This window comes from Coregonus lavaretus, assembly GCF_964263955.1.
Source record: "Coregonus lavaretus genome assembly, chromosome: 6".
Lineage (NCBI taxonomy): Eukaryota > Metazoa > Chordata > Actinopteri > Salmoniformes > Salmonidae > Coregonus > Coregonus lavaretus.
In genome coordinates this window covers 30,003,262-30,291,619 of record NC_139993.1, presented here as the reverse complement: position 1 = coordinate 30,291,619, position 288,358 = coordinate 30,003,262, and the positions used below count along the sequence as shown (strand labels likewise).

The window sequence follows — 288,358 nt, the reverse complement described above, 5'->3', positions numbered from 1 at the left end:
TGTGTGTGTGTGTGTGTGTGTGTGTGTGTGTGTGTGTGTATATATGTGTATATATATATATATATATATATATACACACACACACACAGTGGGGAAAAAAAGTATTTAGTCAGCCACCAATTGTGCAAGTTCTCCCACTTAAAAAGATGAGAGAGGCCTGTAATTTTCATCATAGGTACACGTCAACTATGACAGACAAAATGAGGAAAAGAAATCCAGAAAATCACATTGTAGGATTTTTAATGAATTTATTTGCAAATTATGGTGGAAAATAAGTATTTGGTCAATAACAAAAGTTTCTCAATACTTTGTTATATACCCTTTGTTGGCAATGACACAGGTCAAACGTTTTCTGTAAGTCTTCACAAGGTTTTCACACACTGTTGCTGGTATTTTGGCCCATTCCTCCATGCAGATCTCCTCTAGAGCAATGATGTTTTGGGGCTGTCGCTGGGCAACACAGACTTTCAACTCCCTCCAAAGATTTTCTATGGGGTTGAGATCTGGAGACTGGCTAGGCCATTCCAGGACCTTGAAATGCTTCTTACGAAGCCACTCCTTCGTTGCCCGGGCGGTGTGTTTGGGATCATTGTCATACTGAAAGACCCAGCCACGTTTAATCTTCAATGCCCTTGCTGATGGAAGGAGGTTTTCACTCAAAATCTCACGATACATGGCCCCATTCATTCTTTCCTATACACGGATCAGTCGTCCTGGTCCCTTTGCAGAAAAACAGCCCCAAAGCATGATGTTTCCACCCCCATGCTTCACAGTAGGTATGGTGTTCTTTGGATGCAACTCAGCATTCTTTGTCCTCCAAACACGACGAGTTGAGTTTTTACCAAAAAGTTCTATTTTGGTTTCATCTGACCATATGACATTCTCCCAATCCTCTTCTGGATCATCCAAATGCACTCTAGCACGGGCCTGGACATGTACTGGCTTAAGCAGGGGGACACGTCTGGCACTGCAGGATTTAAGTTCCTGGCGGCGTAGTGTGTTACTGATGGTAGGCTTTGTTACTTTGGTCCCAGCTCTCTGCAGGTCATTCACTAGGTCCCCCCGTGTGGTTCTGGGATTTTTACTCACCGGTCTTGTGATCATTTTGACCCCACGGGGTGAGATCTTGCGTGGAGCCCCAGATCGAGGGAGATTATCAGTGGTCTTGTATGCCTTCCATTTCCTAATAATTGCTCCCACAGTTGATTTCTTCAAACCAAGCTGCTTACCTATTGCAGATTCAGTCTTCCCAGCCTGGTGCAGGTCTACAATTTTGTTTCTGGTGTCCTTTGACAGCTCTTTGGTCTTGGCCATAGTGGAGTTTGGAGTGTGACTGTTTGAGGTTGTGGACAGGTGTCTTTTATACTGATAACAAGTTCAAACAGGTGCCATTAATACAGGTAACGAGTGGAGGACAGAGGAGCCTCTTAAAGAAGAAGTTACAGGTATGTGAGAGACAGAAATCTTGCTTGTTTGTAGGTGACCAAATACTTATTTTCCACCATAATTTGCAAATAAATTCATTAAAAATCCTACAATGTGATTTTCTGGAATTTTTTTCCTCAATTTGTCTGTCATAGTTGACGTGTACCTATGATGAAAATTACAGGCCTCTCTCATCTTTTTAAGTGGGAGAACTTGCACAATTGGTGGCTGACTAAATACTTTTTTCCCCACTGTATATCTCAGCAAAAAAAGAAATGTCCTCTCACTGTCAACTGCATTTATTTTCAGCAAACTTCACATGTGTAAATATTTGTATGAACATAACAAGATTCAACAACTGAGACATAAACTGAACAAGTTCCACAGACGTGACTAACAGAAATTGAATACTGTGTCCCTGAACAAGGCACCTGCAAGTTACCAGACATTTCTGGGGGGGAATGGCCCTAGCCCTCACCCTCTGATCCAACAAGTCCCAGACGTGCTCAATGGGATTGTGATCAGGGCTCTTCGCTGGCCATGGCAGAACACTGACATTCCTGTCCTGCAGGAAATCACACACAGAACGAGCAGTATGGCTGGTGGCATTGTCATGCTGGAGGGTCATGTCAGGTTGAGCCTGCAGGAAGGGTACCACATGAGGGAGGAGGATATCTTCCTTGTAACGCACAGCGTTGAGATTGCCTGCAATGACGACAAGCTAAGTCCGATGATGCTGTGACACACTGCCCCAGACCATGACGGACCCTCCACCTCCAAATCGATCCCGCTCCAGAGTACAGGCTTCGGTGTAACGTTCATTCCTTCAACGATAAACGCGAATCCGACCAGCACCCCTGGTGAGACAAAACCGCAACTCATCAGTGAAGAGCACTTTTTGCCAGTCCTGTCTGGTCCAGCGATGGTGGGTTTGTTCCCATAGGCGACATTGTTGCTGGTGATGTCTGGTGAGGACCTGCCTTACAACAGGCCTACAAGCCCTCACTCCAGCCTCTCTCAGCCTATTGCGGACAGTCTGAGCACTGATGGAGGGATTGTGCGTTCCAGGTGTAACTCGGGCAGTTGTTGTTGCCATCCTGTACCTGTCCCGCAGATGTGATGTTCTGATGTACTGATCCTGTGCAGGTGTTGTTACACGTGGTCTGCCACTGCGAGGACGATCAGCTGTCCGTCCTGTCTCCCTGTTGCACTGTCTTAGGCGTCTCACAGTACGGACATTGCAATTTATTGCTCTGGCAATATCTGCAGTCCTCATGCCTCCTTGCAGCATGCCTAAGGTACGTTCATGCGGATGAGCAGGGACTCTGGACATCTTTATTTTTGTGTTTTTCAGAGTCAGTAGAAAGGCCTCTTTAGTGTCCTAAGTTTTCATAACTGTGACCTTAATTGCCTACCGTCTGTAAGCTGTTAGTGTCTTAACGACCGTTCCACAGGTGCATGTTCATTATTTGTTTATGGTTCATTGAACAAGCATGGGAAACAGTTTAAACCCTTTACAATGAAGATCTGTGAAGATATTTTGATTTTTCGAATTATCTTTGAAAGACAGGGTCCCGAAAAGGGGACGTTTCAAAAGTTTGGGGTCACTTAGAAATGTCCTTGTTTTCGAAAGGAAATTATTATTTTTTCACCATTAAAATAGCGTCAAATTGATCAGAAATACAGTGTAGACATTTTTTATGTTGTAAATGGCTATTGTAGCTGGAAATGGCTGATCTTTAATGGAATATCTACATAGGCATACAGAGGCCCATTATCAGCAACCATCAGTCCTGTGTTCCAATGGCACGTTGTGTTTGCTAATCCAAGTTTTATCATTTTAAAAGGCTAATTGATCATTAGAAAACCCTTTTGCAATTATGTTAGCACAGCTGAAAACTGTTGTGCTGATTTAAAGAAGCAATAAAACTGTCCTTCTTGAGACTAGTTGAGTATCTGGCGCATCAGCAATTGCGGGTTTGATTACATGCTCAAAATGGCCAGAAACAAATAACTTTCTTCTGAAATTCGTCAGTCTATTCTTGTTCTGAGAAATTAAGGCTATTCCATGCGAGAAATTGCCAAGAAACTGAAGATCTCGTACAACGCTGTATACTACTCCCTTCACAGAACAGCGCAAACTGGCTCTAACCAGAATAAAAATAGTGGGAGGCCCCGGTGCACAACTGAGCAAGAGGGTAAATACATTGGTGTCTAGTTTGAGAAACAGGCACCTCACAGGTCCTCAACTGGCAGTTTCATTAAATAGTACCCGCAAAACACCAGTCTCAACGTCAACAGTGAAGAGGCGACTCCGTGATGCTGATTTTCTAGGCAGAGTTGCAAAGATAAAGCTGTATCTCAGACTGGCCAATAAAAAGAAAAGATTAAGATGGGCAGTCTGAGATGGCTTTTTCTTTGCAACTCTGCCTAGAAGGTCAGCATCCCAGAGTCGCTTCTTCACTGTTGACATTGAGACTGGTGTGTGTTATTCTTTTCAAGTGAGTACACAATTATTTGTAGTCTTGCTTTTCCTGGGACTCCACAAGATTTAAGAGGAATAGCCGTGGCAGCGGAGAGGCCAGGTGCGTAATTGCGAAACAGATCAGACACAGGCTTGAGATGTAGCCTATAGCCTAAGTTAGAAGCCTATGCATATTAACCCATAATTCATAAGCTCAATGTTAGGCTTAATATTGTAGTGAATATATCCAGTCTTTACACAGCGAAAAATAATAATAATTTCATCACATAATAAAATCTTAGGTAGGTAGCCTACACTGTGCGCTCCCGAGGCTGCGCTGAGTGCACTCACTCCCAGTCCCCATGGGTACACAGCTTGAAAAACGACCCTATTGTTTAAGAACAACACAATGTAATGAAGAATGTTATTATTGTTTTCAAGTGAGTAGCCTACAAAACTCTAACCTGTAAAATGCATAGTCTATGTCATTTGAATAACTGCTCAAAAGCCTGGCGTTTTGAACGCATATTCATTTCGAAATAACTGCATCTAGCCTGCGTGATTGGGCAACCATTTGGATCAGTTATGGGTTTTTTCTCAGCAGTTTAGCCTATAAGGTCCAGGCACATTAGCAGGCCAGTAATATGGTGTATTCTTTTCAGGATGTATCCGCTAACAGAAACATGCTAATGCATGGATTTCTAGGGGCGCGCATATGAATTATGAGAATGCGAGACCGCGGAGGAAGTTGTATCTATAGTTTCTGCGTTTGGCTTCCGTGTTTTTAAAAGGGTTCGAAAATGTGGAAATAATACCCGCTCTAGAATGCCCTTCTAACCAATCAGAATCAAGTATTCAACAATGCCATGGTATAAACACAAACTATTTTCTTCTGTACCAAACAATTATTCATCTCGTTTCTCTCCATCATAGAAATGTGGTTTGTTACTATCATCTTTTGTGTGAGGTGAATTGAGAACCTATGGCACGTTCTGCCACCGCCGAAAGTTTTCATTTGTTTTTGACAAATGGGCATCCTTGCCACAGGAGGGTTTTCCGTGCCAACCTTTTTCCAGTTTGCCCCCATAGTAAAGGCATGCCAGTCTGCCTGGAATGCAAATATTAATTAAGTGATGAACTGAAGCAGTGTAAAGGGAGAGAGGCAACCCAAGCCCTGGTGCTCTGTGTGTTTGATGTCCGTTTCTCTCCTCTCTCCCTTCATCCCCCAGTGTGTGGAGCTACTGGAGCATGTATGTGTGTCCGATGCAGGGCATCAACTACTCTGATTAGCTTTTTGACTCCTGTGCTGAGTGACTGACTGACAACCAGCGGCTCAGTGAGGAATCACTCCCAGGCTTTTATTTAGCCAGCCAGACAGTGTTCCTATTGATTTGTAACAGCAAGCCATCTTTGCAAATATAGAAAAACATATCTGTTTGTAGAGGTCAAATAGAAGTAGTCTCTGGACAATATATTGCATTGGAGTTGTACTGTAAATGAGTCAAATGATGGGCAGGAATACAATGGATGACAATATAGCCTCAGTGGAAATCAACCTGTTAAAGTAAATAAAATGATCAAAAATGAATGCCACTGGCTTATGAATTTAATTAAGAAGATGTAATCTCTAAACCCTGATCAATATGATTAATCAGTCATGCTCCCGCAGGCTATTTCCCCCATGTGTTTGGAGTACTTACTAGAGCTCTCAGAAATGGTAGATTATGCGCTAAAGCCTTGTACCTAGCCTCCGCATCACATCATGCCAATAATCACAGTAACTCATACCCTCTTGTCTATTACTGCTTTAATCTAGTCTACTGTAGGCTAAATCATATTTTCATTCAAAATTTAGGACCACGGGCACAGCTATGCCTTATCTTTATGTAATCAATAGAATGATAACTGATAAGTGCCTTAATCACTTTTTTATGCACCTCTCTAGTTACGGGGTTTTGGGGTCTATTTTATGGCCAAAAGTAAGAGCAGTTGTGTTGGAAATTGAGTAAGCAATCTCAACGTCTAGTAAATCAAAACAAATAAAATCTCAAGGTTATGTTGAATATAAAACATCTGAATTCTCAGCATTCTCACCCTGCAGCCTGGAAGGAAGCCGAGAGCTAGTGCTTTGGTTGACCAAAACATCAATTGGCCTTTGCACTGACTTCACGCTATAGGTATAATTGGGATTGCAGATATGTTGGTGCTGCACTTGTTCCGTTGCACAGCCTTGCACTAACAAGTGATATTTTGCTAAGGTAAGAAGCTAAGGTTGCAGTTGTTATGATGGCATGCAGACTTGGATGTGAATCATGTATTCTCATCTCTGAATGCATTCCCGTTAATTAGGTCTACCCCTCTCAAAATCCAATTAATATAATATACATTCAATACTTTGGGAAATGTATACAAACTACCTTGTTATTTTTTATCCACACACAACACTTTGTGTTTAAGTCACTGCAGAATGCATATTGAGTTTATTACTATTAGTATCAGACACATTGTGTCAACTATCAGTACAGTGAAAATGTCCACTATATTTACCTGCCTGTAAGCTATTTCTTCTGACTGAGCCCCCCATCATTCATGCAAAAAGTAGCAGTATCCAACTATACCTAATGAGATTTGATCCTAATATACTGAGATAGGGGTACAGAGTTCACGTAGTCCATGCTGTTCTACAGTGCATTGGGAAAGTATTCAGTCCCCTTCCCTTTTTCCCCATTTTGTTATGTTACAGCCTTATTCTAAAATGGATTAAATAAAAAATCTATCTACACACAACACCCCATAATGACAAAATGAAAATAGGTTTTTACAAATGTTTGCAAATCTATTAAAAATCTATTAAAAACTAAACACAAATACCTTATTTATATAAGTATTCAGATCCTTTTGCTATGAGACTTGAAATTGAGCTTTGGTGCATCCTGTTTCCATGGATCATCCTTGAGATATTAATTACAACTTGATTGGAGTCCACCTGTGGTAAATTCAATTGATTGGACATGATTTGGAAGGCACACACCTGTCTATATAAGGCCCCACAGTTGACAGTGCACGTCAGAGCAAAAACCAAGCCATGAGGTCGAAGGAATTGTCCGTAGAGCTCCGAGACAGGATTGTGTCGGCACAGATTTGGGGAAGGGTACAAAACATTTCCGGCAGCATTGAAGGTCCCCAAGAACACAGTGGCCTCCATCACTCTTAAATGAAAGAAGTTTGGAACCACCAAGACTCTTCCTAGAGCTGGCCGCCCGGCCAAACTGAGCAATCAGGGGAGAAGGGTCTTGGTCAGGGAGGTGACCAAGAACCCGATGGTCACTCTGACAGAGCTCCAGAGTTCCTCTGTGGACATGGGAGAACCTTCCAGAAGGACAACCATCTCTGCAGCACTCCACCAATCAGGCCTTTATGGTAGAGTAGCCAGACGGAAGCCACTCCTCAGTAAAAGGCACATAACAGCCCGCTTGGAGTTTGCCAAAAGGCACCTAAAGGACTCTCAGACCATGAGGAACAAGATTCTCTGGTCTGATGAAACCAAGATGAAACTCTTTGGCCTGAATGCCAAGCATCACATCCGAATGTCCTTGAGTGGCCTTGCCAGAGCCCGATCGAACATCTCTGGAGAGACCTGAAAATAACTGTGCAGCGACACTCCCCATCCAACCTGACAGAGCTTGAGAGGATCTGCAGAGAAGAATGGGAGAAACTCCCCAATTACAGGTGTGCCAAGCTTGTAGCGTCATACCCAAGAAGACTTGAGGCTGTAATCGCTGCCAAAGGTGCTTCAACAAAGTACTGAGGAAAGGGTTTGAATACTTATGTAAATGTAATATTTCATTGTTTATTTTATTTTTGCAAAATGTTCTAAACCTGTTTTTGCTTTTTCATTATGGGGTATTGTGTGTAGATTGATTGAGGGGGAAAAAGCGATTTAATCAATTTTAGAATAAGGCTGTTACGTAACAATGTGGAAAAAGTCAAAGGGTCTGAATACTTTCCAAATGCACTGTATCGCCAAGATGAAGAGTCATATTACAAATCATCTGTGAACAACATCAGGCACCTGCTCTGAGCTGGACATCATTTTGAACAAAGTCCCTGCCCATGACTTGTTCAGAATAATTTTTTACAGGATGTACAGTATTTTATTCAGCAGTTCGGTCACATGCAATTTAACAAAGTAAATGCTTGTGGCTCATGTCCAATAGCCACACCAGCTAAACAAAATGGAAACGCTACCTCCAAATGTTTTCAGTTGGAGCAATTGCAGCTCTTTTAACAAAAATCATCATAATAATAATAATATGCCATTTAGCAAACGCTTTTATCCAAAGCGACTTACAGTCATGCGTGCATACTTTTTTGTGTATGGGTGGTCCCGGGGATCGAACCCACTACCCTAGCGTTACAAGCGCCGTGCTCTACCAGCTGAGCTACAGAGGACCACAACATCATAGTTGTTTAACATGCAAATTGTCGATCAATCCATTATATTCCATAGTTTTGAAAGGAATTAGTGTGAAGTGATTTAGCCCATATTGTATAGATATAACAATAGTTGGATAAATTGCAGAGTGGAGCTCTGATTATCTTGACTCACCTTTTTTCCCCCAGTGGTTTATAATTAATTGACAGGCGCGGGTTGTCTCTTCCATCTCTCTGCTTCTTTCATCTTGAAAGTCTCATCTCCCCTGTGGCAGGAGGAACAGCCCACCAGCTTCAGAACATGTTTAAGATGTAGGCTAACATCTTTTTTTATTATCAATATTTTTGACTTTATATTTAGGTTCACCAAACATTTTCATACTTAAGATTTTGTGCATGGGTTAATGTTATTTTTGTAATGCAACACAGAGCCCTACTTTCCATTTTCCCTCTATAATTCTATAAAGTTTGAATTATTGTAGCATGTTTTGGCTCAGTCAATAGTGTCCCTTCATGACGAATAGCTGGCAAACTATTTCCATTAGAATAAATGCTAAAGTAAACTGTAAATGCAGAACATTAACCTTTGTCTTACTCATGTGCTTAACTTTAATGCTATTCCTACACCATCCATTGGGTTATATCATTCAAATGGACTACTTTACATAACATCTACCATTTGCAGTAAATGAACTTAGCACAAGAAACAACTTTAAAATACTCGACTTTCAAGCCTCTAAACTGATGAAAATAACCTTCATACATGTGTTTTATTAAAATATATAAGTAGACAATATGCACGCGTATAATGCTTCCCAAAGTCTACCTCACTTATATTGAGTCTCATTGTGCAGGATGCCATGACTCGCTCTCTTTTGCTCAATTCTATTACGTCTTCCCTCCATACCAAATTTGTCAGCGGCTCGTAGCGTCATGTTCAATATCATCAGCTGCTCTATAGTTTCCAGGCTGTCAGTCTCCACAGATAAAGTAATTCCCCCTGTCCGATGACGGGGAGTGATCGTGTTGGCTGAAGGAGAAGGAGACGGCATGCCAGAGAACAGGGCTTGTTAGCACGAGGCAGGTTAGGCTATAGACAACTTTCAGTAGCCCCCCTCCCTCCCACCCCTATGACAGACTGTGAATGATGAGCCCCACCATTCCCTCTAGTATAGACTCAGACTCAGCAGGGTAGTGTCTTGGAATAGAGGACGAGAGATGGGAGGGGGTGTTCTGAATCATTTCATATCTTATTTTGTGTTTTTTTTAATGTTTGGTGTACTCCTGTTTTTGTAATTCCATGACTGGGTTGTGCAGATGCCTAGAAGTTGGCTTTGTTCAGACCTTCTGGCTCTCAAGTTTTTCTCTCCAAAGAGCCGTCAGGGTTTTTCTTCAAGCTGTTAGCAAAGTTTTCTTTTGATAAATGGTGCGATCAAGATCAATTTGATTATAGTTCTACCAAAGTGAGCGCATATACTTTTCATGTCATCAGTTATCTGTCTTTTTCATTACTTTATTTTGGAGTTATTTTGGAAAAAACAACAAGAAAAGTATAGGCAATATGGTCACACCTGTTGTAATCATGCATCCATCCATCCATATCTGAACTAAAGTGCATTTGGAAAGTATTCAGGCCCCTTGACTTTTTCCACATTTTGTTACGTTACAGCCTTATTCTAAAATTGATAAAAAATACAAATAAATCAGCAATACCCCATAATGACAAAAAAAACATAAATTAGCATAAATATCAAAACATCTGTTTTCACTTTGTCACTTTGTCATTATGGGGTATTGTGTGTAGATTGATGAGGAAAAAATACAATTTAATCAGTTTTAGAATAAGGCTGTAACGTAACAAAATGTGGAAAAAGTCAAGGGGTCTGAATACTTTCTGAAGGCACTGTATTTCATTTTCAATACATTTTGCAAACATTTTTAAAACATGTTTTCACTTTGTCATTATGGGGTATTGTGTGTAGATGGGTGAGAGAAAATATATTTAATCCATTTTAAGTTCAGGATGTAACACAACAAATTTTGGAATAAGTCGAGGGGTATGAATACTTTCTGAAGGCACTGTAAGTGTGTATAGAAAATAATTATTTCATGCTGAAACCCACCAATGGTTTGCACTAAGTTGATGGTTTATATTTAGTATAACGTTTTACAGCTTTGTCATCCTATTTCCAATTAAAAAATGTGTAATTATCTCTGGCCGCACAGAGGGCCAGAGATAATTACAGACGCCTGTGACAATGTAAAGTACCCAAAAGGGCCACTAGATGTCTTGTAAAAAAATTAACTATCTTTGAAAGATGCCAACATTTTTGTAGTTTACTGGTGAACTTAGAACGTTTCCAGTAATATACCCTCCCTTTGTAATCCTACTCATATCCTAAATGAACACCAATCAGGTGGGATTTAACGAGGAAGGGGACAATGCAGAGGTCATGCTGAAGCTGTCCATCAGGACAGTTTTACTTCTTTCTGAAGGATGCTGAACTCGCATAAACCAAATGGCCACGTGTATAGTCGTCCATCTCATACGGACCTTGTCGAGCTTATGTAGCCCACTTCCACCATGAGAGCTCATTAAACAACATGTTTTAAGCTGCCGATTGGTTGACATGGTCATCAACTGTCTGCACACACTGAGAAGACAGCAGTTTTGGCCATCCTATCAGAGAAGTAGTTAATGCAATATAAAGTAGCTGAACACAAGTCACCAAACCTACACCCCTTTACGTAAGATGCTTTCCAGTTCCAAAATCAGTTCCTCAGCAGTTTTCTTTTTCATTTCGGCACTAGCTGTAATAATGGATTAGCTCAATGAATGGCCATCAAGATCTTGGCAAAAAAATGTGTCAAAGGCACTAAATTATTTGATCTATCCAAGTCATTAAGTTGAGGTTGGAACAAAAATTTGCAGACGTTCTGCAGACTAAGATGTATTTTCGTGCCCTGCACTCTTAAACGGCCCACTCCTCTAAGACGGACAGGGTCAGACTAACAGCCCTGCAGCGTGAGCTCATACTGATAATGTGACGTTATACAGGATCTTTTAAAGCTGAAGTTAAACAATGTCCACAACTCAGATCATATTAACATCTCTCTTAACATCTCTCTTCTCCTTTTTTTTTTTTTAATCTCTTTCTCTTGCTCACTGTCTCTCAAACTCTCTCTAGCTATGGGAGCTATCCTCCGGCGAGATGCTCCTGTCTGTTCTTTTTGACGTGGGCATCATGTCAGTGACCCTTGACCCCTGCGAGTACTACCTCTTCTGCGGCGGCAGTGACGGTGGTATATTTCAGGTGTCCCTCTGTAGCCAGGTAAGCTATGTTGTTTTTATCTTCTCCACCTTCGCCGTTTACCCCTGAGCTTTCATCGATTAACTTCACAACGCGTTTGAATGACAAACTGTGGGTGTCTCTTAATGGAGCATCCGTCAAGCGCAACCTTGCCCACGCGGACATGGGGTTTTTGTTTCATAACATCAAGGGTTCATCAATGGCCTCCCTGTACATTATAAATGGGTTGCCTTACCATAAATAACCAACCCATTGTGGACAGTACCCACGGAGAGAAGTGTCTGGACAGGGGTGAGCTCAGCCGGGTGACGGCAAATTGCAAAGCAGATATACAGTGGGTACAATTGGCCACAGTCTGGCGACGCACCAAGGGCAAATGACGTAACTGAGAGAGACTTTGAACTGACAGATCCATCTGTAAAACCATAGGCAGTTCATAGAACTTTGAAGACTGCAGATGAGCAGCCTGAGGCAAATAAGCACATTCATTTCAAGCCATTGAAAATAACCTTAGAACAGCATATACTGTCATCAAACCCGTTACCCGATTTATTAATTATTTAAAAGTGAAAACTTTATTTAATTTCCACAAGTGAAGGCGGGACACTTCACCAAGTACACACAACTGACAAACGTAATAAATTCAGAACATTACAAATAAAATAATCCCCCCTCCACCTGTCAATTGCCGTCTAATACACCTTTGACTGAATTCCCTTTTGAGTTAGTCCTTGACATTTCCAGTGAAGCACCAAAATACAGTAAGCTTCGTAAGATGGGCCCTCTGATCAGCTGACAGCGCCTTGATGTGGCTCTTCAGTGCTGTCCTGGAACTTGGCTGCTAAAATGTGTTAATGAAGAGGGGAATGTGGTGCACAGGGAAGGTCAAGGCAGGTTACACTTACACAAAGCTTTGTCTAGTGGGAGATTGGGAGGGCATATCCGGAACTGTACTCTAAAGCCTCCTAATGTTGGGGTCACCCCGGTTTTTCCAGCTTAAGCCACTGAGAAAGACTTCTTCAGTTCAAAGGGAAAATATTAATAAAACCGAAGTCTACCATCTGCCACAATTTTGTTATTCTGCACATGTATCAGGGAATTCTCTAAAGGGATTCCGCTGTTGCTTTTCCATGAACTTTCTAACAATGCACCATCCTTGTACGGGTGAATCCCCATGCCTGTTGGCCCGAAAGATGGGAGAGGTGATAGAAAGGGGGGTACATTGGCAAGGCCTGTGTTTGAGTGTAAATCACCTGGGGTCTTTCATGGCGATTATTGCCCGATACCGTGCCTCATGAGTGACTTCTTTGCCCCCTACGCTTCTCCTGGTTGCCCCCGTATATCACCGTTTCTATACATTCCCATGAGTGTCGTCTAGTGGGATTCTTTCTGACAGCTTTTTTTCATGGAGAAAGGAGACGACATGTCAGGTTCAGAGTTATGTCTGCCAGCCCTCTGGCTAAGTGAATCTAGTCTTACTGCAACATGCTAATCAAGAGCTTCCTTCGTCTTCCTCGGCTTTGACAGAACATTAAACACAAGATGGACTTCTGTATTAGGCATGATTGATGGTTTATTTGGAGGATGGGCTCCTTTTGTGCCCCTTAAAGTCACATTTCCATGCAGAAAAATGTCTTTGTCAAGCTGCAGTGAATTAATCCACATTTTGTATGTAACCGACGCAACCAACTAGATCCGAGAAGACATGAATGGATGTGGATCAATTTGAGTTTCAAGCTTTGTCCTCTCTTCTCCTTTCTACTCGTCATGAGTTTCATGTCAGGTACCACAAAGAAACTTGTATAAAAGACTAAATTAAACATGACAGAAATTAATGTGCACTTTTTAGCACAAGAAAGGATCCCCCTCCCCTTGTTAGACCACCCCACTTCTATTTAAAACCTAATTTCCCTCATCCTGGCTCTTGCAGTTGCACGAAACTGGGTGTGAGTCACTCACTGTGCAGGCGGGTTACCCTTAGGCATCACCCACCATGATAGACACATCCTGCCTCTCTCTTTCTCTCCCACACTCCTGCAGCAAGTTCAGATGGAGTGCTTCCAAATGCTTGCTTCCATGACTTTGGAATCACTGTCTGAGTAAAGGCGGATCACTCACCACTCCATTTATGTACTCCATTTATGTATCCTTAATTAAACTCGCACATTTTGTTTTTTCAACCTCCTTACTCGATAGCTCTTTATTTTTAATTGTGAAAGCCTCCCAAAATCCATCAGCGCCACTGGAAATGTTGTGGGTGACACTTGTATGTATGGCCAAATAAGCGATATCCCAGAGGCATCAGGTTTGAGTGGAGAAAAACCTGCCTCTGTGAAAGTCATACAGATGGATGGATACAGATGGGTAACAAATAATTGTGTGTATATATAGTGTATGTGGACACCCCTTCAAATTAGTGCATTTGGCTATTTCAGCCACACCTGTTGCTGACAGGTGTAAAATCGAGCACACAGCCATGCGATCTCCATAGACAAACATTGACAGTAGAATGGCCTTACTTTAGAGTTCGGTAACTTTCAACGTGGCACCGTCATAGGATGCCACCTTTCCAACAAGTCAGTTCATCAAATTTCTGCCCTGCTAGAGCTGCCCCGGTCAACTGTAAGTGCTGTTATTGGTCTGGGGCTGTTTTTCTTGGTTCGGGCTAGGCCCCTTAGTTCCAGTGAAGGGAAATCTTAACGCTACAGTATACAATGCCATTCTAGATGATTCTGTGCTTCCAACTTTGTGTCAACAGTTTGGGGAAGGCCCTTTCCTGTTTCAGCATGACAATGCCCCCGTGCACAAAGCGAGGTCCATACAGAAAAAGGTTTGTCGAGATCGGTGTGGAAGAACTTGACTGCCCTGCACAAAGCCCTGACCTCAACCCCATCGAACACCTTTGGGATGAATTGGAACGCCGACTGCGAGCCAGGCCTAATCGCCCAACATCAGTACCTGACCTCACTAATGCTCTTGTGGCTGAATGAAAGCAAGTCCCCGCAGCAATGTTCCAACATCTAGTGGAAAGCCTTCCCAGAAGAGTGGAGGCTGTTATAGCAGCAAAGGGGGGACCAACTCCTACTGACACATGGTTTTTGTTCCAGTCCTATCACTGAATATTAATACAACCAAAAAGTGAATGTTAGTCAGTAAGGGACATGGGAGCTGTTGGTGGCAGAATGATTACATGAGAATATTCACAGAAACGGTCATGTAGACTGTTCCTTTTAGTTTTTATCATTTTTTTTTTTAGAGAACTTTGTCTACGGTACAGATTACTGCGTCTAATAGTAGCATTCTACTATTGGTCAGGGGATTCTACAACCCTTTTATGTTAACTTTTTGACATGAAAGTATCACAATAATTGCTTTGAATGTTGTAGTAGAGTGACTTGACCTCAGGAAGATTGGCTCAAAGTTATGAAATAGTAATTGATATGAAAGATAAAAGATTTCTGAGAGACAGCCTATCATTTCATTTATTCATATTTAAGAGTGTTTCATGTCTGCTGAAAAGACCTGTTGCAATTATTGAGAAAATTCCCCAAGTCAAGACCTGGTTTGGATACACAAGTTGCTCAGCTTCTTATTAATGCCTACTGACCCCTTTCACCTTGGTCCTGTATCTGGAATCATAGGTTATTAGTGTGCTAACGTTCCTCATGTATTTTATTTCAGATCCCTAATGCTTGCCTTTTAAATATTTTCAAAGCCAAGCTGCTGCTGCTCCATTGACTCGCACCCCTTTTGACTTCCAAACGCAGTCTTTAGACGCTTAATTATTTAGGCATATCATCTTCAAGATGGTTAATTAAGGTAATTGGAGAGAAAAAAGCTTTTATAGCCCTGGGTTTGAGTACAACTAAAATGTATTCTCTTTTGTTTAAAGAGAGGAACATGTTTGTTAAAACAGGTGTTTGATTAAACAAAGTGTTAATGGCAAGCTCTGTGTTGTTCCTCCATAGATGCTGGAACTTGCTGGTGAGTGAAATCACAGCTTTTTAAAGCTTTTTCATTTCCTCTTCCCTCTGGATTCCCCCTAGCTCTCAAAGTATAATGATCAGTCTCATTATGCTGCCTTCTCTGTCATTCATTCTAAAGGGATTGCAGATCATCTGTTACTCATTTGGCCTTGTTGTGATTGAGAATGGATATTGTGTTGCTTTGGGCCAACTGGCTTCCATCACAAATGTTTGATATTTTTAGTTTTTATGTATTCATTTATACATGATTTGTCAGAATCCAATAGGGTTGCTGCATATCTGAACATATTGTGGTTTATTTTTAACACAGAGTGAGAACTTTTTATTCAAACTACATGTATACTGTATTTGGACCTTGCACCAACCCCATAAGTTAACCATAATTTCCCTACACCAACAACCACATTTTCGTTTCCATCTCATGATTCAGCTTAAACATTTTCTGAGTATAATATCGAAACTCTGCCATCTCTACAGTCAGTATCCAAAAGGCATTAACGCTGCACTAGCACGTCTTTCTGCTCCCCTAATTGTGCTGTTTACCCGATTTGGAGAGGGTTATTCATTTCCTAAACAGCTTAACACTGAATGTTCCCGTAGATCATTGTTTAATAAAGGGGATTTCATACCGTAGCTGGGCAGAAGTTTCTATGTGATGAGTGTTTCAATGCATGGTGGGCATTATCTCTGCCAGTGGGGATACGAGCTTTGCATTCAGAGAGAGCTGCGTTTGTTGTGCTGTTTGGTTCCCCCCTTGTTTAAATTGTTCAGCAGGAGATGAGACCGTGAGCCCAGAATTGTCACATTTGGATAAATAGGCCTAGTGACAGACAGAAAATCTGATCATTCCCTTCCCCGAGGCGGCAGCAGCAGCAGCAGCAGCAGCTAGCTGTTTCCTTTTACTGCAGTGTGAAGGTTTAGAAATGTAATCCTGCCAATACGTTTTTGCCATAGAAAATAAAATGTTCTTGCTAAATGGTTCCGAATATCCCTCACTGATTTAAGCACTTGATTTTAACATTAACAGGCTAATGTTAGAAGAAAAATAATCTGTCCTTCATCGTGGTGAATTACTATTTTATCACTCCACCTCCAACATTTTAGTTAATGTAGTGGTGTGAAATGAGACATGAGGCTTCCCTCAAACCTTCCCTTGATGATTAGCATTTCAGTCATCTGGCCATTTGTACAGCTGAATATCCAGCCCAAGCCAGGCTTGTACACAAACAGATATAATTAATAGCTATGACTTCAACTAAATCCCTTTCAAGTCCACTTGTCATGTTTAATTGAGTACTTTCAAGACAGGCAGTATAGGCGTGATGTAATGATTAGTCTGTCATAGTAAAATCCAGCAGTGTCCAGTCCTCCCTCCCTCCCTTGCATGTCTGATGCAACCCCATCCCTAATTAATGCAATTAAGTAAATCGATCAAACCATTTAGAGGCTGGAGAGTGCCAAAAATTCCCTGCCAACTTAATAGAGGAGAGAGAGGAACATGTAAAAAATCTTATAAAATTTGTCACATGCTTTGTAAACAATAGATGTGGACTAACAGTGAAATTCTTACTTACGGGCCCTTCCCAAGATTGCAGAGAAAGAAAATGGAGAAATAATAGAAAAGTAAAACACGTAATAATAGATACACAATGAGTAACAATAACTTGGCTATATACAAGGGGTATCAGTACCGAGTCGATGTGCAGGGGTACGAGTTAATTGAGGTAGCTATGTGTATATATATAACTAGAAATAAAGTAACATAGTAATCAGTAGCAGCAGCGTATGTGATGAGTCAAAAAAGTTAGTGCAAAAAGGGTCAATGCAGATAGTCAGGGTAACTATTAAACTAACTACAGTGCCTCGCTAAAGTATTCACCCCCCCTAGACATTTTTCCTATTTTGTTGCATTACAACCTGTAATTTAAATTGATTTTTATTTGGATTTCATGTAATGAACATACAAAAAATAGTCCAAATTGGTGAAGTGAAATGAAAAATAAATAAATAACGGAAAAGTGGTGCGTGCATATCTATTCACCCCCTTTGCTATGAAGCCCCTAAATAAGAACAGGTGGACTTTATTTAAGTGTCACATGATCTGTCACATGATCTCAGTACATATTCACCTGTTCTGAAAAGCCCCAGAGTCTGCAACACCACTAAGCAAGGGGCACCACCAAGCAAGCGGCAACATGAAGACCAAGGAGCTCTCCAAACAGGTCAGGGACAAAGTTGTGGAGAAGTACAGATCAGGGTTGGGTTATAAACAAATATCAGAAACTTTGAACATCCCATGGAGCACCATTAAATGAAAGAATATGGCACCACAACACAGCTGTGTACAACACACCTGCCAAGAGAGGGCCGCCCACCAAAATTCACGGACCAGGCAAGGAGGGCATTAATCAGAGAGGCAACAAAGAGACCAAAGATAACCCTGAATGAGCTGCAAAGCTCCACAGCGTAGATTGAAGAGTGGCCAGAAAAAAAGCCATTGCTAAAGAAAAGAATAAGCAAACACGTTTGGTGTTCGCCAAAAGTCATGTGGGAGACTCCCCAAACATATGGAAGAAGGTACTTTGGTCAGATGAGACTAATATTGAGCTTTTTGGCCATCAAGGAAAACGCTATGTCTGGCGCAAACCCAACACCTCTCATCACCCCGAGAACACCGATGTTTTTCATCGGCAGGGACTGGGAAACTGGTCAGAATTGAAGGAATGATGGATGGCGCTAAATACAGGGAAATTCTTGAGGGAAACCTGTTTCAGTCTTCCAGAGATTTGAGACTGGGACGGAGGTTCACCTTCCAGCAGGACAATGACCCTAAGCATACTGCTAAAGCAACACTCCCGAGTGGCGCAGTGGTCTAAGGCACTGCATCGCAGTGCTAGCTGTGCCACTAGAGATCCTGGTTCGAATCCAGGCTCTGTGTCGTAGCCGGCCGCGACCGGGAGACCCATGGGGCGGCGCACAATTGGCCCAGCGTCGTCCAGGGTAGGGGAGGGAATGGCCGGCAGGGATGTAGCTCAGTTGGTAGAGCATGGCGTTTGCAACGCCAGGGTTGTGGGTTCGATTCCCAAGGGGGGCCAGTATGAAAAATAAAAAAATAACTGTAAGTCGCTCTGGATAAAGAGCGTCTGCTAAATGACTCAAATGTAAATGTAAAAATGTTTAAGGGGAAACATTTAAATGTCTTGGAATGGCCAATCCAATTGAGAATTTGTGGTATGACTTAAAGTTTGCTGTACGCCAGCGGAACCCATCCAACTTGAAGGAGCTGGAGCAGTTTTGCCTTGAAGAATGGGCAAAAATCCCAGTGGCTGGATGTGCCAAGCTTATAGAGACATACCCCAAGAGACTTGCAGCTGTAATTGCTGCAAAAGGTGACTCTACAAAATATTGACTTTGGGGGGGGGGGGGGGGGGGGGGGGGGGGGTGAATAGTTATGCACGCTCAAGTTTTCTTTTTTTGGTCTTATTTCTTGTTTTTTCACCCCAAAAAATATTTTGCATCTTTAAAGTGGTAGGCATGTTGTGTAAATCAAATGATACAAATCCCCCCAAAATCAGGTTGTAAGGCAACAAAATAGGAAAAATGCCAAGGGGGGTGAATACTTTTGCAAGCCACTGTATTTAGCAGTCTTATGGCTTGGGGGGTAGAAGCTGTTCAGGGTCCTGTTGGTTCCAGACTTGGTGCATCGGTACCTCTTGCCATGCGATAGCAGAGAGAACAGTCTATGACTTGGGTGGCTGTAGTGTTTGACAATTTTTAGGGCCTTCCTCTGACACCGCCTGGTATAGAGGTCCTGGATGGCAAGGAGCTCTGCTCCAGTGACGTACTGGGCCGTACGCACCACCCTTGGTAGCGACTTGCGGTCGGAGGCCAAGCAGTTGCCACACCAAGCAGTGATGCAGCCAGTCAAGATGCTCTCGATGGTGCAGCTGTAGAAATTTTTGAGGACCACATTTTTTCTGCCTCCTGCGGGAGAAGAAGCGTTCAGGACGGTGTTGGTGTGTTTGGACCTTAATAGATCCTTAGTGATGTGGACACCGAGGAACTTGAAGCTCTCGACCCATTCCAGTACACCGTCGATGTAAATGGGGGCGTTTGGCCCTCCCTTTCATGTAGTCCACAATCAGCTCCTTTGTCTTGCTTACGTTGAGAGAGGTTGTTGCCCTGGCACCACACTGCCAGGTCTCTGACGACCTCCCTATAGGCTGTCTCATCATCGTCGGTGATCAGGCCTACCACCGTTGTGTTGTCGGAAAACTTAATGATGGTGTTGGAGCCATGCAGTCGTAGGTGAACAGGGAGTACAGGAAGGGACTAAGCACGCACACCTGAGGGGTCCCCATGTTGAGGGTCAGCGTGGCGGATGAGTTGTTGCCTACCCTTACCTCCTGGGGGTGTCCAGTCAGGAAGTCCACGATACAGTTGCAGAGGGAGGTGTTCAGTCCCAGGGTTCTTAGCTTAATGATGAACTTGAAGGGCACTATGGTGTTGAACACTGAGCTGTAGTCAATGAACAGCATTCTCACGTGCCTACGTAAGTGTACCTGAGGCGCAAGCTCATTAGCTGTGGGTATGAAAAAAAACTGTGTGATGATTGCATACTCTGATGAACTTTTGTTGACTTTTTTCTTCTTCTGATCTGCAGAGCTTAAGTCGGGATAAGACGTTCCAGTCGGACAACGAGGGCAACCAGGTTTTCAAAGGACATAGGTGGGTTGCCTTCAAGGTCTCGTCTATGTAATATACACTGTGTGTAGAAAAATATTAGGAACACCTGCTCTTTCCATGACATAGACTGACCAGGTGAATCCAGGTGAAAGCTATGATCCCTTATTGATGTCACCTGTTCAATCCACTTCAATCAGTATAGATGAAGGGGAGGAGACAGGTTAAAGAAGGATTTTTAAGCCTTGAGACAATTGAGACATGGATTGTTTGTGTGCCATTCAGAGGATGAATGAGCAAGACAAAATATTTAAGTGCCTTTGAACGGGGTATGGTAGTAGGTGCCAAGCGCACCGGTTTGAGTTTGTCAAGAACTCCAACGCTGCTGGGTTTTTCATGCTCAACAGTTTCCCGTGTGTATCAGGCCAGTGGTCGAAAACGGGTCATTGATGAAAGTACAAAGGAGGCTGACACGAATTGTGCATAGCAACAGACGTACTACAGTTAATCAACTGACAGACAGTCCAGTACAACATTGGTGCCCAAAGACCCATAAAATAATGCACAACTCATTGTACCTTGACACGAATGGGGTATGGCAGCCGACAACCTAAGAGTTCTACTTCTTTCAGCAAAAATCAAGAAACTGCGGTTGCAGTGGGCTAAGGAACGAAGACACTAGAGAATTGAAAAAACATTGCCTGGTCTGATGAATCCTGGTTCCTGCTGTTTCATGCTGATGGGAGGACTAGGGTATGGAGAAAACCCACTATCCTGGCGTTGCAAGCGTCATGCTCTACCAACTGAGCTACAGGTCTCCTCTGTCTCTTTATCATAGGCCAGCTAGAGTGCAGACCCACATCCTCTGTGACACGGGGGGTGGTGGGGTGGAGAAAGGAATGGTTCAGGATGAGGGGCTTTGATGCTTTAACAGCTGTGTGGTGACTGACAGGGGTTGTTTCATGTGGCGTTAATACCCCACGGTATCCTTGTAGAATCTTTGTGCCGAACCAGGTCCCAGTAGCCAGAGAAGTTCAGGCGTCCTAATCTCTCACACCATATGGTATCTGGGACTGCCAAGGTGCATGCCACCACCATACTGATGGGAGAGGCACACAGAACCAGACTAGAAGACTTGAGTGGCTTTTTGTAGCTGCAGAGCAGGGGGCAGAAGGAGCGTACACTATCTGAATTTTTCCCCTTCACTCATTTGGTACTGAAAACGTCTCTGTTTTGTTACGATTCCTGGAAGGCACATACATGGTAATTAGGTTTCCTGTAATGTGTGAACAGAAACAAGCAAGATAACAACGTTCAAACGCTGCTGTAAGAAAACAGGCTTAGGAAGGAAAGTGTTACATATTTTTTTTCCAGCAATGACCTTTGGCCTCCCTTGTGATGTGACTGTAGATGCATGAATATGTACTCCGGTGATTTGTAAGGAAACTTACAATGGCATTTAAGAAATCAGAACAGTTTAGTTTAGAACTTGTGAAAGAAAAAATGGAATCTGATATAATATACTTGCTGAAATTGAGATTTTGTGTGACTAGATTACTTTCATTATTTACTTAGGTAATAAAGGAAAAGCTGAGACATGAATGTTGATCCCCAAACATTTGATGTTTGAGAACCCTATTTTATTAGCTAAGTGGTGATCTCCCTTTGCACTCATCCCTCCACAGGAACCTAGTGACCTGTCTGTCTGTGTCTATGGACGGCACTCTCCTCCTCTCGGGCTCCCACGACGAGACCATACGACTGTGGGACATCCAGAGCAAGCAGAGCATCCGCAGCATCAACCACAAAGGTAAGCTTGAATCACCCCTCGCCTCACCAAACCCAAGTCTCACCTCAGTGGCCCAAACCCATCTCTTCAGTTCAGCAGCTAACATAGCAAATGCCTCGCTGAGACATTGATTTCTCCCAGAACACCCTGAGTCATACATCACCCTGCCCCCGAACCGTGTTAGAAAACCCTTCCATACTTGCTCTTCCTTGAGGTCATGGAGTGTGTGGTTTGACATGCATGCCTTTTGGCCTGTACTATACTCCAGGTGCAATTTTTTTTGCTCTCTGTCTCTGTTACGGTTGTTGTTTCCAGTGAAGTGATCAGTTGACTGGGTGCCAACAGCAGACGCCAAACTTGATGCCCGCCTTGCGCTGGGCTTTCGGTTCAGCGTAGGTTGGTTTGTAATGGCAAGCTGATGCGTTTATTTACATTGGCTCTTCATGTTAGTTTGTGTATCAGATATACACTGAGTGTACAAAACATTAAGACCTGCTCTTTCCATGACATAGACTGATAAATGAATCCAGGTGAAAGCTATGATCCCTTATTGATGTCACTTGTTAAATCCACTTCAATCAGTGTAAATGAAGGGGAAGAGGGATTGTTAAGCCTTGAGACAATTGAGACATGGGTTGTTTATGTGTGCTATTCAGAGGGTGAATGGGCAAGACAAAATATTTACTTTAAGTGCCTTTGAATGGGGTATTGTAGTAGGTGCCGGTGGACCGGTTTGAGTGCGTCAAAAACTGCAACGCTGCTGGGTTATTCACACTCAACAGTTTCCTGTGTGTATCAAGAATGGTTCACCACCCATAGGAAGGTTTTCGTAATGTTTGGTATACTCAGTGTACGTATCCAAGGCAGGTTAGAAGTATGAATATGTTTTTTAAACAATAATAACTAACATATTGAAAATATAATTGCTGCTGTCGAAAGTGCCAATGCAAGAAGTATCATTGATCATTTTCTGAAAATATTGTTATCGGTTGATTGTAAGTAAGATAGAGTTAATAACTATAAGGTAGCTGAGCTCTCAAAATAGAGTTGTTCCTATCACATTGACGCATCTGTCACCTTTCCATGGGCCACAGCACCAACTCAGTGCGACAGAGTCCCTTTCGTTAAGTGCTTTTAGAGAACTGAGATTTGATTGCATCACTGGGCAGGTTGCGACCTCATTTTGTTTTAATAGGATGTTTCTGTTGTTTATTCAGCCACTGTGACTGGTTAGCTGTCTATTAGTTTTGGCCGGATGGAGGAAGTAATGATGTTCAGCAGCACTTGTATTGAAATGCCTTCTGGCTATGGGAGAAGTAAGCATCGCACCATGGCCTTGCCAGACCTTTTGGGACACTGCAATCTTGCTTTCAGGGTTAGAGCTTGGTGTTGTTTACCCCTGTCAAGTTTTTTGGGTCTTTATAAGGCCTCCGCAGTAGGCTTGGGCAGTATCCAGATTGTCGTACCTTCATACCAACCTTGTGCCATACTGGTATATTCTGTAACATGGCTAACTAGCTACTAAAGATAGCTAACTAGCCACTAAATTAGCAAAACTGCAGAGCATTTAGCACATTTTAGACTGTTAACTTAATAGTTATAAGATATCTAGCTGGCAAACATTTAGTTGTGAATTCTATACTGTAACTAGATCACCTGGCACATGCTGCACAACAGTGAGTGACTCACAAGGCTCTGGTCTCTAGTAGTTGTGTGTAAACAAACACCATGTGACTGGGGAATACCAGTAAGCTTCATAATGAAAAATGATGTGTAAAATGAACGCCATCTTCTTTATCTCCTAACAGATTGCACAAGTTGACTGCAGGTATTTACTTAAAAAGTAGCTACAAATATTCACATTTATTTACGAAACTTCAAATAAATAGTTTCAATGGTATTAATGGTATTAAAAAACCATCCTGTGGCTATTTCCAAATACCCCAGTATATGGTATACTGCCCAAGCCTAGTCTGCAATCATCTGACTTTCTAAAGAGAAGGCTGAGAGGGTCATACTGGGTCTTGACCAACGGTTTACTTTACAGGGTTTATTTATTACACACACAAAAACACACATTTCACTCACACAGCCGGAAATGCACACTCCCCACTGCTGACCACCGTCTGCAAAGCCTCCGAGCTGATCAACATTGCTCTGCCACTGAAACGATTGGGCTGTCAGAAAACACCTCTGTCTCGGTGGCCTATTTTCAGGCAGTACATTCTTCACTGAAAAGCTCTTCAAGCAATATGTCAAGTCAAGAAGCAGCAGGCGAGTATTGGAATGTGAGAATGAAAGTAATGAATTGGGCTTTAGCCCACCATTGTTGTGAGGGTGTTCAATACAGGCCTCGCTATTAAACGACAGGAGTTTATTTGTCAAGGGATAATGCACTGCTTCTGTGCTTCACACTGTCCCCCCAGTTGAATTAATAAGAAGACAAAATCATGTCTTTTAAGTAGTAGTAAGCTAACATTGTTATAGTTTATGTTGCTTCAAAAGTTTTACCACTAAGATTATAATGGATACATATTTTTGTTGTTGATGTGGACTGTCTCTGGCAGTGTTGGTCCAACACTGATCAATGGCGAAGCCATAATTAGATGACAACGTTAAACAACCCTTTTCTTTTTTGTCATTTGTTATGCGGTTCTTCAGTCAAATCACTCCATGATTAAATATTACAATGTAAACTTCATGGAAATTAATCTTTAATGACATCATCAAATTGTGACAATAATTTGACCATTCAACAACCCAGTAGCAAAACAAGAAAGAAAACCACACACTTTAGACTATGGTCTATTTGCATCCAGTAAATAAATAGCCCGTAATGTATACCTGCACCAGTCAACTATGAACTGTGAACACAACCGCCAGGCCCAAATGTATAGATGGATGTCAACTCTGTGTCTCCCTTGACTGTGTCTATGCTCCGTGGGCTGCATTATATCTCAGAGGCTCTCAACCTGTCTCCAGCCATCTTCCTAGCCCCAGCCCCCACCTTGTCTTCCACAAGGAGCAGCAGAGAGGGTAAGTTCAGCCCTCCACATCCACAGTAAATCTCCCGAGCTCTAGCCTGGTTTCCCCAACTCTGTTCTGGGAGAGCAAAGGCGGATATTGGCCCTCTCTGAAGGCAATTAGAAAAACCTTTCACAGCCCCGTCGCTCTCCCTCATTCTATCCATCTTCACTAAGCTCCGCAGCTCGCCCGGCACAAATCAGAAGAGTAGTGGCGGAAAATCTGAGCCGCTCACAAGCGACCGGAATTTTTGGGAATTGTGGCTTTGGAAATTAGGTGTATGGTCAATGTCTGTAAAACTAACTTCCGTTGAAGTTATTTAGCATTTGGCTTATTTGAGAGATCATATCAGTCCCTGATCAAAGTTTTTTAGTCTGTGATGGTGGCACCATTGGGTGGAAAAGATAGACTTGGTATGAGTGGTCAAAGGACAGAATGTAGGCTACCATTGCTCATTATAATCTCCTGGCCTATACAGAGTGCAGTATGGTATCTTTAAACTGATTTACACCATGCCTAGCAGGGGAAATAAGGAAAGGGCCAAATGGTTAGACCTGTTTGTAAGCGAGGGGATGAAAATCATTAATCTACTTGTGAGAGATAATTACTTACTTCCTAGGTTCTTAACCCTGTTTATAAATGTTAAATCAGAACGAAAGCTTGAGGCGAAGGGTCTCCATGTAGGACTTGGCCTAGAAATCTCACTCTCATTACTACTTTTTTCACATCTCATGAATAATAAGGGAACTTGTATAGCACACATGAACACACACGAACACACACACCACTACCATCCTCACCACCACAGACAGACAGGTGGTCGTGACTGGCATTCTCTGCATCGTAATTAACAAAATCCAACGTCTGTTGCTATGCGTCCAAGGTGAACCGTTGATTGAGACCGTATTTAGACTTCAAACGACCCCCTTCCCACTGCTGTCTGCACTGCTCCTCCTGCATGGATTAAACTGCCAACTTCACTAATCCTTAGTGTCTCTGTGAGCTCAGTATTTCTGGCCTGCTGTTGTCTCTGACGAATATCTGTTATTCCTTCTGCAACCACCATTGATCAAGAAAGGAGTGGGCTGGAGAAGTGGTGAACCGGACAGACTTGGAGACCTCAAGGGGTTGGACAAGAATAGCCTACCGATGTTACGATGTGTGTCGTATTAGTACATTTTTGTATCTTATTCTTAGTCCATTATGGTATCCAAGTGAGTTTTGGTGTCTGTTTGGAAGCTCTTTGACAATATTTTGTCATCAACACTGAGTAATTATATGATTCACAAGTCACATTGTTTTAACCTTTTTGGGGGAGGGACACACTCTACAAACTGTAGGCACTGCTGCTGCAAATGTCACTTTGCAGTTCTGAAACACTACTGCTGCTGAAAGGTGAAGAGCACAGTAACATTGTGGCGTGCATCGAGACATCGGTGTTAACAAAGCCAAGAGAGTGATATCCTTTACTCATGGCAGTCCAAACAAATGGCCTCAAGTTATGGGCTGTTTATTTTAAAACTTCTAGAAAGCATTCTGGAGCTCCAGATCAGATGCCATATAAATTAGGATCTACCTCAACTGCCCAACAATGGCTCTAGTGTAGAAAACTAGAGTGACTGCTAGTGTGCATTAACAAGGTATTTTGGCCAAGGACCTGTAGAGAAAAGCAGTGCTGTATACCTCTCACATCCCCCTGCCACTTTGCCACAGACGGCCTTGGCATAATCTGCTGCACTTTCCTTCTCAGCTCTTGTTGTGTGCCGCTTAAAGAGTGATTGAGACTGGCACCTCAAAAGTTTGCCAAAGGGGGACATCCCGCATAGAAGTGGACAAGAGCCTTGTGTCAAAGTAAGTGGCTGGCAGTAGACTGCCCTAAACCATTACTGTACACTGAGCACTAACTCAGCCACCATTTGACCTGGCATTACAATGAGGACACCCCAAAGTTCATTGGCACAAGTTTACATGGTTATGAAAGGAATTCTTCTCTTACTGCATGGTTTGTATCAGGAAACACAAAATATCTCCTTTAACCAAAGAGTTAAAATCATGTTTCCTGAGAAGTGAAATGGATAGTTCTGTTGGGTGTAAGAAAGAGATGACAATGAGGCCTCTGAACCTCAAAGCAAAGGGAAAGTAACATTGCTGCTACCTCAGTCTCCAACTAAGATGCATGAATAGAGGAGCAAATTGAAGATTTAGCCACTCTTGAGTACAATGGACAATCAAAACAGGTTTTTGAAGAAGGCAACACGCCAAAATGCATTGGTTTTAATAATAAAGCAGCATTTTCTTTAATCAACTTCCATTGTCCTCGAGTGGCTGAATATCCTCTCTGTGAACCTTAAAGGGCAGGATAAATTGGTCTATGAAATTCTGATATCATCCCATCAGGATTTTCTCTGTTTAGTTTGGTGGTTGCAGTCTTGCTTAGCTAGTGTATGTAGCTAGTGCATGGCCCAAATGTTGTGTATTTCCAATATCAATATGCTCGACATTCATATCATTGGATGCAATCATTCAGAGATACTTCCTCTGCCAAAATGCACACAATCCAAACACTGTTCTCAGGTGCCTAGTCTTTTAACCCGCATCACATTTCATAGTACTCTAAACTTGAGCAAACGTTTTCAAGTGCGCTATCCCAGGAATTTGACCTAAAGCAAGTGCAACATACAATCAAATCTCCATATTGCTTTCATGATAATTGTTAAGATTATCTCCATAAGCGCCCGGACCCTAATTGTATGGTTTCCGCCTAGGGCATCGATAGATATTATGCACGTCAGAGTATCTGCAGTGTTTTGGCAGGGCTCGAGCCTCGCACTCCCCTCCCCGTGTCTCTGCACCCCTGCTACCGTGACCCCGCTTGGCAGCAGGCACAATTTATGAGTGCGTGTTGGAGGGGCCCGGACCATTAGTGTAATTCCAAGTGGGAGCCAAGTCCTGGGGATCGATATCTGTAATTGAGTGGGAGATAATTAGCCAGCCCTTATTACCACAACAAGGAATAAATATACTCTCCTCAGTTACCCCATACACAAACTACATTTTAAACGGTCCCCAATGCTTAGATGTCGTGAAATACAGGTAAGTCTCGTATAGCTCACTTGCTTCCTTTTCCCCGTTCTTTCTCCATGGATTGTTACAATGACTTCCTCACGCATGAAAAGCAAACATTGCACTAAATCTCCCTGGAACCACATTAAAAACCTGTTGATTGGGATTGCACTGATATCCTCCGCTTACCAAGAGTGCTGCTGTAGCTGTGCATAATATATGCATTCATATAATGTTGATGGACAGGGAGGGACTAAGGCAGGAGGAGAGCAAATCTACTTCCTATTTACCCAGGTTTATCGCCATCCTTATTAGGCACAACGTTGCCCTAGTCTTCCCCTCCCTACACTGATCTTTATTATTCATGATCTGCCTGGTTTGTTAGTCTTTGGGGATTATATTTGTTTGCTGATAAATGAACAGCAACCTGTTGCTTTTATTGGCCCATTCCCATATTAATGTACAGGTGGGTCTGTTCCCCCACTCTCGCTCTCTGTCGCGCTCTCTGTCTCTCTCGTTCAGTCTCTCTCACTCTTTCTCTCTCTTTCTGTGTCTGTCTATCTTTGTTTCTGCCCCACTTGAGATTTCCCATGATGCAAATGCATTATTCAATTACCTTTTTGGCTGAAAGACTAACAAAAATTGGGACATAAAGCTGTGCTCCTTCCAAACATGAAAGTAGTAAAAATTTGTATCTGGGCTTTCATGCTCAATAAGCATAGCAATTTAGCACACCACATCAAATGTTAAAGCTTGTACAGCAGAAGGCTGAGCCTGTCCAAGTGACTTCTGGTAATATAATATTCATTCTCTCGTAGATTAATCTTCATTTCTGCTGAACATGATGACAAGGTAAATAATGATCCAGCAGAAATTTTGACTGCTGAATCTCAGATAAGACCAAACAAGGAGATACCTACCCACTGGCAATTTAGTTGAGAAAGCAGTTTGGTTTCCTGTGTCATGCAGGTGTTTTCAATTTTTACTTTAAAGATGAGCTTAACTCAAACACCAACTCTAGTTAAAAACGGCCTGTGTAGCATCGATATAAGTCAGACATTTATTCTAATGTCAAAATGTACTAAAATTGTAAATAGCATAATTTTGGTCATAAGGTCAGTATCTTCCAAAACTGATATTAGTGAGATTTCGAGAAACTGTGATGTTCCTAGATCTTTTGATATTTGAGGGTTTGCTTTTGATTTCAATCATGCCCAGTCATGCCCACTAACACGGAATGGTAACGGCTAGGGAGAATTATCATGCACAGAGAAACAGTTGGGCTGATTGCACTCTATCCAATCATAGCAGCAGAATCAACCTAGACAGTGAGACAGACCTGCCCATTATGCAGCACCTCTAACTTGTTTACATAACATTTACATTTACATTTTAGTCATTTAGCAGACGCTCTTATCCAGAGCGACTTAGTTAGTGAATAATTTTTTTTTTTAATACTGGCCCCCCGTGGGAAACGAACCCACAACCCTGGCGTTGCAAACGCCATGCTCTATCAACTGAGCTACATCCCTGCCGGCCATTCCCTCCCCTACCCTGGACGACGCTGGGCCAATTGTGCGCCGCCCATGAGTCTCCCGGTCGCGGCCGGCTGCGACAGAGCCTGGATAAGACAACACCTCGGCAATGTTATGTTTAAAGAAAGCTTGGCCCCTAAGCCCTTTTATCGAGTGGCCTCCTGCTGATGTTTGACAGTGATCACTTGAGTCTGCCATTGTTTTAGGCAAAATGAGAATTCAATTGAAATGATGCACACTTGCCACTTATAAGTATTCAAAAACCCAATTTGTGAGCATCTTGTGTCCCACCGCGACCTGTTTTGTAATGTGATTCGCTATGAAACGCTGCCAGACAGACGCACACTCCAGTAATAGATAGTGAGAAAGTTGGAAAAACTCCAGAACAAAAAAAGCACTCAAACGCATAGCCACTTGCTGATGACTTGATAAGATGATTTAGCCAACGTAGCTTCCCTGCTAGTTAGCTCTACTAGCTAGCTTCATTGACAAACACAAAGATCAAATCAAATTTTATTTGCCACATGCACCAAATTCAACAGGTGTAGACATTACAGTGAAATGCTTACTTACAAGCCCTTAACCAACAATGCATTTTTGTAAAAATAAAATAAAATTAAGTGTTAAGAAAAAATATATAAAAGCAAATAACTAAAGAGCAGCAGTAAAATAACAGTAGGGAGGCTATATACAGGGGGGTACCGGTGCAGAGTCAATGTGCGGGGGCACCGGCTAGTCGAGGTAAATGAGGGAATATGTACATGTGGGTAGAGTTAAAGTGACTATGCATAAATAATAGACAGAGTAGCAGCAGCGTAAGAGAGGGGGGGTAGCAATGATTAGCTGTTCAGGAGTCTTATGGCTTGGGGGTAGAAGCTGTTGAGAAGCCTTTTGGACCTAGACTTGGCGGTGCTCCGGTACCACTTGCCGTGCAGTAGCAGAGAGAACAGTCTATGACTAGGGTGGCTGGAGTCTTTGACAATTTTGAGGGCCTTCCTCTGACACCGCCTGGTATAGAGGTCCTGGATGGCTGGAAGCTTGGCCCCAGTGATGTACTGGGCCGTATGCACTACCCTCTGTAGTGCCTTGCGGTCGGAGGCCGAGCATTTGCCATACCAGGCGGTGATGCAACCAGTCAGGATGCTGTCGATGGTACAGCTGTAGAGCTTTTTGAGGATCTGAGGACCCATGCCAAATCTTTTCAGTCTCCTGAGGGGGAATATGCTTTGTCGTGCCCTCTTCACGACTGTCTTGGTGTGTTTGGACCATGATAGTTCATTGGTGATGTGGACACCAAGGAACTTGAAGCTCTCAACCTGTTCCACTACAGCCCCGTCGATGAGAATGGGGGCGTGCTCAGTCCTCTTTTTTTCCCCTGTAGTCCAAAATCATCTCCTTTTGTCTTGATCACGTTGAGGGAGAGGTTATCCTGGCACCACACGGCCAGGTCTCGGACCTCCTCCCTATAGGCTGTCTCATCGTTGTCGGTGATCAGGCCTACCACTGTTGTGTCGTCAGCAAACTTAATAATGGTGTTGGAGTCGTGCCTGGCCATGCAGTCATGGGTGAACAGGAGTACAGGAAGGGACTGAGCACGCACCCCTGAGGGGCCCCCATGTTGAAGATCAGCGTGGCAGATGTGTTGTTACCTACCCTTACCACCTGGGGGGCGGCCCGTCAGGAAGTCCAGGATCCAGTTGCAGAGAGAGGTGTTTAGTCCCAGGATCCTTAGCTTAGTGATGAGCTTTGAGGGCACTATGGTGTTGAACGCTGAGCTGTAGTCAATGAACAGCATTCTCACGTAGGTGTTCCTCTTGTCCAGGTGGGAAAGGGCAGTGTGGAGTGCAATAGAGATTGCATCATCTGTGGATCTGTTGGGGCGGTATTCAAATTGGAGTGGGTCTAGGGTTTATGGGATAATGGTGTTGATGTGAGCCATGCCTTTCAAAGCACTTCATGGCTACAGTCGTGAGTGCTACGGGTCGGTAGTCATTTAGGCAGGTTATCTTAGTGTCCTTGTGCACAGGGACTATGGTGGTCTACTTGAAACATGTTGGTATTACAGACTCAGTCAGGGACATGTTGAAAATGTCAGTGAAGACACTTGCCAGTTGGTCAGCACATGCTCGGAGTACACGTCCTGGTAATCCGTCTGGCCATGCGGCCTTGTGAATGTTGACCTGCTTAAAAGTCTTACTCACATCGGCTACGGAGAGCGTGATCACATAGTCATCCGGAACAGCTGGTGCTCTCATGCATGCTTCAGTGTTGCTTGCCTCAAAGCGAGCATAGAAGTGGTTTAGCTCGCCTGGTAGGCTTGTGTCACTTGGCAGCTCGCGGCTGTGCTTCCTTTTGTAGTCTGTAATAGTTTTCAAGCCCTGCCACATCCGACGAGTGTCAGAGCCGGTGTAGTACGATTAAATCTTAGTCTGGTATTGACGCTTTGCCTGTTTGATGGTTCGTCGGAGGGCATATTCGGGATTTCTTATAAGCGTCCGGGTTAGAGTCCCGCACCTTGAAAGCGGCAGCTCTACCCTTTAGCTCAGTGCGGATGTTGCCTGTAATCCATGGCTTCTGGTTGGGGTATGTACGTACGGTCACTGTGGGGACCACGTCATCGATGCGCTTATTGATGAAGCCAGTGACTGATGTGGTGTACTCCTCAATGCTATCTGAAGAATCCCAGAACATATTCCAGTCTTTGCTAGCAAAACAGTCCTGTAGCTTAGCATCTGCATCATCTGACCACTTTTTTATTAACCGAGTCACTGGTGCTTCCTGCTTTGATTTTTGCTTATAAGCAGGAATCAGGAGGATAGAGTTATGGTCAGATTTGCCAAATGGAGGGTGAGGGAGAGCTTTGTATGCGTCTTTGTGTGTGGAGTAAAGTTTTTTTTTTTTCCTCTGGTTGCACATTTAACTGCTGGTAGAAATGAGGTAGAACAGATTTAAGTTTCCCTGCATTAAAGTCCCCGGCCACTAGAAGCGCTGCCTCTGGATGAGCGTTTTCCTGTTTACTAATGGCCTTATACAGCTCATTGAGTGCAATCTTAATGCCAGCATTGGTTTGTGGTGGTAGATAGACAGCTACGAAAAATATAGATGAAAAGTATCTTGGTAAATAGTGTGGTCTACAGCTTATCATGAGATACTCTACCTCAGGCGAGCAAAACCTTGAGACATCCTTAGTATTAGATTTTATGCACCAGCTGTTGTTTACAAATATACACAGACCGCCACCCCTTGTCTTACCAGAGTCAGCCGTTCTATCCTGCCGATGTAGAGTATTTCCCGTCAGCTGTATGTTGTCCATGTCGTCGTTCAGCCACGACTCTGTGAAACATAAGATATTACAATTTTTTATGTCCCGTTGGTAGGATAACCGTAATCTTAGCTTGTCCAATTTGTTTTCAAATGATTTGAACATTGTCTAATACGATTGATGGAAGAGGCAGTTTACTCGCTTGCCGTCGGATCATTACAAGGCACCCCGACCTACGTCCATGATATCTCTGTCTCTTTCTCATGCGAATGACGGGAATTTGGGCTTTGTTGGGTGTCTGTAGGATATCCTTCGCGTCCGGCTCGTTGAAGAAAAATCTTCGTCCAATACGAGGTGAGTAATCGCTGTCCTGATATCCAGAAGCTCTTTTTGGTCATAAGAGTCGGTGGCAGAAACATTATGTACAGAATAAATTACAAATAACGCGAAAAAACACACATAATTGTACAATTGGTTAGAGGGCTGTAAAACGGCAGCCATCTTCTCCGGTGCCATCTATCACATGGAACTTAGCTAGCGAGTGATTTTTGGGAACTGATAAACAGTGTGTAGCTAGTCCGTTATTTACGATAGTTAGACAGTTTGCTGATGAAGTTGTAGACATGTTCTCAGAAATCAGTCCATACTAACAGTATGTTTCTAAGCAATGTTGCGTCAGCTAACCGCTGCAGCAGACTCGATGCTGTATGCACTGACTAGTTTTCATATACATTTTAAAAATTCAGAAATACTGCTCTTTCAGTCACAAAACACCTTAGCTAGATGTAGAATTGTGCGACCAATGCCTCCTCGTCAAAAACGTCAAATCAAGGAATGTGTAATTATATTTTTTTCAGGGAGAAGTAGCAGTGGCTGTGTTGTTGCTACGGTGGCTAAAGAGGGACAAACAAGATTTGCCAGGGTATGATATAGCGAACTTAACACACACACATCGAACCACACCCCCAAGATGCAAATCTAGTTCTTAGTTTTTTTTAGTATGTTGTGAATTTTCAAAACTCTTTGTACAAAACTACAAACTGGTAACACTTGTAACGCAGCGAGTCTTACATTCACAACCTTTCATTGTGCATTCATTTGTAGACATCTTTCACCACAACCATTGATCCAAAATATAACTTTACTGTGAAATATAATTTGTACATTGGTTTAATCCCCATAACATAATGATACAATATCTTCTCAATTTATGTAGTTATTTTAACAACCAGTTAATACAATAGCAAGAAAAATTGATATATAATTCAGAATTGCCCTTTGAATGTAGTATGCTACAGTACTGTACATTACACCGTTTTCACATTAGGCGATATACTTGCACTACCTATTAAAATTGTCTGAACATCAAAATTGAGAGTGATCATTGAAGACATCTTTCACAATGTAAACACATGGGGAAAAAAATATCAAAAAGACACCAGCAACTTCATTTTGGATACATGTTTACTTTATAGGGGATGCATTACTTTCTTGTTTAACAATTTCTGGATTATTTCCGAATTGGTATTTTATTGATATTGTATTACTGCACTGCTGGAGCTAGAAACATAAGCATTTCGCTGCATCTACTGTAACATCTGCTGATCTGTGTACGCAACCAATACACTTTGAATTGTTACATACAGTACATCTCTGATATTGTAAATATCAGATTTAAAAAAAAAACATACTGTGAATATAAATCATAGTAGTACATTTGAGTATACAGTGCATTCAGAAAGTATTCCCTTTAACTTTTTCCACATTTAATCCATTTTAGAATAATGCTGTAACGTAACAAAAAGAGAACAAAGTCAAGGGGTCTGAATAGTTTCCGAATGCACTGTATATCACACTTTTTACAGACATCTTTTCATTATGTAGTTCTCAATCTGTAGAAGACAAACTAGTTTACATGTCAAATCTATTGGTTTAACAAACATTTAAATGATAATCAATTAAGAGCAGTCAGGTTAAGTAATAGTAAAATGTGACCGACCGCCTTGACTCGGTCTTATGTAGCAACATTTGAAATTGTGTTTTTTACATTGGATAAAAGCAGAGACACAGAGCTACAAAATGGAATATCATACACTGCATTTAAGGGAACAATGGGAAAGTAATTCTGCTTTGAAAGTTGATAAACTTGTAATCTCACTTTTGAGAAAATGGCCTTTGAATGTTTTGGTACCTACTGAAGAGCTCTTCTTTGTCTACACCCATTCAGCATCGTTCACACCCTCTTAAGCTTTAGCCCCACCCATCTCGTTTCGCTCTCGGAGCGTTCAGAGCACACAATTGACGCTCTGGCCGATGAGTAATGTTGATCTGTGCGTTCTGACCTCACAACGGCAGTCAAGCACCCAAGCTAACTGGCTAACATTGGCTAGCTTGCTAGCTACATACACGTAACGTTAGCTAGTGAGCCAGCCAGCTAACACGTTCTGTCAAAATTAGAAACGTGTAATAGCTGAAAATGTAGCTACAGTGAGGGAAAAAAGTATTTGATCCCCTGCTGGTTTTGTATGTTTGCCCACTGACAAAGAAATGATCAGTCTATAATTTTAATGGTAGGTTTATTTGAACAGTGAGAGACATAATAACAACAACAAAATCCAGAAAAACGCATGTCAAAAATGTTATAAATTGATTTGCATTTTAATGAGGGAAATAAGTATTTGACCCCCTCTCAATCAGAAAGATTTCTGGCTCCCAGGTGTCTTTTATACAGGTAACGAGCTGAGATTAGGAGCACACTCTTAAAGGGAGTGCTCCTAATCTCAGTTTGTTACTTGTATAAAAGATACCTTTCCACAGAAGCAATCAATCAATCAGATTCCAAACTCTCCACCATGGCCAAGACCAAAGAGCTCTCCAAGGATGTCAGGGACAAGATTGTAGACCTACACAAGGCTGGAATGGGCTACAAGACCATCGCCAAGCAGCTTGGTGAGAAGGTGACAACAGTTGGTGTGATTATTCGCAAATGGAAGAAACACAAAATAACTGTCAATCTCCCTCGGCCTGGGGCTCCATGCAAGATCTCACCTCGTGGAGTTGCAATGATCATGAGAACTGTGAGGAATCAGCCCAGAACTACACGGGAGGATCTTGTCAATGATCTCAAGGCAGCTGGGACCATAGTCACCAAGAAAACAATTGGTAACACACTACGCCATGAAGGACTGAAATCCTGCAGCGCCCGCAAGGTCCCCCTGCTCAAGAAAGCACATATACAGGGCCGTCTGAAGTTTGCCAATGAACATCTGAATGATTCAGAGGAGAACTGGGTGAAAGTGTTGTGGTCAGATGAGACTAAAATCGAGCTCTTTGGCATCAACTCAACTCGCCGTGTTTGGAGGAGGAGGAATGCTGCCTATGACCCCAAGAACACCATCCCCACCGTCAAACATGGAGGTGGAAACATTATGCTTTGGGGGTGTTTTTCTGCTAAGGGGACAGGACAACTTAACCGCATCAAAGGGACGATGGACGGGGCCATGTACCGTCAAATCTTGGGTGAGAACCTCCTTCCCTCAGCCAGGGCATTGAAAATGGGTCGTGGATGGGTATTCCAGCATGACAATGACCCAAAACACACGGCCAAGGCAACAAAGGAGTGGCTCAAGAAGAAGCACATTAAGGTCCTGGAGTGGCCTAGCCAGTCTCCAGACCTCAATCCCATAGAAAATCTGTGGAGGGAGCTGAAGGTTCGAGTTGCAAAAAGTCAGCCTCGAAACCTTAAAGACTTGGAGGAGATCTGCAAAGAGGAGTGGAACAAAATCCCTCCCGAGATGTGTGCAAACCTGGTGGCCAACTACAACAAACGTCTGACATCTGTGATTGCCAACAAGGGGTTTGCCACCAAGTACTAAGTCATGTTTTGCAGAGGGGTCAAATACTTATTTCCCTCATTAAAATGCAAATCAATTTATTACATTTTTGACATGCATTTTTCTGGATTTTTTTGTTGTTATTCTGTCTCTCACTGTTCAAATAAACCTACCATTAAAATTATAGACAGATCATGTCTTTGTCAGTGGGCAAACTTACAAAATCAGCAGGGGATCAAATACTTTTTTCCCCTCACTGTAGCTAGACTATCTTACTCGTATACATCATGCATGATGGACTTGTCTCCCTGTCACGGATGCCATGGACGGTTGCCCTTAGTTTGAAGATGTAATCCGGAGACCGGTGTTTTCATTTTGTATTTTTGTATTTTTTACATTTTAGTCATTTAGCAGACGCTCTTATCCAGAGCGACTTACAGTTAGTGAGTTTAGCTATCATACTCTAATTCCACTGATTTCAAAACTCGATCCTCCAGAAAGTGGAGAGCAACACTTATACAGCTCCACAACACAATACATTTTTTAAAAGCAGCGTTAGACAGGATTACCTACACATACTGACCAGCTCAAATAGACAGAAGCGTGCTATATGGCAGATCAATCTGAACTCCTCTCTCGGCATGTCCTGCCCACTCATTATCTCAGCCAATCATGGCTAGTGGGAAAGTTGCGATCTTTTTCTATGGCTTAACCAACTAGGCTCGTAATTTAACAATTGTATTCATATTTACAGATGGCATACAAGTTTGTTATTAAGGCACATGAAAGTTCACGTTCCAGAAGTCATTTCTTCCAAAAAACAAATTTTTATTTAAAAAAAGTTTACGTTCAAATGGCTCTCCTGTGAAGTAGTGACCCGATATATATGCCTAGTTTCCTGAAACAAGTCACAAATGTATTTTAACAAAGAGAAGAGAAGAGAATCATATAAAAAGTAATGTGCGCATTGCATTCTGAAAGGCAATAACTTTATATGAACATGTGAAACATGTATTTCTAGATGAAACACTGATTAAGTTTTGTTAAAAAGTGACTATGATTTTCTTTGTTGTACTTAGTCAATTGAAAATGTGCTTAGCATTTTGAAACAACTGCCTTTTTGATGATCTGATTTGAGTTTTGTACTAAGTCATGAAAATTTTCAACATACTTGTGAAATTGCACCAGAGCGATAAAAAAACCCTAATAAGCAGCAGAAAAGCCCAGGCAGAATCGGAGAGTTCAGCCCCTCTTTAAGTCTGTCACAGAAAAGGTGGTTCTTGGCCAAGAGAATTGAGTCAACCATGTACACAATTTCTTATGATGGATATAGACTCTGGCCGTTTTACCTCACTTCCTGCTCGCTCATTCTTATGTTCAATCAAACAGAAATTATTCAACAAATGTAACCGACAACCAAGAAGATATCCGTGCTGTCACGAACCGGCTCAAGTTCGTAACAAAAGGGAGACACGTGGAGACAAGGAATACACAAAGTATATATTTATTAGCTAAAGTAAACTAAATCAAATAACAATGGTGTGTGTAATCAGTAATCAGTAGTGTAAGTGAGTGTTTTGCATGCATAAATGTAATATTGCAAGGTGTTGAAAGGTGCCAAAGCAAACAACCAAAAAGCCACAAAAATACCACAACCAAAATCAATCAAAGTATCTGCCTGGAGAGAGTCTCCTCAATGAATGTGGAAGAGGTCCATTTATCCTGGGACACAACCGGCCCAGGTATTTCCCATGTAGCTGAGGACCCTCCCAACTCCGCCCACCGGCATCCTAATAAAGAAACAAGAGCAAAGAGAGAGAATACGGCAGACAGAGTGGGAGGGTCGTCACAGTGCAAGCTTTGTGTAGGTCTGGTTATGATTGTTTAACAATGGATGCTGTGTCTCAAGCCTTTGACTTTACATTTCAGTCCCAGTACCTTATTAAATCTGCTCATTGACGTTTGTTTTTGCTACACTATGCAAATGAGGACACTGCTTTTATTTACATTGACGTTTTGTTAATTTCACCCTCAATATCAGTGCCTCTTCAATCGTGAATGGAAGCAAATTCTTATGTATCCCAAGTGATTTGTCAATCAGCAAATTGGTAATGCAGCCTCTGAGATTGACCTCCGAGGTTAGCAAATGGAATTTAATCTCAGGAGCCCAGGCAGAAGTGTCTGAATGCAACTCCTCAAAGTGACAGGCCAAAGACGAGGGGAGCGGGCTGAGTCAAACAAACGCGCTCAACTGAATAGTTTTCGGTCTCCGCTTTCAAAGTGAAATGCCAGGCAGAGTTGCCGAGTGTATGTGGCTGTGCACTTCCTAAGCAAAACTCTCCTTTTGAGAGGGGATTTGGTATGCCAAGCGATTTAACGGTTAAAGGTTGCCTGCTCTGTGCCTACGTCGGGAAGCGATAAATCAACACCCACCATGTTCCTTTCCTTTTTAACCTCCCTCCCCTGGCGTGAAATTACTCTGGCAGCCATCTGGGTGCGCTGATGAGGAATTACAGCTCCCCTCCCTCCCTTTGTCAATTTAGCTGCTGATGTAAAGATTTAGTGGGAGTGAAGATTAATGCTTTGACAAACTGGTGACGCTACACCTTTTTGTCTTCCTGTGTCCACCCTGATAAGCTGAGACAAAAGAGGTTGCCAAGGCCTGTTTCCACTATTGTAAGGTGGAGGAAAATTGAAGTCTTATAATAACTAAACACTGCTATAAATGACAGGTTTCAGTGTTATGGCAAGGCATAATGTAGTATATGTAGTAGGCTATTTGTGAATTGCATAGGTCTACTATCAAAACTGAGAGTTACTGGGACATGTTTGTAGTATTATGTTTACCCGGGTTCTACTGGTGGGTACAGGGCAATATTGCAAGCCATTTGTCAAAGGCAGCAATCCAAAATATTTACTGTACCCACTCAGAATTCCTTTGTGGACTTTCCTCAATGCATTTTCAATCATGTAGCTGCAACAAAAGGGGGTCTCTGTCTCACTGCCACATTTGTCCTACAAGCCTGGCTAAACTGGCAAACATACTCTCCATCCTCCACCCCCTCTCCTTCTCTGCCCATTCACTCCATTTCCCTACCTTCCTCTCTGCCACTTTCTCATTCGTTCAGGTTATTTATTTTGTTGACCCTTTGTCCTGAACCAAATATGATTTTATCACTTTTTCTCTACTGGAACATCGTAACATAACAAATCTCAGTATAGTAGACCAGCCAACCTGGAAAAAGTGCTTGCTTTTTATTTTGCTTGTTACAGGCGGTCATCCATGCTAGATCAAACAATGATGGGATGAAGTTTGTCTGGATGTCACGTTAAATTTGGATTTTTAAGGCCATTTTCAAAGAGTTAAAGGTAAAATCTAGTGAAAATGGGCGTAATGGATTTGTAAAAATAGATTTAGGTAAAATATCGCGAAATGTAACAAAAACTAAGTGAATTGTGAAACAGATGCATTAATACTTACTTTTCATACAGTTATGGTTTAAGACATGCACATATACAGAAAAGATGACCATTTATTTTTCAGCTACAGTTGTGATCTGTAGCGCCAACAAAGACCATTCTCAGATGACCCTCTTACAAAACTGCGGGAGACCCCACTCAACCAGGAAAACTTTACCTCGTAAAATTGTGACTTTCTGGCCCAGAGATATTGAAACTGTAGGTAAAATGTATGAGCAGCCAAATAGGATAGTCACAGATTGTGACCAGATTTACTGAATATATCAATATAAACAGACTTTTGAACTACTGTATGCTTTTCAATCATACACATACTTGGACTATAGAATAAACATATTTATAGTTGCTTTAAGTCATGCATATACACAGAAAAAGCATATTTTCCATAATTGTGGTGAAACTTGGGCATTAGCAAACGGAAATACCTTTCTCAGACAGTATAGATGCCCTCTAACTACTCAAAGACATTTGTGAACAATAAGCACTTTACCTTGTGAGGATCTGACATTCTGGGGCAGAGATATTGGAACTAAGGGGCCAAGTGTAAATGCAATCAAAGTTGACGTTCTTTAGGTAATTAAAAATTTCTACCAAATTCACTGAATAAAACAATAAAATGGATTTATATAGATGTGTATTGATATCATACATACTGTATACTTGGAATCCATGGGGATAGTTTAAGAAGACTACTGTTCCTTATGACACACATACACATAATTAAAAATCAACGTTTATTGGTCGGGTTCAAATATTTGCAGGCGTTATCGCAGGTGCAGTGAAATGCTTGTGTTTCTAGCTCCAACAGTGCAGTAATACCTAGCAATACAAAACAATACACACAGTGCCTTCAGAAAGTATTCATACCCCTTGACTTTTTCCAAATTTTGTTGTTACAGCCTGAATTTAAAATGGATGAAATATTTTTCTCTCTCTCACCCATCTAAACACAATACCCCATAATGACAAAGCAAAAACAGGTTTTTATAAATGTTAGCAAATTTATTAAAAATAAACAACTGAAATATCACGTCTACATAAGTATTCAGACCCTTTACTCAGTACTTTGTTGAAGCACCTTTGGCAGCGATTACAGCCTCGAGTCTTCTTGGGTATGACACTACATGCTTGGCACACCTGTATTTGGGTTGTTTCTCCCATTCTCTGCAGATCCTCTCCAGCTCTGTCTGGTTGGATGGGGAGCGTCGCTGCAAAGCTATTTTCAGGTCTCTCCAGAGGTGTTCGATCGGGTTCAAGTCCGGGCTCTGGCTGGGACACTCAGGAACATTCAGAAACTTGTCCCGAAGCCATTCCTGCATTATCTTTTCTGTGTGCTTAGGGTTGTTGTCCTATTGGAAGGTGAACCTTCGCCCCAGTCTGAGGTCCTGAGCGCTCTGGAGCAGGTTTTCATCAAAGATCTCTCTGTACTTTGCTCCGTTCATCTTCGCCTCGATCCTGACTAGTCTCCCAGTCTCTGCTGCTGTAAAACATCCCCACAGCATGATGCTGCCACCACCATGCTTCACCGTAGGTATGGTATTTGCCAGGTAATGAGCAGTGCCTGGTTTCCTCCAGACGTGACGCTTGGCATTCAGGCCAGAGAATCTTATTTCTCATGGTCTGAGAGTCCTTTAGTTGCCTTTTGGCAAACTCCAAGCGGGCTGTCATGTGGCTTCTGTCTGGCCACTCTACTTTAAAGGTCTGATTTAGTGGAGTGCTGCAGAGATGGTTGTCTTTCTGGAAGGTTCTCCCATCTCCACAGAGGAACTCTGGAGCTCTGTCAGAGTGACCATCAGGTTCTTGGTCACCTCCCTGACCAAGGCCCTTCTCCCTCCGGTTCCTCGGTTTGGCCGGGCGGCCAGCTCTAGGAAGTGTCTTGGTGGTTACACACTTCTTCCATTTAAGAATGATGAAGGCCACTGTGTTCTTGGGGACCTTCAATGCTGCAGACATTTTTTGGTACCCTTCCCCGGATCTGTGCCATGACCCAATCCTGTCTCGGAGCTCTACGGACAATTCCTTCGACCTCATGGCTTGGTTTTTGCTCTGACATGCACTGTCAACTGTGAGACCTTAAATAGACAGGTGTGTGTGCCTTTCCAAATCATGTCCAATCAATTGAATTTACCACAGGTTGACTCCAATCAAGTTGTAGAAACATCTCAAGGACGATCAATGAAAACAGGATGCACCTGAGCTCAATTTCGAGTCGCATAGCAAAGGGTCTGAATACTTATTTAAATATGCTATTTCTGTTTTTTTTATTTACAAACATAAAAAAAAACTGTTTTCACTTCGTCATTATGGGGTATTGTGTGTAGATTAATGAGGGGGGAAAAAGTAGTAAATCCATTTTAGAATAAGGCTGTAACGTAACAAAAATGTAAAAAAAGTGAAGGGGTCTGAATACTTTCCGAATGTACTGTAATCCAAAAAGTTGAAAGAAAGAAATCAGAACGAGTAATATAATAATAATATAATAATAATATGCCATTTAGCAGACGCTTTTATCCAAAGCGACTTAGTCATGTGCGCATAAATTTTTACGTATGGGTGGTCCCGGGGATCGAACCCACTACACTGGCGTTACAAGCGCCATGCTCTACCAATTGAGCTACAGAGGACCACATATCTATATATACAGTTGAAGTCGGAAGTTTACATGCACCTTAGCCAAATACATTTAAACTCAGTTTTTCACAATTCCTGACATTTAGTCCTAGTCAAAATTCCCTGTCTTAGGTCAGTTAGGATCACCAATTTTATTTTAAGAATGTGAAATGTCAGAATAATAGTAGAGAGAATAATTTATTTCATCACATTCCCAGTGGGTCAGAAGTTTACATACACTCAATTAGTATTTGGTAGCATTGCCTTTAAATTGTTTAACTTGGGTCAAACGTTTCGGGTAGCCTTCCACAAGCTTCCCACAATAAGTTGGGTGAATTTTGGCCCATTCCTCATGACAGAGCTGGTGTAACTGAGTCAGGTTTGTAAAGCTTTGTGATGGCCACTCCAATACCTTGACTTTGTTGTCCTTAAGCCATTTTGCACAACTTTGGAAGTATGTTTGGGGTCATTGTCCATTTGGAAGACCCATTTGCGACCAAGCTTTAACTTCCTGACTGATGTCTTGAGATGTTGCTTCAATATATCCACACCATTTTCCATCCTCATGATGCCATCTATTTTGTGAAGTGCACCCGTCCCTCCTGCAGCAAAGCACCCCCACAGCATGATGCTGCCACCCCGTGCTTCACAGTTCTTCGGGCTGCAAGTACCCCCTTTTTCTTCCAAACATAACGATGGTCATTTTGGCCAAACAGTTCTATTTTTGTTTCATCAGACCAGAGGACATTTCTCCAAAAAGTACAATCTTTGTCCCCATGTGCAGATGCAAACCGTAGTCTGGCTTTTTTATGGTGGTTTTGGAGCAGTGGCTTCTTCCTTGCTGAGCGGCCTTTCAGGTTATGTCGATATATGACTCGTTGTACTGTGGATATAGATACTCTTGTACCCATTTCCTCCAGCATCTTCACAAGGTCCTTTGCTGTTGTTCTGGGACTGATTTGCACTTTTTGCACCAAAGTACGTTCATCTCTAGGAGATAGAACGCGTCTCCTTCCTGAGCGGAATGACGGCTGCGTGGTCCCATGGTGTTTATACTTGCGTACTAATGTATGTACAGATGAACGTGGTACCTTCAGGCGTTTGGAAATTGCTCCCAAGGATGAACCAGACTTGTGGAGGTCTACAATTGTTTTCTGAGGTCTTGGCTGATTTCTTTAGATTTTCCCATGATGTCAAGGAAAGAGGCACTGAGTTTGAAGGTTGTCCTTGAAATACATCCACAGGTACACCTCCAATTGACTCAAATGATGTCAATTAGCCTATCAGAAGCTTCTAAAGCCATGACATCATTTTCCAAGCTGTTTAAAGGCACAGTCAACTTAGTATATGTAAACCTCCGACTTCAACTGTATATACTGAGTTTACAAAATATTAGGAACACCTTCCTAATATTGAGTTGCACCCCCTTTTGCCCTCAGAACAGCCTCAATTCTTCGGGGCATGGACCACTAGGTGTCGAAAGCGTTCAACAGGGATGCTGGCCCATGTTGACTCCAATGCGTCCCACAGTTGTGTCAAGTTGGCTCGATGTACTTTGTGTGGTGGACCATTCTTGATACATACAGGAAACACTTGAGCGTGAAGAAAAACCCAGCAGCGTTGCAGTTCTTGACACACTCAAACTGGTGTGCCTTGCACCTACTACCATACCCCATTCAAAGGCACTTAATATTTTGTCTTCCCTTTGAATGGCACACAATCCATGTCTCAAGGCTTAAAAAATCATTCTTTAACCTATCTCCTCCCCTTCATCTATACTGATTAAAGTGGATTTAACAGGTGACATCAATAAGGGATCATAGCTTTCACCTCAATTCACCTGTTCAGTCTGTCATGGAAAGAATTCCTAATGTTTTGTAGACTCACTGTATAATGGTGTGTGTAGACAGTATGGACAGTATATATATATATATAGACAAGGTTTGTATAATAGTAGTTATATAGGATGAGCCATGACTACAGTACTGTATATACAGTTGAAGTCGGAAGTTTACATACACTTAGTTTGGAGCCATTAAAACTCGTTTTTCAACCGCTCCACAAATGTCTTGTTAACAAACTACAGTTTTGACAAGTCGGTTAGGACATCTACTTCGTGCATTACACATAATTTTTCCTACAATTGTTTACAGACAGATTTTTTCACTTATAATTCACTATCACAATTCCAGTGGGTCAGAAGTTTACATACACTAAGTTGACTGTGCCTTTAAACAGCTTGGAAAATTCCAGAAAATGATGTCATGGCTTTAGAAGCTTCTGATAGGCTAATTGACATCATTTGAGTCAATTTGAGGTGTACCTGTGGATGTATTTCAAGGCCTACCTTCAAACTCAGTGCCTCTTTGCTTGACATCATGGGAAAATCAAAAGAAATCAGCCAAGACCTCAGCAAAACAATTGTAGACCTCCACTAATCTGGTTCATCCTTGGGAGCAATTTCCAAACGCCTGAAGATACCACGTTCATCTGTACAAACAATAGTACGCAAGTATAAACACCATGGGACCACGCAGCCATCATACCGCTCAGGAAGGAGATGCGTTCTGTCTCCTAGAGATGAACGTACTTTGGTGCGAAAAGTGCAAATCAATCCCAGAACAACAGCAAATGACCTTGTGAAGATGCTGGAGGAAACAGGTACAAAAGTATCTATATCCACAGTAAAACGAGTCCTATATCGACATAACCTGAAAGGCCGCTCAGCAAGGAAGAAGCCTCTGCTCCAAAACCGCCATAAAAAAGCCAGACTACGGTTTGCAACTGCACATGGGGGCAAAGATCGTACTTTTTGGAGAAATGTCCTCTGGTCTGATGAAACAAAAATAGAACTGTTTGGCCATAATGACCATTGTTATGTTTGGAGGAAAAAGGGGGTTCCTTGCAAGCCGAAGAACCAACCGTGAAGCGTGGGGGTGCTTTGCTGCAGGAGGGTCTGGTGCACTTCACAAAATAGATGGCATCATGAGGAAGGAAAATAATGTGGATATATTGAAGCAACATCTCAAGACATCAGTCAGGAAGTTAAAGCTTGGTTGCAAATGGGTCTCCCAAATGGACAATGACCCCAAGCATACTTCCAAAGTTGTGGCAAAACGGCATAAGGACAACAAAGTCAAGGTATTGGAGTGGCCATCACAAAGCCCTGACGTCAATCCTATAGTTTTGTTGACGTTGAGGGAGAGGTTGTTTTCCTGGCACCACTTCGCAAAGGCTCTCATAGGCTGTTTTGTCGTTGTTGGTAATCAGGCCTACCACTGTGGTTGTCAGGAAACTTTATGATTTAGTTGGAGAACATGGAGTACGGGAGGGGGCTGAACACACCCCTGTGGGGCCCCTTTGTTGAGGATCAGCGTGTTGTAGGCATTGTTGCCTACCTTCACCACTTGGGGTAAGCCTGTCAGGAAGTCCAGGACCTAGTTGTACAGGGAGGGGTTCAGACTAATGTATTTTCCAGCATGATGGATTACCTTGCCACAAGGCAAAAGTGATAACTAAGTGGCTCGGGGAACAAAATATCGAAATTTTGGGTCCATGGCCAGGAAACTCCCCAGACCTTAATCCCATTGAGAACTTGTGGTCGATCCTCAAGAGGCGGGTGGACAAACAAAAACCCACAAATTCTGACAAACTCCAAGCATTGATTATGCAAGAATGGGCTGCCAACAGTCAGGATGTGGCCCAGAAGTTAAATGACAGCATGCCAGGGCGGATTGCAGAGGTCTTGAAAAAGAAGGGTCAACACTGAAAATATTGACTCTTTACATAAACTTAATGTAATTGTCAATAAAAGCTTGTAATTATACTTCAGTATACCATAGTAACATCTGACAAAAATATCTCATAACACTGAAGCAGCGAACTTTGTGAAGACCAATACTTGTGTCATCCTCAACTTTTGACCACAACTGTATATTCTTTGCTTGAGCACACATAGAAGTAGCCTACCTGGCCTGTGCTCAAATGTAGGCTATAGCTCTAACAGTTCCCATTTGGTGAAATCTGTTAGAAATTCTGATTTAACTCACCACCACTTCGGCCGCGCAGCTGTACCTCACACAGAAAGTCAATATTGTTTTTCATCCATTGTAAATCTTTCCTCACTGTAGGCCTGTTTGAAAAATCTTTCCAACACGCCTCGGTGTGAATTAGCACCATTTTTCTGACCCTACATCTCCAGTGGAAACTGGTCATAAAATAGGCTATCTGAACACTTCTGCTTGTGCAAATACAGCTGTGTCTGTCCCCGAGCGCATCATTGGCGCTGGAGGTAGTGAGGGCCCACCGGGGCCCAGTTGAAACGATGTTTCATTGGCGCTGGAGGTAGCGAGAGCTCAAGCCAGACAGAGGCAGACAGGCGGAGGAGAAAGATTAATATATTGAAAGAACCTGAATCAACTCTGCCATGTGTAGCTAAAGTTATTTATAGATGATATTTAGGCAATATTATTAGTATTTTTTCTTCTTCAAATATAATTTTGGATCTGGTCAGTATTTCACATATTTTTCAGACAGATCCGAGGTCCGTGGCTACCGAGCGTGATCCGACTCGGATCACTACAGAATTCTGGCTCCGACAGTCGGTTACCCGGTCAAATCTCGGGTAATCGGGTTCAGGTATATTCGTGAAGACCTCTTCAGACCAGCTTAGTGATGAGGTTGGAGGGCACTATTGTTTTGAAGGCTGAGCTGTAGTCGATGAATAGCATTCTTACATAGGTATTTATTTTGTCCAGGTGGGATAGGGCAGTGTGTGCAGTGCAATTTCTAAAGCATTTGGTGACGTGTGCTCTGTGGTACCATTCTATGGGAATTTAGCCACCCTCTGCAACTTGTCATGATAAAAACAAAAGACAAATCTGTTATGCATGGCCAACTATTAGCATCTTAATTGAATATTTAACAAATCACGTGTAGATACAGAAAACAGACATTTGGATATGGTGATCAATTTTGATCATTTTCACTGAGAGAGATATATATATATATATATATATATATATATATATATATATATATATATATATATATATATATATATATATATATATATATATATATATATATATATATATATATATATATTTCAGGTTGATATTATATTGTGTACCTAGTAGTATTTCTACCCCATTAAAAATAACAATGAGAAATGTTGGATTTGTAGCAAATTCCCCAATTCCAAATGAATTGAGTACAGTAGCTAGATTGATACTGTAACTAAGGGAGGTATAGTCTGTGCTGTTGCTCACATACACTAAAAGCTTGATTGCGTTAATTTCACAGTATGATTGCAATAGAATATATTTTCTATTTACGATCGATCTTACCTTGATGAATGTTTGAAAGAATCTTCCATGCACTCACACAACCTCAGACAAACTGCTATTCAGATCTTAGCATAGGAATTTGATTTTGTAAGTATCACAATACTGCCAATTTTGTTAGTATATTGGTGATATTTTATTCAGAGAAAATAATGAGTCTGACTAAATTGGTCAAATCTGTCTAAATTGACAATAGCCGTATAATGCATATCACATTGTCAGCAAGTAAAGTGTGTTGCGTTAAATAGAATCCTCCAGAATGTGAGGCGGTTTAAAACATTTCTCCTGTCACATCCATTAAACTCTGTAACTGTTTTAAAGTCATGGGCCTCATGGTGAAATCCCTGATAGGTTTCCTTCCCTTACGGTAGGGTTCCCCAACTGGCATCCCGCGGGTGGTTTATTTAAACTGTAAAAACACCAGGAAATCAGCTTCAAGTGATTTTCATTTGGGAAATCCGTTCCCAAGTATTTCCACAAATAATAGAGGGACACGTGATCATAAACAAATGTAAGCAAGGTTTGAAATTATGTTTTATTCCAATATATCTGTTTGGGCTTCTTGCGGTTAATTTGCAGTCTACAAATTATTTGTAATTATGTTCCAGCCCCCCGACCATCTGCTCAAGAAAAAATCGTCCCGCGGCTGTATCTAGTTGATGATCCTTGCCCTACGGCACCTGAGTTAGGAAGGACGCCTGTATCTTTGTAGTGACTGGGTGTAGTAACTTCATACTTCCACTTTGACATTATGGGGTATTGTGTGTAGGCCAGTGACACAAAATCTAAATGTAATCCATTTTAAATTCAGGCTGTAACACAACAAAAAGTCAAGAGGTGTGAATACTTTCTGAAGGCACTGTATGTATATTTTAAGTATAGATTCAGATGTTAGTCATATATTTAGTGAATATGGCAGAAACCTATCATTACCTCAAAAAAGTGTCTTTCTGAGTAGTTAGAAGGGAACTACACTGTCTGAGAAAGGTATTTCCGTTCGCTAATGCCCAAGTTTGACCAAAAATGATGGAAAATATACTTTTCCTATGTTATATGCATGACTTTAAAGCATAATAATTATGACAAAGGTAACTATAAATGTATAAACTCCAAGTCTATGTATGTATGATTTAATAGTCCGTTTTATATTGATATGTTCAGTAAAGTTGGTCAGAATCTGTGACTATTCTATTGACATTTTAGTCATTTAGCAGACGCTCTAATCCAGAGGGATTTACAGGAGCAATTAGGCTTAAGTGCCTTGCTCAAGGGCACATCGACAGATGTTTACCTTGTCAGCTCAGGGATTCGAACCAGCGACCTTTCGGTTACTTGCCCAACGCTCTTAACCGATAGGCTACCTGCCGCCCATATTTGGATACTTAATGTACATTTTACCCCTTAAAAATGACGTTACTGTTTCAATATCTCTGGCCCAGAAAGTCAGATTCTTACGAGGTAAAGTTTTCCTGGTTCAGCGGGGTCTCCTGCAGTTTTCTGAGGGTCTACGTCATCTGAGAATGGTCCTTAGTGGCGCTACAGACCACAACTGTAGCTGAAAACATCAGACCTTTCTTATTTGCTGTATATTTCCATGTCTTAATGCATAATTAATGTATGAAAAGTAACTATTAATGCATCCATTCTATAGTCTTAGTGTTTATGTTTGATAGTACACTCAGTTTTTGTTGAGAATTTCAGGATATTTGACCTAAATCTATTACTATTTCCATTACACCTATTTTCAACGGATTTGACCTTTAACCCCTTGAAAATGGCCTTATAAATCCACATTTAACATCACATCTGGCCTAACTTTGTGTATCATTGTTTGATCTAGCATGGATGACAGCCTGTAACAAGGGGAAAAAAGGTTGATCATCAATAAAGAATCATCCAAAAACATTTGAAGGCTATCAATCATTTCAACCTTTAGCCATGGGTGAAAATCAACTTGATGCTTCTAGTTTGTAAATGAGACATTGCAGATAGATAGTATGTAAGGCATCAGATTCTCAACAAAAAAACTGTTGCCTGAAGGTTTTGGCATATCTAATAACCATCTGAGTCATAGTGTCTGTTTTGTGTGTTGAACGGCATAGGGCATAGTGGGATACAGTTTACACCAGCCAAGCCCTGTAGCACGTTATTGCTGTGCCAATGTCTGACTCACATTGTCTTGTGTGTGTATGCCTTACTGCAGTCAATCGGCAGTGTGGGAGGGACGCACCCACCTTGTAAGGGGTTTGGAGATTTATTGTCACATACAGTGCATTCGAAAAGTATTCAGACCCGTTCCCCTTTTCCACATTTTATTACAGTACAGCCTTATTCTAAAATTGATTAAATAAATTGTTTTCATCAATCTACACACAATACCCCATAATGACAAAGCAAAAACAGGTTTTTAGACATTTTTAGAAATTTCTGCAGCATTGAAGGTTGTCAAGAACACAGTGGCCTCCGTCATTCTTAAATGGAAGAAGTTTGGAACCACCAAGACACTTCCTAGAGCTGGATGTCCTTGAGTGGCCCAGCCAGAGCCTGGACTTGAACCCGATCGAACATCTCTGGAGAGACCTAAAAATAGCTGTTCAGCGACGCCCCCATCCAACCTGACAGAGCTTGAGAGGATCAGCAGAGAAGAATGGGAGAAACTCCCCAAATACAGGTTTGCCAAGCTTGTAGCGTCATACCCAAGAAGACTCGAGGCTGTAATCGCTGCCAAAGGTGCTTCAACAAAGTACTGAGTAAAGGGTCTGAATACTTATGTAGATATGATATTTCAGTACTTTTTTGATACATTTGCAAAAAAATCTAAAAACCTGTTTCTGCTTTGTCATTATGGGGTATTGTGTGTAGATTGATGAGGACATATTTTTTTTTTGAGAGAATAAGGCTGTAACGTAACAACATTTTTGAAAAAGTCAGTGCGTAGGATTCCCCAAGCTGTTCCTATGGTCTCCTCCTACTGTTCCTAATCTCTGCCCTCAGATAACTTATCATGATTATGAATCAGACATTTTGGTCATAATGATATTCATTATGAAGAATACGGACTACTTAACAGTCTATAGCCTTAATCCTATTGGTTGGAGGTGGAAGCTTGGGGGGTAGCACACAGGAAAAAGTGGAGGAGTCAAGGGAAAATAATGACATTCTCTTCTCTGAGGAGACTCTGCGATCTTAATCAATATGGGAAAATATCCGTCTGACCCGAATCGATGGCGGCTGTACTCTGATGATTTGTGCTGGAACGCATCAGTACAGGAGGAATGGCTTGATCTAAGGCTCCGAGTCAGATGAGGCAAAGGCTTCATCGGTGAGTTTGTTTACTGTATAAAGATGAGAACAAGACCCCGGCCTGATCCACTACTCCGATTGTCTGAATCGGATGCTCCTCCTAGCATTTGCCGACTACACTCGACTGACGTGATCTTCCTTTTCCGCTGGCCCTCAACGTTACTTTGATAAATGCAGAGTACAGACACCCATCCTTCTAGTTGTATTGTGTTTGGATTTCCTCTGAAAAGTGACGCCCCTGACATTACATCTACTAGATTTTTAATTGTTACAGATTCCCTCTAGTACTGGTGCTGAACAAGTCCTATAACTTGTCTGAAATGTAGTTAAAGTGTGATTACCATAGAGATAAAACAATAGTGGCCTATCTCAATGGAGATTACTGTTTCGTTAACACAGTCAATATTGTGTAACAGCCCTAATTACATATCGCAAAAAACGCCACATTTTCACACAATTCAGTTGAATCTGAGTACATCTGAGGACGTACAGTCGGAAGTTTACATACACCTTAGCCAAATACATTTAAACTCAGTTTTTCACAATTCCTGACATTTAATCCTAGTAAAAAGTCCCTGTCTTAGGTCAGTTAGGATCACCACTTTATTTAAGAATGTGAAAATGTCAGAATATTTATTTATTTATTTCAGCTTTTATTTCTTTCATCACATTCCCAGTGGGTCAGAAGTTTACATACACTCAATTAGTATTTGATAGCATTGCCTTTAAATTGTTTAACTTGGGTCAAACGTTTTGGGTAGCCTTCCACAAGCTTCCCACAATAAGTTGGGTGAATTTTGGCCCATTCCTCCTGACAGAGCTGGTGTAACTGAGTCAGGTTTGTAGGCCTCCTTGCTCGCACACGCCTTTTCAGTTCTGCCCACACATTTTCTATAGGATTGAGGTCAGGGCTTTGTGATGGCCACTCCAATACCTTGACTTTGTTGTCCTTAAGACATTTTGCCACAACTTTGGAAGTATGCTTGGGGTCATTGTCCATTTGGAAGACCCATTTGCGACCAAGCTTTAACTTCCTGACTGATGTCTTGAGATGTTGCTTCAATATATCCACATCATTTTCCTTCCTCATGATGCCATCTATTTTGTGAAGTGCACCCGTCCCTCCTGCAGCAAAGCACCCCCACAGCATGATGCTGCCACCCCCGTGCTTCACGGCTGGGATGGTGTTCTTCGGCTGTACCAAAGTACGTTCATCTCTAGGAGACAGAACGCGTCTCCTTCCTGAGTGGTATGACGGCTGCGTGGTCCCATGGTGTTTATACTTGCGTACTATTGTTTGTACAGATGAACGTGGTACCTTCAGGCGTTTGGAAATTGCTCCCAAGGATGAACCAGTCTTGTGGAGGTCTACAATGTTTTTTCTGAGGTCTTGGCTGATTTCTTTTGATTTCCCATGATGTCAAGCAAAGAGACACTGAGTTTGAAGGTATGCCTTGAGACACATCCACAGGTACTCCTCCAATTGACTCAATTTATGTCAATTAGCCTATCAGAAGCTTCTAAAGCCATGACATTTTCTTGAATTTTCCAAGCTGTTTAAAGGCACAGTCAACTTAGTGTATGTAAACTTCTGACCCACTAATATTGTGATACAGTGAATTATAAGTGAAATAATCTGTCTGTAAACAATTGTTGGAAAAATTACTTGTGTCATGCACAAAGTAGATGTCCTAACCGACTTGCCAAAACTATAGTTTGTTAACAATAAATTTGTGGAGTGGTTGAAAAACAAGTTTTAATGACTCCAACGTAAGTGTATGTAAACTTCAGACTTCAACTGTACGTCAAAGATTTGTTTGCTTCTCCATACAAACTCATAATTGCTATTTCAACCAGGAGCAGCCGGTCAGGGTTGTTTATAGATTGTGGCGTTGTTTTGACAGGCCCAGAGAAAGTCGATATTTAGAAACTACAGTTATGAATGGGCTTAAAGGGTGTGTGTGTGTATATATATCAAACAAGCGGTAGTGGAAAAAGAAACCCTTCACCAGGCACCATAGTATTATTTTTCATTCTATTTATTAACATTTGAACCCCAAAAAATAAACTATGAATTTCAAACCAACATTTTGCAAAATACTTTTGGACGTTTGGCATTCTGAAACAATGGACTTTGATGTTACTCGGGGAACCAGTCAATCAACTGCAGCATATTACAATAACAGAGGCCATAGAAATAGCCCATTACCTAATACCAGAATTAAGATGGACCTGTCTGTTCATTCATATAGGTATCTGATTCTAGAAATAAGAATACATCTCTATTTTGAGCATCCACGTGTGTGACAGGCCTATATGATCAATGGGTTGCGCTTCACATTTGCAACATTGATCATGCAATGCAAGCATGCACAGTCAGGAGCTAAATTGGTGGCCATAACCTTACCTACTTTGTTGGATAATAATCAGCGTTGAAGAATTCACCAAGCTCATTTAGGCCTAGCTCATTAATTCAAATTAATTTCAACAGGTCATGTATCGCTAAAATCAAGTTCATTTTTATGAGCTTTTATGTCTGCTTGTTCTCATGTTGTCTTTTTGGTCTCATCTCTTTCGCTCCTTCTGTTCTGTGCGCACCTTCCCATTTACACCAGAGATCTGTATATAATGACGAGATGCTCATGTCTCTGCCCTAACAATGGGAGTTGTTGTCCCGAAGGCAGGCAGCGATTGAAACCTCTCACTTTGCCTCTTCCACTCTGTTTACACACACACACACACACACACACACACACACACACACACACACACACACCAAGCCCCTCCCCCTGTCATTCACAACAACAAAGATGAGAGATCACTACTTCCTCTCTGACAAGCGGTTTCAACTCCCTATTTGCTGTTTGGTCCAACAGAATCGGTCATATGGACACCGAAAGCATTATTTTACTGTAATAGAGGAGAAGGTAAACTCTCTAATGATACCCTGTTTATGTCTAAACTACTCATTGTGCACAAAGCAGACACTACTAAAACTGGAGTGTCAATGAACATTTGATTCTGGAAAATTAATGCTGAGTTTTGGCCAAACGCGCCATGGACCGCTAGCTGTCTAGTCAGTGTTTTATAAATGTGCAATAAGCATAAAACACAATTATATAAGGAATTAGCAACTCGTTCTCATTCTGAGAAATAAGGTAGGCCAATTGATTTCAACACCTGAACAAAGTGGACAGGCTAGTACAGTGCGGAAAAAAAGTATTTAGTCAGCCACCAATTGTGCAAGTTCTCCCACTTAAAAAGATGAGAGAGGCCTGTAATTTTCATCATAGGTACACGTCAACTATGACAGACAAATTGAGGAATAAAAATCCAGAAAATCTCATTGTAGGATTTTTTATGAATTTATTTGCAAATTATGGTGGAAAATAAGTATTTGGTCACCTACAAACAAGCAAGATTTCTGGCTCTCACAGACCTGTAACTTCTTCTTTAAGGGGCTCCTTAGTCCTCCACTCGTTACCTGTATTAATGGCACCTGTTTGAACTTGTTATCAGTATAAAAGACACCTGTCCACAACCTCAAACAGTCACACTCCAAACTCCACTATGGCCAAGACCAAAGAGCTGTCAAAGGACACCAGAAACAAAATTGTAGACCTGCACCAGGCTGGGAAGACTGAATCTGCAATAGGTAAGCAGCTTGGTTTGAAGAAATCAACTGTGGGAGCAATTATTAGGAAATGGAAGACATACAAGACCACTGATAATCTCCCTCGATCTGGGGCTCCACGCAATATCTCACCCCGTGGGGTCAAAATGATCACAAGAACGGTGAGCAAAAATCCCAGAACCACACGGGGGGACCTAGTGAATGACCTGCAGAGAGCTGGGACCAAAGTAACAAAGCCTACCATCAGTACCACACTACGCCGCCAGGGACTCAAATCCTGCAGTGCCAGATGTGTCCCCCTGCTTAAGCCAGTACATGTCCAGGCCCGTCTGAAGTTTGCTATAGTGCATTTGGATGATCCAGAAGAGGATTGGGAGAATGTCATATGGTCAGATGAAACCAAAATAGAACTTTTTGGTAAAAACTCAACTCGTTGTGTTTGGAGGACAAAGGATGCTGAGTTGCATCCAAAGAACACCATACCTACTGTGAAGCATGGGGGTGGAAACATCATGCTTTGGGGCTGTTTTTCTGCAAAGGGACCAGGACGACTGATCCGTGTAAAGGAAAGAATGAATGGGGCCATGTATCTTTGGAGGGAGTTGAAAGTCCGTGTTGCCCAGCGACAGCCCCAAAACATCACTGCTCTAGAGGAGATCTGCATGGAGGAATGGGCCAAAATACCAGCAACAGTGTGTGAAAACCTTGTGAAGACTTACAGAAAACATTTGACCAGTGTCATTGCCAACAAAGGGTATATAACAAAGTATTGAGAAACTTTTGTTATTGACCAAATACTTATTTTCCACCATAATTTGCAAATAAATTCATTAAAAATCCTACAATGTGATTTTCTGGATTTTTTTTCTCATTTTGTCTGTCATAGTTGACGTGTACCTATGATGAAAATTACAGGCCTCTCTCATCTTTTTAAGTGGGAGAACTTGCACAATTGGTGGCTGACTAAATACTTTTTTCCCCCACTGTATATATATACATATATATATTGTAAAAATAGCCTACAGAGAGCCTAGTGAAACGTGTTCTTATAAGCCCAGTCATTGTGCAATCGTGTGTGAAAACAGAGTTTTGAATATTATCAAGTGCTTGTCAAATTTTGAATGAGAGACTGATGAAGTGTGTGCAGCCTGCGCAAGAAACGGAGCAGAACTTTTTTCAGATCATCATTAGAGCAGCATCATGCAGCCTTAGAATGTATTACAAATCAAAACATATAGCCTAATGTTTGTATCACAACTAAGTTGCATAAATAACTCTAAATTAAGCATATAGGAGGACCTGTTTCTTTATACCGCTCAACACAGAATACCCGCATGTGCGCACTCCCTCGGAAATCATTTGGAAAAATATCCTTTCTATTTTATTCAGCTATGTTGAATTGTATTGGTCTTACCATAAAATAATACCACGGGAATTATAAGCAAATCTTGCCTGCTAAATGAACTAGTGTAGCCAACAGCCATATGGCATAGCCAGATCAGGGCCTAACATGAGGACTCAGAATATGCTATTTTGTTCTTCTGAAATAGGCTATATTTTCACATCATAATGTTTATTTCGACCTGCCTAAAATAAGTTATGGATTTATTGTGATGGTGTAGGCTATATTAAATGGATTTATGACTTTTTTAAATGTAGATGTTCCAAACGTCCGCATCAGTGGCTTGTAGGCTATGCGTGGAAGCCGGAGATGCTGAACATATTTATTTTAACAGTCAATTACCATTAGACTGGCAGTTATTTGCATGACAATCACTGGCTGACAACATTTCATGACCGCCACAGCCCTAGGCAGGCTGCTCCCCTGGATAGGCATTGAATTCGACAGCTAACGGGTTGTTTGTTGAATGAACAAGCTCTGATCAATCCATCCCTGCCTCTAATGTTTTACATTACAAAATTACTGTTATTATTATGATATTACAGCTGTTATGATCGGCCCATTTCAGTGATGAATAGGCCAATACCTTGCAAATCACCTTGTCATCTATTTATCACGCTATCGACATGGACATCTGTAAATTATTGAAACTGTTGTGACATGTAATTTGATTGTGTCAGAACATTTTGTTGCAAAATAATGTCATAGGATAGCTACATTATCTAAAATGCTGAACATGTTTGCGGTGCCAGTGCCATAGAGATAACACCGATATGTTCTATGGCCAGTGCACTCAGTGGTTCCCCTAGTGATGTCACAGAGCAATTGACAGAAATCCAACTGTTTCAGAATGTTTCTAAAAATGCACTTAAAAAGTAGTTTTAAAATTAGGTGAAATTAGATTGCTATTGGTTGTGAATAGGCTACTCGGTGGTTGAGTTGTTTTGTAACAGTTTGCCCTGTTAAAATGTTTCATATACACCCTTTAAGGAGTAGCATAAATCCATTGGGTGTTTTATCTGCCCTCGATAGATTAGAATTACGAGCGTCAGCTTGTGTACAGTACACACTTCCTCAAGATGTCCATATTCTACTCATGAATACTTTGTCTTTTCCACTGGTGTTTATTTTTCAGTCTATGAAGCTAACTAAGCGGGGCCAGTTAATTAGATTGCATGGGCGCACTGAGGGAACCTTTGTTTTTATTGAGTTATTTGTCTTCTTGACTGCAACATTTTTACAGTGAAGCTCAGCCAACTATGCCAACACATGACTGGCAATTTGTTCCAATAGGCACTTTTTGGGTCCGTGTTTAGCGTCTTCTTAAGAGACAGGAAGTTAATTTGTATTTGCATATGCAATGACGTTTAATGCAACATCCTACATTCAGTTGAATGATTCCATTTTTATTTTCTATCTCTGACTCACTCTCTCTTTCCTTCTTTCTTTCCCCTCCTCTCTAACCTCAGGGACTTAAATGAGGATGTGATGTAGGAAGGATAGCTGCAGACTAATTTAATGCTGCCAAAAAGACAATTCTTATCATAAAGTTAGAATGGCTAGCAATGTTTTGACCATTTTCACTGAAGTCAAGTATGATTACTCCTGGGCTACAACACCCAAAGACTTATTCACGTAACTTGTCAGATTATCCTGATTACCTTCTCTTACCCTGCACCGGAGAACAAATGGATATGCGTACAGCGTAGAGATACCGAGCTGATTAATGTCAACCTAATAGTGAGATGAGGGATGTTCCAAATGGATGTTGATGACCTAATGAAAACAGACATTGTGAAATGACTAATCTCGACTAATGAGTGCTGTCCTGCAGCCAGCTAGGACGGACGAAATATAAGAAAGTTATCTATGCCTTCAAGGACCAGTCAAGTAGATTGCACATCTGGTAGCCTAGTGGTTAGATTGTTGGGCCAGTAACCAAAAGGTCGCTGGCTCGAATCCCCTAGCCTACAAGGTGAAACATCTTCTGTAAGTCGCTCTGGATAAGAGCGTCTGCTAAATGACAAAAAAGTCAAAAAATATGACCAAGAAGGAGAGTGATGGAGTGCTGCATCAGATGACCTGGCCTCCACAATCACCTGACCTCAACCCAATTCAGATGGTTTGGGATGAGTAAGGACCGCAGAGTGAAGGAAAAGCAGCCAACAAGTGCTCAGCATATGTGGGAACTCCTTCAAGACTGTTGGAAAAGCATTCCAGGTGAAGCTGGTTGAGAGAATGCCAAGAGTGTGCAATGCTGTCATCAAGGCAAAGGGTGGCTACTTTGAAGAATCTCAAATATAAAATATATTTTGATTTCTTTAACACTTTTTTGGTCACTACATGATTCCATATGTGTTATTTCATAGTTTTGATGTCTTCACTATTATTCTACAATGTAGAAAATTGTTAAAAAAAATAAAACCCTTGAATGAGTAGGTGTGTCCAAACTTTTGACTGGTACTGTATATGTTCAAATCTATAGTGTTATTGAGTAACATACTACTGCATATACTGAAGCTCAGAAACTCAGATCTATTGATTTATCAGTTTGGTCTGAGTTGTGTTTTCCTTTTAAACTGGGATTTTAAAGTTTGGCTTAATATCAAATTCACATGTTATTTTACGCTATTATAAAATATGTATTAAGGTTATAAGACGGCAAGTATGTCTGCCATATCATACCTGATGTACAGTTGAAGTCTGAAGTTTACATACACTTAGGTTGGAGTCATTAAAACTAGTTTTTCAACCACTCCACACATTTCTTGTTAGCAAACTATAGTTTTGGCAAGTCGGTTAGGAAATATACTTTGTGCATGACGCAAGTAATTTTTCCAACAATTGTTTACAGACAGATTATTTCACTTATAATTCACTGTATCACAATTCCAGTGGGTCAGAAGTTTACATACTCTAAGTTGTGGTCCTCTGTAGCTCAATTGGTAGAGCATGGCGCTTGTAACGCCAGGGTAGTGGGTTCGATCCCCGGGACCACCCATACGTAAAAATGTATGCACACATGACTGTAAGTCGCTTTGGATAAAAGTGTCTGCTAAATGGCATATTATTATTATATTAAAGTTGAATGTGCCTTTAAACAGCTTGGAAAATTCAAGAAAATGATGTCATGGCTTTAGAAGCTTCTGATAGGCTAATTGACATCATTTGAGTCAATTGGAGATATCCCTGTGGATGTATTTCAAGGCCTACATTCAAACTCAGTGCCTCTTTGCTTGATATCATGGGAAAATCAAAAGAAATCAGCCAAGACCTCAGCAAAAAAAATTTGGACCTCCACAAGGCTGGTTCATCCTTGGGAGCAATTTCCAAACGCCTGAAGGTACCACGTTCATCTGTACAAACAATAGTACCGATGTGTAAACACCATGGGATCACGCAGTAAAACGAGTCCTATATCGACATAACCTGAAAGGCCGCTCAGCAAGGAAGAAGCCACTGCTCTGAAACCGCCATAAAAAAGCCAGACTACGGTTTTCAACTGCACTTGGGGACAAAGATTGTACTTTTTGGAGAAATGTCCTCTGGTCTGATGAAACAAAAATAGAACTGTTTGGCCATAATGACAATCATTATGTTTGGAGGAAAAAGGGGATACTTGCAAGCCGAAGAACACCATCCCAACCGTGAAGCACGGGGGTGGCAGCATCATGCTGTGGGGTGCTTTGCTGCAGGAGGGACTGGTGCACTTCACAAAATAGATGGCATCATGAGGAAGGAAAATTATGTGGATATATTGAAGCAACATCTCAAGACATCAGTCAGGAAGTTAAATCTTGGTCGCAAATGGGTCTTCCAAATGGACAATGACCCCAAGCATACTTCCAAAGTTGTGGCAAAATGGCTTAAGGACAACAAAGTCAAGGTATTGGAGTGGCCATCACAAAGCCCTGACCTCAAGCTTATAGAAAATGTGTGGGCAGAACTGAATAGGCGTGTGCGAGCAAGGAGGCCTACAGACCTGACTCAATTACACCAGCTCTGTCAGGAGGAATGGGTCAACATTCACCCAACTAATTGTTGGAAGCTTGTGGAAGACTCCCCGAAAAGTTTGACCCAAGTTAAACAATTTAAAGGCAATGCTACCAAATACTAATTAAGTGTATGTAAACTTCTGACCCACTGGGAATGTAATGAAATAAATAAAAGCGTAAATAAATCATTTGCTCTACTATTATTCTGACATTTCACATTCTTAAAATAAAGTAGTGATCATAACTGACCTAAGACAGGGAAGTTTTACTAGGATTAAATGTCAGGAATTGTGAAAAACTGAGTTTAAATGTATTTGGCTAAGGTGTATATAAACTTCCGACTTCAACTGTATCATACCGTTGTAGTGGGCATGGCCAATGGTGCGGTCTCCGATCTAATATGTTAAAGGCCCTCCTCTCGGAGATAGAATGTTGCTGTTTTAAGGCTAATTTCCTGCAATTCTACACATTTTGACATGGCTTATGCTGTTTTCTTATGCCATCTGAGTGACTCAAACAACGAAATCAATGCCATGATATTTTTTGAATTTTCGATTCTCCCTGAATGTCTAGTTTTTATTTTTGTGCTTGTTAGTTCTCAAAGGTGATCTTATTTAACAAAGATATAGCTCCATTATATTTTCTACATACTTTATATCTGGCTTTAGTCGTTTAAGTTTACACTGAAAACATTTTACCATCCCGAAAATGATTTTCTTATTATTTATTTTTTATTGTATTTAGCGGCAACGATTTAGCCGCGGTGGCCCACCGCTGCTAAATGAATATAGAGTAAACACTGATGATAAACCCAAAATTATCGACACCGACCTTACCGATCACTTATCGCAAGCATTTTGTTGATGTCGTTCATTACGATAAGTATCCTATACTAAAGCAATGTGAAATTTAAAATGAAATAAGTTTGCTAATATGGGTGATTGTTAATAGGACAATTGATGACTGCAACCATCAAACTAGTAGTACTAGTTTAAAGGATAATTAAAATAAAATAAAATGTGGTGCGCATTGATATAAACGTGTCATTCTATTTATCGTTATCTCATCAATTCAGGCAATTTATCGCGATATGGATTTTTGTCCATGTCGCCCAGGTCTATATTGTATGTAGTATAAATCACATTATTGTGGGAGCACCTCCTCTAAGAGTATGAATTAGGCTGTTTGAAAAGGTTTGAATCCTTTGCAACCTTGCCTACACATTGTTTGAAGTACAATAGCTGTGTGTTGGAAAACCTTGGTAGAGCATGGGTGAAGTAGGCCTTGTGGGGCTCATGTTAATGTCCTTTCTTTTTCTGCTTCAGACCTACCTACTTCTCACTTAAAACGTAGCTTTTGTGTTTAATAATAGATAAACCCAGCCTAGGTTTATTATATATTAGATCCATTCTGACTTAGTGTATTGCAACTCTATTTTAGCCTGGGCCTTTTTTGCTCTTTTGGTAATGTGAAAAAGGTGTCACCATAGGATCTCAGTGGCGCAATGATTTGTGATTATGGTCCACTCTGAGCTAAGATGGTTCTCACCTAAGGCCATCAGTTGGAATTAGTCTGTGTCAGAGCCCCCATCGAATTTTTATTCTCTCCATTTAGTTTCTTGTGAAGTAGCGCTCGATTCGGGGCATGCAGAAGATACCTGGATGCCCCTGCTGAAACCCCCCCTCCTCGTCCAGCCACCAATACCCTGGGGACGATGTTTTTATCCTGGCGGACAGATGGCCAATTCGGATGATTTGTTGGCTGCTTGTGGAAGACTGACAGTAATAGGCAAATAAAAGATTGTCTGTCGAGTTTGAGTTTAAGAGCACTAAAGCTCATGTAAGTGTTGGCATCGTAAAATAAATATTGACAGGAAGTGGGCTTTGTCGGAAAGTTATTCTTTATGTTTTAGAAAGTAAAGCTCTGCCTTGCCTATGAATGAATAAGTAAGGAAGGCCAGTCAAAGGGTTGTGGGCCGAGGGGGGATGATGGAGCACATAAAGAAAACGTCTCCACCACTTAGATAATTACATCATCTCTTTTTCTTTCCAACTGTCCCTCCTTTCGCCTGTTCTGCCTGTGCCCCTTTCTCGCCTTACTCCTACTCCTCTCTCGCTCGCTCACTCCTTTTCTACTTCCTCACCTCTCACTCTTTCTGACTCTCCCTCCCTCCTACCCTTTTTTTCTGTGCCCCTCTCTCTCCTCACTATTTCTACTACTGTAACACTCTCTCTCTCTCTCTCAGGTCCAGTAACAAATGCCCTCATCATCCCTGCCCCTGCCAACATGTTCCTGCCTGACAGCCGCCCGGGCATCCCCCTGCCCCGCTTCAGCCGCCACCTCAACCCCTCAGAGCACGGCGAGGGCGTGGAGACCGGAGGAGTGTGCCTGCGTCTGGCCCCCCACACACAGGTCAGTCACTGCCCCATAGGTACCTATGTACACCACCCAGGTCAGTCACAACCAATGTTCCCTCTAAGCTGCGCGCGTGCGAGGCTGCGCACAGCCTCCAGGACTGCCGCGCAGAAGAAATGCAAGAGATTGAACTTCATTGAGTTTGCCCCATTAGTTTCCACTATATAGATCAATGTTTTTTTCTGTGATCGAATCAACATTATATCAGCCCCTTTTCAATGCAACAAACGAAAACAAATTGAACTTTGCAAGATTGAGTGTGTGATTTTGTTGTAGGCAGAGCCAGAGTGCAATGGAGTATAATTCTATTGGCGTGGGTAGCCATGAGCAGTCTTTCAATCACTGCGAGTGAATGGGATTTTCAGATCAGTTCATATCAGAGCGCAGAGCCGTGCGTGTGCACATTTGTTGATATATTTGCTAGTTCGCGAGTTATTAGCCCAGTTATAGATAAGTATAGGTCAGCAATGGGGAGTTACTGCTTCCTACAATAGCACAACATGTGTAGGCTACATTTCAAGCTGTCTTTGAAAAGCCAGTCAGGTTAAAAGCTTATGTCTTAATTAAAGGGGCAGTGTTGTATTTTGAGATAATCTTGAATATGCAAATAAATCAATATGCAGATGGCTAGCCTACGTTGTCTAATTCTCTGTATGGTAATAATTAATTGTATTTTGTAAAGTGGTTTCTTGCATTATACAACACAATGCAATTTACAGTCATCTATTTTGCCCATGGTGTTACAGACAAAGTAAAACATCATTAATTAATGTCAAGCCCTTCATAATATAAAACCATTTTTTTTAAGTCTCATGCGATGTAGGCCTGCATTGAACACCGCATACAGGCTACTGTAGGCTATATCATAGAAATCAAAAGCTATTTCCATGTGAAAATGTTATGGGATTTGCTCCATTGGTTTTGTTGGTAGGCCTACATTTCGCTTAAATAGCCACAATAGCCTATTGGCTACTGTCTAAAACTGTAAGGATACAGCCTCGTTCAAGTTTCTGCTCACAAGATCAAAAATTTACTCAGTTCCCAAAAAAAGTAGAGGGAACATTGATCACAACCCCATAGGTACCCATGTATACCACCCAGGTCAGTCATATGAAGATAATAGGGCTTTTTACATTTTAGTCATTTAGCAGACGCTCTTATCCAGGGCGACTTAGTTAGTGAGTGCATACATTTTCATACTGGCACCCCGTGGGAAACGAACCCACAACCCTGGCATTACAAGCGCCATGCTCTACCAGCTGAGCTACAGGGGATTACATGTAAGATTGCATTTAAAGGGAGGGAATGAGAAGGTAATGTATTTAATCTGATTTTGTTCGATGTTTGTCATTTATAAGCACTGATATCACAGGACGATCATGAGCACGACCTGGCAGTTAATTGGCATACCTGGTGTCAATAACTCTTGTAATGAATCCATGCCTTGAGAGGATTAGAATTGTAAGCATATGGATAGTAAGCATCTGTTTTTGCTTACTGTAGGTAACTTTACTTCTCCCCGTAACCACCCACTCTAAATTAACTGCTGCAATATGGTGACGAGACATCTGTTTGTGGCACACGTAATCCTGGCAGTGTCAAAATCCATTACACAAGGCTAAATGAAATGGTAATGGAGGGGTCTTTGAATTACCTACCACCTGCTCACTCAGGATTTCTACCCTTCGCTTACCACTGTGCTGGCCCAGTTCTTTCCCTCCTATCGCTCTCTCTCTCTCCCCTTCCCTCGCTTTCTCTCAGAGGTCGCTTATTTCCATAATGGCTCATCTCGGAGCTGCTGGGTTTATAACTGTCGCTGTCGAGAAATGAGCTTTTCGCCCGCGCTCCAAAAGCCAAAGAAACACACAGAATTATTAGAAAAAATATATTAATACTAATAGGGTTTCCAAAAAACAATATTGCCGTCGTGTCCCCGAGGTATGCCCGTCATCACAACACACTATTTCTGATCGTGCGCTGTGCTGCGTGCAAATTACGCTGCAAACTATTCTCTATTATTACTTTTAACTTTTCCTTGTTGTTTGCTTTCTTCTGGCATGTGTGTACATGTGTATGTGTGCATGTGAGTGCCTGCACATGAATGTGTGTGAGAATGTGCTGCTACACTGCAGAAAATGGAGAAGTCATTCCACTGTCACTAGTGCTGAGCGATTAACTGAAATATCAGGTGTTTTTCAGTTTTTAAACAACTAATTGTCCAACGTAGGTTCAATTATTGTTTTTTTTCTGTGAGCTCAAGGCGCACATTGCGCCGTTTCTATAGAGATGGATCAGATCAAGCCCGAAGTGTGCGATGTAGTAGGGAGTTGTAGTTTCCAACAGGCCAATATTCTACATAGTTTAACGCAGAAAATGTGGTAATTGACTACAATGACCATAATCCATTGCGTGCCTACTTGTCCTGTCTGTGTGTTTCTTCGACGTCTGCTATGTTAGCTTAGTGTGGGGCACACACAGAGAGGGAGAGAAGAATGTGGGATAGAGAGCAGTTGCTTCGCGAGGTATCTCTACCTGAAAATCCATGATCTAAATGATTGATAGTTGTTATTAAGCAGTCATAAAAGTATGCCATATTTACTTTGAAGAACTACTAAAATTTTGATTTTATCAGACAGCGTAGCCAGCAGCTCTATAGAGATGAGATGATGACTTGGAATTAAATAATAGTCATTCAATAAAATAAATGTAATATACCCAACTGAAAAGCTTTATTAAAGTAATATGAATAAATGATGGATGCATAGTGCATTTAATGTAAAAATAAATAAAAATGATACATCGAAAACCATGATTATTTTTTTAAATAATCGAACCGAAAGTGAACTGACTTCAAAAAGCACTAATCGCTCAGCACCAACCGTCACACACTGTGTGGGTGCTGGTTGCTTGCCCTCAGATGAACCAGAGGCCGGTCTGGCCCGGGTCCAGAGAAAACCCATTAGCGAGCTGGCTGGCCGGGGTGAAGGGTCAGGGGGAGGCAGGGGAGATAGAGCCATGCTGGGGGACTGTCACTCTCCAGGGGGGTTCTTCTGGAACAGAGATGCTGGGGTGGATCCCTGTGGCTCCTATGGTGGGGGGTAGGGTTGGGGTATCTCCATTTAAGGCTAATTGGACAGTTCCTCTGGGGTGAGGGCAGGGTTCTGGGTTCATGGGAAGATTAAGGAAACGGGTAGAAAACGCAAATAGTGATAGGAAGGGTTTTATCTCCTCTCATTGAGGAGCAGCTGATAGTGTGGGAACTGAGACTGTGTGTGTGGGGTGGTGTTGTGTCAGGGAGCGTGAGATTGACCTACACTACATGACCAAAAGTATGTGGACACCTGCTTGTCGAACATCTCATTCCAAAATCATAGGCATTGAGATGGAGTTTTTGAATTTAATTGAATTTATTTTGGGTAACATACATATACAACAAAATGTAAAATGTGGACCCAGAGGATATCACATGAAAGTATTAATTAAAACGCTTGTTTCCAAAGTGGTCCTTAATGGTAAAAACAATCGAGGACCCCCCTTTGCTGCTATAACAGCCTCCACTTCTGGGAAGGCTTTCCACTAGATGTTGGAACATTGCTGCGGGGACTTGCTTCCATTCAGCCACGAGAATTAGTGAGGTCGGGCAGTCAAGTTCTTCTACACCGATCTCGACAAACCATTTCTGTATGGACCTCGCTTTGTGTACGGGGGCATTGTCATGCTGAAACAGGAAAAGGCCTTCCACAAACTGTTGCCACAAAGTTGGAAGCACAGAATTGTCTAGAATGTCATTGTGTGCTGTAGCGTTAAGATTTCCCTTCACTGGAACTAAGGGGTCTAGCCCAAACCATGAAAACAGCCCCAGACCATTATTCCTCCTCCACCAAAGTTTTACAGTTGGCACTATGCATTGGGGCAGGTAGCGTTCTCCTGGCATCCGCCAAACTCCGATTAATCCGTCGGACTGCCAGATGTGAAGCATAATTCATCACTCCAGAGAACGCGTTTCCACTGCTCCAGAGTCCAATGGCAGCGAGCTTTACACCACTCCAGCCGACGATTGGCATTGCGTATGGTGATCTTAGATCTGTGTGCGGCTGCTCGGCCATGGAAACCCATTTCATGAAGCTCCCGACGAACACTTATTGTGCTGATGTTGCTTCCAGAGGCAGTTTGGAACTCGGTAGTGAGCGTTGCAACCGAGGACAGACAATTTTTACGCCCTTCAGCACTCGGCAGTCCCGTTCTGTGAGCTTGTGTAGCCTACCACTTTGCGGCTGAGCAGTTGTTGCTCCTAGACATTTCCACTTCACAGTAACAGCACTTACAGTTGACCGGGGCAGCTCTAGCAGGGCAGAAATTTGATGAACTGACTTGTTGGAAAGGTGGCATCCTATGACGGTGCCACGTTGAAAGTCACTGAGCTCTTCAGTAAGGCTATTCTACTGCCAATGTTTGTCTATGGAGATTGCATGGCTGTGTGCTAGATTTTATACACCTGTCAGCAATGGGTGTGGCTGAAATAGCTGAATCCACAAATGTGAAGGGGTGTCCACATACTTTTGTATATATAGTGTGTGTGTAATTTAGTGCTGAGCGATTTAGTGCATTCGGTTTTGATTTGATTATAACAAAGTTATCACAGTTTTCGATCAAATGCGCTATGCATTATGTGGGTTGAATGCTTTAATACAGAATAAAACAATGAATAAAAGCCCCATGATGGTAGTGACTGCCCATTACTGCTTATCATTTATTAACCGTCATTTATTCACATTACTTTAATAAAATATTTAAGTTGTGTATATTACATTTGTTTCATTTGATGACTATTATATCATCTCATCTCTATAGAGCTTCTGCCTGTGCTGTCTGACAAAATCACTATTCTAGTAGTTCTTCAAAGTAAATAAGGCATACTTTTATAACTGCTGAATACCAGCGATCAATCACTTAGATCATGCATTTTCAGGTAGAGATACCTTGCGAAGCAACTGCTCTCTATCCCTCTCGATCGTGCCTTCTTCTCTCAGACTCCGTGCCCACACAGACCAGACAAGTATGCGTGCAATGGATTATTGGCATTGTAGTTAATTACCAAGTTTCTGCGCTAAACTATGTAGAATATTGGCCTGTTGGAAACTACAACTCCCTACTACATCGCACAGTTCGGGTTTGATCTGATTTATCTCTAAAGAAACTGCGCATTGAGCTCAGAAAGAAAATGTAACGAAATGGAATTCAAATAATTGAACCGATGTCGTCAATTAGTTGTTTAAAAACCCGAAAAATAACAAATGTAGCATCGGGGACAGGTATTTTCTCCAAACGGTTTGTTTTGAAACAGAAAAGCCATTATTTTGTTCCTGTGTTACGACCAACATAATACATCTTTTTTTCCCTTGTACAGACGTAATCATGGCAACAATTTAATTTCCAGTGCATTTCCAGTTCATTACTCATCTTTGAAATAAACCCTGCTATCTGCATGTTTATGCAGTGACCTAGACAGCTGCGGGTCAGCTTTATAAAAATAAAATACCTGTACAGTTACCTGAGATTTCCCTGCTGTTCACACGTACAGTGGGGTCCGAATTGACACCCTTAATTAAGATGAGCAAAAATGACTGTATAAAATAAATAATTAAAATACTGAGCAATGGGATTCGATAAACTATTAGCGTCCGTTGCTATATCAACAGTATGATGACCTAATTATTTGAATTTTGGAGATCATTACAGCCTAAATTATGTTATTTTCATCTCTTCTGTGCAAACAAGGTTGATTTCTGCAACAATTTCGCAGTTTAAACAAGTTTTGTTTAGCTAATAGAATGAAAACATTACTTCAAACTACTTTTGGGTACCTTGTTAACATTACAACAACGTGAAATCCATGTCTTAAACGTTGCTACGTTTCGGAAATGGCAAAGAAAACGTGTAATCTGCTTGACACATTAACGTTACTTACCTTACAGATCACAAAGTCAGCTAATTTCCACTCCATTCATATGCAAATCCTTTTGATTCATACACTGGCATGTCTGGCTGGCATGTATTTATTTTAACCTGCCCTTCCCTACACTGAAATACTATTATTTCAGTAGTCCTCTTTTATGATTCTGTACAATCTTGTGGTTGAATATATACAGTGGGGAGAACAAGTATTTGATACACTACCGATTTTGCAGGTTTTCCTACTTACAAAGCATGTAGAGGTCTGTAATTTTTATCATAAATCACATTGTGTGATTTTTAAGTAATTAATTTGCATGTTATTGCATGACATAAGTATTTGATCACCTACCAACCAGTAAGAATTCCGGCTCTCACAGACCTGTTAGTTTTTCTTTAAGAAGCCCTCCTGTTCTCCACTCATTACCTTTATTAACTGCACCTGTTTGAACTCGTTACCTGTATAAAAGACACCTGTCCACACACTCAATCAAACAGACTCCAACCTCTCCACAATGGCCAAGACCAGAGAGCTGTGTAAGGACATCAGGGATAAAATTAAAGACCTGCACAAGGCTGGGATGGGCTACAGGACAATAGGCAAGCAGCTTGGTGAGAAGGCAACAACTGTTGGCGCAATTATTAGAAAATGGAAGAAGTTCAAGATGACGGTCAATCACCCTCGGTCTGGGGCTCCATGCAAGATCTCACCTCGTGGGGCATCAATGATCATGAGGAAGGTGAGGGATCAGCCCAGAACTACACGGCAGGACCTGGTCAATGACCTGAAGAGAGCTGGGACCACAGTCTCAAAGAAAACCATTAGGAACACACTACGCTGTCATGGATTAAAATCCTGCAGCGCACGCAAGGTCCCCCTGCTCAAGCCAGCGCATGTCCAGGCCCGTCTGAAGTTTGCCAATGAACATCTGGATGATCCAGAGGAGGAATGGGAGAAGGTCATGTGGTCTGATGAGACTAAAATAGAGCTTTTTGGTCTAAATTCCACTCGCCGTGTTTGGAGGAAGAAGAAGGATGAGTACAACCCCAAGAACACCATCCCAACCGTGAAACATGGAGGTGGAAACATCATTCTTTGGGGATGCTTTTCTGCAAAGGGGACAGGACAACTGCACCGTATTGAGGGGAGGATGGATGGGGCCATGTATCGCGAGATATTGGCCAACAACCTCCTTCCCTCAGTAAGAGCAATGAAGATGGGTCGTGGCTGGGTCTTCCAGCATGACAACGACCCGAAACACACAGCCAGGGCAATTAAGGAGTGGCTCCGTAAGAAGCATCTCAAGGTCCTGGAGTGGCCTAGCCAGTCTCCAGACCTGAACCCAATAGAAAATCTTTGGAGGGAGCTGAAAGTCCGTATTGCCCAGCGACAGCCCCGAAACCTGAAGGATCTGGAGAAGGTCTGTATGGAGGAGTGGGCCAAAATCCCTGCTGCAGTGTGCAAACCTGGTCAAGAAACATATGATCTCTGTAATTGCAAACAAAGGTTTCTGTACCAAATATTAAGTTCTGCTTTTCTGATGTATCAAATACTTATGTCATGCAATAAAATGCAAATTAATTACTTAAAAATCATACAATGAGATTTTCTGGATTTTTGTTTTAGATTCTGTCTCTCACAGTTGAAGTGTACCTATGATAAAAATTACAGACCTCTACATGCTTTGTAAGTAGGAAAACCTGCAAAATCGGCAGTGTATCAAATACTTGTTCTCCCCACTGTATGTATCTAGGATACATCAATGAATAATGTGGAACTAATAAATACCATCAAAGGATACCTTACAACTTACAATAATGAACACCTTGTGAAACAGCTGTGAAAACCAACATGGCAATATTTAAGATTTTAATATAGGAATATTAATATTTTTTTGGTAAAGTTGTCATGAATTATTTTTCACAGATTTTTTTTTGTACACTCACATGGCAGTCATAGACTCAAATACTGAATTCTGGTGTGTGGAATATAGAGGAGGTGGTTGCTGTGTGGATGGGAGGTTCTGCCTGTCACTCAACAGGCAGTCAGTCTCGGAAAGGGGGACTTGAAGAGGGAGACTGCAAAGTTCAGGCACTGCTGCTCTCTTTGTTCTGAGTGTTTGCAGTACTAGTGTTTTTAGTTAATCTGTGTATCTCACTATGTGCCCATTACGATAGAGCAAGAAAACGTTCTTAGCAGATAATGACAATAACAGTAGCTGTAGATGATGTAATGACAAGTTGGAGGGTGGTTGGTAATGGAGGACATCCGGTGGATCCACGTCTGGGTGTTGGGCAGAACCTAGGTCCTGGAGAACAGGAGCAGAGTTAAAGGAAACAGGGTAGGAAACAGAGGCGTAAACACACAGGTTAAACTTTACTGTGAGACAATTTGATGGATTAGTGCAGTGTTAAAAATGGCAGATATGCACTTTTCAACAGTTTTGGAAGGTATAGCCTACCTCAAGCTGGTCCCCCTCCGACTTAGAGCACAGAGAATCAGACTGATCCGAACTCACTGGCTCTGATGGATGGCATACCACCTGGGGGGGTTTCAGTGATCTGAAAGTACGTTATACAAAAATAGCAGTAGACAAACAACAACACTAAGTCAATCACACATTTGAAAGAATACAGTATATGCAATAATTATATATACAATTGCATTGTTTACCTCAGTCAACAGCTGTGGCTCCCGTCCGTACTCGGTGGAGGCCTGGACGCTGCTGTTGTGTGCAAAGATAATTACTTTCAGGTTGTTCTCCCACCGTTCCTGGTACCCGTCAAGGGACTTGCCCATGGCAGTCTTGAGGGTCTGGTTGGTCTGCTCATCCAAACCTGGAGGAGGGGGTAGGAAAGGGATATCTATTGACAATGGAAGATATTGAAATATGTCTGATTATGTAACATGAAAAAACAAAAACAAATTGTAAAAAATAAATTAAACAAACCATTGGTGATAGGATATAACCTATAACACCCGTACCTTGTTCCAGCGTTCATGACCTCGGTCACTCAAGATGGACCTCAGGAGAACCGTGGGTGTTGAAGACGTCCATCATCGCCTTGGAGGTGGCCTTGCCAGTCTCATCCTTGATGGGTATCATACAAAACTAAAATCAATTTTTGGTTCCAAGCACCCTTTTTAATGGGTTACAGAAGGGAATTTAGAGTTAAGCACATTCTCTTCCTTTACTGACCTTAATGGGTATTGCCTCCACCCACTTGGTAAAGTGACCGGTTGGCGTCAGACACCAGCTGTTGTCATTCCTGGATTTCGTGAAGGGTCCAATGAGGTCAACACCTAACATTTAAAGTGTTAGAGAGAAGATGACTTCATTCTTACCCATATCTGTGTCATACAGTATGCACATTTTCATATTTATAAGTAAACTGACACACACACATTCTATAATATTGAACTCTACTGTGGTCAAAAAAAGCAACCATTACAAAACAACTTATCAGGGCAAAATTTGAATTGGGACACTAACCGATCATGTGCCATGTTTGAAGCAACTTTGATGGGCTTCAACTCTGGCACCACAGTCTTCACCCTCTCAAACTTCTGGCAGGCTAGACAGGGTACTGACCTTTAAGCACATAGTGACATTGAATCGTGTGCTCTCTGATATGACATTCATTGAAATCATAATAATTTCAGAGAGAATAGAATGTGATTGATAAACAAAAGGTTTTTTCACTTGCCCAGCTGTCCACCTCCTTGACAATTCCATGTCAGAAGAAGCGTAGGTTGATATTGTCAATCATGCGCTTCACTCCCAAATGGCCAGCATGCATCTCGGTCAGCACGGCCTCCTCCTCCTCCTTATTAAAAATTACACTTCTGTGTGGCTGGCCATCATTCCTCCGTAGGTACATGTGATTGTCTAACAAGTTGGAAGAGACAAGTTGTTAAAATACTCAAGTCTAAGTAAATTGCACTGCTGTCTTACACTCTCTTCCCACCTCTCTCTCTCTCTCTCTCCCTCACTTTCATCCTTTCTTTCTCACTTTCTTCCTCTCTCTATCCCCCCTCTCTGTCTCTGTCTGTCTGTCTGTCTGTCTGTCTGTCTGTCTGTCTGTCTGTCTGTCTGTCTGTCTGTCTGTCTGTCTGTCTGTCTAGTGAAGACAACTAGTTAAGGGCATTTGGAATTACCATAATTGCTTACACCTATCCATTTGATTGGTGAGGTTTAACTTATAGCTAGATACCTCAATATGACAGACATATAACTATATGTATAGCTAGCAACATGTAGATGACCAGCTAGATGGAAAACGGTTGTTGAAAAATGGTTGTACATAGCTAAATATGTCCAGTTATCTAATAGAAGTTAACTGCTTAACATTACCCTGAATTATGAATTTCTCTGAATGTTGCGCCTCTTGTCGAGATCAGTGGTGCCTTCATAGTACTTAACCTGGTTGGAAAGATCAAATAAAGTCTCCTTGAGGGATGCCATTTAAGTCAAGCTACATACAAACAGAAAGCTACAATAACAGTTACAGTAGCTAGCTGACTAGGCAGGCTGAGGAAAATATGTACAGTAGCTAGCAACATCAATCTAAAAACAGCTTTATTCCTATTTAACAATATTTTCTTATATAAAGACAAATATATGGTAAAGAAAGTGTTCTCTGTCCAGTCTTTTCGGTCCTCTGATGCATTAGGTAGTCCGCAGGTAGTCACCCTCAAAAACACTGTCCTTGGAGAGCAATTCTGAGGTTATAATTTTGCGCGTCCTTCGCGACCGCTACGAGGTAAAATAGAACCTAGCAACCAGCATAGCAACAGACCCTTTAGTTCATTACGTAAGCCAGGCAGAATTTTGCAAGTTCTAGCAACAGCCCTAGCAACGGAAGCTAGAACTCATCGAATCCCACTGTGACGAGGGATTTGCTCATCTTTATCAAGGGTGTCAATAATTTCAGACCCAACTATATGTCTGACTTAGCACAACTACATGGAATTCCTGAACTCTGTGTTAAATGGGTTTTTCCAGACACAAACAAAGTTTTGATTTTCATTTATAAAATGGTTAAATCTAGAACAGCCTGGACTTATAAATGTCAAATAATTAGGTAAGTAAGATACGGAGCTGCTGCTCCCTTGACCTAATAGAGAAAAAACTTTAACATTTACTCAGTTGAGACTAACTAAAACAGAGCAGTGCACATGAAGAAACTAAAGGCACCATAGTTTGATGAAAATCTTGCATTGTTTTTCCAGATTCTGTATAAATTAGTTCCATTCAAGGTTGAGACAGTTACTGTTATTAATGTGCTATGGCTCATCTGCTTTGCTTCACTTAAATTATACAAATATACATTTTATCGATCAAGAATGGGTAGCATTCCATTGTTCAAATAAAATTGACCCAGCTGCAAGGGAGTGATACTTCTGTGAACTCATTTGATGTTTTAGGATTTCATCAGTGTGGTGTATGTCAACTGCAGTCCTTCACCATAGCTCTAATTTGTCTGATTTGCTGCAGTGGCATTCAAAGTCCTACCCTTGTAACATGCTCCAGCTGCTACAGGGCAGGTTACTCAACATTTCATAAAGGACTGATGAAGAACTGGTAATGTCTTGTCTAAATTCATTTCACATCACCATTTGGGTTATTTGAGTAAAATAGGATGCCGCTTTTTAATTGTAAAATATTTTAAATTCTACCCTTATTTTACCAGCTAAGTTGGCTCAGAACACATTTTACATCAATGACCTGGGGAATAGTTACAGGGGAGAGGAGGGGAATGAATGAGCCAATTGGATGCTGGGGATTATTAGGTGGGCATGATGGTATATGAGGGCCAGATTGGAAATTTAGCCAGGACACGGGGTTAATACGCCTACTCTTACAATAAGTGCCATGGGATCTTTAGTGACCACAGATCGTTAGGACACCCGTTTAACATCCCAATCAATTCCCTGGGGCATTGGATTATTTATGTTTTTGACCAGAGGAAAGAGTACCTCCTGCTGGCCCTCGAACACCACTTCCAGCAGCATCTGTTCTCCCATCCAGGGACCGACCAGGACCAACCCTACTTAGTTTCAAACGCTAGCCAGCAGTGGGATGCAGGGTGGTATGCCACTTGACCTGTGTAACGCCCCCAGCACCTTTCAAAGACTAATGCAGTAAATATTTGGTTACTATAACGTTCAGTCGGTGTTACTCTTTTTAGATGAGGTGATTATTTCCTATGAGAGTTTCTGATTGTTTTATTCTGGCCTGTTTATTCTAATGCTCCCTCCTTAATTTTACAAACATGTGTTTTTTATGGTTGTTAGCTACCTCTGAAGACCTACCCATAAGATAGCCTGCAATCCCTATAGCTCTCCCAAGACCAGAGTCGGAAACCACTTCTCTACACCACCATGCATAACTCCTACTCGTGGGCGTGTAGCCTTCTCACCTAAACCCTTCCCACCTCCGTTTCACCATATCCGCATCAGCTTTATTGACCCGCGCCGTGAAATAAAGTCAGAACTCCCACACAGTTGGGTGTCAGCAGACGTGGCGGTAAATTGCAATTGTGATCTGCTCCGGTGCTCTGTAAATCTGGGGAGCGCGATCACGCCACCTTTATTAATGGAAGATCAACCTTTTTGTTATTGTCTGGTATTGTCATTGTCGGCCCTTTGTTGGCGTTGTCACACTCACTCACTCACTTACTCCACTCACTTACTCACTCCACTCCACTCGCACACTTGTCATTCAACCACTTCTGGATATGACTTTGGACATGGCCTGTGCACCTTGTTTGACTGTATGTTCTCTCTCTTTTAGGCCCAAAGGGAGACCTATTTGGAGAAAGCAGACAAACTTTACTCCATCATGAGTGCCGTAACAGACAAGGTAAGTGGGCAGGTCAATGCAAAATGCACATCATTACACAATACAGTTCCCCATAGATGATATTTCAAATGTTATCTGTGTTCGTCAACTTTTTAATGAGTTCCCTGTTAAGGTTAGTGAGCAAGTCAACATCATCGCAGGGGGCCATGTGACTCGGCATTATACACCACGTCATGTTCTAAGGGTGTTAGATGTATGTAAATGCTGTGTAAATGTTATGTACAGTGCTTTCAGAAAGTGTTCACACCCCTTGACTCTTTCCACATTTTGTTGTGTTATAGCCTGATACTATTTAGATTTTTTTGTCACCGGCCTACACACAATACCCCATAATGTCAAAGTGGAATTATGTTTTTAGAATTTTTTTCAAATTAATTACAAATGAAAAACTGAAATATCTTTAGTCAGTAAGTATTCAACCCCTTTGTTATGGCAAGCCTTAAAACGTTAAGGAGTAAAAATGTGCTTAAGTCACATAATAAGTTGCATGGACTCAGTGTGTGAAATAATAGTGTTTAACATGATTTTTTAATGACTACCTCATCTCTGTACCCCACACATACAATTATCTTTAAGATCCCTCAGTCGAGCAGTGTATTTCAAACACATATTCAACCACAAAGACCAGGGAGGTTTTCCAATGCCTCGCAAAGAAGGGCACTTATTGGTAGACATTGAATATCACTTTGAGCACGGTGAAGTTATTAATTATACTTTGGATGGTGTATCAATACACCCAGTCACTACAAAGGTACAGGCGTCCTTCCTAACTCAGTTGCCAGAGAGGAAGGAAACCTCTCAGGGATTTCACCATGAGGCCAATGGTGACTTTAAAACAGTTACAGAGTTGAATGGCTGTGGTAGGAGAAAACTGATGGATCAACACCATTGTAGTTACTCCTTAATACTAATATAATTGACAGAGTGAAAAGAAGGAATCCTGTACATAATATAAATATTCCAAAACATACATCCTGTTTGCAACAAGGCCGCTCAGTGAATGTTTCTGAATGGCCGAGTTACAGTTTTGACATAAATCTACCTGAAAATCTATGAAAAGATGTGAAAATGGTTGTCTAGCAATAATCAACAATCAATTTGAAAGAGCTTGAATAATTTTGACAAGAATAATGGGCAAATGTTACACAATCCAGGTGTGGAAAGCTCTTATCAAGAAGGACTAACAGCTGTAATCTCTGCCAAAGGTGCTTCTACAAAGTATTGACTCAGGTTGGAATACTTATGTAAATGTGATTTCTGTATTTCATTTTCAATACATTTGAAAACAATTTTAAATACATATTTTCACTTTGCCATTATGGGGTATTCTGTGTAGATGGGTGAGATGATAAAATAATCATCCATTTTGAATTCAGGCTGTAACACAACAAAATGTGCAATAAGTCAAAGGGTATGAATACTTTCTGAAGACACTATGTGTAGTCGCCGTAGGTTAACATTTTCACAGGCTCCTTGCCAGAAGGCTCAGCGGAAGACTCTTCATTATGACCATTAAACTCCTCACAGCGTTTCTTGCACTTTACTCTCAGACTTCTACAAAGGCCACGATAAGAAAATACAGCTGCAACTACTACTTGCCAGCGCATACATACTTACACCACAGTGCGTCAACGTACTGACTGTAAGAGAGGAGAGACCCTACTGGCTATGGCGTCAGCAAAGCACAATATTACAATATTGTGTCTTATCTGGGGACTTGGTGTATCCATACCTCTCATATCCTTTCTTAGCTAGGGAGAGTTGATTTCCTATCTGAAGATCATGGCTGAAATGAACAGGCTTGTCGATATGATGCACCTCCAAGAGATTGAAGGTTTTCATATTAAAGACCACACAGTCAGTTAAAGGCGCAATCTGTAACTTTCATTTCCACTGACCCATTTGAAAGTTGTGGTAACCTCTAAAACCAAAGACAATGGGGCGGTCAGGGTTTCTCACTGGTAGTTTGAAATTAAAATGCATCGGGGTCATGTGGGACCCATAGGTTAGCATGCTGTCTCACTATATTAAACCAGTAATAGGCTTCATTTGGTTAGTATGGTACACTACATGACCAAAGGTATGTGGACACCTGCTCATCGAACATCTAATACCAAAATCATGGGCATTAATATGGAGTTGGTCCCCCCTTTGCTGCTGTAGCAGGCCAGTCAAGTTCTTCCACACTGATCTCAACAAAACATTTCTGTATGGACCTTGCTTTTTGTACGGGGTCATTGTCATGCTGAAACAGGAAAGGGCCTTCCCCAAACTGTTGCCACAAAGTTGGAAGCACATAATTGTCTAGAATGTCATTGTATGCTGTAGCGTTAAGATTTCCCTTCACTGGAACTAAGGGGCCTAGCCCGAACCATGAAAAACATCCCCAGACCATTATTCCTCCTCCACCGAAATGTACAGTTGGCACTATGCATTGGGGCATGTAGCATTCTCCTGGCATCCACCAAACGCAGATTCGTCCGTCGGACTGCCAGATGGTAAAGCGTGATTCATCACTCCAGAGAATTCGTTTCCAATTATGGTGAGCTTTACGCCACTCCAGCCAACGCTTGGCATTGTGCATGGTGATCTTAGGCTTGTGTGCGGCTGCTCGGCCATGGAAACCCATTTCATGAAGCGCCCAACGAACAGTTATTGTGCTGACGTTGCTTCTAGAGGCAGTTTGGAACTCGGTAGTGAGTGTTGCAACCGAGAACAGACAATTTTTACGCGCTTTAGCACTCGGCGGTCTCGTTCTGGGAGCTTGTGTGGCCTACCACTTCGCGGCTGAGCTGTTGTTGCACCTAGACATTCCCACTTCACAATAACAGCATTTACAGTTGACCGAGGCAGCTCTAGCAGGGCTTTCCACATAATTGTGGATATATAGTGTATGTTTTAAAAAGCTGTGTAATTTCATTTCACAATGCAAGTCATTACATCCAGGCTCTGTCGTAGCCGGCCGCGACCGGGAGACCCATGGGGCGGCGCACAATTGGCCCAGCGTCGTCCAGGGTAGGGGAGGGAATGGCCGGCAGGGATGTAGCTCAGTTGGTAGAGCATGGTGTTTGCAACGCCAGGGTTGTGGGTTCGATTCCCACGGGGGGGCCAGTATGAAAAATTAAATAATGTATGCAACTGTAAGTCGCTCTGGATAAGAGCGTCTGCTAAATGACTAAAATGTAAATGTAATTACTAGAAGTCATTATAGATTACTCGTGCTGGTCAAGAAGTTATGACTTGCGGTGATTGTGGTGGATGCTTAAATGAATGGCCAATCATATTACTGAAATAGCATGAGTTTTCCACGTGTAGTCTAAACAATGCACCATCAGTTCTTTATGGCTGACTGCAACAGAGCATGTAAATGTCGAACTGTAATGCCAAAATGCTCTGCGTTGATGAGATCCACTGGCCCAACGTATGTTTTTAATGGCCCTGGGCCAGCGGGCCATTGTTGATGTTGAACCCTGGCAGTTACCACAGAGTTTAAATAACTTGGTGACAGTCACTTTTGCCAAGATCCACCCCCACGGTGTGCAACTAAGTGCAGGGGCAGCACTTTTGAGTGGAAATTAAAATTAAAGCCAGGGTCTGCTCTACTGAGACTGTATGTTGGTTTTGATTAGATCTCAGCATATCCTTGTCTAGGTGGCAGCAGCAACAGCAGCCGCTTTCCCCGTCCAATCATGGGCACTATCCAGCCGCTCCCTTCTGGGCCGCCTGCTCTACCTTGTGCTCGCCAGCATTCTTCTCTGATCCTTGCCTACAAGGCCCTTCATTTAATGGACCTGCGGCTGGTGATGGTGGAATGCTTGATTCTGCCTCCATTCTAGATCCAGCAGTTCTAAAGCTTTATAAAACCATGGATGACCCCAAATGTATAGGATTGAAAACTGCCCCCTCACTATTATGGCCATGTAATTTATGCCTATGTTTGGAGAACATTCTGGCACAAAATGGCTACCATGCATCACGCAGGTGGGTGCTACACAGTGTTACCCTTAAACAATATAACACACTTTGGAACCTATTGAAAGGCGCTATATTACTTAAATCTATCATTATTACTCTAAATAAGTCTATTAAATTAGCACGGAACCTCTGCACCTCTGTGTCGTGAGAGGTCTCATCACACTCGACCAGCGCGTGGATGCAGTATGGGGTCTTGCATGTGCGTAATTGTGTGTGCCAGGAAGGGGCAGGTTGTTGTTTAGACGAGGAGGTCACCAGAAGCACCTTATCCCTGGGCTCAGTGAGCCGCTGACGACTCCACCGCTCGGCCCCCCAAGCGCCCTTAACCAAATGAGTGCCCCTAACCCATTTTAAACATAGTGTCTTTGAGCTACAGATTTTTGGGTTGTACCATTTGGATAAGTTTCTTCTACTTCCGTTGGTACCAACCATTAGTCTGTGTGATTAACTTGGGCTGAACTAGAGTGGTGTTTGTGAGACAAGGGCGGATCCCGAAGGGGCCCGGGGCCAGATCTTTTTACGAAATGGTCTGTAGAGTCCGAATGGTTTGAGCTACAAACTATTAAATGCTATCAATGAAAAGCTTAGACTCTCACAAACGAGACTGTCACAAACAAGCAAGCTACACAACAGTCGTTAGAAGGTAGTGGGTTCTTCTACATAGAATATCATAGGAAATCCAAGGACATGGTGTCTATAATACTGTAATAAGCTCACATAGTCGCTGTCACAAACTCCACACAGTTGTCACTGACTAGTTGGATATTCATTTCCAACTGAGCAAACAATGTCTGTACTTACAGTATTCATATAAATACATTTTTATCTGTTTTTTGCTTAGGCGGACCTTATTTTGTTGTTGTTGACATTTGTCAATAAAACTCATTAATGCAACTGTTTGTCATATTGTTTTGTGTTTTACTTGTAGCCCTGGTTGTCCTGAAAAGAAAAGGGTAAAACACTTCATTGTGAGACTAAATATAAGGGCTGGACATGCAGATAAATGAAAAGCACATTTTTGCTGGGAGAGCAGCCCTCGCTCGCTCCCACAAAAGAAAAAGGGAGAGCAAGCCCAAAGCACCCAGCCCGGTACATCTATACCCAAGAAGGCAGGCAAATGAATAAATAAACTGAAGATGGGCAATAGAGTTCTCCACTCTTTAATCTTGCGAGGAAATTTGAAAAATAAACTCAGCAAAAACAGAAACGTCCCTTTTTCAGGACCTTGTCTTTCATTGTAAAGGGTTTAAACACTGTTTCCCATGCTTGTTCAATGAACCATAAACAATTAATGAACATGCACCTGTGGAACGGTCGTTAAGACGCTAACAGCTAACAGACGGTAGGCAATTAAGGTCACAGTAATGAAAACTTAGGACACTAAAGAGGCCTTTCTACTGACTCTGAAAAACACCAAAAGAAAGATGCCCAGGGTCCCTGCTCATCTGCGTGAACGTACCTTAGGCATGCCGCAAGGAGGCGTGAGGACTGCAGATGTGGCCAGGGCAATAAATTGCAATGTCCATACTGTGAGACACCTAAGACAGCGCTACAGGGAGACAGGATGGACAGCTGATCGTCCTCGCAGTGGCAGACCACGTGTAACGACACCTGCACAGGATCGGTACATCCGAACATCACACCTGCGGGACAGGTACAGGATGGCAACAACAACTGCCCGACTTACACCAGGAACGCACAATCCCTCCATCAGTGCTCAGACTGTCCGCAATAGGCTGAGAGAGGCTGGACTGATGGCTTGTAGGCCTGTTGTAAGGCAGGTCCTCACCAGACATCACTGGCAACAACATCGCCTATCAGCAAAACCCACCGTCGCTTGACCAGACAGGACTGGCAAAAAGGGCTCTTCACTGACGAGTCGCGGTTTTGTCTCACCAGGGGTGATGGTCGGAATCGCGTTTATCGTCAAAGGAATGAGCGTTACACCGAGGCCTGTACTCTGGAGCGGGATCGATTTGGAGGTGGAGGATCCGTCATGGTCTGGGCGATGTGTCACAGCATCATCGGACTGAGCTTGTTGTCATTGCAGGCAATCAACGCTGTGCGTTACAGGGAAGACATTCTCCTCCCTCATGTGGGACCCTTCCTGCAGGCTCATCCTGACATGACCCTCCAGCATGACAATGCCACCAGCCATACTGCTCGTTCTGTGCGTGATTTCCTGCAGTGTTCAGTGTTCTGCAATGGCCAGCGAAAAGCCCAGATCTCAATCCCATTGAGCACGTCTGGGACCTGTTGGATCGGAGGGTGAGGGCTAGGGCCATTCCCCCCAGAAATGTCTGGGAACTTGCAGGTGCCTTGGTGGAAAAGTAGGGTAACATCTCACAGCAAGAACTGGCAAATCTGGTGCAGTCCATGAGGAGGAGATGCACTGCAGTACTTAATGCAGCTGGTGGCCACACAAGATACTGACTGTTACTTTTGATTTTGACCCCCCCTTTGTTCAGGGACACATTATTCAATTTCTGTTAGTCACATGTCTGTGGAACTTGTTCAGTTTATGTCTCAGTTGTTGAATCTTGTTATGTTCATACAAATATTTACACATGTTAAGTTTGCTGAAAATAAACGCAGTTGACAGTGAGATGACGTTTCTTTTTTTGCTGAGTTTATGTACCGTTGTCATCCAACGGCTGCCTGCGCTGCAGATTCGGCCACAATGGGAATTATCAATATTTGCCTCTACGAGATTAGGGAGGTTCAAACAAGATTTGATGTCCCTCAAACCAAGCTTTCCATCCACCGCCCCGTCTCCCAACTCCCAAAACGGGCAGTGGGCTTTCCGTGGGGAGATGGGTTTATTTAGCCAGATTGTACCACCACTGGAAATTAATTCCCCCGCTCATTTGCACACAATGGAGCCTTTGACTCCAAATACAGACATGACCATAAATATTGGAGAGGTTTAATCCTTTTGTCAATTTGATGAGTGGGTCTATGAGAGAAAAGCAAATATGTCCACCGTTTTAGGATCCGCTGGGACCTGATACCTGAGGTGGTAGATTGAAATGTTCTGTGTCTACAAATATGAATTTGCTTAACCCACATGTATCTCTATAATTGTATACTCTCTTGCTCCCCCTCTCTCTTCTTTCTCTCTGTTTACTGTTAAACCCACAGAGTGTGTTTGGTGATGGTGAGAACACCAAGGTGCGTGTGTCGGAGCTGGAGGAGGAAGTGAGAACGCTGAAGAAGGTCAACAAGGACCTGTACGACTTTTCCACACAGCTCCTCACCAAGCCCATCTAGAGAAGAGCCACTACCCCTGGCCACGGCTCCCCCATCCCACCAGCAGGGACTCTACTAGGGGGAAGGGAAGACACTGCAAGCCCATCTCACTGCAGACCGGTAGGCTAGGGAAATATAAGTTAGTGTGTGTCATTCATATTGTTTGTTTTGTAAGGGAGAGCGTACATTCAGCAGGACTTCAGGGGTAAAAGTTGGTCCATGGACCGTATTGCCTGTGTTATGATCCCTCACCATATTGTGGATAAAGGGTTTAATTTAAATTGACATGAAGAAAGCATGCTTACCTTGTTTGTACGACATGTTCAATGTTAGCCACAGTCTACTTGTAGTAGTCTAGTGCAGCCAGACTGAGTGACATAATTGATCTTAGCACTATATTGACTTAACAGCAGTCCCTTGACCTCCTCAACTCACAGCCCTGTTCCTTCACACTCATCACCAATGCCTATAAAGCCAAAAATCCCGTCAGCCAAAAATCGATGTAACAGGATCCAGTTATTGCCCTCTGACCTTTCGTCCTTTTTGTAATTTGGCTAAATGCCTCAGATTCCTGCGTTACCCACTCCTTCTGTTTTTTATCTTGGCTAGGACACATTCTAAAGCATTCAATAGATTAGATGGATTTGTGCGACAAGGACATGTTGTGCACCTTAGCATCGATGAGGCTGGTGTTAATTTCAGTCACAAATTAGGTATGACCGCCATGGTTCATAGGTCCCCTTCACCTTCTCTCAAGCAGAACTGTTTTCCCATTAGCAATATGCACATATTCTGTGTTAACCTGTTTGGCTAAAAACAGCTCAAGGCAGGAATATCTCAAAGAAAATGGTGGTGTTAAAAAAATACAGAAGAGTAGAGGAATATGTTTGAGGAACAAGGCTGAAGCCTGTGAGTACAGTTTTTCAGTGCCTGTAGCAAACATAGATTTGGTTGTACAGTGCCCAGCAACGCTATACAACTGCAGAATCATTTGTTTTTAGAATCCTCCAGAAATCGCTCTTCCTCTCATCACTGCTAATTCTCCACCCGGGGCACTAAGTTAGAGGCTTTTTCTCATTTGCCCGCTTTGATGAGATCTGGAAAAGGGGCCTATACGTGTGTGCCTCTTCTGTAGAGAAGAGGGAACTGATAAGTACAACGGCCCTCCTGTGCAGAGAGAGCCATGGCTTTAGAACAGGGATGGGCAACTCCCCTTTTGTAGGCCCGTAGATTTAAAAAAAAATAATTCAGTCAGCGTCTCAACTTACTGTTGAGTCAGAATACTAGAATACATAAGGTGCAATTTCAAAATGTTGTTTTGCATCAGCAGTTTTCCTCTTGTTATATCAGTCACTAACAGTCACGCAATTAGCCCATATCAGCGAAAAAAATTTAGATTTGTAAGTTAGTCCAGCCAGCTATCTAAACTGGTAGTAATCATGGTTGAGTTAACTACCGGGGGGGCCCCCATTGATTTTGTTAGTCACTCTCACTCAGATATCATATTAAGAACTGCAAACATTTGTATGGCAACGTGTAGAATTGCAGGAAATTAGCTGTAAAACTGCAAATTTTTCTCCGCTCCATGGCAAAATGAGTATAATTGCATGAAATTTGTTATAAAATTGAACAAAATTATCTACGCCCCATGGCAAAATGTGTAGAATTGCAGGAAATTAACTCTAGAACAAAATTCCAAAAGGCTGGGGCTGGTTCTTGACTGCATGTGTGGGTATGGATGTGGGTACACAGACCCGCGAGCCACTGCGGCCCCTCATGGTGAGTTCAGATTTTTTGTGTCCCCCACCCCCATCAAAGTTGCCCATCCCTGCTTTAGAACTTCTGCCCCTGTTCACAGAGGAGAGCGACTTACACGAAACCAGACATTGAACCCAATTAACTCACCGTTGGGGGGGTCAGGCCAGTGAGATGGAGCTTCTGAGGGTTGAAAGAGTGAAGTGTTCAGTGTGGTGGATTAATTGTTTTGTTCCTGTAATAAAGACAAAAGGACCAACTGGATTTGTACTTTTTTTGTGTTTTTGTATGCATGTGTTCTGTATTCACCACGATAAGTATTTTTGTACCTTTCTGAGACCATGTTTCTTGGCCCACTTTTTGCGATTGACCCGCTGTGAAAGATTGGTAAACTATTACTCCTGTATGATTAATACGAGGACAGAACTATGGAAATAGCCTAGAGCTAAAATTAAATCATTTAATATTCTTTATTTTCATAAAAATTGAAGAATATATATTCATTTTTGTCAAGTGCATAGAAAAATCTAATGGGAAATCGTCTCGCTGAAGAAAGAACCCCATTTCAAGAAAGAAAGGAAAAGTATTTTATCCTTCCTCTTGCAAATTAAGGTTTTCCCCTTGATTCTATAAGCATCCTTCAGAAGGTTAGGAGTACCTTAACACTCTCAGTGGAGCATGGACACTTAACACAGCAGAAAGGAAAGCCAGTAAGACCGGTAAATGAATGACCTCAAGATTAGAGATGAGACTTAATACATTCACTCCTAGTTCCTTATCTACAGTGCCTTTTTTTATGACTACCTCATCTCTGTACCCTACACATACAATTATATGTAAGGTCCATCAGTTGCACATTGATTTTCAAACACAAAGACCAGGGAGGTTTTCCAATGCCTCGCAAAGATGGGCACCTATTGGTAGATGGGTAAAAAAATAAAAACAGACATTGAATATCCCTTTGAGTGTGGTGAAGTTATTAATTACACTTTGGATGGTGTATCAATACACACTACAAAGATACAGACAGGAAGGAAACCGCTCAGTAATTTCACCATGAGGCCAATGGTGACTTTAAAACAGTTACAGAGATTAATAGCTGTGATGGGAGAAAACTGAAGATGGATCAACAACATTGTAGTTACTCCACAATACTAACCTAATTGATGGAGTGAAAAGGAAGCCTGTACAGAATAAAAATATTCCAAAGCATGCATCCTGTTTGCAATAAGGCACTAAAGTAAAACTGCAAAAAATGTGGCAAGGAAATGACATTTATGTACTGAATACAAAGCATTATGTTTGGGTCAAACACAACACATCACTGAGTACCACTCTTCATATTTTCAAGCATGGTGGTGGTTGAATCATGTTATGGGTATGCTTGTTATCAGCAAGGACTAGTGAGTTTTTTTAGGATCTAAATAAATAAATAGAGCTAAGCACGGGCAAAATCCTAGAGGAAAACATGGTTCAGTCTGCTTTCCAACAGACACTGGGAAAGAAATCCACCTTTCAGCAGGACAATAACTTAAAACACAAGGCCAAATACACACAAGTTGCTTACCAAGACAACATTGAATGTTCCTGAGTGGCCCAGTTACAGTTTTGACTTAAACCAGCTTGAAAATCTATGGCGACTTGAAAATGTCTGTCTAGCAATGATCAACAACCAACTTGAAGAATTTAAAAAATAATTATGGCCAAAATTGTACGGTTCAGGTGTGCAAAGCTCTTCGACTTGTGTGAATACTTATGTAAGTGAGATTAGTGTGTTACATTTTCAGTGCATTTGCTAAAATATCTACAAACATGTTTTCACTTTGTCATTATGGGGTATTGTGTGTAGAAAAAATTGATTATAATCCATTTTGAATTCAGGCTGTAACACAACAAAATGTGGAATAAGTCAAGTGGTATGAATACCATCTGAAGGCACTGTATGTGCACTTCAATTGAGTAACAAGGGAAGCCATTTACCATTTGACCTCGTGGCACTCTTTTCCATAGTAGTCCATTGCCTGAATTGACAGAGATCAAACCACTTGAGACAAGCTTGGCAAATCATTGAAAATGTGCCACATGTAGGGTGAGTGGGTGACTTCACCCACTGAGAATGGAGATGAGCATTTGGCCACTGTGAGCTGCCTTTTCTGCGTGATTATATGTGACACTCCCATTTGAGTCAATGAGGGGCTTTGAGGATGTGAAATTAGGCTGATTGCTGTGACCTCCCAGCTTGTTGCTGCTGGCGCGGGTGATAATCACAGCAGTGCTGCACTGGAATTTGATGAGCCAGTGCACAGATTCCTCTGCCTGGTGTTTTTTTTCTTTATTTTTTCCTTTCTGGAATGTCCCCCTCTCCCACGACTATCTCCAATTTCTTGGATTTTTCCTTGGACTTTTCCCGTAACTTCTAATTCTGGGAGTTTTCAATTCTGCAGATACACAACAATAAATGAGCCAGGCATAAGACCAAACCTTTTGATTAGTGGTGTATGGAACCTGCTTCCTTCATGTAGCACATGGGACAAGAATTCCAATCTAGCCGGTGTAACTCGATCCCCACCTGCTAATGTCTAATTTCCCACTCTTATCCCTCTTGACTGTCTGCTCTGCTGCCTCCACATTGATTAGTTTTGTAGGACTTTCTCCAGGTAATTCAATTTTTTTATTTTTCTAGTAGAACTGTGAGTAAATATGATGAGGAAATGTAGACTTGCACATTCAGCTCTTTTTCTTTGAAACAAATATTTACAGTGCCTTCAAAGTATTCACACCCCTTCACTTTTTCTACATTTTGTTGTGTTACAGCCTGAAATTAAAATTGATTACATTGAGTTTTTTGTCACTGGCCTACACACAATACCCCATAATGTCAAAGTGGAAATATGTTTATAGACATTTTTACAAATTAATTAAAAATGAAAAGCTGAAATGTCTTGAGTCAATAAGTATTCAACACCTTTGTTATGGCAAGTGTGTTTAACAAGTCACATAAGTTGCATGGACTCACTCTGTGAAATAATAGTGTTTAACATGATTTTTTAAATGACTAGCTCATCTCTGTACCCCACACATACACGATATATACAAAAGTATGTGGACATCCCTTCAAATTAGTGGATTAGGCTATTTTCAGCCACACCCGTTGCTGAAAAGTGTATAAAATCGAGCAGACAGCCATAAAATCTACAAAGACAAACATTTGCAGTAGAATGGCCTTACTGAAAAGCTCAGTGGTTTTCAATGTGGCACCGTCATAGGATGCCACGTTTCCAACAAGTCAGTTCGTCAAATTTCTGCCCTGCTAGAGCTGCCCCGGTCAACAGGAAGTGCTATTATTGTGAAGTGGAAACGTCTAGGAGCAACAACGGCTCAGCCACGAAGTGGTAGGCCACACAAGCTCACAGAACGGGACCGCCAAGCGCGTAGCGAGTAAAGATCGTCTGTCCTCGTTTGCAACACTCACTACAGAGTTTCAAACTGCTTCTGGAAGCAACATCAGCACAATAACTGTTCGTCGGGAGCTTCATGAAATGGGTTTCCATGGCCGAGCAGCCGCACACAAGCCTAAGATCACCATGCGCAATGCCAAGCGTCGGCTGGAGTGGTGTAAAGCTCGCCGTCATTGGACTCTGGAGCAGTGGAAACGCGTTCTCTGGAGTGATGAATCACGCTTCACCATCTGGCAGTCCAAGGGACGAATCTGGGTTTGGCGGATGCCAGGAGAACGCTATCTTCCCTAATGCATAGTGCCAACTGTAATGTTTGGTGGAGGAGGAATAATGGTCTGGGGCTGTTATTGACGGTTCGGGCTAGGCCCCTTAGTTCCAGTGAGGGGAAATCTTAATGCTACAGCATACAATGACATTCTAGAATATTCTGTGCTTCCAACTTTGTGGAACAGTTTGGGGAAGGCCCTTTCCTTTTTCATCATGACAATGCCCCCATGTACAAAGCACGGTCCATACAGAAATGGTTTGTCAAGATCGGTGTGGAAGAATTTCACTGGCCTGCACAGAGCCCTGACCTCAACACCTTTGGGATGAATTGGAACGGCGACTGCGAGCCAGGCCTAATCTCCCAACCTCAGTGCCCAACCTCATTTTTGCTCTTGTCCTTGCAGCAATATTCCAACATCTAGTGGAAAGCCTTCCCAGAAGAGTGGAGGCTGTTATAGCAGCAAAGGGGGGACCAACTCTATATTAATGCGCATGATTTTGGAATGAGATTTTTGACGAGCAGGTGTCCACATACCTTTGGTCATGTAGTGTATTTCATTTTCAATAGATTTGCAAAAATGTGTAAAAGCGTTTTCACTTTGTCATTGTAGGGTATTGTGTGTAGATGGGTGAGAAAAAAAATTGAATCATTTTTTAATTTAGGCTGTAACACAACAAAATGTGGAATAAGTCAAGGGGTATGAATACTTTCTGAAGGCACTGAAGAGCATGCTTGAGGCAGCTATTATTATTTGCTATTGTTTTCTGCAATCAGTCCTCCCTCCCACTCTCTTTCATGCTTGGCTGAGTCTAGCTAGCACCTCAGCCACAAGCGACCCTTATCCTTGTCTTGGTCAGGCTGGTAGAACATGATGGAAAATGCATTCTTGATTGAGTTGTTCATATCCATCACAATAAAATTGGGTATTTGAGAAGAATACCTAATCTGTGAGTTTTCTCTAATCGATTCTCACATTGGAGTAGGGACGATAAAACAATGTTTCATTACGATTTCATTCTGTGCAAATGACCATTTGTGGGAAAATCAATAAGGAATTATTATTTTTAATCCTCCGGAGAGGTGAGAGGTGAGAGGTGAGAGGTGAGAGGTGGGCGAGAAAGAGGTTGAGGTGGCGGAATGTAAAGGTAGTTCGGGTCAATGGTCGTTAGCTGTAATAGAAGCATTCCATATCACCTGAACTAACAGAGGAGTCAACGTCATTATCTTGTTTTATGGGGGTGTGTGTGCACGCCAGCTTAACACATCTAGCCATCGTGGTACAAAATGAAATTGATTGTGGAGTGTAAAGCCAATTCAGCCTTTTTTATGTAAAGCAATCAAACCCATGTATGCCATGTGAATGCCTAATGGATGTCTTTTCATTTAAAGGACGGAAGTCCCTATATGGTGAAGCTTCTGTTCATTACTTATGCAGAATATAACAAAGTTACCATTCTTGACACCTGACTAAAGCAGAAGAGAAAATCATTTAAAAAAAGTAAATACATTGAATATGAAACCACCTAATGAGGCAGAGAGAACGAGCGAGGCCTTGATTCGGGCTCCAATAAAGGGATCTGCCCCTCTTCTTTAACCTTGTTTAATCTCCATATTCCTGCAGAAGAGCGGATGTAATGAGATGAAACTCATTACCTTTTATCTGTGCCTGGAGTATCCCAGTGAGATGCTGCCATTGAAAAAAGGGGGCAAAAAATGGAACACAACAGAACGAGGTGCCGTGAGGACGCTGCCCTTGGAAGCAATGCCCAGATCCTCAATAGTGGGCCATCAGTTCCCTCCCCTTACTTTTAAGGATGGTCCTCCAGGGGATTTGTGAGGCAAGCAGCAAAACGCAGGAACGTCAACATGATAAGTATATATTGGGATATCGCAATTATATTTTGCCCATTTTGGGGCAAATCACACCGGATCAAATAAAATCGCCTTACTGAAACTACATCTTTGCGACTGTTTATCCTCCGAAGACTAGAGCAATTAAAGCCCTCCTGTGTTGCGAAAGCTGCACTCACCAAAACCCCAGCTGCTAGCACTTAGCGCGCTTTGGAGATATACAAACAAATGAGGGAAAATAGAATCTGTTCCAGAGAAGAAATCAAGATTCATTAGCCAGATGCTATTGAGACGATTTTTCACCACTGAAAAAAAAAAAAGTGCAATTTTAAGTGGGACATCCTTCTGTGACTCTCGCTGTTCTAAACAAGCCTTTCTTCTGGGATTCCTCTTGCTTTACACTTGGTTAAACAAACTGTTTATAGCGAAGCCGTCCGTGCTGTTTCACTTAATTGAGGGGTAATTCCTCCCAAGTGTAAGGCCTCATTAAAACATCTCTCAGGGAAAGGAAACTCCTGTTGTGTTTCCCAGCTTTGTCAACTGACTTCCTACTGTAGTAGGTTTGAAAGAACTCTATCTTAGTCTGTGATAAACTGCCCTTCTTGAGAAACCTGAGCCTTTGCCCTGAAAAACGGAACCAAAGAAAGAATGTATTCATGCAAGACAGTGTTCACCAACCATTTCTGAGTCAAGATCACTTTCACAGTCAAAAAGCAAGCTGAGATCTACCACTTTTTACATTAACTTAATAAAAACAGTTCTGTAAGAATGAGGTTTGTACAGTAGGCCTAATACATTATCACCGCATATTGGCTATATGCCTGGCCTGCCAATATTGTTCATCTCAGACCGTATTTAAAAACTCGAGTTTTGATTACAAAATAGATCAGTTGGTGTAGCACTTGCGAGGCACAGCTAATCATGAATTGAAATCATTTGCAAATAATTTGCTTTTTTATTTTACTGGACTGATGGTACCTGCATCTGATGGTCATGGTGCTTTCAAGACAACTGGGAACTCAAGAAAAAAAAATAGAAATAGAGGTCAAATTATGACATCAGTGATCTTCAGGTCGGAAAGTTGGAGGTCTAGAAAGATGCCGGATTTTCCGACTTGGAATTCTAGTTGGATGACCGTATTTTTTCTGAGATATCTGTGTTCCCAGTTGGTTTGAACACGGCATTAAACGCTCTACATGGTCAATCCGACATCTGAGGTGGCTGTACAGCATTTACTGCGATGCAGACTTCAGGGCTTTCATACTTCTTGCGCCTAGCGGAGCAGAGCTATTGTGAAGGAAGTTGTCAGGGAAGTGAGTTTGTGTTTATACAAGACGTACCACCCCCACCTACCGTTAACCAATCATGTCAATGCAAAGCTATCCGGAGCCCTCCGCATTGTTACAAAATATGAGAGGCGCATGGCGATGTGGTACGGAGATTGATTTGGCCTCTGCATGCCTCTGGAGGCTTTGCAATTGCGTCACACCCTCCATACGGTGCCTCCGACCACATTTTTCTGATCAAGCATAAATTGGCTTAGCGGAGGGAGGGAGAGCGCAGCAGAGGGTCCGCCTCTCACAGTCCCTGCTCTCTCCTTTTCCTCTGGTGAGACTGACCAGAGAGGGGACACTGTCTTCCACCTAATGGCGAAACTCGTGTCGCACCGCATCTGCCTCATGCACAAATTCATGTTGTTCCTATGACCAGAGAAAGTGAAATATTCCTCGATATTAAAATAGACATGACGAGCTGCTAATAATAATAAAAATGAACTCACTCATAAAAACACAGCTTTTTGCTGTATTCTTTGACAGTCTCTCTGTGGTCATGGTTTTAAAAGTTATTAAATCTTACGTAGGCTAGTATCAAACTTTGCTGTGGCCTGGGTTGTGCAATCTCTGTAGGCACGTTGATTTGAGCTATACGATTAGCCAGCGCAGTAGGCACACTGGTTTTAGCTACAGATCTACCGGTCCGCCAGGTAGGCGGAGTTTGTCTTTTCAGACAAATAAAATCGTTCAAAATGGGAACACTGCATGGGCAAGTTGCAGCGGAGGGTGCAGAGCTGGTGGCCGGGGTAGGGTTAGCCAGGTGGAAAGCATGGCCAGCCGTAGCAAAATGCTTATTGAAATTCTCGATTATCGTAGATTTATCCCAAAACTTTTTGGAGTTAGTGCTACAGGATGCACATTTCTGTTTGAAAAAGCTAGCCTTTGCTTTCCTAACTGATTGTGTATATTGGTTCCTGACTTCCCTGAAAAGTTACATATCGCGGGGGCTGTTCGATGCTAATGCAGTACGCCACAGGATGTTTTTGTGCTGGTCAAGGGCAGTCAATTCTGGGGTGAACCAGGGGCTATATATGTTCTTAGTTCTGAATTTTTTGAATGGGGCATGCTTATTTAAGATGGAGAGGAAAGCACTTTTGAAGAACATCCAGGCATCCTCTACTGACGGAATGAGGTCAATATCCATCCAGGATACCCGGGCCAGGTCAATTAGAAAGGCCTGCTCGCTGAAGTGTTTTAGGGAGCGTTTGACAGTGATGAGGGGTGGTCGTTTGACTGTGGACCCATTACGGACGCAGGCAATGAGGCAGTGATCGCTGAGATCCTGGTTGAAGACAGCGGAGGTGTATTTAGAGGGTAAGTTAGTCAGGATGATATCTATGGGGTGCCCATGTTTACGAATTTAGGGTTGTACCTGGTAGGTTCCTTGATCATTTGTGTGAGATTGAGGGCATCTAGTTTAGATTGTAGGACGGCCAGGGTGTTAAACATATCCCAGATAAGGTCACCAAGCAGTACGAACTCTGAGGATAGATGGGGGGCAAGCAATTCACATATGGTGTCCAGGGCACAACTGGGGGCTGAGGGGGGTCTGTAGCAAGCGGCAACAGTGAGAGACTTATTTCTGGAAAGGTGGATTTTTAGAAGTAGAAGCTCAAACTGTTTGGGCACAGACCTGGATAGTATGATAGAGCTCTGCAGGCTCTCTCTACAGTAGATTGCAACTCCGCCCCCTTTGGCAGTTCTATCTAGACGGAAAATGTTGTAGTTCGGAATGGACATTTCTGAATTTGTGGTGGCCTTCCTAAGCCAGGATTTAGACACTGCTAGAACACCAGGGTTGGCAGAGTGTGATAACTCAAACTTGGGGAGGAGGCTTCTGATGTTAACATGCAAGAAACCAAGGCTTTTACAGTTACAGAAGTCAACAAATGATAGCGCCTGGGGAGTAGGAGTGATACTGGGGGCTACAGGGCCTGGGTTAACCTCAACATCACCAGAGGAACAGAGGAGGAATAGAATAAGTATATGGCTAAAGGCTTTAAGAACTGGTCTTCTAGTGCGTTGGGTACAGAGAATAAACAGGGCAGATTTCTGGGCGTTGTAGAATAGATTCAGGGCATTATGTACAGACAAGGATATGGAAGGATATGAGTACTGTGGAGGTACACCTAAGCATTGGGTAACGATGAAAGAGAGAGCATCACTGGAGATACCGATTGAGCTGGTCTCCGCGTGTATGGGGGGTGTGACAAAGAAGCTGAGGCAGGTTGAGCGGAACTGGGGGCTTTACAGTGAAATAGTACAATAACAACTAACCCAAACAGCGCTAGGCATATTGAAATGGGAGAGAGGCATAACGCAATCACAGGTGTTATTCGAGAGGGCTAAGACAACAACTGGTAATGGCGACGAAAGTTTGGCTTGAGGCTAAACAGATAAACAGGATGGGGTACCGTGTAAAGGAACAGTCCAGCGGGCATCAGATGTGTAGCTGAGTGATCATAAGGTCCAGTGAACAGCAATAGGTAAGTCCGGGAGCAGTTCGTAGGCTGCTACAGCACAGGTGAGCAGGAGGCACGGCTGTTGATTGCACTTGCTAGCGGGCCGGTCCTAGCAGATAGATCTTCGTGGTCGTCGCAACGGGAAGCCTGTTGAAACCACATCAGACGATTACGTCGGCAGACCAGTCGTAATGGATCGGCGGGGCTCCGTGTCGACACTAGGAGGTCCCGTCCAGTTGACAGAGAGGTGGATAGCCGGGAGATGGGCCTGGCTCGAGGCTAGCTCAAGGCTAACTGGTGCTAGCTTTGGGACAATTGGTGATTAGCCAACAACAACATCCATTCGGTTGCAGCTAGCTAGTTGTGATGATCCGGTGTTAAGGTCCAGTGATTCAGTGATTCCGGCAGAAAATCCTAAATGCTCTGGGTCGATAGCACGCTGTGCAGACTGGCCGATAATTGTCCAGGCTAGAGCTGGCTGGTAGGTAGTGCAGGCCACGGACAGTGGTGAAGACCGCTAACGGTGGCTAATAGCAATAACTAATAGCAAGTAGCTAGTTAGCTGGCTAGCTGGCTAGTTTCAGCCGTGGGTTCTTGATAAAAGGTATGAAGAAATAATAGAATCCGTTCCACATTGGGTGAGGCGGGTTGCTGGAAAGTATATTTAGTTAAGGATGGAAAGTGAGATAGAGAAATATATACGAAAAAAGACAAGAAAACAAAAAGCAGGCTATTTACACGAGGACACAACATAATACACGACCGCATTGCTATGCCATCTTGGAATCTACATTGTTTGACAAGGTATAATCGTTGTCTGCCTGAAGAAAGGACAAGTTGTCAGTGATGCAGTTCAATTTTCTAGCGTCACTTATGAGATCACTTTTAGTTTTCAGGTGTCTGTTATGACATCTTGAGGCACTGCTTTGGAGAGCAATGCTGTGTACTCGTATAGTATGGTGTAAATTATTCATAAGAAAAGAGACACCACTACATTGTATGGAGAACCTTTGGACGATGTACTGATTATTCAAACTTTTAGACATCTTGTTTTGATGATGATGATGCATCACAACAAATTCAACCAAACATGTGGGTTTAGAGATAGAAAATAAACCAATATTAGGATTTGTTTAATGGCAACATTTAAGTTAGTCCCCACCCCCGAGTGTATAAACTTCATGCCTCTGCTGCATCCTTCCCCTGCGAGGTCCACACGTAATGAGGCAAAAAAACAGGAGTGTCTGGATGATCCGCATCTGTGAATCCACAGCCTTGAGCTCTGGCAGCTCCAGTCCACGGGAAGCAAGCATTGAAAACCTCGCTGAGGAGGGGTAAGAAAGGCATGGAGGGAGGGGGGAAGAAGGAAGGGGTTGGGGGAACACTGGGGAGCGAGGAAGACGGAACTGCTGTTTTTTTTTCAGGGAAAAACCTGAGAAGACTGGATGTCTCTGCTAGTTTTAGAGGGTGTCAAAACCCAGTGTGTGCAGCGGAGAGAGAATAAAAAAATAAATTGAGCTATACTGTACGCTCATGAAGCACCTAAAACAAGAGATTCTCATGAACTGAACTCTGGGTGAATGACTCAAGGCTTACCCAGTTGCAGTCTAAAGGAAGATATTAAACTCCAGGCGAGAGGTTTCTCATGAGGTGAAGGAGCTGAATTCGATATGATCCCTTCTACCTCCCGCTCCATTCCCCACACCTTCATCCTTCGTACATGCGCTCTTGCATTCTGACACTTCACCTGTTCTTGCAAAACCAGTTCCAGTAGGGAGTGTATCACACCTTGTCTAGCCATGGAGTCTTCAGTGCCGTATAGGCCGAACTTGCTTCCCAGCCTCACAGCACCCCCAGACTGTCACTCTTAGTAGTAATGTATGTGTCAGTGGAGAAGTATCTAAAGGTCAGAGAGCAGATATACACACCATTGACTTGTTTCTCCTCCTTTAAATGTTGTTCTCGCAGGAGTTTCCCCCAGGAATTGTTTTGTGGATTAGGCAAATTTGTGGATTTTGCTTGCTCTTATCCCTGACAGAAAAATAAACATTGCCCAGAATTATTCTAACCAAGGGGGCTGGCACCAGGGGGAGAGAAGTAGCTTACGCAATTGGAGGATTTACTTTTGTTTGTCAAAATGTGGATTTAATGTTCAGAGGTAGTTTTTGTGAATGGAAAATAACTTTGATGAACTCTATATGGGAGCTAGGGTAAAACTGCCCGTAAGGATTTTCATTGCCTCATGACTCCAAGCAAAGCAAGTCAGCCTCCTGTGGACAGATTTTTACCTATGTTACCTGTCCCATTGGTAATAAGCATTTGGTTACGCCGTGGCTGCAGTTTGAGAATACCTACAGTGATCCTATCATCTGACAGACGCTTTATTAGGAATGCAGGCTGCAAACAGATGCACAGAATTGCCGGAATCTTCATATTTTTCAGATAAGTGGAAAACAAAATCATAGCTCCATCTAAAAATGAAGGGGAATCGACGTGTGCAGAATTCGTTTAACCTCTGTGATCATGCAAAGATACAGTGCATTCGGAAAGTATTCAGACCCCTTGACTTTTTCCACATTTTGTTACGTTACAGCCTTATTCTAAAATGTATTAAATTGTTTTTTCCCCCTCATCAATCTACACACAATACCCCATAATGACAAAGCAATTTTTGCAAATGTATATATAAAAAAAATATACACTTTATTTACATAAGTATTCAGACCCTTTGCTATGAGACTCAAAATTGAGCTCAGGTGCATCCTGTTTCCATTGATCATCCTTGAGATGTTTCTACAACTTGATTGGAGTCCACGTGTGGTATATTCAATTGATTGGACATGATTTGGAAAGGCACATGCCTGTCCATATTAGGTCACACAGTTGAGAGTGCATGTCAGAGCAAAAACCAAGCCATGAGGTCAAAGGAATTGTCCGTAGAGCTCCGAGACAGGATTGTGTTTAGGCACAGATCTGGGGAAGGGTACCAAAACATTTCTACAGCATTGAAGGTCCCCAAGAACACAGTGGCCTCCATCATTCTTAAATGGAAGAAGTTTGGAACCACCAAGACTCTTCCTAGAGCTGGCCGCCCAACCAAACTGAGCAATCGGTGGAGAATGGCCTTGGTCAGGGAGGTGATCGAGAACCTGATGGTCACTCTGACAGAGCTCCAGAGTTCCTCTGTGGGGATGGGAGAACCTTCCGGAAGGACAACTATCTCTGCAGCACTCCACCAATCAGGCCTTTATGGTAGAGTGGCCAGACAGAAGCCACTCCTCAGTAAATGGCACATGACAGCCCACTTGGAGTTTGCCTAAATTCTCTGGTCTGATGAAACCAAGATTCAACTCTTTGGCCTGAATGCCAAGCGTCACGTCTGGAGGAAACCTGTCACCATCCCTACGGTGAAGCATGGTGGTGGCAGCATCATGCTCTGGGGATGTTTTTCAGCGGCAGGGACTGGGAGACTAGTCAGGATCGAGGGAAAGATTAACGGAGCAAAGTACAGAGAGATCCTTGATGAAAACCTGCTCCAGAGCGCTCATGACCTCAGACTGGGGCAAAGGTTCACCTTCCATCAGGACAACAACCCTAAGCACAGAGCCAAGGCAATGCAGGAGTGGCTTCGGGACAAGTTTCAATGTCCTTGAGTAGGCCAGCCAGAGTCTGGACTTGAACCCGATCGAACATCTCAGGAGAGACCTGAAAATAGCTGTGCAGCGACGCTCCCCATCCAACCTGACAGAGCTTGAGAGGATCTGCAGAGAAGAATGGGAGAAACTCCCTAAATACAGGTGTGCCAAGCTTGTAGCGTCAAACCCGAGAAGACTCGAGGCTGTAATCGCTGCCAAAGGTGCTTCAACAAAGTACTGAGTAAATGGTCTGAATACTTATGAAAATCTGATATGTCTGTTTTTTATTTATAATAAATTATCCCAATTTTTATTTTAAACTGTTTTTCTTTGTCATTATGGGGTATTGTGTGTAGATTAATTTTAGAATAAGGCTGTAACATAACCAAATGTGGAAAAAGTCAAAGGATCTGAATACTTTCCGAATGCACTGTATGTGTTTCCCTGAGCTGTAGTGACTGCTATAGTCCAGTTACTGTGTTACTGTAGCTATAGAGATCTGTTTTAAATGAAATCGAATTGGGATCGTTTTTGTTTTTCAATAGCAGTGCACTTGAGAATGACCAAAGAGGTCAAGAAAATCAAGATTGGATTGAGACTGTATAATGTTTTCTCTTCTCATCCTAGGGGTAAATTTACATGAAAAAATGCTCAATTAACTTTCACATTTCCAACCTCTAATTCCCTTATTAAAATGTCCCTACTCATTCGGACACTGGCATTTAAAAAAATACCATTGTCTGTGAAGAGGGTGTGTGCGTGTGTGTGTGTGCACGTGCTTGTGTGTGGGTTTGGGTGTGCAAGAAGAGTTCGATTTTTTTCTGCAGTCAGCGTTCCGATATACCTGGCTGGAGGGGAATCTCAAGCGGTACCTTCCCCGCCCTCTCCCCTCACCCCTCCTGTTAAATTTCACGCACATGTGGTGCTGGGGATGTTCATGGAATGTTAAAACAGCTCTCTGACATTTAAAAGCAAGGCATTGTTTTGCATCTTTCTCCGCTTAAAATAAAAAAGAGGTACTAGATTGTGTTGTGCTGGCTCAAAAATGCGAACACAATTGAGAATGATCGTTTTACCTTACAAAAGCCACCAATCCTCACAAACCAATTACCCTTTCCCCAAGCCTAGAGTTATGAGCATACATGGCACTCATTGTGAGGTATTGCTGAGATTTTTTGAGGGGGGTTGAATCATTGAGTTAGCTAAAAAGGCTTTGCAGGCACACAAATTCACAATTCAGCTCAACGGCAGTTGGACATCAAGGATAACATGACATCTGAAGTATTTTTAGGGGTCAAATACAGGGATAATAGTTTTTTTAGTTTGTGCTCTTCACTAGTTTTTCTGAGACACTTTCCCACTATGGGAACAAGTGTGGAGTATCACATTTAAGGGTGACATGCCAGGGGAGGGGTGACTGATTTATGACTGAGCCCAACTTAGAAACCATTTGCAATGTTCAGACACGTTCTTTTTGTTACTCAATGAATGAGCAAAGCAAACAATTTTGTCTGTGCCTCTCAGATGAACTAGGAAGGAATCACAATACGTTAGATGCTAGATCAAGGCACTTGGGTGCTAATCAATAGTACCTTCAGGAGAATTGGCCGTGGGTAGTTGTATGTGGTGGAGGGGTGTGTGTGTGTGTGGGGGGGGGTCCTTCACTGACAGAGGTGGCAGCAGTAACTCTAATGAGTCTGAGCGCTGTTTGCCTTTCCGATCGCCTGGGTTGGGGCCGCAGTCGAAGCGAAAGATTCCCTAGTTATGCATTCCACCCAGGTAGGAGTAATTGGGCAAACATGATTTAATGACTGCGTGGTTGTGCAATGTCACTTTGGGAATTAGCCATGTTTCTAGCAGATGGATGAAGTTTCGCCTGGTGGTTCTCAAGCAGAAAATGTGTTGGGCTTCGACTGCTGTGGGATTTATGTCCAACTTCTGCAGTCAATCTCACAGAGACTTGCGAAATTTGAGAAATGACATTGGAATGCAAGTTCAAAGGAAAGGGTAATGCTTGCAAGAGAGAAGTACTTCAAGACATCAAGTTTTGCAGCAATGTGCTACCATTCGATCTGAGTGTATAATTCTCTTCTCTGAAGTTGTATATACCTTATTTTACTACATTTTACAGAATTCTCTATCAATGTGCAGGGGCTGGGTTGGCTTTAATCATTGTTTGATTTAATTTCAGATCATGGTTTATTTGAATCCTAGGTTAGGTAGATTAAGCAGGCTTCTTTAGTTTTGGGTAATATCAAGAGGCCCAATTTCTGTCTTGGATTTGTAGAGTTGACTTGCTTCTCACAAAACGTGTTACAGGGCCCACACTGGATTCTGTGTAACATCTGGTAAATGTCTCCGAAATGCCACTGATTCCCAGATTAAGGCCTTCATTGTTGTTGGCATACAGTACCCACACGGTAAGTGTTAACGTCATAGTAAAGTATCAATTTTCCTGATCTCTGTGTTGTCATTAGGGGCTCCTTCAGTCAGTATTTTAGCAATTGAGAGACTTTCATAATACCCTCACCCATGTCGCACATTTACAGGTAGATTGACCAATTGGCCAAGCAGATCCACTGTTTTTCTTCAGGGTTAACACAGAAGCAAATAGACCGCGTCGTTTTGCCTGAGGAGGTGACCTGAGGTTCAAAATATTTCCCCCCACATTCCCTTCTCTCTAAACCATGTAAACCAGAGGCACGTTTAATTTGTTCTGAGAAACTACATTTCACACTCCAGCTCCTTTTTTATTTAACATGGTAGAGGGAGTTCCAAGTAATGAGAGCGATATCTATAGACACTTCAAGTTATCTGTGCCTCACAGACTGTGTTTAGACAGACAGCCCAATTCTGATATTTTTTCCACTAATTGGTCTTTTTACCAATCAGATCAGCTCTGAAAAAGATCTGATGTGAAAAGATCTGATTTAATTGGTCAAAGACCAATTAGTGGAAAAAAGATCAGAATTGGGCTGCCTGTTTAAATGCAGCCACAAATGCCCACCTTAACAAAAGGCTTGGGGCTTCCTGCTGTGAAAGAAAGGCAGAACTGACTGCTGAGAAAGAGGGACGCACACAACACGTTTACCCGTGTGTAGCAGAGGGAAGCCTCACCAGTCACTCCTCTTAACAAGCTTTTGAACGTATTCCCCAGCACAGTGTTCGAATTTTTAAAAACTAATTAACATGCCACTTGTGTAAATGAAGCATTAAGTAATGCAAGAAATGTCAATTGTTCCTGAGTGACAGATGTATTCTAAGGATAAACAATTTGTTTGACAATACAAACGTGTGTAACGATGTTTGCAAGTCCTCCAAAACATACTGCACCTAATTGCTGTAGTCTTTCTAAAAAACGTAAATATTCAAATTCCATTGAAATTATATTTGAATGCCACTGAGAGAGAACACGTTTTTTGGTTGATTGTGTCGAGAAATTATAATGGTGAAAAATAAATCATCATGTAAAATAATCTACCAAAAATATGCCATCAAACATATGGCCAAAACTAATATTTAGAGTTTGAAAGTTTTTATTTTTATTCCCAGTAATTCCACAGTAGGCCTACAGTGCGATCAGAAAGTATTCACACCCCTTGACTTTTTCCACATTTTGTTGTTACAAAGTGGGATTAAATGGATTTAATTGACAGTTTTGTCAACGATCTATACAAAATACTCTGTCAAAGTGGAAGAAAAATTCAAACATTTGTAAAAAATATATATATCCCTCATCAATCTACACACAATACCCCATGATGACAAAGCAAAAACAGGATTTTTTTGCAAAAGTATATAAAAAATAAAAAAAGGAAATATACATTTAAAGTATTCAGACCCTTTTACTCAGTACTTTGTTGAAGCACCTTTGGCAGCGATTACAGCCTCAATTCTTCTTTGGTATGACGCTACAAGCTTGGCTCACCTGTATTTGGGGATTTTCTCCCATTCTTCTCTGCAGATCCTCTCAAGCTCTGTCAGGTTGGATTTGGAGCGTTGCTGCACAGGTATTTTCAGGTCTCTCCAGAGATGTTCAAGTCCGGGCTCTGGCTGGGCCACTCAAGGACATTCAGAGACTTGTCCCGAAGCCATTCCTGCATTGTCTTGGCTGTGTGCTTAGGGTCGTTGTCCTGTTGGAAGGTGAACCTTCGCCCCAGTCTGAGGTCCTGAGCACCCTGGAGCAGATTTTCATCAAGGATCTCTCTGTACTTTACTCCGTTCATCTTTCCCTTGATCCTGACTATTTTCCCAGTCCCTGCCGCTAAAAAACATCCCCACAGCATGATGCTGCCACCACCATGCTTCACAATAGGGATGGTGCCAGGTTTCCTCCAGACGTGACGCTTGGCATTCAGGCCAAAGAGTTGAATCTTGGTTTCATCAGACCAGAGAATCTTGTTTCTCATGCTCTGAGAGTCTTTAGGTGCCTTTTGGCAAACTCCACGCAGGCTGTCGTGCCTTTTACTGAGGAGTGGCTTCTGTCTGGCCACTCTACCATAAAGTTTTCTCCTATCACAGCCATTAAACTCTGTAACTGTTTTAAAGTCACCATTGGCTTCATGGTGAAATACCTGAGCTGCTTCCTACCTCTCCGGCAATGGTGTTAGGAAGGATGCCTGCATCTTTTTAGTGATTGGGTGTATTGATACACCATCCAAAGTGTAATTAATGACTTCATCATGCTCAAAGAGATATTCAATTTCTTATTTTGTTTTATGTTTACCCATCTACAAATAGGTGCCCTTCTTTGTGAGGAATTGGACAACCTCCCTGGTCTTTGTGGTTGAATCTGTGTTTGAAATTCACTACTCGACTGAGGGACCTTACAGATAATTGTATGTGTGGGGTACAGAGATGAGGTAGTCATTTAAAAAATCATGTTAAACACTATTATTGCACACAGTGAGTCCATGCAACTTATGTGACTTGTTAAGCACATTTTTACTCCAGAACTTATTTAGGCTTGCCATAACAAAGGTGTTGAATACTTATTGACTCAAGACATTTCAGCCTTTCATTTTTAATTAATTTGTCAAAGTAAAAAAAAGAAAGACATAATTCATTAATGACATTATTGGGTTTTGTGTGTGAATACTTTCTAATGGCACTGTATATAAACCAAACAACAACCCTATTTTCTAGCCACTGACAATGTTATGTAGTATCAGTGTCACGAATGTCAGTGAAATGCGGTGGAAGGAGTCAGGCGCAGGACACAGAACTCTCGGAAACATACTTTACTCAGAATGCAAGAACACGAAACAGAATACCTCCACACAGGGAGGAACTAACCCGCTCACCAACGGCACACGTCACAAAGAAACAATCACACACAAAATCCAAATGAGAAACAGGGGTAAATATAGGGCATACAATCAAACATAATGGAGAACAGGTGTAAACAATACAGACTAAACTAGACAAACACCGAAACGTCGATCGGCAGCAGCTAGTACTCCGGGGACGACGAACGCCGAAGCCTGCCCGAGCAAGGAGGAGGAGCAGCCTCGGCAGAATCCGTGACAATCAGTAAGTCATTCTGGTAAATGACCTTATTGATTATGCCAATTGGTGGGCTTTTATTATTTTAAGAAACATGTCAGAATTGTTCATTCAGTATCAGTTTATCTACACAGGGTTTTTAATCAGGCTGGTATCAACTGGTAATTTTTTTTTTTTTTTTTTTCACCTTTATTTAACCAGGTAAGCCAGTTGAGAACAGGTTCTCATTTACAACTGCGACCTGGCCAAGATAAAGCAAAGTAGTGCAATAAAAACAACACAGAGTTACATATGGGGTAAAAAACATAAAGTCAGAAATACAACAGAAAATATATATACAGTGTGTGCAAATGTAGCAAGTTATGGAGGTAAGGCAATAAATAGGCTATAGTGCAGAATAATTACAATAGTATTAACACTGGAATGCTAGATGTGCAAGAGATTATGTGCAAATAGAGATACTGGGGTGCAAAAGAGCAAAATAAATAACAATATAGGGATGAGGTAGTTGGGTGGGCTAATTTCAGATGGGCTGTGTACAGGTGCAGTGATCGGTAAGGTGCTCTGACAACTGTAATAATTAGTTACATGGTCTGAATATTAGATTTCTGTGAATGTGTCTTTACAGCACCTTGTCTTTGCATTCATCCAGTAGCAGAAATCATTGTTTTGAGCACCATGATATTGACTTTTGTTTTACATTTCAAGAACGCTTCACAAAGCAATCCACATAAATATATTTTGTTTATCATAACCAAATTACAGTCCACATTTAAATTAGCTGGAGGCCTTTTAGATAATGTGCATCAAGTCTATTGCTGATACACAATGAGTATATCTATTTCATTATGTATTTCAACATGCACTTTGACTATAAAGGTCACACTTCACATCTTAATTGTGATTACATAAGTACACCTGATATAGCCTAATTGTGTTATGTGTAATTGCACACATTGACATTGAAATGCAGGTGTAATTACATTGTTTAAAGGATACTTTACGTGAATCCAATCAATTTATTAACTTGATGAAAAAGTAATTGTCATTTCCACATCAAAATAATATATAGCTATATCAAAATCAGTTTATATAGGCTTTAGATTGTGCTTTATTTCAAGACATGTTACCCATGGACAATTTATGACTTGGTAATAAATAAAACAACCACAGAGGAACTGTCCAGGTTGATTCAGTGCAGTTTCCCAAAGTTAGTTTGGCCTCTAGCTGAGACGGTATTTTATCCTGCATTTAAAAGCAGATTTACCCATGTCCTGTGCGTGTGCCAAGTCATCCGACGCAGGCGCAATTCTGCTTTTTGGTCCAATCACTTGCTCACTCTCAGGAGTGTCACATCTCATTTTGGACATTCATAACATATTTTTTCCTCAGCACGACCTTTGATGACCGGATGTATTTCTGTAAATACATTTGGAATTGAGCGGAACCGTTTTTTTTAAGGTTGAAATTTAATCAATGAATGCCACCCAAAAAAAAAATCACAAAGGGTGTTTTAACGTTTAAAAATATATATATATGAGATAGTTATGCTATTTAATGACGTGGTTCAACTTTTTGATAAAACTAGTAAGTTAAAAAAGTGCAAGTTCCAAAAAAACACATTTTATCATTATTTTCATGTTGGCAACACGCATGTGTTAATTTGTCAATACCCGGTCCAATACTCCCGCCTCAGGACTGCTGCTCAGCTGGTGTTCTCCGAGGATGACAGTCCAGCGGAATCTACGCCTTTCCATTGTGCACCCCCTCCCCTTCTAGTCACACATTCACACTGTAACTCCATCTGTAGATTACAGGTAATATCATCGTCGAAAAAGGACCTTACATCAAAGAAAAGGGAAGAAAGAAATAAGGCAAGCAATGCTATCTTCTGACAATATCTCATTCAGTTTGAGAGCGCAGCAGGATGAATTTAATCTTCTCAAGATTCTTGGCATACTTTTACTTCGGATTCCAAGTTATTCTACAGTTCTTCATCGACCCTTGTCACCCCCATCCCCAGCCGTGCCACATTCTGGCGCAGATAGGACACACCGTGCGCCTTGGTGCCCTTCTGCCAACCCGCCAGCCGGCCAGAGTGCAGGCTGCCCTGAACCGTGCCCTCACCGGTCTCGTTCAAACGGGGGACAACTTTCTTCCTTACAACCTGAGCCTGGAAGTGGTTCCTCGAGAGCCGGCCAACGGAGACCCGGAGTCCCTTTTCAGGTGTGTTTGTCAGGCTATCGTTGTTCAGGGGGTCTCCGCTGTTCTCGCCTTCCCCCAGACCCAGGAAGAGATCGTACAAGTGGAATTTATGGCTTCTTTTTTGGAAATCCCTTTTATAAGCATCATTGAACACGGAGAGCCTCTGAAAACACAGGTAACACATTTACATTCAGTTATGTCACAGCTGAAGTAGTCTTTACAGTGTTTGTGCTGCCACAGTAAACTTAGTAAATTCAAATGCCTGTTCGTTATGGTGCGCCACTGTGCGCAAAAGTGTCGCGCTGCATTTTCCCTAAACCCAATCGAAACCAAGGGGGTGAATGTGCAGTTAACATGGTTTTGTGGAGATATAGCCTATATAAAACATTTGTGGATAGATATTGTGAAAAGAGCACATTAATATAGTGGCAGTATAGTCTCATGGCAACTATCCACTATTTTGCCTCTCCCAACTGTTGCCTTTCTCGATTTCTACCACCATGTCAGGGTTTTGATTCTTGTAATATTACATTTTCCCTGTGAACTGAGATTTTGTTTTCAAGGGAGATTTTATTCAAAGGGTGTAGTTGTTGACCTGATCAAGTACAAGGTCTGTCTCGGTAGCACACTGCGCGAGAGCGCACTGATTGTACCTCCAAAAATGATTTCCATCAGACCTGAAGCTATTAATTTCTCATTTAGCAGAATACATTGTCAATGTGTGTTTGCTTTAGGGCCATAATGTGGTGCTGCAACCTGCTCTCAGAGCATTTGATATTACTCTGTACATAAATCGAAACACTCCATTTAGTATGATATGTTAGTTTTAGTTATGTATTAATTTGTGGATGGCCATCATCCATTTCGTATGATATGTTACGAATTACAATTTGTATTATACTGAACAAAAATATAAACGCAACATGTAAAGTGTTGATCCCTTTGTTCATGAGCTGAAATAAAAGATCCCAGAAATGTTCCATATGCACAAACAGCTTATTTCTCTCCAATTTTGTGCACAAATTTGTTTATATCCCCCTGTTATTGAGCATTTCTCCTTTGCCAAGATAATCAATCTACCTGACAGGTGTGGCATATCAAGAAGCTTATTAAACAGCATGATCATTACACAGGTGCACCTTGTGCTGGGGACAATAAAAGGCCACTCTAAAATGTGCAGTTTTGTCACACAACACAATGCCACAGATGTTTTGAGGGAGCGTGCAATTGGCATGCTAACTGTAGGAATGTCCACCAGAGCTGTTGCCAGATAATTTAATGTTCATTTCTCTGCCATAAGCCGCCTCCAACATTGTTTTAGAGAATTTGGCAGTACGTCCAAACAGCTTCACAACCGCAGACCACGTGTAACCACGCCAGCCTAGGACCTCCACATTCGGCTTCTTCACCTGCGGGATCGTCTGAGAACAGCCACCTGGACAGCTGATGAAACTATGGGTTTGCACAAATGAAGAATTTCTGCACAACTTGTCAGAAACCGTCTCAGGGAAGCTCATCTGCGTGCTCGTCATCCTCACAAGGGTCTTGACCTGACTGCAGTTCGGCGTCATAAACGACTTCAGTGGGCAAATGCTCACCTTCGATGGCCACTGGCACGCTGGAGAAGTGTGCTCTTCACGGATTAATCCCAGTTTCAACTGTTCCGGGTAGATAGTAGACAGCGTGTATGGCGTTGTGTGGGCGTGCGGTTTGCTGATGTTAACGTTGTGAACAGAGTGCACCATGGTGGCGGTGGGGTTATGGTATGAGCAGGCATAAGCTACGGACAAGGAACACAATTCCATTTTATCGATGGCAATTTGAATGCACAGAGATAACATGATGAGATCCTGAGGCCCATTGTTGTGCCATTCATCCGCCGCCATCACCTCATGTTTCAGCATGATAATGCACAGTCCCATGTCGCAAGGATCTCTACACAATTCCTGGATGCTGAAAATGCCCTAGTTCTTCCATGGCCTGCATACTCACCAGATTGGTCACCCATTGAGCAAGTTTGGGATGCTCTTGATCGGCGTTTACAACAGCGTGTTCCAGTTCCCGCCAATATCCAGCAACTTCGCACAGCCATTGAAGAGGAGTTGGACAACATTCCACAGGCTACAATCAACAGCCTGATCAACTCTATGCGAAGGAGATGTTGCGCTGCATGGTGGTCACACCAGATACTGACTGGTTTTCTGATCCACGCCACTACCTTTTTTTAAAGGTATCTGTGACCAACAGATTTAATTTTTTTTACATTTTAGTCATTTAGCAGACGCTCTTATCCAGAGCGACTTACAGTTAGTGAGTGCATATATGTATTCCCAGTTATGTGAAATCCGTAGATTAGGGTCTAATGAATGTATTTCAATTGATTGATTTCCTTATATGAACTGTAACTCAATAACATTTTTGAAATTGTTGCATGTTGTGTTTATATTTTAGTTCGGTGCATGTGTTACGAATTTGCTAAAGGTACTAAATATTACGAATTTGCGAAACGTTTGATATGTTACGAATTCTAGCTAGGTGACTAACGTTAGCTAGCTGGCTAATGTTAGCTAGGCTTGGGGTTAGGGGTTAAGTTTAGGAGTTAGGTTAACCTCTTAAGGATCTGACCCTTTTTTTCAATTTTCGCCTAAAATGACATACCCAAATCTAACTGCCTGTAGCTCAGGACCTGAAGCAATGAAATGTAATATTCTTGATAGCATTTGAAAAGAAACACTTTGAAGTTTGTGTAAATGTTAAATTAATGTAGGAGAATATAACACATTAGATCTAGTAAAAGGTAATGTTTTTTTTGTTCCATCATCTTTGAAATGTAAGAGAAAGGCCATGATATAACATTGCAGTTTAGGCGCAATTTAGATTTTGGCCACTAGATGGCAGCAGTGTTTTTGCAAAGTTTCAGATTTATTATTTTGTATCAAGTCTGCCCAAATATGCCGACTTGGTCAATTGATATATTTTCCAGTACATAACTATAGAGAACTTACAAAAATGATATTGGAATACAAAATGTAAGTTTACACACTCCCTGGAATGTCATACATGATGGATCATTAGCTTATACACTAACTTTCACACATCTAGATGGCCGGGCGGGGTGGGTGTGGAGCCAGAGACATCAGGGGTTCAAACTGTAGAACCCAGATCCTACATTTGAATATAAAAATAGATTTTATCAAACAAAACTATGCTACATTTTATCTCTGGGACCCTTAGGATGACAAATCAGAGCAAGATTACTGAATGTAAGTACATTATTTACCTTCAGAGGTGAATGTATCAAGCTAGGTGCCGTGATACGTTTTTTGTTGTTGCGCACTCTCATCAAACAATATCATAGTCATTTTTTCACTGTAATAGCTACTGTAAATTGGACAGTGTGGTTAGATTAACAAGAATGTACGCTTTCTGCCTGTATAAGACATGTCTATGTCCTGGAAAGTTTGATGTTACCCACAACAGTCATGCTAATCACATTAGCACACGTTAGCTCAACCATCCCGTATACGGGACACCGATCCCATAGAGGTTAAAGGGTTAAGGTTAGGGGAAGGGTTAGCTGAAAGAGTTAAGGTTAGGGTTAAGGCTTCCGCATGCTTCCCAGCCGAAACAGTTCGGAAGAGTTTGTGCATATATTATGACGACATTTTGTGACGTTTCTGTTCGTTCTGAACTTCGGTGAGGGTTTTTCCGGCTGTTCGGGCACACAACAGTTTTTCTAGAGGCAAGCCGGAGTCTACGCCCCTTTGTCAGTGCTTGGTCAACATTAGAGATTTTTCAATAAAGTCTTTGTTGTCATTCAATGAGAGACGGCTCGTTTTCATGATTTTTGTTTTGTTGAGAAATACTGCACCACACAGCTTAGTTAGATGTAAAATTGCGTGACTAAGATCTCGGCAAAAACATCAAAATTAAAAAATGTGTCTTAGATCAAATCTGACTATTTTTAGTAAGTGTATACTGGCTATGGCGTCTCAAAATGGGCAAACAGTACTGTTGTCACTTTTGTCTCGTTTTTCAAGCGAATGTCTTTTAAGGGAGTATGCGAGCACACTCGTTCGTTAGCCTAGCCGACTTCAGCTAGCCACCAGCCGAACTGAAGCATGCTGACCCTTTAGGGGAAGGGTTAGCTAACATGCTAAGTAGTTGCAAAGTAGCTAAAAAGTAGTAAGTAGTTGAAAAATGCTAAAGTTGTTCATGATGAGATTCGAACTCGCAACCTTTAGGTTGCTAGTTGTTTGCGTTACACACCCACCCATCCACCCCAACCAACCACCCTACTTTTGTTTTTGCCATCTGTAACCATCTGTCTTATGGAACCATACCAAACGTAACATCTCATACTAATTTGAGTGTCCCGGATTTACTTTTACTATGTTACGTCTAGTCAATGAGACCAGGCTGGATTATGTGCTCATTGTGCTGTGTGAAATGCCTTTGGCCACTGCAGACTACTGGTAACTGGTTATTGATTTGACCTATATGAGCCTTCTTGATGACATAGAATGAGCTACAGCTAATCAGTATATTATAGCAACACAGGAGGCATCATCCTGAGGCAGAGTTCATATTATTTATGCCTGTCAGTTGTCATGTTTTTACATTAATACCTGACAATGACTGCTTTACACACACACACACTTCCATCTGTATATTTGACTTTAGAGCAATGTGAAGCAACGTGACTTTCATGGTAAAATAGCTCCGCAATGATTTGCCTCAAAATTATGCAGATCGGTAACTTCCATAGGGACCATGACATTGCTCATTCACCTTGTTGGTAAGGGACAAGGCCATGTACTTGTGAGAGAATTTCACCATCTTTCATTCAAAATGTCTCTCAAAAGATGTATGATTTCACAGTGTCAGTGGATTTGGTTTTGCTATTTCCTTTGGTATGCAAGGGAGACGACGTGCACATCTTAAAATCATAGCCAGCTGGAAGATTCCTTTTGAGCACTGCAAGCTCTGTACTCTTGGGGAGAGCTGTCCCTAAAATATGAGAGAGAGAGAGAGAGAGAGAGGTGGGAAGTGCAGTCACAGTATCCGTACACCGATTGAAAACTTGTACTCTTGTCTCGTTTTGTATTCCTCGGCCCCTTTCCGTTTTGCCATCAAAACCAAGCTCACATCACAACTATGGCTAATGGTGCATCCTACAGTATACAACCTCCAGCCCTGTCATGGCTTTCAGAGAGAGGCCTGCAGTTTGATCAGCACTACATGAGATGACAGGGGGTTTGCCTTGGCACTGGCAGTTCCTTTCTGACCCTTCAGGTCAGCTATTACCCTGCCTGTCATGCTATGTTGGCTCTAATGCACCTGTCCCAGGTTTAAGAGACTGGATGAACCTGTCAGGCAGCCTGCCATAGCATGATGTGTCAGAGTGCTCACTCTGACAGTTTCAGCAGGAGTCTCTAGCTGTGGTACTCCCGTGGTTGTTCTCTCGCTCTGTCTGTCTGTCTCTCTCTCTCTGTCTCTCTCTCTCATTTGTCTCTGGGTGCATCCCTTCTTTCCTTACTGGCAGTAATCTGAAGGAACTGGACAGCTGTGTACGCAGATGGGCAGTAGGCATCCTCCATATTGCGTTCACCTATCCCGTGTCTTCATATCAGTGCAGATAAAGGAGAGGAGGGAAAGCCGCTTTAGGTTATCGAAAAACACCTTTAGCTGTATGTCTCTGTGCCTTGTCAGTTTGTGTTTGTCAGTTATTCTTTGTAAGATGTGCAGTGTGTTTTAAGTCTTTTGTTGATGTGATTGTAGGCCACGTGATTGTGTGGACTTTTCTTCCAGCTGTTGACACGCCTGTCCTGATATGTGCATAGTTGCTATGTCAGTGTGTCTGTGTACTATTGAACTTGGCAGACCTTTCCAGTTTCAGACGGCTTACATCACAAGGTACTTTAACAAATTAAAAGGAAAAAAATCACACACTGTAAATCTTAGGGTGGGCAGGGAAAAGTGCACACATTTGTCTTGTTTAATGTCTGCCCATTAAAATCGATTTGGAGGGTTCCTTAACTGACTGTGAAATGATCACTGGGCTGAATGGGGAAAGAGATGGGAGGCAGAACGTACACACAGTCCGCCCACCTGGAGTGTTTTGTACCAATTCACTTGACTTCCTCAGTAGCACCTCATAATGGTATGATCAGCAGCAGATGAAACTTGTCAGAATTATTCATGGAAATTTATGACAACAATTTCACAATGTCATGACACACAGCATTACTAATTGTAATTATTTTGCACTATAGCCTATTTATTGCCTTACCTCCATAACTTGCTACATTTGCACACACTGTATATATATTTTCTGTTGTATTTTTTGACTTAGTTTTTTTACCCCATATGTAACTCTGTGTTGTTGTTTTTATCGCACTGCTTTGCTTTATCTTGGCCAGGTCGCAGTTGTAAATGAGAACTTGTTCTCAACTGGCTTACCTGGTTAAATAAAGGTGAAATAAAAAATATATAAAAAAACAGCAGTGGACAATCATGAACGCCACCTTCATGGTTAACCAACAAGCCAACCTCCCAGTAAATCACTGCATGTGTCATGCCAGTGTTTAGGAATTTGCCATGATCTGACATTAATATTATTGCAGGAGTCATTTTACATTTACATTTACGTCATTTAGCAGACGCTCTTATCCAGAGCGACTTACAAATAGGCATGTCCTGTTAATGAAAGTCCTATGTAGGGGTTATCTGAGGTCCTGATGAGTCCCCTTGCTCCACTAGGAGCTAAAAGGAAAGGAATAAGTCATGTCATGTAGGGTTTATGACATGGCCTTTTGATGTCTTACTCTGCTTTCAAACCAACTTTTATGAATAGGAATGATCCCTGTGGTAGGATGTAATTTATTCAATGTCTACACGTCATAGTTTTATGTAGGTCATATACTGCGTTCAGTGTTTTATACATTGTGTTTCACACAATATAAAGGTGGCACAAATAGCCTTTTAATCCTGTGAAAAGTGTGAAGGTGGCATGTGGGAATGGCATCACATGCATGGGGCAGAGCAGAGATGGCAATCTCACAGACACAATAAAGTCCCTTTCCCTCGCCTTCTTCAGTCTGCCAATCAGTCTAAAAGCTCTCATTGGTCTGCACTGTGGCGCATGTTGTGTAACAAAAAATTAATGAATGTGAGTAATAGAGAGGGCTTGTAGAACACAATGCCTTAGAAAGGGGGTATTGGCTGGCTTCAAGCTCCTTTGAGATGCATATTAGTGCCTAGAGCAGAGTCTACTTTAGATCAGATACTGAGATAGAACTACAGGCTCTGTGAGGGGATTGAGCTGAAAGATGGTCCCTGCTGTTCTGGTGAAATGTTTGCTTTAACAAGCATGGTGAGGTCTTGCAAACTGAGGTTGTCATACTTTGCTTTCCTGGGCGAGTTCGCCGGCTGCACTTGTAATGCAATCGTGCCTAATAAAAGAACAGATCATCACTTAAGATGTGAGAGGCAGCCTGTTTTGACGCTTTGACAGTTGAATCACTATCAAACCCCTGTAATCTGTTTGAAGATTTGCTCTTGTTTGAGTGTGTTATTAGTAGTGGTATTTCTTATGGCAAGCAGACATGATTGTGGATGCTCTTGACTAGAGCTAAACCCCTAATTATTTGCTCAATGGAAATGGTCTTAGTGAGTGTGACAGGCAATTAACGTTGCCAGTTTTATATGTTGGTAATACTGCACAATGATTAAGCTAATACACCCACACAGTAGGTACCACGTCCTTCTTTTAAGATTAAAATACCAAGCTGTGATGTACCTCTAATGCAAACAGCATTAAAAGTAATCAAACCATGTTCTCATTTGAGAACTCTTGAGACATTGGGGATGACATTAACTTTCATGGTGCCTTTTTTCTGCTACAGTCGGGCCAAGTGGATTGATTCTCAGAAATATTCAGCAATTTGCCCCCCTTTTTCTTTATAATCCTAGAATCTCATTGAATGTTATTTCTCAGTGGTTCAGCACTGGGCTTTTTTCTCAGTAGGTCTTTACATTTAATGAATCGTCTGTCCCAGAGAAATGTTTACAGATAAGTTTGCAGAAAAATGCATATTGGAGAGAAATGGATTTGGCTTCAGGGTTCAAATAGATCTCTTGCTCCGTCCCAACATTAGAGGGCAAAGGTACAACTTTCAGAGAGGTTAACTTTCCTCCTTATGCAACTTACTTGAGTATAGCATTTAATTAGGATTATCTTGAGTGAGATTCTTGACTGCTTTGTTAAATAGGGGGAAAAGCCCGGGTGTGAAAGCTCTTTTTTGTCAATGTGTTTCTTTACTACCCAAGCCGAGCTTTGCTGTCAGCAGCAGAAGCTCGGCTTGCAGTGGTTGAAGTCAAGGCAGGCCCAGTGCATTAGCGGAAAAAGGTCTGAGTCAGTAGACTCCTGAGCACCAAAGATAGAGGCCTGCCTTTCATGCCGCAGGTCCAGTTTACCGCTCAAGGGACAAAAGGCAGGGAGCGCAACGATTAAAACTCCCCCTCCCCAAGACTTTGCCACTTGCAGAACTAGACATGAGTCATCAAAGGCTATTTGGTGCTCTAATGCCTAGCAAAGGTTATTAAAGAGAAGGGACCTGGTTTGACACCCCTGATTCTTCTATTAATCTTCAGATGCGCATTGCCATTTCAGGCAGAATCTGAAATTTGACCTATTTCTGTTTGATATTTACCTCACCAATAAGATAAGTTGCTGATAGTACTAAGAGGCTGAACAGACACTAGGCGGGTGTTGGCAAACATGAGAAAAGGGATTCAGAATATGCTGACATATACAGTAGCTCCATTTCCCTTTCTTCCAGGAGTAAGCACATAAATACACATCCTGTTCCCCATAGAAATCTTTCTATTTTTCATCTTATTTTTCATATTTTCTCTCTCTTCATCATGCAAACACAGATTCACCATAATTGCAGTCTGTTACTCCACTCAGAGGTGACCATTGCAGCCCTGTCCTAACAGCTCCAGTCTGCTTCTCCTAGCTGTGCAGAGAGAGGTGTGAAATACCTGGCGGAGATAACTGGTAATTGCTCACAGGTGGAGGAGAGTGATGGGCAGTGTTAGGATCTGGCTAAGGTTAGGGTTACAGACCCAGGGGAGACTGGCTGGGAAAATCAGGTTGCTGCCGGAAGAGGTGTTTGAGGGGCCAAGAAAGGCACTCATCCTTTGCTTCGAATGGAGACCCCCATTACCCCAGGGCAGTAATGGGGACATTGCCCGGCAAAGGGTCCTTTAGATGCAGAAGACAAGATGGAGGTGAAGACTGGACTAGGGGACAGAAAGGTCTGTTTATTTTTAAGATAATCTCGTAATGATACTGCTGTAAACGTAGGGTTGTTTATTAGGCTTGGGCGGTATCCAGATTGTCATACCTTAATACCGACCTTGTGCCATATTGGGATATTTGGTAATACTGGCATTGAACGCAAGGGGCGCTGTTTTCAAACCCCACTGAAGCTCTGTAATCCGAAGGTTAGCAATGCTAACAAGAACATGTAAAATTCTATAGAGAATGCTAACTAAATGCTATAGTCTCTAACCTAAACTATACAAGTAACAAAAAAATGCTACTCACAGTTTGCTGCACGCACAAATCAAATCTTAGCCAGCAAGGCTCTTGATCCAGGAGCAGATTCTCTGCTGTTACCAAGCAAATGCTTGATTTTGGAAGAAGCTAAGCACTTAGCTAGATAGCTAACTAGCTACTAAATTACCAAACCAAATGAGCAACTGCATAGCATTTAGCACATTTTAGACAGTTAACTTAATAGTTATAAGATATCTAGCTGGCAAACATTTAGTTGTGAATTCTATACTGTAACTAGATCACCTGGCACGTGCTGCACAACAGTGAGTGACTCACAAGGCTCTGGTCTCTCGTCGTAGTGTGCTTGTAAACAAACACCACGTGACCGGTAAGCTTCATAATGAGAAATTATGTGACAGGTGAAATAAAGAACGCAATCTTTATCTTCTAACATATTGCACAAGTTGACTGCAGGTATTTACTTTAAAGGTAGCTACAAATATTCAAATGTATTAAAAAAACTTCCAAGATATAATTTAAACGGTATTGAGTGTTGACGGTATTGAAAAACCGTCCCGTGGTTTTTTCCAAATACCCCGGTATACGGTATACCGCCCAAGCCTATTGTTTATCATTGTTTGCCACCCCCCTCAACGGTCGGCCAGCGGTAGAGCTAACTGGATCTGTCCCATCTTGGTATCAGGTTAGTGGCTCCGTTTAACAATGACAGTTACGCAATGACACTGGACTGCTACTCTGGTTTGGACCTGAAAAACCGCCCTTGGTCCAATATACATCATCTGGGCTTTTCTGCTAATTACTTTTTAAAACCACAAATGAACCGAGAAGGATAAACTCACCCATAGTAAATCATGTCCAAAATGCAATGGATGTCAGCGTGGTTGAGTGAAAGACAGCGACTCTCCGTTTGGGCTGATCTCTGACCCACTAGCTCCTCCCTCGGTAAGAGGGGAATAAGGTAACCTCAGAGTTACATACAAGGATACTTTATTGACACACACACACGGATGAAATGTACATGGAATGTTAGTGGTTCTGTAGAAATAAATGAAAATACTGTACATATGTAATCACAAGAGCGGTAATAACGGTAATAAAGGACTGTATAAATGGCATATAATCCCTGTACAAGTTTACAGGTTACAAGCTATACAGAGGCAGCGTACAAAATGCAACAATAACTAACTATTAAGAACAATATATACATGTCACACAACTCACTTTGTGCACACACACACCATCCAAAGAGATGTTATTGAGTCCAGTTGTTGATCGGCAGAGACAGAGATGTTGCTCTCTGTCACTGCTCAAGGGAGAGGCAGGAGTTGGGGATCTGGGACCCAAGCTGACTGCCTGTGATTGGCTGACCCCACGGTGTGATAAGGCCCCTGGCAACCATGACCCCTAGCAACCAATTGGTGGCCTCCCGAGTGGCGCAGTGGCCTGCTGTTCCCCCAGTGCAGGAACCAGAGAAGGGATCAGGACCAGGTGATGGACTCAGGGTTAAGGCCGGGTCAGGAATCAGTGGTGGTAGGTTTGGGGAGTCCAGCGGCAGCAGGGCCAGCGCTGGTGCTGGGTCAGGCGGTGCATACTGGACAGGGAGTTCTTGAAAGCCCGTGCTGGGACCCAGTGCTGTGGCGGGGTCGGGAGAAGATGGGCCCTCAGGAGATGGTGTGAGTCATGGACTGGGTGCTGCAGCTCGGGCCCCCGATGGGCCCGGGTCAGGATGGTTCTTTGGGTGTAGCAGCAGGCGGGTCAGGTTGGTCCACTGGGGGCTGCTGCATTGGCGTCTGCGGGATAGAGGACATCGCTGAGGACTCTAGTGCTGGCGGCTGCCGGGTGGGCTTGAGGGCAGATGACTGCTGGGTCAGCTGGGGTTCTGGCTGCTGCTGGCCTAATAAAAGGGCCTACGGCCCTTGGCTAGCTGGGGTTGCTGACAGAGGCACCAGCTGGGGTGCTGTCTCCGTTGTCAGCTGAAGTGCTGGCTCGAGCACTGGTGGCGAATGGAATGGATGTCGCTGGGCCACACACAGGCAGTAAAACAGCAGGATCTGTGGTGCTGGGTGTGGTGGAAGAGGTTCTTGCTCTGCTATATAAAGCCTGGGAGGCGGCAGAACCTCCCTGTGGGCTGCCACCGGCGCCCCCAACGTTGGGGCTGCCCTGTATTGTCCTAGGCACTGGGAAGCCAGGCGTAACAACTCAGGATTTCGCTGCTGTAGGAATGACATGAACATCATCTTGCGCTCCTGCTTCCACAAGTCAGCTTGTTGCAGACCACCACGTGGTAATAGGGAGGAGACGGGGTGATGGTATGCGATATATCTGACCGGAGATGTCCCCTTCTGGCTATGTTGAGGTGATGCTGCAGGACCACAGTGGGCAGACATCCCTAGCCAAGTATGTCCATGCTCAGTCCCTCCACCTGATCCGCTCAGCAACGTTGTTGGGGCCGAATAGGTGATATACAGTATGCTGGCTCGAGCATTTTCACAAGGTGCTGAAAAAAAAACTATTATTCTCACCAACCGAGAATGGGCGCATATCCGCGGCTATAAACATACTTACTGCACACGAAGGTGTGTTTTTGTTTTTTTGCGTTTCCATCTTGCTCCGGTGGTAAGAATACTGGGGTGATGTTGGCGTAAATGTGTCAACATGTTTGAGGTGTTGGCAGCTCCATAGGCTATTCTCATTGAGCAGTGATGACATACTCTCTCTGTCCATCGCCGTTATAATCTACTGGGAAACCAAAATGTTCCCAAATGGGAGATTTAAACGATGATGGAGAATCCTCCTGGTTTATCGACCACACCACTCGCCATCGTACAGAACTAGCTCCCGGCTGTGCCTCACAAAAGGACAGTTTGAAATTCGCCAATTAAGATTTGAATTTTGATTACAACGTGCGCATAGGTTCTAATTGTTTTAACGGAATAGCTCAGTTTTACTCAAGAGGCAGACAACGCAGTGTAAGCATAGGCCTAGTGTACATTTAAAAAATATATATATTAATTCGGGTTCACAGTGCAGACCGAACCGAGGTCCCCTAACCATATGGTAGGAATATGTGTACTGTTGTGTACAGTTACACCCCTACTAGCAACCAATCAGTGGTCAGGGCTCTAGGTGTGAGGTGCCAGTTTACAACCCCCCTGGCCTGCTTGGCTCCAGTGGGGGAGGGGAGCCTACTGCAGAAGTTAGAAAGTTGCATAGTTTGTGTCTCTGAGGGCTGTGAGATGGTGTGCTGAAGGCGTCTACATGCTTCCCAGCCGAAACAGTTCGGAACAGTTTGTGCATATATTATGACAACATTTTGTGACGTTTTTGTTCGTTTTGGACTTCGGCAAAGGTTTTTCCAGCTGTTCGGGCACACAACATTTTTTTTTTTTCTCGAGGCAAGCCAAAGTCGGTTGCCGAAGTCTACGCCCCCTCGTCAGCGATTGGTCAACAGTAGGGATTCTTCAATGAAGTACCTGTTTTCATTCAATGAGAGACGACTCGTCCTCATGCACATTTTTTCACTTGAGAAATACTGCACCAAACATCCTAGTCAGGGCTTTGAAATCAAGCCTAGATGTTGTAGTTTTGATACTGATCTGAATGGTATCTACTGTTTGGCAAAAAATCTATACTCCCATTTGTTGTTGTTAGGGCTGCATTATCTCAAATCTAACTAAACAGAGATTCATCGGAGCGGCTTATGCATGTATTCATATAATTTCCCAGGGACATTCTGGAATAACTACTGGTGGTTTGGTTGTTGCTTGGAAATGCAGAGCTTGTTTTTGTTTAGTGAAAGTTTTTTTTTTTTTTTTTACACTAGAGGCAGACTGTACCCAATCTCTGTATTGTTTGGGCAAGACTGTTGTTGCGCTTTTCCTTGATAAACATTTTTGTAGTTGTTGATAAATTTTTTGTAAGGGAAAATTAAGTCAGAGATGTCAAAGTGGATATTACAAACTTCAGAAGCCTTTTTAAACCTCAAATGCACTACAAGTTTTAAATTTCATGCAATTTCCTTAAAGTACTCCTGCAACAGGGTGATCAAATTAAGTTCCTACACCTGTATAACGCAGTCACAAACAAGTCTATTTGATTTGCCCATTTTCCAATGTTCCCTCAGTGGAGTTTTATTTTATCACAGAGTAAGTTATCACTGTATTGTCTATTAATTTCACAACTTTGCTGAGAGAACGCCTTGGTACCATTTTCAAAACAGCATAGATCACAAAGACGCTATTCGATTACAACCACATAAACAAATGCAGGAAATAAAAGTGACAGGGCAGACTGTGCAATGACCCCCAATATGGCTTAGTGAGTGAGCATAAACAGTACATTTACGCTGTGTCATGCTGTCAGGCCCCTCTGTGTTATTTCTGATTCACGAAGCATGGTTATTGTGCCTTCATTACTCTTAGAAGCCCTCCAGTCTGTCTCATTGCATAGGAATTCAGCTCACAGTTTTTGTTGTTGGATGAAGCAGCACATTGAGCGAGAGACCAGACCAGCACCGGGGCTGGATGGAGTGTGCTGGCATCTCACTTCAGAGCTAATCCATTGTCTTCCCCTCTGACTGCAAACAGCGTTTTGGCAGGCACCGCCGCTCCCTGAATTCTGCATTTGACTCGTATGCCTGCCAAAGACTCCCATTCAGCCTTGCCACTGCACCCATGTTATTATCCAACCTCTAGTTGTGTTGAGCTCTTCTTGTTAATTTCACGACCACCATTTTCTAGACACAGTCTCGTTTGCCATCCCCTTGATTCTAAACAATCCCACTTTTGGTGATTGTATTGCAGAATTTGTCCAGTGTATTAGCCATATTGCTAATTTGCCCCGTCAATGCTAAAGTTGGGGTCTTCGTAAATGTAGCACTTAAGCTTGTACCACTGTATGCTCTCTCAAATAGACCAGGCACTTCAGCCAGGATCTGATTGAGCAAACAAAGAGTAAACTTAACCTGTGTAAACATCTTTGGCAAACAAATTCATGTTTGGAATGGTCAGTGTACTACTATCTGTGGCAGTCATCACCTCGCTCATGCTACGGCTTAGCAATGAAGGAAACGATATTCTTATGCAATGCTTTGATTTCACCGATCCAATTAATTATTTGATCAACCTGAAAGTTAATCCAGTCTTTTTGTGCCAGACAGTTCCCAATCTTAAGTGCCAATATCATTTAATGATATTTGACTGTCAATTTGGATACTCCTTGAATAGATTTCAGAAACATTTAATTTAGCAGTTAAGGTATGATATTTATATATTCCAGTTGTAAACCTAGTGGTTTTGTAAGAATTCATTACGTTGAGTAATTAACAGTATGCTGACTCATTAAAGGACAAAACACAGCGTCATATTTACATTTACATTTTAGTCATTTAGCAGACGCTCTTATCCAGAGCGACTTACAGGAGCAATTAGGGTTAAGTGCCTTGCTCAAGGGCACATCAACAGATTTTTCACCTAGTCGGCTCGGGGATTAGAACCAGTGACCTTTCAGTTACTGGCACAACGCTCTTAACCACTAAGCTACCTGCCGCCTCATATGATGTCAAATGCATCATACTGGCTGTATTTATGTATTTTGAAAGTTATATAAACTTGATTGCTGAAATGCTAAACATTTTGGGACTATATCAACCATGGACTAATGAAATAAATGTCAAAATATAGGTTTGGGGTGGAGTTTTCCTTTAACTGACATTAAGGGATTCATAAAGAGTCTGTAAATGGTTTATAATTATTTATTAATAATTAACTATAGGTTAATGTGAAATTGAATGTTCAACATTCTGAATCTATGTGTTTGTGAAGTGGTGATGCATGCTCTAAGGTTATACAGTTTCATTTAGTTTACTATGGATCAAGCATGAAATTAAAATGACTTAACTCAACATTGTCACCTCTATGCTTCTGTTAATCAGTTGTACAGAACTTATTTTTTGTTTCTTACACTGTCGATGTTTGTTGTTGACTCTGTCTTTCACTCCCCAAATGGGTTGAAATATTATTGATATACAGTGCCTTGCAAAAGTATTCAGACCCCTTGGATTTCTTCACATTTTATTGTGTTACAAAGTGGGATTAAAATTGATTTATTTGAAAAAAATGTTGTCAACAATCTACACAATACTATAAATGTCAAAGTGGAAGATTTTTTTTTTTTTTTTTAAATAGATGAATAAAAATGTAATAACTAAAATGTAGTCGTTGCATAAATAACGAAGCTTTTAGAGACTTACCCAAGAAAACTCAGCTGTAATCGCTGCCTGTCACGCCCTGGCTCTGGGGACTCTTATATGTTGAGCCAGGGTGTTAGTTTATATGTGTAGTGTCTATGTTTTGTTTTCTATGTGTTCTTGTTCTAGTTTATGTGTTTCTATGTTGGCCGGGGTGGTTCCCAATTAGAGACAGCTGTGGCTCGTTGTCTCTGATTGGGAACCATACTTAGGCAGCCTGTTTGGCACTTGTCTTTTGTGGGATCTTGTTCCGTGTAGGTTTGTGTTTATGACCGAGGACTTCACGTTTCGTTTTGTTGTTTTGTTCATAGTGTTAATAGTACTCAATAAAAGATGTACGCATTTCACGCTGCGCCTTGGTCCACTCATTACGACGATCGTGACAGAAGATCCCACCATACAAGGACCAAGCAGCGTGTGCAGGAGCAAACGCCTGGTAAGGAGCTGGAGAGGTTGGCGATGGCCCAGGTGGGCCAATGGTGGTCCTGGGAGGACATGTTCGCGGGCAAAGGGCCATGGGCTAAAGTTAAAGCCCTGGCGAGAGAGGAGGTACGGCGCCAACAGTGTCGTTGTCGGACAGGCGAGAGGCAACCCCAATACATTTTTTGGGGGGGGCACACGGCATGGACGACGGGGCTGCTGGAGGCAGCTACAGGGCGAGATTGTGGACTAGGAGAGAAGGCCACCAGGTTACGGGGGCCATTGGTCATTAGAGGGAAGGAGAGTGTAGAGGCACGGCGAGAGGTACTGGGGTGTGTTACCAGTCCGGTCCGGCCCGTTCCGGATCCCCGCACAAGGCCAGTGGTGTGTGTTCCCAGTACGGTCCGACCTGTTCCTGTCCCTCGCACCAAGCCTGTGATGCGCGTCGCCAGCCCGGCCCGGCCTGTTCCTGCCCCTCGCACCAAGCCTGTGGTGCGCGTCGCCAGCCCGGCCCGGCCTGTTCCTGCCCCTCGCACCAAGCCTGTGGTGCGCGTCGCCAGCCCGGCCCGGCCTGTTCCTGCCCCTCGCACCAAGCCTGGGGTGCGCGTCGCCAGCCCGGCCCGGCCTGGCCTGTTCCTGCCCCTCGGACCAAGCCTGGGGTGCGCGTCGCCTGCCCGGCCCGGCCTGTTCCTGCCCCTCGCACCAAGCCTGTGGTGCGCGTCGCCAGCCCGGCCCGGCCTGTTCCTGTCCCTCGCACCAAGCCTGTGGTGCACGTCGCCAGCCCGGTCCGGCCTGTTCCTGCTCCCCGCACCAAGCCTGTGGTGTGCGTCGCCAGCCCGGCCCGGCCTGTTCCTGCTCCCCGCACCAAGCCTGTGGTGCGCGTCGCCAGCCCGGCCCGGCCTGTTCCTGCTCCCCGCACCAAGCCTGTGGTGCGCGTCGTCAGCCCGGTCCGGCCTGTTCCTGCTCCCCGCACCAAGCCAGTGGTGCGCGTCGTCAGCCCGGTCCGGCCCGTTCCTGCTCCCCGCACCAAGCCAGTGGTGCGCGTCGCCAGCCCGGTCCGGCCCCTCCCTGCTCCCCGCACCAAGCCTGTGGTGCGCGTCGTCAGTCCGGCACAGCCCGTGCCTGTTTCACCGGTGCCTGGTCAGGTACCGGTCAGCTGCTCCACACCGGAGCCTAAGCAATCCGCTCCACCGATGTCCAGCTCCAGCCAGCGGGACCAGACCAGGGGCGCTACGGGGGGGTAGTTAGAGGGTGGTGGTCACGCCCGGAGCCGGATCCGCCACCGAGGCGGAATGCCCACCCGGCCCCTCCCCTGTTGGGTTTAGTTGGGGGGGGGGGGGGGGTACTGTCACGCCCTGGCTCTGGGGACTCTTATATGTTGAGCCAGGGTGTTAGTTTATATGTGTAGTGTCTATGTTTTGTTTTCTATGTGTTCTTGTTCTAGTTTATGTGTTTCTATGTTGGCCGGGGTGCTTCCCAATTAGAGACAGCTGTGGCTCGTTGTCTCTGATTGGGAACCATACTTAGGCAGCCTGTTTGGCACTTGTCTTTTGTGGGATCTTGTTCCGTGTAGGTTTGTGTTTATGACCGAGGACTTCACGTTTCGTTTTGTTGTTTTGTTCATAGTGTTAATAGTACTCAAGAAAAGATGTACGCATTTCACGCTGCGCCTTGGTCCACTCATTACGACGATCGTGACACTGCCTAAGGTGTTTCTAACATGTATTGACTTAGGGAACTGAATAATTATGCAACGACTAATAGACTTCCACTTTGACATTACATTTTAATCCAACTTTGTAACACAATAAAATGTGAAGAAATCCAAGGGGTCTGAATACTTTTGCAAAGCACTACTAGCAGTTAATATGCACTCTGCATATTGAGCCATAATAACAGCATTGATGTGGAGATGGAAGATTAGGAAGGGAAAAATAAAGAACAACTCTTGACAATTGAATGAATCTCTTTGAAAGACTCACCTAATCTTCTGTTGAACCCTTTATCATTGAAATGCATCTTACTCCTGCATACGGCTTACTCTTAACCCCCCCCCCCCCCCAAAAAAAGAAAAAAGAATGTACTTGAGAATAACAGGAAAGTGTAAATTGGCAACAATCCATCTCCTGACCTCCAACTTTGGCAATCATGTTGTTCTTCTGATTTACTTCTAGTAGAACAATGCAGATAGTAAGTCAGCAGTCACATCACTTATTTGTATGAACTGACCCTGTAGGAAGCTTCCTTACTTTCTCGTTCTTTGTGTTTCTATTTCTCGTGTGTTTTTGTTGTACTTTACTTTACTTTATTTTATAGTACTACTGATATTGATTACTACATTGTTGGGAAAGAGCTTGCAAGAAAGGCATTTCACTGTACTTGTGCACTTTACATAGGCAATCTCTAAACAAATCAAATGCCATCAGGATGTTCAATCAATCTAATCTGCTGTATGCAATACATATGTGATTGCAGCTGTGACAGTTCTGATAGTAACACACACCATTTTTCATGTTAGGACCCTGGGTACATCATTAACATGGCTTTGATCATGCCTAATTAATAAATATAATGAGCATATCACTCCAGTCCAGTCATACCACACCAATCATTGCATGAGCACAATTAAAAATGAAAGTAAACATAGTTCCCTCATCCAGAGTGAATTACAGTATTTGGTAAATTAACATAAATGAGAAACATTTAAAACTCACACTGTATGTCAGATGAAAGAAAATAATGATCATACCTTCCTTCTGCTTATAGCAGAAAAGGTAATGGACAGCAATTGGGGTATGAACTTGGGTCTTGTCTTGGGTGTTTCATATTTATCCCAGGTGAGATCTATGAGACTGGTTGTGAATGGCAGCCCTTTGTAGCTCCCCTCAGTGCTTCAGGCCATTTAGCTTTGGTTCCCCTCACCCCTCAGGCCTCTCCATAGAGACAGAACTGTTAAAACCGCTCATTGAATAAGCTCAATCATCAAAGACTTGATTACCTGCAGCCTATGAATGATGTAATAATTATATTAGGATATATTTTGCGTTTGGGGCTGTCCTTAGTTGACTGATTTGATGTCCATGCTAATGTGTAATTTAAATCGTTGTCTATGTTGGCGCCATTCTTTTTGATCAACAGGTACAATGTCACTATAATGAATTACTAGTATTTGCATTCGTATTGTTCAGCGCAGACCATAATGGACACTGGACAGTATACAAACTTTCAGAAAAAAAGCTCTCAACATTCGTTTCACTAGTTTGGAGCAAAATTCAAAAGGCACTCGCACATCTGAGCTACCTATTTGGAGCAGACATGCAGCAGATAGTGATAGAACCTTAAACAGACCTGATCATTCCATCAGCGGTGATTATATATTTTTAACTATCCAAAGAGAGTGTGCAACAAATGACTCACCTTAGTATGGGTAAGGGACCTGCCGTGATGATCTTGGTGCTGGGGTTTCAGTGTGGCAGGCCAGGCTGGGTGTCGGAAAAGGGATTGAATACCTGCACATAAATATCTTCATGAGGTCATAAATATCGTTGGTTCAACAGGGAACATTCTGCATCACCAAAGGTGCTATGCTGTTCTGCACTCTCAATGGTGCCAGCTACAGAAATCCACTGTACTGTGGCCACACTCCGTTGGCCATGTTAAACAATGCAGGATGAGGACACTTCAAGCAGACTTGCTGAGTCAGGTCCAAGTATAAAGAAGTTGATACTTTCTCTCGATATACTAACGCAACTATAATTGGTTTTCATTTCCCAAGCCTTGTATTTGGTTCGGCTTACAATGACTATAGCGAAGTGTTTTCTCAGCTACTACAGCAGATAGCTAAGTGTTTTCGTGTTCACATTAAAGGGTTGTCAACAGGGCTGGGGAGTAACAGTTTGTCTATGTGTTTGATTGGAGGTTAATGAGTTTCATTCCCCACCACTTACTCCTCTCAGCCTCTATCATGCCTTCAAACAGTAACAGTTGGCCAAGGTGTTATTCAAGGTAAACAGTCAGGGTTGAGAAAGTGAAGTTAGTGCCGGTGGTTTCCCCCTTCTTCAATTAAGTAGAGGAAGACTGGTAAAAATCCAGGGACAAGGTTATTAGCGGAACTCCTTCCAGGCAAATTAGAATGCTGTAGCTTTGATTATGAAGTCGGATATTTCCCTAACATCTTTTTATCTGTCTCATGTTGAGTTTCCTGTTTCTGGTGTTTCCTGTGTTCTCAGAGTTCTGTGTTTTATCATGTTTTATTATCTGTGCCCTATGTGTATTTTTACATAGCATTTTATCTTCATAAATACTCATGTATTTCAGTAATAGACTTGACTGCCATGTGGGATAAATAAAGTAGTATGCAGAATTCACTGAGATTATACTTTTCTTTGCTTTTGGTTTTTTCCTTTTGTTTTTGCCTGTTCTCCCGAACTACAGTGGTGTAGGGATCTGTGGCAGTGGAGTGATTTAGACAGGCGTCTACGAGGTCTGCTTACGAGGTCCTTTAGACTCAGGACCTTTGTTGCCTGGTATTGTTGATTGGTTGTTGGGTTTGATGAAGCATGGCAGTTAATTATTACTCCCTCACTCAGAGCAACCACTTGTGGACATAGAGGACATTTGCATAATCAAGTTTGACTGATAAGGCTCAGGAGTGTTTTGGAAGGAACAGATTGAGAGAATTTTTTTTTAACCTTTTTGTCTAGCTATCTCCCCCACATAATACTTTTAAATATGTTTATCTTTTTTTCGTCAGCCATTTTGTCTTCCGGGGTGTTTTGATTTTCATTTAACATTCATTGAAGAACACGCAATAAAAGGATTATGTTTTGGATTAATCTGCTGCAATTTAAATGTATGTAAATTGTAAAGTATTTTGTCTGTAATGTCTTTTCCGTTATGTGTCGGACCCCAGTTAGACTAGCTGTCGCCGTTGGCGTCGGCTAATGGGGATCCTAATAAATAAAATCAAAGGTGGAAACTGATACAGTTGTGTCTGAATCAGATTATATGTGTTGCTGCCTTGGTTCTATAAAATGGAGCAATAGCATCACCAAAGTGAGTCATGGCATAAATACAAGGCCTAGGTCGTAATTCATTATTTGTGGATTTGCCTTATGCTGTGGTAAAGGCAATTTACAGAGAACTGGAAACGTTGGTCCTCTGGATTTATTTAACCTTAATTAGCTAAGCCAAATGGAAGTTGTTAATTTATCTTGAATGGATATTAGCTGGTTTACAGCCTGCATTGATTTGTTCCAGATGAATCGTCCATCTTATACTGTAAAAGGTCATTTGGATGTCGTTGGGTCTTGGAGACCAAATTTGCATGCAGCAAAGAGGCAGGAAAGAACTGGTCCAAGTCAGCTCAATGATGGCATTCATTATTTTCTCCATATAACATGTTCTCAGGCATCTAGGTGATGTCTTCTGTGATTTTAGATCAGAGGTCTTAGTTCTGAATGAGTCACAGTTGACAGCCCCACATGTCATACTTACTTATCAACCTCCTGAAGGCCTCCCACCTGTTTATTAGTCTTGCATTTGGACTGAAAACGATTGCAGTCATTTTGGACCATAAATAAAATACAATTTGATCTAAAGTGCATTTAAACATCTCAATTCACGTTACAGTAAACCCAACAATAAAAACATGGTCCACTCTTTTCCAACCTATTTGTTTACTCCTTCCAGGGCCGACCCGCTCATTAGGCAAGATTAGGCGGCCACCTACACTCTAAAAAGAAAAGGTTCCTGGAGTATCCTTTAGGGGTTCTTCAAATTGAAACTGTGGGGGAACCCCTATAAGTTATTTGAAGAACCCTTTAAAAGGGTTCTTCAAAGAACCCCTTTTAATGGATCCTCTAATAACCTTTTGAATAAGAATAATAATAAGAAGAAGAATATGCATAACAATAAAAAACAATATCTCAATATTTTAGTTGTCAGTGTTTATTATGATTTTAGTTGCAAAGCAGAATTTAAAAATCTAAATATGAGGTAAACTCGCAGCAGAGCCCCAAGTCCAATGGGTATATCCTCTGGCGTGTTGATGTTAATGTGTTGATGTTCTCCGTATCCATAGCCAGAATGATTTTGTAGTGCATGGTGATCAAACAGGTTTCCTGTTATATTCATCACAGGTGTAGGGAGAGTGAAGTCTGTGAATCCAAAAAATTGTAATTATATACAGTGGGGAGAACAAGTATTTGATACACTGCCGATTTTCCAGGTTTTCCTACTTACAAAGCATGTAGAGGTCTGTAATTTTTATCATAGGTACACTTCAACTGTGAGAGACAGAATCTAAAACAAAATTCCAGAAAATCACATTGTATGATTTTTAAGTAATTAATTTGCATTTTATTGCATGACATAAGTATTTGATCACCTACCAACCAGTAAGAATTCCAGCTCTCACAGACCTGTTAGTTTTTCTTTAAGAAGCCCTCCTGTTCTCCACTCATTACCTGTATTAACTGCACCTGTTTGAACTCGTTACCTGTATAAAAGACACCTGTCCACACACTCAATCAAACAGATTCCAACCTCTCCACAATGGCCAAGACCAGAGAGCTGTGTAAGGACATCAGGGATAAAATTGTAGACCTGCACAAGGCTGGGATGGGATACAGGACAATAGGCAAGCAGCTTGGTGAGAAGGCAACAACTGTTGGCGCAATTATTAGAAAATGGAAGAAGTTCAAGATGACGGTCATTCACCCTCGGTCTGGGGCTCCATGCAAGATCTCACCTCGTGCAGCATCAATGATCATGAGGAAGGTGAGGGATCAGCCCAGAACTACACGGCAGGACTTGGTCAATGACCTGAAGAGAGCCGGGACCACAGTCTCAAAGAAAACCATTAGTAACACACTACGCCGTCATGGATTAAAATCCTGCAGCGCACGCAAGGTCCCCCTGCTCAAGCCAGAGCATGTCCAGGCCCGTCTGAACGACCCGAAACACACAGCCAGGCCAACTAAGGAGTGGCTCCGTAAGAAGCATCTCAAGGTCCTGGAGTGGCCTAGCCAGTCTCCAGACCTGAACCCAATAGAAAATCATTGGAGGGAGCTGAAAGTCCGTATTGCCCAGCGACAGCCCCGAAACCTGAAGGATCTGGAGAAGGTCTGTATGGAGGAGTGGCCCAAAATCCCTGCTGCAGTGTGTGCAAACCTGGTCAAGACCTACAGGAAACGTATGATCTCTGTACTTGCAAACAAAGGTTTCTGTACCAAATATTAAGTTCAGCTTTTCTGATGTGTCAAATACTTATGTCATGCAATAGAATGCAAATTAATTACTTAAAAATCATACAATGTGATTTTCTGGATTTTTGTTTTAGATTCCGTCTCTCACAGTTGAAGTGTACCTATGATCAAAATTACAGACCTCTACATGCTTTGTAAGTAGGAAAACCTGCAAAATCTGCAGTGTATCAAATACTTGTTCTCCCCACTGTACAAAACATGCACACGACAGTATTCATACCTTGGTTTTTGTGGAGAATGTGAATGAAAAAAACTGTTTTGATAATGGTTTTCATACACATACGTTATCCATAATGTAGAGGCCTATGGGATATTCATTGAAGAGTTAAGGGAGGAGGATGGTAAATGTGATCTACATAACATACCAATACCAATTGACATACCTTTTTATGCCTCCTTGTCTGTATACCTGCAGACACAGAGACAAAAGTGAGCAGTTCAGTCATCTGCACCCAATACAGCTAGCCTTCAACATATTCTTATAGCCTACATATTCTTACCTCTACCTTTGTTGAAAATATTTTACATAAATTATGTAACAGATATAGCCTATGGTAGAAATACTATGTGGCCTTTTCTGTAGCCTACAGGAGATAAAATGTATGACAATGTAATGCGATGGAAACTTTTTACATCATGCAGGTTTCTTCGATCAACTAACCTAAATGGCTCCCAATCAAATAAAAAAATGTGCTTACATGTTATCAAACAACATATCCTAAAAACAGAGCGGGTCAAAGTAAAATGGACAATATGGAATGGTTAATCAGGCTACTCACAACTGCTGTCCAGGAGTTTCATCCCGAGGGCTAAATTGTCATGATCAGTGGTTTCGCTTTTGTATCCATCATTTTTTACAAGCTGATCATAGCGAAAAAGAAAATACTTCTGTATTTCCCGCTGTGTAAACACATTGCAATAGGCTCAGGATAACTTCTCCTGATAAAGTTGGGTAGCTGATATTCAGAGCTTAAATAGCCAAATTGATTAATCACAGGAATCAGGACTAATAAAGTCAATGCAAACAGTGAGCCTACCACATGGATGGGCATTCTTAAAAGGCTACATCCCAGTAAGCACGGACCGACGCCGACGTCTTTTGGAAGTCTTTTTTTGGTCCTGTCTGGACTTCATTTTTGGTGCAGACGGGCCTTGATTTCCACGTCAACGGGCGTTGGTTTTTGGTCAGGTCAGGACCAAATCTGAACCAATCATAGATGTCTATGTTTGGTTCAGATTTTGTCAGGTCTGGACCAAACTTGATTTAGCCCAAACATAGACATCTATAAATGACGTCTTTTCAACTTTCATTCAGAACCGAAAATGAACCTGATTTCAACATCTGAAAAATACGTATTTTCACCTTTAATTCAGAACCTAAATTGAACCTAACTTCAATGTCTGGGAAATGCATATTTTCAACCTCACTTTGCTTACTAGGACTATTCTAGTAGGGGCGGCAATTTTTTTTTCTCGCCTAGGGTGGCAAAACGGCGAGGACCAGTCCTGACTCCTTCAGTATGCAAACACCATCTTCACTGCAGATTTTAAAGCTTTGATGAAGACAAGCGTCAAAAGCGCTATTGAGCTGAACTTGTTTCTCCCCAACGTAATGACCAGAGATACTGGATATAATGAGGAGATGCTTGTGTCTTTGCCTTAACAATGGAATTAGTTGTCCACAGAGCGGAACAGTGGCGGTCAAGCTCCTGCCTATTCCTCTTTTTGGATTGGGGCATACATCTCGTTATTTGAATACTTTTTTGAATATTCGATGAGTGGTGTTGATGTCAACCGCCTGTATTCAATGGAGAGTAAGATGTAATGCCAGCCTCAATATGCATAGACCATCTCCAATTTGTGATGTGGAATAAGGGAAAAAAAGAGGACTGAGCACACCCCCATTCTCATCGACGGGGCTGTAGTGGAACAGGTTGAGAGCTTCAAGTTCCTTGGTGTCCACATCACCAACAAACTATCATGGTCCAAACACACCAAGACAGTCGTGAAGAGGGCACGACAAAGCCTATTCCCCCTCAGGAGACTAAAAAGATTTGGCATGGGTCCTCAGATCCTCAAAATAATTATACAGCTGCACCATCGAGAGCATCCTGACTGGTTGCATCACCGCTGGTATGGCAACTGCTCGGCCTCCGACCGCAAGGCACTACAGAGGGTAGTGCGTACGGCCCAGTACATCACTGGGGCCAAGCTTCCTGCCATCCAGGACCTCTATACCAGGTGGTGTCAGAGGAAGGCCCTCAAAATTGTCAAAGACTCCAGCCACCCTAGTCATAGACTGTTCTCTCTGCTACCGCACGGCAAGCGGTACCGGAGTGCCAAGTCTAGGTCCAAAAGACTTCTCAACAGCTTCTACCCCAAGCCATAAGACTCCTGAACAGCTAATCATGGCTACCCAAACTAGTTGCACTGCCCCCCCCCACCCCCACCCCCACCCCATCTTTTTACGCTGCTGCTACTCTGTTCATTATTTATGCATAGTCACTTTAACTCTACCCACATGTACATATTACCTCAACTAGCCGGTGCCCCCGCACATTGACTCTGCACCGGTACCCCCCTGTATATATAGCCTCCCTATTGTTATTTTATTTTACTTCTGCTCTTTTTTTTCTCAACACTTTTTTGTTGTTGTTTTATTTTACTTTTTATAAAAAAATAAATGCATTGTTGGTTAAGAGCTGTAAGTAAGCATTTCACTCTAATGTCTACACCTGTTGTATTCGGCGCATGTGGCCAATAACATTTTATTTTATTTGATTTCAACAGGGACAACTCTGATATAAAGTGTTTTTTCTCAAATTTTTTGGGATGTCACATGCATCACACATATCAGTAGTCTCGTAACAACCTAAGCATTACGAAACTTGTATTAGATCAAATAAGCCTCACATATCAAAATAGCAATTCATTTTTATCTTGACTAAATTCGACATGTTCTCATTGCACCCCATACAAAAACTCCTCACTTGCTTAATAATTAATGGTATGGTAACGCATGGCATGACTTATGAGGGCTATCGGAGCATCTCAATTGCATTCTCCTCATGCCCTCTCTCCGTGTCCTCTCTCCTCACCACCTCCTCAAAACCCATTGGAGGAGAAGGTCAGAGGGGAGGGGAGAGAGAAGAGAGGACATTGTGTAATCACCGTATGTTTGACCTAGATCATTATTAGAGAAATCTCGGGCTCTTTGGTGAGCAGAGTATGCAAAGTGTGATCATGACAGGGACAGGCTAATCAGAGAGAGGCCCAGAAAGTGTCATTTGTTTTGATTGTAGTGTCCCTCGAGAGCAACGACCCTCATTAAGTCTCAGAATTTGGGCTCCATTAAGGGCTTATGGGGTTTCTTTGCTACGGATAACTGAGATTAAATATACACTGTTATCACACAGAGCATCTTAGTATTATCCAGATTGGGCAACATACTATAATGTTTAGTGCCCAGTATTCACCGACTGTATGCAATGTTCCTTTGGAATAAAGAATATGTGTGGGGAATTGTTAGCTTAATACTGAAATAGTTTTCCGATATGATTCTAGCCCGATTTAAAATGTTTTGGGGGGGTGGGAGAACTTGCAAAGTACAGATGTAGGATCTTAATTTGATCAACCTGTTGTTGCAGGAACAGCAGGAAATGCGAACTTGTAGTGTATTCCAGATTTTTAAAAGTTTCTAAAGTTTGTAATTTACACTTTAAAATGTCAGACTTGGTTTGCCCTAACAAAAAATGCATCAACCCCCTACAAAAATGTCCATCAATTATAATCCACACAATAATTCACATTTCCTGTTGCTACAGGATTGTTTTCATGCTGTGATAAACTGGTCAAATTAAGATCCTACATCTATACTAATTCAAAGAGAGAGAGAGAATGCCTGATGATTATGAAGTTGATGTGTTAGACCAGCATACATGCTTGTTTAGTCGGCTAGCATCCTGCAGGACTACTGTACATTAGGCAAGTCCATTACCTATCAAGATCAGGATATGTAAACCTAAGGATGTCTAATGGCACTAGAAACAAGATCTAAATTGGGGTTTAATGGATTTAAATATAAAACTCCAAGAAGCATTATATAATTCGAAACCATCATATCCATGACAAATTTCATGGGATACTCTTACTTCATTCAAATTCCAAGCCACATACGCTATAGTATTGTTTAATTATATTTCCATGATCTGTCCATCACAGTGCAGATTAACATAGTACTTCCTTGTCTGTGGGGTACATATGGTGCATACAATCTACTACTCGTCAAAGGTTTTAGAACACCTACTCATTCAAGGGTTTTTCTTTATTTTTGCTATTTTCTACATTGTAGAATAATAGTGAAGACATCAAAACTATGAAATAACACATATGAAATCATGTAGTAACCAAAAAGGTGTTAAACAAATCAAAATATGTTTTATATTTGAGATTCTTCAAATAGCCACCCTTTGCCTTGATGACAGCTTTGCACACTCTTGGCAGTCTGACTCATCCCAAACCATCTCAATTTCATTGAGGTCGGGGAATTGTGGAGGCTAGGTCATCTGATGCAGCACTCCATCACTCTCCTTCTTGGTAAAATAGCCCTTACACAGCCTGGAGGTGTGTTGGGTCATTGTCCTGTTGAAAAACAAATGATAGTCCCACTAAGCCCAAACCAGATGGGATGGCGTATCGCTGCAGAATGCTGTGGTAGCTATGCTGGTTAAGTGTGCCTTGAATTCTAAATAAATCACAGACAGTGTCACCAGCAAAGCACCCCCACACCATAACACATTCTCCTCCATGCTTTACAGTGGGAAATACACATTTGGAGATCATCCGTTCACCTACACGCGTCTCACAAAGACACAGCGGTTGGAACCAAAAACTCAAATTTGGACTCCAGACCAAAGGACACATTTCCACCCGTCTAATGTCCATTGCTCGTGTTTCTTGGCCCAAGCAAGTCTCTTCTTCTTATTGGTGTCCTTTAGTAGTGGTTTCTTTGCAGCAATTCGACCATGAAGGCCTGATTCACACAGTCTCCTCTGAACAGTTGATTTTGAGATGTGTCTGTTACTTGAACTCTGTGAAGCATTTATTTGGGCTGCAATTTCTGAGGCTGGTAACTCTAATGAACGTATCCTCTGCAGCAGAGGTAACTCTGGGTCTTGCATTACTGTGGTGGTCCTCATGAGAGCCAGTTTCATCATAGCGCTTGATGGTTTTTGCGACTGCACTTGAAGAAACTTTCAAAGTTCTTGAAATGTTCCGTATTGACTGACCTTCATGTCTTAAAGTAATGATGGACTGTCGTTTCTCTTTGCTTATTTGAGCTGTTCTTGCCGTAATATGGACTTGGTCTTTTACCAAATAGGGCTATCTTCTGTATAGCCCCCTACCTTGTCACAACACAACTGATTGGCTCAAATTCATTAAGAAGGAAAGAAATTCCACAAATTAACTTTTAAGAAGGCACACCGTTAATTGAAATGCATTCCAGGTGACTACCTCATGAAGCTGGTTAAGAGAATGCCAAGAGTGTGCAAAGCTGTCATCAAGACAAAGGGTGGCTAAAATATATTTTGATTTGTTTAACACTTTTTTGGTTACTACATAATTCCATATGTGTTATTTCATAATTTTGATGTATTCACTATTATTCTACAATGTAGAAAATAGTAAAAATAAAGAAAAACCCTTGAATGAGTAGCTGTTCTAAAACTTTTGACCAGTAGTGTATATATGGCTAATCAACATGCCAGAAACAAGCTAATTTAGTGCAGTGAATCATTACTGATTAGGAAGCATAGAAGACAGAGCATAACCCACATGAAAAAAATACTATAGTATACTATTGTATAAATACTATAGTATTCACTGTAGTGTTTTGTCTGACTTAACTGTAGTATTTACTGTAGTGTTGCGGACATGACTGTAGTATACTGTAGTATTTACAGTGTACTATAGTAAACACTGACAGTAAATATTGTCGGAAATAACTGTAGGATATACAATAGTAATTACTGTGTTTTTGCGGACTGTAGAATACTGTAGTATTTACTGTAGTGTTTTTGCAAACATTACTGTAGTATTTACTATAATGTTTTTGTTTTATTATCTTTGAAATAGCAGTGGTGGCTTTCTCCTTGAGGAAACCTGCTGGACAAAATACCCAAAGTGCAGATTTTCCACAATCTGTAGGTAGATAGGACTGAGGTTCAGAGCTTCTGCAGTGTTCTGTAAGCTATCGGGAACACAATATATGGTCTATACTTGGCATGTAGGTTTCTCACTTATGGGTGGCACAAATTGGGATATGGAGGAGGGGAATGGGAAGGGTATATGCAAATGAAATACTGTAGTATATACTTTAGTATTTACTGTAGTGTTTTTGCAGACATCACTGTAGTATTTACTGTAATGTTTTTGCGGTCTGTAGTATACTGTAGTATTTACTAGTATTTTACAGTATACTACAACATTATATAGTAAGTACTACACATGATCGATGGATACTACAGTGTATAGTATTCTACAGTATAGTACAGTTTACTACAGACTTTTATAGTAAGTACTGTAGTATTCTATAGTAAACTGTAGTATTTTTTCATGTGGGTATTGTCTTTATTTTCTAGGGGAGTGTAGAATTTACAGACTGGTAGCCACGTGCACTGGTAGCTAAGATAACATGACAGAGACCTGCCTCTGATACCTTATCTGACTGATTTCAGACTGCCCGGCAGCTCAGATGTGCTTATCATACTTTCCCCCATATAATCCTAACAAATAATTGAGCTCTAGTAGTTCCATGGACACCCAGGCTTGACTAATGAACATGTAGTACCCCCACTCAGTTAGTAGTGAGGTAATGCTGGCAACCTTATTGTCAGTGTCCTTCCTACCCCACTCCCTCAGTCAAATGGAGTCACTGTGTGCACTTAATAATACCACTTGAAACAGATGAAGTGAAGTGTCCCATTCAGACTTTTGGGATGTAATTGGTGGCAGAACTGAGATGAACATGGGAGCTTATGTGCATCTTGAGATGGGTGTTGAAATACAAGGGCATCTGAGTTTAAACTGACTCACCTTGATTCATTTTGGCACACCGACTCCACACAGAAATGACAAAATGTCAAATGTCAGTTCAATAATTTTTCTTGATTGGAACTGCAAACGATCAATACTTTTGTGGCATTGCTTGACTGTAAGAATAATTCTGGGAGATGTCAATCTGAGAGCACAGAGACGCATAGGAAGCAGTTTGGGGGATGTGTCATCACCTCCAATACAGCATTTACAACCTGAGAGACATAAGCCTTGCAATGAGTGTGAGAAGAGTTCCCTAGAATAAAGACTGACGTTTTAGAAGCCTGTGACTGAACTTTTAAGGTTATGTTGCAAAGCTGTGTAATACCTTTTTAATTTCAAACAGCCTCAGAGCAGTACAGACACCAATTGCAACAGAGAGTCAACATTGACAATTGAATTGGCCTTGCTAGTTGAATGGTACATCGGGTTAACGTATTGGCTGACTGGTGGCTGTCCACCCTCGCCACACCCCCCTCACTTCTGTGTTGCCAGAAGTTCCCCCTCTGCTCTGTGACTGTCAGCCCCACCAAGACTGATAGAGGGAAAATGTCCTTCTCACTGCCCATCCACCTCCCGCACTCAAATCAAACAGAGAGGGGACTTCAGGGCCAGTCAATGGCTTCCTGGGAACACAGGGTGACAGAGTGAGTGACTGAGTGAGGACCAGATGAGATCTGTCAGGAGTGTCTGTAGCGAGCCTGATAAGACTGCCCTGGGTATCTCGCCTTTCACATCACACTCGGAGATGCCTCCGCTACCAGTGATTCACTCATACCGTCCTGAGTGAATAGATAGAAGGACTAAATAGACAATCAATACATCAGCTCTTTTATCTGTTTACTGTATGTTAAGGCAGTGATTGGTAACACTCTATTTGGATATTCCATATGTAGATGCTCTACAGACTATCTACAGACTATCAGTAACATTTCAACTGACTATCTACTAACCCTCACCCTAACCTTAACCCTTATCCTAACCCTCAACTTAACCCTTACCCTAACCCTTATTCTAAACCTAACCCTAACTGTAACCTTAGATTTGTTGATAGTATGACCATCTGTAGAGCATCTCGGACTATCCAAATAAAGTATGACCCATTCATTTACTCAATTTAACCTTTATTTTACCTTGAGTATGACCTTTGATGTACAGTTTGTAGTTCTGTTCATGCTTTGATGTAGTGCAAGGGGCCAAGTGAGATGAAAAGGGCTGTCCAGATGTTCACAGGATGAGACAAAACAACCTTCTTACCATGCTGTAAGTATGTATGTTTGATTGTATAGCCTATTAAGTCATAACTTTTTGCTAGGGGTGGCATGCCAAATTACTTCAGCCGCCTTAGGAAGTAGAGATGCTGTTGCGCTCTCTTGACAAGAGTGGTGGTGTTGTTGGTCCATGACAAGCCCTCGGTGATGTAGACGCCAAGGGACTTAAAACTGCTGACTCTCTCTACTGCAGTCCCATTGATGTGGATCGGGGCATGTTCCCTCCTCTGCTTCCTGAAGTCAACAATCAACTCCTTTGTTTTGCTGACTTTGAGGGAGAGGTTGTTGTCCTGGCAACACAATCCCAGTTCACTTACCTCCTCCCTATAGGCTGACTCGTCGTTGTTGGTTATCAGGCCTACAACCGTGGTGTCGTCAGCAACCTTGATGATGGAGTTGGTGTTGTGCAAAGCCACACAGTCGTGGGTGAACAGGGAGTCCAGCAGAGGGCTGAAGACACACCCCTGGGGGGCCCATGTGTTAAGAGAGTGTGGAGGAGGTGTTGTCGCCAATTCTCAGAGCCTGTGGTCTGCCCGTCAGGAAGTCCAGGATCCAGTTGCAGAGGGTGGTGTCCAGACCCAGGGCTCTGAGCTTGGTGTCAAGCTTGGAGGGAACAATAGTATTGAATGCTGAACTGTAGTCAATGAACAGCATTCTCACATAGGTGTTCCTCTTGTCCATATACAGTATGTTACGGCCGTGTGAATAGCAATGGAAATGGCATCTTCCATGGATCTATTGGAGAGGTTGGCAAATTGGAAAAGGGTCCAGTGTGTCTGGCATTCTGGCCTTGATGTGGGCCATGACCAGCCTCTCGAAGCACTTCATGATTAAGCAGTACTCAGGTTTTGCTCATTTTATAACATGTCAGGAGAGCCCCTACAAATCCTTTCATAATCTATCCTGTTTCAGGATAAACTACTTCTTTCAAAACTTGAGGTCGACTTGTCCCTTCATTTATTCTACTTGACATGAAAGGGAACATTAAACATTTTGGCAAATACGTCAAAATCTATCATCCACTGCTATCTTACTTCATTTAGATGCCCAAATACACCTAGTTTAAAATGACAGTGATAAAAGATTTTATTTGTTGCTCGATGGGTGTCGTCAACATTAACAGCTTTTCTTTACTCGGTATAAGCTACAGTACTGTAAACTGTGGATTTTTTTTCTTCATATTTCCCCAGCTGGTACATGCATCTTACTCTCTGCCTGTGTCAGTGGAGAAAGGGAAAGTGGATCATTAGCCTGTCATTTAGAATGTATCCTTCAAGATGTCTCTTCCCTAGTAAAGGCCTATATCTCCGCACCGCGCTGCACATATAGAGTGCTTAAGCATGGCATCTCCGTTGAGGGATTGAATATGATCTCCCATCAGGGTGCCACGAGATGCACAAGTGATGTAAACGCTGTCACCCAGCTAATGCTTTTCAAATGTGGCCAGACTTGACACATGATTAGCCGCCACATCAGCAGTGGCCTACCTACGGTAAACAAAAAATTGGGGGTGTCGTTCAAAAAGTCTGCCAGGGATATAATCCGCCTTGACAAAGGAGCCCTATCAGAGACCGAGGTTAAGTGTAGCAATTAAAGACTGCCGATTGTGATGAAAACCCATGGCTTCTTTCCCCTATGCTGTAGGGTTAATGGGAAACACACCATGGAGGGAGAGAGATACAGTGGCCTCTATTCTACCTTTGTTTCACCCAATGGTGATAATAGCCCAAACTGTAAGATCCACCGTGATTAGGAATCTTCCTCTCTTTCACATTCAGCAGTGATGGGCCATCTTGATTTCGTAAGCTTTTGAAGTGTAGAGGTGTCTAATAGCCACAGGGGAGTGATCTGCAGCGCAGTGGGAGTGGTATATGCCCCATGTTTGGGCACAGATCTAACAGTATTAAGTGTATATTTAAAGAACAAGCTCTAATTCTGAGTAGGCATCCTTCTGCATCCTTACATTTTAGATAGATGGGAGTTTTGTCCACATTGACCTCCCAGGTAATTGGCGCATGGTCCACGTCAGCCACTGGGGTTTCCTCCAAGATGAATCCATCCCCAGTTCATTTGAGGTTAGTTAATTATTAATTGGTAATTTATCACGCTGAGGCAATAAATCCTCTGAAAATATATGAGATGCTGGGGATGCTTGAGGGTTTTAGAAGTGGTTTGAGCTACCTGGTCTTGGTCTGACGGCTCTGGCCCAAATTAACACTCCCTGTAATGGAGTCAAATATTAAATATCTTCAATTCCTCTTATTGTCCTTCCAGTGGATAGTTAAATAGATCAAATTACCCGATCCCTTAATGGTGCTTTTATATGTATGTATTTACTCTGGACAGTGTGCATCAGCCTTTTGTTGGTGGGGATAATACATTTCCCTCAAATTGCTTTTTCACAGCAACTGGCTTTAACTGAAGTGAACGGGCCCCTGGCAGAGTCTTCAAAGACTTGTTAAAGACATCTGTGTCATTTTTATTAGCGGCCCTCTTCAGCTCCACGAAGGGGAGGGGGCTGACGGAGGGGTACAACCTGGCTGCCATTGTCTTGGCGTGCGAAGGAGGAGCAGTCTAATCAGGGCCCCAATTCCCAGTGTCAGGAGGAGTTTCCACTCTCAGTCTGTAACGCAGATTGGATTCACAGCTTATCCTCTTTGGTGACTGGAAAACTGACACTGACTGCTGTGCTAATGAAAAAAAGCTAGCTCCCTAGATTATGATGCCAACACACTCTTCTGTCTGTCTGACTACACTGAGGACTAGCAGATCATTGCTTTAGTAAATGCACAGAATTCTGTCCATGGTTCACCGAAAGACATTGATTCCATTTTTATTACAATTATAACCACATTTATTCAGAATGAGGCCTGGATTTCCTTTTCATATCAGTGTTTTGTGTCATGTCTTCCTGTAATATAGTCACTACTGTTGTTAAAGGTTAACACTTCTGGAGGTGTCTTGTCATAAAGGCCTCTCTGAGTTGCACACATGTCTGCTTAGACCCACAGTGTGTGATGGGAAGAACATGTTGAGCCATTCAGAGAGAGACCGGCTGTAATTACCTATGTGAGGATCTAGAGAGGCCCTAAATACCTCACCTGCAAGCAACCAATAAGCCACTCTCCCTCCCCTGTTCCTAGGTCTCCTCCTTTGAGCTCCCTGTCTTCCCAGATAAATTCCCCCACTGACGTTTCATCTTGGCAGTCCCTTCCCTCCATTTTCCAATCCCAGTAATCCATGTGTACTGGGATTTGGGCTTTGTGCAAAGTCTGCCTCCGCTTGATCCCATGTGTGAAGTGTCACCATGGAATGGAGAGAGGGATATCCTATTTTCCCAAGACTTACCATACCCATGGGCTTCATACATACAGTAATTTAGCTACCTCCATTTTCCACCGTTAAGGCTGTGGGCTTTGTAGCGTAGTTTTCAGTGCGAGTGAAGGCAGGTGTTCAGCTTGATACAGTACTCAACAGCTGATTCTGATTCTCCCGGCTCCGTCAGTGCCAGTATCAATTGAAACACCTCACAGCCGGTGGTGTGTAAACTGACAAAGGCTGTTATTGGGATGACTCGTACTAGGGGTGTGCCGACATGGCCATACTTGCATAGCCGCAGAAACCCCCTGAAAAATCATAATAAAATAAATCTATATATATATATATTCACAAAAGTAGTGCACTGGGCCTTTACTAGTCCTGTATTAGTGGACTGATATAGCCTTAGGTACCGCAGGCATTACAAAAAAATTGTAGCACCCCCATCCCCAGACTATTTCCTGCGGCTATGCATACTCGTATTCGTAATCCTATCCGTAAATTGACAGTTGATAGTCGGATTGGATGATACTTGTTAAAAAATTGAAATGTTTTAATATGGCTAAGTAGATGTTGGCAAAATAGGCTACCTATCTCCCTGCAGGTTTATAGACCAAACAAGTTGCAGATTAGGAGCAGCGGAGGGGAATGTGTGTGTGTGTGTGTGTGTGTGTGTGTGTCTGTGTCTGACCTGTGTCTGTGTGTCCTCAATTTGCAGCGGGCAGACAGGTTTAGTATCAGTCAGAATGCACGTCGGTGTTTCATTTTTTTTCCCTACCCTCGCCCCACTTGTTAGATATTCTGCACATTGATAGCTTGATGCCATTTGATGTATCATAGTAGCAGGCTAACAAGAAGCAGCAGCAGTCTGAATGATTAGACCGAAACAGAGAAGTGAAAGTGATCGGGTGAAATTATAAATCGAGTAGACAGAGAAATACAGCTTACCTCTATCCAATAAGAGGAGCAGGATCAACGTACAGCCCGCCTTTCTCTTTACAGACAGGCAAACTAGCCTGACATGAGAAAAATGTGTGCTGGCACCCGAAAATGTATTTTGTTCCGATCATGGATAATTACCAAAAATACTCAGATCATAATCATATGCAAAAAATTGCCCATATCCGTTACGATACTCATTTTGTCCGACTACTCAGCACACCTCTACTGGAGACAGCTCTGCAGAGTGGTCACTAGCTGGCACAGCCACAAAGTCATACAATCTGATACTAAACCTTAACCCCAACCTTAACCACACTGCTAACCCTAACCTTAAATTAAGACCACACGTTTTTGTTTTCATTGATTTTTATGATACAGACAATTTTGACTTTGCCCATCTAGTGGAAATTGCTCAGTTCTGCCTTCATGACAATAAACGTCAACCTGCACTGTAAACACGGTTAAGAAAAAGATGGAGGTTACCTGGAGTGTGGGCCTTATTGAGGGGCATTCTCACCCTTTATGTATGATATGCTTTGTTTCTTCTCTTCAAGTGAAAGAATGTCACATTTTCATTTTCTTGTATTTTGGGAAGGAAATAGGAAACAGCTGTAATATCACTTAGAGTTGAAGTATTGAACGAGTCTGCTGTTGTGGGAGAAATACCTAAATGCTTTATTGTGTCTTCTCTGAGCACTTTAAATACATTTGTTTCTCTTTCCGTGAGAGAGCGTTGTGCAAAACGAGGTTAGCCAAAAGGTAATCTCTGCGTAATGGCAGGTGATAAACATAACGTTGACAAATGTCTTGTTTTATACGCATAGCATAGCATAGCATTAATGTCAGCCCGGTAATTGATTTGTTTAATGCTTTGACATCAATAAAAACATTGTATCAAAGGTGATATACTCTGTTCGATTGTTCCCCCTCTAACCTCATTCCTGGAACATGATCTCTTGACAGGAGGATTAAATGTTAGATTGAAAACCCCATCAATTCCCATTAATCCATTTGTTTTAATTGGGGTTTTGATAAATACACAAAGGAATGAACAATAGATTACACTGAAGCAATGAACAGACACATTTTGCCCTCCCTACAGGCTTGTCTGTAACCACATGAAAAAATACTATAGTATAATATAGTTTAAATACTGTACTATTACTATTTATATACTATAGTATTCATTGTAGTATTTTTGCGGTTTTGACTGTAGTATACTGTAGTATTTACTGTAGTGTTTTTGCGGACATTACTGTAGTATGCCTATAGTGTTTTAGTTTTATTATCTTTGACATAAAAGCAGGGGCTTTCTCCTTGAGGAAACCCCCTGGACAAATGCTTAAAGAGCACATTTTCCATAACCTCTCAATGAGGTTTCCATAATCTCTCAAAGAGTGCAGTGTATAAAGTAAGAACATCTGCTGTCTCAGCCACTGCCTGTCACCAATGGAGTATCCCAAGGCTCGATCCTAGGCCCCACGCTCTTCTCAATTTACATCAACAACATAGCTCAGGCAGTAGGAAGCTCTCTCATCCATTTGTATGCAGATGATACAGTCTTATACTCAGCTGGCCCCTCCCCAGATTTTGTGTTAAACGCTCTACAACAAAGCTTTCTTAGTGTCCAACAAGCTTTCTCTGCCCTTAACCTTGTTCTGAACAACTCCAAAACAAAGGTCATGTGGTTCGGTAAGAAGAATGCCCCTCTCCCCACCGGTGTGATTACTACCTCTGAGGATTTAGAGCTTGAGGTAGTCACCTCAACAAATACTTGGGAGTATGGCTAGACGGTACACTGTCCTTCTCTCAGCACATATCCAAGCTGCAGACTAAGGTTAAATCTAGACTTGGTTTCCTCTATCGTAATCGCTCCTCTTTCACCCCAGCTGCGAAACGAACCCTGATTCAGATGACCATCCTACCCATGCTAGATTACGGAGACGTAATTTATAGATCGGCAGGTAAGGGTGCTCTCAAGCGGATAGATATTCTTTACCATTCGGCCATCAGATTTGCCACCAGTGCTCCTTATAGGACACATCACTGCACTCTATACTTCTCTGTAAACTTGTCATCTCTGTATACCTGACGCAAGACCCACTGGTTGATCCTTATTTATAAAAACTTCTTAGGCCTCACTCCCCCCTATCTGAGATACCTAATGCAGCCCTCATCCTCCACATATAACACCCGTTTTGCAGTGCTTAATTTGTAAATCTGGAGGTCCCGGAACATATAGTGAGGGGGGGTTATCCAGGGGGCTCTGAGGTACCGGAGCATATTGAGAAAAAAAGTGTCAAACACAATTTAGCAGAGCAGCAGACAGAGTAAACAGCCAAGTAGCCTACTATCTATGGTGGTGAAATGGACAGCACTCTCCAAGGTGCTGATTAATTCAAAGCATTTTAGACATCACTGCAGTATACCCACATACTTGAGTATAGCTGCGGGGCTTACACAAGTCTGAATTTCTTATAGCCTAATTTTCGAGACATCAATGTACAGCAACATTTTTAGACAACACAGCAGATCACCCGCCATATGCACACATACTCAGCTGTGGGGCTTACAAGACCTGAATTTAATATAATTTTCAAGACATCAATGTAGCAGTAGAACAAATATCACAATATCGGAATTTAACTTCAAATAAAATAAATCAATGTAGGCTGTTAACTTACTGTACATTCCACCCACTCTTTTGCTAGTTTAATCCCTCCAGTCGTTTCTAGACCCAAGCCCCCTACATTTCTGCATGTTATACAGCCCAGCTTTGAATTCTTCATGACAAGCCAGGGGTTATACGTTTTCTTGTTCTTGAACTGCAAATTGCACCTGCTCCTAGCACTTCGTTGGTGGATGCACTGCCCATCTCCCCCCCAGCTCCCCGTCTCCCTCTCCCGCTGAGTCTGACTCGCTAGTAGGCCTACTAGCTAGTGGAGGTGCCAGTGTTGATGCTGAACTGGTGGGATTAGCAGCGCTGCTAGCTAAGGCATTGCCATCAGGAACAGTTTACCCCTCACTCCTCTCCTCCAGCACTGACAGTTCTCTGGCTCATTCTGGGTTCGATTCACCATCTTTCTCTGGATCTTTGGACTTTAAAAATGTAATCAAACTCGATTGCCTTTTCTTATCCATTTTTTATTTTGCTTTTCCACGATTCAAATTCAGTAGGGAGACGACTAGCCTAGGCTACGTGACGTGATTACGTAGGGACCTCTTCATTAGCTGACCACCACTACCAAGACCTGTGTCAAGATCAGTTATTTACGCCACTGGCCCTCCCCATAACCTCTATGTACAAATAAGCGAGCAGGTCTGGAATCAGTGTGGCAGGATAGGATGATTACACAGAAGGATCACCACACTTTTACATTATGGTCTTTTTCTGGGGGGCTGGAGAAATAACAAGGAGGCAACTTAATTTAACGCTGATCGCTTTTATTAGAATGTTTACAGTGTGTACAGTGAAAAAATTAATAAATCATGCCGCGAGAGGTCAAATTAAGCACTGCTGTTTTGCCAGTCACATTCTGTTAAAGGTCCCCAAAGCACACACATCCCTGGGTCGCTCCTCTTTTCAGTTCACTGCAGCTAGCAACTGGAACGAGCTGCAAAAAACACTCAAACTGGACAGTTTTATCTCCATCTATACATTCAAAGACTCAATCATGGACACACTTACTGACACTTGTGGCTGCTTCACGTGATGTATTGTTGTCTCTACCTTTTTGCCCTTTGTGCTGTTGTCTGTGTCCAACAATGTTTGTACCATGTTGTGTTGCTACCATGCTGTGTTGTTATCTTAGTTCTCTCTATGTAGTGTTGTGGTGTCTCTCTTGTCATGATGTGTGTTTTGCCCTACATAAAAAATAATCAGAGCCTCTGTCCCCACAGGAGGCATTTTGCCTCTTGGTAGGCCGTCATTGTAAATAGGAATTTGTTCTTAACTGCCTAGTTAAATAAAGGTTACTGTATAAAAAATAAAGGGGAAAAAAAGTATGACTGTAGTCTGAACAGTTCAGAGATTCAGCTCTTTTCTATAACCTGTAGGGAACACAATACATGGTCTATACTTGGCATGTAGGTTTCTCACTCATGGGTGGCACAACTTGGGCCTATGGGGGAGGGGAACGGGTGGGGTATATGCAAATTAAATACTGTAGTATTAATATAGATAATAAAACCGTAGTGTTTTTGCGGACACTGTAGTGTTTTTGCGGATAATAAGGTAGTATTTACTATAGTACTTTACAGTATACTACAAAATTATATAGCAAGTAATACAGACGATCGAGGGATAGTACAGTGTGTAGTATAGTATTCTACAGTATACTACACAATTCTAAAGTAAGCACTACATAATCGAGGGATACTACAGTGTGTAGTATTGTATTCTACAGTATACTACAACATTCTAAAGTAAGCACTACATGATCAAGGGATACTACAGTGTGTAATATAGTATTCTACAGTATACTACAAAATTATATAATAAGTACTACACATGATCGAGGGATACTACAGTGTGATGTATAGTATTCTACAATAAACTACAGTTTAATACAAAATTATATAGTAAGCACTACAGAATTGAGGGATACTACAGTGTGTAGTATAGTATTCTACAGTATACTACAGAATTCTATAATAAACTGTAGTACTTTTTCATGTGTGATATTAGCTATTTTGTCGAATGATGTATAGACTTAAGTGTCTTTGGTCCCCATCATCAATAACATTTGGAATTCACCCCACAGTATGGGCTGCTTTCTGTTAGGCCGTTTCCCTGACTAAAGAGCTTTTTCCCTCCTAGCTATTACGGTAGTGTTATTGCCTTTGCTTTCCAGCTTGAACATTTCCAAAATACACTATGTGCTTCTACAGAAGTATTGACTCAGGGGTGTGAATACTTATGTAAAGGAAATACTGTATATCTTACCAGCAGAATTGTAATGGCTATAGTGTTGTGTGCGCTGAAGACTCCATACATTGACTGCAGTTGGGTGCAGGTCATTTATCAAAATGGATAATCTGTAATTGTGTGTCCCTAAATAGCCTTTATATTCAAGCTTTATTTAATTAGTCATTTGGGGCCACGGGAGTCTTTAATATTCATATAGCAGCCATATGTGAAGGATCATTTTCCATGTGAGTATTAGAGCAAATCCTTTACTCTCCAGACGGTCATGGCTGTGTTATTGCTTCGAATTGGACTAATGGATGCTGCTGCAGCGCTTCGCTAACTGCTTTTAACGGAACGACTCGGCTGCCTCGACACTGCTGCCTGTGTTGCCTTGGGCCTTTTCCTGACTCATTCCCCACAGAACTCATGCATTTAACAACTGGGGTCTCATTGTCCCGCGCACTGAACATCAAGAGCCGCAAGCCGACGCGTTCCTTTAATTTTGACGGATCATCAGCAAGTCTGTTTGCGACAGGTTTTTCCCACCACAGCAGTCTCTTACGAGATGAATTTCAGAGTTGGGGAGATTGGTTTGGCATACTCAATGCTTCACACATTCAACGCACACCTCTGTTATGTGAATACTCTTGTTTTTCTGTCTTTGGTTGTGATGCAAAGGTTTGTAAATATGAGGTGATGCTAGAACAGGTAGTGACTCCAGAAGCATGGCCTCCCTGTCTGAACCTTTAGCCTGGGTATTGTCTTAATGTGGTGGAATAGAATAGAGTCTGGTCATACTTTAGTGGTTCCAATACTGGCCTAACCCAGTTAGCAAGCTTACGTTGGCCAATGAGCAGCCCGTCAACTGCAAAGGCAGTGGCCCGCACATGGCAGAAGGGGTCTGCATGCAAGTGTCTTGCTCAATTGACAATGAAACCCTTTCATAAACACGCCATACAAAGCTGGTTACAATTTACATTTTATCCTCCAGAAAAGACAGAACAAATATTACAACAAATATTATGGTTAAACTCAAATATACTGATTGGTAAAGAAAGCATTATTTATGCATTTTTTTATTTAGAAAATATATTTATATTACACCATATATATAAAAGTATGTACACACCCCTTCAAATTAGTGGATTAGTCAATTTCAGCCACACCCGTTGCTGACAGGTGTATAAAATCGAGCACACGGCCATGCAATCTCCATAGACAAACATTGGCAGTAGACTGGCCTAACTGAAGAACTCAGTGACTTTCAACGTGGCACGGTCTAGGATGCCACCTTTCCAACAAGTCAGTTCGTCAAATTTCTGCCCTACTAGCACTGCCCCGGTCAACTGAAAGTGCTGTTATTGGGAAGAGGAAACGTTTAGGAGCAACAACGGCTCAGCGGCGAAGTGGTAGGCCACAGAAGCTCACAGAACGGGACCGCCGAGTGCTGAAGCGCGTAGCGTGTAAAGATTGTCTGTCCTCGGTTGCAACACTCACTACCGAGTTCCAAACTGCCTCTGGAAGCAACACCAGCACAATAACTGTTAGTCGGGAGCTTCATGAAATGGCTTTCCATGGCCGAGCAGCCGCACACAAGCCTAAGATCACCATGCGCAATGCCAAGCGTCGGCTGGATTAGTATAAAGCTTGCCGCCATTGGACTCTGGAGCAGTGGAAACACTTTCTCTGGAGTGATGAATCACGCTTCACCATCTGGCAGTCTGACGGACAAATCTGGGTTTGGCGGATGCCAGGAGAACGCTACCTGCCCGAATGCATTGTGCCAACTGTAAAGTTATGTGGAGGAGGAATAATGGTCTGGGGCGGTTTTTCATGGTTCGGGATAGTCCCCTTAGTTCCAGTGAAGGGAAATCTTAATGCTACAGCATACAATGACATTCTCAACGATTCTGTGCTTCCAATTTTGTGGCAACAGTTTGGGGAAGGTCCTTTCCTGTTTCAGCATGACAATGCCCCCGTGCACAAAGCGAGGTCCATACAGAAATGGTTTGTCGAGATTGGTGTGGAAGAACTTGACTGGCCTGCAAAGAGCCCTGACCTCAACCCCATCAAACATCTTTGGGATGAATTGGAATGGCGACTGCGAGCCAGGCCTAATCGCCCAACATCGGTGCCCAACCTCACAAATGCTCTTGTTGCTGACTGGATGCAAGTCCCAGAAGAGTGGAGGCTGTTATAGCAGCAAAGGGGGGACGAACTCCATATTAATGACCATGATTTTGGAATGAGATGTTCGACGAGCAGGTGTCCACATACTTTTTGTCATGTACTGTATGTAAATTAGATATTTCTGTATTACATTTCTAAAAACATGTTTTCACTTTGTCATTATGGGGTATTGTATGTAGATGGGTGAGAGAAAAATATATATGTAACACAACAAAATGTGGAATAAGTCAAAGGGTATGAATACTTTCTGAAGGCACTGTACCTTATGGGACAGCATACAGTGCATTCAGAAAGTATTAAGACCCCTTGACTTTTTCCACATTTTGTTACGTTACAGCCTTATTCTAAAATTGATTAAATCAGGGTTTTTTCTATCAATATACACACAATACCGCATAATGACAAAGCAAAAATAGATTTTTAGAAATGTTTGCAAATTTATAAAAAATCTCAAACTGAAATATCATATTTACAGTTGAAGTTGGAAGTTTACATACACTTAGGTTGGAGTCATTAAAACTCGTCTTTCAACCACCCAACAAATTTCTTGTTAACAAACTATAGTTTTGGCAAGTCGTTTAGGACATCTACTTTGTGCATGACACAAGTAATTTTTCCAACAATCATACCGCTCAGGAAAGAGACGCGTTCTGTCTCCTAGAGATGAACGTACTTTGGTGCGAAAAGTGCAAATCAATCCCAGAACAACAGCAAAGGACCTTGTGAAGATGCTGGAGGAAACCGGTACAAAAGTATCTATATCCACAGTAAAACAAGTCCTATATCAACATAACCTGAAAGGCCGCTCAGCAAGGAAGAAGCCACTGCCCCAAAACCTCCATAAAAAAGCTAGACTACGGTTTGCAACTGCACTTGGGGACAAAGATTGTACTTATTGGAGAAATATCCTCTGGTGTGATGAAACAAAAATAGAACTGTTTGGCCATAATGACCATCGTTATGTTTGGAGGAAAAAGGGGTACTTGCAAGCCGAAGAACACCATCCCAACCGTGAAGCACGGGGGTGGCAGCATCATGCTGTGGGGGTGCTTTGCTGCAGGAGGGACTGGTGCACTTCACAAAATAGATGGCATCATGAGGAAGGAAGATTATGTGGATATATTGAAGCAACATCTCAAGACATCAGTCAGGAAGTTAAAGCTTGGTCGCAAATGGGTCTTCCAAATGAATGACCCTAAGCATACTTCCAAAGTTGTGGCAAAATGGCTTAAGGACAACAAAGTCAAGGTATTGGAGTGGCCATCACAAAGCCCTGACCTCAATCCTATAGAACATTTGTGGGCAGAACTGAAAAAGCGTGTGCGAGCAAGGAGGCCTACAAACCTGACTCAGTTACACCAGCTCTGTCAGGAGGAATGGGCCAAAATTCACCCAACTTATTGTGGGAAGCATGTGGAAGGCTACCCGAAACGTTTGACCCAAGTTAAACAATTTAAAGGCAATGCTACCAAATACTAATTAAGTGTATGTAAACTTCTGACCCACTGGGAATGTGATGAAAGAAATAAAAGCTGAAATAAATCATTCTCTCTACTATTATTCTGACATTTCATATTCTTAAAATAAAGTGGTGATCCTAACTGACCTAAGACAGGGAATTTTTACTAGGATTAAATGTCAGTAATTGTGAAAAACTGAGTTTAAATGTATTTGGCTAAGGTGTATGTAAACTTCCAACTTCAACTGTACATAAGTATTCAGACCCTTATTTACTCAGTAATTTGTTGAAGCACCTTATAGCCTCGAGTCCTCGAGTCTTCTTGGGTATGACGCTACAAGCTTGGCACACCTGTATTTGGGTAGTTTCTCCCATTCTTCTCTGCATATCCTCTCAAGCTCTGTCAGGTTAGATGGGGAGCGTTACTACACAGCTATTTTCAGGTGTCTCCAGAGATCTTCAATCGGGTTCAAGTCCAGGCTCTGGCTGGGCCACTGAAGGACATTCAGACACTCCTGCGTTGTCTTGGCTGTGTCCTTAGGGTTGTTGTCCTGTTGGAAGGTGAACCTTCACCCCAGTCTGAGGTCCTGAGCACTCTGGAGCAGGTTTTCTTTAAGGATCTCGCTGTACTTTGCCCCGTTCATCTTTCCCTCGATCCTGACTGGTCTCCCAGTCCCTGCCACTGAAAAACATCCCCACAGCATGATGCTGCCACCACCATGCTTCACCATAGGGATGGTGGCAGGTTTTTTCCAGACGTAACGCTTGGCATTTAGGCGAAAGAGTTCAATCTTGGTTTCAACAGACCAGAGAATCTTGTTTCTCACGGTTGAGTCCTTTCGGTGCCTTTTGGCAAACTCCAAGCGGGCTGTCATGTGCCTTTTACTGAGGAGTGGCTTCCGTCTGACCATTCTACCATAAAGGCCTGATTGGTGGAGTGCTGTAGAGATGGTTGTCCTTCTGGAAGGTTCTCCCATCTCCACAGAGGAACTCTGGAGCTCTGTCAGAGTGACCATCGGGTTCTTGGTCACCTCCCTGACCAATGTCCTTCTCCCCCGATTGCTCAGTTTGGCCGGGCGGCCAGCTCTAGGAAGAGTCTTGGTGGTTTTTTGGTACCCTTCGTCAGATCTGTACCTTGACACAATCCTGTCTCGGAGCTCTACGGACAATTCCTTTGACTTCATGGCTTGGTTTTTGCTCTGACATGCGCTATCAACTGTGGGACCATATATAGACAGGTGTGTGCCTTTCCAAATCGTGTCCAATCAATTGAATTTACCACAGGTTGACTCCAATCCAGTTGTAGAAACATCTCAAGGATGATCAATGGAAACAGGATGCACCTGAGCTCAATTTCAAGTCTCATATCAAAGGGTCTGAATACTTACGTAAATAAGTTATATATATTTTTTATTAGCAAAAATGTCTAAAAAACAGTTTTGGCTTTGTCATTATGGGTTATTGTGTGTAAAAAATCAATTTTAGAATGAGGCTGTAACTTAACAAAATGTGGAAAAAGGGAAGATGTCTGAATACTTTACGAATGCACTATACCTCATGAATCTAATAAGATTGATGGCATTTAAATGTATATGGAATTCCATTTGCACAGTGTGTCTGTTCATGCTTGATGGGGAGAAGCCAGGGGCTGCCTTTCAGCTCCCGACTGTCGGTGTGCTCTGATGATCGGCCTGCCCTTTAGACTGGTAGTGACTGAGAGGAGGACTCCCACTGTTTCTGCTCATTCCACGGCATTAAATATGTACACAGACTAATGTCTATAACATCTGCCTTCATCTACTCATCTGTCTTGTGAAGTTGTGATTACCTTAAATGACAGAATGTGAATAGATGATGGTTATAATGTATTTTTATTTCTAATGATTGATGAAGGTTATAAATGTATCCTCATTACATGTTTAGGGCCAGCAGGAAACTAGAAATCTAGATTGATCTCTTTGTCGTTTTTAGAACGTTGCCAAGCAGGAGGTGGTAATCATTGCCTGGTGGAAGGAAAGTTCGGATGCTGTTACTAGATTTCGAATGACTGTGAGGAAAACAAAACTTGTTTTGAGTTTGAAACTAAGGTGCTGTGTTTTATGGTGTACAAGTCGGATTTGTGTGTGGTGCAAAGGTTTTTTTTACTCAGTGCTGTATAGAGTTGTTTAGAATGGAAATGTCCCTTTAGTCATTACATGGGCAGACCTGATTAATTTTGGATTGTTCAAAGGGTTAAGCTCTATTTATACACTGCAAAGGGTTAAGCTCTATTTATACACTGCAATAACCCCCCCCCCCCCCCCCCCATACAGTCCTAAAACCCCAAGAGAGAATAAAGCACCAACCATTCACTACGATTCATGCATTACATGTGGAGTACAGTACAAAGAAAGCCATTTGTTCCCTCTCTCTGAGGTGCTCGGATAAGCAAACACTAATTTACCATTTGTGTGGGTCCTCGTTACATGCGGAAACACACCGCTTGAAACCCGGCAGATGCCATTTGTCACAATAATTCCACTTTTTGTTTGGGCTTTTTCCACTTTCTGCCATATTTCATAACAAACGGTTCCAACTGTCACTCATGCCCATTCTGAAATTGTGCGAGTCGCGGTTGACAAGAAAGCAGCAACTTGACTCACTTTCACAGAAATTCAAGCGCCACCGTGGTTGAACAAAGAGAGAATATACGAACCCTGATCAATATTTCATTCCAAGTGTCCTGAAAAATAGCAGAATTCCTATTTTCTGGGAGTTTGTGACCTCAGGAGGACACTAGCTTCGTACGAACCATCTTGATCTCTGGAGCTCACATTCTGTTTCGTGAGCATGAGAGATCATGATGGTTCGTGACTAGGAGGACACAGGCAGGGCCGGGAGATCAGAGGGATTGAATCAGAGTCTATGGCTAAAAAGGCCATAGCAGCCTCCTCCTTGGTCCCAGGGGCAATCAGGCCTCAGACCACCCCTGGGAGAGGGTATCTCCTACCCCTGTCACCAACTATCACCCTCAACCCTCCCTCCCCCTGTCTCACTCCCCTACCTCTTTCTCTCCTATGGGGCTCCCCTACCTCTATTTTTGGGGTGGAAGCTAAGGTTACAGGATTGGAACTTTAAACCAGAAGGCATGAACCTTAAATGAGTCAAACATGCATTTTGAACCGAGATAAGTAAGTAAGCATAGACAGTTGTGCCTCTATTGGGGATATATTGTATTAGAAAGCCAGGACATTTGTGCCACTTTGGGCTTCTGTGCATGAGCTGTCTAATCAATGTCCCAGAGACAATAGCTGAATGGATTGATGGAATAGTCATTATTATTATTCCTTATTTCTGTTTTCAATGTTCCTATTTACAGAGGCACCCCATGCCAAACGCATAATATCTACGAGCCTCCGTGGGCGGATTGGGCTTGTTTATGATTCACGACCTGAATTCATTTCCCCATGAAGGTGTTCCATTGGCCCTTATCACAGAGATGTATGCCGAGTGACAAATTGTAATTTGGCATAAGTAAGTTCATCCATCGATCTTCCAGCTGCCAAGGAAGCAAAACAACACAAATCAGACTGCCAAAGGCCTTCACTTTGGCTGGATGTGGTGGCTGCAGACCTGATGCCATGCAGACGCTATAGCAGCATTACATGATTAATTCTAATACAGTAGAGAGTGATATTGGACCATCCATCATGTGTTTGGCTTTGTCCCTGTCCATTTGGTGATGACAGGCAGAACATGCCACATGCAAACATCAGGCTTTGAATGACATTCCAAATGGATTATTTAAGGATGTTGGTCAGGATTTGGGCTTAAAATAAATGTATATTTGGTACAGTTGTAGCTAGCTAGCTAAGGTTGTTTACGGTGAGTTAGCAACCTCTTCGACACCCTTTTCTAGCTACCTTAGAGCTCTCGTGTCAAACACCTGTCTCCAAAAATGACGATTGTGACACACCTTCTATGCATATTCACTTTCAACGCGTACCGTATTCTGTTCCATGTGTCATCATGTCCAACATGAATGTCAACATTCTGAATGGTTTTCCCCAATATTTATATTATCTAGGAGCCTTACCCCCATCCTATTCCAGCTGTACTCCCATGCTAGCTAATTTATTAGTAGCATTCTGGGGCCAAGTGAAAAGCTTGTTTAAATTCCGTGTTTGCCCAGGCTATGCTGATAGGTTTGCTTAGCCATTGTAAATCTCCTCAGCAAGCTGCGTAATTGGACAAACGTTGAGTATTGACTATTTCTCCCAAAGTGACCTAAGCCCAGCTTAACATAATGAGAGGGCCATGAGATGTAAACATCAGGATGATTGTATTTGGGGTTTGGCCATAAAGAACAAAGTATTTACTGAATAAAGGAAAATGGCCTGCACTCTCTCAGGGCAATTGCATGCAGAATAGTTTGCTATTTTTGTTGTTGGCCTAGGTGTAATGGAGGTGATTTGGAATCATGTCGCCCTCGGATCTTGAGAATGTCCTCTTAGTTTAATGGTTAAGACATTGGGTTGGCCAGAGACCTAGGTTTTATCCCTTTCGGTTACATAGGCAAGATGTCAATAGCAAACAGATGTGGATGTTTGGGCTTTGTGTCTCTCAGTGTGTGTGCAATGGCGCTCCTCCTTGTTGTGTGTGAGTGAGGAAAACACCTGCTGAATATTATTTCACCTCTGTCCCACTCAATACCCCGGGTGTATGACTTGACTACACTAGCTGACATTATCTCCTGTTCTTATTATCCCATTACCATGGAATACCAACATCTCTTTAAATCTCAGAGACGGTTTGCTTCCGATTCCGGATTAATATCATAAAGTGATTACTGTAAACCATTTTCAACACCACCATCACGTACGTGATGTTATTGCAAAATATGTCATGGTTGGAATTTCAAATTGAACTTGAATTCGCTCAGTCTGTTTTTCGAGGGGGCACTTGAGGGGCTGATGGCCCCTCCCCTTGGTCGAACTAGAATCGAGACAATACATCCTGGATCGACAAAAATGGAAGGGGAGGACCTTGTTTTAAGTGCCCATAGTGGAAAATATTGCAGAGTGCACCTTTAAGAATAATAATGTAAAGACTGCATGCACATTTTGCAGCAGTTCAAATTCGTATACGGTTTTTTTTCTATGGTGTCAGGTGTTCAGAGCTTGTTGTACTTAGCACTGTAATGATTTTATGGATTCAAGTGTGACCGCTCGGCATGGGCCTCCAAGACCTTTGTATAGTACCCCCATAACCTCAGGATTACCTGTTCATTACCTCCTCTCTGAACAGAGCGTCTCGTTTAATATGGAGGCTGGATGGCCATCCCTCTCCCGTTAATGTCCCAGTCTCCACTAATCCCCTATGGCAGCCAATTTAAAACACAATGCCTTGATATTGCCTATGACTTTCTGCACCGGACAGATAAACACATTAATTTACATGTACAATCAGGGGCTAACAGCTCAGTGCAATACCAGCTACAGTGCCTTCAGAAAGTATTCACACCCCTTTACTTTTTCCACATTTTGTTGTGTTACAACCTGAATTTAAAATGCACTAAATTGAGATATTGTGTCACTGATCTACACACAATACCCCATAATTTCAAAGTGGAATTTTGTTTGTAGAACATTTCTGAAATGAATAAAGAATTAAAAGCTAAAATGTCTTGAGTCGTAAAGTATTCAACCCCTTTGTTATGGCAAGCCTAAATACTGTAAGTTCAGGAGTAGACAAATCGCATAATATGTTGCATGGACTCATTCCGTGTTTAATAATAGTGGTTAACATGATTTTTGAACGACTACCCCATCTCTGTACCCCACACATACAATCAATCGAGTAGTGAATTTAAAGCACAGATTAAACCACAAAGACCAGGGAGAGTTTTCAATGCCTCACAAAGAAGGGCACCATTTGGTAGAAAAAAATACGCTTTTTGAGCATGGTGAAGTTATTAATTAGGCTTTGTGGTTACAAAGATACAGGCGTCCTTCCTAATTCAGTTGCCGGAGAAGAAGGAAACCGCTCAGGGATTTCACCATGAGGTCAATGGTGATTTTAAAACAGTTACAGAGTTTAATGGTTGTGACATGACAAAACTGAGGATGGATCAACAACATTGTAGTTACTCCACAATACTAACCTAAATGACAGAGTGAAAAGAAGGAAGCCTGTACAGATTAAAAATATTTTAAAACAAGCCTCCTGTTTGCAACAAGGCACTTAAGTAATACTGAAATTCACAAAGAAATTCACTTTTTGTTCTGAATACAAAGCATTATGTTTGGGGCAAATCCAACATATCACTGAGTACCACCCTTCATATTTTCAAGCATGGTGGTGGCTGCATCATGTTATGGGTATGCTTGTCATCAGCATGGACTAGGGAGGTTTTTTGGGGGATGAAAAGAAACGGAATACAGCTATAAGCACAGGCAAAATCCTACAGGAAACCTGGTTCAGTCTGCTTTCCAACAGAAACTGGGAGAGGAATGCACCTTCCAGCAGGACAATAACTTAAAACACAAGGCCAAATCTACACTGGAGTTGCTTACCAAGGTTTCGGAGTGGCCTAATTACAGTTTTGACTTAAATCGGCTTGAAAATCTATGGCAAGACTTGAAAATGGCTGTCTAGCAATGATCAACAATGAACTTCACAGAGCTTGAAGAATTGTTTTAATAATTAGGGGCAAATATTGTACAATCCAGGTGTGCAAAGCTCTTAGAGACTTACCCAAAAAGACTAAAAGACGCCAAAGGTGCTTCTACAAAGTATTGACTCAGGGGTGCGAATACTTATGTAAAGGAGATACTGTATTTCTGTATTTCATTTTCAATGAATTTGCTCAAATGTTTTCACTTTGTCATTATGGGGTGTTGCGTGCAGATGGGTGACACAATTCAGGCTGTAGGCCAGGGTTCTTCAATTCCGGTCCTGGAGGGCCGAAACACTTCTGTTTTTTATTTCTACCTGGTAGTTAATTGCACTCACCTGGTGTCCCGGGTCTGAATTAGCCCCTGATTAGAAGGAGAGGATGAAAAACAGATGTGTTTCGGCCCTCCAGGACCGGAATTGAAGAACCCTGCTGTAACACAACAACATGTGGAATAAGTCAAGGGGTATGAATACTTTCTGAAGGCACTGTAGCTACCAGACTGCCTCTCTCAGAAAACCCACACATGTCTATTCAGTTCTCTGGAACTGCCAGATAATTGGACCTTATTTAATTTCGGAGGGAGAAATGTATAATTTTTTGTCGAGAAACATATGCATGTGCCCATAGCAGCATGCATTGTCAGGTTTTCATTGTCATGTTTAGGGATAACAGCAGTACAGCAAAAAACTACTGAGTTTGTTTGCTTTTCCTCAACTAGAAATGACTCCCTAACCAGTCAATCTCATATCAGATTCAGAAAATATACTGTAATTCTGATTTTAATCAGAAGAAAACCCCCCTAAAATATTCTCTCTCAGCAGTAAGAAAATACATTTGCCATTTACTATGTTTGTATATATATATTGTTGTGGTTGTTGTGTATTTTACCCCCTTTTTCGATCTTGTCTCATCACTGCAACTCCCAAACAGGCTCGGGAGGCGAAGGTCAAGTCATTCGTCCTCCGAAACATGACCCGCCAAACCGCGCCCGCTTAACCCAGAAGCCAGCCGCACCAATGTATCGGAGGAAACACCGCTCAACTGACAACCGATGTCAGCCTGCAGGCCCGCCACAAGGAGTCGCTAGAGCTCAATGAGCCAAGTAAAGCTCCCCCACGGCCAAAACCTCCCCTATCGACGCTGGGACTCCCGATCACGGCCGGTTGTGATACAGCCTGGGATCGAACCCAGGTCTGTAGTGACTCCTCTAGCACTGCGATGCCGACCGCTGTGCCACTCAGGAGGCCTACTTTGTTTGTATTCTTGTCTTTTCTTATTTCTTATTGTTGTTACATTGTCGAGAAGGAACCTGCAGGTAAGCATTTTGTTGGACAGTGTATACCATGTGTATCCTGTATGTTTGACTAATAAAACTTGAAACTTGAAACTATCTCAGACTATGTTTATTTTAGTATTTAGGTGGGCTCATTTCCAAACATATTGGATGTATATGTACAAATTTGGTTGCACATCATGCATGTTTGGAAATAATTTGCATAGATAGGAAAGACATTACTCATATTGCATTTCTAATATTTAATATTGTATGTGCATTTCTAGTCTCACTATGGCCAGAAGGCTGAGGCAATGCAAGTTTTTGAGTCTGGCTCGAGAGACTAGTGCATTGCTAAGATTTAACATGGTCTGCCAATACTAAATAGGTTTGTTCCAATTCTTTATTGTCTTTTATAAGAATCCAGTTTTACCTCAGCTGTAAAAGGCTTACTGCAGTTCTCTTCTAATGTTCCACATGAGGTTTTCTTCTCTTATCATTATTGTCAATTTTTGTTTCCTGTCAGACTTCAAGGTCCATCAGTTCTGCCCGTCTTCGCTCCAGTCAAGTTTGAACCTTCCCAGTGTCTCTCTGTTACTTCTCATTCACAGAAGACTAATGTACTGTACTTTCATAAAATAGCAGTGATGTTGGAGAAAGTAGCATTGCTTTTTCTCACCACCTGCTTGTTCGTGAGGGTTGGCCTTAAAGTCACACTCCTCAATCTGTCTTCACCCACTTTGAGCAACTTTTCTTTGTAAACTAAGTGGTGGGTCTTGGCGAATGTAACTGCCAGTGTTTGTTGAATTCTGTGGTAACCAATTTATTGATTTGTTGATTGATTGGTAACTGCCACCTCATCTGTGGCGTGGCTTTAATGAGGTGTTTCACAGATTTGCTCATCTTTTCACAATAAGGATGTGTAAAGGCAGCTCAGTAGGCAGCTCAGTTGAGGTGATTTGTAGATCAGATTTTCTATGCAGCACCTGTCTCAGACTGACCCTCATGAACAACCAACACCTTTCTACAGTTCTACAATTGGTTAAGAAATGCTAATCAAGCTGCTAGTCTGTATTCCCTGGAGTCTAGCCTAATCTGCTCAATGCATTTCGTACAAGAGAGATGACTTAAGAGTTTTCACCACATTACACATGACTGGTTTTAAATCCCTCTTATGGATTCCTTCATTGATGAGAAAATCGTCAGATGAAGCCCTCTGGAATATAATTTGTTCTATGTCATTATTGTGATGTTACTACTCTAACATGATCTAACGCTACTTTTCTCATCGCTCTAAAAATGGCTTTTATGGTAGTGGTACAGATGTAGGATCTTCATTTGAGCCAGTTTGCTACAGCAGGAAAAGTATCCTTCAGAAGCAGGAAATGTGAATTATTATGTGGATTATAAATAATGTACATTGTTGAAGGGGTTGATACATTTTTCATAAGGAATATCAAGTCTGAAATTTCAAAGTGGAAATTTCATAGTTGTCCTGCAACAGGGTGATCAACTTAAGATCCTACATCTGTACATACGATGACTTGATTGGCCATAGTTTCAGAAAATGACTATATGGAGGGGATTGATATTCTTATGCTATGGTAGCTGGCAAGATTCCACATGTGAAATTATAGGCCCACGTAGGCACATTCCAACTGAGATATTACTCCAGTCTGAAAAGGATGAACATTCACAAAGAAACCAATTAATAAAGCCTAAACTCAGGTGAGAACCAAAGAAATGAATTATTATTTATTTCTCATCTCTACTGTTGCATATTCCCTGTTTTTCATATTCAGATCACGCTCACTTGGGTTTGAGTGATCTGTAGAGATCTGAAGTTCTTAGCTATGGGCCTGAACTTGACAATGCACTTGGCTAAACTATTGTAAGGCAGATAAACACTGTCACTTGAAATGTAGAATAAATTAAGATTTGTGCTGAGTAGAGGAGTCTGCATTAGACACAAAGCCCGCTGTCTATAAGAACCTCTTTCTTTTTTAGAAGTCAAATGTGTTTGAAGGCTCTAAAGCGAGGCCAGAGTTCCTGGACGGGTCATTTGCTGCTTGCTCTTTGGCTACATACTGTAGGCCTATATCTCGCGTGAGTGCAGAGCGATCTGTATGAGGGATATGACATTGGTCAGATAGGCTCTAGGCAGCAAAACATACCATAACACCCCATTTCTTTGCGACCATGAGGTGACGTCCCCGGAGCAAGCCGGAAACTAGACAAAAACCTCCAGGGCACCATGACGCAACATCCCAAGAATGTCCTAAAAATGTCCTCTGGGAAATCCCCGGGACAAACCAGGAACTAGACAAAACCTCCAGGGCACCATGACACAACATCCCAAGAATGTCCTAAAAACGTCCTCTGGGACATCCCCGGGACAAACCGGGATCTAGACAAAATCTTCAGGGCACCATGACACAACATCCCAAGAACGTCCTGAAAACATCTTCGGGGACATCCCCGGGACAAACCAGGAACTAGACAAAATCTCCAGGGGACCATGACACAACATCCTGACCACTTTAGACAACCATTTTGTGACGTTCCGGGGAAGTCCTAATTATGCATTTTTGTTTGCAGGAATACTCCTTCTGACATGACCTCCCCCTGCCTCAACTCAGAACGACCTCCCCCTGTACGATTCTATCAAACATGAATAAATGAAAAATAAAAAAGGTTGCGGAATAAAAAAAAGAATAGGACAGAGAATAAATAGGAAACCCTGGGTGCTCCACCTCACTCACCTCTATTCCATATCTATCTGAACTCTGTCCTTTCCCTGGGGCTGGATTTACTCAGCCTTCACACCAGTGCACTGCTGCCTGCTATGTTCCTATTCTACAGGCTATAAAATATATCAGTTTGAACCAAGGGTAAAACAAGTGTTGGGAGACAGATAAGATCGGAAGGTAAAGTGTAAACAAAGCAGGTTCATGGTTCTGTATATTCAGAGGGAACAAAACAGAAGCGTTTCAACCAAAGGTAAAACAAGGATATTGGGGGATGGATAAGATCTAAAAGGGAAAGGGTAGATAAAGACAGTTTCATGGTTTTATCTTTGTTTTTTATTCCCTTTTGAAAAAGACGGGAGCAAACTTTGCATGGGTGCAAACACTTACCAGTGTCCTCTAATCTACCTTCCATTGACCATATTCTCCCCCTGTCATCATCAGTATTAGAATGAATTACACAGTGACTCCTGGGGGTGCTCTAGAAATAGTTGGCTGTACCAACATAAGAATGTGTAACTCTTATGGGGATGCACACCTTCATATGCTTAATGTTTATGGGGGTGTCTGGATTTGTGATGGAGGTACTCAGAACCCCCTGGGTCACAATTATGACTGCCCGCTGTCTGTAAGTAAAGTGTTAGAGAAAGATCTTTGGCTGCTGCTGTGTGGTAAAGGAATTGGGACAGAATCTTGAATTCTTCATTCCCTCAATTTCCCTTTTCCATTTATTTCCATTTCCAGGAGTAAGAAAGATTGGATTCTAAATGGATCCTGTCATTCTGTGGTCACCCACTATTTCCCTTCTCTCTTTTCTTCTCCCTCTGTAGTTCCCGATTCCAATCAAACACTATGATATGATGTCCTTGTCCTTTTGTCCTCCCTCAGGTTACTAGAGTCATTAGTTACACTTGTTGACCTTTGTGTGCTCTGAGAGTACCTCTATAATGCACCTCTATATTGTCATTTTCAAACGGCTTTGCAAGACAGGAAGAACTCACATACAGTATACTCCTGTGGTCTCAGTGAGATGCTATTGAGGGTTTTCATTGAATTGGTGATGGACTGGGTTTAGTGCATCTGTGAAAATGATAATTACATTGTAAATAACCTATTCACATGGTGTGAGAAATAATGCTGGATATTTGATTGAATCAACCAATGTGCAGGATTTTTCAAAATCACTAACCAGTAAAGTACATGTCGAATAAAACATTTCATGACAGGCCTGATGGAAACAGGAAATGTTTTGGTAAACTTTTCAAATGTCAAAATATGCTAGACAAGGTGGGATCTTTTTGTGTCGATGCTTGCCGTTTCACAAATAAAAAGAATTTGGCTCTTTTGTCCATAATAATCTCATTATATATGTGAACTCTAGCCAACAGCACGCAGATAACATAGTGGACACATTCGCTATATAACGCAACATTCTTTGTGAAAATACCATCAGTAGAGTTGAAAATGCGATGGAAACCTATTTAACTTTTATTTTTTATTCGGTACATGGGAATTTAACCGCAAAAGGTATTTTTATGTGCACTACATCATCACGCACAGCCTTTTATCTGCAACAAGTCAATTTGATGGAAACATCTCTGTTGGGGAAAATGCGCATATTGCTTTTTTGCGGATGTTAGAATATTTGCATGAAAATCTGTCGCCAATTGGATGGAAATCTAGCTTCAGAGGCTTCTGTACATCCAGCGTTTATCAGGTGCTTGGTGAAAATATGGTTGAGATGTGGCACAAATAACGATAATCCTTCCCTTTTATTTGGAGGCAATAGTCAGTGTGTGGGTATCCTTTTTTGACTACGAGGATTGGTTTGGGAGTTATAAGAAATTATATAATAAAAACCCCTCACATGTTTGAATCTGGCTTTGGTGAAAACTGGCACAAAAGGTACTTATGAGTATTCATGAGGAGTAAGATGCTTTGATGACAGGACTTTTGGTTGTGTGCCATGTGTATGTCATTGTCAAGTCTGACTAACTGACACATTAATTGATAGTAAGCTGTGATTTTGAGCTTTAGCTCATCAAAAGGTAGAACATCTGCACACCAATCTTTCTAAGGGGCAACACAACCCACAAGATGAGAAGCAATGTCGAGTTGATAGAAATAAAGTAATATGCTTTTAACAAGTATGTAAAAAAAAAAAAAAAAAGAGGTGCACAGTATACTTCAAAGTGAACTACAGACGCATTATGACCTTTTTGTTCACTCTGTGTTTGTGGAGCGTATGTTTTCAGCAGCTCATGAAACGAAGGGAGTTGCCCACCTCTGGTCAAAGGGAGTTGCCCAACCTTTGTCTAGGGGGTTTCCCACCCCTGGTAGAGGGGGCAACATCAGTCTATTCTTCCTCTATGCCAAGGGAGGAGCTGACTACAAAGCTCCTTCTCCCTCAGTTCCAGGAGAAACCTAGCCTTGATCTGTCTATCTGGAGCAGAAGAATACTGAAACTTTTGATGAGTGTCACTGAAATGCTTTGTGGATGCTGCCTGCAAACGCACAAACGTTCACCTTTCAACTTCTCCTCTGACGCACCAGTCACAGTGACTGGGTCCCATGTGGCTCAATTGGTAGAGCATGGCACTTGCAACGCCAGGGTTGTGGGTTCGATTCCCATGGGGGACCAGCACGCAAAAGTATGACAATGTCTGCACTCAGTATTGTAAGTCGCTCTGGATAAGAGCGTCTGCTAAATGTAATGTTTGAGGTTTCAGCAGTCAGAGAGCAGGGGAAATGAACAGAGACCCACACACACAAGGGGGAACCCGAGACAAAGCATGAATTGCAATTTGAGCTTCCATCTCTCCTGTCGTGCTTGCCACAGCGTGTCAGGGAGGGTTATGAAAACGGGCAGCCCAACTTTGAATGGCTATGTAGCGGTAATCAAACCAAGGCCTTTGAAACAGATGGATTGAAATCAGCACTTTCATCTGTTGATATTGCTTTTTGAGTCAAAGTGTGACTAAGGAGAGCATAAGCTCTAAGTTTTGTTTAATGAAAAAGGGATTTAAAAGATAACCATTTGAAAAGATATCCATTTTTCTCCATCCTTTAACATACAGAGGGTGTTTGAATTTGAGTCAGTGAGTAGAGTTGCATTCTCTCAGAAGATATTTCACTTAATCATTTGTTTTGGTTCTTATATACAGCTTTATCTATTTTCCTTTTTGAAAATGAAGCCTTCATAATGCCTTTTATAAGCCCTACATAGATGGTTCACAACTCATTTATAAGCAAATGTCATACTGAAGAGAGTGAAGTCCACACTGTATGTAGGTTGCTCTGCCAAATGTAACATCACCACTATGTCATACCCTCACAAAGCTGCGCTTTACAAAGGGTGAGCAATGCTATCTTTGATTATAGCAATTGTGACACTTTCTTATTCCGTCTCTCTCTATCTCCTCCCAGAACCGCTTCCACTTGCAGATGGTTACGAGGATCCCCCCGTCAGGCCTAACAGAGCTGCTGCTGACCATCCTCCAGCGGAGCGGCTGGCAGGAGGGCATGGCTGTGCTGTGCCAGGGCTGGGAGGAGGCTGGCCTGCTGGAACTACTGGATCTCCAGAGCCGCCTTGGCTGGGGGGCCACCCGCTGGCACCTCCGAGCCCTCCTCAACCTCACCCGGGCCGGACCCACAGAATCTGAAATCCAGGACTTCCTTTCGGAACACTTCCGGGGGCAAGGCCCAAGTCAGATCCCGCCGCCGGCCGCGGTGCTGCTGTTCGGGGCCGACCCGGAGTGTGCAGCGGCGGTGCTGCGGAGCGCCCAGGACTTGGGGCTGACGCTGCCCACAGTGCACTGGGTGCTGGGCTACCCGCTGAGCCCCGACGCCCTGCACTCAATCGGCCTGCCCCTGGGGCTGCTAGCCTACGGTGAGGTGGAGCGCAAGCCGCTGGACTTCTACATCCGCGATGCGCTGCAGCTGGTGGGCCGGGCGGTGGCAGCGGCTACAGTGGTGCGTCCTGACCTGGCGCTCATCCAGAACATGGTCAACTGCTACGACAAGCCCAACAAGCACGAGGTGCCCTCGTCTGGACAGTACCTCGCCAGGTAAAGCTGGTTTACTTTTAACTTTTAACTCACAAAGTCTCTGGAGGTTTGAAGGATTATATTACACACATACACACATACTCACATTAAGATTGAGATCACTTTATTGGTCAATTGCACATAACGTCCAACTGAAATCTGACTTCCACTTTTAACCCAACCCCCCGAAAGACACACATACATACACAGGATTTGGAGAGCTGCGGGAGGCTGCCATACTGGGTGCCCAGAGAGCTGTTGTTGTGGGGGGTTAAGTGCCTTGCTCAAGGGCACAGCGGCAGCCAATGGCATCTATGATTTAATACCATCAACCCTCCGGTTGCCAGCTCTCTTCCCAACAGATGTTTCCTGTCGGACCCGGGATTCGAACCGGTTGCTGACTCGCTTCTCTAACCGCTAGGCTACCTGCCGCATGCATACATACCTGCCACATACATACTGTACATACATACATACATGTTTCTTATACTTAAATACTGTGTATACATCAGTGGTGGTCAGTGCCATTTAAAGATGAGGGAGGACAATTTTTTTTTTTCATGAGCATGGCCTTATTTCTATTATAGCATATTGGATGACTGTCATTCATATTCCATTCACCCAGTTCAAAGTAACATCGATAGGTTTAAGCTACTACATGATACTCCAATTTTCCCTATACCCATCATGAGGTTGCTACAACCTAGCCTATGAATGTTTTTCAACAGAATCGGCAGAATGAATACACCCCTGGTCATGGGTAAACACAGTTCACATTCATAGCAGCCACATTGTATTCCTTCTCGCATCTATGCGCTCTCCTCTCACCTTTTTTGTGGACTTCAATGCACAACACATCAGCTGTATGTGACCAGGCGAAAAAACCTTTCCAAGCCAAACAGTATCATAACTGCTACACACAGCCTACATCGTTGTCACCATATTAAATAACGTCATAGTCAACATAGCTAATAGAACTACAGTAACGCGTTAGTAAACCCGCTACAATCATGCAGTAACTTTACAGTGTATAATCAGTTAGCAGTTTAGCAGTTACACCGGCGGGCCCCGGTGGCAATAAATCAGTAGAACCAAAAGCTTACATTGACTTGGAAGAGTTCCAGTGTTGTGTTGGATAGTCATAGCCAGCTAGCTAACATAGCATCCCTCTGTTTGAGCAGGGTTTTTGAGTAGGCTAAACTAGCTAGCTGCATTTGCTAGCTAAGTAAGTTCAACTGAAAGTAAAAAAAATAAAATAAGACAATCTCTCTCTTGCTTCTCCTTCATTTTTGATGAAATTAATTTGTTCAAAACTATTCCATTTTCTTTCTCTCTCTTTAAGTTAACTACTCACCACATTTTATGCACTGCAGTGCTAGCTAGCTGTAGCTTATGCTTTCAGTACTAGATGCATTCTCTGATCCTTTGATTGGGTGTACAACATGTCAGTTCATGCTGCAAGAGCTCTGATAGGTTGGAGGATGTCCTCCGGAAGTTGTCACAATTACTGTGTAAGTCTATGGAAGGGGTTGAGAACCATGAGCCTCCTAGGTTTTGTATTGAAGTCAATGTACCCAGAGGAGGACGGAAGCTAGCTGTCCTCCGGCTACACCATGGTGCTACCCTACAGAGTGCTGTTGAGGCTACTGTAGACCTTCATTGCAAAACGGTGTGCTTGAATAAATTATTTGGTGACGTGACTATATTTAGTATAGTTTTATCTAAAAAGGATAACTTTTTTAATGTTTTGAAATTGTTATTTTTATAAAATTCCTACTCTTCCTCCCCTGAGGAGCCTCCACTGGTATACATACATACTCTTACATCTCCTCCTTTTAGCCAAGTTGTGTCTGAATAGTGTTTTCGGGGAGATATTATTATAATAGACTTGTTTAGTAAGCGCTATAGACAGTTGAATAGTGGTTCTTTCCCAGTGTTTGCATGAGTCTGCAAATAGGCCTATCTCTTGCGGAGGTCAGACTGCTCGTCACCCCTAACCACAGAGCAGCTCTTCCAAACACAGTGATAGATGCAGCCTCCTGTGTTTGGAGAGAGGCTGGAGTGTGTTTGTACACACACATACATACACACACACACACACACATACACACAGACAGATACTCACACACTCTCTCTCTTCCTCTCTCACACACACGCGTGTGCGCACCCAGCTGGAATACAAACATGAAGTGGAGGAGGGTAGAGCTTTAAGCTTTATTCATGAGTTCCAGTCAGTTGCCTCCACAACAGAGGAGCCAGCCAGACAGGCATGCTTCCTTATCAAAAGAGCCCACAGCCCTTTCTGCCTCTCAGTGGCTCAGAGCAGAGCGACAGCAGCACACAGCTTTGCACCCGCTGTATCTGCCACGGACCAGAGTAACAACCGCCGCGCAACCTAGCAATGCAGCCAGCGTCTCAGCACAAAAACACAATAGGATGAGCTACAATTGGGCCCAATTGTACCCCGACTCAGCTAAAGCATGTTGGAAAAAATAATATAGCGGAAATGATGCAAGACAATAACTGGTGGGGGCTGGACTGCTAGAGCACTGGTGAATTGCATTTATTCATTGGCGAAAAAAGGCAAGTCATTTCCCCGTGGTGAGCACTAACCAGTAGGCTTCAGGAGTAGAGTTTGTTGCCTGGGGCTTCAACTCAGAGGCGAATGATTACAACATTACGGCGTCTCCGCGTATGAGAAACATTTTGGAAATCACCCCATTATAACAATGTTCAGTTCTACCAAGTCATTTAAGAGGGCCATCAAACGAATGGGATTGCACCGGGTGCCTAGTAAAGATCGACGATGTCGAGCTAAAGACGGCGTTTTGCTCAAGAACAACTCCATGATGAAGTGTCATAATCACAATGGCCCCTAGCTACATAACAGATACATAATAGAACAGCTATTAGAGAGAGAATTGGGCTTCGGGGAGGAAGGAATGGAATTTGAGAGAAATACATGAGGGATGATAGTAAGTAAAGAGAGGAGCGGTAGAGAGAAACCCAAAGGTACAGGTTGGGGGGGATGTGTGGGGGGCTTTTAAGTAATTACAACCTGTACCTACTGGTAAAGAGAAACGCATAGCCTTTCAATGTAACGATGTAATGGCATTCAGCTCCTTTTCCCTCTTGTGGAGCTGAGGAGAAGGAGGGGAGGTGGGGAACTATATAGGCTGGGATAGGGAGAAATTAATTACCTAAAGGTTTGGGGCCAAATTACCTTTTTCTGATTCCTCCATCTTTTAGATGAAAGGAGTTCAGCGGCGATCGCGCGGCGTCACCTCAATTATTAATGGCTGCACACATTCCTCATGACTCAACATGACGGTCACAGCTGCCCTGAATTTCCTGATGTGACCCCTTCGCTAGGCTAAGCTAACTAATTGGAGGGCTAACCACTATGGGCTAATGATTCGCTAAACATGGATCCGAGGCAGACATTTATGAACGGGGGCAGGTTTTTACATGGAAATACCTACTGGGCACAAACCGGTTGACTCAACATTGTTTCAACGTAATTTGTCAGCGTATTGTGATGTGGATTTGAAAAAAGTAATCAACTGTTGTTTTGAGTGTGAAATTTCAACCACATGATTGTCATCATTGTAACCAATTTTCAACTTAGACAAACCATGTATAAAATATGTTGAATTTGTACCTTTCGAACAATGTCATATCTTCAACATTATACCCACTATAAAAAATTTAAATAAATATGTTTTGCAGCACCACCTATTGGAGAGTTGATCTACAACTATTCCTTTGGTCTCCCATCCAGGGTTTTAACCAAGCCCAGCTTTTATATTTGTCACTGACTACTACCAATGTGGTACATTGAGAATGATTGTTGAGAGACCTCTTAATAACTAAATATGTTCACTGTTGCTATCGAAGTCATTCCAAAAGGTAGGTTTAACAGAGCAGAAGACACATCTATCCAAGCAGAAGACACATATCCTTCAAATTTTGATATTTGGGTGCGTTGAAATGGAGACATGAATCCAACATATCAATGATTAATTTGTAGACAAACTGGAATTTGTTGTCAATCAAACACAATAAAATAATATTTTTCTAATACAGTAAATAGCCTAAAGCTAAGGCTATCTTACAAACGAATGTAACAGTATTTATTCAACCTTAAAACACATCCATGGCTACATTTTGAGGTTAGCCTACTGTAACTATAAATGTCTTCTTATGTAATCATAGAAAGCGTGCATGTTCAATATAACATGCAAACGTCGCAGGTCTGTGGAGATCTTCACAATTGCTATAATGATCTGTGCAGAATCTCAAACAGCATTGATCACTTGCACTATGTACTTTTAATGTAATCTCAACTGCAATCTGGGTCATTTGGTTGTGCTATTAGATGAAGCACAGTGATAACACATTAAGTTGTTGTATAAATACAAAATATCAGACATTGTATTCCCATTTAAACTTTGTTGTGCTTTTAAATGGTTGAAAGCGCAGATAACACATTTAGATGACAACTAAACCAAAAATCAGACATTGTTCTTCCATTGGAATTTGGTTTTGCTTTTAGATGGTAGAAAGCATAGTGATAACACATTGGGAATTCAACAAACTTCTGGCTGTCTTTTTGAGTGGGTGAATAAAGCTTGACATCTCACTGATCAATGTCTCAACCAAATATTACCAACATTTGAAATGTTGAAATGACGTGGTGTGCCCAGTGAGACAAAGTAGAGCCGGGAGTTTACAGTCTGTGAGGAGGCCCAAAGTGTGTCAGTCAGAAAGATAGCTAATCCTAGCCACGGGAAAACAACTAGCTGTCAGTCAGGGCTGTGATGATACACTGTTGGCCTTGCTGCAGGAGCAGGGTGGATTAGTTTGGCTTCAATAGATGCTAATCCTGGTTTTGACATGTTGTACTACAGTACCGGTTCCTGTCTAGACTGTGCTGCAGGTCAGATGTGTCACTGTCTGCGATGCAGTTCACTGTCCATCCATTTTCTACAGTAAGTTTGAAACTGTACAGTCTGACTCACTCCCCCTCTGGCAAGAAGTTTGTGGAGTCCATACATGCCCCTCCCCCCACCACACCATAAGAAATAATCTGTGGGAAACACTGGTGATTTATTATGCACTGGCTTCGGACTCTCACAAATGCATGCAATAAAAAGCCTGAAGGATAATGAAGTCCTGTAATCTAATGTGATCTCCTCTGGCCCATAGATTCCTGTCTAACACATCGTTCTCAGGGCTGACGGGGCCGGTGTCTGTGCAGAGGAACCTGTCCCGGGTTCTCACCTCTCAGCGCTTCCACATCTGGAGCCTGCGGCGGGATGCGGTGGGCCAGCCCACCTGGGTGACGGTGGGCAGCTGGGAGGGGGGCCGCCTGAAGGTGGAGGACCAGGGCCTCTGGCAGGGGCCCAATGGCAAGGGCCATGGCCTGGGGGAGGGGGGCGGGGGCCGGTGGCAGGCAGGCATGCCTGTGGCAGACAGCCGGGTGCGGGTAGTTACCCTGGTGGAGCACCCCTTTGTATTCACGCGGGAAGTGGATGAGGACGGGAACTGCCCGGCCGGACAGTACTGCCTGGATGCAGGGACGAACAGCTCGGACATGCTGGAGCGCTACTTCAGCGAGCGCGCCTCGGGAAACTCTACCTTCCTGCCCACGGACCACAGCAAGTGTTGCTATGGATACTGCATTGACCTGCTGGAGAAACTGGCCGAGGACTTGCGCTTCGAGTACGACCTGTACATCGTGGGTGACGGGAAGTATGGCGCGTCGAAGAGCGGCCGCTGGACAGGGCTGGTGGGCGACCTGCTCAATGGCGTGGCCGACATGGCCGTCACCTCATTCAGCATTAACTCAGTGCGTAGCCGTGTCATCGACTTCACCTCACCCTTCTTCTCCACCTCGCTGGGCATCCTGGTGCGCAGCAAGGACACAGCGGCGCCCATCGGCGCCTTCATGTGGCCCCTTCACTGGTCCATGTGGGTGGGCATCTTTGTGGCACTGCACATCACCGCCCTCTTCCTCACCCTCTATGAGTGGAAAAGCCCTTTTGGCATGACGCCACACGGACGCAACCGCCTGCGCGTCTTCTCCTACTCGTCGGCACTCAACCTGTGCTACGCCATCCTGTTCGGCCGCACGGTCTCCAGCAAGACTCCCAAGTGCTGGACGGGTCGGTTTCTGATGAACCTGTGGGCCATCTTCTGCCTGCTGGTGCTGTCCAGCTATACAGCCAACCTGGCCGCCGTCATGGTCGGCGAGAAGACCTTCGAGGAGCTCTCGGGGATCCACGACGCCAAGGTGAGACCCACACTAAATGGTTATTTTAATGTTGTCTGTATTTATTTGTTTTGATTATTAACTCTTTCCTCTCCCTTCCTCCCTAGCTCCACCACCCGTCCCATGGTTTCAGGTTTGGGACGGTGAGAGAGAGCAGTGCAGAGGAGTACATGAAGAAGAGTTTCCCAGAGATGCACGAGTATATGAGGCGCTACAATGAGCCCACCACACCTGATGGAGTGTCCACCCTCAAGTAAGAGATCACAACATATACAACCCTTCTCCTGGAGAGCTACAGGCCTACACTCACATACCCGATTCAGCTAATCAAGGTCCTAATGAGCAGCTGCTTCTGAAGTAGGTTTCCAAGAGTAGGATTGTCCATGGCACCCCTGCTCTATAGCCGTAGAAATGCTATTTAAATGCACGTTAACCTAAGTTTGATCGTATTCATGTGAGTGTTTATAAGTGTTGTTGAAGTTATTTGTCCAGAGGTGGATAAAGTAGAACTCTTTCTGTTCTGTCAAGAAAGAGTTTTTAATTATTTCTGTCTTCTTCTCACCTTCCTACGGGAGAAGTGTTTGTTGTGGTTCTCAGGCAAAGGTCTGTCATCCAGGCAGACAGAAGAGAAAGGCAAAGGAGAGCAGAGCCCAGTGGTATTGCTTCAAAACAAGATGACATGTGAAAGGGAGCACACATAAACAAAATGGCTCTCTACACAGGGTTGCAAAGTTGAACTTGAGATGGATGAAAGAGGGTTATAGTTCAATTCAGACGAGGCGAGAGAAGACTGCTGGCATTTGAGCTTTTGTGTGTTACTGTATGGAATGTGGATCCTCCTATCTTTGCTTTGTTAGATCTTTTGACTATGTTAGCCAGTAGCCACATACAGATATTTGTTTGTATTGTGTTGCAAATACTTACTTAAGGGTCCATCCATTTGAATTCAACGACTTTTTGACAGCACCTCTTTTTATTTCAACGAAACCTTCCATAAGTATTTGCCCATTGTAGAAGTGCTCAGAAAGTTACTTTTTGGACCTGAATGCCAAAAACATTGAAGAGATAAAGGTGCTCAAAGTTGACCTATTTTGCATACCCCACCATACCATGAGACATCCATGTCTTCATCACTGGAAAAGATAAACAGTTGAGATTTATAAAAATTAAAGCTTACAAACAAGGTTGTCGAAAAATTTGTAATTTCTTGAAAAAAAAGCTTTTTAATAAAAATTGTCATATTTTTACCTTAAACGTCAATTATCTTCGGGGGGGTTTTCATATTCGCATATGTAGTAGCTTAGACCATATTATACTTCATCTGAGGTTTTTGTGTTGTGCCCGCTATCGGCTGAGATACAACATGCTCTTGAATACAGGGTGGGTGTCATGTTTTGGCTGATAAATTAACTAAAATGGGAATAAAATAGAAATGTAAACTTTGAAATTTTACCACAAAGATGTTTTGAGGTCCACACATCAGAGAATATTTACTTGAATGGGAATATCTGTTGGTTTAAATGATACTGTCAATTATCCATAAGAAACCTATTGAAATCGTAGAAATATAATATATAATATACATGACAATTTAAGTTGACATTCGACGGTGGGTGGACCAGTGGCCATCTTTATGATAGTAATTAAAAGTTACAATTTCAATTTGAATTACATTTCAATGGAGCACCAGCTAAATTGCAGTGTTCTGAAGGAATAGGTCCATTCTACAAATTATATTTCTATGATTGAAATTACATCCACCCTGTATTTAAAAGCATGTTGTGTCTCAACCGATAGTGGGCTCAACACAAACACCTCAGATGATGTAAAAATAGGTTCTAAGCTACAACATATGCGAATATGAAGGGAAAAAACGGAGTTTGCGTGTTTTTAGATCATTGACATTAAAGGTTAAAAATGTCATAGTTTTTCATTAAAAAACATTTATTTTACAAAATTATAAAACTGTTTGACAACCCTGTTTATAAACTTTTAAATGATATCAAAGTCAACTATTTATCTTTTCCAGTGATGAAGACATGGATGTCTCATGGTATGGTGGGGTATGGAAAATGGGACAACTTTGAGCACCTTTATCTCCTGAATGTTTTGGCATTCAGGTCCAAAAAGTCACTTTCTGACCACTTCTTCCATGGGCAAACATATATGTAAAGTTTTGTTTAAATCAAAAGGGATGCTGTCAAAAAGTGATTGAATTGAAATGGATTTACCCTTAATTACACTTGTGGGAGTTGGCCTATATGGGTAGGGCTAAATTGAAATGTTTCTTACAGAAGAAAATACGGAACGCATATGCATAACCATTGTAGAAATTAAAAGGGAACAGTTTGGAGATTATGGGACAAATTATTAGACTAAAGGTGAGGACACAACAGTCCAAACATTACACTGTTGATTTTATGTGCATTTTACATTTACTTTACTTTTTGCCGCATTTGTTTTTGAAAATACTCTAGATACATTCATTAACATGATACGAATATTCTTGGAACATTTGGGGTAGGTGCAACATAAGACAAGAAAATAACAAGTGTTTGAGTGAGAGGCCTAACTGGTGTCTCCAAGTGGCCACACACCTCTCCAAAGTGTGCACAGTTCCTAAGTCATTTCAATGCACTTTTATGACTCAAAGAAGAGTCTTCAACTATAAGGTGCTTTTCTGAGCTCTCCTAGCTGTGCTGTTGATGAACTAGAGCAATCACACACTTGTAGTTGTTTTCTTTGGAACACAACCCTGCATCCTCGCCTTTACACAATTACTGTTGTTGTTTACACAATTCAAAAATGGTGCATTATAAATCGCAATCTGGGTCAGGTGAGCATTATTTGATAGCGTGATCTATTGCCAACATGACAAGCTAAATGATCAAATACGATATTACAGTGTTAGGCTTTTACTAGGCAATTCAGAGAAGCAGATCGTAATACAATGGAGTCATGAGTGCATTCAGATGCGTGGTCCGCGGCAACTTTTCTTTACAATAAAATTAACATAGGGTAATTCTGTTCAGGACAGTCCAGGGTGTAACGCCATGTCATCTTGTAACTGTACATCAAACATAGTGTTCATAAACGTTGACACTGTATACATACGTTTTATGATATGGAAATGTGAAGTGCATATTTGGACTCACGGGTGTTTGGCTTGCTTGTATGACATAAAAGCGGTATTTATTATAATCAACAATGTCGCATCTTTCAAAATACATTGAGTCCTCGTAATTTACAGTATTACATTTGCAAAAGTAGCCCAATTAGCGGGAGGAATGGTGGCAACCTCTTGTCACGCGCAGTGCTCAAGTTAAGAACGGCTGTCAGTCAAAACCCATACAGCGCTATGAAGCTGAGACCCTGAGCTCTGACATCATGTATATCATGTTACTGTACAGCCACTGCGTTCCAATTTAGGCGCTTATCAGTGTCCAAATGTGCCATTTTCAACCGGATACAGGTACAAGTGTAAAGGGCTACTCCTATTCGTCCCTGGAGGAACATAGGGCCTGTACTAAAGTTTTCCATTGTTGCTGTATTCTTTGCCTCAGGCCATGACAAGCGGATCTTCTTGAGTTCTGCTTCTAGACACCTGCGCTTGTTGGACGTCCTCTTCTTCACTTGCCTTGAGGATTCCAATCCTGGGCATGTTTTGCAATGTTCTCCGGGCCTCTCTGGACCGTGTGACCAACCCGTCTCCACTTCCGCTCCTGGATGGTGCTCGAAACGGGCTTCTGGTTGCTTTTCTTCCACAGGTCTATATTAGAGATCCGCTCAAGCAACCATATGAGTGAGCAGGATTTGTCTGAGGCAGGAGTTTACAAAGACCTGTAGCTTGTGTTCCAGGCTCTTAATCAGTTGCAAAATAACTCAATACAACTCTTCTAAGTGGATGGTTTGATTAAACAACCAAAGTGCCAGAAAATTGCCAGTAATATTCACTGTTGATTTCTTACCCAAGAGGTCATCCACCCCTTACAATTGAAGTCAGAGGATTCGAGAGCTGACACACATGATAATATGCAGTTTTGACATCTTGAGCCTCCATTACGATAGTTCCCATGACCCATAATCCTCTCTGGTACAGCTAATGTGCCTAGTCAGGGGTCACGCCATAAAATAAGTTGAGTGCCTGATTTGGGTGTTCTCCCATTTTGCCATTGCCTCAATCAGTGTACTCTGCATTCATTCCAGTCTTGTTTGGTCGGACAAGCGATGAATGGCTTTGCTTTACCATTCTCCTTCTGCCCAATTTCTCTAGCGGACTGATTCTGAGTCCCCCATTTACACTGAGACATTAAGTATAATCATGATGGTGACGAGGGTCATGTGCTAAATCTGGAATGAGGGAGGAAATGTCCCCAAGGCCGGATGAGGGACAGAGACGAGTGTTTGTGGCGATTGGTAAAAGGTTTGTTAGGGACATAGCCTGTTTGGTGTGTGGTGCGTAGGATTGGGACATGATCTATTTCAAACTTGGCCTGTTTGGTTTGTGGCTATTGGGACGTGTTCTGTTTGGTGTGTTGTGATTGGGACTTGGCCTGTTTGGTGTGTGGCGAATGGGACGTGGTCTATTTGGTGTGTAGGCCTAGCGTTTGGGACATGACTTTTGTTGTCATACGTTTTGTGGTGCGTTCCATTGTCCCCTGTTCTCTGTCTATAACCCCTTCTCCCTGTGTGTTGAAGGGTAGATCCCCCTCAGCTTGATGCCTTCATCATGGACAAGGCCCTGCTGGACTACGAGGTGTCCATCGACGCAGACTGCAAGCTGCTCACCGTGGGCAAACCCTTCGCCATCGAAGGTAAGAAACCGCTGTGCACCCCAACACTGTATTGTTTTGATAGCTCTCGAACTTAGCGGCTGTAGTGCCCTTATCTTCTGTTGTGTGTGTGTGTATGCGTCTGTCTGTCTGCCTGCCTGTGCATGTTTATGTGTATGTGTGTTACAGTGTATGTGTTACAGTGTACATCTCTTTTTACGTGTGTGTGCGAGTGTGTGTTTGCTTGAGTGCCCTGGTGTAGGTGGGCATGCACTTGCTTGCCTGTGTGTTTGGATTCCCTGTCCTCTCCCTGTTTTTACGTTCGTCCACATCTCAAATTAACATTATTTTGATTTGAATATGTAATTATTCAAATATATTTGCTGCTATTTTATCTGAATCAACATCACACCCCTGTCTCTGAGAGCTGGTGCAGGATTATGAGAAATAAGTGGAAATAGACTCCCACGCCTTTCTGTTTTTGTCTTTCTGCATTGGTGCTCCCACATTGTCAACGCATTAAGGTTATCTTTTCACTGTCAATATTTTTTATAGCAGTTAGTAGTGGGTTCTGGAGACCCACAAGGTGTGCAGGCTTTTATTCCAACCCTGCATGAAACGGAAGGAAACAGCATGAAACAGCATGAAATGGAGACATACTAGTATCTGAACTAGTAAGAAACAAGTTTTCTGTTGAACAAAACGTAATTTGTGTGCCTTAATAACACAACCCTAATTCAGTTGACCAAGGTCTTGATGAGTACTTGGTTATCTGTATCAGATGTATTTGTGCAGGGATAGGACAAAAGCCAGCACGCCCTGTGGGTCTCAACTTCAACCAGGATTGAAGAGCACTGTTTCAGAGAAGTATCCCTCCCTGACACTGACTCCCCCAATCTTGCATACGTACTGAGATACAGATAAGCAAGGAGCCGGGCTGTAAACTTTAGCTGTCATAAGATATTGATATGGCTTATTGAGTTTCCGTGGAACACCTCACTTTCATTTGAGAGGTGGGGAGCGGTAACAGGAGGGATGGGGAAGAGAGGGAACAGTAATGGAAGAGGCTGTCATCTGGACGCTGTTTTTATTAGCCTGAAAGGGCAGGCCTGCGGGGTTGGCTATGTAGAACGTCAGCTCATGCTGTGTATTCAGATTCATCACTGGGCAGGATGCACATACACACACAGATACACACACACACTCCTGATTGGCTTTTTACCTTTTCCTCCTGACATTTTAAAACCGTGAGAGTTGTTCCATGTCATTTCAGCAAGCCATGACACCCACCATCTCAGATTGTTCTGAAATTGTTTATTTAGTAAGAAACAGGTAAGATTGGCATTCCTGAAACATTATTCTGTTGAAATAAAATGTTATCGCTGATAAATTAAGCTAATTGAGTGCACCCAAATTGGCCATTTAAATTTTTAAGATTCAGATAATGTCCAATAAATATAGTACCCCACATCCAATTTGGACCAAACCTTTTCCTATTAATGAGTAAGACATGAGAAATCCCCCCCAAAAAAACAATAGCCACCCACGGACCCACCACACCCCATGCCAATCCCACCCCAACAACCAGTATACAGTATCAATTCTCTATGTTTGACAAGTAGTATGAAGCTGCGACTTGGAGCATTGCTTCTCCATACTATGTAATATACAGTGCCTTGCAAAAGTACTCATCCCCCTTGGCGTTTTTCCTATTTTGTTGCATTACAACCTGTAATTTAAATGGATTTTTATTTGGATTTCATGTAATCGACATAAACAAAATAGTCCAAATTGGTGAAGTGAAATGAAAAAAATAACTTGTTTAAAAAAATTCTAAAAAATAAAGAACAGAAAAGTGGTGCGTGCATACAGTGGGGAGAACAAGTATTTGATACACTGCCGATGTTGCAGGTTATCCTACTTACAAAGCATGTAGAGGTCTGTAATTTTTATCATAGGTACACTTCAACTGTGAGATACGGAATCTAAAATCCAGAAAATCACATTGTATGATTTTTAAGTAATTAATTTGCATTTTATTGCATGATATAAGTATTTGATCACCTACCAACCAGTAAGAATTCCGGCTCTCACAGACCTGTTAGTTTTTATTTAAAAAGCCCTCCTGTTCTCCACTCATTACCTGTATTAACTGCACCTGTTTGAACTCATTACCTGTATAAAAGACACCTGTCCACACACTCAATCAAACAGACTCCAACCTCTCCACAATGGCTAAGACCAGAGAGCTGTGTAAGGACATCAGGGATACATTTGTAGACCTGCACAAGGCTGGGATGGGCTACAGGACAATAGGCAAGCAGCTTGGTGAGAAGGCAACAACTGTTGGCGCAATTATTAGAAAATGGAAGAAGTTCAAGATGACGGTCAATCACCCTCGGTCTGGGGCTCCATGCAAGATCTCACCTTGTGAGGCATCAATGATCATGAGGAAGGTGAGGGATCAGCCCAGAACTACACGGCAGGACCTGGTCAATGACCTGAAGAGAGCTGGGACCACAGTCTCAAAGAAAACCATTAGTAACACACTATTGCGTCATGGATTAAAATCCTGCAGCGCACGCAAGGTCCCCCTGCTCAAGCCAGCGCATGTCCAGGCCCGTCTGAAGTTTGCCAATGACCATCTGGATGATCCAGAGGAGGAATGGGAGAAGGTCATGTGGTCTGATGAGACAAAAATAGAGCTTTTTGGTCTAAACTCCACTCGCCGTGTTTGGAGGAAGAAGAAGGATGAGTACAACCCCAAGAACACCATCCCAACCGTGAAGCATGGAGGTGGAAACATCATTCTTTGGGGATGCTTTTCTGCAAAGGGGACAGGATGACTGCACCGTATTGAGGGGGAGGAGGGATGGGGCCATGTATCGCGAGATCTTGGCCAACAACCTCCTTCCCTCAGTAAGAGCATTGAAGATGGGTCGTGGCTGGGTCGTCCAGCATGACAACGACCCGAAACACACAGCCAGGGCAACTAAGGAGTGGCTCCGTAAGAAGCATCTCAAGGTCCTGGAGTAGCCTAGCCAGTCTCCAGACCTGAACCGAATAGAAAATCTTTGAAGGGAGCTGAAAGTCCGTATTGCCCAGCGACAGCCCCGAAACCTGAAGGATCTGGAGAAGGTCTGTATGGAGGAGTGGGCCAAAATCCCTGCTGCAGTGTGTGCAAACTTGGTCAAGACCTACAGGAAACGTATGATCTCTGTAATTGCAAACAAAGGTTTCTGTACCAAATATTAAGTTCTGCTTTTCTGATGTATCAAATACTTATGTCATGCAATAAAATGCAAATTAATTACTTAAAAATCATCCAATGTGATTTTCTGGATTTTTGTTTTAGATTCCGTCTCTCCCAGTTGAACTGTACCTATGATAAAAATTACAGACCTCTACATGCTTTGTAAATAGGAAAACCTGCAAAATTGGCAGTGTATCAAATACTTGTTCTCCCCACTGTATGTATTCACCCCCATTGCTATGAAGCCCCTAAATAAGATCTGGTGCAACCAATTACCTTCAGAAGCCACATAATTAGTTAAATAAAGTCCACCTGTGTGCAATCTAAGTGTCACATGATCTGTCACATGATCTCAGTATTTATACACCTGTTCTGAAAGGCCCCAGAGTCTGCAACACCACTAAGCAAGGGGCACCACCAAGCAAGCGGCACCATGAAGACCAAGGAGCTCTCCAAACAGGTCAGGGACAAGATGATGTAGCAGTGCGGTCGCGGTTTTATTCATTGTCCTAGTGTAAATATCCCGTTTCTTGTTTTTTTTGTCTATTTTGTATATATTTCTCAATTTTTACTTTTCATTCTTTAACTAAATATACTTTCCTGCAACCCGCCTCACCCAACGTGGAAAGGATTCTATTATTTCTTTATAACTTTCATCAAGAACCTTAAGCTGAAACTAGTGTAGCTGCAACTGAATGGCTACTTGCTATTAGTCACCGTTAGCGTCTTCACCATTGTCCGTGGCCTACACTATCCACCAGCCAGCTCTAGATCTAGCCTGGACAATTCGTCGGCCAGTCTGCACAGCGTGCTATCGACCCAGAGCTTATCGGACTTTCTGCCGGAATGACTGGACCCTAGCGCCGGATCATCGCAACCAGCTAGCTAGCTGCAATCTGTTGTTGGCTAATTACCATTGCCCTATAGCAAGCACCAGTTAGCCTTGAGCTAGCCTCAGGCCCATCTCCCGGCTATCTACCTCTCTGTCAACTGGACGGGACCTCCTAGTGTTGACACTGAGCCCCGCCGATCCAACACGACTGGTTTGCCGACGAAATCGTCTGATGTGGTTTCAACAGGCTTCCCGTTGCGACGACCACGAAGATCCATCTGCTAGCCCCGGCCCGCTAGCACATGCAAACTACAACTGTGCTCCCTGCTAGCTGTGCTGAAGCACCAATTTGAACTGCTCTCGGACTCACATATTGCTGTTCACTGGACCTTATGATCACTCAGCTGCACAGCTGATGCCTGCTGGACTGTTCCTTTACACGGTACCCTGTCCTGTTTATTCTGTTTAGCCTCAGCCCAAACTTTATCACTATTAACAGTTGTTGTCTTAGCTCTCTCTAATAACACCTGTGATTGCTTTATGCCTCTCTCCCTTGTCAATATGCCTTGCCTATTGCTGTTTGGGTTAGTTCTTATTATACAATTTCACTGTAGAACCCCTAGTCCCTCTCAAACTGCCTCAAATAGTTCCTTTGTTCCACCCCCCATACACGCCGAGACCGGCTCAATCGGTGCCTCCAGTGATGCTATCTCTTTCATTGTTACCCAACGCTTAGGTTTACCTCAACTGTACTCATATCCTTCCATATCCTTTTCTGTACATAATGCCCTGAATCTTTTCTACAACGCCCGGAGAACTGCCCCCTTTATTCTATGTACCCAACGCACTAGAAGACCAGTTCTTAAAGCCTTTAGTCGTATCCTTATTCTAGTCCTCCTCTGTTCCTCTGGTGATGTAGAGGCTAACCCAGGCCCTGCAGCCCCCAGTATCACTCCTACTCCCCAGGAGCTATCATTTGTTGACTTCTGTAACCGTAAAAGCCTTGGTTTTCTGCACGTAAATATCAGAAGCCTCCTTCCTAAGTTTGAGTTATTCACTGCGTTAGCACACTCCGCCAACCCTGATGTTCTAGCAGTGTCTGAATCCTGGCTTAGGAAGGCCACCAAAAATTCTGAAATTTCCATCCCCAACTATAACATTTTCCGTCTAGATAGAACTGCCAAAGGGGGTGGAGTTGCAATCTACTGTAGAGATAGCCTGCAGAGCTCTATCATACTATCCAGGTCTGTGCCCAAACAGTTTGAGCTTCTACTTCTAAAAATCCACCTTTCCAGAAATAAATCTCTCACTGTTGCCGCTTGCTACAGACCCCCCTCAGCCCCCAGCTGTGCCCTGGACACCATATGTGAATTGATTGCCCCCCATCTATCCTCAGAGTTCGTACTGCTTGGTGACCTAAATTGGGATATGCTTAACACCCCGGCCATCCTACAATCTAAACTAGATGCCCTCAATCTCACACAAATTATCAACGAACCTACCAGGTACAACCCTAAATCCGTAAACATGGGTACCCTCATAGATATCATCCTGACTAACTTACCCTCTAAATACACCTCCGCTGTCTTCAACCAGGATCTCAGCGATCACTGCCTTATTGCCTGCGTCCGTAACGGTTCCGCGGTCAAACGACCACCCCTCATCACTGTCAAACGCTCCCAAAAACACTTCAGCGAGCAGGCCTTCCTAATTGACCTGGCCCAGGTATCCTGGATGGATATAGATCTCATTCCGTCAGTAGAGGATGCCTGGTTGTTCTTTTAAAAGTAATTTCCTCTCAATCTTAAATAAACATGCCCCATTCAAAAAATACAGAACTAAGAACAGATATAGCCCCTGGTTCTCCTCAGACTTGACTGCCCTTGACCAGCACAAAAACATCCTGTGGCGTACTGCATTAGCATCAAATAGCCCCCGCGATATGCAACTTTTCAGGGAAGTTAGGAACCAATATACACAAGCAGTTAGGAAAGCAAAGGCTAACTTTTTCAAACAGAAATTTGCATCCTGTAGCACTAACTCCAAAAAGTTTTGGGACACTGTAAAGTCCATGGAAAATAAGAGCACTTCCTCCCAGCTGCCCACTGCACTGAGGCTAGGAAACACTATCACCACCGATAAATCTACAATAATCGAGAATTTCAACAAGCATTTTGCTACGGCTGGCCATGCTTTCCACCTGGCTACCACTACCCCGGCCACCAGCTCTGCACCCTCCGCTGCAACTTGCCCATGCCCCCCCCACTTCTCCTTCACACAAATCCAGACAGCTGATGTTCTGAAAGAGCTGCAAAATCTGGACCCCTACAAATCATCTGGGCTAGACAATCTGGACCCTTTCTTTCTAAAACTAGCCGCCAAAATTGTCGCAACCCCTATTACTAGCCTGTTCAACCTCTCTTTCGTAACGTCTGAGATCCCCAGAGATTGGAAAGCTGCCGCGGTCATCCCCCTCTTCAAAGGGGGTGACACTCTAGATCCAAACTGTTACAGACCCATATCCATCCTGCCCTGCCTTTCAAAAGTTTTTGAAAGCCAAGTTAACAAACAGATCACCGACCATTTCGAATCCCACCGTACCTTCTCCGCTATGCAATCCGGTTTCCGAGCTGGTCATGGGTGCACTTCAGCCACGCTCAAGGTCCTAAACGATATTATAACCGCGATCGATAATAGACAGTACTGTGCAGCCGTTTTCATTGACCTGGCCAAGGCTTTCGACTCTGTCAACCACCGCATTCTTATTGGCAGACTAAATAGCCTTGGTTTCTCAAATGACTGCCTCGCCTGGTTTACCAACTACTTCTCTGATAGAGTTCAATGTGTCAAATCGGAGGGCCTGTTGTCTGGACCTATGGCAGTCTCTATGGGGGTGCCACAGGGTTCAATTCTTGGGCCGACTCTTTTCTCTGTGTATATCAATGACGTCGCTCTTGCTGCTGGTGACTCTCAGATCCACCTCTACGCAGACGACACCATTTTGTATACATCTGGCCCTTCATTGGACACTGTGTTAACAAACCTCCAAACGAGCTTCAATGCCATACAACACTCCTTCAGTAGCCTCCAACTGCTCTTAAACACTAGTAAAACTAAATGCATGCTCTTCAACCGAACGCTGCTTGCACCCGCCCACCCGACTAGAATCACTACTCTCGACGGGTCTGACCTAGAGTATGTGGACAACTACAAATACCTAGGTGTCTGGTTAGACTGTAAACTCTCCTTCCAGACTCACATTAAGAATCTCCAATCCAAACTTAAATCTAGAATCGGTTTCCTATTTCGCAACAAAGCCTCCTTCACTCATGCTGCCAAACATGCCCTCGTAAAACTGACTATCCTACCGATCCTTGACTTCGGCGATGTCATTTACAAAATAGCCTCCAACACTCTACTCAGCAAATTGGATGTAGTCTATCACAGTGCCATCCGTTTTTTTTCCAAAGCCCCATATACTACCCACCACTGTGACCTGTACGCTCTTGTTGGCTGGTCCTCACTACATATTAGTCGCCAAACCCACTGGCTCCAGGCCATCTATAAATCACTGCTAGGCAAATCCCCGCCTTATCTTAGCTCATTGGTCACCATAGCAACACCCACCCGTAGTATGCACTCCAGCAGGTATATCTCACTGGTCATCCCCAAAGCCAACACCTCCTTTGGCCGCCATTCCTTCCAGTTCTCTGCTGCCAATGACTGGAACAAATTGCAAAAATCTCTGAAGCTGGAGACACTTATCTCCCTCAATAACTTTAAGCATCAGTTGTCAGAGCACCTTACCGATCACTGCACCTGTCCACAGCCCATCTGAAATTAGCCCGCCCAACTACCTCATCCCTATATTGTTATTTATTTTGCTCATTTGTACCCCAGTATCTCTATTTGCACATCATCTCTTGCACATCTATCATTCCAATGTTAATACTATTTATTGCCTTACCTCCATAACTTGCTACATTTGCACACACTGTATATATACTTATTTCTGTTGTATTTTTTACTTTGTTTTGTTTTACCCCATATGTAACTCTGTGTTGTTGTTTTTATCGCACTGCTTTGCTTTATCTTGGCCAGGTCGCAGTTGTAAATGAGAACTTGTTCTCAACTGGCTTACCTGGTTAAATAAAGGTGAAATAAAAAAATAAAATAAAATAAAAAAGTTGTGGAGAAGTACAGATCAGGGTTGGGTTATAAAAAAATATCAGAAACTTTGAACATCCCACGGAGCACCATTAAATCCATTATTAAAAAATTGAAAGAATATGGCACCACAACAAACCTGCCAAGAGAGGGCCGCCCACTAAAATTCACGGACCAGGCAAGGAGGGCATTAATCAGAGAGGCAACAAAGAGACCAAAGATAAACCTGAAGGAGCTGCAAAGCTCCACAGCGGAGATTGGAGTATCTGTCCATAGGACCACTTTAAGCCTTACACTCCACAGAGCTGGGCTTTACAGAAGAGTGGACAGAAAAATGCCATTGCTTAAAGAAAAAAATAAGCAAACACATTTGGTGTTCGCCAAAAGGCATGTGGGAGACTCCCCAAACATATGGAAGAAGGTACTCTGGTCAGATGAGCCTAAAATTGAGCTTTTTGGCCATCAAGGAAAACTCTGTCTGGCGCAAACCCCACCTCTCCTCACCCTGAGAACACCATCCCCACAGTGAAGCATGGTGGTGGCAGCATCATGCTGTGGGGATGTTTTTCATCGGCAGGGACTGGGAAACTGGTCAGACTTGAAGGAATGATGGATGGCACTAAATACAGGGACATTTTTGAGGAAAACCTGTTTCAGTCTTCCAGAGATTTGAGACTGGGACGGAGGTTCACCTTCCAGCAGGACAATGACCCTAACCATACTGCTAAAGCAACACTCAAGTGGTTTAAGGGGAAACATGTAAATGTCTTGGAATGGCCTAGTCAAAGCCCAGTCAATCCAATTGAGAATCTGTGGTATGAGTTAAAGATTGCTGTACACCAGCAGAACCTATCCAACTTGAAGGAGATGGAGCAGTTTTGACTTGAAGAATGGGCATAAATCCCAGTGGCTAGATGTGCCAAGCTTATAGAGACATACCCCAAGAGACTTGCAGCTGTAATTGCTGCAAAAGGTGGCTCTACAAAGTATTGACTTGGGGGGTGGTGAATAGTTATGCATGCTCAAGTTTTCTGTTTTTTTGTCTTATTTCTTGTTTGTATCACAATAAAAAATATTTTGCATCTTCAAAGTGGTAGGCATGTTGTGTAAATCAAATGATACAAACCCCCCAAAAAATCATTTTTAATTCCAGGTTGTAAGGCAACAAAATAGGAAAAATGCCAAGGGGGGAAAATACTTTCGCAAGCCACTGTTTTCCCTGTGAATCTGGTGATTTCTCTTCCCCCTGTTCAGAGAAATTAGTAATTGAAGTCACTTGCATTATTTACCTTAAAGTAGTGTGAAAGTACCAGGTTCTGACCACTAGATACTGCTGTTCCTACTATACCGCCACAGTTCTATCAATTTTGCTGGTCTCTTGTTTATTAAATAGGTCACAACATTTTCTTTGCAACTTTGGGTAGAAAACCAATAGTTCCTTTTCAGTCAGTCACTCTGTATAACATAATATGGGAGTCAACGACCAATCATATTCACCTGAAGAAAACGGGCCAATGGATGCTGAGCCCGCCCTCGGAAGCTCCGCCTTCCTGGCTATAATAACGGGGCTCGCATCCATTTCCTAAATGTTTCGCTCTTCAGCTCGCCTGAAGGAAGAACGTGTCACGCAATTTGCTAACTGTTCAAGCACACGAAGACTACGAGATTCGGCTCCGACTTAGGTGTCTGTTAGTGGGGAGAGAGTACTCGTCCCCCTAGATGTTGCGAGTTTTGGGTCTTTGTATCGGTTTTGTGTTTGCTAAAAGCTAACTACTTTCTGCTCTGCTTGTGTAGCCAGTGCTTCCTTCAGTAAGATGGACAGTGGTAAAAGTAAGTTCAAAAAGGCTTACCAGCCTAGTTTGAACCTCTGACCGTGCCGTAGGGCATGTGGTTTTACAATGAAAATTAAAGAGACTCACGAGTGCTGTCCTGTTTGCCTGGGGTGGAAACACGCTCAGGAGGCTTTGGCTCAGACCAGTTCATGTGACCATTGTCTCCGGCTGGGCTCAACGTCCGTTGGGCATTGGGCTGACTTTGTGAGACAGATTGGGGCTGCTTGCGAAGGGTCTTCCGGTGAAGCGACCTCGAGAATGGGGGAGAGCAGCAGCGGTGGTCGTAGTTGATAAGGGTCTCATCCCAGCGAGGCTTATTCCAGTTTCTCTGGCAGTGTTCAGAGTCCGGATTTCGGGGATGATATACTATCCCTGGATGGCACTGACCAAATCCCTACTTTCCAAGTAGACCACACACAGCGCTCCCCATCCCAGTAATGATGCGTCTGTTGTGATCACCCTGCAGGACACTACCTGGCCCATGAGGACCCCTGCAGCAGCAGTCGCGGGTCCCTCCAAAGAGTCAACGCCCTTAAGCACGACCATAGAAAAGGTGCAGGGCGATAGGAAGAGCCCAAAAGGCAGGACCAGAAACTCGTAGGCCACACCCTCAAAATGAAACCTCAGAGACGTTCTGTGGGGAGGATGTATAGCCACATGAAAATACGCATCCTTCAGCTCTATGGACCAATCGCTAGGGCGCACCGACTAGAATAGCCGGCAAAGTGTGAGCATTTTGAACTAAGAAGTGGGACTAAGAAGTACCGACTGTACCAACCGCTCTGTATTTCTGACACTGGGACCACCCGAATAGCCTGCTTCTGAATAAGAGAGGAAATCTCCTCTCTCAAGACAGGTGTTAGGACCTCGGGGACCATTGACGTAATGACGCCACGAAAAGGAGGAGGGCGCACAGCGAACTGCAGACCGTACCCCCTCATCACCATCCTCATTACCCATGGTGAAACTGCGCATGCCCGCCACTGGACGGAGCACACTGCCAATCTCCAATACATTATCTCCTGAAGGGGCAGAGCACCACCCTGAAGACTGGGATAATTCGTTTTTTTTGTCATGCACTCTTAGAAAAAAAGGTGCTATCTAGAACTTATAATAATAATATAGTAATAATATGCCATTTAGCAGACGCTTTTATCCAAAGCGACTTACAGTCATGTGTGCATACATTTTTACGTATGGGTGGTCCCGGGGATCGAACCCACTACCCTGGCGTTACAAGCGCCATGCTCTACCAATTGAGCTACAGAGGACCACAACTTAAAAGGGTTCTTCGGCTGTCCCCGTAGGAGAACTCTTTGAAGAACCCTATTTAGCTCCATGTATAACCCTTTCCACAGAGGGTACTACATGGAATCCAAAAGGGTTTTTCCTGGAACCAAAAGGGTTCCCCTTTGGGGACAGCCGAAGAACCCTTTTGGAACCCTTTTTTCTAAGAGTATGCTTGTTTTCATATCCATCACCCTTGACAACCGTTTGTCTGAATGTGGGGAAGGAACTGTGCTTATTATGCCCACAACTGGACAATACCGCACTCTCGATACCCCTGAACACAGAGCAACCTTGCGTTGGGTTTAACGGTAAATGTCACTTATCACGATAAATATAGAGTTTCACGATAATTTTAATGAAAGACATAAGACTGCCATGCGATTCGTTATTTTATTAGGGTTGTCACAACATTTTAGTCCCTCGCCCATTTTTCCATTAAAGTTTTGGGCTTGTAGGGAAAGTCTTCATATGACAATTGCATAGGAATAGCCCTCTCAGAGAGTGGCCACTTGTTGGACTATTCAAGGAGAGTTGGGTTGAAGCATTAGGTTGCTATTAGCCAAGCACGCCTCCAACTCAATCATTAAGTTTGCAGACGAAACAACAGTAGTAGGCTTGATTACCAACGATGACGAGACCGCCTACCGGGAGGAGGTGAGGGCTTTGGGAGTGTGGTGCCAGGAAAATAACCTCTCACTCAACGTTAACAAAACAAAGGAGATGATTGTGGACTTCAGGAAACAGCAGAGGGTGCACCCCCCTATCCACATCGACGGGACCGCAGTGGAGAAGGTGGAAAGCTTCAAGTTCCTTGGCATACACATCACCGACAAACTGAAATCGTCCACCCACGCAGACAGTGTGGTGAAGAAGGCGCAACAGAGCCTCTTCAACCTCAGGAGGCTGAAGAAATTAGGCTTGGCACCTAAAACCCTCACAAACTTTTACAGATGCACAATTGAGAGCATCCTGTCAGGCTGTATCACCGCCTGGTACGGCAACTGCACCGCCCGCAACCGCAGGGCTCTCCAGAGGGTTGTGCGGTCTGCCGAACGCATTACCGCCCTCCAAGACACCTACAGCACTCGATGTCACAGGAAGGCCAAAAAGATCATCAAGGACATAAACCACCCGAGCCACTGCCTGTTCACCCCGTTATCATCCAGAAGGCGAGGTCAGTAAATGTGCATCAAAGCTGGGACCGAGAGAATGAAAAACAGCTTCTATCTCAAGGCCATCAGACTGTTAAATAGCCATCACTAGCACATTTGAGGCTGCTGCTGCCTATTGAAATCACTGGCCACTTTAAGAAATGGAACACTAGTCACTTTAATAATGTTTACATATCTTGCACTACTCATCTCATATGTATAAACTGTATAATATTCTGTAATATTCTACTGTATCTTAGTCCATGCCGCTCTGTCATTGCTTGTCCATATATGTATGTATATATTCTTAAATTCCATTCCTTACTAGTTTTGTGTGTATTGGGTATATGTCATGAAATTGTTAGATATTACTTGTTAGATATTATTGCACTGTCGGAGCTAGAAGCACAAGCATTTCGCTACACCCGCTATAACATCTGCTAAATAAACACTTGTATGTGACAAATAACATTTGATTTGATTTGAAATGGATAAAAGAGTGTTGTGGTATAGCAAAAACAGCGGCATCTAGTGGTCAAAACTGGGTACTTTCCCCTACTTTATGGTAAATGATGCAAGCGACTTCAATTACTAATTTCTCTGAACATGGTCCGTGGGTGGCTTTTGACCACAACAAAAACAATTTTTGAGGTGGACCGACCCATGGGATAGCTATGCACATATACAGTGCATTCGGAAAGTATTCAGACCCCTTCCCTTTTTCCACATTTTGTTAAGTTAAAGCCTTATTCTAAAATGGATTAAATAAAAAATTCCCTCATCAATCTACACACAATACCCCATAATGACAAAGCGAAAACAGGTTTTAGAAATGTTTGCAAATTTATAAAAAATTAAAAACAGAAATACCCTATTTACATAAGTATTCAGATCTTTTGCTATGAGACTCGAAATTGAGCTCAGGTGCATCCTGTTTCCATTGATCATCCTTGAGATGTTTCTACAACTTGATTGGAGTCCACCTGTGTTAAATTCTTTTGATTGGACATGATTTGGAAAAGCACACAACTGTCTATATAAGGTCCCAAAGTTGACAGTGCATGTCAGAGCAAACACCAAGCCATGAGGTTGAAGGAATTGTCTGTAGAGCTCCGAGACAGGATTTTGTCGAGGCACAGTTCTGGGGAAGGGTACCAAAATTTTTTTTGAACCACCAAGACTCTTCCTAGAGCTGGCCACCCGGTCAAACTGAGCAATCAGGGGAGAAGGGCCTTGGTCAGGGAGGTGACCAAGAACCCGATGGTCATTCTGACAGAGCTCCAGAGTTCCTCTGTTGAGATGGTAGAACCTTTCAGAAGGACAACCATCTCTGCAGCACTCCACCAATCAGGCCTTTATGGTAGAGTGGCCAGACGGAAGCCACTCCTCAGTAAAAGGCACATGACAGCCCACTTGGAGTTTGCCAAAAGGCATCTAAAGGACTCTCAGACCATAAGAAACAAGATTCTCTGGTCTAATGAAAACCAAGATTGAACTCTTTGGCCTGAATGTCAAGCGTCACGTCTGCAGGAAACCTGGCACCATCCCTACGGTGAAGCAAGGTTGTGGCAGCATCATGCTGTGGGGATGTTTTTCAGCGGCAGGGACTGGGAGACTAGTCAGCATTGAGGGAAAGATGAACAGAGCAAAGTACAGAGAGATCCTTGATGAAAACTTGCTCCAGAGCGCTCAGGACCTCAGACTGGGGCGAAGGTTCACCTTCCAACAGGACAATGACCCTAAGCACACAGCCAAGACGACGCAGGAGTGGCTTCGGGACAAGTCTCTGAATGTCCTTGAGTGGCCCAGCCAAAGCCCGGACTTGAACCCGATCAAACATCTCTGGAGAGACCTGAAAATAGCTGTGCAGCAATGCTCCCCATCCAACCTGACAGAGCTTGAGAGGATCTGCACAGAAGAATGGAAGAAACTCCCCAAATACAGGTGTGCCAAGCTTGTAGCGTCATACCCAAGAAGACTTGAGGCTGTAATCTCTGCCAAAGGTGCTTCAACAAAGTACTGAGTAAAGGATCTGAATACTTATTTAAATTTATGTAAATTTTTGAATAAGGCTGTAACATTACAAAATGTGGAAAAAGTCAAGGGGTCTGAATACTTTCCGAATGTACTGTACCTGTTTTTGGCATGAAAGTGTGTGGGTGTGTGTGTGAAAGAGAGATGCCCCCTCGTCTCATTTGCATATTTTAGACTCATTAATTTTGTCTGCCAGATATCTTTCATGAGACTAAGTCACCCACTCTGGAAGGGTGATAGGGGAAGCAATGAGTTTGCAATCAAATAGCATTTGACTCAAGCTGTTTCACTGCTTTCCTGAAAAGAACCCCCCCCCCCCCACTAAAAAATGGTAGTGCTTCCTTTACATCACAATATTTCATGAAACAGCCTTGTGAGTACTTGATTACTTGATCAACTGGTTTCTCTTGCGAGGTGATTTTTCCAGGTGAGTAATTTCACAAGATAAGAGGTATTTTTTTCGGAGTTGGGGGAGTGGAGACGACAACACTATGTGTGGAACCAGATTGACACCTTCTCTTTTCATGTACAGTAACTCCTGGAATATTATCCTGCTCTTTTTCCCTGGGTTTTGAGGTGAGGAATATTCCTCCATTTTGGGCCCTGACCTCTAGACAGTCATCCACAATAAAACAGTAATTGGGGTTTTGCTCAATTAGACCTCCCCTAGCTCATCTCTCCCCTCCGCTAATTGTATTTTCTACCTTCCCTGGCTCTTCCATTGCTCTTTATCTACGTGGTTCTTCACAGTACTCATCCCTCCATCCAGTAGCATATCACGCATGCACCCACGCTCACACACACACACATACTCTTGGATTGGCAGCTAATCCTATGTTTACTCATTTCCAGGCACTAAAACAATGTATCCACACAAATACAGCCATGAACTATCGCTTTAAACAGAGTTCACTCAAAATTATTTCTGAATCTCTGTCCCTGCCTCTTCAGGGTTTTATTTGTCTCGGGTTTTTAGAATGAGTCATAGTGGGCTACAGACAGTGTAACTGGAAGGTGCCAGGACTCTTTGGTGATTAAAGCCACCCAGTATTTAATGACTGTGAATCAAGCCCAAGCTTTATTAAGCACAACATCCTCATCAACACTGGGCTACAGGGACGTCTGTGCCAGTATGTGCCAGCGCAGAGGGCCAACTCTGTTGGCTTTATGGGAAACAAAGGGAAGTTTATTGGATCTCAGATGCATTAATTAAGAATATTAGACTGAAGCACACGCTTTACACAATGTAGTAGTTCAGCTGTTTTTACCTGTTGGAGCTGTCAGGCAAACAGGCAGACAGGCAGACAGGCAGACAGACAGACAGACAGAGACAGGCAGGCAGGCAGACAGACAGGCTGTGAGAGAGAGAGACACGCATGCACACATACACACATGCACACAACCTCATTTAAAAACGGCTTTGACAGTGTGTGTGAGCTTGACTGTGTGTGTGCGTGTTTGTGTGTGTGTGTGTGTGTGTGTGTGTGTGTGCATGCTCAGGCAGTCTCGCTCTGATGAAACGTGTTGATGTCAGAGCTTGTCTGGCGTCTGTCATCTTGACTGGCCCAAGGGAGGGAGGGGTGGGGGGAGTGAAGGAGAGAGAGGGGGGGATGGAAGGGGAGATGACTGACAGACATTAGCCATGAGGGATGGGGCGTTGGTAGAGGTAAAGTAGAGGTAGAGGTAAAGCCCCTCCATTGATTAAATAACATTTCTGCCAGTCCTCTTTTGGGATGGAAGGAAGGGAGGAGGGAGAGAAGAAGGGAGGAGGGAGGGAGAGAAGGGAGGACGGAGAGAAGAAGGGAGGAGGGAGAGAAGAAGGGAGGAGGGAGAGAAGAAGGGAGGAGGGAGAGAAGAAGGGAGGAGGGAGGGAGAGAAGGGAGGACGGAGAGAAGAAGGGATGAGGGTTGTTGTGTCTCAATGATTCTTAGGCGCTCACCCTCTGTTATCCCCAGCCCACCACAACTCATTATTAATTCTGCTGTCAAAGCCAACACACACACACACACTCCTTGTCATTAGATTTCTGTTTTAAAGCTGATTTCCTGCAGTTCTACACATATTGCCATGGGGCAGAGAGGAACATTTGCAGTTTATAGCTAATATAATCCTATTCTACACATTTGCCAATGAGGCTGAGAGAATTTGGAATTTTTAAAGATTATTTCCTGCTATTCTACACATTTTGCCATGGGGCATAGAGGAACATTTGCAGTTTATAGCTAATATCATCCTATTCTACACATTTTGCCATGAGGCTGAGAGAAAATGTTGCAGTTTTACAGCTAATTTCTTGTAATTCTATTTTTTTTTTTTCATGGCTTAAGACGTGTTCATAGGCTATCTGGGGAGGGGGGTGGGTGGAATGCCAGTGGTATTGATCCACTTCATCTCCTTGGGCAGAGAGGAGGAGAGGATCCAGACTCGGTCTGCCAGTTAACTCACTCTGCATGAAGCTTGGAATGATACGAATATAGGCCACTGCTCAGTTATCCACCAAACAATTTAAAGAACTCTTTAAAGCAGTTCGGGCATTTTATGTGGAATGGAGAAAAAAGAAATACTGCCAAAATAAAGTCTGTTTATTTTGCAGATATGAGACGTCAGTGTCACTGTTTCTATCCAGATTGCAAAGCCATGTGACTTGTGGTATAGAAGGGGACGCACTACAACATTAACATCTTTACATGCTTACATTGTAAACATGTTGTTTACCTCCTAAACCACCCTCTTGTATTGTTTTTCATTTGTTCGCATCTAATGATATCCTGCCATTGCCTACTGTGCCTACTTTTATGTATGGTATGGTGTGTAACAAATGGTTGACTGCTGCCTTCACAGGACAGTTCTCCTTTGTAAAAGAGACTTTTCATCTCAATGGGATCACCTGTAAAAAATATAATTAAACCATAGAAATAATCTAATAATCGAATCTATACTCTTAGAAAAGAAGGTGCTACCTAGAACCATAAAGGAGAACCCTCTGAAAAATAACTTTTTTCACATACAAAGTTCTACGTGGAACCTTTTCACCACTAACAGGTTCTAAGTAGACCCTTTTTCTCTGCCAAAGTGTTCTACCTGGAACCAAAAATGGTTCTGCTATGGGGACAAACGAAGAACCCTTTTTGCTAAGCTTGTAGTAGTTATTTTAATTCCATGAATTTCTATAAACTACTACACCCATTGTCCTATACTTTTTTCCTCTATCCCCCCAGGCTATGGAATAGGCCTACCGCAGAACTCCCCTCTGACCAACAATGTGTCAGAGTTCATCAGTCGCTACAAGTCAGACGGCTACATGGACATGCTGCACGACAAGTGGTACAAGGTGGTGCCCTGTGGGAAGAGGGTTTTTGCCGTCACCGAGGTGAGTGTCTGTCTGTCTGTGGCCTGGGCCCAGATCTGTTTGTGCAGACAGCACCGGCAGATCAGGGACCAGGCTAGTGTGGGTGTGGCGGAGTGGCGCCCCCTGTAGGCACACCACATAGGTTGCAGACAGTTGATGGACATTGGGTTTGGCCATTCTGATACATCTGGACATGTCAAACTGGATGTTTGGCTCTGTTCTAAGATCCACACTAGCATACCACTTGAATGAAGCAATGTATTGGGCATGCATTCTAAGAGCTATGCAAGTCTGGGTTGCAGACATTCCTCAGACGGTCTGGAATCCATCAGTGTCAGATGTTTAGGGAAAATATTGATTGCTAGATTCGACCTCTGTGTGTGTCTATGATATCCTCTCAGGATTGTGTGTCATCCTAAATGTATCCTTTAACCTCATGCTCTTAGCTAGTATAGTACACCAACTCACACCTTGTGGTTAGAGTGTCCGCCCTGAGATTGGAAGGTTGGGAGTTTGATTCCCAGCCGAGTCATACCAAAGACTGTAGAAATGGGACCCAATGCGTCTCTGCTTGGCACTTAGCATTAAGTAGATATATGGGGGTAAGGCCCTGCGATAGACTAGTGTCCTGTTCAGGGGGTGTACTTGTACATCAAGCTGCCTCACGCTACAGAAACAGGAGATAGGCTCTTGCTCCTATGAGCTGTTACTGCTTGCACAAGGCTACTTAGCCGTTCCGGATTGCTCAGCAAGGCTGCTTACTTACTTAGCTGGTATAACTGCCCTGGCCCAATGGCTTTCTTAGTATAGACATGTGTTTATATACATTATTGGCTGTTACTGACTCATTAACTGGTTGTTTGAATCATATTAAGCTAGTGTTATTATTGTTGCTGCCCTGTTACTGGGGCAACCATCTGGTCCCATCAGCATGACGATGGGGGCTGTTTACCTATTGCTTCCCGTTCCCCAGACAGACAGACAGCAACTGAGGACTCTGGGATTGCTTTTCTAATACCAACACCACATCAGCTAGCACTGATTTGTGGTCTTCACAGACCCATTGAAGAGAGAGTGTGTGGAGAGAGAGGCAGTGTGTGTGTGACTGTAAGGTTATGTATGACTGTGAGGTTGTGTGTATTTGCGTGCGTACCTGCATGCGCGTGCCTGCCGGTGTGCGAGTTCAGGATGGGGAAAACGGTGCTAGAGCGAGACGAGCAGTGATCCTAGCCATCTGTGCAGAAACATCAAAGTAATTCCCAGTCTTGTCATTACCTAATTATCAAATTATCATCCGAACTTTGGGGAGTGACTGAGGGATGGATGGTAGAACACGGATGTTTCCCACATCGCAACATCTCCCGTTCGTCTCGACTGAGCTGCACACGACACGACTGACAATAACGTTTATTCTGTTAGCACGGCTAAGGAAAGATTTTTGGTTGTTCCCCTTTTCTTATTGATTTGCCCCTGGTGACACTCCTTTGAACTGTGATGTCATACGTTTTGATGTATTTTTTTTGTCGTCGTGTACCTGGCCATGTCGACCCCTCAAAAGATGCTCAAATGTATATTTGGGAATGTAAAAATATACGCTTTTGACAGAATCACATGGCAGACTGTCATTTTCAAGCTGCCTTGGATCAATGTAAGAAACTCAGTAGAAAAACCACCCTACAAACCACACATCTAGGCTATATCTTTCAGTTTCCTCTATATCCTTCGCAGTTTCATCTTTCACAGTTTAATTTAGGTCTTTCCCAGTTTCATCTTTCCCAGTTTAATTTATATCTTTCACAGTTTCTTCTTTCATAGTTTCATCTTTCACAGTTTCATCTATATCTTTCACAGTTTCATCTTTCACAGTTTTATTTATATATTTTACAGTTTAATGCGTTTCACAGTTTCACTATTTTACTATACGGTAATTTGAAGGAGGTAGAGCATTACCATGGCCTGCATTATTCCTAATTTCCATTCCAAATCCTTCTGCTCACACGGATTCGGAGGGGGAAGGCTGAGGGACAGGGGAGTGGGGAGGGGAACAGGGGGGAGATGAGCTACGGCTGCCCAGAAACAATATGGCGGAGGACGGGTCCACTCTTAAACACAGTCGACAGGCTAACACCATCCATACTCGGGCCCTAAGTGCTAATAGGATGAGTCATTCCCCCTGCATACCAAACACTACTGGATCAGGGAGAGGGAGAGGGAGGGAGAAGGAAGGAGAGAGAAGGATGGAGGGAGAAGGTAGAGTGGAGAGGGGGAGGGAGAGAGAAGGATGGGGGAGAGAGGGGCAGGAGAGACCGATGGATGGGGGAGAGGGAGTGAATGAAGTGGGTAAGAAGAAGAGGGAGAGATCTATAATGGTGAGGTGGAGGGAGAGAGAAAGAAAGAAAGGGAGCAGAGTGGTAGAGAGAGAGAATGAGAAAGAGGGAGCAGAGTGGCACGAGGCTGAGGCTGGCAGCTCCCTTTCTTGGCCGAGTCCCAGAATGAAATGGGAGGAGGGACGGAGTGAAGGATGGCGGGAGAGATGGAAGGAGGGATGGAAGGAGGGATGAGGTGGGCCTTGACTGCACCCCTGGGGTTCACTGTGTCAGCACTTCGGAAACAAGCCTGCCATCGTCTACCTCTCCCTTTGTCAATCTCTTCCTCCCTCCCTCTCTCCCTCCTTCTCTCCCTCTCTCACACCTACGTCCAAACCTCTACAGATACGATCAGAGTGAGAGGCAGGAGGTCGGCATTCGGTTTAGAACATGTCCTCTGAAAGGTTTTCTCTCAGTTTCGGGAAAGTGTCAAACAGTGTTGGACAATGCAGCTACATAAACACTGAGCATACAAAACATTAAGAACACCTGCTCTTTCCATGATAGACTGACCAGGTAAATCGAGGTGAAAGCTATGATCATGTATCAAGAATGGTCCACCACCCAAAGGACATCCAGCCAACTTGACACAACTGTGGGAAGCATTGGAGTCAACATGGGCCAACATCCATGTGGAACGCTTTCGACACCTTGTAGAGTCTATGCCCCAAAGAATTGAGACTGTTCTGAGGGCAAAAGTGGGAGGTGCAACTCAATATTAGGAAGGTATTCCTAATGTTTGGTATACTCAGCGTATACTGTATATATACAGCACATCCCCAACAACTCATGTTGTTAGACCTTAACAGGCTAGATGTACTGTAATATAAAACTATGGAGGTGTACTGTACCATAAAACGACTGTATTGTATTGCTGTATGGGCTGGCAGGCAGGCCCACCATAAGGCGTATACTCAGACAGGATGCTCACTGCGTGTCTCAAGCACACACTGTCTCAAGTACACATTGTCCTAACTAAAAGGCGCTGCATGGTCAATCCGAGGTCTGCATTGGCCGTGCAGCATTTACAGTGATAGGGCCTCTGCAGGGCATTCATATTTTTTTTTGCTTCGTGGAGCAGCGCAGAGCTGTTGAGTAGAGCTGTTGTGAAGGAAGTTGTCAAGGAAGTGAGTTTGTGTTTATACAGGATCTCCTGCCCCCACCTAGCGTCAACCAATCATGTCAATGCGGAGCTATACGGAGCCCTCCGCATTGTTAAAACATTTGGGAGGCGCACGGCGATGCGGTACGGAGCTCGATTTGGCCTCTGCATGCCTCCGGAGGCTCCGCAATTGCGTCACACCCTCCATACAGCGCCTCCGACCACATTTTCAGATCAAGCATAAATTGGCTATTAGGCTAAATGCCCTCTAAGCACTGCTGCAATTCAAAAAGGGCTTCTGCAGCAGCCCACAGGGTAGAAACTAATCATACAGGGTAAAATAGAGTAGAGTAGAATAGAAGTGTAGGCTTATAGAAATACAATGAGAACACAAAGTAGAATAAACTAGAACCAAATAGAATATCAGGAAACAGATCAATAAGAATATTCCCGAAGGCAGCCCATGGCATGGAGGTTGGAAACCTTCATGGGACAGAGATCAGGCATGTGTTGCTCAGTGGGCTCACTGCTCAGGTCTCTAATGGGAACACAGCATCATTTATTTCAGTTAGTGAAAGCTGGGATCCTCCTCTTTTTAATAGACCCCATCAAAACTCTGTTTTCACACGCGATTGCATAGCCTATAGAAATGTTACACAATGACTGGGCTTATAGGAACACTTAGTTCATTCCACGCATCAAAAAGCTGTTTGAGGACCTGGCTCTCGCTGCGCGACAGGGGATATTCAAATTCAATCATGAAGTGTTAGATTTGATTTTCGATTTGATTTGCATTGATGTCAGAGTGATTAGAGGGACAATAGAGCGCTGATTAACAGGCCATTAGCAACTTGAGGGCCGTTAGCAAGTTTGGTAGGCTACTAACGACCATCAATGCCATTCATTTGCGGAGCGCAGTTCTGGAGTGGCCTACCAACTGGGCACAGACGTCAATTCAACATCTATTCCACGTTGGTTCAACGTAATTTTATTGAAATTATGTTGAAACAACGTTGATTCAACTAGTGTGTGCCCAGTGGGTAGGTACCGTGACTTAATGGCTCGATCATCGTAATAGCCCTAGCCGCCATGCTTTCTACATTCTATTTAGTTCTCCTACGCAGGACCCCTCCAGGCCACTCTAGGGGCCGACAGATGCCTCTTGATGTCAAAATAACTGTATGTCTATGGACAATCTCTGTCTGAATCAAGATGAATAGAAACTGCCTCCTAGAGGCGAAAACAGGGAGTGTCAGTGCAGAATAATATATATGCCATTTCGCTTTTATCCAAAGCGACTTAGTCATATGTGCATACATTTTATGAATGGGTGGCCCCTGGAATCGAACCCACAACCCTGGCATTGCAAGCGCCATGCTCTACCAACTGAGCCATACAGGACCGAAAAATATTTGAGACCTGAAATGATGCTCATTATCCATTAGATTGAGATCTAATGACAAGGTTCTCAGGGACCGATCAGCATCATTCCAAGGACTGGCTCCAGTCCATGGACCGGAGGTTGACAAACAATTGACTATATTGTTAACCCCTGTGTTACGTGTATTAATCCTGTCCAAGTAACCGAACTGTCCCCTTCCCCCACATCCACAGACTCTCCAGATGGGCATCCGTCACTTTTCAGGGCTGTTTGTGCTGCTGTGTGTGGGAGTGGCCACATCGCTGCTCACCCTGGCTGGGGAGCACGCCTTCTACCACATGGTCCTGCCCCGCATCCGACGACGACAAAAGTACAAGTACTGGCTCCACACCAGCCAGGTGAGATGGAGGGAGGGAGTGTGTGAGTGAACCAAAGGAGAGTGTGTGTGTGTGTGTGTGTGTGCATGTACGTGTGTTTGCAAGAGAAAAAAACAGAGAAAGTGTGTGTTTAAATGACAGCATGTCTGTATCAATACAATATCATTTCACAGTAAGCCAGTGTCTTAAGAACCCTCCTCCTGTTTCTGCCTCAGGCTTCAGACTTTTTCATAGTTTCTTTCATTGGCCTTTTTAAAGTGCTCTTTTTTTGCTCTCCCTGGCATATGTTTTACGAACTCTATATCTAAAAGCACTTACACGTCACATATCCGCCGTGAATTCAATATTAACAAGCCGTTATTGCTTGTTAAAGGTTGTTTATGGTGTAGGTTTCTCATGCTCTTGGATAAAGACTGTCATTGGGACTGTATATCACCTTGGCTGTCATTTGAAAACATAAAGGCAACACCGCCACCTGCTGTTGACTTAGAGAGCCACTATTTGGGAAACCCAGTCCAAGTTGAGTACTGACAATTCAAATCTGCCTGGCTTAAGTACCCGGAGGTCTCCTAAGCTCCTTCCCCAATGGAGGATTATTAACGAGAGGGGGGAAGTAATTACAATTTCTAAGATGGTGTCGATTCTGCACGTTTTGAATAAAACAGTGTGGAGCTTTTCTCCCTCCCTCCCCCCACCCATATCCCTTGCCTGTCAGTGTAACTATAGCCCCATTTATTCTGCAGAAAATCCACCGAGCCCTGAACCAGACCTATGAGGACGTGAAGAAGAAGCAGGGCACCAACACAGAGAAAAGGTGACAAAATGGCTGCCATTATGGAGACCTTTTTTTTTTTTTTTTACGTTCCTTGTCCTTTCCTCCATGATCAGTGATATGACAAGTAGAATCAATATGGCCCTTTTACCCATCAGTGGTAATGAGGGAAGGAGAGGAGGCAGTTGTATTACTGAGATACAGATTTAAAGCAAGCTAACACACTGGTAGGGGTTGATTTCGCACCAGACCAGTGTCTTTCTTTTTTTACTGACACAAGCCTTTTATCTCCCAGTAGCTGCAGCATCCAGAAGAACCAGCAGCCCCAGCCTCCCCCTGACCCCCCTCTCTCCGGGACATCGGCCAAGTGGAACAAAGAGAACAGCAGGGACGCCGCCGCTGCAGCCGCTAAGGACAACAAGCGCGTCCACTTCAACCTGGAGACCCTCAACAGCCGCCGCCTTCTAGCCCGGACCGTGGCCAAGCCTGAAGGGGGGAGAGGGGGGGAAGCTACCCCCGGGGCTAACCAGGCAACACGTGTCTGCGCGAATGGAGGCTTCGGGACTTCCTTTGCCAGCCTGGTGCTCTCCCTCCCCTCCTCCTCTTCTTCATCCATCCCTTCTTCATCTTCCTCCTCGGGCGTTCCTCCAAGGCCAGGGGAGCTACAAGAGCTACAGGAGAAGATCGACCTGATCCGGGATCAGCTAAGGATGGCTCTGGCCAGGAGGGCTGAGCTGCAGACTTCTCTGGCCAAGGAGAAGGCCGCCTGCTCTGCACATATAGTGTCAGGAACGCCCCCCGTGGTTTTAGCTGCTGCATCCCTCCCCACCTCCACCAAAACCACCTCGTCCCTCCCCTCCACCCGATGTGCCACCACGACAGACCCTGTCCTCAAGGCCCTTCCCACAGTCTGCACAGCCCCTGCCAGACACACCAACGAGAAGAGGTGATGTCCCCTAGTGTTTGGACACAGACCAACCAATGTTGTAGTAAGGGGTTAAAAGGGGAGGGGTTTGTTGAAAGCAGCTGGATTCCCTTGGTTTGGATGTATCCTCTTCCTTTGAGCCCGATGCCGTAGCATGGGAGCTCTTTCCCTGGACACCAACCTTTCAACATTTTGCTACTGGGTGATAGATGAAAGAGCTTCCAGGGCACTGAGAATTCCTTGTGCTCTCCGGTGCCCAACTGCCTCATATGGCTGGTAAAATGTGTGTGCAACCTCAGGCCTACTTGAATACAGTATATCGTACCAGCATGCCCCCATAACCGAGCCCCACTGGCGCTGCATCTGTTCTGTGAACTGAGCCATTGACTTTCTAGCGCTCTCTCCTCTCCTCTGCCACAGGACCCAAAATGGCTGCCACCCACCCGCAACCTTTTTCCAGCCTCTGTTGATTTTAGTGGTGGGGCTCATAAACGGTGTGGGGGTAACTGAATTTTATTAACGTGACGGCAACCTGAAACAATCTGTGCTATGTGGAGTCCACAGACTCTGCCGAGGAATCAGGAGTGGTGCGTTTATGTTTTGTTTATATCCTTTGAGATCCAAATCGAATATTGTTCACTGGCCTTGATTAACATGTTTTTCAAGAATAAAGTCTGATGGAAGTGTTGGTTGTGAATAAGGTTGAAATGTGAATCCTTGTCAAGTGTACTTTGTGTGGTCTGTATTTTTACCTTTCAGGTACTGATGGGGAAATTGGGGTGTTTAACCTCATAGAAATGCTGGAGTATTTCAGTGATAGAATAACAGGTAGTAGGCCTGTTTAATGTCTGGCAGTGTATAGAGAGCAATAGTACTGGCGTCTTTTTGTAGGCATGGTTGGTTGAAAAAGCATATGGGAAAATTGAGTTTTTGTAGGGTTTTTCCCTGGTAAACGCAGGCTTAGGAGATCTTATACGTTTTGTTCTATGAGAATCACTTTGTGAATTTTGAAGAATTTATGCAATCAAAAAGCACATAAAAGGCTTCATAATCCATAAAGGTCATGTTGACTGACGGATTATCTCAGAACAAAACGTCAGAACAAAGATCTAAGCCTGCGTTAACCTTATTTTCTGCATTTATCACAACCTTATTCTTTCCCCATAGGAACAGCTAACTGAACCAGAGGCAACTCATTACCGGTTTTTAGGACTACAAGCTGGCGAACTCTATACACATGAACTCTTTCTAAACATGTATTCACATTTAAACAGGGTGTAATTTCTCCTTTATGATATAGGATCCTTTTTGTCAATCAGGGGTGTCCCCATAAACATGCTCCAAATATGGATGTGACATGACATCCATGTGACAGTATTTGGAATGTCAACGTACAATACCCAGGAAGTTCCTATTTTATGTGACCAATAAAATGTGATTTGATTTTACAAGGGAGATCTCCTGACCTCAATGGGACTTCCTAGATAAATAAAAGGTAAAAAAAATATATATATATATTGTGGTGGACAACATACTTTGTCTAGGATTCCCATGACCAATACCAGGACACACAAACAGAAATAACCACACCAATGGCAATTTGTGCAAAGAATGTTTCTACTGCACTTGTTTTACTGAACAGTTAAATACATTTGAATGAGGAATCTAGTCCATCACAGATCGAAGGATTCATTTAACATTGTCTAAAATGAACTACAAATGGATAGCAACTTTTGCAAGGCTACAATCATCCCGCTTTCTCTCAGACCGGAATATAGGCACAGATAAAGAAACAACTGATCATTAAAAACCTAATTGATGGAGCATATTTTTGTCATATCAGTAATAGCTTCCCCTAGAATGAACTCAAAAGACATCTTTAAACCGACTTGTCATATTGCACAATTTGGACAACCTTTTCATCCCATAACCACGTCCTCTGTCCTGCCCATTGCATAGCCTTGACTACATCTCCACCCAACTCACTGAGCAGAAATTATTCTAGCCCCTCGTATCTCAATAGAACTCTTAACAATTATATTTTACGAAAATGTCCCTTGATTATCGTCATTCTGTTGAAATATAACCAATTTTCCTCTGATATGAGGCCACCAAGGGAATCTCAACTTGCACTAATATCTCATTTGGAATCATATAAGGTATCATCAAAATAAAGCTCTCTGGTCAGGAAATTGTTCTCAGTTCAAACAGCTGAGGACGAAGACATCGAACACACCTGTCATTATTGACTACTGTTACAATGTCAAAACCTCTCAACTTGTATTATGCCCTGTCCATGTTAGTACCGTGTTCACTAGTTCCAGAAAGGGGAAGCATGATGCATGTCAGGTCCATCTGATTACAGGTAAAGGAAAACAACGTTTTGTCTTTAGACCCTAGCAAATACAACTAGCATCACAGTAGCATTTTACAAGCCTTCTGAGTAGTTCTATAGCAGTGGCTATAATAGTCTGGTAAGGTTGTCAAGGTAGTGCAGCTTTATCATCTTCTGGAGGTTTTGAAACAAGAAAATGTATGAAAGATGAAATATTAATTTGAAATATAATTTTTCCAAATTAAATGCCCCCCAGGGTCCAATATATGCCTTATTGTCACAACTATCCAGTTGGGCAGCTGAATGGTAGATCTCAATGACACATGTAATGCAGATGGGTTGGCTGGGTACAATGACTTTACCCTGAAGCTGTTCAATATCGCCTGGTATTGTCTTGTGCCAGTCTGGGGCAAAGATCTGTGTTTTATAGGAGCTTGGAGTGGGCCTCAGTCAGCTGACGCCAGGAACCATAAAACTTCCTTGTGATAAAGCGTATTTCTTTCTTACAGTCACATGCTCCTCTTTTGGAATACAGTCTAAGGGGCCATGGGGACAAATATTGACTGAAATTAGTTTGAAGACCATGAAACAGGTGTTTAAGGCAACGGTCGAGCCTTCAAGTTGATTCTGTTTCATTTGCACATGACTAGTGAAGCGATTCTAATTTGAAAGACAAACACAAAACATGGTGATGAGAGAATGGGCCTAGTCTCCAGACAGTACACAGAAATGCTCCCGGGGGGAGCAATGATGCAGTTTCACTCAAAAGGGGTTAAGATGAGAGAAACCGCAGCGATGGCGGCTCTTCTTCAGCTCAAGAAGTACAGGGAGCAACTGCCAACTACCAATCATCGTAAGAGAAGTGGACTGGGAAAAAAATCTAGGCAAGAGCAAGCAGGTCTACTTAACAATCAGAACAGTGGATGTAAACTCCATTTCCCATGATGCTCCACTCGGGGCTAGTGCTAACTTGTGGAGCCGGTTGCCAGTTACGACTACAACCTCCAACGTTACTAGCCTATGTTTTACCATTCTGAAAGACAAATGACCAACTCGGACACTAGAGCAACTCAGAAACTCTAGGTTGTATTCTTTTTTTTCTTCTGGGTTCGAGGACCAGATGGAATGAATGACTAGGATAAGAGTCAATGTGTGTTGCAGCCTTGTGATGACTGGTATGGTAGTCCACTGCGCTCTCAAAAGAAAACGCATACGGTACACTGCCATTTCCAAAGCCCGTCAAGACACCTCCTAACCAACAGAAACATCCTTTAAGGAATTGTACATCAATGCAATAGGATTGCCGCCTCTCTATTTTACAAATCAATTCTCAATCATAAAAAAAATAATAATCATCACATGGCAAAATGTCACGGTAGCCTTTCCCGAACGATTCCACACCTTTGCAGCAAAGTTGGTGTGTCTGACACATAATTCGAGAGAAAACTCTGCGACGGATGGAAAAATTCACTGTCCCACTAAGGATGGGGAAACTAAAAGCTAAACAAAACATTTCCGTAGCAGAGATCCTAGAGGAGAGTGGAGGGGGGCACCTTCTCCTTTTCTCAGCTTTCCATCCCTCTCTTCTCCTTGCTGTCATAAGAATGAGATTACAGTAATAAAGCCACGGCGGCCATCTTGCGGTGTCGGAAGAGGAATTGAGGGGGGAGAAGAAGACATGTTGCCTCTGCGTGTGGTAGCATGTGTGTATGTGAGTGAGTTGGAGAAGGGGGGCTCAGGATGGAGTGGGGCTGGGGGGTTCCTCTGTCTTGGGCTCCCAGTCTGTGGGGCTATGCCCAGGGCTTTCTGGCTCCCCAGCCCCTGCCCTACTGCAGTCTGTGTGTGGAGGAGGAGGAGGAGGAGGAGGAAGAAGGGAGGGACTGACACTAGAGAGGCTAGTCTCTGCTTCCTGAAGTCCTCCCATTGGAGGAGAGGGAGGAAGAGGCGGGCCTGAGCCCGCTGCACTGCTGCTGCAGGCCCCTATGGTTTTGATTTCCACTGCAGCCAAACTGGGACTGGCGCCATCTGTGCCCTCTCCTCCTCCACCACCTCCCCCCATTCGAATCTCCGCCACCACGCTGAGGCCTGCCTCAGAAACCATGACCCCCCCCACCTCCCCCAGCAACCCCCCTTCCGTGCTCTCCAGCAAAGACCCCTCCAGCTGGGGGGCCAAGGAGGAGGACAAGGCCTCCGTGATGATGGCCGCCGTCTCCGCCATCCAGTCCAGCTCCGTCGTCATCGTCAACTCTCCTCCGGCCCCTTCTGACGTGGCGCTGCCAGCCAGGCTGTTAGACTGGGAAGCCTGGGTCGCTGTACCTTGGGCCTGGGCCGCCGAAGAAGCCTGGGGCTCGTCTGGCGGTCGGACCTGGCCATTGGCTACCCCTCCCCGGGCTGGAGCTGCTCCAGCTGCAGCGGTGGTGGTGTTGTTGTTGAGGTTGTCCTGCAGGGCAGTCTGGTTGCCCCCCTGGCCCGCCTGCTGGTTCTGCAGCAGCAACTCCTGGATACGGATCTGCTGCAGGATGGCCGGAAGCTCGTAGTGGTGGAAGAAGTAGATCATGGAGTGCTATAGAGGGAAGAAGAAGAGTGGTATAGGGGTTAACATAAGTCTGTTTTTATGTAATGGGAGTTAGAAACAGGGCCTAGAGAGGCAGGAGGGCTACAAACTCGAACAAGAGCTGTGGCTGGCATGACTTCAGTGGTCTGATCTCAAAATCACAGGCGAATCGCTACATTGGCTAAAATGTAGCCTAGGATGCTAATCTTTTAGGGCTAAACCATTAGCATCATGCACAGTCATTACTATAGAGAAATCGATTTATTCAGGAATTTTTTTAATTGGGTTTAAAAACCCACTAACCCAATATGACTTTCATTGCTATTCACTAAAATAAATTCAGTTCTGTTTTCTTAGTTTACCGTAACATTTAAAGAATGATAAACCGGTCTAACAGCACAATAACATAATAAAGCACTTTCCAGCTCTGTACTAAATAAATGAAGTGTGTAGGCCTCTTGAAACAAAGGCAAAGCCTCTAGTGTTTCGTATTCAAAACGCTGGAGGATGGAGGAGTATGTGGGCTAGTAAACACACACACACTTTGAAATCACACTACAGTTTGGGATTGTGTGTCTTTTCTCTAGTTTATTTGAACATTTCCACTACTTTTTTTCATACATCCCTTCCTTTCCTTCTCTGCCGTATCTCACCTGTATGAAGAGCCAGGAGGTGACCAGAGCCAGGCTGCTGTACTGGCCGTTAAAGCGGTAGTGGTAGGCGTAGAACGCAAAGTGATACAAATAGAAGAACCTGCGGGAGAGACAGAGACAGCCTCCTTAGAGAGTAGCCTAAAATAACAGCATCACACTGGACTGACTGACAGTGGAATGGAAGGACTACCTGGAACTGGAGAGACAAAGTCATCAGTGGAGAGACTGATGAAAAAGCAGCTCTAAGCAAATTATTTCAACTGAAATCATAGAAATGCGCCAAATAGTTCCGGGGCCCTTTCTCTCGACCCGTCCCTCATTTTATGAGAGAGTGGAGGGTATGCACAGCTTACCTCAGCCAATGACGTTTGCTGGTGTTGGTGTGGCAGCAGATGGCGTCGTACTGGTCAGCCAGCCACACGATGAGGATGATGTAGAAGGCGGTGGTGGTGTCGTTGAAGAACTCCGACATGATGGCCTCCATTCCTGGGAGAGAGGGAAAGTTTCTTCTTACCCACTGTTCATTTGTTCAAACCAAAAAATATATATACCAAGACCCAGCTTGTTGCAGTTAACTGTAGATATGGCGGCTCAAACGGCGAGACACTCTTACCCACGAGAGCCAGGATGACGGTGAGCAGAGGGGCTGCTGGGAAGGCGATGGTCATGTTCATCTCCAACATCTGCAGCAGATCCACTGGTGAGACGGAGAGGAAAGGGTTAAAGTTGAGAGAGTTTGGCGTAGGGCCAAAGCGATGTGCGGCACTGAGTTTGTCTTTCAAGACTGCTAGAGGGGTGTGTGTGTGTGTGTGTGTGTGTTCTTACCAATGAAGACGAAGATCTGGTGGTGGGAGTAGCGCAGCAGCATGGACACTGACAGGGTCTGCAGATACAGAGAAAAACAAACATCCAATGGAATCCCTCGTTCTTACTTTTCACGTTCCCTCTTTCAAGAGGCAAAGCACATTTCTGTGGAAACAGACAAAAGCTTATCTCACCCTTCTTCTTTACATGACTAACACAGAGAGTAGTTAGCACCAGCTAATTTATCATTAAAAATACACTACCGGTCAAAAGTTTCAGAACACCTACTCATTCAAGGGTTTTTCTTTATTTTGTTTACTATTTTTTACATTGTAGAATAATAGTGAAGACATCAAAACTATGAAATAACACATGGAATCATGTAGTAACCAAAAAAAGTGTTAAAACAATTCAAAATATATTTTATATTTGAGATTCTACAAATAGCCACCCTTTGCCTTGATGGCAGCTTTGCACACTCTTGGCATTCTCTCAACCAGCTTCATGAGGTACTCACCTGGAATGCATTTCAATAAACAGCTGTGCCTTCTTAAAAGTTAATTTGTGGAATTTCTTTCCTTCTTAATGCGTTTGAGCCAATCAGTTGTGTTGTGACAAGGTAGGGGGGGTATACAGAAGATAGCCCTATTTGGTAAAAGACCTAGTCCATATTATGGCAAGAACAGCTCAAATAAGCAAAGAGAAACGACAGTCCATCATTACTTTAAGACATGAAGGTCAGTCAATACGGCACATTTCAAGAACTTTGAAAGTTTCTTCAAGTGCAGTCGCAAAAACCATAAAGCGCTATGTAACTGGCTCTCATGAGGACCGCCACAGGAATGGAAGACCCAGAGTTACCTCTGCTGCAGAGGATACGTTTATTGGAGTTACCAGCCTCAGAAATTGCAACCCAAATAAAAGCTTCACAGAGTTCAAGTAACAGACACATCTCAACATCAACAGTTCAGAGGAGACTGTGTGAATCAGGCCTTAATGGTCAAATTGCTGCAAAGAAACCACTGCAAATGAACACCAATAAGAAGAAGAGACTTGCTTGGGCCAAGAAACACGAGCAATGGACATTAGATCAGTGAAAATCTGTCCTTTTGATCTGGAGTCCATATTTGAGATTTTGGTTCCAACCGCCGTGTCTTTGTGAGACGCGGTGTGGATGAACGGATGATCTCCGCATGTGTATTTCCCACCGTAAAGCATGGAGGAAGTGGTGTTATGGTGTGGGGGTGCTTTGCTGGTGACACTGTCTGTGATTTATTTAACCAGCATGGCTCCCACAGCATTCTGCAGCGATACGCCATCCCATCTGGCTTGGGCTTAGTGGGACTATCCAGGCTGTGTATTGGCTATTTTACCAAGAAGGAGAGTGATGGAGTGTTGCATCAGATGACTTGGCCTCCACAATCCACCGACCTCAACCAAATTGAGATGGTTTGGGATGAGTCGGACCGCAGAGTGAAGGAAAAGCAGCCAACAAGTGCTCAGCAAATGTGGGAACTCCTTCAAGACTGTTGGAAAAGCATTCCAGGTGAAGCTGGTTGAGAGAATGCCAAGAGTGTGCAAAGCTGTCATCAAGGCAAGGGTGGCCATTTGAATAATCTAAAATATATTTTGATTTGTTTAACACTTTTTTGGTTACTACATGATTCCATGTGTTCTTTCATAGTTTTGATGTCTTCACTATTATTCTACAATGTAGAAAATAGTAAAAAAAATAAAGAAAAACCCTTGAATGAGTAGGTGTTCTGAAACTTTTGACCGGTAGTGTATGTTGAATTGTTTTGGTGAAACGAAGGAACCCAAATAAAGGCTTCTCGTGGGCTAAATTGAACACTTGGGATGTTTTAAACGTAGGATTTTTAACACTTTTGTGTGGAGACTGATACTTACGAATATTACCATGATGACGAAGGCAGCCAGGTAGGAGGTACGGGCCATCCACATGCTGACGAATCGGTAGTGTTCCCCTGACACCACGTTCCTGAGGAAGCCTGTTCACACACACACACACACACACACACACACACACACACAGAGCACCGATCAGACGCGTGCACAGCATTGCACACCACCAAGGAAAGACTGATGCAGGAGAAACACTGACACACACCTCCATCCCTCTCCACCATGTACCTTTATTCTCCTCGTTCTCGGCCAGGGCCTTGACGCTGGACATCAGGATGTCATCGTAGCCCAGGAACTCATCCAGGAGGAAGCGGCTAAAGGTGTCCCCAAAGCACTGGTCCTTCATGGGGTCTGCGCGCACACACACGCAGGATTAGGATACGCAGCCTCACACAGACAGCACCTCCTGTCCTCAAACACTGTCTGTGCTACTTCTACCAGGTTTTTTAGTGTGCCTGACTACTATGCTGACTACGTACAGTGAGGGAGAAATGTATTTGATCCCCTGCTGATTTTGTACGTTTGCCCACTGACAAAGACATGATCAGTCTATAATTTTAATGGTAGGTTTATTTGAACAGTGAGACAGAATAACAACAACAAAATCCAGAAAAACGCATGTCAAAAATGTTATAAATTGATTTGCATTTTAATGAGGGAAATAAGTATTTGACCCCTCTGCAAAACATGACTTAGTACTTGGTGGCAAAACCCTTGTTGGCAATCACAGATGTCAGACGTTTCTTGTAGTTGGCCACCAGGTTTGCACACATCTCAGGAGGGATTTTGTCCCACTTCTCTTTGCAGATCTTCTCCAAGTCATTAAGGTTTCGAGCTTGACGTTTGGCAACTCGAACCTTCAGCTCCCTCCACAGATTTTCTATGGGATTAAGGTCTGGAGACTGGCTAGGCCACTCCAGGACCTTAATGTGACATGCGTTTTTCTGGATTGTTTTGTTGTTATTCTGTCTCTCACTGTTCAAATAAACCTACCATTAAAATTATAGACTGATCATTTCTTTGTCCGTTGGCAAACGTACAAAATCAGCAGGGGATCAAATACTTTTTTCCCCTCACTGTATCTTGAAGTGTTTCGCTGGCGATACTTTTATTGCGCTTGCCTTTAAGCTCTGGATAAGAGCGTCTGCTAAAATGCTAATGTCAAAGATTGCCGTTGGGCGCTCAACAAAGGGTGGTCTGAGAGCGCTTCAGCTATGAGTTTCGTTAATAGGAGTGCTTAACAAAGCACCATTGTGTTGGCCAATATGACCTATGGCCCATATACTGATATAATTCAAAAAAGTCAGCAGCTAGCTCCTGTCCATCTTAGCCACCCGAGGTTGAGTGCTTGCTACAGTACATCAGCATGCACATTGGTAACTACTGATGTAACCAACTACTGCTCATTGGTAACTACTGATCTAACCAACTACTGCTCATTGGCAAGCTAACTTGCAAGTCAGTGGTCATAGTTCCTATCACTTTAGCAACATTAGTTCCTATCACTGTTTATGACACATGCTATGGCATGCTTTTGAGTGTTTATAGTAGGCTTTGTAACAGAGCTTACCCAGACATGACTGTTTAATGACACCTATGTCATGCTTATGAGTGTTGGACTGGCTTAATAACACCGCTCATCTAGCTAAGACCGTTCATGACATCGACGATCATGTTTTATGTCATGCTTATGACCGTGATAAGTAGGCTTTATAACCGCTTACCCAGCGTGACGACCATGACGGGGATGTTGAGGCGTTGCCGGGTGGTCTGGGACAAGCGGAGGAAGCCGTACTCCAGAGAGTACTCCACTATGTACTGCTCCTGAGGCCACACTGAAGACAACACACACAGAGAGAGAAACACACTCACAGGTAAGCAGTGCAGCTTACCACACCTCGCCAACACAGAAAACACACAGCAACCCCACACACTCTTGCTTTGCATTAGAACAACTCATATTTCAACTATAAAGTTAGAGCCCACCTAAAATGGCAAAACATTGACAGAAACGCATTAACAAAACTCTTAATTAAAATCAAATTAAGGAAAGGAGGAGTCAGACTTAGAGCAATAAAACACAAACCATGCATACGTAGCACATAAAAAAACTTTTAGGCCATTTAGAATTGTTAAAACCAATGCAAGGGCACACAGACACGACACAAACACGGCCTAAACTAAAGTCTGGAGCCTGGCTCTCGACTGCTACTGCTGGAGCGAGCTGCAAAAGGTCAGCTCAACACACAGTCTTTGTCTGGGCACAGCCAGGGCCCACTGCGGGAGATGCGATGGCATCATGGCCACACAGTCTGATTCAAACAGTCTGATCCTTCAAAACAACAGCTGCAGGAAGTCGTTGAGGAGCAGAAGACAAGGGAACACATTTTTGGAATGGAATCATGCCAGAAAGGGGGTGACCAAGGACAAGAAGATGGCTGGAAGGGGCGATAAGGGAGCTAGCTAGAAGGAGGAGGTGAAGAGAAAGAAAGAAGCGGTGAGAGGAGAGGATTGAGGATTCTCAGGTAGGTAGGGCGGGGGGGGGGGTTGAGTTTACCTGCTCGTGTTAGCATCTCAATCTCGGAGACTGTCTCCCTCAGCGGCTGCATACCTTTAGTGGGCGACTGGCTGAAGGAGAGGTCCTGGCTGTTGTTGAGGCCCCCTCCCCCAAGGCCGATGCCGCTCAGCGAGGGCTTCAGCCGCGGCTCGATGTCTAGCTCAAACTGACAGAGTGAGGAGAAAAAGAAAACAGAGAAAGACTTAATATTCACACCCCTTGACTTTTTGCTAATTTTGTTGTGAATTTAAAATGGATTCAATTGAGATGTGTCACTGGCCTACACACAATACCCCATAATGTCAAAAGTGGAAATATGTTTTTAGATATATTTACAAATTAATTACAAATTAAAAGCTGAAATGTCTTTAGTCAATAAAGTCAACCCCTTTGTTATGGCAAGCCTTAATTAGTTCAGGAGTCCAAATTTGCATGGACTCATTCAGTGTGCAATAACAGTGTTTAACATGATTTTTCAATGACTACCTCATCTCTGTACCCCACACATACAATTATCTGTAAGGTCCCTCAGTCGAGCAGTGAATTTCAAACACAGATTCAACCACAAAGAACAGGGAGGTTTTCCAATGCCTCGTAAAGAAGGGCACCTATTGGTAGATGGGTAAAAAAAAGCAGACATTGAATATCCCTTTGAGCATGGTGAAGTTACAGTGAGGGAAAAAAGTATTTGATCCCCTGCTGATTTTGTACGTTTGCCCACAGACAAAGAAATTATCAGTCTATAATTTTAATGGTAGGTTTATTTGAACAGTGAAAGACAGAATAACAACAACAAAATCCAGAAAAACGCATGTCAAAAATGTTATAAAATGATTTGCATTTTAATGAGGGAAATAAGTATTTGACCCCTCTGCAAAATATGACTTAGTACTTGGTGGCAAAACCCTTGTTTGCAATCACAGAGGTCAGACGTTTCTTGTAGTCGGCAACCAGGTTTGCACACATCACAGGAGGGATTTTTGTCCCACTCCTCTTTGCAGATCTTCTCCAAGTCATTAAGGTTTCGAGGCTGACGTTTGGCAACTCGAACCTTCAGCTCCCTCCACAGATGTTCTATGGGATTAAGGTCTGGAGACTGGCTAGGCCACTCCAGGACCTTAATGTGCTTCTTCTTGAGCCACTCCTTTGTTGCCTTGGCTGTGTGTTTTGGGTCATTGTCATGCTGGAATACCCATCCACGACCCATTTTCAATGCCCTGGCTGAATGAAGGAGGTTCTCACCCAAGATTTGACGGTACATGGCCCCGTCCAGCGTCCCTTTGATACGGTGAAGTTGTCCTGTCCCCTTAGCAGAAAAACACCCCCAAAGCATAATGTTTCCACCTCCATGTTTGACGGTGGGGATGGTGTTCTTGGGGTCATAGGCAGCATTCCTCCTCCTCCAAACACGGCGAGTTGAGTTGATGCCAAAGAGCTCGATTTTGGTCTCATCTGACCACAACACTTTCACCCAGTTCTCCTCTGAATCATTCAGATGTTCATTGGCAAACTTCAGACAGACCTGTATATGTGCTTTCTTGAGCAGGGGGACCTTGCGGGCACTGCAGGATTTCAGTCCTTCACGGCGTAGTGTGTTACCAATTGTTTTCTTGGTGACTATGGTCCCAGCTGCCTTGAGATCATTGACAAGATCCTCCCGTGTAGTTCTGGGCTGATTCCTCACCGTTCTCATGATCATTGCAACTCCACGAGGTGAGATCTTGCATGGAGCCCCAGGTCGAGGGAGATTGACAGTTCTTTTGTGTTTCTTCCATTTGCGAATAATCGCACCAACTGTTGTCACCTTCTCACCAAGCTGCTTGGCGATGGTCTTGGAATTTGATTGATTGCTTCTGTGGACAGGTGTCTTATACAGGTAACAGTGTGCTCCTAATCTCAGCTTGTTACCTGTATAAAAGACACCTGGGAGCCAGAAATCTTTCTGATTGAGAGGGGGTCAAATACTTATTTCCCTCATTAAAATGCAAATCAATTTATAACATTTTTGACATGCGTTTTTCTGGATTTTTTTGTTGTTATTCTGTCTCTCACTGTTCAAATAAACCTACCATTAAAATTATAGACTGATCATTTCTTTGTCAGTGGGCAAACGTACAAAATCAGCAGGGGATCAAATACTTTTTTCCCCTCACTGTATTATTACACTTCAGATGGACTCACAGCTGTAATCGCTGCGAAGGTGATTCTAACATGTATTGACTTGGGTGTGAAGACTTAAGTAAATGAGATATTCCTATATTATATTTTCAATACATTTGCAAACATTTCTAAAAACATGTTTTCACTTCGTCATTATGGGATAGTGTGTAGATGGGTGAGATTTGTATTTGTATTGAATCCATTTTGAATTCAGGCTGTAACACAATAACATGTGGAAGAAGTCAAGGGGTGTGAATACTTTCTGAAGGCATGAACAATGCAAGGTCATTACGTGGTCATTATTCTGGTCAGGGACACTCGGTAGCAGAATTATTGGTCTGTCTCTGCCTTTAGCCTTCCTCTCAACCCCTCTCCCTGCAACCCTGTAGCAGCGCCTCACCCTCACAGAGCTGTTGTCAAACATCTCCAGGGTCATCTCCTCCTCCTCCTCCTCCTCGTGGTGCAGCGCGGCCAGACCCAGCCCTCCTTCTCCCTCTCCCTCTCCCTCTGGTTCCTTGACCAGGCCCTGGAAGCCGTCATTGTCGTAGAACTGAAGGAAGATGGGCGCACGCGACGAGTTGCGCTGGATCTCCACGCGCAGGATGCCGTCACGCGGCCACTTCTCCCGCACGTGCTCCAGGCAGTTGATTGGCGAGCGGGAGAAGGCGATGTGAATGTAGGCCAGGATGAAGAGCACAAACAGGGCCTGGTAGAGGAAGAGAGAGAGAGGGTGGAGGGCATTCAATTATGACAGATTGTTTAGCAATATTATTTTGGACAATATTATATAGATAATTTGCTAGGTAGTGTTAGCTGGCGCTAGTCAGCTGTACCTGCGCCAAAAGTCTGGTATTTTTCATCTTATAGCTTGTTCTCAATCTTTTTAAAAAAGTGAGCAAACATGTTTTCAACTCATTTTCTCTTGCCCTCTCGTCTCTCTACAGCAGACATATAGTGAGCAATATGTTTGGAATAGCAAATCGCAATATCGAAATGCAATCCATATAGGATCATGGGAATCGCAATACATATCGTATCGTCACCTAAGCATCGTGATAATATTGTATTGTGAGGTCCCTGGCAATTCCCAGCCCTAGTTTAATGGCGCTGAAAGGGACACAGGTAGGATACATTTTTGTATGTTTCTCCTCCTGCAACACTGTTAATGACAATCACATTGCCAGAAACAGAAACAAAAGATAGTTCACATACGTGCAAGGTTTGAGGAGCAGCAGAGAGATAACCTATCAGGATTGGGGTCAATTCCTTTTCAAATGTTCCCCAACCCTGGATCCTGTACATCAATGGCGGAAAAATTGCCTAACTCTGTCCTGGGCCCCCTCCCACCCCCCCAGGTGCACGTTTTGGTTGTTGCCCAAGTACTACACAGCTGATTCAAATAACCAACTCATCAAGTTTTGATTATTTGAATCAGCTGTGTAGTGCTAGGGCAAAAACCAAAACGTGCACCTGGGGGGGTGGGTGGGGGGGCAGGAGGCTATTTTTCCACCATTAGGCCATTTTTCCGCCCAAACTCGCCAGGACCGAGTTTGGGAAACCCTGGCCTAAATGAACGTCACAGAGGCTGCTTAGTGTAGGTGCCCACTACAAAGGTGCAGTAGGATAGATTCCTACAGAGAGCAGTCAGCTGAGGAGAAACGTGAGGTGCTAGAGAGCCTGGTCTATTTAAAATGATCCTCTTCAACAGGAAGCCAATACTCAGAATATCAAAAAGATGCCTAAAGCTAAAGTGTCAGTGACAACAGAGACAGATAGGGGACGTGCCATTTTGTTTCACACCCATCGCATCCCAATCAGTAGTGACAGGCAGGTGCCTCTGCAAATGGCTGTCCATCGCTCTTCCTCTCCTTCTCTCTGCATTAGAGCATCGCTCTTCTCTCCTGTCTGGTAACGCACTCAAGCAGGCAGGCAGATCCCTACTGTCAGTTAGCTAGTGTGGAGGCCTGGTACACCTGCTCACAGTGTGTGTACACATGCACGCAATGTACACACACATACACTGAGTGTACAAAAATTAAGAACACCTTCCTAATATTGAGTAGCACCCCCTTATGCCCTCAGAACAGCCTCAATTCGTTGGGGCATGGACTCTACAAGGTCTCGAAAGCTTTCCACAGGGATGCTGGCCCATGTTGACTCAAATGCTTCCCACAGTTGTGTCAAGTTGGCTGGATGTCCTTTGGGTGGTGGACCATTCTTGATACACACAGGAAACTGTTGAGCGAGAAAAACCCAGCAGCGATGTAGTTCTTGACACACAAAGCGATGCGCCTGGCACCTACTACCATACCCCGTTCAAAGGCACTTAAAAATGTTGTCTTGCCCATTCACCCTCAATGGCACACATACCCAATCCATGTCTCAATTGTCTCAAGGCTTAAAAATCCTTCTTTAACCCGTCTCCTCCCCTTCATCTAAACTGATCGAAGTGGATTTAAATGGTGACATCGATAAGGGATCATATGTTTCACCTGGATTCACCTGGTCAGGCTTTGTCATCGAAAGAGCAGGTGTTCTTAATGATTTGTACACTCAGTGTATGTACGCATGCACACACACCTTGACTGCATAAAAACATAGTCAACAATCTCTGATAGAATTCTGAGTTCTTTCACAGGTCTAGTTTTTATCCAAACACACGAATGGAAAAACGCTAGGACAGGAGAGCTCTAATGCGATGCCTGTTAAGATGACTCACTAGACCTTGAGTTGAGGGTCATTGCAATTATAACCCTCTGAAAATGCCTGTCTTTGCTGTTATGCTGCCTGCAACCATCAGAGCTGATGAGGATAAGTGTGTATTTTAGTCAATGTGTTCCTTTATGCCCCGAGTTGCACAAGCAAAGGCTTTCCCGGGTTTAAGCCTAATCACAGTTGGGAAAGGCCGGCCTGACTGCAATGATGAAAGTCAAGCTAATTACTGGCTATAATAATAATAATAAATTGGTGTAGAATAGATGTGTCAATCATCAACTCTGTTGATGACAATGATGTGGCTAGTAGCTAGAACTAATACATTTCACATGTACAACCTTTTCACCTAATGCTATGGTTTTTCTTGGTTATTGTTGTGCTGACTCAAACCACACAGTATGCCTAACTGTTCCACATTCAAATCAAACATTTGCCACATGTGCCGAATACAACAGGTGTAGACATTACCGTGAAATGCTTACTTACAGCCCTTAACCAATAATAAAAAAAGTAAAATAAAATAACAGTAGGGAGGCTATGTACAGGGGGTACCGGTGCAGAGTCAACGGCTAGTTCATGTAATATGTACTTGTGGTTAGAGTTAAAGTGACTATACATAAATAATTAACAGAGTAGCAGCAGCGTAAAAAGATGGGGTGGGGGGGGCAGTGCAAATAGTCCGGGTAGCCATGATTAGCTGTTCATGATTAGCTGTTCAGGAGTCTTATGGCTTGGGGGTAGAAGCTGTTGAGAAGTCTTTTGGACCTAGACTTGGCACTCCGGTACCACTTGCCATGCGGTAGCTGAGAGAACAGTCTATGACTAGGGTGGCTGGAGTCTTTGACAATTTTGAGGGCCTTCCTCTGACACCGCCTGGTATAGAGGTCCTGGATGGCAGGAAGCTTGGCCCCAGTGATGTACTGGGCCGTACGCACTACCCTCTGTAGTGCCTTGCGGTCTGAGGCCGAGCAGTTGCCATACCAGGCGGTGATGCAACCAGTCAGGATGCTCTCGATGGCGCAGCTGTATAACTTTTTGAGGATCTGAGGACCCATGCCAAATCTTTTCAATCTCCTGAGGAGGAATAGGCTTTGTCATGCCCTCTTCACGACTGTCTTGGCGTGTTTGGACCATGATAGTTTGTTGGTGATGTGGACACCAAGGAACTTGAAGCTCTCAACCTGTTCCACTACAGCCCTGTCGATGAGAATGGGGGCGTGCTCAGTCCTCTTTTTTTCTATTCCTATGTGCCAGTGTGGTGTGCCACAGAGCTAAATACTTACATGATTTGTTTATTTGGTCAGAATAGTTGGGAACCACTAATCTGATGCAATCAAGCAGAAATTGTGGAGGTTGATTACTTTTGTTCTACCCATCTAAGATCTAACACCCACACTAATCCACACATCAAAACATAAGCAGCAGCATTAGTAGCAGAACCACTCCAAACAAATGAGGAATTTGGACTGTGGCATGATCACAGTATGTAAAGAATGGTGAGGGCAGGCTGCATAGACCCATTCACTTCCCACTTTGAGACAAATTTCTAAAAGGATTGTATTATTAAACAGACGTTGGTCTGTTGTAGACCTGCTTACCTAAAGTCAAAATAAAAGTCTTGCACATGCGCCATATGTGGAAAAGGAATAACTTGTGAGGGACTTTGACATGAGTTAAGCATTGATGAATTGGGTCTACAAAAGACCCACCGTTTGGAAACTGTTTAATAATAAGATCCATTAGATATTTTGTCTCAAATTCCCCGCCATAATGACCAACCGTCCTGCCCATCCGCACAGTAAATTGAAATGGAATTGGATTTAACTTCTGTCTTCCCAAGGACTATTTTGTGCAACCCAATACATTAGAAAGCAATGCTAGTGTATGGAACACACCCGTGTTGCTAAAAGCACCTACATTTTCTGTAATCATTGGAAGAAGTTACCCTATGTGAGAAGCAGAGATCACGCATGTACGAAACCAATTTATTTGAAGCAAATTAGCCTACCGTCCTTGTTAGTCTATTCTTGACATTGTAGCCTACATGAAGGTAAGATCGTGTGAAAGGGAAGTCTTACCTTCAACAGGATAAAGAACTCGAAGATTCTTCTGAAAGATGGTGGAAACAATCTGGCATAGGTAACTGCCATCTTGAAGAATAGGGCATGGAAAAGTCTGTCTCTAACATTTATGAGTGGGTTCTGGTTGATATTAGGGTTTCGTATTCTGTTCGCCCCGCCATTGTTATTTAGCGGGACGTTATTGTTCACATTGCCCTGGTTTTCTGACATTTTATGTCTTGCAAGACGATTGATAGTGACTTGCTATCTCAATCCAGTTCAAACGTGGATATATGTACGCAATTTAACGGCACTGGCACCAAAACCTCAAACGGTATGATGGTGCAAAACTGCATTAACTTAATGCAATAATGCAGCTGTCAGTTTACATAGAACAGTCACAATTGCTAGATGTGACAAATTTGATGTCTAGAAGGGCTGTGCGTTACATCAATTTTTCCGACATAGTCGTTGTGTATCTGCCATTCTGACTAAACGCCCAAAGCGTCCCAGCTCTACACTAGCGTAGCTAATGTTAGCTAATGAGTTTCAATACAACTCGGCTAACTACTGTAGTAACCTAACAGATTGTATTAACCTAACAATGGCGCATAAGGGACTGTTAATCTTCTTTACAATTTTCTACAGCCGTTTTAGGCCTTTATAACTAAGCGTCAGTCAACATTCAAACCCCCGCTAGCTAACATACCATTGCTAACATGCTAGCTAGTACGCAACTTCCGAGGCAAAAACATTGACGATTATTGTGATGTTGTCTCGATGTATATTCTTAGTATAGTATGCTAACTTAGCTGTTATGCATTTGTCTTATTGCAATTCACCAGAGACGTCCAATCAAATAAGAAAACGTTTGTTATCAAGTTAGCTAGCACTACCCTGCTCACGATAGCTATCTATATCGCTCAAGTTCTACGATGATAACCCGTATGTTACTTTTTAGTCGAGAGTTCGCCTCGAGAATGTCGATCATCTCAGTTTGACTTCTTAGATGGCGATTACGAGTATGATTCTACGCTAGCGTTTGCAATAGTCTCAACCAGTTTTCAACGATTCCTTAGCATCAAACATTTAGCCTGGAAAACAATAAGGCAAATAAAGAGTCGACTCGCTCAAGAGCCCTCTGTAGATGCAACGTCCATACACTGTTTTATAAAGAGATCATAAAAAAAAAAGTGTAAATACAAATGACAGATTAAACTGTGATTCGTTTTCGATGAAACGATACCCTACCAAGGAAAACGCAATTTAGAAAAAATAATGCTGCAGGCAACTGAAAATACTTCTAAATTCAGGGGTCCTACCGTACCATCTTTGTGTTCATGGCTAGAAGGTATCCATATTTTGTCAAATTTACGTCAAAAGTTAAATTTTGTTGCATTTTAGCTAACCCTTTTCCTAACCTTAACCTAATTATCAAAATCTGCTGCGTAAAATTATCCTAACCTGCTATGAAAAGGGAAATCTGATAATAATTTGACAAAAGCTGTATCTCTTCTAGCCATGACCCATATTTTGTTTGTAGTAGGCTGGGGTGTATTCACTAGTTTTGCAACGGAAACCGTTTACTCTAGGAACCAAGCTGGCAAACGGAACGAAACGGGGAGGGACTTAAGACAATTTGTCCAATAGAAACTCTCGTTGCAAAACGTTTAACGGATCCAACTAATGAATACACCCCTGATTTCTTGCACTGTGCTAGATGGTAAGGAAATACATTTAAAATCTCACCTACTAGTTATATGAATAAGAGATTACATTTAGCTAGATTATTACTATTTTATTAGAAGTTTGTCTAATGTAGTTGCTTCATGGTCAGGTTCTCTACATTTTACCATTGCTATATGCTATCTAGCAAATGCTAGCTTGCTAATCAGGACAATTATTGCTATAAACCAGGTAGTTTATGCAAGCAGCTACTAGCTAGCTAGCCAGCTTTATTACAGCATATATTTACATTTTAGTAATTTAGCAGACGCTCTTATCCAGAGCAACCTACAGGAGCATATAACGGTTAGCTAACTAAGTAACCTAACTAATAAGTGACGATGTTTGAAGAATACGATTGCAAAGAAGGTGATGCAAGTAAATTTGAAATCCAGCTATCTAGAATGATGTCTTGCTTGTGGTATACCTGCAAAGTGTAGCCCAATGAAGCCATGCAAAGGGACTGATTAAACATCAATTTCTCTGATTGGACAAGGACTGAACATACTTGCTCAATCAGTGGACAAGTGTATGGTTGAATGATGGAGGTGGCCTATGTTTGTGAGTGGGAGAAGAGACCCAAGAGCAACCACTGTCCATCCATCCCACTGGTGTGTGCCTGGTCCTGCAGGAACCTAGTTGCCTTTACGACAGACCTAAAAAATGAAGAAGACGAGAAAGGTACACGACTGTGCTTGGTACTGATCTTCTGACAGTTTTGATGTTGTTGTGCATAGCAAAGCTCAGTAGGAATTTGAAATCAAACATCCCATTGCCAGTATCAGTTTTAATCCTATATCCGTATATCACTTTGCATATGTAATTCAATGCCAAGTGACTTGATTTGCCGAACATGCACTACAGTGATTTGCTTTATTTCAGAAGTCAGTCATATGGTCCACATCATTGACACAGAGCACCCATGGGATGTGTACTCCATTAACTCTGGACATGCCGAATTCATATCCTGTCTGGAGTGGGACCAATCAGGTGGGTCGACATAGTAGCAACACCAAATCCACCCTTAAAAGAATAATCCACTCAAAAACTATCCTTTGGTATTTTTTTAATTAGTCCACTGTTGATACAATCCCAAAATGTTTTGCATTCAGCAATCAATTTCTCAAGATATAGGTCTTTCAAAAAGCAAATTGTAACTTGCTACATAATCATGATGATACGCTTTACATCATATGATGCATTTTGCATCATCATGATGATGTGGCAAGTTATTGAAAACTTGATTGCTGAAAGGAAAACATTTTGGGACTGTATCAACAGTGGACTAATTAAGAAAATACCACAAAGTAGTTTGAGTGGATTATTCCTGTAAAGGTGCAACTGCCCTATCAGTCCAGATAGACTGATGTGGAACTCAATAGAATGCCAGGAAGTGTCCCTAGTGTATTGAGTTAAAAGGTTGTGTGGGGGTGTGTGTGTGCACGCTCGATTGCATCCGTTCATGTGTCTGTGTGTTCCAGGTTCCAGGTTGCTGTCTGCTGATGGAGACGGGCAGATCAAGTGCTGGGCGATGGCAGATCACCTGGTCAACAGCTGGGAGAGTTCACTAGGGAGTGCAGTGGACGGAGACCCCATCGTAGCTCTGTCCTGGCTGCACAATGGAGTCAAGCTGGCTCTGCATGTGGAGATGGTAATGGACCAGCATGTTCTCATATTCACACAGTCTACCAGCTCTTCTCAACTGTCTGTGTGGACCTTATGATTTATTACTTTGTCAGTATTTTATAGACAAGTTTAACCCTTTACACTCGTACCCGTATACGGGTTGAAAATGGCAGATTTGGACACTGATAAGCGCCTACATTGGAATGCAGTGGCTGTACAGGAACATGCTATACATGATGTCAGAGCTCAGGGTCTCAGCTTCACAGCGCTGTATGGGTTTTGACTGACAGCCGTTCTTAACTTGAGCACTGCGCACGACAAGAAGTTGCCACCATTCCTCCCGCTAATTGGGCAACTTTTGCAAATGTTTTGTTGTCTGAGTGAGGGAAATGCTGTCAATTACGAGGACTCAATGTATTTTGAAAGATGATACGTTGAGGATGATAATAAATACCGCTTTGATGTCATACAAGCAAGCCAAACACCCGTGAGTCCAAATGTGCACTTCACATTTCCATATCATAAAACGTATGTAATATACAGTGTCAACGTTTATGAACACTATGTTTGATGTACAGTTACAAGATGACATGGCGTTACACCCTGGGTTGTCCTGAACAGAATGAGCCTATGTTTGTTTAATTTTGAAGAAAAGTTGCCGCGGACCACGCATCAGAATGCACTCATGCCTTCATTCTATGCGCACCAAAATTACAATTTGCTTCTCTGAATTGCCTTATGAAAGCCTAACACTGTAAAATCGTATTTTATAATTTAGCTAGTCATGTTGGCAATAGAACAAGCTTTCAAATTATGCCCACCTGACCCAGATTGCGATTTAAAATGGACAGGTTTTGGATTTAGTAAGCAACAACAGTAATTGTGTAAAGGCGGGAATGCAGGGCTGGGTTTACATCAAAACAACTTTGTGTGCTTGCTCTAGTTCCCCTGTGGCACAGCTAGGAGAGCTAAAAAATGCACCTTATAGTTGAATACTTTTTTTTAGTCATAAAAGTGCATTAAAATTACTTAGGAACTGTGCACACTTTGGAGAGGTAATGTGGCCACTTGGAAACACCAGTTAGGCCTCTCACTCAAACCCTTGTCATTTTCTTGTCTTATGTTGCACCTACCCCAAATATTCCAAGAATATTCTTATTATGTTACTGAATGTATCCAGAGTATTTTCAGATTTCGTTATCAACAAATGCTGCAAGAAGTACAGTAAATGTAAAATGCACATAAAATCAACATTGTAATGTTTGGATTCAGTCTTGTCAGGTGAACTGTTGTGTCCTCACCTTTTTTAGTCTAATAATTTTCCCATAATCTCCAAATTGTTCCCTTTTTAATTTCTACAATGGTTATGCATATGCTTTCCATGTTTCTTCTGTTAGTCAATTTAGCCCTATCCATGTAGGCCAATTCCCACGAGTGTAAGGGGTTAAAGCTCTTGAGATATGCCAATACTATATATACCATTATTTGGCAGGGGTGCTGTACACTGGCTGTGGAGCACTTCATATAACAACCATATACGGACATATAACTGTAATTTGCCACTTAGTTTGTTGAAATGTGCTACACCCCACTCTCTTTCTACCTCTCCTCCAACCTTCCCCCACAGTCGGGCTCCACCAACTTCGGGGAGAAGTTTTCACGAGTCAAGTTCTCGCCATCGCTCACGCTGTTCGGGGGTAAGCCAATGGAGGGCTGGATGGCAGTGACGGTAAGCGGCCTGGTCACTGTGTCCCTGCTGAAGCCCAACGGTCAGCTGCTTACAGCTAGCGAGAGCCTGTGTCGCCTGAGGGGCCGTGTTGCCCTGGCCGACATCGCCTTCACCGGCGGGGGCAACATCGTGGTGGCGGCCACGGACGGCAGTAGCTCCTCACCTGTGCAGTTCTACAAGGTATTAGCTAGCAATGATATTACAACATTATATTTTTTCATTACTGGCTAACACCAGAAGTGTTAGCCAGTCGCCGTGTCTCTGGTAAGTCTGGCAAGCGACACTACAAATGCTAATGCATTTTCTTTTCTTGTAAAGAGGGTTTACTGTACGATTAAGTACTTTTATTGCAATGCTATTATCACTGAGTCGTGATTTCGAAATGTCCATTGTCATCCTAACTCAAGGTGTGCGTGAGCGTGGTCAACGAGAAGTGTCGCATCGACACGGAGCTGCTGCCCTCGCTCTTCATGCGCTGCACCACAGACCCGGTCAGGAGGGACAAGTACCCTGCCGTCACACACCTCAAGTTCCTCACCAGGGAGAACTCGGAGCAGGTGAGAGACACTGGGAACACATTATCCTTTATTGGGAGTTCTTTCCAGCTTTTCACTTACCAGTACAACATATGTATTGTTAAGTTGCATCAATTCAAATCTGGTATTAGGAACAAAAGAGGTCAATACACGTCTTCTAAATAGACTAGTATTTTAATTAATGCAAAACCTTCAATGGTAAATATGATGTTCGTATATACGGGCTCCCTGAAATACCTCGCAGGGCATTCAGAGAACTAATCCATTGTTTCAGATTGTTCTTCAAATACTCTTGACAGTTCTCAGTTCCCGCTCTCTGCTGGCCAATCAGAGTAGACGCTGAGCGTGGTTTAGACTTACTCAGCCAATCCGTTGGCGCACAGGCTAGTCCCAGCCCCTTGGCGCATCCCTGTTACCAGGCATACGTTCTTATCATAACAACCTGTCATGGTGAGAAGAGCCAGCTCCCCTAGACACCATTCCTACGTCCAAGGATGGTTCACAGATCACAAAGAAACAGTATAGTCTAGTATTTGGAGACACAAATTATTATCTTATCTTACCCCCTAAAACAGCTCTTCACATCAATCACAGCTTGCCAGGTGACACAACCCACATCAGCACAGTCCAGAATGCATTCTTTCTAAGTTAGTCATCCCATCAATTATGAGAATAATAAATCCCCCACAGTATTCAAACAGTGTAGAGCATACTTTTTATTAATTAAGGCTGGCAGAATGACCTTACCATATAATGGATGGCTATGGATGAAGATCATCGTAAAAAATAAAAAAGCTGACTTAAGACAGGATGGACGGGCATTCGTGCGGTTGAGTCTGTTTCTGCTGTAACATGGACTCTACAGTAACATGGACTCTACAGTAACATGGACTCTACAACATGATTAAACTTTGTTGCTCCTTGCTGAAACAAGTCAGGTGTTGTAGCTAACGAGTCTTTGGTTGCCCCCTCCCTGCAGCAGCAGCACATGCAGTCAGGAGGAAATGTGCTTCTTTTAATTTATTATAATCTTTTTTTTGTTATTTGTCTTTTTTGCTACCTGCACACCGTTTTTATCTGTACTGTTTTGTCTTTCTCTTCTTTTCTTTGGTGTAAATAAATAAAACCTAAATAAACCTAAAACCTAATACTCTTTTAGGTGCTGTTGTGTGCCTCCAGTCAGACAGGCAGCATCGTAGAGTGCTGGTCACTGCGAAAAGAAGGCCTCCCTGTTAATAACATTTTCCAGCATCGCTCACCAGCAGGTAAGGAGGAGAACAACAAAAACCAGGAAGTAATCTAATGGAAAATCTTAGTATAACTATAGGGGGTATCTCAATAGTTTAAAGTAGTTTCCAATTGTCCACTTTGGTCCACTTTGGTGACAGTCAATTCTCTTTAGGCATCCTCCATTGTGTTTTCAGATCAATACAGTTAAAGGAAAGGAGACCAGTTAATGATTCCACAACTGAGATGCCCCCATAAAGACACACAGACACACACACACACAACCCTTACTCACCCTTTCTCCTCTCCATCCCCACAGTGGGCGAGAAACAGCCAATGATCCTGAAATGGCGCATCCTCTCAGCCACCAATGACCTGGACCGCGTGTCGGCCGTTGCTCTGCCCAAGCTGCCCATCTCCATCTCCAACCCTGACTTAAAGGTGGCGTCGGACACTAAGTTCTGCCCAGGCCTCGGTAAGTGCCCAATAACCCATCATCCACCCTCCACATCTACTCTTGATTACTTCAGGTGGCAGCATACACCTTTACATAATGTTGGTTTGCAGGACTATTAAACCCACCAAAGATGAAGTAATTCTGTTGGGAAGTGGTAGCTACATTGAATGTGTCCCACACAACATAGTTATATCAGGACAGACTGATGTATAATGGGAGAGAAAGTGGTGAGTGTAATGTTATACACTCACTGTGTTGCCCCTGTCTGTGTGTGCTGCTGGTGTCAATCTCAGTGTCCGCCTCTGGAGATCAATAAAGTTAATTACATTTCATGTGATTCTGTCTGGTGGTCCCTCCCAGGCCTGGCCCTAGCCTTCCACGATGGCAGCATCCAGATCCTCCACCGGCTGTCCCTCCACACCATGGGCATGTTCTACGGCTCCTCCTCGGGCTCCTCCCAGCGGCCCGGGGACGAGCCGGCCATCAAGCGCCAGCGTGCCGGCGGCCCCACCGTCCACTTCAAGGCCCTGCAGTTCTCCTGGACCTCGCTGGCCCTGGCCGGAGTGGACAACCACGGCAAGGTGAGCGCAGGTAGCACAGGTTAGCTAGTTGGAGCACATCAATTACGTGTCAATGCGTTCAGATCCGTTGACTATGCAGTGACCTTAAATGTCTCACACAGTAACATTACATTTACATCATTTAGCAGACGCTCTTATCCAGAGCGACTTACAAATGGGTGCATTCACCTTATAGCCAGTGGGATAACCACTTTACAATGTTTTTTTTGGGGGGGAGGGGGGTGGGGTAAGGGAGGGGTAGAAGGATATCTTTATCCTATCCCAGGTATTCCTTAAAGAGGTGGGTTTCAAGTGTCTCTGGGAGGTGGTGAGTGACTCCGCTGTCCTGGCGTCGTGAGGGAGCTTGTTCCACCATTGGGGTGCCAGAGCAGCGAACAGTTTTGACTGGGCTGAGCGGGAACTGTGCTTCCGCAGAGGTAGGGGAGCCAGCAGGCCAGAGGTGGATGAACGCAATGCCCTCGTTTGGGTGTAGGGACTGATCAGAGCCTGAAGGTACGGAGGTGCCGTTCCCCTCACAGCTCCGTAGGCAAGCACCATGGTCTTGTAGCAGATGCGAGCTTCAACTGGAAGCCAGTGGAGTGTGCGGAGGAGCAGGGTGACGTGAGAGAACTTGGGAAGGTTGAACACCAGACGGGCTGCAGCATTCTGGATAAGTTGTAGGGATTTAACATACCAGCACCTCATCACCCATTTTATCTAGGTAGATGTTGTGTAGCTTAGATGGCTTATGTTTTTGAAAAAGGAAAAATAGATAATTTCTACCTTCAATGTCCCTTGAATGTCGACCAGCCATTGGTGTTAAAGCTTACAGCAGTGTATGGTCTAAAGGCAAAATAAAAACTCCAATAACTTTATCCTCTTTTACAACAATAAGCTATCCATATCGCTGTCCTTGATTCTGGTAATCATCCCAGGCGAGCCCCCAGATATGAACAGCAACAAAAAAAACTCCACCAATATTTTAGATCTCCCCTTTTGGCTCTTTTTCCCTCCTCAGCTGCACATGATCCGCGTGTCTCCCTCCATGGGCCAGATGTTGGACATGAACACACTGCTGCGCCACCTGCTGTTCCTGCTGGAGTACTGCATGGTGACGGGCTACGACTGGTGGGATGTGCTGCTCCATGTGCAGCCGGGTATGGTCCATAACCTGGTGGAGAAGCTCCATGAGGAGTACATGAGACAGAACCAAGCCCTGCAGCAGGTAGGTGGACCAGGGTCGTGTTCAGTAGGGCACACCGTAGTGAAATTGAAATATACACTATATATACAAAAGTATGTGGACACACTTTCAAATTAGTGGATTCGGCTATTTCAGCCACACCCATGCTGACAGGTGTATAAAATCAAGCACATCGCCATGCAATCTCCATAGACAAACATTGGCAGTAGAATGGCCTTACTGAAGAGCTCAGTGACTTTCAACGTGGCACCCTCATAGGATGCCACCTTTCCAACAAGTCAGTTTGTCAAATTTCTGCCCTGCTAGAGCTGCCCCAGTCAACTGTAAGTGCTGTTATTGTGAAGTGGAAATCTCTAGCAGCAACAACGGCTCAGCCGCGAAGTGGTACACCACACAAGCTCACAGAACAGGACCGCTGGAGCTCGTAGTGAGTAAAAATTGTCTGTCCTCGGTTGCAACACTCACTACCGAGTTCCAACCTGCCTCTGGAAGCAACGTCAGCTGTTCGTCGGGACCTTCATGAAATGGGTTTCCATGGACGAGCACACAAGCCTAAGATCACCATGCGCAATGCCAAGCGTCGGCTGGAGTGGTGTTAAGCTCACCGCCATTGGACTCTGGAGCAGTGGAAACGTGTTCTCTGGAGTGATGAATCACGCTTCACCATCTGGCAGTCTGACGGACGAATCTGGGTTTGGCGGATGACAGAAGAACGCTACCTGCCCGAATGCATAGGACCAACTGTAAAGTTTGGTGGAGGAGGAATAATGGTCTGGGGCTGTTTTTCATGGTTCGGGCTAGGCCCCTTAGTTCCAGTGAAGGGAAATCTTAACGCTACAGCATACAATGACATTCTAGAAGATTCTGTGCTTCCAACTTTGTGGCAACCGTTTGGGGAAGGCCCTTTCCTGTTTCAGCATGACAATACCCCCGTGCACAAAGCAAGGTCCATACAGAAATGGTTTGTCGAGATCGGTGTGGAAGAACTTGACTGGCCTGCACAGAACCCTGACCTCAACCTCATCAAACACATTTGGGATGAATTGGAACGTTGACTGCGAGCCAGGCCTAATCGCCCAACATCAGTGCCTGACCTCACTAATGCTCTTAGTCACCACAGCAATGTTCTAGGCTTTCCACTAGATGTTGTAACATTGCTGCGGTGACTAAGAGCATTAGTGAGATCGGGCACTGATGTTGGGCGATTAGGCCTGGCTCGCAGTCAAGAGTGGAGGCTGTTACAGCAGCAAAGGGAGGAACCAACTCCATATTAATGGCCATGAGTTTGGAATGAGATGTTTGACGAGCAGGTGTCCACATACTTTTGGTCATGTAGTGTATGTTCTTATTGGACAAATGTGGGTATTAGTTGACATTTCAAAACACAACCCAGGGATCCCCACTGCATGGCATTAGGTTTGACAGACTCAAATGTGTGACAATGACAGGATGGAAGTGTTTGTTTGTTTTTCTAATATACAGTGTGTGTGTGTGGTAGGTGCTCTCGACACGCATCGTCGCAGTGAAGGCCTCCCTCTGTAAGCTATCGGCGGCTACGGCGGCGCGAGCCTGCGACTTCCACGCCAAGCTCCTCCTTATCGCCATTAGCGCCACCCTCAAGTCCCTGCTAAGGCCCCACGTCCTCAACACGCCAGACAAGAGCCCCGGGGATAGGCTGGCAGAGATATGCGCCAAAAATACTGACACTGGTGGGAGGACTAGCATCACTACCATTATACCTGTATAATCAATGAATAGAAAGATCCTGCTTCGGATACCAATTTCACTTAAAGGTGCAATATGCAGAAATCGTTCCGCCATTTCCTGGTTGCTAACATTCAGGCAATGTATAGTGTAGAGAATCATTGTACCATCTAAACCGCTGTGAAATATATTTTCAATAACCAGAAATATTGTATTTTCAGCTGGTGTACAAAACCGAATGTAAAAGACGCAAAAAGTAAATGTAAGAACGGGAAGCATAGAAATGGCACACACAGAACAGATCTACTGCTTCATTTCTATGTGAATTTGGTCTGGTCGCCCAAAAAGTTACATATTGCAGCTTTAATGTGAGGCTGGAACTCTATTCAGTTTGTAACCGAGCTGGAGTTGTACATAGTGACCTGTTGTTATTGTTGAACAGACAGAAACTGTAGGCTTAAGGCTGCATTGCTGGCCCTCGTATCTGCTAGCTAGTACCTACAGTTATGGGCCGTTTTATTTCAAGACTTCAGTGATTCTGGTTGAGATTGACCTTCCCCCTCTCCGTAGATATCGATAAGGTGATGATCAACCTGAAGACAGAGGAGTTTGTGCTGGACGGCCCCCCTCTCCAGTCTCTGCAGCAGCTCATCCAATGGGTGGGAGACTTTGTGCTCTACCTGATGGCTAACCTACCCAATCAGGTGGGTCTCCAGTGTGCCACCATTTATGTGTGGATTTACTCATACATTTTCATTAAATCGAGCTACCAGTGTAGGCCTTTTCACAACGTGCTGAAAAATGGTGCATTGCTCCAGAAAACCATGCTTACCACATTTGATATTAAAGATATGATATTGCATTGAAAGAATGTAGCGTTCTATCTAATGTAGAGTTGGTGCTAGTATAGTGTGTGTGTCTGTCTCTGTCCGTATTAACCTGTGTCCACTCTCAGGGCTCCATCGTGCGTCCCGGCTTTGGGTTCCTGCGTGACGGCTCGTCCCTGGGCATGCTGCGTGAAATGATGGTGATGATCCGGATCTGGGGCCTGCTGAAGCCTGGCTGCCTGCCCATCTACACGGCCACCTCGGACAACCAGGACAGCATGTCGCTGCTCTTCCGCCTGCTCACCAAGCTCTGGCTCTGCTGTAAGGATGGGGCGAACATGTGTAGCTGACTATGTGGATGCATGTGTGTATGTGGGGTTAAATGTGCCAGATACCTTTGGTTATAACAGTATTATCGGTTTGCTCTGTTGGTCTATCAGTCTACTCCAGGGATGGGCAACTGGCGGCAATTTCCACCAAAGAATATAGATATTATTATATTATATTCTTTATTTATTTAGGTGCAATTTGGAAATCTGGTTGTGCATCAGCAGTTTTTTATCTTATGTCAGTCACTGACAGTCACATTAGCCCATGTCTAAAAATAAATTGATTGGTAAGTTAGTGTAGCAGCCAGCTATCTAAACTTGTAGTATTCATGGTCGAATTTCTGAACGGGGGAACCCCATTTATATTTTAGTCACTCTCACTCAGATATCATATTAAAAACTGTAAACATTTCTCCCCACCCTACGGCAAAATGTGTATAATTGCAGCAAATTTGCTTTAAAACGGTTTTGAGGTTTGGTACAACAGAATCCATCGTATGGACACCAAAACGCATTGAGACAGTATGTTACTGTAATAGAGGAAAAGTTAACCTTTTATATCGATACTGAGCTTACAGCACCTGGTATTCCCAGGGGGTCTGCCATCTCAGTCTTAACCAGGCCCGACCCTGAAGTGACCCCTAGTGTTCAGGGTGGTATGGCCACAAGCATCGTTTTTTACCCTGTTTTCTCCCCGAATTAGGTCCCTTGGCTCATCTCTGCAACTCCTCAGTGGGCTCGTGAGAGGCTTAGGTCGAGTCATGCGTCCTCCTAAACATTTTCGGCCGCCTACTTCTTATCACACTGCTCGCTTAACCCGGATGTCAGCCGCCCCAATGTGTCGGAGGAAACATTGTTCGACTGACGTCCGAAATCAGCTTGCAGGTGCCCGGCCCTGTCACAAGGAGTCGCTTGAGCACGATGAGCCGAGGGGCGCTGGGCTAATTGTGCGCCGTCCTATGGGGCACGCGGTCACGACCGGTAGTGACACAGCCTGGGATTGAACCCCAGGCTGTAGTGGTGACCGCTGCGCCACCCAGGACCCTATCGATACCCTTTGTATGTTTCAACTTCTCAAATTGCGCGAAGAACAGACCCTACTAAAATGGGAGTATCAATGAACATAGCTCTCAAAATCTAGGCAGCATTCTGCCTTCTGTTTTCAGCCATTAGCTTCGCCCACGACTACCTCATGTGAACTACAATCCCGACTATGCAATAATCATTGCTTGCGATACGGCTTTCGAAACAACATATGGCCCTTATCTTTCATCAGCGAGAAAGAATCCTTTAAATAAAAAAATATACACTTACTGTAGCAGTTTTGCACAGATTCATACAGATATGGTTGCCTCCATCCGACAAAACTAGACTTCCGCTACACTTCCCGAGTTATGCTTGCACACAGGTGTTCAGAGCAGCTAGATAGCTAATTAGCACAGGTGCTCGCCTCTTGTCTTTCGTAAGCAAGTGCTATAACATGGAGATATGGCCATGTGGCAACCCTAACCCTAACAAGGTGTGTATCAATTTAACCTTTCGTTTTTTAAAAAGTTTTTTTTTTCTGATATGAAAGGTAACGTCCTTATGCTTCCAAAACCGTACTGCAGCAAGCGACGCGTGTTAATGTTCAGATTGAGCGTCTGGGCTCTTAACAAACCCCCCCCCCCCCTTACAGAAGACACCTTCGTCCAATGACTCTTATGTGTAATGTAATGGAACTGAGAGTCATGATCAAGGGCTACAGTGAACATTGATTCTGGAAAATGAATGTTCAGTTTCTGTTGTGCTGCATTGCGGTACCACGTACTGCTAGTAGAATTTTAGCCACAGACTGTAATACTAGCCATCTAGTCTATGTTTTATAAAAGTGCAATGAGCTTAAAATACAATTTATATAAGGAATTGGCAACTCGTTCTTATTAGTTAGGTCACTTGATTTCAACATCTGAACAAAGTGGACAGACTGTAATACTAGCCATCTAGTCTATGTTTTATAAAAGTGCAATGAGCTTAAAATACAATTTTTATAAGGAATTGGCAACTCGTTCTTATTAGTTAGGTCACTTGATTTCAACATCTGAACAAAGTGGACAGGCTAGCATGCTGTTCAAACAGAGACGGACAGAAAGGTTTGTTCATAACAATACAACTGTTCTACCTTGTTTGCTAGCAAATAGATCCAGGTTGGCTAGACTTTAAATATAAAGATTAGCTGGCTACTCACTAGCTTGTGCTTGAGAGGTTGATTATGAGATCTGTGTTAATTTTCTATAATGTATGCTACAAGAAGATGGACATTATTAGTGAATGTGCATTATGCATGATTGTGGTTAAATTTGTAAACGAAAAGGGACAGACTTGAAAACCAGATCAGTGATTTTTGCAAAAAAGCAGGTTAAACTATTTTGATAAAATAATTAAATTATTAGTGGGTCTTATGGTTGTGGAAGGCTTATATTTAGCCTAGGTATAATTTCACAAGCCCTGAATTCGTTCGATTATTGCTGACTGTTTGAAATGCAGTGTATTTGACTTTTAATTGTACAACTAGCTTATTTAGAGAACATACAAAAAAATGTATAGATATATATCGTGAATTGCCCATGAATTTGAAAAAATCGAGATATGATTTTTAGGCCAAATTACCCAGCCCTAGTAGCTTTCCAGGAACTGGGTTGGGGAGCCCTGCCCAATATCCAAAAGTATTTGGACAAATTCACTTACTGTATTAAAGTAGTCAAAAGCAGCACGCAATGACTTCATCAAGCTTGTGACTCTACAAACTTGTTGGATGCATTTGTAGTTTGTTTTTGTTGTTTCAGATTATTTTGTGCCCAATAGAAATGATTGGTAAATAATATATTGTCATTTTATTTGTCACTTTTATTGTAAATATGAATAAAATAGGTTTCTAAACTACATTAATGTGGATTACAGATAATCATGAATGAATTGTGAATAATGTTGAGTGAGAAAGTTATAAATATCATATCCCCCTGTTATTGGTTATGGTGAGAGGGTAGCATGTCTTGATGGTATGATCTTTGTGCCTCTGTAACTTTCTCACTCATCATTATTCAAGATTCATTCAGGATTATCCATAATCATGGTAGCATCCACATTAATGTATACGTGTTCAGAAACATATTCTGTTCTTATTTATAATAAAAGTGACTCCAAAATGATACAATACATTATTTACTATTCATTTGCAATGCAAATGCATCCAACAAGTTTGTAGAGTCACGCTTGATGTAGTCATTGCGTGCTAGGAATATGGGACCAAATACTACTCACTACTTGAATACACATACTGTAAATAAATCTGTCCAAATACTTTTGGTTCCCTAAAATGGGGGGACTATGTACAAAAAGTAATTTCTAAACGGTTCACCCGATATGGATAAATATACCCTCAAATTAAAGCTGACAGTCTGCACGTTAACTTCATAGTCATTGTATCATTTCAAATCCAAAGTGCTGGAGTACAGAGCCCAAACAAAACGTGTTGCTGTCCAAATACTTTTAGACCTCACTGTATATGTGCCTGGCCTTCACCCATGAATGTCTCCAGCTCGGGACGAGGGCCACCCCCAGGAGCCTGATGAGCCGCTGATAGACGAGTGCTGCCTGCTGCCCAGCCAGCTGCTGGTGCCCAGCATGGACTGGCTGCCCGTCAACGACGGCATCATCTGCAAGCTGCAGGGCAAGCACCCGCTGCGGCTGCAGTTTGGCAAACCCTACAGCCTGCCGGGTCTCAACTCCACCGCTCAGGTGGAGATCTTCTCCAGGTGAGACCCACAGGAGCCGGCTAGCTGGCATTTAGGAAAGGGTATTTTAGGGAACCTGGTAGACTTTTTAGGGTTACATTGGGGATAGTGCTCAAGTGACACTGTACTATGTTGAGGCGAAAACCCAAAGCACACTACACACAGTTGTCATTGGATCACTGTTTGTTGTCAAAGGTCAGATGAAGCTCAGCCTGCTGTAAAGTTGAAAAAGTAACAGCACATTTGCTAAAATGTGTGGGTGTGCACGTGTGTTTCCAGGAGCCCAGGGGCCCAGAGGATGGATAATCTACGTTGTCTCCACATGGGAGTCTGCCCCACAGAGGAGAGCAAAGCCTGCACCCGGTCAGACACCACTTACTCTTTCACCCACTTCCTAGCACTTGCATCTTTCCCCTATTTTCTACCTTAACATTAACATCATTATATCCCTCTACATGTAATTTTTTTAAGAACCTTTGTTGGTCCAAGCAACAATTTGAAGATTGTATTTTCCCGACCCTGTTTTTTCAGCCTTTTTCAGTATTTATTCTCTCTCTCTCTCTCTCTCTCTCTCTCTCTCTCTCTCTCTCTCTCTCTCTCTCTCTCTCTCTCTCTCTCTCTCTCTCTCTCTCCTCTCTCTCTCTCTCTCTCTCTCTCTCTACCTCTCTCTCTCTCTCTACCTCTCTCTCTCTCTCTACCTCTCTCTCTCTACCTCTCTCTCTCTACCTCAGGTGTGGCTGTGTGACCATGCTCCGCTCGCCCAACAAGACCAACGCCATGAAGCAGTGGGAGCAACGCTGGATCAAGAACTGCCTGTGCGGAGGCCTCTGGAGAAGGATCCCCTCCACACTGTCCTGAGATCAGTCAACGGACAACTATTGACTCGGACAAGCCCATCGCCACCGCAAACCCTGACTTTAGATCAGCCTTTGGAGTTTGGACAGTAGCTTGGCACAGCGCTGCTGCCTCCTAGCAGATATCATGAAGGACAGATCCCATATCCAATATGATGAAGTATTGGATATCAATGCAGTTGTATTGCACATATCGCCATTTGGAAAGGCTGTGATCATGCCATAATTGTTTTCTACCTGTAAATAAATAGAACCCACATGTTTTTCATGTCTCTTTTTATATCCAAATGCATGTCAAGAAAATAAAGCTTCTTGAGGACCTTACGGTTGAGAGGTGTGACTTTTCACTTCAAATCCTATTTCGACATATTTTCATGTAAATTGTGCATTGATGGCAATGGGAGATTTGCGCAATAATTAGGATTTGGCCCTTGGTGGTTTAGTGTGTGTCAGATGTAGTTGGAAAGTAGTGCCACTGGGGGGCTCTAGACGTCTAGTGTGCATAGAGCCTAATCTGGTGTTAGTCCCGTCATGTGCATCAGGGATTAGATGAAGGAACTAATAATGAGTGGAATTAACTGAAGATGGTATATCAAATTGAAGGGTTTACTTCCCATTCCCAGAAGAGGTTCTGTTTAATAGAAAAGGACTAGAGATTTTTCAAACACAACTTATTTTCTTTGAAGTCATATCTCAGTCCCTGAAATAGCTGGAATGAAATTGACTGTCTGGACAACTTCAAAAGATCTAGTATAGCCAATTCAGGGTGAAGAGTGTAGGTTTTTATTTACATTTACCACAAGATTTAAACATTTCAAAGCATGATTACATTTTTTCTTTCATCTATGTAATATTCAAACACAATTTATGTCCAGGTCCAAGTGAAATGAGACTGATTTAACCAGGGAATGTCTCTGAATCAATTTTACAGGAGGGAACTGCCTGTCTATTTCCCAATAGTATAAAGTCAAAGCAATTAGCACTCAAATTAATACTTCCTATGGACCACTGCTTTACATAATATCAGAAAAACCGCTTGGTTCACCCCATAAAACAAAAAAATGTATTAGTCGAACTCCCCTCTCCTTTCAGCCACCAAAATAGTGCCTCCTACCATTGGCACAATACCCACCTCAACCAAACCCCTTCAGGTGAACTCTGTGCCCTCCTGTCTTTTGCTCCGTTGTGGTTGGCTGCTTGCCCTCATCGCATGCGGTCTCCACACAATCAGGTCACCTTGATTTGGGTACCTTTCTCCTGTTGGACAATAAAGTTGTATTCTATTCAGTTCTGTTATATGTCTGTTAGAGAAATGAATGACCTGAGTGATTTAGTAGAGCTAATAAATGGGATAAGTTGCTGTCTGGTATTAGGTGGTATAAAGAAGAGAGAAGTGTGTATCTACAGTAGATAGTATTCATCTGATTTTCAGGTTTAAATGGGTACCATGGGCCTACAGCAGGGTGCAACATTACAGAATGTTCAGTGAGATACTGTATGTATTCTGTAGAACATATATGAAGCTTTCATGTTGTAAAGTAGGAAATTGGGTCAACTCGATACATATTTTTATCTGCAACATTCGGAACATTTGAATACATCTCTTGTACAGGGCTGATTTTCAGGGTTAAATGGATGTCTGGAATCGAAGGGGTAGGACACATGGTTATCTCTCTCACATCTGGAGACCAGCCTCTCCATACAGTTGTTCCTCAGTCTGAACTGTGAGGTGATACCCTTTATGACTACTACTCTGCTCTATTTACACAAAAGACCCAGCATAGAAGGGCTTTGACTTCTATTCCACTAGCCTACGCTGATCCACTCATCCCATTTGACAGTTACTCTCAGCTTCTGCAATAAGGTTCCCAAAATATCCTGTCAAAGAGCATTAATTTAGAGCTACAGTATATTTCATGTTGGAGCAGATACGGATACTAGTATCTTCAGACAGTTTCCTGGGGACAGTGTAGGAAAGATAGGTTAAACGGAACAGATTTGGAATCATCATCTTGGTCTCCTAGGCCCACGATGGTCTTTCTACAGTAAGAGAAGTGGAGAGTTTCACCTCTCATCACTGACTATATATTTTTTTTCCGCAATTGCTAGGTGCCGGTCAGGCCAGGACAATCTGGTTGCCACAATGTATCTTTCTCAATATGGGTTGAACAATAGAAATTGAAAACGCTGACATTCCTTTCTTTCTAACCCGCCATTCCTCTTCTCTATCAAGTCCTTTCAGATCATGAGACAAGGAAACAAGGGGACTGCATGTAGCCATGCCTCCTGTTGGTCTGCCAGTGCCAGGAGTCCTCTGATAGCTCAGTGGAGATGAGAGGAGATACCAACAGAACAGACTGATTCCACTGACTGAGCAGAGCAGCCGATGGCTAGGGCAGTGGCGGCTGGTGAATCGTCCAGTGTAAATTCATGCGAGGCAGCTGTTTCTTCTCGCCCTCTGTCGAGGCATCCGCGCAACCTAGCGGAACGGCTCTGCAGCGAGCGAGCCCAGGGACCAACGAGGGAAGAGAAGGAGGGAGGAGAGGGAAAAATCTATCACAATGCAATCAGTCAATGCAGGACCATAAACACTGAGAGAGAGGGCGAAGGGGAGTGCATTTCCACCGCGTTATCAGCTTTTTTTCATCAGCTCAAGAGACGGATAGATCCTTTGGGGGTTCTTCCTTCTTCAGTCATACAAAGGGTACAAATTGGCAATGTGCTGTACTGAAAGAACACAAGCGTGTTGTGTACTACCTGAAAACTAGAGAAAAAGTGTTGAGGCTCGACGGAATATTAGGCTTTACTGTATTCTCAATTAAACAGACAGTGTTATGTTGAGTTGAGCTGCCTTTTTTTATGCCAGGTGGAAGACTATATTTTCATCTAGTCTATTCATTTAGGTTGAGAGTCAGAATTGAGGATGAAATCCATTGAGGTTCAGAATCCCTTTTTTTCAAGGAAGGCCAAAACAGCAGCATACATATATACCGTAACAGTGTGCCATATGATGTGGACAAATTCCCACTAGGTTTTCCTGGCCAGTGTCACAGTGGTCCCTTATTTAAACCAATGTACAGTATATTGTTGTAACAAAGGCCCTCAGGAACTTCAGCCGTGACACCATTTCACCAGGGAGGAATGGAGAGGACAATAACAAAGCACTTTTTTCATTTTTCTTTCCTTCTCCATATAAAGTGTAGCACTTTATACAGTCTCTCTCTCCGTCAAACTACACCCCATGTTGTTTTTTGGGTGACGCTTTAGTACAGCCGCCCAAAATAAGGATGACTTAACACATTCATAAACAATTCATAGCACCTTTCTACCTATATTTAAACATAAATGCTTAACCCAACAACTGCTGGTAGGCTCTGTGTAGTGCTCTTGCAAAGTTCTAAATAATAAATAGAATAAATAGTAAATATACTATTTGTCCAAAGAGGAATGTATCTGGTGTGGAGAGTAAGGGGGCTAGCCCAGCCTGGCTACTAGAAGCAGTAGTTAATGGCCCAGTGTTTGGTTGGATGAGACTAAACGGCTGGATGGAGCTCATTCATTAGCTGTCTGTCTCGCAGCTGGCCCTGATGGTGTGTGTGTGTGTGTGTCTGTCTGTCTGTCTCTGTGTGTGTGTGTGGGGGGGGGGGGGGGGGGGGGGTATACAGTGGATACATGTTTGTGTGTGTGTTTATGGGTGCGTGCACGTGTGTTCATGTGTGTGTGTGTGCGCGTGCGTGCGTGCCTGTGTGTATTTTTTATATCCGACTGTGAGAGGGTTACCTTGGGGGTCCACCATGACCAACCAGTGACATAGAGACCTCGAAGGGGGCCCGGCCACGACCTCAATCATCATTACCCAGAGAGAGAGAGAGAGAGAGAGAGAGAGAGAGAGAGAGGGGGGGGGGGGGGGAGAGAGAGAGAGAGAGAGAGAGAGAGAGAGAGAGAGAGAGAGAGAGAGAGAGAGAGAGAGAGAGAGAGCCTAGAGCTAGCGTGCCGCCTGGACTGCATCCCCTTTATCAATTACAAATCCCCTTCATTAAGTGAGCCGAGATCCTCTGGCTTGGAATGATGACACTTAAACACCACCTCCATTCCCCACTGCACTGTGAAACATTTCCCTGTCTGCATTGAGCGTGGGTGTCAGCGCAGATATGAGTTTTTTCACACTGGCAGGCAGGCAGGCAGAGTGGAGTGATGCAGTGGATCACACCACCCGCTGAGACATTTGGATCCATTTCTGGGTCCTGCTCACACAGTCGCTTACAATGTGGTGCCATTGCTGCTGGGTCTAAATACTTGCTCATGTAGCACTGTGTTATGCTGAGTTTCCAACATGTATATTATTAGTCATTTATGACCGTGAGACTCCATCTGCTCGCTCCTGTTGTAACGCTAAGCTTGCCAGGGTCAAATGTGCACAGAAGTTACGTTAATAAAGATAGCTAGGTGTGCCAAAGGGTATAGCCTACTGATTATTAGGCGCTTGCAACGCCAGGGTTGTGGGTTCGATTCCCACGGGGAGCCAGTATGAAAAATGTATGCACTCACTAACTGTAAGTCGCTCTGGATAAGAGCGTCTGCTAAAATGTAAAATTATTCTTTGCATGTGAAGTGATTGACTACAGAGATAGTGGTCAAAAAAACAATCCCTTTTATAATAGCTGTAGCCTATAATAAGGACTATGGAGCTAAACGACAAGGACTATGGGGGATGTGTTGCAGGCACAGGCAGTGTATAGGCTTGAATGCTGGTATATCATATTGTCCCTCATATTGTCCCAAAATAGAACCCACAGAAAATCCTGCAAGACAGAGGCAAGAGCTGTAGGGCTAAGGCAAGCACAGCCTACTCTCCTGTGGACAATGCTGTGCAGCATGCGTTCGGTGCAGATTCCTCCATAGGAGGATCGTTTTCATTGAAAGGCAGTGATTGAGTGTCTGCAGCAATTACCTGATTAGTGAGAGAATCTCTAAAAATGGACGTGCTGCACAGATTCCCGTTCGTGGTCCCAAACAATGACTCCTTGAAGTTATTCTGGTGTAAAGCTACAGCACTGAGCATTCAAAAGAACACGAGAGAGAGAGAGAGAGAGAGAGAGAGAGTATGCATGAGGGCAGACTGACGCCATGTGTCCCTAAAATTATGGTGGGGGAAGAAACCGCCTTTCTCTCATATTGGCTGCAACATACACACACGCACTACACAAAAGGCTACGCACTACACGAAAGGCTACACACACACCCACACTCCTCCCCGCTTCTTCTGCTCTCACAGTCTTTTTGCAGTAGCCTAGGATGCATCATTGACAGTCCCCGTTCCCCCATGACGGTATACTAGGGCTGTCAATAGACAGGTTATCAATGATTATCTGTCATCCATCTAGCTAAGGTCAGGAGCGAGACCACAGTATCCGAAGCAACCTTTTGAACCGGGAGCGGTGCAAGGCATTTCTCGCTGAATCGCCAGTGTTGCCCAAGTCAAAAGCCCGCTGAGGCCGAGGAAATCGTGCATTTTCACTCCACCAAAACTGCACCCACTAAACGCTTTCTTCGGGATCGCTCCGTGTGAGACGTGAGCAGAAAGAAGAAAGTGAAATGGACTGAGTTGCTGTGAGAAACGTTGACGGTATTTCCACTTGCGGTGCGTAAAGGGGGAACAGCGGCAATAGTAGCCTAGTTTTACCATCACATATATTCCTCGTGCTATATCTGTAATCAATTAACTTTTGCTGATTTTCTATTTATTATTTGTATTTAGGCTACATATAGCCTAGGTGAGTTTTGGTCTTTATTATTCTCTTATAAGGATTTTATGCTTTAAATGTATTTTACTTTATATATCTGATGTGCATAGGCTAATTGATCGAATTAATTATAGCTCTCTCACTGTGTGCATGTCAAGCAACCATCATCCATGATCATGATATTTTCAACCATGTGTGTTTGTAGTCATATAGGCAGCCTGCTCTAGTGATTCATATAAAATGTGATTCCCATATGGATTTGAGGTATAGGCTATTGCCTCACTCACCAGACAGCACGTTTTTGTCGTTGTGCCATGTAACCATAGGTAATTTCTTTGGTAGCCTGACAATTTGCGTACATTAAAAGATACAAATCAATGTCGCAGTTTTATCTCTGGATTTTTCTCAATTGATAAGCACCCCACGTTGTATGGCAGCTGCACACCTAGGACCTAATGCCTATACACCCATACATTTGGAATTTGTTTTATTGTTGCACCAAATATGTTCATGTCTGCCTGTGTGTGTGTCTGTCTTGTCTGTATCTACCTACCTACAGTACATACCTACCATGGTTGTATAGCTAAGTTAATAAAGTTGTATTACAGTAGTACATTATTAGTTTGTTTTGGAATATTGAATTTGCTTAATCCTCTTTATCAGTCCAATCCTGCCTTAGTTATACAATGCCACTCTTATCCCTGCAATCAATAATGAGTTGTTAGGAGGTTCCCGGGATGTCAAGAAATGGTCGCCTAAAGTCATCAGGACATTGTGTCATGGTCCCCTAGTCGTTTTGTCTAGTTCCCGGTTTGTCCCGGGACGTTTTAAGGACATTCTTGTGGCATTGTGTCATAGTCCCCTGGAGGTTTTGTCTAGTTCCCTATTTGTACCGAGGACGTTCTTGGGACGTTGTGTCATGGTCTCCTGGAGGTTTTGTCTTGTTCCCGGTTTGTCCCGGGGACGTTGTGTCATGGTCCTCTGGAGGTTTTTGTCTAGTTACCGGGTCCTGCGGACATCACCTGATGGTCTCAAATAAACAGCAGCATTGTGTATTTTTATTCATACAGTCATTATTATTTAACATGTCCTCACCTGGGATTTGAACTCACAATCTCTTGGTTCACAGCATTCCGATCTTCCTGCTACTCCACCATGTCTGAATCAGTGACTGATTTCACCTTTAGCCCTATTCCTACACGTTGCATTTCAAAGTAAATCACAGCTCTGTTAAAAATACACTCAAGAAAAACGGTTATATTTATCATAGTGATTCAGGAGTAACATTAAAACAGAATAATATGCCTCGCCAACATTAGACTATACCAAAAACCCAAACTCAAATTGCTGAAATAAGTAAATTAAATCAATGAGAGAATAGTCAGATTAACTCATAATAAACTAGCAGTGCAGATGGCACTCTTTTGTTAAGTGCAGAGATAGGGGACTTCTGAAATTCTACAGACTTTGTGGTGCAGCAGACAGATCAGCATCGTATTGAAAAGTCAGTACTAAGTAATCATGTCAATATTGTAATCATATTGTCCTTGATGAAAGATTTTACAATATTTAAGCTGAACAGCGTACCACTTTATCTTAACGCTCTGATACCATGTCATTACTTTACTTATAATGGCTTGGGACACCTGGGACAATCACGGGAGCTTCAGGAGACCATGACATAATGTCCCAAGAACGTCCTTGGGATGTCCCGGGACCAACCAGGAACAAGACAAAACCTCCAGGGGACCATGACACAACGTCCCAAGAATGTCCTAAAAACGTCCCTGGGATAGATCGGGAACTAGACAAAACCTCCAGGGGACCATGACACAACGTCCTAAAAACGTCCCCGGGACAAACTGGGAAATAGACAAAACCTCCAGGGGACCATGACATAACGTCCCAAGAACATCCTGAAAACGTCTTTGGGGAAGTCCCCGGGACAAACTGGAAACTAGAAAAAGGTCCCCCTTGCGACCATCACGCGACGTCCTAAGGACTAGTAAAATGAACATCCTGAGAACATCCTAAAAAGGTCCTGACATGAAGGTCCTGACATGGTTCTCAGTGACGTCCTGGGATCTTACAGGGAACTAGACAAAGGTCCCCCAGAGAACATTCCCTTGGGACCATCATGTGACGTCCTAAGGACTAGTAAAATGAACGTCCTGAGAACATCCTAAAAAGGTCCTGACATGGTCCTCAGTGATGTCCTGGGAACTTAAAGGGAACTAGACAAAGGTCCTCCAGAGAACGTTCCCTTGGGACCATCATGCGATGTTCTTTGAATGTTCTCAGAACGTCAGAGGGATAACGTCGCACCGAAACCCTTAAGGGACCTGATGGAAACGTTGTCGAATGTCCTCAGGATTTCCCTGGTTTGCTGGGATTAAAATTGGGGAGTTACAGGGTACCTCAACCTACTGTTATGTTGTAGGTGGTGGAACTGTCGCCAAAATATATATTTTTTACAATATTTAAAATCATTCAAATTTTTTCCTGCCTGCTTAATAAGATGTTGGAACCCCTGATTTCAGCCTCCTCCAAAAGGAGTCCCCACCTTTGTATATAATAGTGTTGTTTTTCTCTGGAGCAAGGACAGCATTGCCCACAACACTCCACACAGACACTGTGGAGGACGTGTGTAAAAATGACTTGCTTTTTGTCTTAGACTGAGGGACCATCTTGACTCTCACTTGAGTGCAACAATAGCCCCAGTGAGGACAGCTGTGATCCATCCTGTTTAATTAAAAGACTCCCCATTCAAACCCTCTCGCTGGCTGTCAAGCTGGTTCTCTGACCAGAGACCTACACAGACCTCAGTTTGTTTGAGGCACTGTCTAAACCCCCTTCCTCTCCACACTCCCCAACCCCTTCAACACACACAACTCCCCCCTCTCTGTCGCTCTGTCTGTCTCTCTCTTTCTCTCTCTCTCTCTCTCTCCCTCCCACCCTCTTTTAAGGAAAATCTGGGTCCTCTAGATAAACATGTATTTTCCCCAATGAAAGACGAGCACTCTGTTGGCATTTTACCTCCCTCACTCTAGGGTTGTCTTGTCAAGTATCTTGGCACTTGTATTTTCCCTACACAAACAGCAAGCAAGTGAGTATCTATATGCTCAGGGAAGTACTTTCTTTTGAGGGACTACATAACACATTTATATACCATACATAACAGCTGCGTTAATGCTACACTATGTCAATTGCAAGTTGGTATCACTGCGTACCCTATTTCAACCTGTAGATATTGATATAAGCTGACATAAGCGGTTGTAAATGTCTGTACATTGCATAGTGTTATAAATAAAAAAAGGTGCAACTTCAATATTGGTGCTAATTATCACTTAATTGAATGTATGGCAAATTTTTTGTGAACATTCTCTTGGAAAAACAATATATATATATATATATACAGTGAGGGAAAAAAGTATTTGATCCCCTGCTGATTTTGTACGTTTGCCCACTGACAAAGACATGATCAGTCTATAATTTTAATGGTAGGTTTATTTGAACAGTGAGAGACAGAATAACAACAAAAAAATCCAGAAAAACGCATGTCAAAAATGTTATCAATTGATTTGCATTTTAATGAGGGAAATAAGTATTTGACCCCTCTGCAAAACATAACTTAGTACTTGGTGACAAAACCCTTGTTGGCAATCACAGAGGTCAGACGTTTCTTGTAGTTGGCCACCAGGTTTGCACACATCTCAGGAGGAATTTTGTCCCACTCCTCTTTGCAGATCTTCTCCAAGTCATTAAGGTTTCGAGGCTGACGTTTGGCAACTCGAACCTTCAGCTCCCTCCACAGATTTTCTATGGGATTAAGGTCTGGAGACTGGCTAGGCCACTCCAGGACCTTAATGTGCTTCTTCTTGAGCCACTCCTTTGTTGCCTTGGCCGTGTGTTTTGGGTCATTGTCATGCTGGAATACCCATCCACGACCCATTTTCAATGCCCTGGCTGAGGGAAGGAGGTTCTCATCCAAGATTTGACGGTACATGGCCCCGTCCATCGTCCCTTTGATGCGGTGAAGTTGTCCTGTCCCCTTAGCAGAAAAACACCCTCAAAGCATAATGTTTCCACCTCCATGTTTGACGGTGGGGATGGTGTTCTTGGGGTCATAGGCAGCATTCCTCCTCCTCCAAACACAGCGAGTTGAGTTGATGCCAAAGAGTTCGATTTTGGCAAACTTCAGACGGGTCTGTATATGTGCTTTCTTGAGCAGGGGGACATTGTGGGCGCTGCAGGATTTCAGTCCTTCACGGCGTAGTGTGTTACCAATTGTTTTCTTGGTGACTATGGTCCCAGCTGCCTTGAGATCATTGACAAGATCCTCCCGTGTAGTTCTGGGCTGATTCCTCACAGTTCTCATGATAATTGCAACTCCACGAGGTGAGATCTTGCATGGAGCCCCAGGCCGAGGGAGATTGACAGTTATTTTGTGTTTCTTCCATTTGCGAATAATCGCACCAACTGTTGTCACCTTCTCACCAAGCTGCTTGGCGATGGTCTTGTATCCCATTCCAGCCTTGTGTAGGTCTACAATCTTGTCCCTGACATCTTTGGTCTTGGCCATGGTGGAGAGTTTGGAATCTGATTGATTGATTGCTTCTGTGGACAGGTGTCTTTTATACATGTAACAAACTGAGATTAGGAGCACTCCCTTTAAGAGTGTGCTCCTAATCTCAGCTCGTAACCTGTATAAAAGACACCTGGGAGCCAGAAATCTTTCTGATTGAGAGGGGGTCAAATACTTATTTCCCTCAATAAAATGCAAATCAATTTATAACATTTTTGACATGCTTTTTTCTGGATTTTTTTTTGTTATTCTGTCTCTCACTGTTCAAATAAACCTACCATTAAAATTATAGACTGATCATTTCTTTGTCAGTGGGCAAACATACAAAATCAGCAGGGGATCAAATACTTTTTTCCCTCACTGTATATATATATATATATTGTTTTGCCAAGAGAATGTTCACAAAAAATGTGCCATACATTAAATTAAGTGATAATTAGCACCAATATCGAAGTTGCATGTTTTTTGATTCCTAAATATCAAAATCAGTCAGACCTCAACAGTGGTCTAATGTCAAGATGACTCCATGTCCCATGCCATATATTGAGTAGATGCAGCTATATATATATCAATCTACACAACAGATGGTGTGGGACATGGACTCATCTCCACAATACACTGCTGTTGAGGTATGAAAACCTCCGACACATTTCGATATTGGTGCCAATTATTAGCACATTTTTTGTGAACATTCTCTTGGCAAAACAATATGAGAAAATGAGAAACTCACTATCACAATTTTGCTATTCTTCAGTACCTACATTAAGATGGCTAGCAATACCTTTCTAAAAACATCTAGCACCTGATCTCATCGCCTGCTGGTTAGCATAATTAGCTGCTAGCAGAGAAGGTTAATAGTTAGTGTTACAGTACCCATGGAGAGAGTCTGTTCCAGGCTTGGCTTCTCACCTGTATGCTCGGAGTGCTAGCGAGACTGGCTGTGTGCGTGGTCGGCCAAAGTCAGCACTAGTTAGTTACTTTGGCATCCTCCTCTCCATAGGTATGGGTTTTCAGTGCCAGAATAGGCCTATCAAGGTACTGTATGTGTGGGCTATAATAATGAAGGAACCACTTTCAATGTGTGTCCACTCACTGGCAAATTTGGCTTACACAAGTTGGCCTACCGTGCCAGTATATGCTCAAGTAATGGCAACAGGGAAATAGATTAGTGTCTAGGTTAGGGGTGCAGTTCTGGTCCTCGAAGGGCGCTGGTTGTCCTGCTGGTTTTTGTCTTTTAACCTGTGACTGGTTTTTACCTGGAACAAGGTGTGTGCACTCTCCAGGAAACCAGTAACATTAATTTATCAATTAAATGCCAAAGAGAAACGAAAACCATCAATACTGTGGAACATGAGGGCCTTGAGTTGTGCTCCCCAGTCATTCATTATCATGGACACCTACGTGTTTTACCATTGCATTTGCCTACATGGCATTCCGAGCTCAGGACCATCTCTTATCAATTTTAATGGAATAAATTAATGAATTATTTAAATTGAATCCATTTTAATATAGTCCGTTAAAATAACTAAGAAATGGCCCTGAGCTCATTCAGTACTATGATTTTTTTTGTTAACCTTCAACTATGTGTTCTTTCAGGTTTGTCCACATCAGACGTCACAATGATGACGCCAAGAGACCCAAAGCCCAAGAAGAAGCCGCCGAAAGATAGCTTGACTCTGTTGCCATGCTTCTATTTTGTAGAGGTGGGTAGAAATATCAGCGTTATGAATTCGACATGTAACAACATGCTATAATGATAGTCTTTGGTTGTATCTGATTGATTGACTGAACGAATGAATGAACGAACAAACAAACAAACGAATGAACAAACTAACAAACACATATTTATTGACTCCATAAGAATATATTTGTCTGGCGCTCTGCATTTCTCTCTCTCTCTGTCTTCTGTTTGTGATTATCATTGGTGGATACATTTGGATCAATACGCTGAAGCTGAGGATGACCTGCTTTCCTATCTTTTCCGCTCACATGTCATTATTTTAAACGATCTGAACCTTATCTATTCAAGTATCTAGTTAGTCTATTTAGGGGACCCCTTCTGGTTCAAGAGTACCCCCAGACGCAAACTTCTATATAGTTATCTTTAAGGTTAGAGTTAGTGGTAGTAAGTATAGTGACAAGTCTGACAACAACCTTTGACCTACACTTGCACTTCCTGTTTCCCAGCTGCCCATTGTGGCTTCTTCTATGGTGTCACTCTACTTCCTGGAGCTGACGGACCTGCTCCAGCCTGCCCAGGTAGGCTTCCGTTGCCATGACCGCATGCTGAGCATGCCCTACGTTGACGGTGGAGACGAGCTCATCCCTCTACTCATGCTGCTCAGCCTGGCCTTCGCTGGGCCGGCCGCCTCGGTGACTACACCCCTCTAAACACACTTGGGCGTGTGCACACACACCCAAACACACACACACACGATGCTGCTCTGCCTGTATGAGTACCCTTCTAAACACACCCACGTATGGCCTATGTGATACACTCTATGTATAATTAAGCTATTATAGACTCAAACTATATGAACTCATGGTAAAAACATTCAGACAATAATGTATAATGTATGAATACGTTGAATTCACTCAAACCAAAATATAGTTGTCAAATATATAGGCTTACATTCAAATCAGACCATATAACATGAGACCAAGTTCACACATACCACATACAAAAATCTAATACTCAAATTGTTTTCTCTAATAGCCAGGTCTCTGAGATGGTGTTCAACACAATTATCAAGTCCAAATGCATTGATTAGTACTGCTGTATCTCTGATTGTGTGATCTTGTCGTCTGGTCAGATCATGATTGGGGAGGGCCTGGTTTACTTCATGCAGTCACGTCTTAAGATCCGACCTGGGGTGGAAGGCAGCATCAACGCCGGTGGGTGCAACTTCAACTCCTTCCTTCGGCGAACGGTGCGCTTCGTAGGTATGGTTCCACTCTGTGTCAAATGAATGTCGCCTGTTCAGGTATATATCCAGTATGACGATGACTCACTCTTGCTCTTTCTTTTTCCTCTTTTGTTCTTGTCTTCACTACTCTCTCTTTCTCCTCACGTCGCTCCTCGCTCCCTTCTCTTTCTCTTCCCCACCCATCTCTCTCTCTGTATTTCTCTCTCCCTCTTCCCATTCACCCTCCTCTCTTTTCACTCCCTTTCTCTCTCTCTACCTCTGTCTCTGTCTCTCCAGGTGTCCATGTGTTTGGGTTGTGTGCCACGGCTCTAATGACTGATGTGATTCAGTTGGCCACAGGTTATCACACCCCCTTCTTCCTGACTGTGTGCAAGCCCAACTACACTCAGCCAGGGGTGGCCTGTGATAAAAACCCCTACATCACCAAGGACATCTGCTCTGGTCACGACCAGCACGCCATCGTCTCTGCCAGGTAGCTACATGACATAACATAACCACCTGAACCAGGAAGAATTAAGGTTCTGTTACAGTATCTATACTAGAATACCGGTTTGAATGAAGCAATTGTTTTTGGCATGCATTGTTAGTAGTATGCTAGTCTGGATAATGTGTGTCCTCGTCTCTGTACATCATTCATACCGGTGGTCCCAATCAAAAAGACAGAGTGGTTCAAAGGCTCTCACTGAGGCACAATAAGGGAAAACATTGCATTGGGAAAAATGAAGGGTAAATATTAATTTAATGGGTTTTCAAGGACATGATGTACTAAGTATTGGAATGCAGCCTTGAACAGAACATCTTATATTCTCTGGCAGAGGATGAGTCTTAATACTCATGAAAAGCCTCCTTTTCTTGTTTCCTTCCTCTCTGGACCACAGATCTAAACCGACTGGCTAGATGAAACCCACGACAAGTTTTCTGTTCCTCCATTTTGCTTTCAGATAATCAATCTCATCCAGTCTTAGGTATACTAAGTGATCAGGAATTGGAGTTAGTAAGGAAGCCATTTTGTGGTATTTCAACACAGATTCACAGATCAGTCATAGACAGATAAACAGGGATGTACCGATACTGTACACTTAGACAGATACAGCACACCTTGACAACAACACCACAACACTAACCCGCATTGTAGCAATGTGCAGGTGTGATCTTTATTCCACACTATCACTTTTCTCTCCTCTCCCCTTTTAGATTGTGATCAAAGCTGTGTGACATATGGTGTCTGTCTGTCTGCTTCTCTAGCATTTCATCTTGCCACAAACACGTTTTCTCTTTCTTGTCAGGAAAACCTTTCCCTCCCAGCACGCAACCCTGTCTGCCTTTGCTGCTGTGTACATATCAGTAAGTACACTTCCTGCGACAAATGCACAGTATGAAGTATCACTAGCTAGGTTTCCATCCGTTGGCGACAGATTTTCATGCACACAATCCACACAACATATCATTACGTGACTCCAAGTTTACTTCGTTATGATGGTTATTACGTACACTCAGTGGCCAGTTTATTAGTTACACCCATCTAGTAGCGTGTCAGACCCCTTTACCTCAATTACCTCCGCTAACCGGTGCCCCCGCACATTGACTCGGTACCGGTACCCCCTGTATATAGCCTCACTATTGTTATTTTACTGCTGCTCTTAATGTTATTATTTTAAAAAATATTTTCTGGGGGTATTCTTTCTTAAAACTGCGTTGTTGGTTAAGGGCTTGTAAGTAAGCATTTCACTGTAAGGTCTACACCTGTTGTATTCGGCGCATGTGAGAAATAACATTTGATTTGATTTGATTTGAACAGCCTGAATTTTTCGGGACATGGAAACATTACTCAATTGGTATCAAGGGACCTAACGTGTGCCAGGAAAACATTCCTCACTCCATTACAAAACCGCCATCAGCCTGTACCGTTGACACCAGGCAGGATGGGGCCATGGACTCATGTTGCTTACGTCAAATCCTGACTCTGCCATCAGCATGACGCAACAGGAACCAGGATTCTTCGGACCAGCCAATGTTTTTCCACTCCTCAATTGTCCAGTGTTGGTGATTGTGTGCCCACTGGAGCCGCTTCTTCTTGTTTTTAGCTGACAGGAGTGGAACACGGTGTGGTCATCTGCTGCAATAGCCCATCCGTGACAAGGGCCGACGAGTTGTACGTTCTGAGATGCAGAACACACACCACTGTTGTACTGAGTCGTTATTTACCTGTTTGTGGCCCGCCTGTCAGCTTGCACGATTCTTGCCATTCTCCTTCGACCTCTCATCAGCCAGCTGTTTTCACCCACAGGACTGCCGCTGACTGGATGTGTTTTGTTTGTCGCACCATTCTCTGTAAATCCTAAACACTGTCGTGCGTGAAAATCCCAGGAGGCCGGCCGTTTCTGAGATACTGGAACCGGCACGCCTGGCACCGACGATCATACCACGGGCAAAGTCGCTTAGGTCACTCATTTTTCCCATTCTAACATTCAGTCGAATAGTAACAGAATGCCTCGATGCCTGTCTACCTGCTTTATATAGCAAGCCACGGCCACCATTTTCGTGAACGGGGTGGTGTACCTAATAAACTTGCCACTGAGTGTACAAAACATTAAGAACACCTGCTCTTTCCATTACATAAACTGACCGGGTGAATCCAGGTGAAAGCTATGATCCCTTATTGATGTCACTTGTTAAATCCACTTCAACCAGTGTAGATGAAAGGGAGGAGACAGGTTAAAGAAGGATTTTTAAGCCTTGAGACAATTGAGACATGGATTGTGTATGTGTTCCAATCAGAGGGTGAATGGGCAAGACATGGCATAGCAGTGCGGTCGTGTTCTCTTGTGTGTCCATGTAAATCGTTTTTTGTATTTTTTTTTGTATTTTACGTATATATTTCCCTATCACACTTTTCATCCTTCTACTAAATATACTTTCCTGCAACCCGCCTCACTCAGTGTAGAACGGATTCTATTATTTACTCACCTTTATCTAGAATCTCCAGTTGAAACTAGCCAGCCAGCTAACTAGCTACTTGCTATTAGCCACCGTTAGTGGTTTTCACCCAGAACATCGGAATTTCTGCCGGAATAACTGAATCACTGGACCTTAACACCGGATCGCAACTAGCTAGCCGCAACCGAATGGATGTCGAATGGATGTTGCTGTAGGCTAATCACCACTGCCCCCGAAGCAAGCATTAGTTAGCCTCGAGCTAGCCTCGAGCAGGCTCATATCCCGGCTATCTACCTCTCTGTCTACCGGACGGGAGTAGCCAGCTAACCAGCTAACTAGCTACTTGCTATTAGCCACCATTAGTGTTTTTTCACCATTATCCGTGGCCTGCACTACCTACCAGCCAGCTCTAGCCTGGACTATTATCGGCCAGTCTGCACTGTCTGCACAGCGCGTTATCGACCCAGAACCTATCAGATTTTCTGCCGGAATCACTGGACCTTTAACACTGGATAATCGCAACTAGCTAGCTGCAACCAAATGAACGTTGTTGTTGGCTAATCAGCCTTGAGCTAGCCTTGAGTCAGGCACATCTCCCGGCTATCTACCTCTCTGTCAACCGGACGGGACCTCCTAGAGTCGACACAGAGCCCCGCCGATCCATCTCGACTGGTCTGCTGACGTAATCATCTGTGGTTTCAACAGGCTTCCGGTTGCGACGACCACGAAGATCCATCTGCTAGCCCCGGCCCGCTAGCACACGCAAACGACAGCCGTGCTTCCTGATCGCTGTGCTGTAGTACCAATTCGAACTGCTCTCGGACTCACATATTGCTGTTCACTGGACCTTATGATCACTCAGCTGCACAGCTGATGCCTGCTGGACTGTTCCTTTACACAGTACCCCATCCTGTTTATCCGTTTAGCCTCAGCCCAAACTTTATTGCCATTACCAGTTGTTGTCTTAGCTCTCTCTAATAACACCTGTGATTGCTTTATGCCTCTCTCCCATGTCAATATGCCTTGTCTATTGCTGTTCCAGTTAGTTCTTATACAATTTCACTGTAGAACCCCAAGTCCCTCTCAAACTGCCTCAAATAATTCCTTTGTTCCACCCCCCATACACGCCGAGACCGGCTCAATCAGTGCCTCCAGTGATGCTATCTCTTTCATTGTTACCCAACGCTTAGGTTTACTTCCACTGTACTCATATTCTTCCATATCCTTGTCTGTACATAATGCCCTGAATCTATTCTACAACGCCCGGAAATCTGCCCCCTTTATTCTCTGTACCCAACGCACTAGAAGACCAGTTCTTAAAGCCTTTAGCCGTATCCTTATTCTAGTCCTCCTCTGTTCCTCTGGTGATGTAGAGGCTAACCCAGGCCCTGCAGCCCCCAGTATCACTCCTACTCCCCAGGAGCTATCATTTGTTTACTTCTGTAACCGTAAAAGCCTTGGTTTTCTGCACGTTAACATCAGAAGCCTCCTTCCTAAGTTTGAGATATTCACTGCGTTAGCACACTCCGCCAACCCTGATGTTCTAGCAGTGTCTGAATCCTGGCTTAGGAAGGCCACCAAAAATTCTGAAATGTCCATCCCCAACTACAACATTTTCCATCTAGATAGACCTGTCAAAGGGGGTGGAGTTGAAATCTACTGTAGAGATAGCCTGCAGAGCTCTATCATACTATCCAGGTCTGTGCCCAAACAGTTTGAGCTTCTACTTCTAAAAATCCACCTTTCCAGAAATAAGTCTCTCACTGTTGCCGCTTGCTACAGACCCCCCTCAGCCCCCAGCTGTGCCCTGGACACCATATGTGAATTGATTGCCCCCCATTTATCCTCAGAGTTCGTACTGCTTGGTGACCTAAATTGGGATATGCTTAACACCCCGGCCATCCTACAATCCAAACTAGATGCCCTCAATCTCACACAAATTATCAACGAACCTACCAGGTACAACCCTAAATCCGTAAACATGGGCACCCTCATAGATACCATCCTGACTAACTTACCCTCTAAATACACCTCCGCTGTCTTCAACCAGGATCTCAGCGATCACTGCCTTATTGCCTGCGTCCGTAACAGGTCCGCGGTCAAATGACCACCCCTCATCACTGTCAAATGCTCCCTAAAACACTTTAGCGAGCAGGCCTTCCTAATTGACCTGGCCCAGGTATCCTGGATGGATATCAATCTCATTCCGTCAGTAGAGGATGCCTGGTTGTTCTTTAGAAGTAATTTCCTCTCAATCTTAAATAAACATGCCCCATTCAAAAAATACAGAACTAAGAACAGATATAGCCCCTGGTTCTCCTCAGACTTGACTGCCCTTGACCAGCACAAAAACATCCTGTGGCGTACTGCATTAGCATCGAATAGCCCCCGCGATATGCAACCTTTCAGGGAAGTTAGGAACCAATATACACAAGCAGTTAGGAAAGCAAAGGCTCACCGACCATTTCGAATCCCACCGTACCTTCTCCGCTATGCAATCCGGTTTCCGAGCTGGTCAAGGGTGCACCTCAGCCACGCTCAAGGTGCTAAACTATATTTTAACCGCAATCGTTAATAGACAGTACTGTGCAGCCGTCTTCATCGACCTGTCCAAGGCTTTCGACTCTGTCAACCACCGCATTCTTATTGGCAGACTAAATAGCCTTGGTTTCTCAAATGACTGCCTCGCCTGGTTCACCAACTACTTCTCAGATAGAGTTCAATGTGTCAAATCGGAGGGCCTGTTGTCTGGACCTATGGCAGTCTCTATGGGGGTGCCACAGGGTTCAATTCTTGGGCCGACTCTTTTCGCCGTGTATATCAATGATGTCGCTCTTGCTGCTGGTGACTCTCAGATCCACCTCTACGCAGACGACACCATTTTGTATACATCTGGCCCTTCATTGGACACTGTGTTAACAAACCTCCAAACGAGCTTCAATGCCATACAACACTCCTTCAGTAGCCTCCAACTGCTCTTAAACACTAGTAAAACTAAATGCATGCTCTTCAATCGAACGCTGCTGGCACCCACCCACCCGACTAGAATCACTACTCTCGACGGGTCTGACCTAGAGTATGTGGACAACTACAAATACCTAGGTGTCTGGTTAGACTGTAAACTCTCCTTCCAGACTCACATTAAGCATCTCCAATCCAAAGTTAAATCTAGAATTGGCTTCCTATTTCGCAACAAAGCCTCCTTCACTCATGCTGCCAAACATGCCCTCGTAAAACTGACTATCCTACCGATCCTTGACTTTGGCGATGTCATTTACAAAATAGCCTCCAACACTCTACTCAGCAAATTGGATGTAATCTATCACAGTGCCATCCGTTTTGCCACCAAAGCCCCATGTACTACCCACCACTGTGACCTGTACGCTCTTGTTGGCTGGTCCTCACTACATATTCGTCGCCAAACCCACTGGCTCCAGGCCATCTATACATCACTGCTAGGCAAATCCCTGCCTTATCTTAGCTCATTGGTCACCATAGCGACACCCACCCGTAGTATGCGCTCCAGCAGGTATATCTCACTGGTCATCCCCAAAGCCAACACCTCCTTTGGCCGCCATTCCTTCCAGTTCTCTGCTGACAATGACTGGAACGAATTGCAAAAATCTCTGAAGCTGGAGACTCCCTCACTAACTTTAAGCATCAGTTGTCAGAGCACCTTACCGATCACTGCACCTGTACACAGCCCATCTGAAATTAGCTCACCCAACTACCTCATCCCCATATTGTTATTTATTTTGCTCATTTGCACCCCAGTATCTCTATTTGCACATCATCTCTTGCACATCTATCATTCCAGTGTTAATACTAATTGTAATTATTTTGCACTATGGCCTATTTATTGCCTTACCTCCATGACTTGCTACATTTGCACACACTGTATATATATTTTTTCTGTTGTATTTTTGACTTTATGTTTTGTTTTACCCCATATGTAACTCTGTGTTGTTGTTTTTATCGCACTGCTTTGCTTTATCTTGGCCAGGTCGCAGTTGTAAATGAAAACTTGTTCTCAACTGGCTCACCTGGTTAAATAAAGGTGAAATAAAATACAAATAAAAAAGACAAAAGGTTTAAGTGCCTTTGAACGGGGTATGGTAGTAGGTGCCAGGCGCACACTGCAACGCTGCTGGGTTTTTCACGCTCAACAGTTTGTTGTGTGTATCAAGAATGGAGTTGATAGCATGGTTAGTGTGTATTGCTAGGGCCAGGTACAATTTTATGTGGCAGTGTTTCCCTATAGGTCCCCAGGACTCAACTGAAATAAAAAAGTGGCTATCGCTTTAAGTCAACTTACAAACAAAAACAGCGACAAAACATGATTAGCTAGTTTTATTGATTAAACATGCTGAGAATGCTTTTGAAGTCGTGATAAAAAAACTTCTCCCCAGATTCCGTCTTTGGCTCTTTTTAATGCGTTGTTCAGTGGCTGGCCAAGTACAATACCAGTTTGATTAGCCACAAATTAGGGCATTGTGTGCTAATATTGATTGAGAATAAAGTGGAATTGTAGCCAAAGTATTCACACCAGATTCTCAATGCACAAATCCTTTGAGCAAATCTGTCCTGGCTATTTATTTTAAGGACGAGCTTAACGTATTGTGCCAAACTGGCTTTCCCCCCATATATATATTTGGTAGCTCTTAAATTGAAATGTTTGCCTCAAACCGCTTAAAATATTATCACAAAGCTTAACATTTGCGGATTGAATGAAGGGAAAACACGTAGAACCCGTTTCTAAGCAGAAATCAAATGTATCATATTCATAGATGAATGGAATGTATTGTAGTTTTTTGTTATAATATCTCACCATGTATTTTCTCAATTTCTCTCTTCTTGCAGATGTACTTCAACTCAACCATCTCAGACAGCACCAAGCTGCTGAAGCCAGTGTTGGTGTTTGCGTTTGCCATCGTGGCTGCGTTTGCCATCGTGGCGCGTAACCGGCCTCACCCAGATCACCCAGTACCGCAGCCACCCCATCGACGTCTACGTGGGCTTCCTCATAGGGCGGCATCGCTGTCCTACCTGTAAGACCTAACTTCCATGGGCATCTATCTTGACGTGACATTTATTTGACAGTGATGGTGCATATTAATCTTTATTTCTGTAAATGGGCTTTTTCTATCTGCAGGATTGACAGTTGATGAAAACATTTAGGAACATGACAATTAAGGATTCTATCAAAGCTGATTTACAAAGGGCTATTCTTGCGCACATACATTTCTGAAAGGTATCTGTGAGGGGAGTTTACCTAATACTTCCTGTAGTAGCCAAAACCATTCTGCGATTTTATTTGATGTGAGCACTGGAGAGGAAAGTGTTATTCACCAGACAGTGATGTGGGATTTCAGCTGATCAAACTGCATGCCATCTCTCCCTCCCCCACTTAAACGGCTTACCTGCAGTTTAGCGCTAGGCTCTTTGATATCTCCAGACTGCTGCTCTTATTGAAGTTTCTCACACTCCTCCCTCTCTCATTTGCTTTCCGCTTTCATACGACTATCTGTCCTCAAGGAGGGATGGAGTTCACTTTCATGCCCATCATTTCTCTCCTGCTCTCTCACTCTCTCTCTCTCTCTCTCTCTCTCTCTCGCTCTCTCTCTCGCTTCTCTCTCTCTCTCTCTCTCTCTCTCTCTCTCTCTCTCTCTCACTCTCTCTCTCTCTCTCGCATCTCTCTCTCTCTCTCTCTCTCTCTCTCTCTCTCTCTCTCTCTCTCTCTCTCTCTCTCTCTCTCGCTCTCTCTCGCTCTCTCTCTCGCTCTCTCTCGCTCTCTCTCTCTCTCTCTCTCTCTCTCTCTCTCTCTCTCTCTCTCTCTCTCTCTCTCTCTCCTCTCTCTCTCTCTCTCTCTCTCTCTCTCTCCATTTTAGACACTCTTTCGGTCCTTCGCCTGAATGGGGATTATTTGAACAGATTCTGGAAGTGTCTTTCCATGACGTTCTGTCTTTCAATGGTGGGGCCTACTCTACATACCCATTTGTTTTATCATGCTCTCTCATTCGTATGCCATTTTTTCTCATAGCTCTTTTCTGTCTCATATCTCTGTCCTTCTCTCATTTCCTCTTTGTCCCTGTGTTCTCTCACTCTTATCAGAGATAGCGAGCGGTGGTTAGAGCCAGCTCCTCAGTTCTGTTTAAGTCGGCTTCCTCTGGAGTGTAAAGCGCAGGCAAATAACCAGGAAGAAGAATTATATTGAATGATAATGACTTTCCACAGGACTATTATGCTGAGTAGCTGTGGAGGGATTTCAGGCGACCAAGGCCTTCTCTTCTTCTCTTCCAGGCTTTCCACGCCGTTGGCAACTTCAGGTCCTCCGACAACATCATCATCAGGCCAGCTCCACCACCCCAGAAGGAGGACGCCCTGCGAGCGCTGACCCAGCGGGGCCACGACTCGGTCTACAACAAAGGTGTTGCCTCAGCATCGGAGAGCGCCGACGAGATCGCCGTGCCGCCCTCCCTGGACCGGCTGGAGGGCATGGGGCGGCCGCTGCAGCGCGAGAAGGCCTCCATCGGCAGCTTGAAAAGGGCCAGCGTGGACGTGGAGCTCCTGGCGCCCCGCAGCCCCATGGGCCAGCAGACCATGGTGACCTTCAGCAACACGCTGCCCAGATCTAGCATGAACGCTAACGGGGGCCTGGGCACTAACGGGGGCCCAGAGGAGCCCATGATGCAGCCTACTCAGCCCATGCAGAGGAGGCTTAAGGCTGTGCAGGTGCCCATGGACCCCATGCGCTCACAGCAGTTAGTGACAGAGTGGAAGCAGAAGTCCATGGAGATGCGGGGTCTGAGCCTCAGGGATGAGGCTGAGCGGGAGGCCAGTGAGGAGGGCTCCGAAGGGGGGGAGGAAGGGTCAGAGGACGGGGGTCCACAGGCCTCGCTGTATCCATCTACGGTGCAGTCCAACAGGGGAGCTTTCACCAGTCCAATCCCCGTCAGTGTGGGGCCTCCAGGGAGTGCCAGGGTGGTGGCAACCCCTAGACCCCCCCACATCCCCGAGGTGGGTCCCCCGCCAGTGTCGCCCAAAAGTGCACTAACCCGCGCCAAGTGGCAGTCCATCACAGAGAAGAGCGGTGGCGGCGGGTCGATTCGCGGGGCACCCAACCAGCCGCGTATCATGCAAGTGATCGCCATGTCCAAGCAGCAGGGACTCCTCCCTTCCTCCTCCTCGGGGGGCACGCCCAAGTCCTCCGAGACCACCTCCACCTCCTCCTGCACCTCCTCTACGGCCAGTGCCGACTCGCCCCACTACCGGCCGCCCTCAGAGGCCCAGCGTGATTCGACCATCATCACCGTAGATGCCCACGCCCCCCACCACCCCGTGGTGCACGGTGGCCAGCCCCCCTCCTCAGGCAACGGGAACCCCTGGGAGTGGAGGGGCGCGTCCAACGGCAGCGACCCTCGAGACTCCTACGAGCTCAACGATCTGAACCGCGGCGACAGCGGTGGTGCTCGCGGCAGCACTGGTAGCTTCCGGTTGCACCAGACCATCTCGCCCTGCTCCTCGACCAGCGACGGAGACCCAGAGATGCTTCCCCCTCCGCCCCTCCCCCACACCGAGGTCCCCCACGACGGGAGAAGCCGGGAGTCCACTTTACGACGCAAGACTGCGTTAGTCCTCCTGGAGAGGGACATTCAATTTCAAAACAAGAGTGAGCAGGAGAACTACTATAAAAAAATACAGGGTGGCCGGAGGTATAAGGAGTAGTCACTAACTAACTAATAAGCCTTACAGTCAAACCACAAAACAGTACAAAACCTGGACTGACAAGCTGGGCTCTGCTGCTATGCATCTCTCGAACTATGTGTGATGTTATCAAAGGAGCTGTGCAAAACGGTTGTAGCCTACAGTCGTGGTCAAAACTTTTGAGAATGACACAAGTATTGGTCTTCACAAAGTTTGCTGCTTCAGTGTTTTTAGATATTTTTGTCAGATGTTACTATGGTATACTGAAGTATAATTACAAGCATTCCATAAGTGTCCAAATATTTTATTGACAATTACATTAAGTTTATGCAAAGAGTCAATATTTGCAGTGTTGACCCTTCTTTTTCAAGACCTCTGCAATCCGCCCTGGCATGCTGTCAATTAACTTCTGGGCCACATCCTGACTGATGGCAGCCCATTCTTGCATAATCAATGCTTGGAGTTTGTCAGAATTTGTGGGTTTTTGTTTGTCCACCCGCCTTTTGAGGATCGACCACAAGTTCTCAATGGGATTAAGATCTGGGGAGTTTCCTGGCCATGGACCCAAAATGTTGATGTTTTGTTCCCCGAGGCCACTCCTGAGTGGCGCAGTGGTCTAAGGCACTGCATCGCAGTGCTAACTGTGCCACTAGAGATCCTGGTTCGAATCCAGGCTCTGTCGCAGCCGGCCGCGACCGGGAGACTCATGGGCGGCGCACAATTGGCCCAGGGTAGGGGAAGGAATGGCCGGCAGGGATGTAGCTCAGTTGATAGAGCATGGTGTTTGCAACGCCAGGGTTGTGGGTTCGATTCCCACGGGGGGCCAGTATAAAAAAAATATATCTATTCACTAACTGTAAGTCGCTCTGGATAAGAGCGTCTGCTAAATGACTAAAATGTAAATGTATTGTGAGTGAGCCCACTCCCTTGGCTGAGAAGCAACCCCACACATTAATGGTCTCAGGATGCTTTACTGTTGGCATGACACAGAACTGATGGTAGCGCTCACCTTGTCTTCTCCGGACAAGCTTTTTTCCGGATGCCCCAAACAATCAGAAAGGGGATTCATCAGAGAAAATGACTTTACCTCAGTCCTCAGCAGTCCAATCCCTGTACCTTTTTCAGAATATCAGTCTGTCCCTGATGTTTTTCCTGGAGAGAAGTGGCTTCCTCCCTGCCCTTCTTGACACCAGGCCATCCTCCAAAAGTATTTGCCTCACTGTGCGTGCAGATGCACTCACACCTGCCTGCTGCAATTCATCTGATCACTCTTCATAACATTCTGGAGTATATGCAAATTGCCATCATAAAAACTGAGGCAGCAGACTTTGTGAAAATTAATATTTGTGTCATTCTCAAAACTTTTGACCACGACTGTACTATGATGTATGCTAGATGGAAGGAAACATCTCGAGTTGATGTGGGACCCTAAGGTATTTTCAGGAGCACAAAGACATTTTTCAAAGGTTCAAATCAGAAGCACACCACCACGCAACACAAACCAAAAAAGGACAACGTATTAAAGATCAATCTACTGAGCCGAACCAGGCAGTTTTGTTACATTTCCAACATCTTTATTGACTCCATCTTCCTTTCAATGTTTCTCTTGTTATGACCATTCGATGGGCTGATTGTCTAGTGTTGGAATGGCATCTACTGTATGTTGTGGCCTTTCCGTTGTTAGTACTTGATTGCTAATGAGTAGATTCTGAGCATGTACTGTATGTCTGGGTGTTTTTGTGTGTTTGGGTCAGTGTTTCAGGTGCTTGTATGTGTATGTGTGTGTGTGTATGTGTTGAAGAAGCACAGTATGCTTTCAAAAAACTTCATGCAAGTGATGTTTGGAGGCCCATGATGGTGCCCATTCTCAACTAAATTCAGACCTTGATCTTAACTCTAAAACTGAAGAACAACAAAAAATGTAACCTGAACTTCCTTCTTTTGATGGAGAATACCAACAGGACTGAATGGCTGCAAGTCGTGCAAAGGAGTGCTTTTCAATTTCAACATTTCCATATGGATGTTACTTTTGAGACAGCAACGGGAGTACCTCTTGACTTAAAGCATTAACCGTGGGTATTTTTGGCTGGACATATTTTATGAGAACAAAACTACAATAAGAAAAGTGACATCAGTCATTTTATCAAAGTAATAGAGGCAGTATGTGTAAAATAGAATGGGTTACTTTCTTTTTGCTGATCGCTGAAAGCCTCGAAGTGAACATGTATACAAATCAGCATACTCCTGTAGATGGACTACTGCATGTAATGTACGTGGCTGTCAGGTTGGAAATACTACTTTGTCAGTAAACAAGAACAAAAAAAAGAAATTAAAAGTTGTCATTAGTAACTTAACTGTGAGTTTGGACTTTATTGTCCACCAAAGTCCTTCAAGTTACAATCAGAAGTTGTAAGGTAGTAGTGCAGACACAGGGAGGGAGCTCATCTACTCAACAGTGATGAGACGAGGTAGTGGTGCAGACACAGGGAGGGAGCTCATCTACTCAACAGTGATGAGACGAGGTAGTGGTGCAGACACAGGGAGGGAGCTCATCTACTCGACAGTGATGAGACGAGGTAGTAGTGCAGACACAGGGAGGGAGCTCATCTACTCAACAGTGATGAGACAAGGTAGTAGTGCAGACAGGGAGGGAGGGAGGGAGCTCATCTACTCGACAGTGATGAGACGAGGTAGTGGTGCAGACAGGGAGGGAGGGAGGGAGGGAGCTCATCTACTCGACAGTGATGAGACGAGGTAGTGGTGCAGACAGGGAGGGAGGGAGGGAGGGAGCTCATCTACTCGACAGTGATGAGACGAGGTAATGGTGCAGACACAGGGAGGGAGCTCATCTACTCAACAGTGATGAGACGAGGTAGTGGTGCAGACAGGGAGGGAGGGAGCTCATCTACTCGACAGTGATGAGACGAGGTAGTGGTGCAGACACAGGGAGGGAGCTCATCTACTCAACAGTGATGAGACGAGGTAGTGGTGCAGACAGGGAGGGAGCTCATCTACTCGACAGTGATGAGACGAGATAGTGGTGCATACACAGGGAGGGAGCTCATCTACTCAAGAGTGATGAGACGAGGTAGTGGTGCAGACAGGGAGGGAGGGAGCTCATCTACTCGACAGTGATGAGACGAGATGTGGTGCATACACAGGGAGGGAGCTCATCTACTCAACAGTGATGAGGCGAGGTAGTGGTGCAGACAGGGAGGGAGCTCATCTACTCGACAGTGATGAGACGAGATGTGGTGCATACACAGGGAGGGAGCTCATCTACTCAACAGTGATGAGACGAGGTAGTGGTGCAGACAGGGAGGGAGGGAGCTTATCTACTCGACAGTGATGAGACGAGGTAATGATGCAGACACATTGAGGGAGCTCATCTACTCAACAGTGATGAGACGAGGTAGTAGTGCAGACACAGGGAGGGAGCTCATCTACTCAACAGTGATGAGTTGAGATAGTTGTGCACACAGGGAGGGAGGGAGCTCATCTACTCGACATTGATGAGACGAGGTAGTGGTGCAGACACAGAGAGGGAGCTCATCTACTCAATAGTGATGAGACAAGGTAGTGGTGCAGACAGTTAGGGAGGGAGCTCATCTACTCAACAGTGATGAGACGAGGTAGGGGTGCAGACACAGGGAGGGAGCTAATCTACTCAACAGTGATGAGACAAGGTAGTGGTGCAGACAGGGAGGGAGGGAGGGAGCGCATCTACTCGACAGTGATGAGACGAGGTAGTGGTGCAGACACAGGGAGGGAGCTCATCTACTCAACAGTGATGAGACGAGGTAGTGGTGCAGACAGGGAGGGAGGGACGGAGCTCATCTACTCAACAGTGATGAGACGAGGTAGTGGTGCAGACAGGGAGGGAGGGAGGGAGCTCATCTACTCGACAGTGATGAGACGAGGTAGTAGTGCAGACACAGGGAGGGAGCTCATCTACTCAACAGGGATGAGACGAGGTAGTGGTGCAGACAGGGCGGGAGGGAGGGAGCTCATCTACTCGACAGTGATGAGACGAGGTAGTGGTGCAGACAGGGAGGGAGGGAGGGAGCTCATCTACTCGACAGTGATGAGACGAGGTAATGGTGCAGACACAGGGAGGGAGCTCATCTACTCAACAGTGATGAGACGAGGTAGTAGTGCAGACAGGGAGGGAGGGAGGGAGCTCATCTACTCGACAGTGATGAGACGAGGTAGTGGTGCAGACACAGGGATGGAGCTCATCTACTCAACAGTGATGAGACGAGGTAGTGGTGCAGACAGGGAGGGAGCTCATCTACTCGACAGTGATGAGACAAGGTAGTGGTGCAGACAGGGAGGGAGGGAGCTCACCTACTCGACAGTGATGAGACGAGATAGTGGTGCATACACAGGGAGGGAGCTCATCTACTCAACAGTGATGAGACGAGGTAGTGGTGCAGACAGGGAGGGAGGGAGCTCATCTACTCGACAGTGATGAGACGAGATGTGGTGCATACACAGGGAGGGAGCTCATCTACTCAACAGTGATGAGACGAGGTAGTGGTGCAGACAGGGAGGGAGGGAGCTTATCTACTCGACAGTGATGAGACGAGGTAATGGTGCAGACACATTGAGGGAGCTCATCTACTCAACAGTGATGAGACGAGGTAGTAGTGCAGACACAGGGAGGGAGCTCATCTACTCAACAGTGATGGGACAAGGAAGTGTTGCAGACACAGGGAGGGAGCTCATCTACTCAACAGTGATGAGTTGAGATAGTTGTGCACACAGGGAGGGAGGGAGCTCATCTACTCGACATTGATGAGACGAGGTAGTGGTGCAGACACAGAGAGGGAGCTCATCTACTCAATAGTGATGAGACAAGGTAGTGGTGCAGACAGTTAGGGAGGGAGCTCATCTACTCAACAGTGATGAGACGAGGTAGGGGTGCAGACACAGGGAGGGAGCTCATCTACTCAACAGTGATGAGACGAGGTAGTGGTGCAGACACAGGGAAGGAGCTCATCTACTCAACAGTGGTGAGATGAGATAGTGGTGCAGACAGGGAGGGAGATAATCTACTCAACAGTGATGAGACGAGGTAGTGGTGCAGACACAGGGAGGGAGCTCATATACTCAACAGTGATGAGACGAGGTAGTGGTGCAGACGGGGAGGGAGGGAGCTCACCTACTCGACAGTGATGAGACGAGATAGTGGTGCATACACAGGGAGGGAGCTCATCTACTCAACAGTGATGAGACGAGGTAGTGGTGCAGACAGGGAGGGAGCTCATCTACTACACATACAACTTTAGTATGTGCTGTATTTCGGCTTCATTCAAAGCGCATTCTAGCGCTGCGCACGAAATACCAGCAATGTGCCTTTTTAAAGGGAATTTACCCACTGTTCAAGGAGATCACATTCATGGTAAACGCTGCGGAGGTCAGCTGAAACGTAAATTACCTTTAAAAGGTCCTTCTGACACCGCCTAAACAACTGCAATACATTTGTTGTCAATGCATTTCGGGTTGAATCCTGGCCTTAGTGTGCCGACTGTATCAGTTAATTAAGCTAATTATGACCCAAACGGACCCATTCCTACAGTCAGCAATGTCTTGGCTCGGGATACTCCAAGTCCCTGGTTTGAGTAGCACCCTGAGTTGTCCCCTAAAAATACAACAATATCTTAGACTAGAATGATTAGGTCACACAGTCTGTCTTCCTAGAGTTGGCTACCGTAACACTGTACTCATGAATCATGCATGAATCTTCTTCCAATAGGAGATGAGTCAGAAAGAGTATTGGCTGTGTGGGGTATTAAGCTCTTCAAAGGCCATCTATTTTCCTCATTCTAAAACTCTCAGCCACCATGATACACATTGATGCTCATTACCCTATAGGCTACCATAAGTAATTCATAAAAGACCAAATAGACCACTATTTTGTCTAGAAAGAAGACACATTGCTTTGTCTGGGAACAGCACAATGTGTTCCATTTGTTTAATTACAGTAGTTTATCCTAAACACACTCAAATGCACAACAGACTACACAAATGACTAAACAACAGATGTACGGCCACTGCACGTTGGAAAGGCGCTCATTTGCTGGATTACCGTGCGAGTTGGGGTTCACTAGCCAGGCTAGCTAGGCGATCAGGCTGGTGTCAGGGAGAGCGAGAGAGAGAGGGGAGCCCCAGGCACCGAACAGATTGCTGTGGATGGTGTCCACGACCACTGGGGGTCTAAATGAGCACCAAAACGCCTGCGGGCATACACTGACTATGATTTATTACTGAGGAATATGCTAAACAGACACACAGGCATGTACACTCACACACATACACACACACACACTTACTCATGTGTTCACATGAATGTCTCCACTCACAAAGCCACACGTGCATAGCTACATACAGTAGTACTGGAATTCACTTCATTAACCATATGGGATCATAACAAAACACAGCATTGCATCTTCTCTGTTTAACAAATTGAGCTAAACTATGTTTTGCACAATTTTAATGAGTCAATTCTCAGGGCAAATTGCGTGGTCTCCAACTGACTACTTTCGCTAATCCTTCTCTTTTAGTCTGTTAACTTCTTCTCTCATGCGCAGTTCAAACGATGCTCTTAAATTGAGGTGCCCGGAATAGAGATCTGCATGCCGCATGAGGTGACTGGTTAAACTCGCCAATAAAAGGGAGCCAGAGATATGAAAAGACATTACCAAACATTAACTGCAGAATCCTAGATAGTCTCAAGGGTAGAGTTTTCAACCCCCCAGAAATGGTCTGCTATCCACATCTGAACTTGTGTCAATTCGATTGGAGATTAAAAAATCCCTGCCTATTTAACACATGCTACACCAAAACAAGTTATCTCAACCCGCAGAGAGGCCCTTTAACTGATTGTGTTAATAATACATGCTCAGTGATTGAGGATGGGAGTTAACTGTGTTCTTGCTTATTGTGAGTTTTGTTTTCGTGGAAAGATGAATAATGCAAGTATAGATCTGGACAGAATAGTTGCCCTATCGGATGGTTAAACAGCATCCATGCCCCGATGGTATCCTTGACGATGCACACGGAACCTTGTGTCCCACACCTGGGGCCTCATTATGCAGTTACCAGGGCAACGTGTAGGAGAAACACACTCCCCCCTCCCTTCTTCCTCCTACTCTCCTTCTCTTTATCTCTCTATCCTTCTCCCTCTCTTTCATCACACACACACACACACACAGGAGGCTGGAAACAGGCCTACTACCAGTCAATTTCAGATCAGCATAATTCTGCATTAATGTACACCTGGGGTCAGCATCCACTTGGTGATGACCATTTTATTTGATTTTGCTGCCAGACAGATAGGAACTTGCTGTGGATTTGCAGTGCAAGTAGATTTTTCTGTACACTGCATTGTAACCTGAATTCAGGCTTGCATTTGTAAGCTTTTTCTTTAGGATAGGTAAATTCCAGCTTTGAGCGTCAATGAAAATTCATATCCTCAGTGCTTGAATTTTTCAGATCATCTGATACAAAAACACTTATCTCATCCAGCAATATCTGATCAAAACAGTGGCTTCCTATGCCGTCTGATTAAAAGCCAGAGTAGATAGACAAGCACTATTCAAATCTGTAATTGCAAAGGCATTGTGATTACACGATTGTCGAAGAGACCTGGTACAGTGTAATTTAATCCAAGTCATTAACATGAACAAAGTAGCAGGCAATGATGATTTATTCAATGTAGGAGTCAACAGCCGAAGCCTAAGGATGATGAAAAATGTAAGTAATATCAGCCATCTGTTAAGGAGAGGTGTTGTTGCGCCACTGCTCCTGAGTGGCGCAGTGGTCTAAGGCACTGCATCGCAGTGCTAACTGTGCCACTAGAGATCCTGGTTCGAATCCAGGCACTAGAGATCCTGGTTCGAATCCAGGCTCTGTCGCAGCCGGCCGCGACCGGGAGACTCATGGGCGGCGCACAATTGGCCCAGCGTCGTCCAGGGTAGGGGAGGGAATGGCCGGCAGGGATGTAGCTCAGTTGATAGAGCATGGCGTTTGCAACGCCAGGGTTGTGGGTTCGATTCCCACGGGGGGCCAGTATAAAAAAATAAAAAAATAAAATGTATTCACTAACTGTAAGTCGCTCTGGATAAGAGCGTCTGCTAAATGACTAAAATGTAATGTAAATGTTGTTGGTCTCAGTATCTCTTTAAACAACCAAACTCAGACACAAAAAGGGACTTGAGTTCAGCCCCTACATACAGTACCTAATGGTCCCTTTTTCTCATTGCTTTGCACTGAACTTTTTTGTAGTTTCAACACCACACCTACACACCCACCCACCCACCCACACTAATGCACGCACACACACCGCAAGGGGCAGAGACGGCGGTCAGCACCCCGTGATATACATTTATTTGTTTATTTATTTATTTCCTGGAGGCGAGCACAGCCCAGGCTGTTGCTATGGCGACAGGGGCTCGGCAATGTGCGCTTCGAGTGTGAATCAATTTATCATTTTAATGAGGAGTTTGTGTGTACTGTGTCAGTGTGTGTGTGTGAGCGAGAGCGACAGAGTGAGGGGGGGGGGGGGCAGCAAAGGACGGGTCAAAAGGTGCACATGAGACAGGCATTCAATTCATTTCATTTTTCATGGCATTTCATGGACGACTGCACTCAAAGCGTGTAATGTTATGCTTGAATTAAGATGTCGATGAAGGCCTGTCAGTGTATACAGAAGCACAGACAAGGAAATGGTAAGAGATTCATCTTCATCTTAGGACAGGTCTAGAGTCAGGACAGGACTAGAGGCAGGACAGGACTAGAGGCAGGACAGGACTAGAGGCAGGACAGGACTAGAGGCAGGACAGGACTACAGGGAAGGAAGGAAGAAAGCGAGGCAGGGCAGGAATATGGAGCGATTTCAGTGCCAAGAGAAATTGTATTTGAATTCCATAATTTTTAATTATTGAATTTGAATGTAAGGTTTCTGAATTTGTAATGCACAAATTGAATAATTGAATTCATAAATTGAACTTGTATTTCATGATTTTAAACTGAATTGAGTGAATATTGCATTCAATTTTTAAATTCAATTTAATTGAATATTCAAATTCAATATTTATATATTCAGTTTCAATATGGTTAATATTGCTTTCATTATCTGTGCATCAAGTTTACAAAATATCATTTCAAGTTTATCAGTTTCATATATTTAACTTTTCAGCTGCATTCAGATTCAGTTTTCAAATTCAGTGCTCTAAATTAAGATTCAAAACCGGAGACAACATCCTGGTACTTTGCCAGCCAGGAAATTTAGAAGAGAACTGATCGAATCAAACGCTCACTGTGGTAAACAGAAGGGTCCATGCTATCCGCGATCCTTGGGACGTCCCCACCCCATTGAAGTTGAAATTGTAAATGGTTTGTGTTAGACGTGTTAGTTTCAAGTTTCCAGCAAGTGTAGTCATTATAAGGTTAACATGCGACTGACTAGGTTGAGCTAAAGCCTAGGCATTGGTCCTGTGACTTGGATGGGTCTCTTCAAGGAGGAGCTCAAAGGGGGGTGAAGTCTAATACAGGTGGCTCGGTGACCATGCTCGCGTGATGAGACCTGAAAAGTTGCATTGTCTGGCACACAGGAGACCTGGGTTAGAACCCCATCACTCAAACTAATGCCCCATGTGCCAATGGTTCTATTTAGTCCTTTTTCCGTTTACCTCATGCTTTATTTTGAATTGATTTACTTAGAAGTGCTTTAATATTTATTTATTCCTAGCATGTGCTGTGTTTTGGTTGACTTCTTATTTACTTATTTGAGTGACTTCCTTTCCTTTGAATTGGTTAACCCCTTTTGAGTGCTTGTCTCGTTGTGTGAATGAGTATGATAATTAGGGACCTGAGCCACACCCACCACACCTGAGGAGTACAGTATTGGGGTTAATGAGTTGCCCCTGCACAAAGGCAGCTCTCGGACAATGTTCAGCAGAGATTCAAGCCAGCAACAGGAGAGGACAGGTGTCACAGGCTGTGCGCTGCCACGCCACTACCGGCGCATCTGAGGCAAGAGGACCGGATGATGAACGGACTGCAGGAATGTCCTACAGAGCTGTTGCCAGAGAATTTAATGTTAATTTCTCTACCATAATGTCGTTTCAGGGAATTTGGCAGTACGTCCAACCGGCCTCACAACCACAGACCACGTGTAACCACGCCAGTCCAGGACCTCCACATCCATCTTCTTCACTTGCGGGATCGTCTGAGGAGGGGGAGGGGGTGCTGAGGAGTATTTCTGTTTGTAAAAAAGCAATTTTGTGGGGAAAAACTCATTCTGGAACAACCCTGCTCGGGACGAAGAGCCGAATGACGTGTGAGTGCTTACCAATGGTTTCCAGTATGATGACGTTACTGATTAAGCTTTCTCCACCCTCCAGACATGGCCTGCTACGACGAGACTGCAGAGGCTGCGACTACTGCATCGGAACCCCATGATGCCAACACCGAAGTGACGAGCGCTCCATGCCAATCAATTATGGACTAGCGTGGATGTGGTGTGTGTGCCTGGGCCTGTCCTTGTGTTTTGTTCTGTTGCTTTTCTTCTATAACCCCTTTTTTAATACTAAGAAAATTAACATATTAAAGAACCGTGAACACTGTTCGCTTCTTGCCTGTATCTGTGGTATTGGGATTGAAATAACTTTGGTTTTTGACATTAACACATGTCTTCAGGTCTCCGGCAAGGTTGTTCCTCACATACCTGGATCACCAAACCACGTCTGTGGCACTCATTAAATGGGGTGCACAGATGCTTCTGTTTGCCACAGAAAATGTTGTGCAGTAGGCCTGATTTCGAACCCAGTCAGTTATATTGGTGCCGTGATCTCTGATTATGAGGTCAAAGGGGGTTGAAATGTAACTGAGGTGGTTTGAGGAACCACGCTCTTTTGGCGAGCAACCTTGCTGGAGACTTGAAGACGTGTTAGCTTCCAGAATTCATCCCTATGGGCTTTAACGAAGTGGGCTAACAGTCTTGTGACATGCAGAAGACCTGGTTCGAACCCAGTCAGTCGCAATATTAAATAGGGAGCGGAAAGGCTATCCTTAGAAGGGCTATGACGGGGCTATTAAACTGTATTCTTATGGGGGGCAATTTGTCCTTTTTAACGCGGCCTATGACCATCGTAGAGGGGAACAGAAGGCCCATACATATTCCAGAGAGTCTTGGCTTTCAGGAATGGGGTCATAATATACTGAACAAAAATATAAACAGAACATGTAAAGTGTTTGGTCCCATTTTTCATGAGCTGAAATAAAAGATCCCAAAAATGTTCCAAATGTTCCAATTTTGTGCACAAATTTGTTTACGTCCCTGTTAGTGAGCATTTCTCCTTTGCCAAGATAATCCATCCACCTGACAGGTGTGGCATATCAAGAAGCTGATTAAACAGCATGATCATTACACAGGTGCACCCTGTGCTGGGGACAATAAAAGGCCACTAAAATGTGCAGGTTTGTCACCCAATACAATGCCACAGATGTCTCAAGTTTTGAGGGAGCATGCAATTGGCATGCTGACTGCAGGAATGTCCAACAAAGCTGTTGCCATAAAATGTAATGTTCATTTCTCTACCATAAGCCGCCTCCAACATTGTTTTAAAGAATTTGGCAGTACAGCCAACCGGCATCAAAACCGCAAACCACACCTCATAACCACAAACCACGTGTAACCACGCCAGCCCAGGACGTCCACATCCGGCTTCTTCACCTGCGGGATCGTCTGAGGAGGGTGAGGGGGGGTGCTGAGGAGTATTTCTGTCTGTAATATAGCCCTTTTGTGGGGGAAAACTCATTCTGATTGGCTGGTCCTGGCTCCCCAGTGGGTGGGCCTATGCCCTCCTAGGCCCACCCATGGCTGCACCCCTGCCCAGTCATGTGAAATCCATAGATTAGGGCCTAATGAATTTATTTAAATTGACAGATTTTCTTCTATGAACTGTAACTCAGTAAAATCGTTGAAATTGTTTCATGTTGCGTTTACATTTTTGTTCAGTATAGTTTATAGCCGAAACGGTTCGAACACTAGAGCCAAATTCATAGGAAGAAAATAAATTCAACATGGCTTCAGAAACCGCCAGAAGCTTCTATTTACCACAGGAGTGTTTAATTCTATCTGTTCTCATCTACTTTTCCTGGCTGGCAAAGTACCAGGATGTTGTCTCTGGTTTAGAATTTGGAAACTGAATCTGAATGCATCTGAGAAGTTGCATATATGAAACCTTGATCAACTTGAAATGATAGTTTGTCAACTTGATACACAAACAATGAATGCAATATCTACCACATTGAAACTGAATATATAAATATTCAATTTTAATATTCAGTAGAATTTTTAAACTGAATGCAATATTCACTCAATTCAGTTTAAAATCATGAAACACAAATTCAATATCCTAATTCAAATGCAATATTATGGAATTCAAATGCAATTTCTGTTGCCACTGAAATCGCTCCATACTGGCGCCTGGGCAGGTCTAGAGGCAAAGTTTTGAAATGTTCAGCATTTCGGTCAGTTTGTAAAACTATAACTTATATTCTTTACCAATGAAACTCTGTTTTGATCTTTTCAAATCCCCCTGATCACAAGGCAATGAACTGCTGTGTGCATGAGAGGAGGTACAGTATACACAATGGAAAGAACTATCTCCTTCAAGATTAGACTGTTCTTCCCCTTTGCCATTCAATGTGAATTAATGGAATGTGAATATCTCATTGAAAAACACTGTGAGCAAACTATTCATAATTGAACAGATATATGTTGTTGGAGTCCGGCATGCTAGCTGGCTGTGGCGTCTTATGACGAGGTGCCCAGACGATTTTCACGGAATAATACTGCACCTAGTTAGCTAGCTGAATAAACTAAGTTAGTCTATTCCTAGAAAACATTGAACCGCTGTAGTTTACAACAATTATAGTTTCTGAGGTGGAAGTTGGGAGAGTTATATTTGGGAGTTGTGGTGAGGGAGGCCCCGCTCTCTCCTTTCCCAGATGTTAAGTTCATTTCATTCCGATCTCCTCTACATTATTGTAGCCATCTGCTGCAGCCTGTCAACTATGCCTCTGCCTATCCCTGTTCTCTCCTCTCTGCACAGGCTACACAAACGCCTCACACTGCGTGGCTGCTGCCTCTCTAACCTGGTGGTCCCTGCACGCACCACCCACGTGGAGTTACAGGTCTCAGGCAGCCTCTGGAACTGCCGTTCTGCTGCCAACAAGGCAGAGTTCATCTCAGCCTATGCTACCCTCCAGTCCCTCAACTTCTTGGCGCTGACGGAAACATGGATTACCACTGAAAACACTGCTACTCCTGCTGCTCTCTCCTCGTCTGACCATGTGTTCTCGCATACCCCGAGAGCATCTGGTCAGCGGGGTGGTGGCACAGGAATCCTCATCTCTCCCAAGTGGACATTCTCAATTTTTCCCCTGACCCATCTGTCTATCTCCTCATTTGAATTCCATGCTGTCACAGTCACTAGCCCATTTAAGCTTAATATCCTTGTCATCTATCGCCCTCCAGGTTCCCTTGGAGAGTTCATCAATGAGCTTGACGCCTTGATAAGTTCCTTTCCTGAGGATGGCTCACCCCTCACAGTTCTGGGGGATTTCAACCTCCCTACGTCTACATTTGACTCATTTCTCTCTGCCTCCTTTTTCCACTCCTCTCCTCTTTTGACCTCACCCTCTCACCCTCCCCCCCCTACTCACAAGGCAGGCAATACGCTTGACCTCATCTTTACTAGATGCTGTTGTTCTACTAATCTCACTGCAACTCCCCTCCATGTCTCCGACCACTACTTTGTATCCTTTTCTCTCTCCCTCTCCTCCAACACTACTCACTCTGCCCCTACACAGATGGTAATGCGCCGTCGCAACCTTCGCTCTCTCTCTCCCGCTACTCTCTCCTCTTCCATCCTATCATCTCTTCCCTCTGCTCAATCCTTCTCCCTCCAATCTCCTGATTCTGCCTCCTCAACCCTCCTCTCCTCCCTTTCTGCATCCTTTGACTCTCTATGTCCCCTATCCTCCCGGCCAGCTCGGTCCTCCCCTCCAGCTCCGTGACTTGATGACTCATTGCGAGCTCACAGAACAGAGCTCCGGGCAGCTGAGCGGAAATGGAAGAAAACTAGACTCCCTGCGGACCTGGCATCTTTTCACTCCCTCCTCTCTACATTTTCTTCATCTGTTTCTGTTGCTAAGGCCACTTTCTACCACTCTAAATTCCAAGCATCTGTCTCTAACCCTAGGAAGCTCTTTGCCACATTCTCCTCCCTGCTGAATCCCCCCCCCCCCCCTCCTCCCTCTCTGTGGATGACTTCGTCAACCATTTTGAAAAGAAGGTTGACGACATCCGATCCTCGTTTGTTAAGTCAAATGACACTGCTGGTCCTGCTCACACTGCCCTACCCTATGCTTTGACTTCTTTCTCCCCTCTCTCTCCAGATAAAATCTTGCGACTTGTGACGGCAGGCCGCCCAACAACCTGCCCGCTTGACCCTATCCCCTCCTCTCTTCTCCAGACCATCTCCGGTAACCTTCTCCCTTACCTCACCTCGCTGATCAACTCATCCTTGACCGCTGGCTATGTCCCTTCCGTCTTCAAGAGAGCGAGAGTTGCACCTCTTCTCAAAAAACCAACACTCGATCCCTCTGATGTCAACAACTACAGACCAGTATCCCTTCTTTCTTTTCTCTCCAAAACTATTGAGCGTGCCGTCTTTAGCCAACTCTCTTGCTATCTCTCTCAGAATGACCTTGATCCAAACCAGTCAGGTTTCAAGACTGGTCATTCAACTGAGACTGCTCTTCTCTGTGTCACGGAGGCTCTCCGCACTGCTAAAGCTAACTCTCTCTCCTCTGCTTTTGTCCTTCTAGACCTGTCTGCTGCCTTTGATACTGTGAACCATCAGATCCTCCTCTCCACCCTCTCCGAGCTGGGCATCTCCGCGGCTCACTCTTGGATTGCGTCCTACCTGACCGGTCGCTCCTACCAAGTGGCGTGGCGAGAAGCTGTCTCCGCATCACGTGCTCTCACCACTGGTGTCCCCCAGGGCTCAGTTCTAGGCCCTCTCCTATTCTCGCTATACACCAAGTCACTTGGCTCTGTCATATCCTCACATGGCCTCTCCTATCATTGCTACGCTGACGACACATGGTGCTGACGACACATGGTGCTTGCTTACGGAGCTGTGAGGGGAACGGCACCTCCGTACCTTCAGGCTCTGATCAGTCCCTACACCCAAACGAGGGCATTGCGTTCATCCACCTCTGGCCTGCTGGCTCCCCTACCTCTGCAGAAGCATAGTTCCCGCTCAGCCCAGTCAAAACTGTTCGCTGCTCTGGCACCCCAATCGTGGAACAAGCTCCCTCACGACGCCAGGACAGCGGAGTCACTCACCACCTTCCGGAGTCATTTGAAACACCACCTCTTTAAGGAATACCTGGGATAGGATAAAGTAATCCTTCTAACCCCCCCCTTACCCCAACCCACCCCCCCCAAAAACATTTTTTTAAATAAAAAATAATAACAAAATAATAACAAAATTGTAAAGTGGTTATCCCACTGGCTATAAGGTGAATGCACCTATTTGTAAGTCGCTCTGGATAAGAGCGTCTGCTAAATGACGTAGATGTAAATGTAAATGTAATTATACCACAGACTTGAGTGTATGCAAATGTTTTCATTGTCTTTTAAATTGTGTGGTAGTTTTTCTATTTTGGTCTATTATTTCCTTCATTAACCTCCCATTGTTTTCTTGTGTGGGAATATCTCAATACCCACAGGAGTATGCTATTCAGCTGTAGCATAAGATACAGGTAACTGCCAAAATAAAGGAAACACTTGAGAAAATTAGGGATACAAAGTATATTGAAAGGAGATACTACCACACAGGTATGGTTCCTGAATTAATTAAGCAATAAACATCCCATCATGCTTAGGATCATGTATAAAAATGCTCAATTGACCATTATTTTTGCTACCATGGTTTGAAGAAGAGATCGCAGTGACTTTGAAAGAGGGGTCTCAAAGGAGCATATGGGGTTTAAGTGGTGTGTGTGTGTGTGTGTGTGTGTGTGTGTCTCAGTCACTTGATCTCAACCCAATTGAACACTTACAGGAAATTCTGGAGCAGCGCCTGAGAAAGTGTTTTCCACCAGCATCAACAAAACACCAAATGATGGAATTTCTCATGGAAGAATGGAGTCACATCCCTCCAATAGAGTTCCAGACACTTGTAGAATCTACAGTGAGGGAAAAAAGTATTTGATCCCCTGCTGATTTTGTAAGTTTGCCCACTGACAAAGAAATGATCAGTCTATAATTTTAATGGTAGGTTTATTTGAACAGTGAGAGACAGAATAACAACAACAAAATCCAGAAAAACGCATGTCAAAAATGTTATAAATTGATTTTTTCATTTTAATGAGGGAAATAAGTATTTGACCCCCTCTCAATCAGAAAGATTTCTGGCTCCCAGGTGTCTTTTATACAGGTAACGAGCTGAGATTAGGAGCACACTCTTAAAGGGAGTGCTCCTAATCTCAGCTTGTTACCTGTATAAAATATACTTGTCCACAGAAGCAATCAATCAATCAGATTCCAAACTCTCCACCATGGCCAAGACCAAAGAGCTCTCCAAGGATGTCAGGGACAAGATTGTAGACCTACACAAGGCTGGAATGGGCTACAAGACCATCGCCAAGCAGCTTGGTGAGAAGGTGACAACAGTTGGTGCGATTATTCGCAAATGGAAGAAACACAAAAGAACTGTCAATCTCCCTCGGCATCGGGCTCCATGCAAGATCTCACCTCGTGGAGTTGCAATGATCATGAGAACGGTGAGGAATCAGCCCAGAACTACACGGGAGGATCTTGTCAATGATCTCAAGGCAGCTGGGACCATAGTCACCAAGAAAACAATTGGTAACACACTACGCCGTGAAGGACTGAAATCCTGCAGCGCCTGCAAGGTCCCCCTGCTCAAGAAAGCACATATACAGGGCCGTCTGAAGTTTGCCAATGAACATCTGAATGATTCAGAGGAGAACTGGGTGAAAGTGTTGTGGTCAGATGAGACCAAAATGGAGCTCTTTGACATCAACTCAACTCGGAAGGAATGCTGCCTATGACTCCAAGAACACCATCCCCACCGTCAAATATGGAGGTGGAAACATTATGCTTTGGGGGTGTTTTTCTGCTAAGGGGACAGGACAACTTCACCGCATAAAAGGGACGATGGACGGGGCCATGTACCGTCAAATCTTGGGTGAGAACCTCCTTCCTTCAGCCAGGGCATTGAAAATGGGTCGTGGATGGGTATTCCAGAATGACAATGACCCAAAACACACGGCCAAGGCAACAAAGGAGTGGCTCAAGCAGAAGTACATTAAGGTCCTGGAGTGGCCTAGCCAGTCTCCAGACCTTAATCGCATAGAAAATCTGTGGAGGTAGCTGAAGGTTCGGGTTGCCAAACGTCAGCCTCGAAACCTTAATGACTTGGAGAAGATCTGCAAAGAGGAGTGGGACAAAATCCCTCCTGAGATGTGTGCAAACCTGATGGCCAACTATAAGAAACGTCTGACCTCTGTGATTGCCAACAAGGGTTTTGCCACCAAGTACTAAGTCATGTTTTGCAGAGGGGTCAAATACTTATTTCCCTCATTAAAATGCAAATCAATTTATAACATTTTTGACATGCATTTTTCTGGATTTTTGTTGTTGTTATTCTGTCTCTCACTGTTCAAATAAACCTACCATTAACATTATAGACTGATCATGTCTTTGTCAGTGGGCAAACTTACAAAATCAGCAGGGGATCAAACACTTTTTTCCCTCCCTGTATGCTAAGGTGCATTGAAGCTGTTCTGGCAGCTCGTGGTGGCCCAACGCCCTACTAAGACACTTTATGTTGGTGTTTCCATTAGTTTGGCACTTACCTGTATGTAGATGCTATAAAAAGATTTGTACATACAGTTTTTAAATGTTTTTAAATGGGTAACCTTTCATGACTTTAATCAAACAGTAAAACATTACATGAATGCTGTATTTTTTCTCCCTGCCTGGCTTTCTCTCTGTCTCTAACACGCATCCATGATGGATGACTTTGACATGCAATTATCGCTATCCTCACTGGTTCGTGACCAACCTATCAACGGAGAAAGCAATTACAGATTTGCTCCCTAAAATCCTTCCATTCATTTTGTTTAACCAGGGCTTAGAGTGAGTACATTTTTGCATTGATCCTCAGTCTTCTTTTGGTTTTAACCATCCATTTTCCCTCTTTACCTCCTACTCAGATCTCATCACTTTAACCTCAAAGAGCTTTGGTGTGCCTGTCTCCCTGTTGGCATGAGTTATTCTACAAGATCACGACTCCTCTTCAGCTCTCTGACTCAATGGAGAAGGTATTTGAAGTGTGGATGACAGCTTCAATCATATGCAGCAAAAGCCCTTTGGAGATAGAGCGCAGCCCTGTCAGGTACCACACTTTAGCCCACTCAGACCAGCTAGTTTCCCCTTGTAAATGCTGCTCATGATCTGTGTCTCCCAAATGTTTCTTGTGTTTGCTGAGTGTGAACCTCCTAAAAGCATTTTCCTGTAGCCCTCTATCCCGATTGATTAAAACTATGGCTCTGTCCAGAAACTACCACTACCCCCTAAGCCTAGGCACTTGAGTAGATCAGACATAATTATGGTAGTAACTCCACCTTACACTCTAATACACTTGGTTGAGTTTCTGCCAACTTGTTAATATTCTCCCTTCCAGATCCACGTGCCCTAGGTGGTAGGGGTTAGGGCTTGTTTCTGGACAGGGCTTATGTTTCCTGTCACAACCCAGCATTCAGTCATGATTAGAAATGGGTCATGCCCCACCAGTGTGTCCCTTCTGACCACTTGGCAAACACATATCCAGTCCAATCAGTATCTTATCTGTCTTCTGTCACTCTGTCCCTAAACTGTGTCTGTCAGTATGGTGCTATGGTGGTGCTGCTATGCACTGCACAGATAGCTAGAGAAATGACAAGTTTGCCCTCAGAACGGCACCCCATGGAAACTGTTAAAGCAATGTTTGTATGACAACTGACAAGGCTATAACTACTGCACTTCAGCTGACAGAGTCCCTCCGGAATGGCTGTCAAATAGACACAGCCATAACTAGGTTGGGACAATATCAGCAATTAGCAAACATAGTGCCTCCCTTCACAGTTGTTTGTGTGGCCTAAATGAACCTTGTGATTGTGATGTTGAGTGCCGCAAAGCGCAGCGAGAGCGAATTGCCTCTCGAGGGCACGATGCGATCATTAAGTTACCTCGTTTTCTGCGCCTTCTCTCCTCTTTTTCTCTCCTTCTCAGTGGCAGTTCATTCACCACGATTAAAATTTCAGGAGCTTTAATTGGGTGTGTTTGATCTGCAGGTGCAAAAGCCTCGCTGGCTGTGTCAAGCCTTTTCTCCGACCCACCGCAAGCGGATATGTTCAAAGCTCCTCGTATTGAGGATGACCAACATGCCACTCCAAACACCAACACTTCGTAAAAGGGATTATGAAACACCAATTAAAAGTACAGTTGTTGCCATGTCTTGCCATTTCAAAACAGGCAACTAAGCTAACAACAGAACTGGTAGAAGATTTAGCTGGTTATACAAGTTTCACCTTGGCCTATACCAGGTTATTACACAAATCTGATAGTACCAAGTTGGTGGCTGAATGTACCCATTTCAACTAGATTTTTGACTCTAAAAACTGACTCCATCTTGTAATCCAGGTCAACCATTTCCAAAGCCCACACATATAATATTCTCAGTGTTCTGTAGCGCCGCTCAGTTTCCTGGTCATTTGTGCTGCTTTTCTCCCTCTGGTCCTTCCCTTTCATTTCCCCACCAATCCCCATCTCTGTCTCTGCACCAGACGAGATAACAGCACTCACTCTGAGTGTGTGTGTGTGTGTGCGTGTGTGTGAGAGAGCGAGCGAGAGGGGAAGAGAGGGCCCTTGCATGTCTGCCTGTGTCTGTGTGTCAGTGCAGCCTACATACAGCATCTGTGTGCTCACGTCAGTGGTCTTTATGTGTGTCTGCTCCCTATGGTGTACTACAGTGGGATGACCATTCATGACCATTCCTCTGATCTTGTGCCACTCTAGGCAGAATTCAATACAAATGGCACCAAAGGGTACTTTCATTAATTACAAAGAAAACAAAATCTGTATATGATGTGAATAGTGGAATGCAATATGTATGCGTGAGAATTGAATTGAATCTTAAATGCCACTTACAAACCTTGATTATATTAACTACAATGAGTGCTGTATGTCACCTTATTGTAAGGATTCAATGGCTGTGGGTATTATCATAAGGCTTTAATGGCTGCTGGGTGACAGGGATTAGAAACTGAGAGGAAACATTCATCTTGCCCTGCTTACAAAAATACCCACTCAGCAAAATGGCCAGGGCTCTTAATTTTCAGCAGCATGGATTAATCAGGCTTGCAGTACACCCTTTGATAGATCATTATAATCTTCACCACCGGCAACAGACAAAAAGAGGATGCATATTGTGTGGCTTAAAGGGATAGTTCATCCAAATTACTAAATTAGTTGCTGGCTGTGTGCTAAGTAAACAACTATGGACCATAGACACAGCTCCTGTGCCAAATTCTATGTGCGTACAACATTTACTTGTCATATGACCATTTCTGTAACACTTTACTTGACACGCAGCATCATAACACATTATGACACAGACATAACCATGTCATAATATGTCATAACAGCTGTCATAACTTGTCATAACCTGTCATAATATGGTCATAACACTGACACATATATTTAGACCTGTTGTTGTGACATATACTGTGTTATTTTATGGCTGGTTATGACACCTACATAAGAGTGTCAAAACCCACAAAACCTACCACACAAGGCAAAACATTCCATTACACCATAGCCCATTTGTCAACAGTATTCTTATGTTATATAACATTTTCTGAAATGGATCATATTCAATTATAATTGTAATTGCGCACACATTGATGTCAGACATGCACCTACCTCAATGCTCTGTTGCTGATGACTTGGATGAATGCAGGAGCAGATTTCAGGAGCAGAACAAGACACCCTCTTTGTGACTGATGACTGACATAAGGGCATGTACATGATAGGCCTATCTGACTTATATGATTATGAAGGTCACTTCTTGACAGTGTCATAAAGTGTATTTTCTTAGTCCAAGTAAAGTGACACAGGATGGTCATAATGATTCTTGACAGTGTCATAAAGTGCATTTTCTACAAGTTATTTAAAATATGATGAAAAAAAAAACATGACTAAAGAATTAATTACAACAACAATTAAGGACTTAAGAAACAAACTTTCAAATAAAAGGAACCTTCTTGGCAGGGAGAAAAACAAATGTAATAAATGTGGGTTTTGACACTCATGTAGGTGTCATAACCAGCCATAAAATAATGCAATATATGTTACAACAGGTGTAAATATACGTGTCATGACACTGTTATGACCATATTATGACAGGTTATAACAAGTTATGTCAGCTGTTATGACAACATGTTATGACGCTGGGTGTCAAGTAAAGTGTTACCATAATTTCTGTTCATTTCTGTAACTTAAATCTTGTCATGTTTTTCCTACCTGTGTTATGTCTCCCGAGTGGCGCAGTGGTCTGTTACACTAGAGATCCTGGTTCGAATCCAGGCTCTGTCGTAGCCGGCCGCGACCGGGAGACCCATGGGGCGGCGCACAATTGGCCCAGGGTAGGGGAGGGAATGGCCGGCAGGGATGTAGCTCAGTTGGTAGAGCATGGCTTTTGCAACACCAGGGTTGTGGGTTCGTTTCCCACGGGGGGCCAGTATAAAAAATGATGTATGCACTCACTAACTGTAAGTCGTTCTGGATAAGAGCGTCTGCTAAATGACTAAAAGGTAAAATGTTAATATTGTGTTTTTCAAGATTCCCTTTTAAGTTTCCCTGCCTTTTGCTTGTTTTACCAAAGCTTTCTCCTTCTATTTCTCCTTCTCTACAGATTTTTTTCTTCCTGGGTTACTCTTTGCTTGGTTGGTTTCCAATTTCCAGGTCTTCTCTCTCTCTCTCCCCCTCTCCCTGCCTCTCACTCTCTCCCTGGACCTGCTAGGAGTCGTCTTTCATTACTGCTACTCTGCAGTATCTTTTATTTACAGTTGATGTCAATTACTTCTTTCACTTTGCCTCTCGGGTCTCCAATGTCTATTTGACGATTCTTCCCTGATGAATTCTCCCCCTGTTCCTTAAACCTCTTCCTCCCACTTACTCTCTTCCTAGTCTTTCAGTCAGATGAGAGGACACGCGCTGTCTGTCTGAAACCTCATGTGGTAGAAGCCAGTTTGACACTGCAGGCTCTCCCCCTCCCTCTCTCTTCTTTATTTACATTTATGTAGGCCATTTAGTCCCAACATATAAAGTAAAACAACTATACAATAGAATTCAATTTACATTTATTTTATACTTTGTGTTTGCAATCCTTTCCTGTTGAGAATATTGCATCTTGCAGTGTCCTTGTGGTGTCTCTTGATGCTCAATGTGAACCCATCAAAAAGCAACTACCGATAGTCATTGATTCCTATGCGCAACAATGAAATCCCTTCCTTGCAAAGAGAATTGAGCTGGAGAGAGGGGCGAACCATTTGTGCATCCCCTGGGCCGTGGAGCAACCCCCCCAACACACACACTCCTCCTTTTGTCCTTTTGGCATCCTCTCAATTTAGCACAAAACCATATACATGTACAAACATGCACACACACACACACATACACACACACACTGCTCCTTCTCCATTCCCTTGGAGCTGAGGGTCTTCCAGGGGCTTGCGCGAAAACCTTCCCATTGATCAGAGCAAATGGAGACGTGTCGAGTTACCACGGCAACTACCATGCCGACTCAGGGGGTGCGCGCAAGCTGTTGGAGAATCTGTGAGTCGGGAAGACGGGCTGGGGCCAATGAAGAGAGGGAGAGGAAGAGGGAGAGGCGGACAGGGAGAGAGAGAGAGAGGGCCCCCTCTTGATGGTGGAGAGAAAATAAAATAAGATGTTTTAGAGTTAATTTCCTGCAATTCTACACACTTTGCCATGGGGCATATAGAAAATTACATTTACATTACATTTTAGTCATTTAGCAGACGCTCTTATCCAGAGCGACTTACAGGAGCAATTAGGGTTAAGTGCCTTGCTTAAGGGCACATCGACAGATTTTTCACCTAGTCGGCTCGGGGATTAGAACCAGCGACCTTTCGGTTACTGGCACAACGCTCTTACCCACTAAGCTACCTGCTGCCCATGAAAATGTTGCTGTTTCTTAACAATATTGCTGCAATTCTACACATTTTGCCATGGGGTGGAGAAAAAGATTTTGCAATTGTATGACTAATTTCATGCAATTCTACTCATTTTGCCATGGGGCGGAGAGAGAAATTTGCAATTTTACAGCTAATTTACTCCAATACTACACATTTATCCAGTTTTGAAGCTAATTTCCTGCAATTCTACACATTTTGCTATCAGAAAACCATTCAGTATCTGGTGTGACCACCATTTGCCTTATGCAGCTCGACACATCTCCTTCGCATAGAGTTGATCAGGTTGTTGAATGTGGCCTGTGGAATGTTGCCCACTCCTCTTCAATGACTGTGCGAAGTTGCTGGATATTGGCGGGAACTGGAACACGCTGTCATACATGTCGATCCAGAGCATCCCGAACATCCTCAATGGGTGAAATGTCTGGTGAGTATGCAGGCCATGGAAGAACTGCGACACTTTCAGCTTCCAGCAATTGTGTACAGATCCTTGCGACATGGGGCAGTGCATTATCATGCTGAAACATGAGGTGTGGCGGCGGATGAATTGCACGACAACGGGCCTGAGGATCTCGTCACAGATTCTCTGTGCATTCAAATTGTCATTAATAAAATGCAATTGTGTTCGTTGTCCATAGCTTGTGACTGTCCATACCATAACCCCACTGCCACAGGGCACTCTGTTCACAACGTTGACATCAGCAAACTGCTCGCCCACACAACGCCATAAACGTGGTCTGCGGTTGTGAGGCCGGATGGACGTACTGCCAAATTCTCTAAAACGACGTTGGAGGCGGCTTATGGCAGAGAAATTAACATTCAATTATCTGGCAACAGCTCTGGTGGACATTCCTGCAGTCAGCATGCCAATTGCACACTCCCTCAAAACTTGACATCTGTGGCATTGTGTTGTGTGACAAAACTGCACATTTTAGAGTGTCCTTTTATTGAGCACAACACAAGGTGCACCTGTGTAATGATCATGCTGTTTAATCAGCTTCTTGATATGCCACACCTGTCAGGTGGATAGATTATCTTGGCAAAGGAGAAATGCTCACTAACATGGAAGGAGAAATGCTCACTAACAGGGAAGGAGAAATGCTCACTAACAGGGATGTAAACACATTTGTGCACAGACATGAAGCTTTTTGTGCGTATGGAACATCTCTGGGATATTTTATTTCAGGTCATGAAAAATGGGACCAACACTTAACATGTTGCGTTTCTATTTTAGTTCAGTATATTATGACCCCATTCCTGAAAGCCAAGACTCTCTGGAATATGGATGTGCCTTCTGTTCTCCTCTATGATGATCACAGGCTGCGTTAAAAAAGACATAAGAATACAGTTGAAGCATGGGACCAACACTTAACATGTTGCGTTTATATTTTTGTTCAGTGTAAACATTTTAAGCTGACATGGGTTAATTGACTGACATAACCAGAGAAAAACTGCTGATGCACAACCAGATTTCGAAAATTCACCTTGTTTATTCTACTATTTAACTAAAAAAACTTAAAAAAACGAACTAAAAAAAATGTCCCTAAGCAGTCGCCTATGTCGCTTATGTCTAGGGCCGGCCCTGTGTTTGATCCTCTGTATGGGCTGGCCCCAGTGACCAGCCAGACAGTCACCACAGCATGTAAAGCCGCTTTCTGTCCCATCCTTTGATGGGATCATTGGTGTTGTGGTGTCGGGTGGATGCAGCATGCAGCAGGCAGTAGCTTACCACTGCAGTAGACCAGTGGTTCTCAATCCTGGTCCTGGGGACCCAAAGGGGTGCACATTTTAGTTTTTGCCCTAGCACTACACACCTGATTCAAATCATCAACACATCATCAGGAGTTGATGATTTGAATCAGGTGTGTAGAGCTAGGGCAAAAACTAAAACGTGCACCCCTTTGGGTCCCCAGGACCAGGATTAAGAACCACTGAAGTAGACTATTAAAGACAGGGCTATCCTCACAGCACAGAGCTGCATTACAGCAACAGATAAGGCTGCTGGACGAATGGATACCATACCAGTGTTCATTGGTGTATATACACTGCTCAAAAAAATTAAGGGAACACTTAAATAACACAATGTAACTCCAAGTCAATCACACTTCTGTGAAATCAAACTGTCCACTTAGGAAGCAACACTGATTGACAATAAATGTCACATGCTGTTGTGCAAATGGAATAGACAACAGGTGGAAATTATAGGCAATTAGCAAGACACCCCCAATAAAGGACTGGTTTTGCAAGTGGTGACCACAGACCACTTCTCAGTTCCTATGCTTCCTGGCTGATGTTTTGGTCACTTTTGAATGCTGGCGGTGCTTTCACTCTAGTGGTAGCATGAGACGGAGTCTACAACCCACACAAGTGGCTCAGGTAGTGCAGCTCATCCAGGATGGCACATCAATGCGAGCTGTGGCAAGAAGGTTTGCTGTGGCTGTCAGCGTAGTGTCCAGAGCATGGAGGCGCTACCAGGAGACAGGCCAGTACATCAGGAGACGTGGAGGAGGCCGTAGGAGGGCAACAACCCAGCAGCAAGACCGCTACCTCCGCCTTTGTGCAAGGAGGAGCAGGAGGAGCACTGCCAGAGCCCTGCAAAATGACCTCCAGCAGTCCACAAATGTGCATGTGTCTGCTCAAACGGTCAGAAACAGACTCCATGAGGGTGGTATGAGGGCCCGACGTCCACAGGTGGGGGTTGTGCTTACAGCCCAACACCGTGCAGGACATTTGGCATTTGCCAGAGAACACCAAGATTGGCAAATTCGCCACTGGCGCCCTGTGCTCTTCACAGATGAAAGCAGGTTCACACTGAGCACGTGACAGACGTGACAGAGTCTGGAGACGCTGTGGAGAACGTTCTGCTGCCTACAACATCCTCCAGCATGACCGGTTTGGCGGTGGGTCAGTCATGGTGTGGGGTGGCATTTATTTGGGGGGCCGCACAGCCCTCCATGTGCTCGCCAGAGGTAGCCTGACTGCCATTAGGTACCGAGATGAGATCCTCAGACGCCTTGTGAGACCATATGCTGGTGCGGTTGGCCCTGGGTTCCTCCTAGTGCAAGACAATGCTAGACCTCATGTGGCTGGAGTGTGTCAGCAGTTCCTGCAAGAGGAAGGCATTGATGCTATGGACAGGCCCGCCCGTTCCCCAGACCTGAATCCAATTGAGCACATCTGGGACATCATGTCTCGCTCCATCCACCAACGCCATGTTGCACCACAGACTGTCCAGGAGTTGGCGGATGCTTTAGTCCAGGTCTGGGAGGAGATCCCTCAGGAGACCATCCGCTACCTCATCAGGAGCATGCCCAGGCATTGTAGGGAGGTCATACAGGCACATGGAGGCCACACACACTACTGAGCCTCATTTTGACTTGTTTTAAGGACATTACATCAAAGTTGGATCAGCCTGTAGTGTGGTTTTCCACTTTCATTTTGAGGGTGACTCCAAATCCAGACCTCCATGGGTTGATAAATTTGATTTCCATTGATAATTTTTGTGTGATTTTGTTGTCAGCACATTCAACTATGTAAAGAAAAAAGTATTTAATAAGATTATTTCATTCATTCAGATCTAGGATGTGTTATTTTAGTGTTCCCTTTATTTTTTTGAGCAGTGAATTTGGGAAGACTAAACAAAACGAGCACTGCTGATTTATTAATAGCATGACTATTAGTGCTTTACAACAGTGCTGGCTGAAAAGGAGCCGCGAACTCACAGATTTTATACATAGGGTATGCATTGACTTTTAAGGATTTACCACTAACTCTCTGACATACTCCTTCAATTAGACATATAAGGATAATTTTTACCTCTAAAGCAAGAGCATTCTCCTATTTGTGGTTCATGCTTGGGTAAAAATAATTTTAAGACTGTGTCTGTGTAAAGGTCTGTCTCACAGTAAGATGTTTCCACATAGCAGGAGTTGGGCTCGTACACCACCTGGAGGCACAATAAGTTAATCAATATACTAACTGAATATCAATATATCATTAGGCCAACCCTACTCCTGAAAAGGCTTTTGTTCCAGTCCTGCACTAACACACCTGATTCAGCTAATCAAGGTCCTAAGGAGCAACTAATTACTAGAACTGAATGTGTTAGAGATGGGGTGGTACAAATATGTGCACACCCTATACTGTACACCCTATACTGTTCCTTTCCTGAGGATGGCTCACCCCTCACAGTTCTGGGGGACTTCAACCTCCCTACGTCTACCTTTGACTCATTTCTCTCTGCCTCCTTCTTTCCACTCCTCTCCTCTTTTGACCTCACCCTCTCACCATCCCCCCCTACTCACAAGGCAGGCAATACGCTTGACCTCATCTTTACTAGATGCTGTTCTTCTACTAATCTCACTGCAACTCCCCTCCATGTCTCCGACCACTACTTTGTATCCTTTTCTCTCTCGCTCTCCTCCAACACTACTCACTCTGCCCCTACTCAGATGGTAATGCGCCGTCGCAACCTTCGCTCTCTCTCTCCCGCTACTCTCTCCTCTTCCATCCTATCATCTCTTCCCTCTGCTCAATCCTTCTCCCTCCAATCTCCTGATTCTGCCTCCTCAACCCTCCTCTCCTCCCTTTCTGCATCCTTTGACTCTCTATGTCCCCTATCCTCCCGGCCGGCTCGGTCCTCCCCTCCAGCTCCGTGGCTTGATGACTCATTGCGAGCTCACAGAACAGGGCTCCGGGCAGCCGAGCGGAAATGGAGGAAAACTAGACTCCCTGCGGACCTGGCATCTTTTCACTCCCTCCTCTCAACATTTTCTTCATCTGTTTCTGCTGCTAAGGCCACTTTCTACCACTCTAAATTCCAAGCATCTGCCTCTAACCCTAGGAAGCTCTTTGCCACCTTCTCCTCCCTGCTGAATCCTCCTCCCCCCCCCTCCTCCCTCTCTGTGGATGACTTCGTCAACCATTTTGAAAAGAAGGTTGACGACATCCGATCCTCGTTTGTTAAGTCAAATGACACTGCTGGTCCTGCTCACACTGCCCTACCCTATGCTTTGACTTCTTTCTCCCCTCTCTCTCCAGATAAAATCTTGCGACTTGTGACGGCCGGCCGCCCAACAACCTGCCCGCTTGACCCTATCCCCTCCTCTCTTCTCCAGACCATCTCCGGTGACCTTCTCCCTTACCTCACCTCGCTGATCAACTCATCCTTGACCGCTGGCTATGTCCCTTCCGTCTTCAAGAGAGCGAGGGTTGCACCCCTTCTCAAAAAACCAACACTCGATCCCTCTGATGTCAACAACTACAGACCAGTATCCCTTCTTTCTTTTCTCTCCAAAACTATTGAGCGTGCCGTCTTTAGCCAACTCTCTTGCTATCTCTCTCAGAATGACCTTCTTGATCCAAACCAGTCAGGTTTCAAGACTGGTCATTCAACTGAGACTGCTCTTCTCTGTGTCACGGAGGCTCTCCGCACTGCTAAAGCTAACTCTCTATCCTCTGCTCTTGTCCTTCTAGACCTGTCTGCTGCCTTTGATACTGTGAACCATCAGATCCTCCTCTCCACCCTCTCCGAGCTGGGCATCTCCGGCGCGGCTCACTCTTGGATTGCGTCCTACCTGACAGGTCACTCCTACCAAGTGGCATGGCGAGAAGCTGTCTCCGCACCACGTGCTCTCACCACTGGTGTCCCCCAGGGCTCAGTTCTAGGCCCTCTCCTATTCTCGCTATACACCAAGTCACTTGGCTCTGTCATATCCTCACATGGCATCTCCTATCATTGCTACGCAGACGACACACAACTAATCTTCTCCTTTCCCCCTTCTGATAACCAGGTGGCGAATCGCATATCTGCATGTCTGGCAGACATATCAGTGTGGATGACGGATCACCACCTCAAGCTGAACCTTGGCAAGACGGAGCTGTTCTTCCTCCCGGGGAAGGACTGCCCGTTCCATGATCTCGCCATCACGGTTGACAACTCCGTTGTGTCCTCCTCCCAGAG

At 43.4% G+C, this 288,358-nt stretch overlaps 5 protein-coding genes across 8 annotated transcripts in view; 4 read left to right on the top strand and 1 right to left on the bottom strand.

Moving 5' to 3' along the window:
• Positions 1-85,054, top strand: part of LOC311131410 (WD repeat-containing protein 18) — a 115,094-nt gene extending 30,040 nt beyond the window's left edge. For both annotated transcript variants that reach the window (XM_084164376.1, XM_084164377.1), the window contains 6 exons: positions 11,512-11,655; positions 20,284-20,348; positions 21,989-22,113; positions 62,824-62,990; positions 75,743-75,811; positions 82,928-85,054. In XM_084164376.1, coding sequence (XP_084020502.1) covers positions 11,512-11,655; positions 20,284-20,348; positions 21,989-22,113; positions 62,824-62,990; positions 75,743-75,811; positions 82,928-83,056 — 699 coding nt within the window. In that variant the 3' untranslated portion in view covers positions 83,057-85,054. The remainder of the gene's footprint in view (positions 1-11,511; positions 11,656-20,283; positions 20,349-21,988; positions 22,114-62,823; positions 62,991-75,742; positions 75,812-82,927) is intronic.
• A 20,176-nt stretch (positions 85,055-105,230) lies between these two features.
• On the top strand, positions 105,231-200,842 carry LOC311131590 (glutamate receptor ionotropic, NMDA 3B-like; the record flags this gene model as incomplete). Its single annotated transcript, XM_084164658.1, has 9 exons — positions 105,231-105,683; positions 164,321-164,961; positions 170,149-171,235; positions 171,322-171,467; positions 175,913-176,028; positions 193,764-193,915; positions 198,977-199,141; positions 199,864-199,934; positions 200,188-200,842. 9 exons carry the CDS (start codon positions 105,231-105,233, stop codon positions 200,840-200,842), a joined length of 3,486 nt encoding a protein of 1,161 aa, XP_084020784.1.
• A 1,570-nt stretch (positions 200,843-202,412) lies between these two features.
• On the bottom strand, positions 202,413-219,842 carry LOC311131632 (membralin-like). 2 transcript variants are annotated; one of them, XM_084164714.1, is made up of 11 exons: positions 218,597-219,842; positions 214,204-214,509; positions 211,644-211,809; positions 210,811-210,921; positions 209,315-209,437; positions 209,072-209,172; positions 207,185-207,242; positions 206,973-207,056; positions 206,713-206,845; positions 206,360-206,459; positions 202,413-205,715 (listed from the first exon to the last, which is right to left on the bottom strand). In XM_084164714.1, the coding sequence occupies exons 1-11, from the start codon at positions 218,807-218,809 to the stop codon at positions 204,888-204,890; spliced, it is 2,223 nt and encodes a 740-aa protein (XP_084020840.1). In that variant the 5' UTR covers positions 218,810-219,842; the 3' UTR covers positions 202,413-204,887. The 2 variants fall into 2 exon arrangements, with proteins under 2 accessions (XP_084020840.1, XP_084020841.1); XM_084164715.1 differs by having other exon boundaries at positions 211,698-211,809.
• On the top strand, positions 218,430-235,453 carry LOC311131631 (mediator of RNA polymerase II transcription subunit 16-like). Of its 2 annotated transcripts, none has more exons than XM_084164712.1 (16): positions 218,430-218,657; positions 220,800-220,984; positions 221,186-221,293; positions 221,785-221,954; positions 223,557-223,838; positions 224,066-224,215; positions 225,354-225,459; positions 225,741-225,896; positions 226,239-226,459; positions 227,457-227,663; positions 229,141-229,351; positions 229,917-230,050; positions 230,302-230,494; positions 234,080-234,296; positions 234,555-234,638; positions 235,007-235,453. In XM_084164712.1, exons 2-16 carry the CDS (start codon positions 220,843-220,845, stop codon positions 235,131-235,133), a joined length of 2,508 nt encoding a protein of 835 aa, XP_084020838.1. In that variant the 5' UTR covers positions 218,430-218,657; positions 220,800-220,842; the 3' UTR covers positions 235,134-235,453. The 2 variants fall into 2 exon arrangements, with proteins under 2 accessions (XP_084020838.1, XP_084020839.1); XM_084164713.1 differs by lacking the exon at positions 218,430-218,657 and adding an exon at positions 220,254-220,301.
• An 11,624-nt stretch (positions 235,454-247,077) lies between these two features.
• LOC311130453 (phospholipid phosphatase-related protein type 3-like) lies at positions 247,078-259,047 on the top strand (the record flags this gene model as incomplete). The annotated part of the gene is given in 9 exon segments (XM_084163179.1): positions 247,078-247,161; positions 247,646-247,831; positions 248,272-248,401; positions 248,662-248,857; positions 249,672-249,729; positions 256,183-256,263; positions 256,265-256,350; positions 256,352-256,370; positions 257,623-259,047. Coding segments are annotated over 9 exon segments (2,265 nt in total).
• Between the last annotated feature and the right edge of the window lie 29,311 nt (positions 259,048-288,358).

What these genes read in the sequence shown, in the direction of transcription:
- LOC311131632 (XM_084164714.1), bottom strand. Translation starts at nt 218,809, where the DNA reads ATGTCAGAAAACCAGGGCAATGTGAACAATAACGTCCCGCTAAATAAC. An exon ending in CGAGAACGAGGAGAATAAAG is followed by an intron (nt 209,173 to 209,314) that starts GTACATGGTGGA and finishes GTGTGTGAACAG; the next exon opens with GCTTCCTCAGGAACGTGGTG. An exon ending in AGCAAACGTCATTGGCTGAG is followed by an intron (nt 206,460 to 206,712) that starts GTAAGCTGTGCA and finishes TCTCTCCCGCAG; the next exon opens with GTTCTTCTATTTGTATCACT.
- LOC311131631 (XM_084164712.1), top strand. Translation starts at nt 220,843, where the DNA reads ATGATGGAGGTGGCCTATGTTTGTGAGTGGGAGAAGAGACCCAAGAGC. An exon ending in CCAGGGAGAACTCGGAGCAG is followed by an intron (nt 224,216 to 225,353) that starts GTGAGAGACACT and finishes ATACTCTTTTAG; the next exon opens with GTGCTGTTGTGTGCCTCCAG. An exon ending in AGAACCAAGCCCTGCAGCAG is followed by an intron (nt 227,664 to 229,140) that starts GTAGGTGGACCA and finishes TGTGTGTGGTAG; the next exon opens with GTGCTCTCGACACGCATCGT.